Source organism: Oncorhynchus tshawytscha, linkage group LG29 (assembly GCF_018296145.1).
Source record: "Oncorhynchus tshawytscha isolate Ot180627B linkage group LG29, Otsh_v2.0, whole genome shotgun sequence".
NCBI lineage: Eukaryota > Metazoa > Chordata > Actinopteri > Salmoniformes > Salmonidae > Oncorhynchus > Oncorhynchus tshawytscha.
Window position 1 is genome coordinate 14385264 of NC_056457.1, and position 260775 is coordinate 14646038.

The 260775-nt window shown below is 41.5% G+C and overlaps 6 protein-coding genes across 12 annotated transcripts in view; all 6 read left to right on the forward strand.

Annotated features, from left to right (window-relative positions):
• Window positions 1-7354: 7354 nt before the first annotated feature.
• On the forward strand, window positions 7355-118198 carry gpr158a (G protein-coupled receptor 158a). The gene is made up of 11 exons (XM_024413419.1): window positions 7355-8673; window positions 31692-31797; window positions 53956-54058; window positions 57159-57385; window positions 62261-62329; window positions 85301-85410; window positions 87261-87505; window positions 108307-108445; window positions 111797-111902; window positions 111996-112142; window positions 113121-118198. The coding sequence occupies exons 1-11, from the start codon at window positions 7781-7783 to the stop codon at window positions 115005-115007; spliced, it is 4032 nt and encodes a 1343-aa protein (XP_024269187.1). The 5' UTR covers window positions 7355-7780; the 3' UTR covers window positions 115008-118198.
• Window positions 118199-156520: 38322 nt separating this feature from the next.
• Window positions 156521-165244, forward strand: LOC112245395. 4 transcript variants are annotated; one of them, XM_024413459.2, is made up of 16 exons: window positions 156522-156665; window positions 156869-156965; window positions 157537-157694; window positions 158687-158775; window positions 158912-158979; window positions 159080-159125; window positions 159378-159430; window positions 159926-159980; window positions 160367-160501; window positions 160739-160833; window positions 160941-160989; window positions 161091-161191; window positions 161480-161566; window positions 161691-161792; window positions 162044-162163; window positions 164412-165241. In XM_024413459.2, the coding sequence occupies exons 2-16, from the start codon at window positions 156903-156905 to the stop codon at window positions 164460-164462; spliced, it is 1272 nt and encodes a 423-aa protein (XP_024269227.1). In that variant the 5' UTR covers window positions 156522-156665; window positions 156869-156902; the 3' UTR covers window positions 164463-165241. The 4 variants fall into 4 exon arrangements, with proteins under 4 accessions (XP_024269229.1, XP_024269227.1, XP_042164854.1 ...); XM_042308920.1 differs by having other exon boundaries at window positions 156523-156665; window positions 157542-157694; window positions 164412-165240; XM_024413461.2 differs by lacking the exon at window positions 161480-161566 and having other exon boundaries at window positions 156521-156665; window positions 164412-165244.
• Window positions 165245-168279: 3035 nt separating this feature from the next.
• Window positions 168280-178507, forward strand: LOC112227580 (annexin A13-like). Its single transcript, XM_042308546.1, has 11 exons — window positions 168280-168425; window positions 169446-169521; window positions 169709-169803; window positions 170424-170594; window positions 170714-170747; window positions 173693-173772; window positions 174065-174133; window positions 174219-174320; window positions 174541-174616; window positions 174884-174996; window positions 176827-178507. The coding sequence occupies exons 1-11, from the start codon at window positions 168303-168305 to the stop codon at window positions 176944-176946; spliced, it is 1059 nt and encodes a 352-aa protein (XP_042164480.1). The 5' UTR covers window positions 168280-168302; the 3' UTR covers window positions 176947-178507.
• Window positions 178508-180095: 1588 nt separating this feature from the next.
• Window positions 180096-187489, forward strand: LOC112227881 (annexin A13-like). Its single transcript, XM_024392851.2, has 11 exons — window positions 180096-180615; window positions 181913-181988; window positions 182186-182280; window positions 182439-182609; window positions 182703-182736; window positions 184555-184634; window positions 184973-185041; window positions 185127-185228; window positions 185362-185437; window positions 185580-185692; window positions 186023-187489. Exons 1-11 carry the CDS (start codon window positions 180514-180516, stop codon window positions 186140-186142), a joined length of 1038 nt encoding a protein of 345 aa, XP_024248619.1. The 5' UTR covers window positions 180096-180513; the 3' UTR covers window positions 186143-187489.
• Window positions 187490-190126: 2637 nt separating this feature from the next.
• Window positions 190127-195164, forward strand: LOC112245408 (coiled-coil domain-containing protein 106-like). 2 transcript variants are annotated; one of them, XM_042308951.1, is made up of 5 exons: window positions 190127-190389; window positions 191052-191268; window positions 191941-192159; window positions 192376-192585; window positions 193553-195164. In XM_042308951.1, the coding sequence occupies exons 2-5, from the start codon at window positions 191061-191063 to the stop codon at window positions 193930-193932; spliced, it is 1017 nt and encodes a 338-aa protein (XP_042164885.1). In that variant the 5' UTR covers window positions 190127-190389; window positions 191052-191060; the 3' UTR covers window positions 193933-195164. The 2 variants fall into 2 exon arrangements, with proteins under 2 accessions (XP_042164885.1, XP_024269258.1); XM_024413490.2 differs by having other exon boundaries at window positions 190129-190434.
• A 35533-nt stretch (window positions 195165-230697) lies between these two features.
• Window positions 230698-260775, forward strand: part of myo3a (myosin IIIA) — a 78007-nt gene continuing 47929 nt past the window's right edge. For all 3 annotated transcript variants that reach the window (XM_042308786.1, XM_042308788.1, XM_042308787.1), the window contains exons 1-5: window positions 230698-230808; window positions 238206-238389; window positions 243553-243687; window positions 257085-257189; window positions 257344-257443. In XM_042308786.1, the coding sequence (XP_042164720.1) occupies window positions 230807-230808; window positions 238206-238389; window positions 243553-243687; window positions 257085-257189; window positions 257344-257443 (526 nt within the window). In that variant the 5' untranslated portion in view covers window positions 230698-230806. The remainder of the gene's footprint in view (window positions 230809-238205; window positions 238390-243552; window positions 243688-257084; window positions 257190-257343; window positions 257444-260775) is intronic.

Here is a 260775-nt window from a genome sequence, read left to right on the forward strand (position 1 = left end):
ATATATATATATATATATATATATATTGTCTAACAGTTGCTTCTCCGTGGAACATTTCATTGTGTAGGTGTTTTACTATACATCACAATCGAAGCAGGAGGAGATAGAAAAACACACCACAGATGGGATTCCATTGTTCTCAGCCACATATGCCCTTGCCATCGCCTTCTCAGTCATATCTTGCCTAAGGTAAGCAGATTTTTTTGTTGTTGTTGACCAAATTGACCAGTCGCTGTCAAAGTATGGTAAATTGTTATTCAACTGTTGATCATTCCAAGTAAATTTGGTTGTTTGTGGATGACAACCATTTTGTCTTAGGCTGGACAATGTGAGGAACAAAGTGTGGGTGGCTGCTATTGGTGTCCTCTCTGCTGGCCTGGCTGTGCTGTCCTCATTTGGATTGATGTTTTACATTGGAATTCCCTTTGTCATTACTGTGGCAAACTGTCCTTTCCTTATACTTGGTAAGATCATTTATGGAGTCAATAATAAGTCCATTTTCAATGTCAGGTTAAATGCATTTCAAAGCTCCAACTGACTCTGTTCACTAGATGACAGCATGTATACTTTACAGGAATTGGTGTCGATGACATGTTCATTATGGTGTCAAACTGGCAGCAGACCAATGTCAAAGACCCCGTGGAGAAACGCATGGCACACACCTACAAAGAAGCTGCCATGTCTATAACCATCACCACCTTGACTGACGTCCTTGGGTTTTACATTGGACTCACGTCCGACTTTCTGTCAGTACAATATTTCTGCCTGTATACAAGCACTGCCATTATATTTTGCTACATTTACAATGTCACATTCTTTGGAGCTTTCCTGGCATTGAATGGGAGGAGAGAAAGAAGCAACAGACACTGGTTGACTTGCATAAAGATCCCATCTGAGAATCCCAAAGAATGTTCTAATGGGTATAGTATGTGTTGTGTGGGAGGGAACTATGATAAAGCCACTGGGACAGAGAAAGAACAACCAATCAATCATTTCTTTAAGAAATACTATGGTCCTTTTCTGACAAAACCATGGACCAAAGTAATTGTAATCTTTATTTATGCTGGGTATTTGGCAGCAAGCATCTATGGGTGTTTTCAAATACAGCAAGGAATTGATCTTCGTGATTTGGCGGCTGATGACTCTTATGTTATTCCGTATTATAACAATGACAGGCAATACTTCTCTACTTATGGTCCTAATGTCATGGTAATTGTCAGTGAGAAATTTCCATATTGGGATAAGAACAAACGATCTGAACTCCACTCCTGCATGGATGACTTCAAGAAGCTTCAATTTATTACGGATGATTTGTATACATCCTGGCTAGATTACTATGAAGGCTATGCACAAAGTACACATTTAAACATTGATGATGAAATTGTATTCAGTGCAAATTTATTTTTATTTCTGAATTTGTACCCTGATTTTAAGCAAGATGTGAACTTCACCAGTAACGTTATCCATGCTTCTCGATTCTTCATCCAAACTGTTCATATAGTCAATGCCAGTATGGAAATTGAAATGGTGAACAGCCTTAAAGAAACAGCAGAAGGTTGTAGTGTTGTCCCATTGATGGTTTACCACCCGGCATTCATCTACTATGACCAGTATGCTGTTATAGTGAGTGGCACCCTCCAGAATATTGGAGTCACGACAGCAGTCATGTTGATTATTGCCCTTTTACTGATTCCAAACCCTCTCTGTTCTCTGTGGGTGACATTCTCTATCGTCTCTGTCATTGTGGGCGTCACTGGTTTCATGGCATTGTGGGACGTCAATCTAGACTCCATATCCATGATCATTCTTGTTGTCTGCATTGGTTTCACCGTTGACTTCTCTGCTCATATATCCTACGCCTTTGTCTCGTGCAAAAAATCGAGTGTCAATGAAAGAGTTGTTGATGCTCTCTTTACTTTGGGCTATCCCATAGTACAAGGGGCTAGTTCGACCATTTTAGGTGTGGTGGTTTTGGCTGCTTCCAAGAATCATATTTTCAGGACATTTTTTAAGATTATGTGCTTGGTAATGCTTTTTGGGCTCATTCATGGCATCACTTTCCTCCCAGTGTTTCTAACTTTATTCACATCCAACTCAGAAAAACAAAAAGGTGATCTGAAAAAAGATTTTAAGAGTGGGGTTGTGCCTCAAATGAAGCTTGACAAGAAGTGTGTAGCCTGTGACAAAGTATTTGTTACCGATAATTTTTGCAATGACAAACACACAATATGTACACAGAAAACTCACATTTGTGTATTACAAAACAAAAACAATTTGTCTCACGCAATTTGGGCCACAGACCCTGACTGCCCATGAGGCAGTATGATGATACTAGCCCAGGACGTCTTCATGTACTGTACAGTTTTGATAGATCTGTCACTGAAGTTATTATTGACCATGTGTGTCAATTAAGGTGCTGTTTACAGTTGTATTTCTTTGGTTTGTCTGTTTTTTTCACCTTTTAATATGGTATACAAAATCTACTCATTTTGTACTTTGTATCTGTTGACTTGTGTCCTTTTTCTAAATGTCAAATAAAGGTTGCTTCATATGCCCCATTTAAATGATATCCAATGGGTATCCAATTGTGTCACAAGTAGAAATCCTAAGAAACTTGCATTTTTTTTGTTGTTGACATTTTTATTTCAACTTTAAAAGGTTATTTTACTGTCACTGGTGTAGAGAGGAGTAGGCAGGAGGCAGTCGCTGGTTAAGAACTACTGAATTTATTAAGCACCCTAGAACAAAGCAGGACGAAACCCAAACACTGTTGTGCTCCAAATATATCTTGATAAACAAAAAGGCACAGGGTGAACCCAAAATGCAAAATATAAATTACTCAAGAAATAGTAGGAGAGATTCCTCTCAGGATAACAAGTAACATTTACAATGACCGACAAAGATAAATGGCAGAGGTAGTAATTATACAGTGATAGAGTGGGGATTGGAACCAGGTGTGTGTAATGAAGGGCGTTTGCCAGCAGTAGGTTCGGCAGCAGCTAAAAGGCCGGCAACGCCGAACGCCTGAGCTGGACAGGAGGGGGAGCCAAAGTGAAGGCTGGTGTGACATTTACAACAATTACCTGACGTCTTAGATCACTAAATCAGCTAAATTACCTATCAATACAAGTCTTACAGCTTTTTCAATTCCAGGAGAAATGGCTAAATACATTACTTCCATCTATAAACTGTCAGAGAGATCTGGACTTAAATGTCTCTCAAAGTGCCAATTACTCTGCATTAAGGTCCTCTGATAAATTATAGTGTACTTTGAACACTGGCATGTATTTCTAAGAGACTTAAAAAAACAACTTCAGTTTGTCTGTCTAGAATAAATAATTTGAAATGGTTTACATTTAATTGTCTGGGTGTGAAGATATTGAGCAATCTGTCTAGAAAATGTACACCATACTTAAGCAATAAGGCCCAATGAGGTGTGGTATATGGCCAATATACCACGGCTACGGGCTGTTCTTAGGCACTATGCGATGCGGTATATTGGCCATATATCACAAACCCCAGAGGCGCCTTATTGCTATTATAACGTGGTTACCAACGTAATTAGAGCAGTACAAATACGTTTTGTCATACCCGTGGTATTCGGTATACCACGGTTTTCAGCCAATCAGCATCCAGGGCTCGAACCACACAGTATATAATTTCTAATAGCTACCGTTATAAAACTGGTTGCTTGGATCCTGGATGGTGATTGGACGAGCAGCGTTCCAAGCCGTGCTGTATAGGCCGCCACAGACACACATATGCCTGATAACGGTTCCATCTGAAAAGTATCACTGCTCCGCAATAAGAATATCATGTTCATGTTGCTGTTCGAATCTTCTCTTGTGTTTATCCCAATTCGCACATTATTTCCCCTTACTTCCAGGCTAGCATTTAGTTTGTCACAGCGGGGGTTAATATAAGCCTCGGAAACAATGTTTCACTTTTGCTTTTGGATCTCTGTACTTCCGTCCAGAGTGAACAGTACCCAGAAGAGACAAGACGAGACAACTTTTTCTGAGCCAGTGGATATCACGCATCAACGTCATTATCTTGGACATATCCAAGTAAATGCCAATTGAAAAAAAGCTCAGACCAACGAAAATGCAGCTAGTGTACTGTCATTCCAGGTTCAATGTTTGAGTGACTCAGTTAGCTAAAGTTGGCTAGCTAGCTAGCAAGTGACAAAAACATTAGCTGTCCAGCCTGCATAGCAACAATTTGGTTGAGAACGGATTGTATTATTTTTGCATAGTAACTATGTGAAAATAATTAAGGTCGAACCAAAATAATTTACAACCAGATTTTTGTTCGGACTACGTATTCTGGTGGAAGAATGAAATTGTATGAAATGACTTATCAAAAATAACGGTTTAATTAAAATATCTATTGAATTGTTATTTTAAATATGGTAACAGTTTTATAAAAGCATTAAGGCACACGAGGCAGTGCTGTATCATGAAGTCACAGGTAAATGGGTTGACTGGCCCAGAGCAGAACAATGCCATTTACCTGTGACTGTATTCATGATACAGCACTGCCTATGGAGCCTGATTGCTTAAATATAATGGCATAATGGTGACCTCTTTCAAAATGAATGTATCCGTATATGTGTTTGCTTATGTATCAAATTGCTTATCTGTGCCATTTACATTGCATCCCTCATGTGAATACTGTTGTTATTTTGAACTGAAACACAATTTATGCAATTCCTCAACCAATATATTGGAAGAGCAGAGGTTTGAGATGTGGCTGATAACAATGGGTGCACCTGCTTCTGCTGATCCATAAGTCTGCCTTGGATGTTGGGTTTAGTTCCCTAGTGGTCCTCAGGAGGCACCCCAGCACCCAGCTGTCACACACCCCCCACCCTCCCCTCCGTCACGGCTGTATTCCCCCAGCCTCAGCCTCCTCCCTGGATGAGATGCCTCCAGCCCAAACAGCGTGACTTGACATGCCCCTACACCCCAGAGAGAGATAGGGGAGAGAGAGGGAGAGGTAGAGGGGGAGGTTGAGAGGGGGTGGATAGAAAGAGGGAAGGAGGGATGGGGTGGAGAGAGAGCGAGGGGGGTGGAGAGAGATAGAGCGAGCGAGAGATGGAGATAGAGGTGTGTGTGTGTGGGGGGGGTGAAAGACATGCAATGAGATAGATAGAGGGTCCACATGAGTTAATGAAGCCATGATCTTTCAATGATGCTTACTTGAATAACACAAATGAGGGACCCACAGAATACTTTAGATGAGTTTATTGATTGGAAGGTGCACAGGTCTATAGTAGATTGTAGGGGAAATACACGCCTGAATTTGCAAGGTGCTGTTGGCAGGATATAATATAACAGGCTTCAAGGCACGCTTCACCTCATTTTATGCCTCACAAGAGGTCTAAAGTAGAACTGGAGTCCATATTCTATTCTATTCTATTAGTCGGATTACTTTGGAATCAATAAGGTGTGCGGCTACATTAGCAAATTCATAGAAATGGCTTCATTCTTTGAATGTTTTCTTTATTTATTATCTTGTTGAGAATACTGTACCGCCCATGAGGTTAGAGAGTTATAGCTTGATTGACAACTTGATTGATTGTGAGGATAGCGGGACCCATTGAAAAGGTGTCAAAAGACTAAGATGCAAAGGTGACAGGAAATGTGCTGTGAATGCCTGACTGTTGTATTGATGGTCTTGGTTGTAAGGAATGTTGTTGATGAAGCGAAAAATGTACTTTAAATATTCATGCCCATAAACATTTATGAGGGTTATAGTGACACCCTATGGCCAACAAGATATCACAGACTCACGTCATTTCTTGACGTCCTTGGAGAAACGTTATTTTTTACTAGTAACCTGACTTCATCTCCCGTCATCCTGTATTTAGGCACACAGCTCCCGCATAGGCTCCAGACAATCTAGGTATATATTAGGCACACAGAAACAACTACTATTGGCACAGAATGCATTGATTGTAGTACAAAATCTATTACCATATAAACTGGATATGGAATTGAGTAAGAATGTTGGCCATTGTGTGTGTGACAGTGTTTCACTGCAAATTGCGTCTCACATATTGTTTCATTTATAAAGACGAGTGAAACTGACATTGCATAATATGACAGTGTGTACTTGTGCAACTCAAGCCACGCCCTAGAATTCATTTAGGATGTCTAAAACGAGAAAAATCTGTTTTTGTGCCACATGACCCAGTGACGCAAGTCCAAAGAAAGATGAAGTCGTTTGTTATTTGATATTACCTTGTTTACAGACATGAGCCAACGGATTAAGCGGTCGTGCAGCTGCAATGACTCATTGCACCATGATTCACAACTTGAAACGTTTTACATTCAGCCTGTTCTATTTTCCGGTGGTCCCTCATCGCCTTTTCTTGGACCATATTTGTCTGCGAGGCAGAAAGGATACAATACAATTTCGATGCCATATAGCCTACTTTGGCTGCGTCTGCAGGCAGCTCAATTCTGATCCTTTTTTTCACTAATTGGTCTTTTGACCAATCACATCAGTTCTGAAAAGATCTGATTTGAAAATATCTGATGTGATTGGTCGAAAGACCAATTAGTGGAAAAAATATCAGATTTCGGTAGCCTGTGTAAATTCAGCCATTGTGACATCATTCAAGATGTATTCAAATGTGTCTAATCAATGTGTGATGAATGGTTTTGTATTTAACCTACATTGTGGTTGCCTCCTAGGCCTGTAGTCACTAACGGATTTATTAATAAAGACGAAAGCAACGTAATCTGCGCTGTGGCATGTTTTTAGCATTAATCATCAATCCATTTGTAGCCTATACCTATTATAGAGTAGGCTTTAGCGCCTCAACAGATTGACTCTGCACAATCTTAACCCACAACTGACAATCTACTCTTCCTACAACATCTACATTTTCAATTTGTAGTCAATTCTGCTGTTATCCCTGTTGACTAGCCTATGGACAGCGTCGTTTATAACACTTAGCCTAAATAAATAAACACCGCGTATTTTACGACAAAATACCTTTATCAATAAAATCCCCAAATAATGTAAACCTATCTTTAGAACGTTATTAAAGATTAGAATAACCGAAAGTCTCCCTCTAAAAATCATCATCTGGGAGAGATCACAGGTTGCTGAGCGAGCGACTCCTTTCCTTGCCTGTTTTTCTCGAGCGCAGCTTTCAGCACTGGACAGCTCCTTCGCCGCTCCACCTAACCCGCGCTCCCATTGCAATGATTGACAGAGGAAACGGCCATACGCGAATCAAGGGCACTTTAGAAATCCTATAAGATAATGAAGGAGACGGGCTTTAAGAACGAATGGTTCCCGATGTCCCCACGGTTTAGTTACTGCTTGTTGTGGACGGAAGAGGGCGGAGTGTGTTTGTCACCCAAGTGTGAAGTACTGACTCGCTGCTTCCAAAAATCTGAGGATTTTTCCCCCGTTTCAATTCAGGCTGTGTACAAACATCACAGTCTAAGGAGGACGCCAAGCAACACCCAAGCCCGTGTTGGATGTTATTTAGATTGGTTTACCAAACGGAATCAGAGAGGATAAAACAGCTGCAAGCGGGAGACACAATAACAAGCCAAACGTGACATATGTTTGGAGAAAAAATAAGGGATTTGATTAGAGATTTAAAAATAGTTCTCTTATTTTCAGGAGCCAAGTGTGGAACTCGCGTGAATATCTACAGGTGAAAAAAAAAGATTTTGTAACTGAGAAATTGGCTCGCTCTATGGTGCCCAACGCAATCATTTGCTGAGCATCAACCCAGTCGCCAAACATCTGTAAAATGATTGGGGATATGGCTGTTTTCCGTTTATCAATACTGTTGCAAGTGGGATTTGTTATTGGATCAAATTATAGACATGTGGAGTGGCCAGAGCACGAGCGAGATATCAGAGCACAGCAGCGGATCTACAACACTCATATCAAGTACCAACAAGCACATCTTCGTGCGTCTCATCTGCCAAAAGGCGCGACAGAGCGCTCTGTCTTGCCGCAGACTATTGAGGAGCATCTTCCTCGGGTCGTTACAGCGTTTTTACACACAGGGGATTCTACTACCTTAAAACATGCCAACTGCTCACGGAGATACGAGCTCAGTGCTCTGCGAGGAAGGTCTCATACGGCCCCGCATTATACCATGCACAGCGTGCTAGACACTGTGATGCACGCTACTAACTTCCTAAACATGATACTGCAAGCCAACAGGTCAAGGGAGCAGAGTCTCCGAAGAGACATTGAGTGGTACCACGCGCTGGTCAGTAGTATATTGGAGGGGGACTCCAAGATCCACAGGGCCGTGGTCATATTCAACACTGAGTCGTCTGCCCAAGGGCCCCCTGTCTTTCTCCAAGCTACGAGAGCAGGAGGCGAGATAGTTCTCCAGGATCTCTCCAGCACGGCCCACCATCACCTCAAAAACAGAACGGCCGAGACAGAGTGGTACCACGACATCAAAGACAAGAAGAAGCCCCACTTCCACAAAAGGGTGTTGAGCCAAGACATTACATCAGTTGACGCTTCTCTGAAAAGAGGAGAGAGTTTCATACCTGACAAATCCCATATCAAATGGTCAGCACCATACCTGGAGTGTGAACACGGGAATTTCATCCCGCGGTGGCTTTTGACCCTATCAGCTGGTTTCTATGGCCTCAAACCCAACCTGGCTCCAGAGTTCAGGTATGGTTGAACTACTACTGTTGTTTCAGTCATTATTCATAAGCATTGCACCCAGGAGATACCAGAATAGTAGGCCTATGCTGCTGCTGTAAGGTAACGTTACTTTTGGCACATGAGTAAAGTAGTGAGGCAGCCGCATGCTGGTGTCTTTGTGTAGCCTATACTTGTTTTGTTTAAGTCACCTTTCTTAAAACACACCAATGCCCAACGCAATATAATACATTTCAGTTGGTGTGGTAGGTCTACTGGTACTCCGTACTTTGGCGTGAAAGCTAATTATTCATTTCAAGTTATCTACCGCCGCCGTTGTTTCCAACGGGTGTCGCTCCTTCTCTCGTCTAACAACGCGCGTTGGGAAAGCGTCACTGCAGGTGCAGAGGATGATGCTAAAAATAACTCCCGATGTTATTCCGTTGCAACGATGGAAACCTCTGGCTAATTAATTTTTCAAACTCGTACATCTCCTTTACGACTCATACAGTGTTGGGTGCGTGCTTTTCCCTTATCCGAAAAGGAATCCTTCTATTTTCATATCACTCAAATGTGCATAATAAACATAATATCCTGGTATTTCGAGTAAAACTGCATCCAATTGAAATGCGAGACAGTCACACGCAAGCTCCAGGGTGGCCAGTTTGCGTCTCAGCTGTAACGAGGAATGTTGAAATATATATTCTTGAATATGAGTGTTTTATCTATTATTCATGCTCCAATATGTTTACCACCACTACTGTCTAATAGGGCTCCTGTAAGTGTGGTATTGCCATGTTTACGACAACAGTGGAATAGGTAGCCTAGCCTAAGTGAGGCTCAATAGAATTTTGACCGACATCTTCGTGATACATTTTTTATTCAGATAGATAGTTGTGTGTACTGCGTTCAATTGAAATTTGATTGACACACACCAGGGTTGCTCACGGAAAGGCATGGATTGCAAATGAGACATATCGTGCTGAACATTGTATAAGGCTTACTATAGCTAGGTTACATTAAGCTTTGGAATCAAATTCATTTTCTCTTCAGTTTCCCTTTCCTCATTGCAGATGCAGCATCATGTCCATTTGTGATACCAATGTTACTTCAATGTAACAACAACGTACAACAAGAATGTTACAATGCATTTTTACCCCATACACCGTGTAAACTCACTAACAACATCATACTGGTTAAATTGGGGATGTTATGTATTGTCTTGGGTCCTTGGGGAGTGGCCACAACAACAGCAATCAATGGTGCATCTTTTCAATCCAATTGATCCCACAGGTACTTCGGAAATGTCTCACTGGTCAGCATTATACATTCTCTTCTGAAAATAATTGTTGCGAATCAGTATCCGTACATAAAACATTTGTGTTTCACCTCAATGATTAGTTATTAAATAACAGCTTGTAATAGTCTGGTCTTTTCTTACCCCCACCTTCAAACTACATGAAAACATGTTGGGATGCTGTCATATGCTCAGCCATTAAGACTGCTGTGTTACCTTTTGTTTAACACAGAGGATAGGCCTATCTGGTTATAAGATGATATGTGGTTCATCAGGTTTTTACTTAGTCAACATTTTGTTTTGAATTGTGTGATGTCCAATTACCTCCTCTCAGACTAGATTAAAAGTAAATATATATGTATATATTCTCTTAAAACCTTTCTGTCCCTTACCTCCCCCATACACAGATACAAAGGGGGAAATGTTTGCTAATATACTGCGTCAGACATCACTTCTCAGTCTCCTATCCAGATCAATATGCAATCAATACAATGATGAATTAATAATGAAATATGTTCAACAACAACCCTGGGCCATCTTGATTCCAGTCCTTTAATTCTTCAACAGCTACTTTTTGTTTTTACTAATAATGCACTCGTTCTGAATTTGAGATATGTGCCTCATGTTAAAATTGTTGCCCACAACACGGAGAGGGAAACTGTGAATAAGTTAATGTCTTTCTACAGTTATTCAAAGTAGATTTGAGCAAACTTTATAGTGGTGCAAACACATACTAATCTGTCCCTATACGGTACAGTAGATTGGTACAGTAGAATGAGTGTGTGTCTATATGAACATGTGTGGATGTGTGTGTGGCAGATCAACCTGCTCACATGGAGGTGTGTGAGCTCACACTTTGAACATCCTCTCAATTCATCAACATTTGCCACAGGGGACAAGAGGGAGGCCACAGGGTGTAGTTAGAACAGTGTGTAGAGACATGCTATCTGTACAGTTCTGGCCCTTAGGTACACCCATCGGGGATGAGTGTGTGTGTAAGAGAGAGAGAGAAAGTAGTGTATTTTTTACATGTATTTATCCGCTTATTTTAGGCACTAAGCGATCTCCATATATACTTCCATTCATATAAGTTTGTAGCCTAAACTGTTTGGAAACTACAGAAATAAGTTGGCAGAAGAGGAGTCTTGTGAGATTTCTGGGCATCCTAGAGCAAAACGGAGAAACCCATCATGTTCCTGAGAGTCTCAGCTTTCAGTCGGGTGCTTTGTAGGCGAAACCGTTTGGATGCTACAGACTTTTATGCGACAAGAACGAGTTTCGGGATGTCTCATGGTCTGACAAACACCACTCTAGCTCTGCCACCTTTCACCACAGATGCCCAAGGGTGATATCGGCAGATGCGGTGGATTGAGATGCAGCCCATGCAAAAAAACATATCTCTAGCTTACACGGACAGATTTTGATGGGGATGTTTTTTATTATGTTAATTAGGTTGTACCATTGTTTGGGTGAAATAAAATAAAATCAAATCAAATCAAATTTTATTTGTCACATACACATGGTTAGCAGATGTTAATGCGAGTGTAGCGAAATGCTTGTGCTTCTAGTTCCGACAATGCAGTAATAACGAACAAGTAATCTAACTAACAATTCCAAAAAACTACTGTCTTATACACAGTGTAAGGGGATAAAGAATATGTACATAAGGATATATGAATGAGTGATGGTACAGAGCAGCATAGGCAAGATACAGTAGATGATATCGAGTACAGTATATACATATGAGATGAGTATGTAAACCAAGTGGCATAGTTAAAGTGGCTAGTGATACATGTATTACATAAGGATGCAGTCGATGATATAGAGTACAGTATCTACGTATGCATATGAGATTAATAATGTAGGGTAAGTAACATTATATAAGGTAGCATTGTTTAAAGTGGCTAGTGATATATTTACATCATTTCCCATCAATTCCCATTATTAAAGTGGCTGGAGTAGAGTCAGTGTCATTGACAGTGTGTTGGCAGTAGTCACTCAATGTTAGTGGTGGCTGTTTAACAGTCTGATGGCCTTGAGATAGAAGCTGTTTTTCAGTCTCTCGGTCCCAGCTTTGATGCACCTGTACTGACCTCGCCTTCTGGATGACAGCGGGGTGAACAGGCAGTGGCTCGGGTGGTTGATGTCCTTGATGATCTTTATGGCCTTCCTGTAGCATCGGGTGGTGTAGGTGTCCTGGAGGGCAGGTAGTTTGCCCCCGGTGATGCGTTGTGCAGACTCCTCACTACCCTCTGGAGAGCCTTACAGTTGAGGGCGGTGCAGTTGCCATACCAGGCGGTGATACAGCCCGCCAGGATGCTCTCGATTGTGCATCTGTAGAAGTTTGTGAGTGCTTTTGGTGACAAGCCGAATTTCTTCAGCCTCCTGAGGTTGAAGAGGCGCTGCTGCGCCTTCCTCACGATGCTGTCTGTGTGAGTGGACCAATTCAGTTTGTCTGTGATGTGTATGCCGAGGAACTTAAAACTTGCTACCCTCTCCACTACTGTTCCATCGATGTGGATGGGGGGTGTTCCCTCTGCTGTTTCCTGAAGTCCACAATCATCTCCTTAGTTTTGTTGACGTTGAGTGTGAGGTTGTTTTCCTGACACCACACTCCGAGGGCCCTCACCTCCTCCCTGTAGGCCGTCTCGTCGTTGTTGGTAATCAAGCCTACCACTGTTGTGTCGTCCGCAAACTTGATGATTGAGTTGGAGGCGTGCGTGGCCACGCAGTCGTGGGTGAACAGGGAGTACAGGAGAGGGCTCAGAACGCACCCTTGTGGGGCCCCAGTGTTGAGGATCAGCGGGGAGGAGATGTTGTTGCCTACCCTCACCACCACCTGGGGGCGGCCCGTCAGGAAGTCCAGTACCCAGTTGCACAGGGCGGGGTCGAGACCCAGGGTCTCGAGCCTGACGACGAGCTTGGAGGGTACTATGGTGTTGAATGCCGAGCTGTAGTCGATGAACAGCATTCTCACATAGGTATTCCTCTTGTCCAGATGGGTTAGGGCAGTGTGCAGTGTGGTTGAGATTGCATCGTCTGTGGACCTATTTGGGCGGTAAGCAAATTGGAGTGGGTCTAGGGTGTCAGGTAGGGTGGAGGTGATATGGTCCTTGACTAGTCTCTCAAAGCACTTCATGATGACGGATGTGAGTGCTACGGGCGGTAGTCGTTTAGCTCAGTTACCTTAGCTTTCTTGGGAACAGGAACAATGGTGGCCCTCTTGAAGCATGTGGGAACAGCAGACTGGTATAGGGATTGATTGAATATGTCCGTAAACACACCGGCCAGCTGGTCTGCGCATGCTCTGAGGGCGCGGCTGGGGATGCCATCTGGGCCTGCAGCCTTGCGAGGGTTAACACGTTTAAATGTCTTACTCACTTCGGCTGCAGTGAAGGAGAGACCGCATGTTTTCATTGCAGGCCGTGTCAGTGGCACTGTATTGTCCTCAAAGCTGGCAAAAAAGTTATTTAGTCTGCCTGGGAGCAAGACATCCTGGTCCGTGACTGGGCTGGGTTTCTTCCTGTAGTCCGTGATTGACTGTAGACCCTGCCACATGCCTCTTGTGTCTGAGCCGTTGAATTGAGATTCTACTTTGTCTCTGTACTGGCGCTTAGCTTGTTTGATAGCCTTGCGGAGGGAATAGCTGCACTGTTTGTATTCAGTCATGTTACCAGACACCTTGCTCTGATTAAAAGCAGTGGTTCGCGCCTTCAGTTTCACACGAATGCTGCCATCAATCCACGGTTTCTGGTTAGGGAATGTTTTAATCGTTGCTATGGGAACGACATCTTCAACGCACGTTCTAATGAACTCGCACACCGAATCAGCGTATTCGTCAATGTTGTTGTCTGACGCAATACGAAACATCTCCCAGTCCACGTGATGGAAGCAGTCTTGGAGTGTGGAGTCAGCTTGGTCGGACCAGCTTTGGACAGACCTCAGCGTGGGAGCCTCTTGTTTTAGTTTCTGTCTGTAGGCAGGGATCAACAAAATGGAGTCGTGGTCAGCTTTACCGAAAGGGGGCGGGGCAGGGCCTTATATGCGTCGCGGAAGTTAGAGTAACAATGATCCAGGGTCTTTCCACCCCTGGTTGCGCAATCGATATGCTGATAAAATTTAGGGAGTCTTGTTTTCAGATTAGCCTTGTTAAAATCCCCAGCTACAATGAATGCAGCCTCCGGATAAATCGTTTCCAGTTTGCAGAGAGTTAAATAAAGTTCGTTCAGAGCCATCGATGTGTCTGCTTGGGGGGGATATATACGGCTGTGATTATAATCGAAGAGAATTCTCTTGGTAGATAATGCGGTCTACATTTGATTGTGAGGAATTCTAAATCAGGTGAACAGAAGGATTTGAGTTCCTGTATGTTTCTTTCATCACACCATGTCACGTTGGCCATGAGGCATACGCCCCCGCCCCTCTTCTTACCAGAAAGATGTTTGTTTCTGTCGGCGCGATGCGTGGAGAAACCAGCTGGCTGCACCGCTTCGGATAGCGTCTCTCCAGTTAGCCATGTTTCCGTGAAGCAAAGAACGTTACAGTCTCTGATGTCCCTCTGGAATGCTACCCTTGCTCGGATTTCATCAACCTTGTTGTCAGGAGACTGGACATTGGCAAGAAGAATGCTAGGGAGTGGTGCACGGTGTGCCCGTCTCCGGAGTCTGACCAGAAGACCGCTTCGTTTCCCTCTTTTTCTGAGTCGTTTTTTTGGGTTGCTGCATGTAATCCACTCCGTTGTCCTGGTTGTAAGGCAGAACACAGGATCCGCATCGCGAAAAACATATTCTTGGTCGTACTGATGGTGAGTTGACGCTGATCTTATATTCAGTAGTTCTTCTCGGCTGTATGTAATGAAACCTAAGATTACCTGGGGTACTAGTGTAAGAAATAACACGTAAAAAAACAAAAAACTGCATAGTTTCCTAGGAACGCGAAGCGAGGCGGCCATCTCTGTCGGCGCCGGAAGTAGTCTATGCCTCCCTTTTCCCTGCAATTTTCCCTATCTTTGGTTATGTTACACTGTCCTTAGCTTTCGCTGCCTTTTTTCCATTTGCAAGTTTTGGCACATTCATTCCAGCAACATAGCACACGGCATAGCACTGCTGGTTTGCCTCTGAAGCTAAGCAGGGTCTGTCCCTGGATGGGGGACAAGATGTAGCTGGACGTTGTGAAAGATGTATGTCTTAAACACCCCTTCAAATTAGTAGATTTTCCTATTTCAGCCACACCTGTTGCTGACAGGTGCATAAAATCGAGCACACAGCCATGAAATCTCCATAGACAAACATTGGCAGTAGAATGGCCTTACTGAAGAGCTCAGTGACTTTCAATGTGATAATGTCATAGGATGCCACCTTTACAACAAGTCAGTTCTTCAAATTTCTGCTCTGCTAGAGATGCCCCAGTCAACTCTAAGTGCTGTTATTGGGAAGTGGAAATGTCTAGGAGCAACAACGGCTCAGCCGCGAAGTGGTAGGCCACACAAGCTCATAGAACGGGACCGCTGAAGCGCATACCAATAACAAAATAACAAAATCATCTGTCCTGGGTTGCAACACTCACTACCAAGTTCCAAATGGCCTCTGGAAGCAACGTCATCATAATAACTGTTTTCTCGGGAGCTTTATGAAATGGGTTTCCAACTGCCAAATGTAAAGTTTGGTTGAGGAGAAATAATGGTCTGGGGGTGTTTTTCATAGTTTGGGCTGCATCAGATGACCTGGCCTCCACAATCCCCCGACCTCATCCCAATTGAGATGGTTTGGGATGAGTTGGACCGCAGAGTGAAGGAAAAGCAGCCAACAAGTGCTCAGCATATGTGGGAACTCCTTCAAGACAGTTGGAAAAGCATTCCAGGTGAAGCTGGTTGAGGGAATGCCAAGAGTGTGCAAAGCTGTCATCAAGGCAAAGGGTGGCTACTTTGAAGAATCTCAAATATAAAATATGTTTAATACTTTTTTGGTTACTAGATGACTCCATATGTGATATGTCATAGTTTTGATGTCTTCACTATAATTTCACAATGTAGAAAACAGTCCAAAAAAACAACAACCTGGATTTGTATTTAACCAGGCAAGTCAGTAAAGAACAAATTCTTATTTACAATGACGGCCTAGGAACATTAGGTTAACTGCCTTGATCAAGGGCAGAATGACAGATTTTTATCTAATCAGCTCAGGGATTCGATCTAGCAACCTTTTAATTACTGGCCCAACGCTCTCACCACTAGGCTACCTGCCGCCCCCGAGTGAGTAGGTGTGTCCAAAATTTTGACTGGTACACCAGGATTTCTTCTTGTTTTTCTTTGTAAGGGAGCTCACACTCACATTCTCATCAAGCTGGTAAGACCCCAGCAAGGGAAAGTGTCCTTCCCTTTTGACCATATAATTAGCACCTTCTAAATAAATAGTTTTCATCTCATGTACTTGGATTGACTTTATTCCCAGTAAGCAACTGAACTCAGTGTTAGAGGATAACATATAATGAAGGGATTAACCTCTCTTTGCTTGACATTTGGAGTCCGTTAAAATAAGATTTGTTTTCATTTGTGCACATTATCGCAGGTACTAGGAACAACTTTCCTTGAATATTGACAGGCCAATATTCAAGCCGTGATTGCACGGTTGGATACATTAGTCCATCTAGTTTCACAATGCGGTGTCTCGATTACATCAGTTTGAATAGACATTCAGAGAAGCTTTGAGTTGAAAAGACCCCATGAAAACATAGATTCTCTACTCTGTTAATGTGATTGCAATTCCATTCATTATGCACACTACTGTAGTAATACAAAGAAAAGAACAAGAAGGATCATGACCAATATACTACCTACACGTTTATTACTCTATTCAAGATACAAATGTCCTATGAAGTTACAAAATGAAACATACTGACTATACTGTAGACTAGAAAATGAGTGTCAGAGAATGGATGAGGTAGAGTACACTCTTGGGAAAAAAGGTTCCAAAAGGCTTCTTCGGCTGTCCCCATAGGAGAACCCGTTTTTGGATCCAGTTAGAACCGTTTTTGGGTTCCATGTAGAACCCTCTGTAAAAGGTACTGTCTGGAACCAAAAATGGTTCTTCAAAGGTTCTCCTATGGGGACAGCCGAAGAACCCTTTTAGGTTCTAGATAGCACCATTTTTTCTAAGTGTAGAGAGGGGACAAGGACAACCGTTTAATATAGTTATATACAGTATGCAGTGGTAATATCTTGGCACTGCCATGATGACTGTACACTAAGCCAGGAATAATATACATGGTCACTTCTTCATGTGTTGTATTTAATCAAAGTTCCTCTGACCAAAAGTCATTTGTTTAGTCAGTCCAAGTCACATGCTTGCCCACATATAACCAAATATATCATATCTTTCAGAAGAGCACAACACCTTATGCATTATGTCAAAGAATGATCACAATGTCCGATTTTCTCTGGGAAAACGTCTCCAATGTGATGGAAATGTATTAACCTGACAGGACAAGCAGAGACTAATGTGACCAGCTAGCCGCTGGCCAGACTCCGCCTCTGCTGCCTCCATGAAGCAACGCAACCGGGGTCATTTTATAGAGTTCTGTCGCCGGTCATCAAAGCAGACGGAACGCCCATGGCGACTTTAATGTCACAGAAAGCACTGAACGCCGTTCTCTTGAGTGCTCTCGCTTTTCTGTCATAGCGGCACTGCACTTTAAACACCCTCACGTCAACCCTCTTTTCTTTAGACCGTAACCCAGAAATGATTGAGATGATTGAGCAATACCCCCATCTTTATCAAATTAATGAAAAGTGAAAGCATCCGTAGTATTGAGAAGATCAAATTTAAGATAATTTCACCATTACTCTTAGTTCAGCTAAACATGCAGAGACATGGCCATAGCTGAATTGTTTATCCTTTATTACGCCCGATATTGTTTACAGCATGTATGTTTACCCCTAACTAGCCAGCCCAAACACATCTCTCATTAGGCCTTCTCTACTGTATTACAGCTCTAGCTCTCTGCAAAAGATTACATGGGGATAAATCTAAAGACATTACAGGATTAAAATCCCTGTAGGCGATCTGTCATGCAACAACAGATGGTGATTTGATTATCATTAATAAAACCACTGAGATGGTTATTATTAATGAAATGGTTATTATTAGTTGCTTTCTCTCTCTATGTAGGGGAAGTCGTGTTTTTGTGTGTCCAATGAGCCTCAGCCGTTTACTCACTGTTCACATTTACCTGATTGGCAACAGAGTATTGACAAGTAACCTTACTGAGCAGTGGAGTCCCCATGGCATCAATGGAAAATGTAGGCAAATCCTAGGGATTGTTAGCTAGCCATTGCACATGTCAAATACAACGTTGCTACAGCGCTGTAAAACCATATAATTTACCCTGGCATAACGTTATTGCAACATTACGGTAGGTTTTGTGTTTGTTGCAATTTGAAGTCCCTGATCTCAGAGAGTATGGCTGTCAAAATGATCATTTTCTGTCCTCTCTGATCTTCACAGCTTACTAGCATATTATTCCACTTAGCTAGAGGCATACTGGGGCTTACTTACTAGCTGTTTCTGGAAGTCCACCATCTCAGCAGATGCTATTGGCACCTCACTGTGCTCCCACTCTGGAGGACAGTGGGATGTCCCGTAGCAGTCAAGCTGTCCAGATAGCAGTCAGCTGCTGAGCCAAACTGAAAGCCGGCTACATAGTTCTCTAATGGAAACCATTTGACCATTGGAGAACATACTTTTTTTTGTTGCTCTTGGTCTTTCTAGTTAGTATAAGCTTTAGGATTTTAAAGACACTTCTGAACGACTATTCTGCCCCCAAAACCACTCATGTCATCTCCAATTTGAACGTCCAGAGTGCAAGGTGTTCTACATTGGACGGACAAAGAGGCGCCTTCAAGACCACTTAGTGGACCACAAGTACGCCATACGGCTAGGCAATGAAGACTACCCCATGTCAAGGCACTACAAGTCCTTACACCATGGCAACCCTGCCTCCCTTCAAGCTATGGGTATTGATCATGTTCTGGCCTCAATTAGAAAAGGGGGTCATCTTAAACAGCTAAACCAAAGGGAAGGTTTTTGGATTTACAAACCAGGCCACTAAGTACCCTGGTTGAAATGAAGATATGGATTTCTCACCTGTCCTGAGTCTTGAGAGGTCAATTTGCTGTCATCTAGTGGACATTTTGCTCTATTGCCCTCAGCTATGTTTAGACTGTTGTGGTCCATGTCTGCTGTGATCTAGTGTACTATAAAATAGATGGCTCTCCTATTCGTAGCACTTGGCCCAGTCATATTCAAGGTTAGAACTACTTTTCTAGGGGTTCTGATGCCTCTAGCCTTGAGTTGAATTTTTGATAACATATCTACAGTATTTCACTTTTTAATGTGTATAGCATTGCTTGCTAGGTGTTGTCCAATGCATTCTTTAACCACTCCTTCTTCAAATCAGGGTTGATTGAAAAAAGCTGTTCAAAAGAAGACATTGTATTATCATATCTTTGTACTCTCTGACGAAGGCCATGCAGCTGAAACACATTGGAATTTTTAAACTCGGTTTCCATAGAACATGCCATACAAATAAAGGCATTTTAATTAATTATATGAAGAGTGCCTTGGTCCTCCTTTCTTTTTGATGACTATTCTACTCCATTTAGCATTAGGTCTCAGCATTTCTGCAAATCACTGCACGTATTAGCATATTGACTTTGAAACATGTGGAAGAGACTTCAAAGTACGTGGGCTAATATTATTATTATATTTTTTAGGGGGTAGATAAGTTTTAATATTGCAGACAGATTGTATCTTCCATCCAATCCCCCATATATTGTTTTGCAAATATAATATATGTATATATATTTGCAAAAAAATATATGCCAATACATATACATACGTACACATACGTATGGGCCGGCAGGTAGCCTAGTGGTTAGAGCGTTGGACTTGTAACTGACCTAAGACAGGGAATTTTTACTAGGATTAAATGTCAGGAATTGTGAAAAACTGAGTTTAAATGTATTTGGCTAAGGTATATGTAAATATGTACACACATCTTTAAAAAAAAAAGTTTTATTTTTTAAACTTTCTAACCCTACCACCCATCCCCTAATTGGAGTAAAGTGAACAACAACTCTTAGGCTTCTACTTCCAGTTTATACATACTATATACATTTTATGGGCACAGTCTATATTTAGTTTGTTTTCACTCCTGTCCTTCCTCTAACCTCAACCTCTTCCATCTATTTATTTCACAAAAGTCTTGAACCTACAGTGTATATACGTTTAACGGACACAGTATGTTTTACATTAGTTATCTTGTTGTTATTAGTCCCAACCTTCAGCTCCATTCAACCCCCCCCCCCCATCTATCTCTTAACACCATCCATATTGGATTTCTATTTGCTATATATTTTTCAACTGTGCTATGTTTTACAAAAATTCTGAACCTTTCTATTCTCATAATTTCTACAGATTGTAAAATTTAAAATAAACATTTTTGCTAAAAGTATTATTATATTATTGATCGATTGACTATGACTTTTCAGATCACCCAGTAGTGCTATCTTCAGAGTCAGCTCCAGGTAAATGTTGCAATTCTTCAGCCATTCCTGGACCTGTGACCAAAAACAAGCTACATATGGACGGTACCAAAATAAATGATCTATTGATTCTGTCTCTCAGCAAAATCTGCAGAGCTGGGAAGGTGGTATTCCCCCATGTATATAACATTCTATTGGTTGCAAGAATTTTGTATAATAATTTAAATCTGGCATCGTTTTGCAGGTCAGTTCATAAACCATGTGTCATGGAATCAGTACGTCGAAAATGTCTTCGCAACTATTTTGCAAACTATATGTCACAGTTGTCCTTTTTTTGGTCCGTACTCTTTGGGTAGAGCAGACATTTAGTTTTGTTAGCTGCATGTGTGACATAATTATTATTATTTTTTTTTTATCTATTTGAGTTTAACCACAATATTTGTTAAATTATTTTCTGGTGGATTAAATTGAAATTGCAACCAACTTTAAATGGCTTGTTTAAAAAAATATTGATTATTTCCTTTTCAAACAACAGAAAGTGCGAGGTTGTAATCTGAATAAAGGGAAAAAGGCCATTCTTGAACATGGGGTGAGACATTCTTATTAATTGGCTAGAGAACCAGTTCGAATTTAAGTGTAGCTTTTGTATGACTGAAGCATTTAGTGAGAGGTCTAATGCTTTAATATTCAATCATTTCTGCCCTCTGAATTCATATTCATTATATCATTCCAAATAAAATGTAATATTTTTTTTATCATAGAATTTAAATAACTGTTTTCTAGGTGTAGGCAAGACCATATGGAAATAGGTAAACTGGGATATGACTAAAGAGTCAGGGTGATTTTTCCACAAATAGACAGGTATTTTCCTTTCCATGGTAGTAAGTTCTTGTCTATTTTTGCTAACTTTCTTTAAAAATGTATTGGAATGAGATCATTTATTTATTTCGGGAGTATGTATACAGAGTATTTCCACCTCAGACCATTTTACTGGTAAACTTCACAGCAATGTAAAAGTTGCATTTTTTTGTGATCCAATAAATAATATAGTACACTTATCATAATTTGGTTGTAATCCAGAGAGGTTAGAAAAAGTATCTAGATCCTCTATGAGGCTGTGGAGGTATCCAAATAGTAGATTTCAGCGTACAAGGACTTTGTTTTTAAACCCTGTGTTTCTAATCCCTTGATATTATTGTTGGATCTGATTTTAATAGCTAACATTTCAATGGCCATAATAAATAGAAATGCCGATAGTGGACCACCTTGTTTAACTCCTCTTCACAGTTTAAAACTTTCTGGGAAGTAGCCATTATTTAATATTTTACACCTAGGGTTACTATACATGACTTCAACCCATTTAATAAGAGATTCTCCAAAATTGAAATATTCCAGGCATTGATGTATAAACTCCAGTCGTACTTTTTCAAAATCAGTTATGAATAGCAGACCTGGTTTCCCAGATTTTTCATAGTGTTCTATTGTTTCCAGTACTTGTCTTATATTATCTCCAATGAATCATCCATGTAAAAAAAAACTGTCAGTTTAGAATGAATATGATCTGACAATACCTTTTCAATTCTATGCGCTATACATTTTGCTCAAATTTTTGCATCACAACACTGTGTAAGGGGCCTCCAATTTTGTAAATGGACTGGATCTTTATATTTACCACTTGTATCCTGCTTCAGTAATAATTAAATCAGACCTTCTTGTTGAGTGACTGATAATCTACTATTTACATCAGAGAGGTAAACATGCTAGTAATGGTCCTCTGAGTATATGGTCCTCTAAGTTTGGTATACCTCAACTGGTATGCCATCCAGCCCTGGAGTTTTCCCGGTCTTAAAGGCTTTAATAGCATCAAGAAGTTCCTCCTCTGCCTTCACATGAGTCTTTCTGTACAGCTGTTAATTTGACATTATTAATAGAACAAAAATCCATACAATTAGCTTCAGTTAGAGGAGATGGAGGAGACTGAAACGAAAACAAATTGCTTCCTCTTTCAATATCTAATTTGGTGAATCATGGGTGACAAGTTTCAGTAAATTATTTTTGGTAGCATTTATATGTTGAATTGTTGAATGTTGAATTATTTGGTGCATTTTCCCCCATATTCCATCAAGTTTGTTTTATTTTTTTAATAATATATTATACTTTCTTTCTTGAATAAGTTCCTGCATTTCTTTTAGTTTTTCCTCTAACTTATTCTGAGCCTCTATGGTACCGTTTTTATCTATCTGTTCTATTAGACCTTCTATTTCCTTTTAATATGGACTCTTTTGACAAAAAAATGCTTTTGTTTTAGAGCTGAGTACTGAATTGAATGGCCTCTAAGGGCACATTTAATAGTGTCCCATACAATAATGGGATCTGCTGTACCTATGTTTTGTCGGAAAAATTCTGTCATAAATTCCCCTGTCAACAAATAGGCTTTGATAAAAATTTCCAATATGCTCGCATTCATAGGCCAATATTAGCACGGCATTGTGGCTGACTGGTCCATTAGAGGAAGTGGAACCCCCCTGTCCGATGCTCATCCTTTCTCCCACTGTTCTTTAGAACCCGCAATGAATGGAGATGGAGAAAAAAAGAGAGCTCTCTGATTCCTGGGACAAGACTCTTTCCTGTTCCCTGTGATCTTTCAGCCTTTGTGCCTGAGGGCCCAATGACCACTATGATGCCTTTGGAGCCTGCTCCTTGTGGCTGCCCAGATTAAATTGCACTCCAACGGTGTCGTCTTTATTCATTCACTGCCTCTGTCGGATAGAGCCATGGTTCAAGGCATTTGGACGCTTTGGAAAACTGCACGTGCTTGAGACTTTTTGCGTACCATATGGACGCTTTGGCTCGGCTGCTGAAAATTGCCTGGGGAATTTGGCTTAGGCTCCAAAAGAGATGGATGAATTCGGAAGAAAAAAGCCAAATGAAGCTTTTCAGGGTATTTTGGACAAGATGTGACGAGCAGACAGTGTGTTATCTCAGGATCCAGAGGGTAGAACATATTTTTTTTGTTTGGTGGGAAAGCAATGTCTTGTTAACTGAGCACTGGCTGGGGGTGTGGGTCAGGCGAGGTCGCAGCAAGAGTTATAAATAACGGCATACTGTAGGTAGGGAGTGTTTGTCCACACATCACATTATGTCCACTGGGTACATTATAAGCCAGTTCACTTGCACCTGGATAAGGTGCTTCACCAGCAACATTCATAGCAACATGTGTACGTGACTGGAAGAAGTACTAGGAGTAATATTAATATGTCCTAGTACATAGTATCAGTTTATGTACACATCCAAATATTACTTTTTAGGTAGTTGAGACTGAATGATTGTATGATTGTGTCAGAGGCAGAACGTTGAAATGCATTATTTTCAAAATATCGTTTACCGGTATCTAGTTTTGGCAGCAGCTGGTAGCATCATAGGAGGACGGAGAAATTGCACCTTTTTTCTTTTCTCATCTCGGTCGGTATCTGCTTGTGCCAAGCTGTTCTCCAAATCACAGTGAGGTTGCCAACAGCAGGTGCAGGTAAATCAGGTGCAAACACCTGCTGCACCTAGAGTAAAAATAAACAAGGTGAAAAGATAGCAGCATACTGTGACTGAATAGTGCAGTCAACCTCCTATATCCTCTCTGTCACCGGAACCCACCGTCCTCATAAGCCTCATGGATCTAACCAACTATGGGTCAAACACTATTTCATGAGATTCTCCCATGTTAAAGGGACAGTATGAGATTTTGTCAATCAATCCCTTTTTATGTCTCTGCGCGCAGTTTGAAGGAAGTTGAAGGTAGTTTCCCAACCCATTGCTATCTAGCGTTAGCGCAATGACTGGAAGTCCACTGGAATAGCTCCTCTTCATTACCACAAATGAGAAAAATATACTCATTTCCTCAGCTCTTATTGTTGAGGAGGGAGGTGTAAGGATGACTTGTCATTAGGAATGAGTACTGGGTTGGAAATTGTTCTCTGTAATTGATACACTCTTAGAAAAAGGGTTACAAAAGGGTTATTAGGCTGTTCCCGTAGGACAACCTTTTTGCTTCCAATTAAAACTATTTTGGGTTCCATGTAGAACCGCCTGTGTAAATGACTTTTAGATGGAACCCAAAAGGGTTCTACCTGGAACCAAAAGTATTCTACCTGGAACCAAAAATGGTTATTCAAAGGGTTCTCCTTTTTTTCTAAAAGTGTATTGCACAGGAGCATTATTCTATGGCACTGGGGGGAAAAAAAACACTAGAAATCATAAGCACGGTAAAGCCTTGTTAACAAATCTGCAGGTGTAGGGACCTTGTTCGTTTTTTTCTCAGTTAAAAAAATCACAAAATAATGGTACATGGGTAGTGGTGTCCATTTTTTGTCTTACATATAGACCAGCCTGGTCTCATAGACTAGACGTAACATAGTAAAGCTAAATCCGGGACACTCAAATTAGTATGCTATGTTACGTTTGGTATGGTTACATAAGACAGAAGGCTACTTAAGGCAAAAAAGAAAGTAGAGCGGTTGGTTGGGGTGGATAGATGGAAGGATGGATAGATGTATCCATCCAGCTGTTTAACAATCTGATGGCTTTGAGATAGAAGCTGTTTTTCAATCTCTCTGTCCCAGCTTTGATGCACATGTACTGACCTAGCTTTCTGGATGGAAGCGGGGTGAACAGGTAGTGGCTCAGGTGGTTATTGTTCTTGATTATATTTTTTGCCTTCCTGTGACATCGGGTGCTGTAGGTGTCCTGGAGGGCAGGTAGTTTGTGATAAGTTGTGCAGACCGCACCACCCTGTGGAGAGCCTTGCGCTTGTGGGCGGTGCAGTTTTCGTACATATTGTATGAAATGCAATTGGTAACATATCATATGAATTGTAATTTTTTTGTGGGAAACATAAGCTAGGTGACTAATGCTAGGTGGCTAACATTAGCAAGGCTAGGGGTTGGTGTTAGGGGTTGAGGTTAGGGTAACATATCATACGAAATGGATGATGGACATCCACAAATTAATACATATCACAAGACATGTAACATATCATAGTAATTGGGGTGTCCCGAATTTACATTTACTATGTTAGGTCTACCCCTGAGTCCAGGTTGCAGCGACGGGTTGCCTGACAACTTCACGAATATGATGTGTGCGCAACGATGATGATGCAGAAGGCTGTGTGTTTTATGATTCTAGCTAGTCAGATAGCTAACACGTACAATAAGCTGCCATGTGTGGATTCTTAGTTGGCTTGTTTTCAGCTAGTTCTTGATACCATATCTTGTTTTGAGGTATTTTGACTTATGTCAGGCCTATACTGATATGGCTAAAATTCACTAGCTAGCTTACCAACAACTGTAACAATGTATTTGAAAGACAACAAGTACTTATTGTGAAAATGTATTTATGTTTTCAGTAAACATTTGGAGACAAAATATAGTTCAAATGTTCTCAATCAATAAGCCTTTGGAGATGACAGTTGTTTTGCCCTAAAGTTGCGCACGCATCAGTTTTGTTGCTAAACAACCCATCTGTCTATGTAACCTACCTAAGAAACTGGGGAAATACCGCCCTTGTGGTGAGTGTGTGTGCACACGCACATGTTTGCACATACGTGTGTGTGTTTGTTCGTATGTGCATATGCATGTGTGTACGAGAGGGGATTACAGCCAGTCGATGAACAGAATGCTGTTGCAGTTCAGTGAAATGTCAATATTGGCCTTACAAGCTCCTGCCTTTCCATTTTCAGTAGCAGGTTCACTTCTTCATAAACCTTTCTTTAAGTGTTTCGCCTCCAGCCAAGCGTTTCCTATAATTGTACAATGATTTCTATGCATGATACTGCAACGTGTCTAGTACCAATTACTAATAATAACTCCTACAAGGGTTTTTGTAAATACGTAATTATACAGATTAGAAGTAGTGTTAACTTTGTAGTACTAGTTGAGGAAGTTTCTTATAGATACAGTACCAGTCAAACATTTGGACAGATCTACTCATTCAAGGGTTTTTATTTATTTGTACTATTTTCTACATTATAAAATAGAGAAGACGTCAAAACTATGAAATAACACATATGGAATCATGTAGTAACCAAAAAAAGTGTTAAACAAATCTAAATATATTTTATATTTGAGATTCTTCAAAGTAGCCACCCTTTGCCTTGACAGCTTCGCACACTCTTGGCATCCTCTTAACCAGCTTCATGAGGTAGTCACCTGGAATGCATTTCAATTAACAGGTGTGCCTTGTTAAAAGTTAATTTGTGGAATTTCTGTCCTTAATGTGTTTGAGGTAATCAGGTGTGTTGTGACAAGGTAGGGGTGGTATACAGAAGATGGACATATTTGGTAAAAGACCAAGTCCATATTATGGCAAGAACAGCTCAAATAAGAGACGAGAAATGACTGGCTCTCATGAGGACCACCATAGGAAAGGAAGACCCAGAGTTACCTCTGCTGCAGAGGATAAGTTCATTAGAGTTACCAGCCCAAATAAATGCTTCACAGAGATAAAGTAACAGACACATCTTGACATAAACTGTTCAGAGGAGACTTCGTGAATCAGGCCTTCATGGTCGAATTACTGCAAAGACACCACTACTATTTAAATTTTTTATTTTATTTCACCTTTATTTAACCAGGTAGGCTAGTTGAGAACAAGTTCTCATTTGCAACTGCGACCTGGCCAAGATAAAGCATAGCAGTGTGAACAGACAACACAGAGTTACACATGGAGTAAACAATTAACAAGTCAATAACACAGTAGAAAAAAAGAGAGTCTATATACATTGTGTGCAAAAGGCATGAGGAGGTAGGCGAATGATTACAATTTTGCAGATTAACACTGGAGTGATAAATGATCAGATGGTCATGTACAGGTAGAGATATTGGTGTGCAAAAGAGCAGAAAAGTACATAAATAAAAACAGTATGGGGATGAGGTAGGTAAAAATGGGTGGGCTATTTACCGATAGACTATGTACAGCTGCAGCGATCGGTTAGCTGCTCAGATAGCAGATGTTTGAAGTTGGTGAGGGAGATAAAAGTCTCCAACTTCAGCGATTTTTGCAATTCGTTCCAGTCACAGGCAGCAGAGAACTGGAACGAAAGGCGGCCAAATGAGGTGTTGGCTTTAGGGATGATCAGTGAGATACACCTGCTGGAGCGCGTACTAAAGAACACCGGTAAGAAGAAGAGGCTTACTTGGGCCAAGAAACACGAGAAATGGACATTAGAACGATGGAAATCTGTCCTTTGGTCTGATGAGTCCAAATTTGACATGTTTGGTTCCAACCGTCGTGTCTTTGTGAGACACAAAGTAGGTGAACAGATGATCTCTGCATGTGTGGTTCCCACCTTGAAGGACGGAGGAGGAGGTGTGATGGTGTGGGTGTGTTTTGCTGTTGACACTGTCTGTGATTTGTTTAGCAAAACTAGCATGGCTACCAAAAATCAAATCACATTTTATTTGTCACATACGCATGTTTAGCAGATGTTATGGCGGGTGTAGCGAAATGCTTGTGTTTCTAGCTTTAACAGTGCAGTAAAATCTGACAGTAATATCTAACAATTTCACAACAATACACACAAATCTAATGTAAAGGAATGGAATTAAGAATATATAAATATCGGGCGAGCAATATCAGAGCTGCATAGACTTAGATACAGTAGAATATGATAGAATATAGTATATACACATGAGATGAGTAATACAACCTTTGTAAACTTTATTAAAGTGACTAGTTTTCCATTATTAGAGTGGCCAGTGATTCCAAGTCTGTGTATATAGAGCAGCAACCTCTAATGCGCTAGTGATGGCTATTTAACAGAATTTAACAGTCTGATGGAAGCTGTTGAGATAGAAGCTGTTATTTAGTCTCTCGGCCCCAGCTTTGATGCACGTGTACTGACCTCGGCTTCTGGATGATAGCGGGGTGAACAAACTGTGGCTTGGGTGGTTGTTGTCCTTGATTATCTTTTCGGCCTTCCTGTGACATCGGGTGCTGTAGGTGTCCTGGAGGGCAGGTAGTTTGCCCCTGGTGATGCGTTGGGCAGACCGCACCACCCTCTGGAGATCCCTGCTGTTGCGGGCGGTGCAGTTGCCATACCAGGCGGTGATACAGCCCGACAGGATGCTCTCAATTGTGCATCTGTAAAGGTATGTGAGGGTTTTAGGTGCCAAGCCAAATTTCTTCAGGCTCCTAAAGGTTGAGGAGGCGCTGCTGCGCCTTCTTCACAACGCTGTCTTTGTGGGGGGACCAATTCAGTTTGTGAAAGACATGTACGCTGAACGCTGTACGTCTAAATGGATAGGGGGATGCTCCTGCTGTTGTTTCCTGAAGACCAAGATCCACTCCTTTGTTTTGTTGAGGTTGGGTAAGAGATTATTTTCCTGGAACCACACTTCCAGGACCCTCACCTCCTCCCTGTAGTCTATCTTGTCATTGTTGGTAGTCAGGGCTACTACTGTCGTCTGCAAACTGATTGAGTTGGAGGCGTGCAAGGCCACGCAGTCATGGGTGAACAGGGAGTACAGGAGCGGGCTGAGCACGCGTCCTTGTGGGGCCCCAGTGTTGAGTATCAGCAAAGTGGAGGTGTTTTTTCCTACCTTCACCACCTGGGGGCGGCCCGTCAGGAAGTCCAGGACCGAATTGAACAGGGTGGGGTTCAGACCCATGGCCGCAAGCTTAATGATGGTCTTGGAGGATACTACGGTGTTGAATACTGAGCTATAGTCAATGAACAGCATTCTTACATAGGTATTCCTCTTGTCCAGATGGTATAGAACAGTGTACAGTGCGATGGCGATTGCATCGTCTGTGGATCTATTGGGGCGGTAAGCAAATTGAAGTAGGTCTAGTGTGTCAGGTAAGGTAGAGGTGATATGATCCTTGACTAGTCTCTCGAAGCACTTTATGATGACAGAAGTGAGTGCTACAGGGCGATAGTAATTTAGTTCAGTAACCTTTGCTTTCTTGGGTAGAGGAACAATGGTGGACATCTAGAAACATGTGGGGACAGTAGACTGGGATAAGGAGAGAGTGAATATGTCGGTAAACACTCCAGCCAGCTGGTCTGGGCATCCTCTGAGGACATGGCTAGGGATGCCACCTTGCGAGGGTTAACACATTTCAATGTCTTAATCACGTCGCCCACGGAGAAGGAGAGCCCACAGTCCTTGGTAGCGGGCCGCATCGGTGGCACTGTGTTGTCCTCAAAGCAGGCAAAGTAGGTGTTTAGCTTGTCCGGAAGCAAGACATCGGTGTCCGCGACGTGGCTCATTTTCCCTTTGTAGTCTGTGATTGTCTGTAGACCCTGCCACATACGTTTCGTGTCTGAGCCGTTGAATTGAGATTCCACTTTGTCTCTATACTGACGTTTTACCTGTTTGATTACCTTAACGGAGGGAATAACTACACTGTTTGTATTCTGTCATATTCCCAGTAACCTTGCCATGGTTGAATGCAATGGTTCGCACTTTCAGTTTTGCACGTATGCTTCCATCTATCCACGGTTTCTGGTTTGGGTAGGTTTTAATAGTCACAGTGGGTACAACATCTCCTATACAGTTCCTGATAAACTCAGTCGCCATATCAGTATATGCGTAGATATTATTCTTAGAGGCTACCCGGAACATATCCCAGTCCTCGTGATCAAAACAATCTTGAAGCGTGGATTCCAATTGGTCCGACCAGCATTGAATAGTCCTTAGCACAGGTACTTCATGTTTGAGTTTCTGCCTATAGGAAGGGAGGAGCAAAATGGAGTCATGATCAGATTTCCCGAAAGGAGGGCGGGGGAGGGACTTGTAGGCATCTCAGAAGTTGGAGTAGCAGTGGTCGAGTGTTTTAGCAGCGTGAGTACCACAGTCAATGTGTTCAAATTTGCTATGATAAATGCGTTCTCAGGATATGTGGTTTCCAGTTTGCATAAAGTTCAGTGAAGTTCTTTGAGAGCCGTCGTGGTATCGGCTTGAGGGGGGATATATATATATGTGACTATAACCGAAGATAATTATCTCGGGAGGTAATACAGTCAGCATTTAATTGTGAGGTATTCTAGGTTGGGTGAACTAAAGGACTTGAGTTCCTGTATGTTATCACAATCACACCATGAATCATTAATCATGACACATGCACTCCTACCATTCTTCTTCCCGGAGAGATATTTATTCCTATCTCCGCGATGAACTGAGAACCTAACTGGCTGGACGGACACAGACAGTATATCCCGAGAGAGCCATGTTTCCGTGAAACAGAGTATGTTACAATCCCTGATGTCTCTCTGGAAAGAAATCCTTGCCCTGAGCTCATCAACTTTATTATCCTGAAAATAATTGGCGAGTAATATACTCGGAAGCGGTGGGTGGTGTGTGCGCCTCCTAAGTTGGACTAGAAGACCACTCCAGGTACCTCTCCTCTGCCGGCGCTGTTTTGATTCAGCCTCTGGAATCAGTTCAATTGCCCTGGGGGGTACGAACAAGGATACGATTTGGGAAAGTTGTATTCCTGGTCGTAATGCTGGTAGTGCTGGTGAGTTACCACTGCTCTGATATCCAAAAGTTCTTCCCGGCTGTATGAAATAACACAAAAAAATATTCTGGGCTAATAATGTAAGAAATAAGCATGAAAAAAAACAAAATACTGCAAAGTTTCCTAAGAGGCAGCACTCTCTGTCGGCACCATTATGCAGCGATACGCCATCCCATCTGGTTTGCTATTGGTGGGACTATCATTTGTTTTTCAACAGGACAATGACCCAAAACACACCTTCGGGCTGTGTAAGGGCTATTTGACCAAGGAGAGTGGCCTCCACAATCACCCGACCTAACCCAATTGAGATGGTTTGAGATGAGTTTGACCACAGAGTGTAGGAAAAGCAGCCAACAAGTGCTCAGTATATGTGGGAACTCCTTCAAGAGTCCTGGAAGAATTCTGGAAAAGCATTCCAGGTTAATCTGGTTGAGAGAATGCTAAGAGTGTGCAAAGCTGTCAATAAGGCGAAGGGTGGCTACTAAATATATTTGGATTTGTTTAACACTGTTTTTGGTTATTACATGATTCCATATTAGTGAAAATAGTGAAAATAAAGAAAAACCCTTGAATGAGTAGTTGTGTCCAAACTTTTGACTAGTACTGTATATTGACAAGTACATTCAGATATACCCTATAACAGATAGATAGTCTGTAATGGGCTTTGGTAGTACATCATTGTTTCTTCCTCTGTTTTAGGGGTGTGGTTCGAGTGGACGTCAATCTGCAGGATGTTGACATCGACCAGTGCTCTGCGGACGGCTGGTTTGCTGGGACCCATCGATGCAACCTGACTACTATGGAGGTAGCTATGTCTAATGGATGCATGACTGACTGATTGTTTTGAGTGTGTGGATGTGTTTGTGTGTGTGTGTGTGTGTGTGTGTGTGTGTGTGTGCTTATATGTGTTTTATGATTCATACCTTCCATAAACCTGTACATTGGCCTATGGCAAGTCACATTACAATGTCTTGAATGCCATGAATGGGTAAATGCTGAATCATTGTACCACTTGATCAACGGCAGATAGTATACTTGTATTTTATTGATGTTGTACATGTATCCCAGCACTTGATAGTCACATTATGTTGCCTGTCATTGTATTGTTGGATTGGCTATATTTTGTCCCATTTTTTTTGTAGAGGCTTACTCATTTCAGCCATACATTTTTATTAAGTAAATTCAATAATCCCAGAGTTGGATCATGTACAGAAACATATAATCAAATTTGTCATTTTACACTACAACAATACGGTACACCGACTGCCTTTACTATTATATGTTTGTACCTACTGTACTTAATAGGTTCTTGTATCTATCAGCTAGTCTTTTGTCGATGGTCAAAATGCTTTAACCTGCTGTTTTAGGATCATCATTGGGAATGATAGATTTTTAAGAGGCACTGTAGATCAGACTCCTTCATAATACATGTGATGTAATGGATTGCAGGGAGCTCCTTGAATAATTAATTTGTCTCTTTGTCTGAGCACTTCCACCTCTCCATGGACAGTTGGCTGGAGTAGGAGACTGGCAGAGTGTGTGTGTGTGTGTGTGTGTGTGTGTGTGTGTGTGTGTGTGTGTGTGTGTGTGTGTGTGTGTGTGTGTGTGTGTGTGTGTGTGTGTGTGTGTGTGTGTGTGTGCGTGCGTGTGTGTGTGTGTGTGTACACAATAATAGGCCTATGTGTGTTAGTGCAACTGTTTTCTCTCTCAGTGTTTGTATGCGGCCATTTTTTTGTGCTTGTTGATACAGTAACCCAGTTCAGTCTGGCCTTGGCCATGTAATTTATCTGACCTTGACCCTGTACTATATCTGGCCTTGACCCTGTACTATATCTGGCCTTGGCCCTGTAATATATCTGGCCTTGGCCCTGTAATATATCTGGCCTTGACCCTGTACTATATCTGGCCTTGGCCCTGTAATATATCTGGCCTTGGCCCTGTAATATATCTGGCCTTGGCCCTGTAATATATCTGGCCTTGGCCCTGTAATATATCTGGCCTTGGCCCTGTAATATATCTGGCCTTGACCCTGTGCTATATCTGGCCTTGGCCCTGTAATATATCTGGCCTTGGCCCTGTAATATATCTGGCCTTGGCCCTGTAATATATCTGGCCTTGACCCTGTACTATATCTGGCTTTGGCCCTGTAATATATCTGGCCTTGGCCCTGTAATATATCTGGCCTTGGCCTGTAATATATCTGGCCTTGGCCCTGTAATATATCTGGCCTTGGCCCTCTAATATATCTGGCCTTGGCCCTCTAATATATCTGGCCTTGGCCCTGAAATATATCTGGCCTTGGCCCTGTAATATATCTGGCCTTGGCCCTGAAATATATCTGGCCTTGCATACTGTATGTAATAGGAGCTTGACAACTATATGACAGCTTTGTGAATGTGATAGTAATCCGCATGAAAGAAACCCTTGACGGTACAGTATTTTTCTCCAGTACAGACACTCACAGCTATCCTCAGACCTTGTGTTGCTGCCTGCAGCTGCTGTACTCATCTGAACGTACTGTAGTGCCATCATGAGTCGATGTCAGCAATGTATCTGTTACAGTAAACAGCTTGCTTTTTCTATAGGATTGTGCTACAGTATGAGGTAAAGTAGAGGTGAGGGGAGAGTGGGGCTTCTCTAGTGATGGAGACTACCTCTATAAATAGCACATTGGACTGCAATGTAATCAAGACATGCTCAACAGTGCTGTAATTTGATAAAAAACAAGGACTACTTTTGTTTTATTACCGTGCTTCTGTTTCACACAGAAACTGTACAATCCTCCACGGAAACTATCACACTGTTACCCTAAATAAAAAGGGTTTTGAGGTGTGTAGGTCTTGTCAGAGGGGGGTGTGACAAATCAGGAGTCAGGTAGGATTCAGGTGCAAATGGTGGTATTTATTTATAGATGGTGAGCTGGATCCATTAGTATTTACAAGACATTGACAACACTGACATACTGTATAGATTTTCAAGATTACAAGCAGATACACTTAATAGGCAGAGTACCTTCAAACTAGGTATTGTGCATATAAGTTCTTATAAGTTCTTCACACAGCTGAGTTTACACTCCAGCCTTACCCTTATGGAAAAAACACTAATTTCACATGTGAAGTGTTCCAAAAAACATTTTTGTTATGTGATCGTACATGTGAAGTTAATGTGATAACATGTGTTAAAAGCAACGTGATAATATGAGACTATACATGTGAAAACGTGATCACATATGAAGTGTTCCAAAAACACGTTTTCACATGAACAGGTTAAAAGTCCAACCGTAAACACTGTGATAATCCAAAAAGCACCTAAATAGGTATTTCATCTATTAACAATGAATACAAATGAACAATCAGTCCTTTTCACCAGTTTCAATATCAATGGCTAGTACATACACATTTCATATGCATTTCAACATATCAGGACATAATATCACAAACATTCAACAAATAATGATGTTGGGGAAAATACTCCTCAACATAGAGCATTTTAATTGTAATTATATTTTAATTAAACCTGCTGGATAACTTGGAGCATGTCCTTTCTTATAGATACCTGGGCATTTGGATCAATGACAAATTGTCTTTTAAAACACAGTCTTAGATGAAGTATTTGTGTCTAACTTTTAATGTGTACTTGCTTGGTGCTCTTGTAATGCAGGGCTCCTACGAAAAAGAGACATTGGTCTCAATGGGCCTCAATGAGACATGTTAAAAGGGATACTTCGTGATTTATGTCTCTGTGTCCAGTATGAAGGAAGTTTGAGGTACTGTAGTTTTGAGAACCGATGCTAACTAGCATTAGCACAATGCCTGGAATTCTATGGGTACCCATAGACTTCCAGTCATTGCACTAACGCTAGCATCTAATGAATTTGAGAATGATTAGTTGCTGCATTCAAAGTCGGCCATGCTACCCTACTAGATGGCACCATACAGGACTATAAGGGCTGAACAGATGGACATGGGTCCATGAAATTTGGTACATAAACATTATGTATACAGTGCATTCGGAAAGTATTCAGACCCCTTGACTTTTCCACATTTTGTTACGTTACAGCCATCTTTTAAAATTAATTAAATCATTTTTTTCCTAATCAATCTACACACCATAATGACAAAGAAAAAACTGTTTTTTGTACATTTTTGTTGATTTCTTTACAAATAAAAAAACTGAAATATATCACATTTACATAAGTATTCAGACCCTTTACCCTAGTACTTTGTTGAAACACGTTTTGCAGCGATTACAGTCTTGAGTCTTCTTGGGTATGATGCTACAAGCTTGGCACACATGGATTTGGGGTGTTTCTACCATTCTTCTCTGCAGATTGTCTCAAGCTCTGTCAAGTTGGATGGGGAGCGTCGCTGCTCAGCTATTTTCAGGTCTCTCCAGAGATGTTCAATTGGGTTCAAGTCCTGGTTCTGGTTGGGCCACTCAAGGACATTCAGAGACTTGTCCCATAGCCACTCCTGCATTGTCTTGGCTGTGTGCTTAGGGTCATTGTCCTGTTGGAAGGTGACCCTTCACCCCAGCATGAGGTCCTGAGTGCTCTGGAGCAGGTTTTCATCAAGGATCTCTCTTTACTTTGCTCTGTTCTTGATCCTCCCAGTCCATGCCGCTGAAAAACATCCCCACAGCATGATGCTGCCACCACCATGCTTCACCGTAGTTATGGTGCCAGGTTTCCTCCAGGCGTGATGATTGGCATTCAGGCCAAATAGTTCAATCTTGGTTTCTCATGGTCTGAGAGTCTTTGTGTGCCTTTTAGCAAACTCCAAGCGGGCCTTTGTGTGCCTTTTACTGAGGAGTGGCTTCCGTCTGGCCACACTACCATAAAGGCCTGATTGGTGGAGTGCTGCAGAGATGGTTGTCCTTCTGGAAGGTTCTCCCATCCCCACATTGGAACTCTGGAGCTCTGTCAGAGTGAACATCAGGTTCTTATTCACCTCCCTGACCAAGACCCTTTCCCCCAATTTCTCAGTTTGGCTGGACGGCCAGCCCTAGGAAGGGTCTTGGTGATTCCTAATTATTATCAATGTATCCCCCTCTATCCAAATAATGGTATTTCTCTGTTAGCTATTTTCCTTCTTTCATACTACAATATTGCCAGTGGAATTGATTGTTTCCCTTCATTGAATGTGTGACAATGTAAGGGGTTAATACAGCACCCCACCCATATCTCACCCCACTGTTCAAGCTGCTGTTTGGCCAGCCAACCATGCAACTAGCCCAAACTGAGATGGAGACAGACGGATGTCTGATTCATCACAGAGAGAAAAAACTAAATGAGGCCCAGTCTGTCTCTCTGTCTGAAAAAGAAGACCCAAAGAAACAGAAACAACCCGACAACAACAACAACCAATGTTTATTTTCTGCCAGACATCGCTATTTTAAGATCCAACCCCCATATCCGGTTGAATCGATCTATTCCCACTGACTCATCCAGCTTTTGTCCTTATTGATCATTTTCACTATCTTCAATTTTTTTGCCAACCTTTACGTAAAGTAGACTGGGGAAAAATGAGCATTTGAAGGAGCTGTTTTGTAACATAACTGACTGCCAAACAAATACAGTGGATTGCATAAGCCGTAATATGTTTTACCTTTGTAATATCTGCAATAATCAGTGGTTGTGTATGTGTGTCTGTGTGTGTGCGTGCATGCAGAGTTTTGTTCTCTATCGTGAAGTTTGCTAAAAGTACATATTTAGTGAGCCTTTTCTCCTTGCCTGTCTTTTAGATGTGTCATGAAGGAGATAAATGTCTTCAAAGAGATGTGGTGGTAATGAAAGGGGCTTCGCTGCATGGTGGCTCAGGAACAGTTTCTCTGAGGCCTCTCAGAATCAGGAAACAACCACGATGATCAGTTCAAGTACACTGCCTTCTCCTTCCAACATCAACATGCTTACATCTGTATGGAAATGTTTGCATCCACCAAGTGTCCTTGTACAATCATCCTACACATTCTGAATTCAGAGATCCACCCGAGTTAGTGTCAGATGTTAGATTTCATTTTTTACCTCATTTCTGCTTATGGTCTGATTATGAAAAGGACAGAACTCTGATGAAGGTGAGCGAGTGTTGCACCTTTTCCTTTGCAGTGACAATTACAGCAAAGCATGAGGAAGTAATATTGGGAAAGGGTAGTCTGGCGGACCAGCCAGTGATAGCTAGCTCGTTTTACTCATACTTCAGGTGATAGGAATCTGAACGCACTACCAGCGTTTTTAAACGTTGGTTTAATAATACTTTCCTGTGCATATATTGTCTCAAATTTCAAGCAGCATAAGGACCAACACCCAGACAACCAGTAAGTAAGTTCAAATGTAAGTAAGTTCAAATGTAATTTTATTCAACATTCTGGCTTGTAGCGGTCCTTAGGAGGACCCTTTCCAAATAATTCCATTCCATTCTACCAGAGGGTGCATTAGAGATGTAGGATCTTAATTTGATCACCCTGTAGCAGGAGAACTCTCCTGCAATGCAGGAAATGTAAAACTTGTCGTTTCTTTGAGGTTAAAAAAAGACTACTGAATGTGTAGATTCCACTTTGGAATTTCAGACTTGATTTTCCCCTATGAAAAATGTATCAATCCATTCAGAAATGTCCATTAATTATAATCCACATAATAATTCACATTTCCTGTTGCTGCAGGATTCTTTTCCTGCTTTAGCAAATTTGCTCAAACTTTATCTGTAGCTACCTGTCACCGGCTGGTACACCAGGCTAGGAAAAGTGGTGACCAAGCTATATTCAGTTAACATTTGTAAATAAATGTATATCACCGTTGAATACAAGAAGGCCTATGCCTACGGGGTGGAAGCATCAATCAGACTGCTTAGGCCAATGCCAATGCTACTTGGCCTGTCAAGGACAATATATGACAATCAATTTGGTCATGGATTCTAGGCTGTGAAGCAACCATCCATTAGCTTAACAGCCAGGCTACTTTGACCGATTGGATCTCTATATAACTGTATCAGTAATGTTGTAAAGACTCAATGCATATGAAACGTATTAAATACAGCATGTATTCAACGGTGACAGGTATATATATATATATACATGTATATATTCTAATGGATACACAATGTTTGCAGCCATACTAGTGAGCCATAATGTTCTTGCTATCGCTGCAGAAACATTTACAAACAAGATGGGCCTTCAATCGGGAAGCAAATAGGAGTCGAACCTGTCATACTTGACATTTTCCTTTTCCCCTCTTTCCTCATCTCCCACTAATGGCACTTTCATTCGTGTGCTTCGGTGTTCTTCAAAAGTCTTGAACTTTGCACCGGAGGCACCTTTCATGCAAGTACATAAAAATGATGATGAATGTCTCAATCACTTAGCTTATTGCACAGAACAAGTGGTGAAGCCCTCAGGGACTGGCTGCTGGAGCCCAGTGGATGCGGTGACACATAGCTTGAATGATTGACTCAGCAGAATAACAGTGACTGCAGGCTTCACAAGGCTCTCAGTCACAGAGACTGACTGTGGAGAAATGGTCGTACCTAGTGCTCGGCTGCACTGGCCGGCCTCAAATCAACAGGCAACAGTGAGCAGGGTTGGGGTCAATTCCATTTAAATTCCAGTCAATTGGGAAAGTACACTGATATTCAAAATCAAACCATTTTCAATGCTTTTCAATGAGGAAAATTTGGAATCGGAATTTGGTGTACTTTTTGAATTGACGGGAATTTAAATGGAATTGACCTCAAACCTGGCAGTGAGTTAACCTAGTATTTCATGGAACTTGAGTTCTGATATGTGCTGTTCTTGTAACATAAAGTCTCAGGCTACATCCTCATGTCCATACTAGGATATCACATTGAATGTCGAACACATTGCCTGATTCAGGTCGTATGCTAGTGTGGATATTGTAACAGAGACTTCAAGTGTTTCTCAGTATGCATACCTCGGTGCTTCGATCACGCTAATTGGAGCGGGGAATGGGCTGAGTCCAAACAGAGCACGGAGAACAGTTCTCAGATGTGAACTCCATTTGTACACATTAAGAAGCAAGCATCGAAGCAAGCTTCAACTGAAATATTCCCACGATTGTTAACGTAACATGACGCAACCACGTAAAAAAATATGCAAAATTTATTCAAAACGATGGCGGCTGTTTTTTTTAGATGAAGCGAGAGAAAATTAACTCCAACTTTGTAATGAAAAGTTGCCCACTCACATCTTATGTACAGTATGTTGTCGGACTTCAATATTTTATCTTGATTTGTTAATGAATACATGTTGTGTTCATTTTGACATGTTTAAGTGCCTAAAATATCCACAGTAGTCTGCGTAGATCGTAGGCTAACTGACAAAGAATTGGTAGCTAGATAACTACCCATGAAAAATGTGTAGCTAACGTTGAAAATCTACCCTGCATACTGTATACAAACATCCCACTGGTCACATATGTCAATTTATCATCTTGTTTTGATTTACATTTGGTTGAGTTGTCAATTAAAGTGAATTCAATGTGATATCAACATGAAGGGAATCGTAAAATGCTCATTTCAGCTCGTTTCATCTTGTTATTGATACCGTATCTTGTTTTGAGGTGTTTTGACTGATTTCAGCTCAATGCTAATATGGCAAAAAATGTGGTAGCTAACTAACCAACAACTGCAACAATGTATTTGAGAGACAACAAGTGCTCATTGTGCAAATGTATTTATGTTTTCAATAAACATTAGAGACGAAATATATCTTACATGTTGTCAACAATCTAAGCCAACCCGTCTGTTTTGCCCCATAGTTGCGCACCACTTGGTTTTGTTGCTAAACAACCAACCTGTCTATGTTATCACATTGAATGTTTGTTGTTGAAATGACGTGGAAACAACGTTGATTCAACCAGATTTTGCCCAGTTGGATTAGTTTTAGGTTGTTTTTTTTTACATGTAAAACTAGCTAGCTAGCTAGATGAACATTATTGACATATAGCTAGCTAGCTAGATGAACATTATTGACATATAGCTAGCTAGCTAGATGAACATTATTGACATATAGCTAGCTAGCTAGATGAACATTATTGACATATAGCTAGCTAGCTAGATTAACATTATTGACATATAGCTAGCTAGCTAGATTAACATTATTGACATATAGCTAGCTAGCTAGATTAACATTATTGACATATAGCTAGCTAGCTAGATTAACATTATTGACATATAGCTAGCTTGCTAGATTAACATTATTGACATATAGCTAGCTGATCATTCTGAAGTTAAACTTTTGTTTTTGCCTTATGTAGCTATCTTGTTTAATCTGCGAATGCTTCTCAAGTGTAAAATGTGTTGCTTTCTCCACACTCTCATCTTAACAAGAACATGCGCAAGAGAACGTCATCAGAGATCGAGCTTAGAGTATGACGGTGTACAGCATGGTAGTACACATATTGGGAGACACGCTTAGTTTTCCCAGTGTGCCATGACCAACTTTATCGACCAACTTTATCGTTCCTGAGTGAATAAGCCAGGTCTTTTCTTTCAATGTGTTTTTTGGTTAATTCTCACCTTGGTTCACAAGGTTATCATTGCCTCACACTGTCATCTCTATCATGCTGTGGTGTTCCCTGTCCCCCTAATGCTTCTGAATTAATAAGGCAATCTGTGTTCCAGCGACCTGCTGCCCTGAGCTAACACAAACTCCATGAAGAGGAATGAGAAACCAACATGCCTCAGTCTGCTCCATTAATCTTTCTCAGTGATACATTTGGGAAAACGTATGATGGCACCACAGTTCCAGTGTTGAAAAGCTGTTTAGACTCATAGGCAGGCTACAGATGACAAAAGGATATGGATAGATACGGATACACAGGCTTTTAGCGATATCTATCCATTGAATGTTTAGTAAGGCTATAATGGATTTATGGGAAGAATCACTTATAAATTCAAGGTACCTGATCATTTATAATGTTTAGTGGTGGTAACCAATGATGTCTTATTGGCTTCACTGTTTCACAAGTTCACATAGAGATGCTGTATGCATCCTCATGGCCTCAGTGTAATAGCATGAGACAGAGGCCTGCCTTACACTGCTAGCTGTGAAAAGAAGTGATCTATCTCCATGTCAACACAGGACAGTTCATCTGGTGTGCTCACCAGCAACGTGTAGCAACCAGACCCAGCCAAAATGGGTGTCAGAATAACATGGCTAATGCTGTTTGGATCTCGTCTGGGTGACCACCCAAAGGAGAGCTCTGAAACACACTGAGCATGCTCGAAGGGGTTGGGCTTTGCAGTGTTAGCATTAGGATTAGTTGAGTAGCATCATTGGACATCGGATTCATTGTCTCTCTAATTGAGTGTGTTTTTAATGAGATAACCAATTAGAGGTCGACAAGGGTATGGTAAGGACTTCACTTTAGTTGAGGCAAAATTGATTATGCTGAAATAGCAAACAAGTGATGAATTAGTATAAGTGAGTGATGGGACCCGCGCCCTCCCGAAAATGAGCATCAAACACAGACAATGGCAAAAACTATTGAATACATCAACAATTTAATCAAGCTTTTGTTGACTTTGTCTTCAGGCAAGACCTACAAATTACCTTTCAAAGAGCAGGAGAAAACAGCTTTTCTCCACAATTATCTAGCAATTACACTGACAGCTCCCACAAAAGCCAGCCAAAGACACTTTGAGATAGGCTGGCGCTCTCTGAATATGAAGTAGAATATTATGTTGCGATCCCATGGGTTCCTGTGACACAAATAGGCCTACATGATGCCAAACTTGTGATTCGGATGCTTGAAGCTAGCCATTTTGCACCAGATAATGTACATAGAATGTGTTGGATATAGCACTGAATAGGACAAAATTGAATGACAATGTATGAACACTTACTGTAAACACGAAATAAATAACAAAGCATCAAAATTTAACACACGCACAAGCAACTCAAAGGAAAATGCTAATCACAGTCATCCATGATCAACTGAGATAAAGAAAATCTGTCTGTTTTTCTAGTCTAACTATGCTCTCTCAAATATGTCACTTTGTCTTTTTTTTATGTGGAAGGCATATACTCCCCCATGCAGCCCTGGGAAAGTAGGTGATATTTTAGCAGAACGTCAGTGAGTAACATATTTATCTGTTATTAACGGTGACAGCTTCTCCGCCTTGGTTCTCCTTCTACACGAAGGGAAAAAAAGGTGCTTACTCTTTCATCTCCAGCCCTAGTTCCAGATTGCTTGATAAAAATAGCAAATTCTCCTGTTCCCTTGAGGGATTTCCCCGGCGTTATAAACATTGTGTCATCCCAAGTAGGGCCCTATGTCAACGAATGAGGGCCCCTGCTCCTCTCTGTGAGAACTCCCCCTCCGCCCACCCCCAATCTACAGTACAACTGATTAGGGGCCAGACAGTGACACTGAGCAAAGGGATTGGGATTAAGCATACAACACTGATTATTTGCTCTGCCTTTTTTGACACACTTGGGGTGTATCATGTGTGAGAGATTTGGGTTGGAAGGGATAGAAAATAATTCGGAACATTTTAGCGCAACCAGACTTTTGTATCAGACCTTATTGTGTGAATTAGCCAGGCAATGTAATGGCACCCCAATGGTATTCGAAGAGCTCAAAGTCCAAAGTGGACACTGCTGAGAAATCTAATTTCGCATGGCCATAACTCCACAGGGCCAGCCAGTTAAGAACATCAAATGCAAAGTTTGGGCTGTTGTCCGTGATACTGTTCGTGGAGAGATCACAGAACACGTGTGGATTTAACAGTAGCCTCCGGCTTTGTCTGTACGGGCCTTCCTTCAGCACTGTCCCGTTAATTGGCCATGTGGATAATGTTGGAACTCTGAATTTACATGAAAATGCTTTGAAGACTTTAATACACATGCCCCAAGGCATACTTTCACATTTTAGTTCCCCATGTCTGTGTATGAAACAGAAAGCAAAAGCAGCACTGAAACAGATTCAGTCAGGGAAGTATGGGATGACAGAAGGGTTGTCAGATACTGTAAGTCCAGAGCTCTTGAGTTTAAATACGAATGGGAATTGATCTTAAACCTTGGCTGGTAATTAAATGCAAGTCGTTAGTGTACCTGAACAAGAAACTGTACACTGTTGGCTTCAGCAAAAAGTCATCGCAATACAGCACATAGGAAAGGAAAGAAGTAACTATAATAAGAGGCAATGGGTCAGATCAGTGGAGGACAGATCAGTATCTCACCACACTGCATGATTAGGATGGGCCTGAGCTTTATTATATCAGCCATGAAGCTATTTAGGCCTTCTCCCCCCTGGGGCTGTTATGGGCCTGTCAAAAAGGCTGAGAATGGGTGTCCATCCTCTGCCTATGCTCTCCTCATCTCTGCTCTCCTTGCCCCTATGCTTATCAGAGTGTGTACGCCAACTGTACGTTTTAGGAGTGTGTGTGCACGCGTGTTGTTGATATGTGTATATGATCGGAGCAGTATGTCACAAGCTGTCTGTGCTAGTCGCCACAGTCCCTGCCTGGTAGGCTGTTTAGCTCAGTGTTTGGTCTCAGTGTTTATCTCAGTACCGTTTAGAGGCTGGCCATTGGACATCACCCAGGGCATTGCCTTTTGCAGACCAGACTGCTCAAAGGTGTGTGATTCTGTGTGTTTGTGTCTATCTGAATGTGTCTAATGAGAATACGTGTGGTGTCAAGATGGTGCTATGTTTAGCAATTCTCACAAAACTGTTGTTTTTCTCTTCTGTCAAACAAAACATGCACTGGCTTAATATCCTCTTATTCCCCCTGAGCCTTCACACGTACTGAGCTGGCATCTTAGCTGAAGCACACACACACACAGACTCTCTCTCACACACGCACACAGATTCTCACACACATGTACGCACGCATGCACGCATGCACACACACACACACACACACACACACACACACACACACACACACACACACACACACACACACACACACACACACACACACACACACACACACACACACACTTCGACATCATGCCTCCAAATGTTGCATTTTTAAATGTCATAGAAATCCATGCACCTCCTGAAAATGCTACATGTATGAAGGTTATAGCATGCTGGGTCTTATTTCAGTATCTCGTGAAAACTATGGGATAAGTAAAATCTGGAAATGTCACCTTGTCATTGGTGTAGCCATAGCGAGCCGAATGGTTTATGACAGGACATCATAGCGGTTATCACTATGAAGATCATTATCATGTAACTACCAGTGTTACTTTGAATGTCTACTATATGGGGGTCCACAATCACTCTCATTTGCCATGATAACTCCCACAGCCCCTCTTTACCTTAAAGGGAACATTCAAAATATTGAAACCTCATATTCATCAACTCCAGCACCACCCCAACATCAACATATATGAACATTTCGCGTGTCTAGGTTTTGTAGTAGAAGATATAGAGTAAAATAGGTGTTTCCAATGACATCATCGGTGTGATTTCATCAGTTGATGATGTCATTGGAAACACTCATCTATCCTCTACCTTTTTTATGACAAAACATTGAAACGGACCATTTTCACATGTTGGGGTGGTGCTGGAGATGATGAATGTGAAGTTGAACATTTTTGAAAGTTCCCTTTAACTCCTCCCAAAATTCCATGCTATACATACCGTATCCATTCCTCAGCAGTAACCACTGTATGATGAGCTTTTGTTCCTCTGTGCTTTGCATTAAGACTTGGAGGGATCACTCAGTCCACATCCAGACCTATTAGAGAGTTGATGAGGCGCTGTGTTTGGCCGGAGGAGTGTGGGCTTAATTCAAAGAGAAGGGGTTTATGGGTAAAGGTCTAATGATCGAGCAGTGTACCTACTGAGCAGGTGGAAATGGGAAGGCTTCTGTATTAATTAGCCCAATCGCAATATGTTTTCCCCCCCATTCATGTCAGAGAGCGGTGAATGAGGAGACCCTCTTATATGTTATGTGAAAGTGTGTGTGTTTGTGTGTGTGTGTGTGTGTGTGTGTTTGTGCCCATATTAGCAGACTTATTTAATTTCAAACCTTTCTCTAGTATAAGCTACTTACTGTGATTATCTATATTAGTAAAATACCCTCGATAAGTGGCTGGTGTCAAAAATGTTCTGTTTATCGTCCCAGCTCTACAGTATATTTGTGGAGAAAACCCTGAACCATATGTGCAAGGTTTCCTGCAGGCAATACTTATTGTATAATGTGTTTGTACTGGAGCCAGTGTGTCCACCGTTTATTTCTGACTCCTATAGCTACCCTGTCATAGGCTCTTGGTACCGACGGCCCCCCCCTGGCGTGACAGCATGACGCTCTCCAATAAAAAGGCTCTCGCTCCCGGTCACACACATGTCACCATGGCAATTAGCGTGCCAGAGAGTGGGTGATTGACAGCTGCCACAGCTGTGTTGTAAACAAAGAGCAGTTGTGCTCGTAGGGAGACCTACGGCAACCACTGCATCACACCTTTCCTTTTATGATTGATAGTAGAAATACATTGCATACTGTAGGAATCTCTGTACATCCGCAAGTGCAAGGTGGAAACAGATGGTCAGAAACTGATATCATTATAATGATACTGTATGACAGAATGTATGACAGAATGTATGACAGAATACATATCAGTATGCATCCATATACTGTGCCATATAATACCTAGCATCCAACTGTCTGTCACTTGTGCTTCTAAAGCTCCTTATCCCTGTGTGGAAAGGTTTATGTATCTTGTCCAAACGGACCATTTTACGGCCGATTGGAGGTAATCCCACTCCTGGCTTGGCCGATGGGCCGATGTTGCTGAGATCACATGTGACGGATGGCAGGTAGCTGGGAAGCAGGCTGCTCCGTCTGGCCTCCTTCGCCGTTCAACACACTCCAGGCCCAGCCCGCATCAATCACCTAGTCAGAGTGGTGGGGAGTGCAGAGACTATTCCCAGCCCCTCACACTTTTACACACTTTTACACACACACACACACACACACACACACACACACACACACACACACACACACACACACACACACACACACACACACACACACACACACACACACACACACACACACAAACACACAAACACACAAACACACACACACAAACAAACACATACACACTTCTCATTTCCCAAGCTAATGCAAAGGGACTGTATTGAAAGTGGCAGACAGGTCCACTACGCCCCACCTTCCCTTCCTTCCCTATACACAGAGCAGATTTCAACAGCTGTTTGTTCTGTCAGATGGAGAATTGGGAATGACTTGCATTTCAATCCAAGCTGCACAAAGGTATAATCTCAATTGGTAGGAAAATATCTGCAACAAGACATTTCACTTCATCAACTGAGCTAATTGATCCATTTCAGTGATTTCCGGAAGAATCTCACCTACCTGTGCTCTCAGGTCAAAACCCAAACATGACCCAGCAGCAGTGCATGGGTAAAATCGTTAGGGAAGCCAAGCCCCCCCCAAAAAAGTGTGTTGTGATTATTGCATTATTTGCTGTTAATTCATATGCCTTGCGACTGTGATATTTATGCCTAAAGGCCATGACAATAAGAAGACAGCGGCAGAATACATCTTACCACAACTTTGTTTCCGTCCGATGAAGTCCACAACGCATATTGCATGTAACAGATATGACCTACAGCATGGTTAAGCAAGTTAATGTTTTTGACATTTTCAGTCCACTAAACAACAATTTATTTGGAACCACAGAGTTACCACAAGTCGCAAAGAAAACAGGAGCTACCGCCACTATTACAGCACCATTTCAACTTCAACATTTCGTCATCATCAATCAAATCACCTCTGCTTAGTCTAACGCAGTGACAACTGAAGATACCAAAAACAATTTGGTCCAATCAACATAAGCTGAATATGATGTGGCTGTCCATGTTTCTGATTTCTGTTTGCGCGCGTGTGTATGTGTTCGTGCAAGTAGAAAAACATGTTGACTCACCCTACTTGTAGAGAAACGCCAATGCCGTCCTCCTCTCTTTCATGTTGACATAATGTTTGTCACTCTGTCATACAGTGCATGCTTTTATTTTTTGTTGTCCTAGGCTACCTGGCATAAAATTTTGCTCACTAGCCCATCTTCCATTCACGGGCAACGTTAGCTAGTTAACATTAGCCTTCTACATCTAGCTACTGTACATATTGAATATTTGTTCTGATCCAACCATTATTTGAATTAATGGTTGGATCAGAACCACCGTTATAATCATTGGCCAGTACAGAGAATTAAGTAAAACCATCCAAATCCGTCTCTCCATCCATGGCTAATTTAGGGGCCAATTTTAACTAGCTAGCTAGCCACTGGAGGAGAACAACACAACGAGATGCAACAATTCAAGTTGTTTCTGTTAATGATGTGTGCTCTCAAAGCAACTTGATAGGAGAGACGCCAAATCCAAGCAGGCTTCCTTTGACACTTTTTTTTTATTCCGCCAGGACCATTCATAGTTGAGCTCGCTCAGTTTAGTTCAATGCTGATTGGCTAATTTTGTATATTTGTCTTGTCAAGGGAGGCCATGTGCTCACTGGCTTCACATGCCTTCAATGCTATGGACGACAACAACTTCATACTTGTTTGGACCAGACAGCATCAGATAGATGGCCTACACGTAGAGAGGCTTCCGTTGGCCTTCCGTTGGCCTTCATGAATACACACCACTGAACATGACACATAAAAAAATCTGATACTGCCTGCGATACTCCAGAAAAAGGATTGCCAGTCCTCCCATAGCTCACAGAAAATAAAACATGTTCTCTGTTCTAAAGGCAACAGAGAGAGAGAGTGAAAGCTGCATGACACTATAGTAGCGTGTTGTCCTGGAGTTGTTCACTGTTGGCCGCTTTGTGAAGCAGGGTGAGCAAAGTTCAGCAGGCCAACACACATTCTTAATGATTCATAGGGTTTGGAAGCATGGTGGTCCCAGTTGACCTTACTGAATGTCTGAGAAGATGCCCGCTGAGTGGGGAATTCAGAGGACTAATACTAAAAGAGATGGCAAAGATTCAGGAGGAACTGTGCTACACTATCCTATTCTATGGAATTTGAAATATGCTGTATCAATGAAAAACCTCAGCAGCATCATTCATTTTCAAAAAAAGTATTTAATGTAATTTCAGCCTGAGCCAGTTATAGGATTCTCTGGCACACTCTGAGGAAGAGGGGTGGAGCCCTCTTCCCCAACAGCATATTTGCATCCGATTGTAAACAAGATCTCCTGGATGGAGTTTTCCACAGATTTTCATGGCAAGTTAAATGTCACTGAAGCAGGGGCAAAGGCATATATATCTTTTTTGGATAGGCCTAGAAAAATTTGGATAGGCATTTTTTATACTTATTTATTTTATTTATTTAGCGATTGCACCATATATTATTTTCGTAATACAATCATTTTATACTAGTGCATGGTACTTGGAGCAACCTCGTTACATTTACAAATAATTACCTATCCCAGCATATTAAAATAAGACAGTAACTTTAGACCAGTTACCAACTTGCCAACAACACAAAACTCATCCTCAGACGCACTTTAATCTCAATGGGTTTACAAGCCTATGTTTGATGTTACAATTTATACCACGGCGGGCAGTAGTACTATAAAATTGTACCTTACCTTTAGTAGACGTATCATAAGGCGTGACCTACATCACAAGGTGCAAACGGTGAGGTTTTGAGTTGAATATGGTGATCATAATCCAATGTATCTGTCAGTTCACTCTCAAAAGACAGCAAACTGAAGTGGTTCAGCCGGCCGCTTGTCATTGATGTACGACGACCATTTTTTATCCTGGTTGTTGTTGAGAAAAGTCTCTCCACACTAATGACATTGGAAGTGTGTCAATGATCCTTAACAGAGAGTTTATATTAGGGAAAACATCATCAGGGCAGCTGTCAAGTACACTCATTATGGAGGAAAAGTCACTCTTTCCCATGTTACTTTTCAGCATCCTCAATTGATATTGCAGAATGCATGTGGTCTTCAGCTGCTCTTTAAGGCCGCAGGTTTGGGATTCCTTGGAAAAGGAGTCTGCCGCTTGCATGATCCCGTATGTGTTTTATTGAAATCTTGAGTTCAATTCAGTAATCTGTCTGTCTAGAATATTGTTGTTTTCCCTAATGAAGTTGTGACTACACTTGTCTGCAAATTTTACAGACAGTTTTCGCTGCCGTGATGCACTCACATCCCATTTACTAATATCATGCTTAATCATCATCTCTTCAGTTAGCTTGAGAACTTTATCGAATTCTCCTCCTGAGTTGTCTCTGAACGTAGAAAACCTGCGTTTGAGGATTTCAATTAAACCAATACAGTCCGTCACAGATAATGTAGAGCTTTGTAACAGGAATAAGGAATACACACTTGTTGTCCTGGATTTGTTGTAAGAGGGCATCGGCTTCTAATTTGGTTTGTCCACAAGCCTCTGAAAACCCTGAAAGAACCTCTAAAATGACATCTATCAGTAACAGCACTTTACTCACAGACCCTGATTTTGAACTCCACCGTACACCCGTGGATCTTTCTAGCTCGACACATGGTCTATCGGGATGCAACTCTTTCTGTACTTCCTATGAATCCAGCATGTCTATGGGATCCACTCATAAATGTGGGTAGCTGATTTACCGTGTCTAAAAAAGTCCTGACGTGTCCAGACACTTTTGCTGCGGTGCACAGAACCCGAATTCAGACGGTGGGAGTTGCAATGCACATATACCGCTTGCTTAAATGTTTGCTTTAGTAGGACATGTACCCCTCCTCTGTTCCCTGACATGACTGATGCACCATCAAAACAAAAACACACACACAGAGTGGGATCCAACTCCAGGGGTTGCAACACTTCTAGTATTTTCCGAGACATTCCTTGTGCAGACAAATCAGCGGTTTCCATAAAACCAACAGCTCTTTCTTTAATCAGTCCAGCATGAATGTATCGGATGCACACAGCAATAATTTCTCATTTAGGTTGATCTTTATATTCATCTGCTAGTATAGCAAAATACGTGGAAGGCGCAGAATGACCTTCATCTTTTATCCTCCACAGTAACAGTCTTGCTGCACACTCCAGCATCCTGTTCTGAATTTCGGGGCTCATAAGCGTGGCATTGCGAGGTAGAACATTAAGCCTGTTTTGTATTTCTGAGTCATACTTTGTCATAAATCTGAATTCGATATTTGCCTCAGGAAAGTGCCTACAAAATGTACAATAAATTGCATATTTTGCTTTACTATACTCAATCCACACTAACTGGTCATACCAACTTGAAGAGAAGCAGCGTGATTTGCCATTTATCATACTTGAAGGGAACTTTGCTAGCTTTGGTTGACAGGCTTGTTCATAAACAGCAGACAAATCTGTCGGTGGACCTACTGCAGGTTCACCCCCGCCCGAAGCATCAAGAACGAGAGGAGGCAGTGGGGTAGGCAAGCATGCCTGGCTCGCCGTGGCATTGGTGGTTGTGATGGAGATTGCGGTTGTTTCTATCATGGCGCCACCTGTTAATGTCTCATTCTGGAAGCTATCGGTGTATTGATCCAAATTATTTTCTGACACACACTCCTTCTCCTCACTCCTTTTCCTTTTTTGAAAAACCTAGCGATCGACATTTGGTTTGCCATTGCTAGAACTACTAAATTACCGTAGCTGGTGAGTAAATTTGAGTAAGCTAGCATTGTAGAACTTGCTAGCTAATGCGCTACAAAGTTTAGCCATGTGACGTTGGCAGGTTGTTGAGGCAAACCACGGTATGATTTTTAAAAAAATGTAACCAATAGTCGGAAGCAAACTTGATTGTCGCGGGCTATTTCTTTGTTACATTATAATAAAATTACCCATAGAAAATAAATCTCACATGCGTTTCTTTTAAAAATGTAATAAATTATAACACAATTTATATTGAATAATTTCGGGGACATTTTTTGGGTAGGCCTGAGATCAAACTGGGTATGCCGCTGTAATGAAGTTAGGATTTGACGCCATGTAAAGCGAATCATATTGTACGCCATATGGCAAATTTGATTTGAATGCACATCCCACTTCTGACACCATATTCCTGGGGCAGCAGATAGCCAGCTGGGATGGCAGGTTGCCTAATGGTTAGAGCATTGGGCCAGTAACTGAAAGGTTGCTGGATTGAATCCCAGAGCTGACAGGGTAAAACCTGTTGTTCTGCCCCTGAATAAGGCAGTTAACCCACTGTTCCCTGGTAGGCTGTCATTGTAAATATAAATTTGTTCTTAACTGATTTGCCTAGTTAAATAAAGGTTAATTTAAAAATAAACTAAATACAGTGCCTTGCGAAAGTATTCGGCCCCCTTGAACTTTGCGACCTTTTGCCACATTTCAGGCTTCAAACATAAAGATATAAAACTGTATTTTTTTGTGAAGAATCAACAACAAGTGGGACACAATCATGAAGTGGAACGACATTTATTGGATATTTCAAACTTTTTCAACAAATCAAAAACTGAAAAACTGAACGTGCAAAATTATTCAGCCCCTTTACTTTCAGTGCAGCAAACTCTCTCCAGAAGTTCAGTGAGGATCTCTGAATGATCCAATGTTGACCTAAATGACTAATGATGATAAATACAATCCACCTGTGTGTAATCAAGTCTCCGTATAAATGCACCTGCACTGTGATAGTCTCAGAGGTCCGTTAAAAGCGCAGAGAGCATCATGAAGAACAAGGAACACACCAGGCAGGTCCGAGATACTGTTGTGAAGAAGTTTAAAGCCGGATTTGGATACAAAAAGATTTCCCAAGCTTTAAACATCCCAAGGAGCACTGTGCAAGCGATAATATTGAAATGGAAGGAGAATCAGACCACTGCAAATCTACCAAGACCTGGTCGTCCCTCTAAACTTTCAGCTCATACAAGGAGAAGACTGATCAGAGATGCAGCCAAGAGGCCCATGATCACTCTGGATGAACTGCAGAGATCTATAGCTGAGGTGGGAGACTCTGTCCATAGGACAACAATCAGTCGTATATTGCACAAATCTGGCCTTTATGGAAGAGTGGCAAGAAGAAAGCCATTTCTTAAAGATATCCATAAAAAGTGTCGTTTAAAGTTTGCCACAAGCCACCTGGGAGACAAACCAAACATGTAGAAGAAGGTGCTCTGATCAGATGAAACCAAAATTGAACATTTTGGCAACAATGCAAAACGTTATGTTTGGCGTAAAAGCAACACAGCTCATCACCCTGAACACACCATCCCCACTGTCAAACATGGTGGTGGCAGCATCATGGTTTGGGCCTGCTTTTCTTCAGCAGGGACAGGGAAGATGGTTAAAATTGATGGGAAGATGGATGGAGCCAAATACAGGACCATTCTGGAAGAAAACCTGATGGAGTCTGCAAAAGACCTGAGACTGGGACGGAGATTTGTCTTCCAACAAGACAATGATCCAAAACATAAAGCAAAATCTACAATGGAATGGTTCAAAAATAAACATATCCAGGTGTTAGAATGGCCAAGTCAAAGTCCAGACCTGAATCCAATCGAGAATCTGTGGAAAGAACTGAAAACTGCTGTTCACAAATGCTCTCCATCCAACCTCACTGAGCTCGAGCTGTTTTGCAAGGAGGAATGGGAAAAAATTTCAGTCTCTCGATGTGCAAAACTGATAGAGACATACCCCAAGCGACTTACAGCTGTAATCGCAGCAAAACGTGGCGCTACAAAGTATTAACTTAAGGGGGCTGAATAATTTTGCACGCACAATTTTTCAGTTTTTGATTTGTTAAAAAAGTTTGAAATATCCAATAAATGTTGTTCCACTTCATGATTGTGTCCCACTTGTTGTTGATTCTTCACAAAAAAATACAGTTTTATATCTTTATGTTTGAAGCCTGAAATGTGGCAAAAAGTCGCAAAGTTCAAGGGGGCCGAATACTTTCGCAAGGCACTGTATCTCGGGCAGGGCTTGAATCAAGGACCACTATGCCACCATACTGCTGAATACTTCTGTTTAAAAAAACTGTGTAGAGCTGATTTAGGTGGCTTGGTGACATCAGTGCTTTGTCTGAGAAGAGTGTCTATTGAGCGGTAACTCTGTAATTACCTTGCGATTGCAGATGGTCGGGAAGGAGAGTCTCAAAGGATTTGTCTGAGGGCCTGGTTGACTGTTTTCAGATTTGTAAATGCAGATGGCCCCGGCTCAGAGCTCCTTGAGGGACAGACAGAAATAGCGACCTCTTAATGCAAAGTCCAGTCACAATAGCCGCTGCTTCATTTAGAGTAGACGGTGCCACTGCCATTGGTCTTGAACTACAGGTCACCAACACTTCAACACTTCACATCATGTTAAGTGTCTGGTGGAGTCCAATACTTAGTCTGAGTCCCTGTTGTTATCCTGGGATTCTCAACTGAAGTTATATTAATAATCTGGGCTGAGAAAATAAAATCTTGTTTCAGTTTAAAAATCAGACGGTACTCTTAAAAGAAAATACAATTTTGTCTCACTGTGACCCAGATGTTTTAGAAGCGGAATGGAAGATGGAATCAGGTCCCCCGAGACATAGAATTAATAGTTCTCTTTTAATCCTTGCAAATACGCCTGTTCTTAATTTAGATATTAATTACATCTTGTAATTTGGCAAATGCGGCGAAAAGTCTGCCAAGGATGCCCCTTGACGCTCCTCTGGAGCTCTCTCTAACAGGCCTCTCTCTGTTTCCTATCAGCTCAATCAAATGAAACAGCCTAATTTAATATGGAACATTTCACTGGCTTTCCCATTATGTTCATTGATTAAGACGAGGCTTTGGAGGTTTGTGCTCACTGTTGTAAGTGTTTTCATTGGTTAATTGCTGAGAGAATTGAGTGCGATTCTTTGACATATGTTTTTTTAAATGTAAATAGAATTACCATTGAGAGCAACTGCTTCTCAAGATGAACACATATACTGTACCGTAAATCCATATATTGACACCTGTACCTACAGTAGATGCCAAATACTGTATTGTCCTTTTTTCTATCCACAGTGCATGTCTATCCGAGGCCATGGGTTTGTGCTGGACAAATACAAATGCCAGTGCAAGACAGGCTTCTACCACCCCAACAGAGTGGCGGTCAATGGCTTCAAAAGTAAGTAACATTACGGATATTTGCCAACATGTTGCAAACATGCTCTGCGATGTGTGACATTACTTGGGATGGGAGCATGGTGAGGACTGAAAGCAAATCATGGTCCTCAAAAACTCTTGACAAAATAGGATCCTCATTCGTAGCAGCTGCAGGTCGGTGGTGTGTTGACCATGCAAATGTATTCCAGTCCTTCTTCTTTATGTTGTTCCTTCCAGTCGCATATGATGGCTCCTAATCGGGAAGAGGAATTTAGCAGATGTAGCTGTCTGACCCTTTGAACACTCTCTCACGACATGTTAAGTAGTGTTAGTAGCATTAGCATAACCCTTGCTATGACGACATTACCGTTGTTTACGACATTACCGTTGTTTACGGCGACATTACCGTTGTTATGACGACATTATCTTAAACCTCGCCTGGTGTTGGCACCATGTGGTCCTCTATAATCCTTTATTTAAGGAACAAGATACAGTGGAATTGTCATTTTGTGACCCTTCTTCCTTCCCTCCTTTGTATGTTAATTAGAATAGGCCCTTGCAGACATGAAGCCCCTGTGGTATTCGGTTGGTCGGGCTTGAAGCCCGCTCACACTCCTGTGTTCTCCTCCCAACTCTCTCCCTCAGTCTCCTCTCATCCCACCCGGACCTCTGCATGTCTCTCTGTGTCTGCATCAGTCCCCCCCGCCATCCCTCCCGCCCTCTCTTCATCCCTCCATCCTTACCCACACTCGTCCCTTTTTGCATATGACAGCACAGAAAGAGCTCCCACCACGAAGTTAAGCTCTCTCTCATTCAGAGAGGGGTAGATGTGTCTGTGTGTGTGTACGTAGATGTGCGTTTATGGGCATAGGCGTGTGTGTGTGTGTGTGTGTGTGGGGGGGTAATATGATTAGAGCAAACAGAGGCACGTTCTTCAGCAATCTTGCCCACCACCGGGCCAATAACAACTGTTGTCTTAATCTCAAAGTGAACATTCTCCATCCTCAACACTCTTTGTAGAGGAAACCGCCACTGTTCACCTTTCCTTTTCGATTCCTTACATTTCTATAGCTTTAGCTTCCAATGAAGTTAGGCTCGCTTTCAGACTGTGAGAAACTGAGTCAACAGGAGAAGCATTCAGACTGTGAGAAACTGAGTCAACAGGAGAAGCAATGAGCCAAATGAGAAACAGCTATGAGTCATACCATCAAACCAATGGGAGATAAGTAGGTATTTTCAGAAGATCAAGGATGTGCAGAGTCATAGAGTTCTAAAATAGTCTTTGGTTAAGAGCAAAGTCCCAGTAAATGGTAGAACTGGTTGGATTTTTACCCAATATCGCTGCCAAACTGGAATCACTAAAGGATTTCTCACTCTCTCCATCGACACCCCTCTTGAGACAATTATCTGAGCCCACCAGCCTTTCTCATGTCCCCTGAATTTGTCCATTTAGAAATAATGTGAGCCTTGCACATTTCTCTGTGCTTTAGCCATGAGTATTCTCTGCGGAATCCTGGTATGCCAATCGTTGAACCAGGGAAACTGTGTTGACTTTTCATGTTCACACGTATGCTTTGATGTTTAGGTGCAGTACAGACACCAGAGAGAGCTTAGGTTTCATCCTCCAGGCTTTCACTCTATCATAGGGTGGCAGGTAGTCTAGCGTTTAGAGCGTTGGGTCATTAACCGAAAGGTTGCTGATTCGAAGACCTGAGCCAGCACCGTACTGCTATGGCTGACCCTGTAAAATAACACATTTCACTGCACCTATTTTTGTTTTTACAGAGGATACTGTCATCATTTTAAAAAGGCTGTTTACTTAAAGGCCCAGTGCAGTCAAAAACTTGATTTCCTGTGTTTTATATATATATTTCCATACTATGAGGTTGGAATCATATTTTAATACTATAATAATAATACTAATTGTGAAAATTATGATAATGCCTTTTTAGTGTAAATGCTGTTTGAAAACCCCCTCAAATTTCTTCATATTTTGGTTCAGATGGAGTTTAGGCCTGCCTGGGGACATCATTATTAGACCAATAAGAAAGAGAGTTCCAAACCTATCTGCCAATAACAGCAAGTTTTCAGTGTTCCCCTTCTCACTCAGACAACTCCCAGATAGTCCTAGCAATATTCTTTCTTGAGAAATTGCTCTTTGCTAAGAAGCTATTTTTGTTTATTTTTGACCATTATAATTGAAAACAGTCTCAGCAAGGTATTTCATTTTTACCCAGAAATGATTTGATATTGAGATAAAAACGGCTGCATTGGACCTTTAACACAAGAGCCGAGTGAGTCATTCAGACTCAATTTGAATTCAACATTTTAAACAAGATGTGCTTCTATGCCCTCATCCATTCAGCCAATCAAACATTCAGCGACGTTTAAAGTGTCCGTTACTTAGCTATGGCTTTAGCAATGTCAGGTGTAGGTGTATGTACTGCTGACAGAAACACTCTATTACAACAAACAGTATGCCACCCCTCCTTGTTATATACAATGGTACACAACATAAATCCCTTTTTACATACTGAAAATGATGTCATCAATGATCGAAGATGTGGAAGTTAATCAATGGCACCCTATTCCTTTAGAGTGCACTACTTTAGACCAGGGCCCGGGATCTGGTCAAAAGTAGTGCACAATGTAGAATAGGGTGCAATTTCTGCACATGCTGGGTCTTATCTTAAAAAATAGCTGTGAAATTCCAATAAATGGAGGTGAGATGATATGATGATAATGATGATGATGATGGTGATGATGCCGAAGCCAGAGAAGATATTAGAGATATAGAGGCCTGGCACAGATGGTGTTCGAACACCCACGTAGAGACCTACAGGAAACCACAGGAGGAGCAGCCATAATCAGAGAGAAGGGCCTATGTTTAACACGTTTAAGGAGAGCCACTTGAACAGGGTGAAAGGTTACGTTGACATGAGGAGCCTGGCTCCCTCTAATTGCTACAAAGGAGCAGAAGAATAGCACTAAGTAATTTACCAAATAAAGCTACCATAAAGTACTACAAAGTACCTAATTTAGTTGAGTGTTAAAGTGCCATTTTATTGGAAATTGTTTTTATGACCCAGGTAAAAAATCTTTAAGAAATCTTTCTGTTACAGGTTGGGGCAGAAAGGGAAAAGCTTCAAACAGGGGTCCTAACCTGGCCGAGGGGTCGTCCAGCGACTGCCTGCCCTGTCAGGAGGGCTGTGCCTACTGCAAGGATGACACGCCCTGTGTTGCTCGAAGCGACAGCGCCCTGCGCATGGCCGTGCTCTCCTTCCAGGTCCTGTGTATGCTGGTGGACTTCGTCAGCATGGTGATCATCTACCACTTCCGCAGGAACAAGGTGAGGCACTATTCAGCCGTCATCCATCCCCCATCTACATTGATCATAATCACTATTCATCATCTATTACATTGATTTATGATATATTGATATATAGTTCATGACTTAATACATGTTATTCATGTTATTTTCCATCCTAATTCATCATCTATGTTGATGTATTAATTAATGGATGACTTGATACATGTTATTCCATCCTATTAGCCTACATTGTTTTATTCATTAATGGATGACTGGGTCTATCTTATCCTTTCCTTTTTTTGTTCTTGAACCTGAATGAGAACAGGGACACACACTGTGCTGTACTTTTTGAACAGAATGATATTTGCTGTATATTTTACTGTATAGATTGGATGTGTTTTGACCATATGGCCATGGGTAGCTCAGGAACGTTCAACGAGTGTATTATTCATGGGGATACCTCTTCTGACAGTTCAGAGCTGCACAAATAATAATTGACTCTATCTGATTATACATGATTCATTGGGCACACACAATCTGGTACAGTTTGGCACACTGATGGCAGAATTAAGGTTATTGATGGCAGAATCCAACTCTAAGCTTTAATGCCGATTGACAAATTTAGTTGGCATTTGCACCAGTTCAAAAGTTGTATCTTTAGTTTCAACTGAACTGGAGTGAGTTTTCCAAGACATTCGTGGCACTAAGATCAGTGTTCACCCCTTGCCAACCAAATGTCTCACTCTTAGACTTTTTTTTTTGCATGAGGCAGCTTGTACAAGTACACCCCCTGGACAGGATGCTAGACTTTCGTTGGGCCGATCCATCTCCTTAACGCTGAGTGCCAAGCAGGGCATTATGACCCATTTTTAGAGTCTTTGGTATGACTTGACTAGGGATCGAACTCCAAACCGTTCAATCTCAGGGCAGACACTCTAACCACAAGGCCACTGAGTTGGTACGTGGAGGGATCTGATTTCTCTTCACAAGATTCAGTTTCTCCATGGCTGTCCTCGATGCTATAGGCTTATAAATAGATCTGCCTAGCTTCTCCAATGCCCACACACTCTCCAAATCCCCCAGGCTTCTTACAGTAAAATAATAACATCTCTGAGACAAAATAATCTTGGGTACAGTGATATTCTTTGATACAAGTAAAAACTTTAAGAAACCTCCTTGCCATGGATATGGAATCCTCAAGAATGTGTGTACTGTAGACCACACTACCTAGGGTAGAGAGTTTTCATCTGTATTTTTCGTAGCTGTCTACATACCACCACAGTCAGAGGCTGGCATTAAGCTATGGCTTTAGCAGCTATGGCTTTTACAGCTTTGAATGAGCTGTATTCCGCCATAAGCAAACAAGAAAATGCTCACACAGAGGTGGCTCTCCTAGTAGCCTGGGACTTTAATGCAGGGCAACTTAAATCTGTTTTGCAAAATTTCTATCAAGTTAAATGTGCAACCAGAGGGAAAAAACTCTGGACCACCTTTACTCCACACACAGATACACATACAAAGCTCTCCCTCGCCCTCCATTTGGCAAATCTGACCATAAACCTATCCTCCTGATTCCTGCTTACAAGCAAAAATTAAAGCAGGAAGCACCAGTGACTAGATGAATAAAAAAGTGGTCAGATGAAGCAGATGCTAAGCTACAGGACTGTTTTGCTAGCACAGACTGAAATATGTTCAGGGATTCCTCCAATGGCATTGAGGAGTATACCACATCAGTCATTGGCTTCATCAATAAGTGCATCGATGACGTCATCCCCACAGTGACCGTATGTACATACCACAACCAGAAGCCATGGATTACAGGCAACATCCGCACTGAGCTAAAGGCTAGAGCTGCCGCTTTCAAGGAGCGGGACTCTAACCCGGAAGCTTTTAAGAAATCCCGCTATGCCCTCCAACGAACCATCAAACATGCAAAACATCAATAAAGGACTAAGATCGAATTGTACTACACCGACTCTGACGCTTGTTGGATGTGGCAGGGCTTGCAAACCATTACAGACTACAAAGGGAATCACTGTCGAGAGCTTCCCAGTGACACAAGCCTACCAGACGAGCTAAACTACTTCTATGATCGCTTCGAGGCAAATAACACTGAAACATGCATGAGAGCACCAGCTGTTCTGGAAGACTGTGTGATCACGCTCTCCGCAGCCGATGTGAGTAAGACCTTTAAACAGGTCAACATCCACAAGCCCGCAGGGCCAGACAGATTACCAGGACGTGTACTGCGAGCATGCGATGACCAACTGGCAAGTGTCTTCACTGACATTTTCAACCTCTCCCTGTCCGAGTCTGTAATACCAACATATTTTAAGCAGGCCACCATAGTGCCTGTGCCCAAGAACACTAAAATAACCTGCCTATACAACTACCGACCCGTAGCACACACTTCAGTAGCAATGAAGTGCTTCAAAAGGCTGGTCATGGCTCACAACAACACCATTATCCCAGAAACCCTAGACCCACTTCAATTTGCATACCGCATACCGCCCCAACAGATCTCTATTGCACTCCACACTGCCCTTTCTCACCTGGACAAAAGGAACACCTATGTGAGAATGCTATTCATTGACTACAGCTCCACATTCAACATCATAGTGTCCTCAAAGCACATCAATAAGCTAAGGACCCTGGGACTAAACACCTCCCTCTACTGGATCCTGGACTTCCTACGGGCCGTCCCCAGTTGATAAGGGTAGGTAACAACCTCATCCTCAACATAGGGGCTCCTCAGGGGTGTGTGCTCAGTCCCCTCCTGTACTCCCTGTTCACTCATGACGGCCAGGCACAACTCCAACATCATCAGTAAGTTTGCCGATGACACAATGTTGGTAGTTCTGATCACAGACAACAACGAGACAGCCTATAGGAAGGAGGTCAGAGACCTGGCCGTGTGGTGCCAGGACAACAACCTCTCCCTCAACGTGATCAAGACAAAGGAGATGGTTGTGGACTACAGGAAAAAGAGGACAGAGCACGCCTCCATTCTCATCGACGGGGCTGTGGTGGAGCAGGTTGAGAGCTCCACCATGTCACTAACAAACTAACATGGTCCAAACACACCAAGACAGTCGTGAAGAGGGCACGACAAAACCTATTCCGCCTCAGGAGACTGAAAAGATTTGGCATGGGTCCTCAGATCCTCAAAAGGTTCTACAGCTGCACCATCAAGAGCATCCTGACTGGTTGCATCACTGCCTGGTATGGCAACTGCTCAGCCTCCGACTGCAAGGCACTACAGAGTGTAGTGCAAATGGCCCAGTACATCACTGGGGCCAAGCTTCCTGCCATCCAGGATCTCTATACCAGGTGGTGTCAGAGGAAGGCCCTAAAAATTGTCAAAGACTCCAGCCACCCTACTCATAGACTGTTCTCTCTGCTACCGCACGGCAAACGGTCCCGGAGCTCCAAGTCCAAGAAGCTTCTAAACAGCTTCTTCCCCCAAGCCATAAGACTCCTGAACATCTAATCAAATGGCCTCCCAGACTATTTGGATTGCCCCCCCCCCCTCTTTTACACAGCTGCTACTCTCTGCTGTTATCGTCTATGCATAGTCATTTTAATAACTCTACCTACATGTATATATTACCTCAACTATTCGGTGCCCCCGCACGTTGACTCTGTACCGGTACCCCCCTGTATATAGTCTCGCTATTATTGTTTTACTGCTGCTGCTTTACTTGCTACTTTTATTTCTTATTCTTATCCATATATTTAAAAAAAATGTGTTGTTCGTTAGGGGCTCGTAAGTAGGCATTTCACTGTAAGTAGGTATTCACTGTAATACCTGTTGTATTCGGCGCGTGTGACGAATAACATTTGATTTGATTTGATACTGGAAAAATATGGCAAGGCCATTACTTAGATTTGACAGTATTAAAGGCAACTTCGCTGTTCTACTTCTACAACATGACATTTACTTTATATAGTAGAGCCGTGTAGTCCTGAACCAGTTCCTTATTCATAGCCTGGTGAACTTTCGGCTGTGGAACTTTTGGCTCTATAATCGCATTAGCTTTCTGGATTGGAGCACAACACCTAAGCCCTCAGTTGGGTTCTGTCAATTAATTGGCTTCATTTAGGACTTTGTCTTGAGCGTGAGAAATCTCTGGATTAGGATGTAGGTTGACAGATTCACTGACAGGAGAACATCTCCTTACTGGATCACACACACCTTGGGATGAGTTTGCTCTAATAGGGTTGAGACCAACAATGCCTTTTCTCACGAATACAACTTCTAGAATTTGGAGGTATGTCATATTGAATGTCCCTGTATGTAATCATCATTTATCCTCCAAAAGGGACTTTACTTCTGTTGCCACTCTATGCGTGGTAGCACCACTATCATTTGCTCAAGGTTCAAGAGCAGTAAGCTGTGTATAGGCACTTATACTGTATGTTTGCAAACCAATGGCACAGCTGTCCATTGCCCCTTGAAAGCATCCTCAAGCACCGTTTACTGTAAAAGAATGCATGGCTGAATGTCTGATGTACTGTAAGAGGAGCCTGGAAATATCCATGAAATGGAAAACCATAGGAAAACGTAGAATGTTCTAGTTCTGTGGGGCAAATATTTATTTGATGAGTTTTGATCAGGCTTAGGATACAGCTGTTATTTATTTAGTTTGTTTACGGATGCACTAGTACATTGACATTTTAGTCATTTAGCAGACACTCTTATTGAGCGACTTAAAATAAGCCCATTCACCTTAAGGTACAGTAGCTAGGTGAGACAACCACATATCACAGTCATAGTGAGTACATTTGTCCTCAATAAAGTAGCTATGAAAGTAGGCTTCATTCAGGTCGTCTTGGCTCTTACTAATATGTAGAGTTTTAGCATTATTCAAATGAAACCTTTATTAAATGTTGTTTCTGTCTCCTGTGTTCCAGAGTATCAGAGCCTCTGGGGTAGTTCTATTGGAGGCCATCCTGACTGGAGCACTGCTCCTCTACTTTCCGGTGAGTCACTGTGTGTGTGTGTGTGTGTGTGTGTGTGTGTGTGTGTGTGTGTGTGTGTGTGTGTGTGTGTGTGTGTGTGTGTGTGTGTGTGTGTGTGTGTGTGTGTGTGTGTGTGTGTGTGTGTGTGCGTGTGTGAGTGTGTGTAGGAGGGGGGTTATTTACTATCTATAGTATGATTGGCCTCTGCCCTTATTATTTAAAAGTTTAGGACAAAGTTAGTATGTGACAAAAAGTTGCCATTCAGTTTAACCTTTGATCCAGACCATATATTAATTCAACAACACACAAAAACACCTTTTTTTTGTATGACAAGACTAATGTGGCAAGAAGGCTGCCATGGAATGTTGACTTGGTCAGGTCATAGAAAACCGTTCATAAATCACAGTGCCTTGTTTTGGAGGGTTTCTACAGAGTAGAGTTAAACAGTGTTTCTTTGTTTGGCGGAGACAAACATCCTGGGGCTCTCCTCTGACCTCCTGTTAGCTGTATGCTGCTAATCTGCCCAATGAACCCAGCAACCTGTGAAATATACCATCTGTTGACCAGCCACTCATGTTAAATGTGTGCAGCACCTATTCAGACCTTAGCAAGTCTCCTATTCAATTACATTACATTTGCTAACACATTTCTTCACAATAAGGATGGTTGACATTAACTGTCTATAACCTTATTTGACACGTGTTACATCACTCATAACAGATGTTATACCATTCTAATTGTAGAAACTCATAGAAATGATCAACTATACTAGATTAAGTATCATTAAGAGCAAACGATACAATTTAGAGGCAGATGAAAATAACCAAATAACCAGAGTTTCTATTTGAAGCGTCCGATTATTTCCACAGATGACCGAGCCTCAGGGCGTCTCCACATAACATTGATTTACGCAGATGTATTGTTATGTCTTAGTCAGTGGTGCCCCGGGCCTCTGGGTGATTGCAATTTAGTGGTGATCGCAGCGAGCTATGGGCTTAGCATAGCCACGAAGGGTAAATTAAAGTGAACTGATTTAGAGCAGCTCGCTAATCAATGCAATTAGCCAGTGACAAGGAAAGTAATCATCTTTGAAATTGCAATGAAATAGGGAGCGAAAGCAGGGGTTGGTTGGATGGGGTTGGGGTTGTCTGTGATTGGATGGACAACGTCAGTCCTGTTGGAGGATTGGTGAACGAGCAGGAAGTGGGCATTTCTCAGATGGAAATTAAAATATGGAAATTACAACAACAAATTCATTGAAAACTGTGGTTGAAAAATTGCTCCATGTCTTTTGTTTCCATTGAAATGGAATGGACCACAAATCTCATGTAACACCATTTTGGCAAACATCTTCCATTATCAAAATGAGCCATCCCAATTGAATACTGAACATATTGGAAGGCTGAGGAAATTATTTATACCCATATTTTATGTATTGAAATCCAAGTCACCACAAGACCTCCTTGTCTCATTTTGATATGCTGTCTTTCAGTCCCTTTATATGAAAATGGTTCCTTTCTGCTCGAGTCCATTGTCTACGCAGCACGCTATATTGATCTCCAGCCTGATCCCTTTGCATGTCTCCTTTGTGAATCTCACATGAGCCTTCCTTCCTGCCTGCTAGGGCGAGTCGCATCACTCCCAATCTAAATATAGATTCAGAAATATTCCACCGCTGCTGCTGCTTCTATTTGAAATAATTCCAGTGTTATTAAGGAGCAAAGAGATGCATCTCATCCCAGCGCTCTCTTGGCATTCCGTTCTTAATGCAATTCCCCCCCTTTCCCCCCTTCTCCTCAGTGTGTCACATGCAATAACTTCAGTCCCTGCCCAGAATAAGGCAGGAGGAGAGACAGGGAGCGAGTGGAAAAAAGGAGAGAAAGGAAATTACGGGAGTGCCAATGCTGGCTATTTCTGTTTGGCTGTGTGGAGATGACAAAGGAGGGAACAGACACATAACTTGTGATTCTCCATGTGATCTGTGCATTAGCTTTCCGGCTATGTATTTTTCTCTTATTCAGGTGGCTCGAAAGCTTGAGATTGGAGTAAAGTGACAGTTTAGATTGCTATTTCTCATCATTTTCAAAATGCCACCAAGTTTCTCAATCAAGGGGGGATATATTCAGATAGAATCATTTGTGGGAGCTGTCCATCGTGGGACAACCTCGCTCACTCATTCACTCACTCACAATTCTCTCCTCCCTTTATTCACTGTTGGTAGCTCCATCTCTCTTTCTTTCGTTTCCTGTCTTCTCCTCCCCCACAGTGTTTTGTGCTGCTCCCTCGCCCAGCCCATCTGTGTGTGTGCTAGCGCAGGCTGCCACTGAGACCCCCCGTCTTTCCCTCTCCCCCCGCCTGGGTACCCCATCAGAGACTCTGGGCTTTTACTCTGCTGCCTTCCTGTTGCTTCACACACATACACCCACAAACATGTACACACACTCATGCATGCATACTCTCTCTCCCTCTCTCCCTCTCTCTCTCCCTCTCTCTCTCTCTCTCTCTCTCTCTCTCTCTCTCTCTCTCTCTCTCTCTCTCTCTCTCGCTCATACACACACACACACTCCACCTCTCCCTCCTTCTCCTCCTCCACCTGTCTGCTTGCGTCTCTCCTCTCCTCCTCCATCTCAGGCCTTCCCCAGTCCCCATGCAGTGCAGGGCAGACAGACATAGCGTCACAGCACATCAGGGGGCTAATGAGAAACAGTATGTCTGAGGGATAATGCATCCTGACCTGTCAGGCCATGAAACACAGCCCGCCTGGCATCGCCTGCCCCCTTCCTGCTTCCTATCCCAGCTGCTCCGACACTTTCAATCTGCCTTAAGTGGATCTGTTGTGGGTGGAGGGTGAAGTGGCGTGTTTTGGAGCCCCCCCACCCACCCCCACCACCAGATCGTGTGCCTCCCTGCTTCCCTGCTTCCCTGCAAAAGTGCTGAGGCGTAGGGCTCATCCAAAACCCACAGATGCTCTCTGAGTAGAACGTTAGGGGGTAGATAAACTTAATGCTCTTGTGGTGCTTGGTGTGTTTACAGAGAAAGAGGAACTTAAGAGAGTGAGATTGAACATAGATGGAAGAGCATGAAAGAGGGTTGGACAAACACAGTACATTGACTTAGGTCGACCAAATCAAATCAAATCAGTCAAATCAAATCAAAATCAAATCAAATTGTATTAGTCACATGCGTTGAATACAACAGGTGTGGTAGACCTTACAATGAAATACTTACTTACGAGCCCCTAACCAACAATGCAGTTTTAAAAAAAATATGGATAAGAATAAGAAATAAAAGTAACAAGTAATTAATGCGCAGCAGTAAAATAACAATTGTGAGACTATATACAGGGGGGTACCGGTACAGAGTCAATGTGCGGAGGCACCGGATAGTTGAGGTACTATGTACATGTAGGTAGAGTTACTAAAGTGACTATGCAAAGATGATAAGAACCGCTTGCCGTACGTCTATGACTAGGGTGGTTGGCCTTCCTCTGACACTGCCTGGTATAGAGGTCCTGGATGGCAGGAAGCTTGGCCCCAGTGATGTACTGGGCAGTACACACTACCCTCTGTAGTGCTTTGCGGTCAGAGGCCGAGCAGTTGCCATACCAGGCAGTGACTTGGGGCTCAGGATGCTCTCGATGGTGCAGCTGTAGAACCTTTTGAGGATATGAGGACCTATGCCAAATCTTTTCAGTCTCCTGAGGGGGAATAGGTTTTGTCCTCCTGAGGGGGAATAGGTTTTGCCCTCTTCTTGACTGTCTTGATGTGCTTGGACCATGTTAGTTTGTTGGTGATGTGGATACCAAGGAACTTGAAGCTCTCAACCTGCTCCACCACAGCCCCGTTGATGAGAATGGGGGCGTGCTCTGTCCTCTTTTTCCTGTAGTCCACAATCATCTCCTTTGTCTTGATCATATTGAAGAAGAAGTTGTTGTCCTGGCACCACACGGCCAGGTCTCTGATCTCCTCCCTATAGGCTGTCTCGTTGGTGTCTGTGATCAGAACTACCATCATTGTGTCATCGGCAAACTTAATGATGATGTTGGAGTTGTGGATCTGTTGGGGCGGTATGCACATTGGAGTGGGTCTATGTTTTGTGGGATAAAGGTGTTGATGTGAGCCATGACCAGCCTTTCAAAGCACTTCATTGCTACAGACGTGAGTCCTACGGGTCGGTAGTCATTTAGGCAGGTTTCCTTAGTGTTCTTGGGCACAGGGACTATGGTGCTCTGCTTAAAACACGTTGGTATTACAGACTCGGACAGGGAGAGGTTGAAAATGTCAGTGAAGACACTTGAAAGTTGGTCAGCACATGCTTGCAGCACACGTCCTGGCAATCCGTCTGGTCCTGCAGCCTTGTGAATGTTGACCTGTTTAAAGGTCTTACTCACATCGGCTGCGGAGAGCGTGATCACACAGTCTTCCGGAACAGCTGGTGCTCTCATTGCATGTTTTAGTGTTTTTTTGTCTCGAAGCAAGCATAGAAGTAGTGTAGCTTGTCTGGTAGGCTCGTGTCACTGGGCAGTTCTGTGCTTCCCTTTGTAGTCTGTAATGGTTTGCAAGCCCTGCCACATCCGACGAGTGTTAGTGCTGATGTAGTACGATACGATCTTAGTCCTGTATTGACGTTTACCAGTTTGGTGGTTCATCGGAGGGCATAACGGGATTCCTCCGGGTTAGATTCCCGCTCCTTGAAAGTGGCAACTCTAGCCTTTAGCTCAGTATGGATGTTGCCTGTAATCCATGGCTTCTGGTTGTGGTATGTACATACTGTCACTGTGGGGATGATGTTATCGATGCACTTATTGATGAAGCCAATGACTGATGTGGTGTATTCCTCAATGCCATCGGAGAAATCCTGGAACATATTCCAGTCTGTGCTAGCAAAACAGTCCTGTAGCTTAGCATCTGCTTCATCTGACCACTTTCTATTGATCACGTCACTGGAGCTTCCTGCTTTTATTTTTGCTTGTAAGCAGGAATTAGGAGGATAGATTTATGGTCAGATTTGCCAAATGGAGGGTGAGGGAGAGCTTTGTATGTGTATCTGTGTGTGGAGTAAAGGTGGTCCAGAGTTTTTTCCCTTTGGTTGCACATTTAACATGCTGATAGAAATTTGGTAAAACGGATATAAGTTTCCCTGCATTAAATCAAATCAAATCCAATTTTATTTGTCACATACACATGGTTAGCAGATGTTAATGCGAGTGTAGCGAAATGCTTGTGCTTCTAGTTCCGACAGTGCAGTAATAACCAACAAGTAATCTAACTAACAATTCCAAAACTACTGTCTTATACACAGTGTAAGGGGATAAAGAATATGTACATAAGGATATATGAATGAGTGATGGTACAGAGCAGCATAGGCAAGATACAGTAGATGGTATCGAGTACAGTATATACATATGAGATGAGTATGTAAACAAGGTGGCATAGTTAAAGTGGCTAGTGATACATGTATTACATAAGGATGCAGTCGATGATATAGAGTACAGTATATACGTATGCATATGAGATGAATAATGTAGGGTAAGTAACATTATATAAGGTGGCATTGTTTAAAGTGGCTAGTGATATATTTACATCATTTCCCATCAATTCCCATTATTAAAGTGGCTGGAGTTGAGTCAGTGTCAGTGTCAGTGTGTTGGCAGCAGCCACTCAATGTTAGTGGTGGCTGTTTAACAGTCTGATGGCCTTGAGATAGAAGCTGTTTTTCAGTCTCTCGGTCCCAGCTTTGATGCACCTGTACTGACCTCGCCTTCTGGATGATAGCGGGGTGAACAGGCAGTGGCTCGGGTGGTTGATGTCCTTGATGATCTTTATGGCCTTCCTGTAACATCGGGTGGTGTAGGTGTCCTGGAGGGCAGGTATTTTGCCCCGGTGATGCGTTGTGCAGACCTCACTACCCTCTGGATAGCCTTACGGTTGAGGGCGGAGCAGTTGCCGTACCAGGCGGTGATACAGCCCGCCAGGATGCTCTCGATTGTGCATCTGTAGAAGTTTGTGAGTGCTTTTGGTGAGAAGCCGAATTTCTTCAGCCTCCTGAGGTTGAAGAGGCGCTGCTGCGCCTTCTTCACGATGCTGTCTGTGTGAGTGGACCAATTCAGTTTGTCTGTGATGTGTATGCCGAGGAACTTAAAACTTGCTACCCTCTCCACTACTGTTCCATCGATGTGGATAGGGGGGTGTTCCCTCTGCTGTTTCCTGAAGTCCACAATCATCTCCTTAGTTTTGTTGACGTTGAGTGTGAGGTTATTTTCCTGACACCACACTCCGAGGGCCCTCACCTCCTCCCTGTAGGCCGTCTCGTCGTTGTTGGTAATCAAGCCTACCACTGTTGTGTCGTCCGCAAACTTGATGATTGAGTTGGAGGCGTGCGTGGCCCGTAATTGACTGTTGACCCTGCCACATGCCTCTTGTGTCTGAGCCGTTGAATTGAGATTCTACTTTGTCTCTGTACTGACGCTTAGCTTGTTTGATAGCCTTGCGGAGGGAATAGCTGCACTGTTTGTATTCGGTCATGTTACCAGACACCTTGCCCTGATTAAAAGCAGTGGTTCGCGCTTTCAGTTTCACGCGAATGCTGCCATCAATCCACGGTTTCTGGTTTCTTCACGTAATCTAACTAACAATTCCAAAACTACTGTCTTATACACAGTGTAAGGGGATAAAGAATATGTACATAAGGATATATGAATGAGTGATGGTACAGAGCAGCATAGGCAAGATACAGTACAAGTAATCTAACTAACAATTCCAAAACTACTGTCATGTTTTAATTGTTGCTATGGGAACGACATCTTCAACGCACGTTCTAATGAACTCGCACACCGAATCAGCGTATTCGTCAATATTGTTATCTGACGCAATACGAAACATCTCCCAGTCCACGTGATGGAAGCAGTCTTGGAGTGTGGAGTCAGCTTGGTCAGACCAGCGTTGGACAGACCTCAGCGTGGGAGCCTCTTGTTTTAGTTTCTGTCTGTAGGCAGGGATCAACAAAATGGAGTCGTGGTCAGCTTTTCCGAAAGGAGGGCGGGGCAGGGCCTTATATGCGTCGCGGAAGTTAGAGTAACAATGATCCAAGGTCTTTCCACCCCTGGTTGCGCAATCGATATGCTGATAAAATTTAGGGAGTCTTGTTTTCAGATTAGCATTGTTAAAATCCCCAGCTACAATGAATGCAGCCTCCAGATATATGGTTTCCAGTTTGCAGAGAGTTAAATAAAGTTTGTTCAGAGCCATCGATGTGTCTGCTTGGGGGGGGATATATACGGCTGTGATTATAATCAAAGAGAATTCTCTTGGTAGATAATGCGGTCTACATTTGATTGTGAGGAATTCTAAATCAGGTGAACAGAAGGATTTGAGTTCCTGTATGTTTCTTTCATCACACCATGTCACGTTAGCCATAAGGCATACGCCCCCGCCCCTCTTCTTACCAGAAAGATGTTTGTTTCTGTTGGCGCGATGCGTGGAGAAACCCGCTGGCTGCATCGCCTCGGATAGCGTCTCTCCAGTGAGCCATGTTTCCGTGAAGGAAAGAACGTTACAGTCTCTGATGTCCCTCTGGAATGCTACCCTTGCTCGGATTTCATCAACCTTGTTGTCAAGAGACTGGACATTGGCAAGAAGAATGCTAGGGAGTGGTGCACGGTGTGCCCGTCTCCGGAGTCTGACCAGAAGACCGCCTCGTTTCCCTCTTTTTTGGAGTCGTTTTTTTGGGTCGCTGCATGGAATCCACTCCGTTGTCCTGTTTGTAAGGCAGAACACAGAATCCGCGTCGCGAAAAACATATTCTTGGTCGTACTGATGGTGAGTTGACGCTGATCTTATATTCAGTAGTTCTTCTCGACTGTATGTCTAAGACTGTGTAAACCTAAGATGACCTGGGGTACTAATGTAAGAAATAACACGTAAAAAAACAAAAAACTGCATAGTTTCCTAGGAACGCGAAGCGAGGCGGCCATCTCTGTCGGCGCCGGAAGTTAAAGTCCCTGGCTACTAGGAGCGCCGCCTCTGGGTGAGCATTTTCTTGTTTGCTTATGGCGGAATACAGCTCATTCAATGCGGTTTCAGTCCAGCATCAGTCTGTGGTGATATGTAGACAGCTACTAAAAATACAGAAAAATTCTCTAGGTAGATAGTGGGGTCTATAGCTTATCATGAGATACTCTACCTCGGGCGTGCAAAACCTTGAGACTTCCTTAGATATCATGCACCAGTTGTTATTTACAAAAATACATAGTCCGCCACTTCTTGTGTTACCAGACACTGCTGTTCTATCCTGCCGATACAGCTTATAACCAGCCAGCTGTATGTTGATAATGTCGTCGATCAGCTGTGGTCGTTCATGAAGCATAAGATATTACAGTTTTGAATGTCCCGTTGGTAGTTTAATCTTCCACGTAAGTCATCGATTTTATCCAAAGATTGCACGTTTGCTTGCAGAATGGAAGGAAGTGGGGGTTTATTCGATCATCTATGAATTCTCCGAAGGCAGTCCGCCCTCCAGCACATTTTTCTCCACCTTCTCTTCACGCAAATGACGGGGATCTGGGCCTGCAGTATATCATTCATGTCGAACTCGTTAACGGATTCTGCCAGTCCGTGGTGAGTATCGCAGTTCTGATGTCCAGAAGTTATTTTCGGTCATAAGAGACGGTAGCAGCAACATTATGTACAAAATAAGTTACAAAATAAGTTGCAAACAACGCAAAGAAACAAATGAAAAAAACACAATTGGTTAGGAATACGTAAAACGTCAGCCTTGTTCTCCGGCGCTATCTTTAGTCGCCATCTTTCAACCCTCGCTATTCGTTCCTCTTCTTCCTGAGCGTATATATTCAGTGAGGCCATACAGGGCGGTTGTTTAAAATGCATCCGCTGATTTCCTAATGTGGAGGGTTGGAGTGTTGAGTTGAGTTTTCACCTCTCGGACAGTAATGTGACAACATGTGAAGTGTGCACAGCTGAGTTCTGAGTAACTTGGGGACCTCTGTGTTGGTGACACATATCAAAATGTCCAGATTAACATCCTGTATGCACACTGTAAATTGCGGCACATACTCACACAAACAGTCCAATATGTCCCATGTCTCATTGAGAGGGAATATCTCACAGGAAATAGTGGTGAAAAGGAGAAGGTATTGTGGGAGGCCAAGTTGGATGTAATTTACACAAGGCCAACCTCAGGGGGACGAGGGGGAGAAACCATTACCTCGCCCATAGCCACTGGGCCCTCTCATATCATATCATTGGGGAGTAGCTGTCAGATTTCATATCAAAACAGATTCATTGCCCCTATCCCATACCAACCCCACCTCCCACCCCTCTCTCCCTTTAAGGAATTTACTCGATTAGAGTGGAATAGACAGAGGAGAGGAACGAGATGATGAGACAGAGGAGGGGAACGAGATGATGACCAGAACAGAGAGGATTGAGAGAGATGGATGGATGGAATGGCAGTGGGCATGTCAAAGCAGGAGAAGGGGTGTAATGACATGATACTTTCCTGAGGCTTCAGTCTCACATTATCTCCTTCTCAGATGGAAACAGACAGACATGTTAAATAGCTCATAGGGATTTGTTCTTTTTTTTTTTGCCTCAGGCCCAACACATGTTGACAGTTATCGTTGTATGAGAAGATTGGAATGCCCCACATAGTGAACTGTCTTGCATTAACTAGTTAATGTCTGCTGGTTGGAGCATGGTTCTGGCAATGTTCTAACAACATTCTGGCAACTAGAGGCGTTTCTAGGATTTGTACACATTCAGGATTGTTATTTTTTTTAGGAGGAAAATGTTATTTTTATAAATGCATTTCTTGCAATTCTATGTCATATTACATGACTCGATAAATTACCAAAATTTGTTTTAATAAGGCAAAAATGACTGAAAATGCTATGCTACTCTGACACTGATAACCTGAGCTCAATAAACATTATACGGTCTTGAATGCAACCAATACAAAAATGTTAGAGTGGAGACAAATTGTAGCCCACAATATTACTTCCATCTGGAGGATTTTTCCCCTTTTCGCCCATGTGAACCTGAGTAAACCCAGTCACTCAGACCCTTAGCCATGCCTGTTTATTGGCAGCACACACCATCACGCACTGCCTTGGCTGAATTCAATCTTCTCAACCAAAACTCACACTCGTGAAATGTCATAAGCTTGCAGGGGAGACAGGCAGTCAAAGCAGCTGAACCAAGGTGCGATTTGAAGCTTATGAAATTTCATTTTTTTGGGAGTAGATTTGATTTCAAGCACTGCCTGGCTCCCTACAGACATGACATGCTCCCTTTCAACTGAAAGTTAGGATACTACTCTGTAGGAGGAAAAAATAAGGAAAGTGTCACTGGTGACACTTTACGTGTTGAAAGTCCAATATCTTGAAACCTTGACTGCTGACATGCAAAACACTTTGAGACTGTTTGTTTCAACAGAGGACTCATTATTTTTTAAATACCAAAAGATTTTTTTTGAGCTCAGGTCACAACTCCAGAGCTGGACTTCTGTGTATTTCCCAGTATCCTTTATGGAGTGCATTGTATTTTATCATATTCATTCAAATCAAGCTACCATGCAGAATAAAGAACAGGCGGCAGTTCTATTTGTTGTATTTCTATGCCAGACAATTTACTATAGGGTTACTTGTGTATGTGGGAAAGGTGAATAAGAGGTCAAAGGGACAATTGTTTCTTGAACGGATGGTCAGGGGGCTGGAACATAATTACACATAATTTGTAGACTGCCCAAACAGATATAATATTTGACTGAAGCATAATCATTTCAAACCTTGTATACAGTCACATACAGTGCATTCGAAAGTATTCAGACCCTTTGACTTTTTCTACATTTTGTTACGTTACAGCCTTATTCTAAAATGTATTAAATAAAACATTTTCCTCATCACTCTACACATAATACCCCATAATGACAAAGCAAAAACGTTTTTTTGTGAACTGTGGGACCTAATATAGACAGGTCTTTCCAAATCATGTCCAATCAAATGAATTTACCACAGGTGCACACCCATCAAGCTGCAGAAACATCTCAAGGATGATCAATGGAAGCAGGATTCACCTGAGCTCAATTTCGAGTCTCATAACAAAGGGTCTGAACACTAAATAAGGTATTTAAAAAAAAAATGTGTGTAGATTACTGAGGATTTTTTATTTATTTAATCCATTTTATAATACGACTGTAGCGTAACAGAATGTGGAAAAAGTCAAGGGGTCTGAATACTTTCCAAAGGCACTGTACCTACTATATAAGTGGGGGTGGGATGCAAGCATTCTAAGGGGGTCTCAGATAAGCACCTGATAAGGTTTTAATCCTGTTAGTATTATGGTGATGAGGTTATTGGCATTTGACCTTTATGACACAGGAAATTGTTCAGGGGTTCAACGGTTAGTTACCAGTGGTTGAGATTGAATGAAAATATTAGCTTTTTGGAATGGTTCACCGATGAAGCGGAACTTCATTGGAAATGTATTGACATTACATACAGTAGTTGAATGATTTAAGTGATGGTCGCAGTCAGTAATCACACCTGCAATCTCTTGTGGGAACACATAAAAAAACACAAACACACACAACCCCCCCCAACACGCACGCACGCACGCACACACACACACACACACACACACACACACACACACACACACACACACACACACACACACACACACACACACACACACACACACACACACACACACACACACACACACACACACACACACTGTCAGTTCAGTTGTTTTATCTAACTAAATAACAGTGGAATCAAATAGCTGACAGGAGATCAATACCCGGGGCCACACGTCCTGACCTTGACAGGAAGGAAAGGGTCCATGTGGGGGATCGATCCCTCAGGTACTCACCCCCCTTCAAGCATCTATCAATACCACCTCTCCATCTAATTTACATGTTTATAGTCTACAGGCTATAAGTCAATTACATAAAGGCCTGTCATGCCAAATAGTGTCCCCCTGCCAAAAAGTCCCCCTTTTGTCACAATGGGATTCGATAAAGTATTAGCGGCCCATTCTCTGGTGGTCAAAGGCTATGTTGTTGTGATCTCAGTCTCATGTGGTCAATAGCTCCCTCCTCACCTCCCACTGTAGCACGGCTAACTCCTAAAGGGCACCAAATTCCCTATATAGTACAATATGGCCCTGGTCAAAAGTAGTGCACTTCGTAGGACATATGGTGTCATTTGGGACAAACCCAGGGTTTCACACGTTGCTGTTAAAAAACAACATGAAACAGTCCTTCTCAATAGACTACTGAGAGACATGAGGTGACGGGAACTACCCTGGTGCGTTTGGATTACTGTTACAGCGCTAGTTGGTGATTCATTGGGACGGCAGGTAGCCTAAGCACATTGGGCCAGTAACCGAAATGTTGCTGGTTCGAATCCCCTTGCCCACTAGGTGAAAAATCTGTTTGTGTGCCCTTGAGCAAGGCACTTAACCCTAATTGCTCCTGTAAGTTGCTCTGGATAAGAGCTTTTGCTAAAATTGGATTTGTTTAGACATTTTTATTGTTTTATTATTGTGTATTGTTTGACATTTACTGCATTGCTAGGAGCCAGTTACATAAGCATTTTGCTGCACCTGCTAAAACATCTGCTAAAATATGTAGGTGACCAATAAACTTAGATTTGATTTCAGCAACAACACCCATGATGGCAGACTCTTCTAAGACACAAGCTGTCAATGATGAGCATTATGGGTGCTTGAATGAGCTTCATTCTATAGAGTTTTCTTAGTCTGCTCATTCCCACCTTTGTGACTGGGATGCTGAGAAAAGCGAGTGGATTTGGGAGGCCAACAACAGTAAAGTCAGCATTATAGACTTATTGCCATCAATACGTTTGTTTATCCATTTGTATCAAGCCTTGAGTTGTACAATCTGACACAGTCAGCTCGTCAGCAGGGCTCTCTACTGTACTGTAGCACAATGACGTTCTCAGGACCCACAGGCCTTTGTGAAGGAAGCACAGCAGTCAAAGAATCCCAGCTAATGTACATGGGTGCAAAAACCAAATCACTCCCGCTGGAATAGAAAGATATGAATGCATTCTAACTACGCTTTCAACTGACAAACGCTGGTTTTGAGATCCCATTACTATGATGCAGTGATGAGCAACAATAGGACTGTTCATTCAGGAAAGGTGGTCATTAACACTGGAATGAGAGCATGATTCATGTATAGTGCATTATGATCTTTTTCTCTTCTTTCTTTCTTTCTTTCTTTCTTTCTTTCTTTCTCTTTCTTTCTTTCTTTCTTTCTCTTTCTTTCTTTCTTTCTTTCTTTCTTTCTTTCTCTTTCTTTCTTTCTTTCTTTCTTTCTTTCTTTCTTTCTTTCTTTCTCTCTTTCTTTCTTTCTTTCTTTCTTTCTCTTTCTTTCTTTCTTTTCTTTCTTTCTTTCTTTCTTTCTTTCTTTCTTTCTCTTTCTTTCTTTCTTTCTTTCTTTCTTTCTTTCTTTCTTTCTTTTCTTTCTTTCTTTCTTTCTTTCTTTCTTTCTTTCTTTCTTTCTTTCTCTTTCTTTCTTTCTTTCTTTCTTTCTTTCTTTCTTTCTTTCTTTCTTTCTTTCTTTCTTTCTTTCTTTCTTTCTTTCTTTCTTTCTCTTTCTTTCTTTCTTTCTTTCTTTCTTTCTTTCTTTCTTTCTTTCTTTCTTTTCTTTCTTTCTTTCTTTCTTTCTTTCTCTTTCTTTTTTTCTTTCTCTCTCTCTCTTCCTCTCACTCTGTCATCTCACTCGCTGCCTCTCTCTCTACTTCCCTCTGCCGTGCTTATATTGCCTTGAACAACGTTTCAGCAACAGACTGAGGTGGTTTAATGGGGCGAAGCTAGCGTATGTCGATGTCTAGCACGTTAAGTGAAAGTTGTGGGCTCTTTCAGACAGTGTTGATTGACAAAAGTGTTATTCTCACATAGAAATGTAATTGGGAGGGAAGGATGTTAGATAGGCTTTTTACATTTGTATCGCAAACCACAAACCTATACATGCCTCCAGTAAGACCCTATGATCTGTGAACCATACGATACAGAAAACAACTTGGTGTCATTATACTTATAAATATGAATATCTCAAAACTACCACTTTTTGATTCGGATTATTTTGAGACATGTTGTTTGAAAAAACATACTCTTCAAACATGTCACATTTCCAGAGCGGGCTCTCTGCTACTTTTGCACCATTTTGTCGTAACAATCACAGCCGTCCTTTAAGATTACACATTCAGAAAATCACCAGCAGAGAGTTACCTTTAAATCCATCTTCCCATCCACTGTGTTGGTGGTGCTCATAACATGTATCAGAACTTGAAAAGTAGCAAAGAGCCCACTCTGGAAATGTGATGCACTTATAGAGTATATTGTTTGAAACAATACGTCAAAATAATTTACAAAATCCAGGGGCGGCAGGTAGCTTAGTGGTTAGAGCATTGGGCCAGTAACTGAAAGGTTGCTAGATTGAATCCCTGAGCTGCAATGGTAAAAGTCTGCCGTTCTGCTCCTGAACAAGGCAGTTAACCCACTGTTCCTAGACTGTCATTGTAAATAATAATTTGTTCTTAACTGACTTGCCTAGTTAAATAAAGGTTCAATTAAAACATTTATTAAAAAAGGGTACTTTTGAGATATGAATATTATTATTGTTAAATAAATTAATGCGAAAAATAGCATTTCAGAATCTAGACCTACTCCATATGTTAGAGCACCCTATAGGGAGTATAATGACACGAAGATGTCTGTATCATGTACGTTTCACAGATCATCAGGTCTTACAGAAGACATGTATGTATAGGTCTAAAAAGGGCCTAATATGGCCACTTTAATCATGGTCTTCTCCCAAAAATTATTTTGACACAAACGTAAAAACCATGTCAAACATCCTGTTTCGTAATGAGAGAATTCTATTTGAGAATTTCCAGAACAATCTGAGATACCCATAATATTACTGGGCCACGCTGGCATGGAATCGCCCTATAATGTAAATGGAGCCTTGATAGTCACGGTAGACATTCTAGAGATGAGTGTGTGTTGATAATGCTCTCCAGGATATTGATGTCTGTTAGAAAAGTATAAGGTAGACTACCCCTCCCCCCACCCATACACATCTCCCACACACAAACAACACCCGATCCCCTCCCTCTTCCCCCAGAGCGGAGTCCAAGGTTCCGAGCACTCAGCATTGATTATTAATAGAAGGTTTTAAAACAGAGGAAGGGAGAGGAATTGTCCTCCTCTTTATGCATACTGGAATTAACACCCACTTGTCAAAGCATCAGGGCTTTCCTTTTTCCCAGAACTGATGCAGTCTGAAGAAAGTGCAGTTCAACAGTGTGTTGCTAGCCTAATGGATCTCTGCTGAATAGGAGATTGTGTGTGTATGTGTGTGTGTGTGTGTGTGTGCATGCTTGCGTTTTTGTGTGTGTGTGTGTGTGTGTGTGTGTGTAGATAAGTAGGTAGCAGTGCATGGCGATGGTAAGAGAGAGATGTGTGGGGGGTAGAGGATATCATATTGGATATCTGAGACGTAGCTACAGAGTAGAGTGGAGAATCCAGGAGGGAGACATTTTGGACCTTGTGTTTCGGCCAAGTCATCTCCTCTCATTGTTTTGGAATAGGAAATTGGGGCCTTGTAAAATTCTCTTGTATGAGTAACTATGAGCAATTATTTTTTAAGCCTTGAGACAATTGAGACATGGGTTGTGTGTGTGTGCCATTCAGAGGGTGAATGGGTAAGACAACAGATTTAAGTCTCTTTGAACGGGGTATGGTAGTAGGTGCCAGGCACACCGGTTTGTGACAAGAACTGCAACGCTGCTGGGTTTTTCACACTCAACAGTTTCCCGTATGTATCAAGAATGGTCCACAACCCAAAGGATATCCAGCCAACTTGACACAGCCTTGGGAGGCATTTGGGTCAACATGGCCACAGTAGTCATCATCACATTGCTTTAAAAAAAAAAAAGGTAAATCATTGATCAAATCATCAATACTATTACAGTGTACGAGTAAAGACGGTTCAGTGTCAGTTGTGGCATCCTGCAGAAGCAAACCTTATACAGCCACATCACGTCATCACGGATTCACTGGGTATTTATGCACTTTATCTAAAAGGGTGTCATGATCTGTGTTTTCCCATGGTGCATTTTACAAATCATGTGACCTCTTGTGCCTTGTTAATTCCCAATGGACCTGGGCATGCGTCAGCAAGTTGCTCAGTGCCTGCCTCGATCCTTCTCTCCTCGCTCCTTCTCTCTTCTCTCTCATTCTCTTCTATCACTTGCATTTGGGGAAAGTGGGACTTGAGACCAAATGGCACAACTTTATTTGCGGTCTTTGTGTATTCCCAGGACTAGATTTGGAGTGACATTGGTTTGTTTGTTGTATAAATATTGAGTTACCAGTGCAATTGAAATATACGGTAACATAGTCACGTCATAGTAAAGAAGGAATAGAAAAAAAGCAGACACTAACACATAGGCCTGTGAATTTCCAGGGACCTCGCGAGATGATCTTATCACAATCCTTGTGCCGATATGATATGTATTACGATCTCACGATTCGGGCCTCCCGAGTGGCACAGTGGTTTAAGGCACTGCATTGCAGTGCTAGAGGAGTTACTACAGATCTGGGTTCATTCCTGGGCTGTGCCACAACCGGCCGCGGCTGGGATGCACAATTGGCCCAGTGTCATTCTGGTTAGGGGAAGGTTTGGCCGGGGGGGCTTTACTTGGCTCATTGCGCCCTAGAGACTTGTGGAGGCTCGGGTGCCTGAAGGCTGTCGCCAGTTGAACGGTCTTTCCTCCAACCCATTGGTGCTTCTGGTTTAAGCTGGTGGGTGTTAAGGAGCACAGTTAGGTGGTTCATGTTTCGGAGGATGCATGACTCCACCTTCGCCTCTCCTGAGCCCGTTGGGGAGTTGCAGTGATGAGACAAGATTGATATTGGGGAAGTAATAAAAACAAGATTCTCATGATTCTATATGTATAACGATTGGATACTGTGAATCTATTGCGATTTGATGTTCCAAACATATTGCTGCAGAGGGACGAGAGAGAGCCATGAGAACAGGTTTTGATCAGTCATGGAAATAAAATGGCTGAAAACTACAGACCCGGGTTCATTCCCGGCCATGGGCGGGAGTCTCAAACAAATTGGCTCCCTATTTAAAATAAGATGGAAAAATAAGCTATGAAGGAAAAATACTGCAGTTTGGTGCAGGCACAGCCAACGAGCGCCAAAATAATATTGAGATATTGTCAAAACGATACATTACGATTTATCGTCAAAAATAATATCCCGATATGTAACACAACCATCAACACTAAGACAGTATGTTGGCCTATGTTCAACTTAAGCTCTGTAATTACAAGACTGGTCCCCAAAGGACTTTCTCAACTAAAGGAAGTGGCCAACTTCGCATTGCTTCAATCAAAGCAGGTATATTTCAGGAAGAGTAACTGTAGTTAATGTTGTCCCACTTAGTGGGGTGGAGGTTTTGGTTCAAGCCAGTCTACTTTGTTCTGTGTGTTGTTAGCCAGTTTAATTCAGTTCAGTCTGCTCAGTGTTGTCGCTCTGCTTCTGAGCTGCTGCTGATGATGTGGGACTCATCCATCTCCAGTGGGGTCCTTCTCTGTCCTCTGACTGACTCAAACCTAGTGAGCACAAAGGTTACTATGCCTGCGTGCAGCTTCACTAGCCTACTGCTTCTCTGCCTGGGGGGAAATATTAATGCCTCTGCTAATCGGATTAACATGAACTATCCCACATCTGCAATGCACAGATAATTATGTCGCTTCAAATGTGTATTTTCTCGCTTTTAGGTTCTGGATGTTTTTTGGACAATCATCAGTGTTTTTTTTCTGTTGTCTGCTAGGCTGGGCATCATTTCAGTGGGTTTCCGGGGCTTATAGCTAACATAGACGAAAGACCGCTTTCCTTGCCTAAAGGGCAATTTTGGTTGTTGTTGCGATGATTCGTGGTTTTAGTATGATTGATTTGTGATTACTGGGCAGTAAATGAAGTTTAGTTATAAACGTCTTTAAAGAGAGTCATAATAAATGGTGCTTGTACTGAAAGACTTACAATACATCCATACTGTAGATATGCATTTAGGACACTGAAGAACAGAGAGGCAGTTCAAATGGTACCAAAGTGCAGGAAGCTTAAACCCCATACACTCATGAAAACACAACTAGGCGCAAACTGGTTGAATCAATGTTGTTCCAATGTAATTTCTCAACCAATTTTGATGTGGGAAATACGTTGGATTTGAAAAAAGTACAATTGTTTTGTTGGATTCGCGTCTCCATCTCAACCACAAAAATGTAAGTTAAAGAATAGGACTAAATGCACTTAACATAAAGTTTGATTTGATTTAGTCCCGTTCTTTACTTTGATTCTCGGTTGAGATGGAGATGTGAATCCAACATATCAATTATTAATTTGTAGACAAACTGGAATTAAAGCCAGACTTAATCAGTGTCACAAAAAATACATCTCCTTCAAATGTTGATATTGGACTTTGTTGACAAACCAAACACAACTCAATATCCCTTTTGTAATATAGTAAATAGCCTTAAATTAAGGCTATTTTTTACTAACTAATGTAACAGTATTTATTTAACCTTAAAATGAGTAACACATATATTGCCACATTTTGAGGTTAGCCTACAGTAACTATAAATGTCTTCTTATGTAATCATAGAAAATGTGCATGTTCAAGATTGCATGCAAAGGTCGCAGATCTGTGGAGATCTTCACAATTGCTATAATAATCTGAGCAGAAAAGGCCTTAATCACTCGCACCACGTACTTTTTATGTAATCTCAACTGCAATCCAGGTCATTTGTTTAGACTGTTAGATGAAGCACAGTGATAACACATTAAGTTGTTGTATGGATACAACATATATTTGAACTTTGCTTTGCTTTTAAATGGTTGAAAGCGCAGTGATACACATTTAGATGACAACTAGACCAAAAATCTGGCATTGTTTTCCCATTGGAATTTTTTGAGTCGGCAAATAAAGGTTGAAATCTCATTGATCAACGTCACAACCATATATGACCTATATTTCCACTTTGAACGACTTGGTGTGACCAGCGGGAAGTCTGCACACAGTATAGAGTGTTGGGACTGGGCATCAGACAAGTGTCTGGGGTAACATACTGTGTCTGTTTGGGGATAGAGTCATACAGACATACTGTCTAGGGCTATGGCCAGATGACCTATACTGGGGCGATGGTTAGACACTTTTTCTCACCTAGGAAATGAATACAGAGTCAACGCAATAGAACCCCTACAGAACATTCAACTTTGACTACAACACCCCATACTGTTCCTGATACATCAACAACCAATGGTATTTACTCAGTACCAGTTCTCTCCCCCCTTTCTCTCTCTCTCACTCTCTCTTTCACTCTCTCTTTCACTCTCTCTTTCACTCTCTCTCTTTCCCTCTCTCTCTCTCTCTCTCCCCCTCTCTCTCTCTCCCCCCCTCTCTCTCTCTCTCTCTCTCTCGCTCTCTCTTTCACTCTCTCTCTTTCCCTCTCTCTCACTCTCTCATGGGCAAATATTGTACATTCGAGTTGTGCAAAGCTCATAGAGACTTACCCAAAAAGACTTACAGCTGTAATCACCGCCAAAGGTGCTTCTACAAAGTATTGACTCTCTCTCTCTCTCTCTCTCTCTCTCTCTCTCTCTCTCTCTTTCTCACTCTGTATGTCTGTCTGTCTGTCTCACTCTCTATCTGTCTCACTCTGTCTGTCTGTCTCACTCTCTCCTCTCCTCTCCTCTCCTCTCATTTCCTCTCCTAACCATCATTGCACTCAATTATGACCAAACAGTCAGTACTTCAAACACGGCCGAGATGTAATTAATCTACACGGAAGCAGTTTTAGCTAATCAATCCGATGGACTCACATTGGCAGTGAGCATACAGGCTTTATTGGATTATACAGAGTGAGCATTTCCCCCGTTCACACACTACTAAGGGCTAAACCAGGAAGACTCCCGACAGCAGATGCTCGTGGAGGTCCGCAGGAGGCCAAGGCACAGCTGTGCCTCTTTTTCAATTACAGCCCCTCGTCTGGTGCCCGCTGCCTTGTTTTGGAGGGTGTCGATGAGTTTGTGTATGTGCGTATGTGTGTCCATCCCGCCATACATACATACATACAGTGGGGTCCGAAATGATTGACACCCTTGATAAAGATGAGCAATAATGACTGTATAAAATAAATAATATAAAGCTATATTGTATGCAACCGCTTTTGAGGGAAATTCTAATATTTGATACTAACACAATTGTAATCCTGAATGAATCATGAATGAATCGTGAATAATGATGAGTGAAAAAAGTTACAGAGGGTCAAAGATCATACCGCCAAGACATGCTAACCTCCCCTTGTCTTTGGGGTATGATCTTTGACCCTCTGTAACCTTTTCACTCGCCATTATTCACGATTCATTCAAGATCATCTGCAATAATGGTAGCATCTACATTAATGTAGAAGTGTTTAGAAACATATTCAATTCTTATTATATTCTTATTTAGTGACTCCAAAATGACACAAAACATTTTGGAGTCATTCATTTTCTATTGGGCACAAAATAATCTGAAACGCAACCAAAACAAACTGCAAATATATCCAACAAGTTTATAGAGTCACAAGCTTGATGTAGTTATTGCGTGCTAGGAATATGGGACCAAATACTAAACTTTTGACTACTTTATTTATCAGAATCTTTAGGGGTGTCAATAATTTGGATCCCTTTGACCCCTACCTTTTTGAGAAAAAAAGTATTACTTGTTCAACAAAATCTCTTTCTCTGAGCAATTGTATTAGTATAAGATATTATAATTTCCCTTTTTTTTCACACAATATAGCTCAGTATTTGAAAGATTTATTTTATAGAGTCATTATTGCATATCTTTATCAAGGGTGTCAATAATTTCAAACCCCACTGTACAAACTTTACATACACCGAACAAAAAATATAAAGGCAACATGTCAAGTGTTGGTCCCATGTTTCATGAGTGAAATAAAGATGCAGAAAAAGCTTCTTCCTCTCAAATGTTGCGCACAAATTTGTTTACATCCCTGTTAGTGAGCATTTCTCCTTTGCCAAGATAATCCACCCACCTGACAGGTGTGGCATATCAAGAAGCTGTTTAAACACCATGATCATTACACAGGTGCACCTTGTGCTGGGGACAATAAATGACCACTCTAAAATGTGCAGTTTTGTCACAATGCCACAGATGTCTCCAGTTGTGTTGGCATGCTGACTGCAGGAATGTCCACTAGATGATTGAATGTTCATTTCTCTACCATAAGCCGCCTCCCGTGTAATTTTAGGGAATTTGGTAGTACGTAACCATGCCAGCCCATGACCTCCACATCCGGCTTCTTCACCTGCGAGATTGTCTGAGACCAGCCACACGGAAAGCTGATGAATCTGTGGGTTTGCACAACTGAAGAATTTCTGCTCAAAATGTCAGAAACCGTCGAAGGGAAGCTCATCTGCGTGCTCGTCGTCCTCCTCAGGGTCTTGACCTGACTATAGTTCGCGGTCCTAACCGACTTCAGTGGGATCTCAGGGATTCCAACATGAGGCCAATGGCGATTTTAAAACAGTTCAAGAGTTTAATGGCTGTGATAGGAGAAAACTGAGGACGGATAATGTAGTTACTAACTAAACGACAGAGTGAAAAGAAGGAAACCTGTACAGAATACAAATATTCCAAAACATATATCCTGTTTTCAATCAGGCTCTAAAGTAAAACTGCATAAAATGTGACAAAGAAATTAATGTTATGTCCTGAATACAAAGCATTATGTTTGGGGCAAATCCAACACAATACATCACTGAGTATCACTTTAAATATTTTCAGGCATGGTGGTGGCTGCATCATGTTATGGGTATGCTTGTCATTGGCAAGGACTAGGGAGTTTTTTTAAAGGATAAAACTAAACGGAATACAGCTATAAGCACAGGCAATATTCTAAAGAAAAACCTGGTTCCAACATACACTGGCAGACAAATTCCCCTGTCAACAGGACTATAGCCTAAAACACCATGCCAAATATGCACTGGAGTTGCTTACCAAGTCAACATTGATGTTCCTAAGTGGCCTAGTTGCAGTTGACTTAAATCGTCTAGAAAATCTATGGCAACACTTGAAAATGGCTGTCTAGCAATGAACAACAATCAACTTGACAGCGCTTGAAGAAAAATGGGCAAATATCGTACAATCCAGATGTGCAAAGCTCTTACCCAAAAAGACTCACAGCTGTAATCACCGCCAAAGGTGCTTCTACAAAGTATTGACTCAGTGGTGTGAACACTTATGTAAATGAGATATTTCTGGATTTAATTCTTCAAAAGAATTCGCTAAAATGTCTAAAAACCTGCTTTCACATTATCATTATGGGGTATTGTGTGTAGATGGGTGAGATAAAACCCACATTTAATCCATTTTGAATTCAGGCTGTAAAATAAAATGTGAAATAAGTCAAGGGGTATGAATATTTTCTGAAGGCACGTCATACAGAAGGTGAATTGTTGGCTTGTTGCTTGAATGGACACAATTCAGATTACACGACTATACTTTAAAAGTCCCCCTTAGAAGTTGAATGTAGGCCATGTCTCACCACTTCACTCTGTGTTTACTTGACCTATGACCACATTAACATTCAAAAGCATAACAGGAACAGCAGGGGTTTTCCAGGAACTTATTTTGGCATTTTGCAAACTATCCCGTACAGTACATGGAAAATAAGGTTTGTGTGATTTAGCAGTCCTCCCATCCCTTAAAGGTCAAGGACGACAAGATTTGTTACCAATACCATTTGGTATGATTTTATTTTATGTGACTGTACTAATATGGACACCATAGCAGCATAATCACATAAACAGAAATGATTGTAATTTACACTTCTGTTCTCTCTCTGTTTGCATGCAGGTGGTCATTCTGTATTTCCAGCCCAGTGTATTCCGCTGTATCTTGTTGAGATGGGTTCGCCTGTTGGGATTCACCACAGTCTATGGGACAGTGACCCTAAAGCTCTACAGGTACTCTTTTACCATGTTTAAGCATTACTATTAACCAGGTATGGGACACACACACACACACACACACACACACACACACACACACACACACACACACACACACACACACACACACACACACACACACACACACACACACACACACACACACACACAGTAACATGGCTATCTAGAAACTGCCAATGAATCACCCTGTTTATTTATGATTTTTTTCAATTTTTTCACTGGCAGTGATTCACTGGCAGTTTCTAGATAATCCATGTTATTAAATGTCACATCCCTCTCTAGGTGACTGGGGCTGTCCTATTTGACAGGGACAACCCAATACCAATGTCCTGGGAACACCAGAGAAAGATGTGCACTGAGAGGCAAAGGGAAGGATTCTACTGTAGTTGATTGTGTACTGGAAGGAAGAAGCAAAGGTTGAACATAGCCAATCACATCCTGCCTGTATTCTGCCAGCTTTAGAGTTCAGGGTGTTACTCAAGGATCTGGTTTACTCTGAACATGAATCAAATGGAATGCTGTAAGGGCCATTCTGCCTGCTTTCAAAGTCTGTCTCATCCGCAATGGTAATGAACTAAAGGAAAGGGAAAACAATGGAAAGGATATACCCCAAGGGCTGGTTTCCTGGACCTACAGTAGATTAAACCTACTCCTGGACTAAAAAGATATTTCACTGCAGATGAGACAAAGTCTGGCACATACAATTACAGTCATTTACAGTAATTTAATGGAATATGTGCTCTGGCACTTCAAGTCTGTATTAAGTTTTGTAAGTGCATTCACATTTACAGTGCAATCTCTTGTTTTATCCACAAGCCACCTACATTTGTTTAAACCGCGTTAAACAAGCCAGTTCATCCCTATTGACCCACTGTGATACTCTTTAATAAAAGCAATTATAGGTCGGATGATGTCTAATTCCTTCCTGAAAGTAAGAGCCCTTATAAAGTATGGGGAGCAGCTAGTGGTGTTTCTTGGCTTGTTCATCAGGCCACACTTTAGAAAAAAATTCACTACCTCGTTAAGCGAGACGAAGAGTTTGCCCAGTTAAAGTGTGGGAGGAAGTGAGGGGAGAAAAAAACAGAGAGCACTTTGGCCCAAATGGTCTCAATTTATTACATTTTATCGAATGGCTGAGACAGGCCAGGAGGCAGAAAACAAATAGAGGGAGTAATGCTGGTAGAAAGAGGGAAACCCCTTAGTCAAAGCTAGCTGTGGGAGAGAGGGAGGGGTCTAGAGGAGGAGAGGTGGAGGGTGAGCCCCTGTGAACAGTTGATAATGAGACATGGGGCAGACGTCTTTTAAATAGATACAGGAGCGTGATCGGAAATGACAGCGCCAGTGTTCTCAGCAGGTGAAGGTGGCAAAAATACCTAAGGAAGCTCTTAATTATGGCGAGGGGAGATGAATTTGGGCGAGAGTAAATGGAAGGTGAGTCGTGGAGGAAGTTGAGCACATTGCACAGATCCATTTTTGAGAGGAGCTCATTAGGGGGGATGCACAGGACACTTCATCAATGTGTCTGGAAGATTAGGGGCTAATAATGAGGATGGGGCTGATGTTAAACACTCTACAGGACCTCTCTGTCTCTGATGGCCCCCATGGGTGTTCATTTGAGGAAAGGGAAGGGAATTAAGAGATGTAGCAATGCCACTATAACATCGTTACATTGAAATCATTGCATGATGATGCTAATGAGAATGATGATAGTGACTATAATGACGAATGTTATCGTAATTCATAGATGACGATGACAATAAAACCACAACAATAAAATCAACAAGCAGCATCACAGCAGCACTTTTCCTTGTATGTCTTGACATTGAGCTGTCCCATTTCCCCAGGGTCCTGAAGGTGTTCCTGTCGCGAACGGCCCAACGGATCCCCTACATGACCAGTTGGCGGGTGCTGCGTCTCCTGGCCATTATCCTGCTCATCGTCTGCTGGTTCCTGGTGGCCTGGACCTCGGCCGTCTGCCAGAACCTGGACAGGAACCTGGCCCTCATCGAGGTGGGCTACACCCCCGACCCGGACGGCCTCCAGTTCAGCATGTGCCTGCTAGATCGCTGGGACTACATGATGGCCGTCGGTAAGTGACATTTTTAAAATCTTTATTTAACCTGGAAACCTCTTTTGTGTTGGCAATAATAATATATGCCACTTAGCAAACTCTGCAAGTGAGTGCATTTTTTTGTATGTGATGCTTGCGGGAATTGCCAGCGCCTTTCTCTCACCAACTGAGACAGAAACATAGTAATCTTACTGCCTCCTGTTAAAGATACGAGGGCCAATCATGTATTTTATGGCTTAAATGTGTGAAGATCCCCACTGAGAGAGAGAGAGAGAGAGAGAGAGAGAGAGAGAGAGAGAGAGAGAGAGAGAGAGAGAGAGAGAGAGAGAGAGAGAGAGAGAGAGAGAGAGAGAGAGAGAGAGAGAGAGAGAGAGAGAGAGAGAGAGAGAGAGAGAGAGAGAGAGAGAGAGAGAGAGAGAGAGAGAGAGGACATAAATATTTTATATGAACACGTTGTTTTGGGGAAAATTGCACTTGGTTCATTGAACCGAAGTCACATCAGTAACGTCCAGCAGCCGCTAGATGTGGTTGTAATAAACAGAGCGGTTTCGGTTTCCTTGCTACAAATGTGGCTCTATCTTTTGAACATTTATTTGTTTTTGTAATCAGAAGGTGAGTCATGACGGAAGTCATGAAGGCAAATTTTATTTAATTTTATTCAATTTTTGTTTGACTTTATTAGATTTTGTTCGATTCGATTCATTTAAAAAAAGATATAATACAAAACATAAACATACAAACGACAACATACAGTCTCCAGCACCCGTATCACTCTCTACCGCATGGCCTCAAACTGCACCATTTTGTTCCTCTCCATCGCCCACGCACTTAGATAATAAAGCATTTAATCTTCCCATTGTGTTAACGTTGCAGGATTGGTTGATTTCCAGTGTTTAACTATACGTTTTTGTCAAGTTGATTGATGAGAAAAGGATTGTCCAACCCATCTTTTAGTGATGACCCCATCAATGAAAGATAAGACTCTCAGGAACACGTATGTGTCTTCTGATAACCCTCAAGCCACACAGGACTCATTAGTACAGAGCGTACAAGACCAAGCACTAAATCAGACGGGGGGAAAATTCTACACAGAATATACAGTAATACAAGACTATTGCCTGATGATCTTCTGAACTTCCCAATACCTTTCTGATGCATTTCAGTCAATTCAAACCATACTCACACTGATTTGTAATAGACTGTTATAGACTGTTATAGACTGTTATAGGCTGTTATAGACTGTTATAGCCCCAATTAAAAACGTATACATTGGCCTTTGATAACATCACAATTTTTTATATGGTGAGGTTGCAATTTTTTTTAAATATCAAAGTGGGGTAGCGTGCCAAAAAAGTTTGGGAATCCCTGGCCTACACCCTTATCTGTGCTCCCACAACAGACATTAACTCTCCTTAGATATCCTGCAAGTCAGCCCAAATTGAGAGTGAAAAGCAGACTTGTTTTAAGCATATGCTGACTAAGGTCCAAGTAATGCTCCAAGGTCCAGGAAAACAGAACGCTGGCCCTGCTTTGCATTTGTGGAACAGGTGTAGCCCAGGGCAACCATTACACGCTGTGTTGAAGCCAAACATCTTTGTGTTCAAGAGGGGGAAAACTGGAGGATGGAACACAGCGTTGTTTTCAAAGTCCAGCTATATTTGACTCACTAAGCTGTGTATGAGCAACTGGGTCGTTCCACTAAATGAGTCCCTTTATTTTATTTTACTTCACCTTTATTCAAGCAGTGTGTCACCACTGAGAGCAGGGCTCTTTCACAAGGGAGTCCTGCATATCAAAATTAATAAGGCAAAATGAAAAATCAAATACAACATAAAACAAGTAAAATACAGCAAACACAAATATTCAAGAAAACTGTTAAATTCCTCAATTAGGTTTGATGTTTTAAATAGAAAATGTGCACCAATATTGAATTTTAAAAGCCTGTTATATTAAATAGAGATATACTGTAAATAAAGACTTGCTAAAGTGCCAAAACGCAGCATTTTGAAATGTATCTCTGTGTACCCTCCGTGATTTGAACCCATTTAACCCTAACATTTCTCAAAGTTTTCATCATCATTGTAAAGCCCTAGTTATTTTGTTGCTTTCACAAAGGGATTTCTGAAGATTATTATTTATTTCATGCGATTCATTTTAATGGAAAAAAAACAATAACCTGTCCCTAATTTAAGGTCAACCTTGTGAAGTGAACTGAACTCTTGTTTTAATGTGGTGAAACTATTTGTTTCATTATTATTCAAAAGAAACATTGAACATTACAAGATGGCGCCGGAGAAGAAGGCTGACACTACAAGATGGTGCTGGAGAAGAAGGCTGACGTTTGACGTATTCCTAACCAATTGTGTTTTTTGTTCGTTACTTTGCGTTGTTTGTAACTTCCTTTTTTTTAAACGCCGTATCGGCAGGATAGAACAGAGGCGTCTGGTACGACAAGGGGCGGTGAACTATGTATTTTTGTAAATAACAACTGGTGCACGATATCTAAGGAATTCTCGGAGTTTTGCTCGCCTGAGGTAGAGTTTCTCATGATAAGCTGTAGACCACACGATCTACGTAGAGAGTTTTCATCTGTATTTTTCGTAGCTGTTTACATACCACCACAGACTGATGCTGGCACAAAGACTGCACTCAATGAGCTGTATTCTGCCATAAGCGAACAGGAAAACGCTCATCCAGAGGCGGAGCTCCTAGTGTCCAGGGACTTTAGTGCACGGAAACTTAAATCCGTCTTACCAAATTTCTATCAGCATGTTTAATGTGCAACCAGAGGGAAAAAATCTCTGGACCACCTTTAGTCCACACACAGAGACACATACAAAGCTCTCCCTCGTCCCTCCATTTGGCGAACATGACCCTAATTCTTACAAGCAAAAATAAAAGCAGGAAGCACCAGTGACTCGATCAATAAAGATGAAACAGTTGCTAATCTACAGGACTGTTTTGCTAGCACAGACTGGAATATGTTCCGAGATTCCTCCGATGGCATTGAGGAGTACACCACATCAGCCATTGGCTTCATCAATAAGTGCATCCATGACATCATCCCCACAGTGACCACAAGTACATACCCCAACCAGAAACCATGGATTACAGGTAACATCCACACTGAGCTAAAGGCTAGAGCTGCCGCTTTCAAGGTGTGAGACTCTAACCCGAAGCCTATAAGAAATTCTGCTACGCCATCCGACGAACCATCAATCAAGCAAAACATGAATACAGGACTAAGACCGAATCGTACTACACCGGCTCTGACGCTCATCGGCTGTGGCAGGGCTTGCAAGCCATTACAGACTACAAAGGGAAGCACACCCGAGAGTTGCCCAGTGACACGAGCCTACCAGACGAGCTAAACTACTTCTATGCTTGCTTCGAGACAAAAAACACCAAAACATGCATAAGAGCACCAGCTGTTCCAGAAGACTGTGTGATCACGCTCTCTGCAACCGATGTGAGTAAGACCTTTAAACAGGTCAACATTCACAAGGCTGCAGGGCCAGATGGATTACCAGGACGTGTACTGCGAGCATACGCTGACCTACTGGCAAGTGTCTTCACTGACATTTTCAACCTCTCCCTGACCGAGTCTGTAATACCAACATGTTTTGAGCAGACCATCATAGTCCCTGTGCCAAAGAACACTAAGGGAATGTACCTAAACGACTACCGAACAGTAGCATTCATGTCTGTAGCAATGAAGTGCTTTGAAAGGCTGGTCATGGCTCACATCAACACCATTATCCCAGAAAAACTTGACCCACTACAATTTGCATACCGCCCTAACAGATCCACAAATGGTGCAATCTCTATTGCACTCCACACTGCCCTTTCCCACCTGGACAGAAGTGACACCTATGTGAGAATGCTATTCATTGACTACATCTCAGCATTCAACGCCATAGTGCCCTCAAAGCTTATCAATCAGCTAAGGACCCTGGGACTAAACACCTCCCTCTGCAACTGGATCCTGGACTCCCTGACGGGCCGTCCCTAGGTGGTAAGGGTAGGTAACAACACATCCGCCACGCTGATCCTCAACACAGGGGCCCCTCAGGGGTGTGTGCTCAGTCCCCTCCTGTATTCCCTGTTCACTCATGACTGCACAGCCAGGCACGACTCCAACACCATCATTAATCAATGACACAACAGTGGTGGGCCTGATCACCGACAACGACGAGACAGCCTATAGGGAGGAGGTCAGAGACCTGGCCGTGTGGTGCCATGACTACAACCTCTCCCTCAATGTGATCAAGACAAAGGAGATGATTGTGGACTACAGGAAAATGAGGATCGGGCACACGCCCATTCTCATCGACGGGGCTGGAGTGGAGCAGGTTGAGATCTTCAAGTTCCATGGTGTCCACATCACCAACAAACTAACATGGTCCAAGCACACCAAGATAGTCATTCAGGAAACTGAAAAGATTTGGCATGGGTCCACCGATCCTCAAAAGGTTCTACAGCTCCACCATCGAGAGCATCCTGACTGGTTGCATCACTGCCTAGTATGGCAACTGTCCAGTCTCCGACCGCAAGGCACAACAGAGGGTAGTGCGTACATTCCAGTACATTACTGGGGCAAAGCTTCCTACCATCCAGGACCTCTATACTAGGCAGTCTCAGAGGGAGGCCCTAAAAATTGTCAAAGACTCCAGCCACTTTAATCATAGACTATTCTCTCTGCAAGCGGTACCGGAGCGCAGTCTTGGTCCAAGAGGTTTCTATACAGCTTCTACCCCCAAGCCATAAGACGCCTGAGAATTTAATCAAATGGCTACCCAGACTATTTGCATTGTCCCCCCACCTCTCTTTTTACACCGCTGCTACTCTCTGTTGTTACCATCTATGCATAGTCACTTTAGTAACTCTACCTACATGTACATATTACTTCAATTACTTTGACTATTCGGTGCCTCCGCACATTGACTCTGTACCGGTACCCCCTTGTATATAGTCTCGCTATTGTTATTTTGCTGCTGCTCTTTTATAATTTTTTTAAATAAAAAAAAAAATATATTTATTGAGTATTCGAAACATACAATATACTTGCAGTGAAGCCGCTCAAAAACTACATCATACCAGTCATCCAACAGATTCCCATTCACAGCGACACATAGAAACATTCAGGGTCAATGTGCTGTTGACCTATCTACCACCAGGCCAAAAAACATGAACCAGAACCCTCCAAGATCCTCCCCCACAGTTTTCCAATAGCTGTCCCTCAACCATTCGAGACCCCTCCCACAGTCCCCCCCCCAGGAAGAAAAATATCAAATACAATGAATTCCATTCCCCACCCCCAAGAACCCCCCAATGCACCAACAACCAAGAGAATGAACTAAAGAGAAAAAAGGAAAAGACAGAAGATAACAGCAAACAACAATGCAAAAAAAATACATTTAAACAAAGGACATCAAATCAAATCAAATGTATTTATATAGCCCTTCGTACATCAGCTGATATCTCAAAGTGCTGTACAGAAACCCAGCCTAAAACCCCAAACAGCAAGCAATGCAGGTGTAGAAGCACGGTGGCTAGGAAAAACTCCCTAGAAAGGCCAAAACCTAGGAAGAAACCTAGAGAGGAACCAGGCTATGTGGGGTGGCCAGTCCTCTTCTGGCTGTGCCGGGTGGAGATTATAACAGAACATGGCCAAGATGTTCAAATATTCATAAATGACCAGCATGGTCCAATAATAATAAGGCAGAACAGTTGAAACTGGAGCAGCAGCACGGCCATGTGGACTGGGGACAGCAAGGAGTCATCATGTCAGGTAGTCCTGAGGCATGGTCCTAGGGCTCAGGTCCTCCGAGAGAGAGAAATAAAGAGAGAAAGAGAGAATTAGAAAGAGCACACTTAAATTCACACAGGACACCGAATAGGACAGGAGAAGTACTCCAGATATAACAAGCTGACCCTAGCCCCCCGACACATAAACTACTGCAGCATAAATACTGGAGGCTGAGACAGGAGGGGTCAGGAGACACTGTGGCCCCATCCGAGGCCACCCCCAGACAGGGCCAAACAGGAAGGATATAACCCCACCCACTTTGCCAAAGCACAGCCCCCACACCACTAGAGGGATATCTTCAACCACCAACTTACCATCCTGAGACAAGGCTGAGTATAGCCCACAAAGATCTCCGCCACGGCACAACCCAAGGGGGGCGCCAACCCAGACAGGATGATCACATCAGTGACTCAACCCACTCAGGTGACGCACCCCTCCCAGGGAAGGTATGAGAGAGCCCCAGTAAGCCAGTGACTCAGCCCCTGTAATAGGGTTAGAGGCAGAGAATCCCAGTGGAAAGAGGGGAACCGGCCAGGCAGAGACAGCAAGGGCAGTTCGTTGCTCCAGAGCCTTTTCGTTCACCTTCCCACTCCTGGGCCGGACTACACTCAATCATATGACCCACTGAAGAGATGAGCCTTCAGTAAAGACTAAAAGGTTGAGACCGAGTTTGCGTCTCTGACATGGGTAGGCAGACCGTTCCATAAAAATGGAGCTCTATAGGAGAAAGCCCTGCCTCCAGCTGTTTGCTTAGAAATTATAGGGACAATTAGGAGGCCTGTGTCTTGTGACCGTAGCGTACGTGTAGGTATGTACGGCAGGACCAAATCAGAGAGATAGGTAGGAGCAAGCCCATGTAATGCTTTGTAGGTTATCAGTAAAACCTTGAAATCAGCCCTTGCTTTGACAGGAAGCCAGTGTAGGGAGGCTAGCACTGGAGTAATATGATCAATTTTTTGGGTTCTAGTCAGGATTCTAGCAGACGTATTTACCACTAACTGAAGTTTATTTAGTGCTTTATCCGGGTAGTCGGAAAGTAGAGCATTGCAGTAGTCTAACCTAGAAGTGACAAAAGCATGGATACATTTTTCTGCATCATTTTTGGACAGAAAGTTTCTGATTTTTGCAATGTTACGTAGATGGAAAAAAGCTGTCCTTGAAATGGTCTTGATATGTTCTTCAAAAGAGAGATCAGGGTCCAGAGTAACGCAGAGGTCGTTCACAATTTTATTTGAGACGACTGTACAACCATTAAGATTAATTGTCAGATTCAACAGAAGATCTCTTTGTTTCTTGGGACCTAGAACAAGCATCTCTGTTTTGTCCGAGTTTAAAAGTAGAAAGTTTGCAGCCATCCACTTCCTTATGTCTGAAACACATGCTTCTAGCGAGGGCAATTTTGGGGCTTCACCATGTGCTGGTGACCTCATGACATGACATCAAGGACAACTAAAATCATAAAAGCAATGCCAACTCTATATGTGTGTGTACATGTCTGGCACTATTACATGTATGTGTGTGTTCTTGTATGTGTTTATTTGAATGAGAGTGTGTGTATATCAAATCAAATCAAATCATATTTTATTTGTCACATACACATGGTTAGCAGATGTTAATGCGAGTGTAGCGAAATGCTTGTGCTTCTAGTTCCGACAATGCAGTAATAACGAGCAAGTAATCTAACTAACAATTCCAAAAAAAAACTACTGTCATACACAGTGTAAGGGGATAAAGAATATGTACATAAGGATATATGAATGAGTGATGGTACAGAGCAGCATAGGCAAGATACAGTAGATGATATCGAGTACAGTATATACATATGAGATAAGTATGTAAACCAAGTGGCATAGTCAAAGTGGCTAGTGATACATGTATTACATAAGGATGCAGTCGATGATATAGAGTACAGTATCAACGTATGCATATGAGATGAACAATGTAGGGTAAGTAACATTGTATAAGGTAGCATTGTTTAAAGTGGCTAGTGATATATTTACATCATTTCCCATCGATTCCCATGATTAAAGTGGCTGGAGTAGAGTCAGTGTCATTGACAGTGTGTTGGCAGTAGCCACTCAATGTTAGTGGTGGCTGTTTAACAGTCTGATGGCCTTGAGATAGAAGCTGTTTTTCAGTCTCTCGGTCCCAGCTTTGATGCACCTGTACTGACCTCGCCTTCTGGATGGCAGCGGGGTGAACAGGCAGTGGCTCGGGTGGTTGATGTCCTTGATGATCTTTATGGCCTTCCTGTAGCATCGGGTGGTGTAGGTGTCCTGGAGGGCAGGTAGTTTGCCCCGGTGATGCGTTGTGCAGACCTCACTACCCTCTGGAGAGCCTTACGGTTGAGGGCGGTGCAGTTGCCATACCAGGCGGTGATACAGCCCGCCAGGATGCTCTCGATTGTGCATCTGTAGAAGTTTGTGAGTGCTTTTGGTGACAAGCCGAATTTCTTCAGCCTCCTGAGGTTGAAGAGGCGCTGCTGCGCCTTCCTCACGATGCTGTCTGTGTGAGTGGACCAATTCAGTTTGTCTGTGATGTGTATGCCGAGGAACTTAAAACTTGCTACCCTCTCCACTACTGTTCCATCGATGTGGATGGGGGTGTTCCCTCTGCTGTTTCCTGAAGTCCACAATCATCTCCTTAGTTTTGTTGACGTTGAGTGTGAGGTTATTTTCCTGACACCACACTCCGAGGGCCCTCACCTCCTCCCTGTAGGCCGTCTCGTCGTTGTTGGTAATCAAGCCTACCACTGTTGTGTCGTCCGCAAACTTGATGATTGAGTTGGAGGCGTGCATGGCCACGCAGTCGTGGGTGAACAGGGAGTACAGGAGAGGGCTCAGAACGCACCCTTGTGGGGCCCCAGTGTTGAGGATCAGCGGGGAGGAGATGTTGTTGCCTACCCTCACCACCTGGGGGCGGCCCGTCAGGAAGTCCAGTACCCAGTTGCACAGGGCGGGGTCGAGACCCAGGGTCTCGAGCTTGATGACGAGCTTGGAGGGTACTATGGTGTTGAATGCCGAGCTGTAGTCGATGAACAGCATTCTCACATAGGTATTCCTCTTGTCCAGATGGGTTAGGGCAGTGTGCAGTGTGGTTGAGATTGCATCGTCTGTGGACCTATTTGGGCGGTAAGCAAATTGGAGTGGGTCAAGGGTGTCAGGTAGGGTGGAGGTGATATGGTCCTTGACTAGTCTCTCAAAGCACTTCATGATGACGGATGTGAGTGCTACGGGGCGGTAGTCGTTTAGCTCAGTTACCTTAGCTTTCTTGGGAACAGGAACAATGGTGGCCCTCTTGAAGCATGTGGGAACAGCAGACTGGTATAGGGATTGATTGAATATGTCCGTAAACACACCGGCCAGCTGGTCTGCGCATGCTCTGAGGGCGCGGCTGGGGATGCCGTCTGGGCCTGCAGCCTTGCGAGGGTTAACACGTTTAAATGTCTTACTCACTTCGGCTGCAGTGAAGGAGAGACCGCATGTTTCCGTTGCAGGCCGTGTCAGTGGCACTATATTGTCCTCAAAGCGGGCAAAAAAGTTATTTAGTCTGCCTGGGAGCAAGACATCCTGGTCCGTGACTGGGCTGGGTTTCTTCCTGTAGTCCGTGATTGACTGTAGACCCTGCCACATACCTCTTGTGTCTGAGCCGTTGAATTGAGATTCTACTTTGTCTCTGTACTGGCGCTTAGCTTGTTTGATAGCCTTGCGGAGGGAATAGCTGCACTGTTTGTATTCAGCCATGTTACCAGACACCTTGCCCTGATTAAAAGCAGTGGTTCGTGCCTTCAGTTTCACACGAATGCTGCCATCAATCCACGGTTTCTGGTTAGGGAATGTTTTAATCGTTGCTATGGGAACGACATCTTCAACGCACGTTCTAATGAACTCGCACACCGTATCAGCGTATTCGTCAATGTTGTTGTCTGACGCAATACGAAACATCTCCCAGTCCACGTGATGGAAGCAGTCTTGGAGTGTGGAGTCAGCTTGGTCGGACCAGCGTTGGACAGACCTCAGCGTGGGAGCTTCTTGTTTTAGTTTCTGTCTGTAGGCAGGGATCAACAAAATGGAGTCGTGGTCAGCTTTTCCGAAAGGGGGCGGGGCAGGGCCTTATATGCGTCGTGGAAGTTAGAGTAACAATGATCCAGGGTCTTTCCACCCCTGGTTGCGCAATCGATATGCTGATAAAATTTAGGGAGTCTTGTTTTCAGATTAGCCTTGTTAAAATCCCCAGCTACAATGAATGCAGCCTCCGGATAAATCGTTTCCAGTTTGCAGAGAGTTAAATAAAGTTTGTTCAGAGCCATCGATGTGTCTGCTTGGGGGGATATATACGGCTGTGATTATAATCGAAGAGAATTCTCTTGGTAGATAATGCGGTCTACATTTGATTGTGAGGAATTCTAAATCAGGTGAACAGAAGGATTTGAGTTCCTGTATGTTTCTTTCATCACACCATGTCACGTTGGCCATAAGACATACGCCCCCGCCCCTCTTCTTACCAGAAAGATGTTTGTTTCTGTCGGCGCGATGCGTGGAGAAACCCGCTGGCTGCACCGCTCGGATTGCGTCTCTCCAGTTAGCCATGTTTCCGTGAAGCAGAGAACGTTACAGTCTCTGATGTCCCTCTGGAATGCTACCCTTGCTCGGATTTCATCAACCTTGTTGTCAAGAGACTGGACATTGGCAAGAAGAATGCTAGGGAGTGGTGCACGATGTGCCCGTCTCCGGAGTCTGACCAGAAGACCGCTTCGTTTCCCTCTTTTTCTGAGTCGTTTTTTTTTTTGGTCGCTGCATGTGATCCACTCGGTTACACTGGTTGTAAGGCAGAACACAGGATCCGCGTCGCAAAAAACATATTCTTGGTCGTACTGATGGTGAGTTGACGCTGATCTTATATTCAGTAGTTCTTGTCGGCTGTATGTAAAGAAACCTAAGATGACCTGGGGTACTAGTGTAAGAAATAACACGTAAAAAAACAAAAAACTGCATAGTTTCCTAGGAACGCGAAGCGAGGCGGCCATCTCTGTCGGCGCCGGAAGTAGTAGTAGCATCTGCACGGAGTCAGCCTCAGGCAAATCGGCATTACTTGTAAAAACACTGCCACTTAGTGTCATTCAAATGTACTTTTTATAATGTTTAATTTTGACTTATTTTTTACTTTTACCTTTGACCATCATCTCCCTCACAGCAACTCCACTCCCACTTGTCTCCAATTCCACATTCCAACCCTCAGCTTCCCTCAGCCCATCTCATCTATCTCTCCTGACCACCCACTTCGGGTTTCTACGCAGCACATATCTTTCAACTATGCTGTGATGTTTAACGTACAATTTCAATCTATCTAATCAAATATAATCCACAGATTGCAAGTTGAAGATAAATACTTTTACTAAGAGTATTAGTATATTAGTAATTGTCTCTCCAGATCTCCTAACAGTACTATTTCTAGGGTCAATTTTAGATCAATGAAATGCATTTTCAGCCATTCCTGAACCTGAGACCAGAAACAGGCTACCTGAGGGCAATACCAAAATAAATGGTCTATTGATTCTGTATCCTCACAACAAAATCTGCAGAGCTTTGATGATTTTATGGCCTAAATATTCAACATTTTGTTGGTGGCAAGAATTATATATAATAATTTTGGCTGAAAAGCACGAATTGTTGAATCTTGTGTTGTTTTATATATCAACTCATACACCCTCTACCATGGAATCAGTTCATCACAAATCTCTTCCCAACTATTTTGCAATCTGTATGGCACAGTTATCAACATCCTGGTCCTCAAATGAAACTGGAATACTTTCCTATTTATGCTATTTTTATCCCTCTGCCAGTTTTGATCCTTTATATTGGGTAGACAGACAAGTTCCCTACCTCCTCACCCTGCCACCTGCCTCCTCCATTTTTGGGGTAATGCTGTAATCAATTGGTTGTACTCTTGGGTTGAGCAGACCTTTCCGTACAATTCTGATAACTCCATGAAGGACATAACTCTACCATTCCAATTTACAATATATGAACAAAATAGCCTTTTCAAGCATCTTTCCCTTAAATACAGGTATTTTATCAACCAGCATATTTGGGTTCAGCCATAATATTTGTTGTAATATTTGTTCTACCTTTTCAGGGGGATGAAATTGAAATTGTAGCCAGCTTTGCAATACTTGTTTGAAAAAGAGAGATACTTTGAAAAAAGTATAATTTTCAATTAATCTAAAATGAGACATGGCAATCTACACAAAGGCAAAAAGGCAATTTTTAAACAATGGATGAGCTTTTCTTAGTAATCTACTTGAGAACCATTTAGGGTTCAAATAAAATATTTGTATGAGTGAAGCTTTTAGAGAGAGGTTTAGTGCTTTTATATTTAATCATCTCAACCCACCCAATTCATATTCATTATATAGATAGGCACATTTTATTTTGTCTCATATGATTTGATAAGCGAATCATCAGGAGTAAGCAGCGCCATAAGTAAGTGAGTAAACTGAGATGTGACTAAGTAGTTAATCATGCCAATTTTTCCATAAATAGACAGGTATTTACCTCTCCATGATTTCAGGATCTAGTCTATTTTTACAAGTTTTCTAATAAAATTCATTGTTGAGATCTACTTCACCATCAGCCCATTTTATAGGTAAACTGCAGGGTAATGTAAAAGTTGTATTTTTTAAGGATCCAATACGTAAAATTGTACACTTATCATAATTAGGTTTTCGTCCAGAGAATACAGAAAAGTTATCTAGATCTTCAATGAGACATTGCAGGGATCTAGCTTGTGGGCTTAATATAACACTTGAGTCATCAGCATACATGGACACCTTTGTTTTTAAGCCTTGGATTTCTAATTCTCTAATGTTGTTATTGGATCTGATTATAATAGCTAGCATTTCAGTGGCCATAAAGAATAGATATGGTGACAGCGGACACCCTTGTTTAACTCCTCTTGACAATACAAAACTCTCTGAGAAGTAGCCGTTATTTACTATTTAACTCCTGGGGTTGCTATACATAATTTTTTTACCCATTTTATAAGACAACTAACGGAATTGAAAAAAACCCCAGGTATTTAGAAATAAAATCCAGACTTATTGACCATAATTACTGCTTGTAAAGTTACTGCCATAAGAGGTATTATGAAGGTCAAAACTAGAGCTTTCAAATGTATGATATTTAGAATTCAAGAAATAGGTTCTAGCAATATTTGTTTTATTCCCTTGCCTGTTTGCCTGTGAGCCAATGCCACAGATGTTGGAAAATTTAAAGATATTATGTGTGTAGCAAATCTGAGTAGGTTGATGTGTATGATATTGGATGTGATATAGTGAGTGTGTACGATGTCTGTTTAAGAGTAAGACTATAATGTGTGATGTCCAAATAAATAATAACTCTGCATGGTTGAGTGTCTATGTGTGTAACATGTAGTGCATATAGCCTTAATATTCATGATGATAATTGTAATCCATATCGTATCACCATCATAGTTGCATCATAATTACCTTTAACATCATTGAAAAACACATCCCAGCATTTCCATAGTAATTGACGTTTCACATGATCATGAAAGAGACCTTGCATTGCTGTAGGGACTGCTATATTACAGTACAAATGTATTCTGTACAATATGTTATTATTCAGCAATGCCCCTATTCTGATATCTTCCCCTTGCTTGTTGTACACATATTTAAACTTGTAGACAAATACATAAAAAATACAGACAAACAATAAACACATTAAACTATAAAACAGTTCTCGACAATAGAGGGAGAGAAGAGAAGAGAAAAGAGAGAAAGAGAGAGTGAGAGAAGAGAGTGAAGTCAGGTGTGTGTGTATGTATAAATGCGTATGTGTAAGCAAGCATGTAATTGAGTATGTGTGTGTTCATATCCACTTCATAATTTTCAGATATTTTTACAGTTCCCATGCCTTCTTTTTTTTGTAACCTGAAGTCCCTGTAGAATTTAGTACAGCCACTGTGTCATGGAGCTGTCTCGGAATAGCTGTCCATCTATAAAGAGTTTGTCCCCAATGATAAAGGCATGCCTACCATTCTTCCTTTGTTATCTTTGTACCAGATACAGTCTCTTACGATGTTTGTTTATCTCCCTTGGAAATTGATAATTGACACCGAATTTCGTCCCTTTAAGCTCCTTTCCCCTGCTTTTGATCAGCTCCTTTTGTTGGTAGTGTTCAGATTTTGTGATGATCGGTCTGGGACCCTTGATCTTGTCGCTCCGAGCTCCAAGTCTGTGTACTCGGTGGAAAGCCACCTTGTTTACAGGCTCTATAGGGAGTTTCAAGACGGATTGCATGAATTCTCTGGATTATTGGATGCGTCCTCAGGAATCTCAGAATAAATTAGATTTTCACGAATGCTACGACTTGTGAGTGTCCCTGTTTACCCTGAGTAGACAATCCATGTTGGAATCGTGGATTTTTACCTTGGCTTGAGTGTCTTGTTTTCTCTTTGGAGCATGAGAATTTCACTTTGGCTGAACTCCAAACTCCACCTCAGCCCTGCTACCTCCTCACGCAACTATTTCCAGTGTTGCATGGATTCCAGCCAGAGCACTAGCCTCTACTTCAACGGTAAGTAAATAGTCCGTGTCTGTAGGGGGGGTGGGGGGGTTAAAGTTATTTTGTGAGGTGGTCGGATCTTTCCATGATGGAGTATGTTGTTCCTACATAGTGTAAAGCTGTTGGTACTCATCGATTTCCCTCAGGATCTCCTTAGTATCCAGATTGGCTCTTTACTGCAACCAGTTGTTTTACGAAAAGATAACAATGAGTCTTTCCCACAGCGATGACAGGTGTCTGTAGTACAGCCATCTAGCACTTGCAGAATCCACGCAAAAAAGGAACACAAACTTGCAGTCCCAGCCGTAAAGGCTAACCACGTCGTGGAATCCTTAGCAACAAAATTTTTGTTCGGATTAAAATCGATTTAATGAAAACGTTTTAATATAAACAACAAGAGAGCATCCTGGCGGGCTGTATCACCGCCTGGTACGGCAACTGCTCCGCCCACAACCGTAAGGCTCTCCAGAGGGTAGTGCGGTCTGCACAACGCATCACCGGGGGCAAACTACCTGCCCTCCAGGACACCTACACCACCCGATGTTACAGGAAGGCCATAAAGATCATCAAGGACATCAACCACCCGAGCCACTGCCTGTTCACCCCGCTATCATCCAGTAGGCGAGGTCAGTACAGGTGCATCAAAGCTGGGACCGAGAGACTGAAAAACAGCTTCTATCTCAAGGCCATCAAACTGTTAAACAGCCACCACTAACATTGAGTGGCTGCTGCCAACACACTGACTCAACTCCAGCCACTTTAATAATGGGAATTGATGGGAAATGATGTAAAATATATCACTAGCCACTTTAAACAATGCTACCTAATATAATGTTTACATACCCTACATTATTCATCTCATATGTATACATATATAATGTACTCTATATCATCTACTGCATCCTTATGTAATACATGTATCACTAGCCACTTTAACTATGCCACTTTGTTTACATACTCATCTCATATGTATATACTGTACTTGATACCATCTACTGTATCTTGCCTAAGCTGCTCTGTACCATCACTCATTCATATATCTTTATGTACATATTCTTTATCCCCTTACACTGTGTATAAAACAGTAGTTTTTTTTTGAATTGTTAGTTAGATTACTTGTTGGATTATTACTGCATTGTCGGAACTAGAAGCACAAGCATTTCGCTACACTCGCATTAACATCTGCTAACCATGTGTATGTGACAAATAAAATTTGATTTGATTTGAACAAACCGAGTGTAGACAGTACAATGTTCTGTTGCACTCTTTGATGACATGTCTGATGACGTATATCTGGTACACTCACCTGTCTCTATAAGCTCTATAAGCTTGGCATCTTTAATCCCTTTTATTACTTGTTACTTTTATTTCTTACTCTTATTCATATTTTTTTGAAACTGCATTGTTGGTTAGGGGCTCATAAGTAAGCATTTCACTGTTGTATTCGGCGCATGTGACTAATAAAATATTATTTGATTTGACATTGGCCATTGATTACATTGGCCTTTGACTTTAAGGTACTACAGAGGGTAGTGCGTACGGCCCAGTACATCATTGGGGCCAAGCTTCCTGACATCTAGGCCATATATACTAGGTGGTGTCATAGGAAGGCCCAAAAATGGTCTCTCTGCTACCGCACAGCAAGTGGTACTGGATTGTCAAGTCTTGGTACCAAAAGGCTCCTTAGCAGCTTCTACCTCCAAGCTATAAGACTGCTGACCATCTAATCAAATTGCCAACCACACTATTTACATTGACCCCCCTCGCATAGTCACTTTACAAATGACCTAGACTAACCTGTACCCCCGCACATTGCCTCCCTACCGGTACCCCCTGTATAAAGCCTCGTTATTGTTATGTACATTTCTTGTGTTATTTTTTGATTGATTCAATTATTATTTTTTACCTTAGTTTATTTAGTAAATGTTTTATTAATAACACTCTTTCTCGAACTGCATTGTTGGTCTTGTAAGCATTTCACAGTGAGGTGTTGTATTCGGCGCATGTGACAAATAAAATTTGATTTACATCTACATTGCCTTCAGAAAGGGTATTCCCACCCCTTGACTTTTCCAACATTTTGTTGTGTTAAAAGCTTAATTTAAAATGGATAAAAATGAGATTGTGTGTCACTGGCCTACACACAATAGCCCATAATGTAGCGGAATTATGTTATTTTACATTTTTACAAATAAAAAAAATGAAAAGCTGAAATGTCTTGAGTCAAGAAGTAGTCAACCTCTTTCTTATGACAAGCCTAAATTCAGGATTAAAAATGTGCTTAGCAAGTCACATAATAAATTGCCTGGACTTACTCTGTGCAGTAATGCTGTTTAACATGCTTTTGAATGACTACCTCATCGCTGTACAACATACAATTAGCTGTAAGGTCCCTCAGTCAAGCAGTGAATTTCAAACACAAATTCAATGACCAGGGAGGTTTTCCAATACCTTACAAAGATGGGCACCTATTAGTAGATGGGTGAAAAATACTGACATTGACTATCCCTTTGAGCATGATGTTATTAATTACACTTTGGATGGTGTATCAATACACCCAGTCACTACAAAGATACAGGCATCCTTCTTCAGTTGCCGGAGAGGAAGGAAACATCTCAGGGATTTCACCATGATCCAAATGGTGACTTTAAAACAGTGACAGAGTTTAATGGCTGTGATAAGAGAAAGCTGAGGATGAATCAACAACATTGAAGTTACTCCACGATACTAACCATAAACAACAGAGTGAAAATAAAAATAGCTTCTACGGAATAAAATATTCCAAAACATATGTTATGTGTGCAATAAGGCACTGAAGTAAAACTGCAAAAAACATGGCAAAGAAATGTACTTCATGTCTCGAATACAAAGCATTATGTTTTGGGCAAATCCAACACAACATATCACTGAGTAAGTACCCCTCTTCATATTTTCAAGCATGGTGGTGGCTGCATCATGTCATGGGTATGCTTTTATGAGTATGCTTGTCAATGGCAAGGACTAGGGAGTTTGTCTGGGGGAGAAAACAGAATAGAGCTAAATACAGCAAAATCCTAAAGAAAAACCTGGTTCAGTCTGCTTTCCAACAGACATTGGGAGACAAATTCACATTTCAGCATGACAATAACCTAAACAAAAGGCCAAATATACACTGCAGTTACTTACCAAGACGGCATTGGATGTCCCTGAGTGGCCTAGTTAAAGTTTTGACTTAAATCGGCTTGGCAGGACTTGACAATGGTGTCTAGAAATGATCAACAACCAACTATTTTTTTTTATTTAACCCTTATTTTACCAGGTAAATTGACTGCGAACATATTCTCCTTTACAGCAACGAAGAGCGGAATAGTTACAGGGGAGAGGAGGGGGATGAATGAGCCAGTTGGAAGCTGGGGACGATAAGTTGGCAACGATGGAATGAGGGCCAGAGTGGGGAATTTAGCCAGGTCACCGGGGTTAACACCCCCTCTTACGATAAGTGCCATGGGATCTTTAGTGACCACAAAGTCAGAACACCCGTTTAATATCCCATCTGAAAGACAGCGCCCTACACAAGGCAATGTCCCCAATGACTGCCCTGGGGCATATGGGATATTATTTTTGACCAGAGGAACTTGACAGAGCTTGAAGAATGTTTAAAAGAATAATGTGCAAATATTGCACAATCCAGATGTGCAAAGCCCTTAGACTTACGCAGAAAGACTCATAGCTGTAATCACTGCCAAAGGTGATTCTTACATGTATTAACTCAGGGGGTTGAATACTTATGTATTCAAGATATATTAGTGTGTTATTTTATAGTCTCAACGACAACAGTGAACAGGCGACTCCGGGATGCTGGCCTTCTAGGCAGAGTTCCTCTGTCCAGTGGCTGTGTTCTTTTGTCCATCTTAATCTTTTATTTTTATTGGACAGTCTGAGATATGGCTTTTTCTTTGCAACTCTGCCTAGAAGGCCAGCATCCCGGAGTCACCTCTTCACTGTTGATGTTGAGACTGGTGTTTGCTGGTAATATTTAATGAAGCTGCCAGTTGAGGACTTGTGAGGCGTCTGTTTCTCAAACTAGACACTCTAATGTACTTGTCCTCTTGCACAGTTGTGCACCGGGGCCTCCCACTCCTCTTTCTATTCTAGTTAGAGCCAGTTTGTTCTGTGAGGGGAGTAGTACACAGAGTTGTATGAGCTCTTCCGTTTCTTGGCAATTTCTCGCATGGAATAGCCTTCATTTCTCAGAACAAGAATAGACTGACGAGTTTCACAAGAAAGTTCTTTGTTTCTGGACATTTTGAGCCTGTAATCAAACCCACAAATATTGATGCTCTAGATACTCAACTAGTCAAAAGAAGGCCAGTTGTAGTGCTTCTTTAATCAGGACAACAGTTTTCAGCTGTGCTAACATAATTGCAAAATAGTTTTCTAATGATCAATTAGCCTTTTTAAATGATAAACCTGGATTAGCTAACACAACGTGCCATTGGAACACAGGAGTGATGGTTGCTGATAATGGGCCTCTGTACGCAGATGTAGATATTCCATTAAAAATCAGCCGTTTCCAGCTACAATAGTCATTTACAGCTTTAACAATGTCTACACTGTATTTCTGATCAATTTGATGTTTTTTTAATGGACAAAAAAAATAAGCTTTTCTTTCAAAAACAAGGACATTTCTAAGTGACCCCAAACTTTTGAACGGTAGTGTATATGTATATATATATATATATATATATATATATATTTATATATTTTTTTTATACAAATGTTCTAATTTTTCTTCCACTTTGACATTAGAGAGTACTTCATGTATATCGTAGACAAAAAAATGACAATTCAATCCATTTTAATCTCACCTTGTAACATAACAATATGTGGAAAAAGTTAAGGGGTGGGAAAGCTTTATGAAGACACTGTAATAGTCAAAGCATAATCTAAAAGCAGGTGAGCTGATTCAACTCTTTTATGGACATTTTTCTTGTCTTTTGTGGTGAAAAACTGAGCGGGCCGAGCATAACACATCAACCCTGTTACCCATAGATCGACAGACTAGAAATGTTTTAACACATACATTTGTTTGTGAAGCTGTACATTCAATTGCCCCTCCCTGTTGCACACAACAAGCTTGCATTCCCTCTATAACAAGGGGATTCATGGCAGATTTAAGATTAAATCCTCAACCCTGTTACGGTCAACCCTGTGACTTTATTTGGCACTTACTAGACACTTACTATAGTCATTTTTTTATTTGACTTATTATGTTGAACATGTGCTCGTTATGACAGAATGTTCAAATAAGGTGAGTTACACTACCCATTTCGCAGAACGACTCAACTATACAGTAGGACACACAGGGCGGCCATTTTGTGTTGTTGTTTATTGATGTAGACCTAAATATCTACCCAGGGCCATGGTAGATTACAGCCTGTCAGAGCTCTTGATGGATCTTAGTCCTTAGATAAACATAACAAATTGCATTTTGAGTGAGCTATGGCACTCAATAGTGTTTATCCTGCTGTGTAAGGCACATACTGTAGGCCTCTGTCAGACCTTGGAGCACTTCCATTCATGCAGACAAGCAACGTGAATGTTAAAATAATGGTGACAACTATTCATGGAAACGGCAGACGTTTATTGCTGTCAAGACGGCTAAGCTACACCCAGAAAACAAGGGGGGTTGGGGAAGATTTATAAAACCTTGGACAAGTCATGGAGTGTCTAGAGAATACAGCCAGTAGGAGCAGGTTTGCATTTTCATTGCATTTATTGAACATGTCATTTTTCAACATGCCAGTGTTAGACAATCTATATTGGCCTGAGTCCATGAAATCAGTCATCTGTGGAGTGCATGGGTGGTCGATGTTGATAGTTATACTGCTAAGGTGAGGAGGGGAGCATTTAAGGGTGCAACCTCCCATTCCTTTGCATTCCAAGCGGGATGCACAGGCTTTGTATGTATTGCTTGTTGTTACTCTAATGTCTTTCCCCCTGGGTATATATCAAGTATTCAATCTATCTATTTTTAAAGGGACAATCAGCAGTTGCTACATTTTGAAGAATATACCTTATCAATGTCTCATGAGTTTAGTTAACTGTCGTATCCCATCAGAGCTCAAATTATAAGCTTGTTTCGCTCCAATGTCTGTAAACAAAGTACATATAAACAAACACTATATAAAAAAAGTCCAAAAATGCTAAAAATTGAATTTTCATATCATGGATGTCAGTCTTCACATCCACAGCTCTATCTATGAATTTGACTGTGGTTACATTTCTCCAGCTCCATAACTCCGCTTTTTACCGAAACAGGAGCGGGGAGCGGGCTTTGTTATTATTGCTACTGCCGATTTATGCTTTAATCCCTTTCCTACAGTAGCTATGTAGCTCCCATTGGGTTGAAGTTCTCCATGTCTTTCTTCATGTTTGTCACACAGCGGAGTTCCTGTTCCTGCTGTGGGGAGTGTATCTGTGTTACACTGTGAGGACGGTGCCGTCAGCCTTCCACGAGCCCCGTTACATGGCCATCGCCCTCCACAACGAGCTCGTCCTGTCTGCCATCTTCCATGTTATTAGGTAAAGATCCCAACCTGTGGTGGGGAGAGATATGACAGTATGGATGTGTATATATTTTTGTAATATTTAGCTATATTTAGAGATAAGTATATGCATTGAATATTACACATCGTGGACGTTAATATGTTTTATATGTAAATAATCGGACACTTTCTTGTCACTCACTGTTGGCTTGCCGATTGCTTTCCACCAATTTGCCACGATATTCAATGAGCCACAAGTTTAGTATCTCGATGCGTTTCAAATGGGAGTTTTGTTATTGTATCCAAGACTATGAATATGCCCTCTGCTTTCCGTGTAGCCTATGTATCAAGTACTAGACATCCTAAATTAGATGTTGCACCGTTTCAGCTGACACCACCAAACCCATTCCCAGTTGGAATCCTACTTATTGAGAGCTCAGCTACATCAGATTATTCAGTCATTAGGCACGTCAACATGATTTATGTTTTGACACACCATAGATATTCATAGCTATTGGCAGCATCATTTCAGTTAGACGTTAACAGAAATTACAGATAGGATGGGAAGGCATAGACGTTTTACCTTTTAATCGGTCTGTTATATTTGTCCTGTGGAAATGTGTTTTTTGCATATCCCAACTCCCCCTGAGACACCCTTGGAGAGTGGAGTCAATGTCAGCCATTATCAACGGCAACCCTGAAACAATTAGGGTTAAGTGCATTGCTCAAGGGCACATCAACATATTTTTCACCTTGTCAGCTCAAGGATTTAAACTAGTGACCTTTCAGTTGCTGGCCCAACACTCTAAGAGCTAGGCTACCTGTATTTAGCTGGAAATCTGACAGCCAGCGTGCGTTTATGGCGGCGTTCGACTTCTGTTATGGCGTTGGGATGGTTTCAGCAGCTAAAAGCAAGACGAGGCCCAACGTAAATGCAAAAATGTGTCTTGTCTGTTTGGGAAATGCTGAGAGCTTGTCACCAGGGAGTATCGCATGGGCTTGTTAGAGCTAACACAATCTATGGCTGTTACTCATAGAACCTGCATGTGGTCCCACTGTGACCAGTTAAGTCAAGGAGACGTCCTGTAGCATCTGTAGGGGCAATTAGCGAACTCTCTGTTCTAAGTGTTCAGATCATTATTTGTGATTATTTCATAATCCACAAATTTACTCTAAGCTCTACCGATGATTTTATTGAATGTTTTCTTAATGAGGTGTTTTGGGAAACACTCTAGAAAATGTACCACCCATTCTCTCTAGACCTTAGTCTCCCCTCATGGTTTTTAGTTACCACTACTTTAACTGTACATGAAATAACCATTCACTAACTCCTGCCGATTAATGAGCCTGCTGGATGCCATTTACTGGGATGTAGGCTTTCAAGTGGTTAAATTACTGTGTGACAGGACATGCCTCCTAATCACTCTACCTGGTCTCAGAGCATTTGGTATTATTCTATACGTAAATCCGGGACACTCCATTTAGTATGATATGTTACATTTTGTATGATTTGTATTAACTTGTGGATATCCATCATCCATTCGTATGATATGTTACGAATTTGCTAAATGTACAATACATTACTACTTTGCTAAATGTACCATATGTTACACATTTGAAAAACGTTTGATATGTTACGAATTCAAATTTGTTGTGGCTAATGTTAGCTAGGTGGCTAATGCTAACGTTAGCTAGGCGGCTAATGCTAATGTTAGCTAGCGGGCTAGCTAGGTTAGGGATTAGGGTTCAGGTTAGGAGTTTGGTTAAATGTTTAAGACTAGGGGTAGGTGAAGGTTAGCTAAAAGGGTTGAGGTTAGGGGAAAGGAAAGGATTTTCTAACATGCTAAGTAGTTTAAAAGTTTTAGTTTTTGCCTTAAGTAACCTTCTGTCTTATGTAACCATACCAAACTTAACATACAGTATCATACTCATTTCAGTATCCCGGATTTACATGTACTATGTTATGTCTAATGAGACCAAGCTGAATTACAACACTGTAGCTTCTGTAATTAAAGCACTATTCCACAATTACATTTTGTTCACTCTGGAAACTGTTAGTATGTTTTCTCCTTGATCGTCAGTCGAAAATAGATGTGCAGTGGATCTATAATCAATGTTGTTGCTGCCTCAAAGTGACTTTTTTAATACAGTTCAGCAAGGAACCCACTGGGCACAGACATACATTCAAGCTCTATTCAATGTTGGTTCCACGTCGTTTCATTGAAATTTCATGGAAACAACGTTGATTCAACCAGTGTGTGCCCAGTGGGAAGTTATCAAGCTGCTTCTTCTAAATCAGAGCGAATCAGTGTCCTATACTGTAACAATCCAAGGTGAAGACAATCTCCCTGATGGGAAATGGATTACTGAGGCAGTAATCAGCATGGATAAACCACTCCAAGCAGTGAAATGAAATATGTTCACGCCCAGACAGAGTTTGGTTTAAAATGAACATCTTATATCCTGTCTATGTCTCTCACACTGCCTGCGTGTTGAGAGGTTTGCTGCAGCGCAAAAATACATTTCTTATTGATACAGTACACAAAAAACACTGTCATTCACTTAAATTCTGCAACATGCATTATGTGTTTAGTGTGATGCTTAGAATCATCAGTTTTGTCTGTCACGCTATAATGTTCCTGCCAATTCATTTTTGGTTACGGGTTAGGTTTACAGTTAGAAAGAAATAACACTGCCTGCCACAATCTATTAAATATTACATGTATTGATCAGCTATTGAATAAAAACATGCTAACGATGACATTGTGTACTGTAGCTAACAGGCCCAATTTCTTCTCTGCAAACTGTCAGTGAGGCAGATGCCAGCCCTCTGTGGATTTCTCAATGAGCTCTATGATTAATGACTCTGCATGGCATTATTCAAATGGGAATCTCATCTGTAACCCAACACAACCTCTGCTAAATATAGAACCGGGTCCTACTGTATGTCTTGTAATGTGTTTTTTATTACAGTTGTGTTTTTCTACATTTTCACACTCAATTAAAACAACTTTTTTTTGCTTGCCATCTCTCTCTTTTTCTCTCTCTCTCTCTCTCTCTCTCTCTCTCTCTCTCTGTCGTTCTCTCTCTCACTTACTAATTCAACCTCTCTTTATCTTTCTCTCTCTCTCATTCTCTCTCTCTGTCTATCGTTCTCTCTCGCTATTTCTCTTTCTCTCACTCTTTTTCTCTTTCCTTATTTTTCGTTATCTTTCACTCTCTCTCATTCTTTCTCTCGTTCTCTCTTGCTATTTCACTTTCTCTCGCTCTCCTTCTCTTGCTCTCTATTTCTACATTTCTCTCTCTTTCTCTCTATTTCTCTCTCTGTTTCACTCTTTCTTGTTCTCTTTCTCTCTCTCTCTCTCTTTCTATCTTTCTCTCTGTACAGGTTTACTCTTGCACCTGAGCTCCACCCAGACTGGATGCTGCTACTATGGTTTGCTCACACCCACCTGACTGTAACTGTCACTCTGGGGCTAATGATTGTCCCCAAGGTAAACCTCTCATTCTGATCATAGCATTGCTTTGCTATTATACATCGAAACCAAATCAAACTAAGTCATTGCACTCTCTTTTGTCGACTACAGTTTCTGCTTCATGGTACTCACATGAGAGATGACATTGCCTCTGAGGCCTATGAGGATGAATTGGACATGGGTCGCTCTGGATCTTACCTCAACAGCAGCATAACATCAGCCTGGAGCGAACACAGTCTGGATCCGGAGGACATCCGGGTGAGCAACTTTCCCTTTCCATTTTTTAAAATAAATTCTCTCATTCAATTGCATAACCTTTTTGATTTTTGAATCCTTGTCCTCTGACTGTGGCAAAAATAAAGATTTTTGCAGATGTAATGTCTAGCAACAGTCTTTGGGGAAAACGTATCAGCGGGAGCAGAGGTTTCCGTTTGTTTATTAGAGTTGAAGAATTTTTCTTGCCAAAGACTTGAGCACATTGTCCAGGTCTATTTATCAGAGCGAGAGATAAGATCTCCTAAAATGATGCTTGAGAGAGCAGTCAATACATTAAATTCAAGACCAATGCTCAAAGACCTGACAATAAAGCACACTCCAGTTTCCTTATTTAAAGCGGCAATATCTAACCTTTTTTGGCGACCGACCAAATGCACATAGAAGTTGAGTTATAGATCTGTCATTCGCATTGAAACCAAGTCTAAGAAGCGGTAGATCTATTATATGCGCGCTATTTCTATGCTACCCATGCTTAGTTTGAATTTTTGCATCTTTTCGGTTTTGTACACCAACTTTAAACAGCTGGGGAAAAAATGGTTATGGAAAATATGTTTCACAGCCGTTTAGATGGTACAATGATTCTCCATACAATGACTGCTTGTTTTTTTCACATAAACTGAAATTAGATTAACTATCACAGTTTTAGCAACCAGGAAATGGCGGAGCGATTTCTGCCCATTGCATCTTTAATACTGTCCAAAACCTGTTTTTTATTTATGTCAAAGAGCATGTTATACACTGTGTACATCGTTGAAGCACTGTCCGTAGTTTAAGCACGGTTCATGTTTCAAATTCAAATGTGCATGTTCTGTATTCAATTGATGCATTGTTAAAACACTTAAAACACTGCAACGCTATCGGGAAACCGGGCCCAGATCACTTTTAGTCATATTAATTCATTTTAATAGCTCTATTTTTTTGTCTTATTCTTGTCATTATGTGTTTTCCATAAATGTCCAGGAGGAGTTGAAGAAACTGTACTCCCAGTTGGAGATCTACAAGAGGAAGAAGATGTTGGCCAACAACCCTCACCTACAGAAGAAGCGCAGCTCCAAGAAGGGACTGGGTCGTTCCTTGATGAGACGCATTACGGAGATCCCAGAGACGGTACACCGGCAGTGCAGCCGTGAAGACAAGGAAGGGGGTGATCATGGGAGCAATCGCAACAGCATCTGCGTCTTGAGGAAGAACCCCTTCGACCCCTCTCATCCGGGGAAGCCCGCCAAAGAGGAGTCCTTGAAGAGCAAGGTCTTCACCCTGAAGAAGTCGCACAGTAGCTACGACCATGTCCGCGACCAGAGCGAGGACTCCAGCAGCTCTACTACTGACAAGATGGAGGTTATGACCACTGAGGGATCCCTTATAGACACCCTGATGGGCAAAAAGCTGGTCAAGAAGAAGTCCAATGAGAAGATAGATGCTGTGAGCGAATTGACTGAGAACGTTCCCTTGGTCTGCAAGTCGGCCAGTGCTCATAACCTGACACAAGACAAGAAGCCCATCCACCCAAGAACATCCATGCTACAGAAGTCACTGAGCGTCATCGCCAGCGCCAAAGAGAAGACCTTGGGCTTGACAGGAGGGAAGACACAGACTGTTGAAGACAGCAGCAAGAAGTTCCAACAGAACGCTAAAGAAACCAAGGGAAGTCCAGAATCAGAAGACGATTGCTATCCTCACATGATAGGTAGCCAGTCGGTGGAGTACAAGCAGACTGCAGCGAAAACTGGGATCATGAAGCAGCAGGTGAGTGGCAGCCAGCCATCCATCTGCTCCGACCCATCGAAGGCCAAGGAAATACAAGACCTCACAGAGGTGTGTCCTTGGGAAGTAGAGGACCTGCCAACACCTTCTGAGAACAAGGTCCAGAAGCATGTCTCCATAGCACCCGAGGAAACGACCACAGTCCATGGAAATGGAACCAAGGGGGTCAAGCCCCAACAGCAAAAGCAGAAAGGTAGTGACCAGTCCTCCACAAGCTCCCGGCATTCTAAAGACATCCAGCGAGCAGACATATGCCCTTGGGAGGATGGAGTTGAGAGAAAAGCCCCAGTGGAGGGATCCAAGCCGCAATCATCCAGTCAGGTTCCTCAACCTGCTAAGAATATCCAGTCTAGCCAGCCTCCACCTGCAGCAGAGAGCTCTAAAAAGAAGGCTGACGTATGCCCTTGGGTCTTTGAAGAGGAGCCTGTCAAGATAGCTGAGGTAGCTTGTTCACCTGACAAGACTCGGCACAACAAGTGCACTACTCTAGTGGAGAGCAAAGGGAAAGGTGCTCTGTCAGAACCACTCTGCAAATTACCAGGCAGCTCTCTCCTCCAGCCGGTTACAAAGGTTGACGTCTGTCCCTGGGATTATGACACCCCAGCGATATCTCCCAATTCTGAGAAAACTCCTAGTCCTACTACAGTTTCCAAAACAAAGGAATTCCCCTCCAAAAAGAAGGGCACACCTTTCACAAGAACTTTTGAGAAGGAGAAAGAGAAGGCACAATACACTGACGATGACAACTTTAGAGCGAAAGCCAAGGACAAAAGTAAATCCACAGAGAAACATATGAGCCAATCCAAAATGACGGAGGTGTGCCCTTGGGATGTAGAGAGTAGTCAGGAAGTGCCAATGGTAGAAAAACGGAAAAGTGCAAATGTTGGAGCAGTTAAAGGGAAGCCGGTTGAAGTCTGTCCGTGGGATTATGAGGATGCATCAGAGAAAAAAGGAACAGACAAGGGTACTTCTGCAGCGAAACAGAGTAATCCAAATCCCAAAGGGGGGGTTGTAAGTGGCGGGAAAAAGGCTGATGTATGTCCTTGGGACTTTGACGACAGTACTGCAGGGAAAAAGGCCTGACATAAATCAACATTTATGGACAACTGGAAATGTAGTTGTTGTTGTATACATTGTTTTCCACTTTAGAGTCCTCAAATATAGACTTTTACTATGAATATGGTGACTTCGACGAAAATATCAAGTTGCACAAGTTGCCTTCCTTTCCAATATTTTCCCCCGTTTTGTCTTTTTTTGTGTGAAAATGTATAAACTTACGAAAACAAAGCAACAAAATCATATTAAGCATTCCAGATTCGTACAGAGTATTCTGAATGGTAAATCTTAGTCGTACAATTATGCAACTTCCAATTCACATTATGGGCAATGTTGAATAGACATTTCTCATATTCTTTATGAGTGGACATTTCAGTGGACATTTGCATTTAAAAAAAAATATGTATCTTCTTTTAATCGGTCATAAAAAGCCCTCCACACACTAACATGGCACACTTCGAAAACAAGGTTAATCGATATTATGTAAATAGATGTTCTCCTGCAGGTTTTATTAACTGAAATGTACTAGTTGTTGAGCATGAACTACCATGTCTATGTTTAAAGTCAGAGTGGCTTGTTGAACAAATAATAGAATGCCAAAGATATAGGGAACATCTTTCACAAAATAGTGGAAGAACTCACAAGAATCGCGTCATGACAAACAACTTAACAACTTTTGTGTGCCCAGACCAAGGTGCTGCTAGTGAGGAAATCAGCTTATAGCACTTTAGGCGAAAAACTTAGGGAAAATGTTTTTCATCACATACTTTATTCAGCCTCATGGTTCTAGCAAGTCACCACATGTACATCCATGTTTAAATTGCTGAGTTTTTAGATTTCCTTTAGTTCTCAGCAATGTCTAATGCTTCCAAGTCTGCAGAAATGTTTTACTGTATGTGCCTAACTAAATAGAATTGTTTTCTTTCAGTCTGTGTAAAGTCCTGAGTGGAACAGGGATAGTTCTTCAGCATTCTGCCAAGGTCTATTATGTAAACAGCATGCACAGTGAGGTAACGAGAGGGGTGGGATCCAAACGGTTTGTCAACTGAAGCAAATAATAATTAATTTATGTTATTAATACTTCAGCATGTTTTTTTTCCCACTTTTAGAAAAGCATTAGCTCATCCTTTTCAGCTTTTGCATTCCCAAAAGCACATTGAGAGTTGAAATGATACAATGGGGAGAGGCATTATGGCATTAATGTGTGTCGAATTGTTCCTCTTTCTGGATAGAACATATACCTGTGTTTGTGATCGTTTTAGCATTTTTATACATACAGTATATTTCTAGTGTTTAAAGTATAATGCTCGTTTTATTGTCTTAGGACTTTTGCTTAACACTGTCTCTACAAATTCTTGGCAGAATAAATTCACACCAGGTTTTCATTATTTATATTCAAAAGTATTATTCCTTATTCACTCTTTATGTCTAACGTTTCCAAAAGCTTCAATTCTTTGAGCAAGCAAAAAAATCATTTTGCTTTCAAGCATCAATTAAAGATGAACGTTTAGAGGAATATCTGGGTTACAAAATAGCTACATCACAATAATAATTTATTGTAGTTTATTAACCATTCTGGTGCTTAGCGACATCTGATGAAAGGTAATGTAATGGAAATAATATATCAATATAACAATAATGTAACAGTGTACTCATAAATTCGATGATATTTTGGTCTGAGTTGAATGTTGTCATTGGTAACGATTCCTGTACAGCTATCATAGTTGTTTGTTACAGTTGGCATGGATTACTGTAGGGTATGATGCCTGTACATGTGACTAGGTCATCAAATTTCGGCTTCATTCAAATTATTACATTATCTTATTTTTGCTCAGTAACTTAACACTCAAACAAGTAGATTTAACTTGTTTTCAAAAGCAAAATAATTCTCAAACAATATTTTTTATGCTTTTATGATCTCTTTATAATATTTCACTTGATTTTGTTTAACAACCAAACAGGTACAGTATATCATAATATAGCCACTCCACATCCAGACTCTATAAAACATGATTTAGATGTTACGTCTTATTTCTGTCTCCCTCTACAGAGAATTATATCTACCATTGACCTCATGGGGCCATGTCTGAAATATGTCAAACCCAGACTATCAGCCTTAGAGCATGAGATTGAGATTTGTCACAGGCTTTGCTTAATGGGCAGCTGGAATAGTGGTTGAAAGGAAATGTCACCCTGCCTAGTTTGATTGTAATGGTTTGATGGACCTCGATGATATTTATGAACTAGACGTATCAACCATCACATACATTGTGATATCTGCTCTTAAATGCCAACATCAAACAATCCCAGGGTCCTAGCCTGCCCCTAGCCAACAGTATCCCCTCAAACACGGATAAGATGAACCCATTGGCTCTTGAGCATATGATACCTGGTCATTTCAGCCACTGTAAGATCACTACAAACAACTCTCGAAGCTAAAAAATATATTATGTTTTATACCATTCATTCATAATTGGGTGTCTTCATACCTCTCAAATGGCGTGAAAGTGCTGTTAAGTACCAATAACAAAAATGAACATCACACAGGTCTTAACAGTCACATTAGATACACATAACCTTCAATGATATGTGTTTCAGTACCTTGTGGCAGTCGAATCAGCTCATGGATTTGTAACAAAGTGTATCAATCTGTGTCTATTTTGTCAGTCTCTCTGGAAATGGTCATTGTATGTATAGTACATCCTACATACTTCGCTTCTTGAACATAATGATGACTAAAGACCCATTGTTACCTGTAACCTTTTCAACATGAATATTGTGTCCTGTTACTTTTTTTCGATCTCATGATTTTACTTTTTAACCATGGGCGATTTCCGTTCGTAAGCTTGTTTGATTTAACCTGACTTCTCTTGTGACCAAACCAAGTCACTGATTGGGAAATACTACTACTACTACTCAGTGCTGTAACGTTGTAACTATTGCTCTCGTGGCTTCTGCATGATATCAAGAAATTCGTAGGACCAATGTTTCACTGCCCTTGATAGAACAAAAAAAAAAAACGGTATCTTTTATGGACTGTTACAAGTTGTTTAGTGAGTGATACTGTACCATTACCCACTGTATTATGTGCTTGTTATACTTATTGCTCTATGACAAGCGTATAGCATCCGTATATGGGAATATTTGGTAGATTTATATTGTGTTATATTGTGATAGCATGTACATAAAAAATACCTCCTCTGCAATAAATATTTATATGAAACTCAACTGTGTGATTGGTGTTTTACAGGTAAGAATGGTCGGATATCGTAGGCTATACGTGTATCTGTTGATAGCTTACTTAGGCTAAAGCCATATTTTCTGATGGAATAATAGGAGACTGAAAAGAAAACGTCAAGGTATTTCTCAACTAAACAAGGACATTTTTCAAACATTTTGTTTTGCCCTCAGTGTGTCCTTTACCTATCTCGAATGACAAAATCTTGTCAAAGATAACAAGGTGTAGAAGTGAAATAACTGACATTCAAAATCTCCAATTGGGAGTCTCTGGGGTGAAAAGAAACCAGAGGGAAAACAAACATACCAAGAGTTCCTTATGTCCTGCCATTTTATACTGAGTTAATGTAATTATGCATTTAACCTGTGTTATTGAGTGGAGATCCTAATTAGGCATAGCCTACTTGTCAACTGTATAATGTGAGTGAACCATGCTTAATTTTTAAGACTGAACAGGTGGCTGCCATAATTTAAATGTGTTAGAGATGAATATAAGCAAATTCTTGAGTTTATACGCACATTCTCAATAGCTCTCAAAATATTTCAACAGGTGCTCCATCTTCAAAGCATCCACAGAACCTATTTCAGCTAAATCCCCACACAGTATGATGATGAAGCCACACTGGGATTTGATAATTACAGTATCTCAGCCTTTTTCCTCCCACCACCATTGTGTGCATACAATACACTAGCAGTGGCTCCAGTCTAAGATGGACACGGGACACTCCCAGGGTGCATTGTGCCGGGCCAGTAATTTTCCCTCCCTGTCTCAGGTTACTTTACTGTCTCTGAATCCTGACTTTGAGAAATGCATCCCTTTAAAAGCATTGTGCACCATAACCACTTTAGAATATTTGTATGCATGTCCTGGCTGCTTTCCTGCAATGCTTTTATGGGATGTTGTGGTCTTTTAAGCCTTATTTATACCTGGTTCTATTATGTGTCCTGTGTCCTGATCTTGTCCAGATTCAGATTGTGCACACATTTTCAGACATGTCTACACATTGTATTAAAATGTGTTTCTTAAATGTCTGATGTGTCCTCAATGTGACCAGATTTGCTGGTCCCTCCCTGTATGCAAGTTATTTGACATATATTCTTTCAAAATAATATTTATTATCACACATATTGATGCTACAAGTCAATTATTTCACACATAATTAATGAACAATGGTGCAAACTGTCAAGGATTTTACAGGGTGGAATAATGATGATTTAAATGGTTTCACTGTCCAGATCCGTCCACACTTGTGTGCCTGACTACCTTTAGTTGTGGGCAGGAAGATCTGATCAGAATCAAATCAAAATGTGTCTTTTGAATACCTACACCTGTCTAAAAATGTGGGCACAATAAGAATGTATGCAAGATCAGGACAAAGGACATATGTTAGGACCATGTATAAACAGGGCTTTATACCAAGATCAATAGTGCAGAAAGAGAGAGCAGGATAAGATGACATCACATTCTGGCTGGATTATACCTCTTACAGTAGCTTGAAATCTATTGAATCAAGTATACTATTGCCCAATGCCCAGGCTAACAGCCATTTGAATTTCCAGTCTCGAATGTGTGTATTTCAAATGACTTTGTACTGACCGAAATGAAAGCAATCGCTTCACTATCAAGCCACTGTGCCTTTCTCTTTTAACAATTAAGGAGAAAAATAGCCAAACATCAGTCAAAACCCCCTCAATGGATTGTCTAGAGCCGATCAATGCAAACCCATCAAGTCAAACCCCTTAAAATATATATATATAAATAAAAAGTCAAACCCAACAATAGATTGACTAGAGCTCTAAACAGAATCCCAAGGCCTCGATTTAAATGTCCAGGTTCCTGAGAACCATTCACCGTAGGTTCATAGCATCAATCAGTATGCTGGAGTTTTAGCGCCAGAGTATTAAGAGACTAAAGACCTAGTTGCGCTTCCCCTCCCTGTCAATCTGAAAATATGATGAGCTATAATGTAACCTAAATGCACCCTGAAAGAATATAAAGAAACCATTTTAGGATTGATTTTCTGTTTTCAAGAGCACTATGTGTGCCTGCCTGTCCAATGAAGAGGTTTTACTACTCGGCTACAGGGATCTCAAATGTTGAAATATTGGTTGAAGAAATAGTAAACTATGAGAAATGACCTGTGACTAGTAGACGTTATTGGTTTTCTCTTATCAATATCTTATAGGTCGTCTTCGAGGTTATTCATTCTACTGTATGTTGTGAAAAAAATGAATGTTCAGTGTTGTGTTTCTGTGACGGAATGGGAAAGTGTTATTGCAATTAATTAGGCCCATAAAGAATGATCAGAAAAAGGTCAATAGAGGTAAATGTCATGCAATTCACATTCAATTCAACAGCATTAAATTATAGTGTTTGAGTAGGTTGAATCAATCTGCTAGATTAATCTGAGATGCATCATAATCTGTATATAAGCAGGTTTGTATATTATACTAATGATATTATGTTGAATCTTTTCCCAATGAAATTCATCAATATTGCTTACTACAGTAAACCTTCTACTGCACGACAACAGTTCTTAGGCAACTGTTTGTGACGTGATTATGCCTGTCTAGACTGTGTGTGCGTGTTTGCGTGTGTAAAATTTGAACATGGTACGATGAAACTACACGCGACAACATTTGAGCACGTGAAAACCCAAATGTCTAATGTCATTGAGAATATTTTACTTTAAAATGCATCATTGATATTACTTCAACTTAAACAGATGGTTCCTTGCAAGTTTTTATCAAGTTCCCAGTTAATCCCCTAGAATGTTTTCCGAACATTGTGTCAATATCCCCTGGATAACTTGGGACTGAACCTTACTTGGGATTTAAACTCACAATCTCTTGGTTGCTAGGTAGCTGAAGTGCCTGCTGCGCCACCAGTTATGTGGACATAATGCAGATTGACTATGCATACACTCAGTGGACAGTTTATTAGGCACACCCATCCAGTACTGGGTCGGACCTCTTTGCCTCCAGAACAGTCGTAATTCTTTGGGGCGTTGGAACATTGCTCAATTGGTATCAAGGGACCTAACGTGTGCAAGGAAAAAAGTCCCTACACCATTACATCATCAGCCTGCACCGTTGACACCTAGCATGATGGGGCCATTGACTCATGCTGCTTACGTCAAATCCTGACTCTGCCATCAGCATGACGCAACAGGAAGTGGGATTCGTCGGACCAGGCTATGTTTTTCCAGTCCTCCAGTTTTGGTGATCTCGTGCCCACTGGAGCCGCTCATTCTTGTTTTTAGCTGATAGGAGTGCAAACCGGTGTGGTCATCTGCTGAAATAGCCCATCTGTGGCAAGGACTGACAAGTTGTACGTTCCGAGATAAGGTTCTGCACACCACTGATGTACTGCTTCATTATTTGCCTGTTTGTGGCCCGACTGTTAGCTTGCACGATTCTTGTCATTCTCCTTCGACCTCTCGTCAACGAGCTGCTTTTATCCACAAGACTTCCGCTGACTGGATGTTTTTGTTTGTCGCACCATTCTCGATAATCTCTAGACACTTTCGTGCATGAAAAGCTCAGGAGGCCGGACGTTTCTGAGATACTGAAACCAGTGCGTTTGCACCATCGATCATACCACGCTCAAAGTCGCTTGCCCATTCTAATGTTCAATTAAACAGTAACTAAATGCCTCAATGCCTTTCTGCCTGCTTTATATAGCAAGCCACGGCCACGTGACTCACTGTCTGTAGGAGCGAACCATTTTCGTGAATGTAATAGTGTAAAATATAGTGTACTCTAACCACACTTGGAACTCAACTGGGATTTGAATCCCAAACCGCTTAGTTGCTAGCACCTTGAAATGTCCTACTACACCACCAGGTGCATTCCTGCACTTTGCTAAAAGCTACCCAGAATCAAGTAAATAAATATGACCATGAACATTACATCAACGTAAGACTAGCAGTACTCAAGCACACTGGACATAGAGTATACATGAATGCTTTGGGGATTTGAACTTGCAACCTTTTGGTTGAGTGCATCAATGTTTCTGCAGTACCACCAGATTCATACTTATTGCTTGGAATGTGTACTAATGCACAAAAAAATAAAGGTATGGTTAAGGTACAGTTGTACAGTTGTACCTTGTTCCCTGTGATTACAAAAGTCGAAGGTACACTTCAGAGGTATATACAGTATATGAACTCACATGGTACAATTTGGTACATTGTAGGTATAATGGGACATTTTCCTACGCAATATTATAATATTGAATATGAGGTACGATCATCACTGCGCTTTGATAAATGGGGGCAATGTACTGGTGGGGTGCATTAGAATATTTGGGGACGTGGTACAAATACATGTGTATTTGTGCCAACCGTCAGTGGAAGTGTTGTAGCAGTTTAAGTGTTTGACAGTTATGCCAATTCAAGTAGAGCACCTCCTTTGACACTGTTTGTACTGCAAATGTTGTAAGAGTGATGGAGAAACAAAGCTTACAGAGGCATTGAGCATTTCCAGCCAATTGTGTTGAAAATATGTTAATTACTCAAGTGCTGGTCAGAAGAATTTAGAACAGCAAAATTACTACAGATGATATTGCACACGCCGTAGCGCACGCACAGAGTGTAGCTTTCTTGTTTTCTACCAATACCAAACCAATCAGGTGGTTGTTCAAAGAAACCAAACTTTGGTTCACTTGCTTCTGATAAAGCAATACAAGCATCGGCACACTGCTTCGAAATTAACAGCTTAGCGATTTCAACGCATGCCACAGCACTCTGGTATTAAATTGAAAATACAGCTGGAGAGAGTTTATTGTGCATTTTCCAGTAATATAATGGCAACTTGTTGCTGTGAATTTGTATTTTCTTAATTGGAAACCATTTGTCAGTACGCTATTGTAAAATTCACAACAACTTACATGCAACTGGCTGGAACTAGCAATACATTCCAGTAACCTACTGTGCCTTCACTGACTCTTCTGTTGACAACATGTAACATTACGTGCTACTTGGCAGCATACTGTAGCAGCGGTAGAACAGTACAGCCATGGATTATTGGAGGCTTGGCTTTCAGATAGCTCTTATTGGTCTCCAATGAGAGGGGACGTTATCCCAGTTAATGTGATCTGTTGTATTCTGCTCATAAACACTAAGCTTGTGCAATGTCAGTTCTCCAGCATTGTTAAAGGCAGACATCAGTGCATGTGATACTGAAGGGCCATACAACATTGCATTCATTCTTAAGAGTCAATTGATGCACATGTGTCAATCTGATTAACATAACAAACAAAATAAATCACCATTAAAATCTCTGTTTAAACTACAGATATCAGGTTTTTGCATGGGCTGCATCTCAATCTACTATGTCAGCCTTCCGCATCTGCAGTGGAAAGTGGCTACAGCACTGTGGAATGTACAACAACCAACTTGCAGCTAGTTGACAATACGTTTTTGAAAATGTAACTTTATCTTTCTGTGAACGAGCTGCCCTTAAGCTACTGGAAAATGCACAGTAACCTCTTCACAGTGTAGCTCTTGAGTGTCACAAGTTCTTACAATGTTTGCAGAACTGACTGTTTTTATTTTATTTGGCAAGTCAGTTAAGAACAAATTCTTATTTTCAATGACAGCCTAGGAACAGTGGGTTAACTGCCAGTTCAAGGGCAGAACGACAGATTTTGTACCTTGTCAGCTCGGGGATTTGAACTTGCAACCTTTCAGTTACTAGTCCAATGCTCTAACCACTAGGCTACCCTGCCGCCCCAGTGTCAAAAGACGTGCTCAACTTTCAGCAACATAACAATAAACCACTTAAACTCGTACATTTCCACTGACCCTTTGGCACAAATACAACATAAAATATCTTACACCATGCCCTCAAATATGCTAATCAGCCTGAGACATCACATTATCCACACCTACATCTCAAAGTGCAGTAATGATTGTAACTTATATTGAATACTGAATATTGAATAATTGTGTAGAAAAATGTACAATTATGCTAGATTATCTGCACATGTACCCTAAAAGGTACCGACTAGTACCATATGTGTACCTTTGACCTTTTTGTAAACCAGGGAACAACATTGTACCGTAACCATACTCTTAATTTCAAGAGTGTGAGGATATATATCTGGTGGCACTGCTGAGGCATTAATGAACTCCAGACCAAAAGGTTGCAAGTTAAAAATCCCAAGAGCATTAATATCAAGTGTCCCTGAGAACTTCTACTTTTTAGTTGGTGTGGTCAGATGACACACACAATTATCAATTTGATTCTGTGCAAATTTTAGCAGTGCAGAAATGTATTCTTGCCAATAAATCTGTGGTCTATCTCTGTCATGGCCACAGACCTAATTCAGATAGCTGGTTTCCCCCCATGTGGAAAAACCACATGACTTTACATGGAAAATCACTATTTCATTTGTGAAAATTCACATGTGAAATCATATGCTAAGCTGACATGGAATTGTTTTAAGGTGGTCATACTATGGATAATTTTAGGACCCCTTTAAGTACAAGAAATATATTCAATTTTTAAAAATAAAATATTGATTTTGGTCATAAATGGCAAAAAGGACGGTCAAAAAATAAATCAACAGAAACAAGGTTTTGAAGTGTCTGTTCTATATTTAGGCGATATAAAATAACTTAGGAAATATTTTGTTTTGTGTGTACACATATTGAATCCCTTTTTTTGGCTGGGCACAAAACTACCTTCAACCATACTTCCATTTAAACAGGTTACCTTCAGACGTGGGGGTTCTAACGAACACCATCATGGTCGTGAGAATGTTCTCCTTCCATAGAGTGGTTGTAGTAGTTTGTGGGTCAAATCGTTTGGATGCTACAGACTTTTGGTGAGAAGATCGATTTTCAGGATCTCTCACGGTCTGACAAACATGCTTTAGCTCTGCCACCATTCATCACAGATGTGGAAGTGTGACACTGGCAGATGTGATGGATTGAGATGCAAAAAAACCAAATACACTACATGGTCAAAAGTATGTGGAAGCCTGCTTGATGAACACCTCATTCCAAAATCATGGGCATTAATATGGAATTGCCCCCCCCCCCCTTTGCTGCTATAACAGCTAACACTCTTCTGGGAAGGCTTTCCACTAGATGTTGGAACATTGCTGCGCGGATTTGCTTCCATTCAGGTACTGGAGCATTAGTGTGGTCGGGCACTGATTTTGGGTGATTAGGCCTGGCTCGCAGTCGGCGTTCCAATTCATCCCAAAGGTGTTCGATGTGGTTGAGGTCAGGGCTCTGTATAGGCCAGTCAGGTTCTTTCACACTGATCTCAACAAACAATTTCTGTATGGGCCTCGCTGAAACAGGAAAGTGCCTTCCCCAAACTGTTGCCTCAAAATTGGAAGCACAGAATCGTCTAGAATGTCCTTGTATGCTGTAGCTTTAAGATTTCCCTTCACTGGAGCCAAGGGGCCAGAACCATGAAAAACAGCCCCAGACCATTATTCCTTCTCCTGGCATTTTCCTGGCATCCACCAAACTCAGATTTGTCCGTCGGACTGCCAGATGGTGAAACTCGATAACTCCAGAGAACGTGTTTCCACTGCTCCGGAGTCCAATGGCAGCGAGCTTTACACCACTCCAGCCAACACTGCATCGCGCATGGTGATCTTAGGTTCTTGTGTGGCTGCTCGGCCATGGAAACCCATTTCATGAAACTCACGACGAACAATTCTTGTGCTGACTTTTCTTCCAGAGGCCGTTTGGAACTTGGTAGTGAGTGTTGCAACTGACGACAGACCATTTTTACTCGCTATGTGCTTCAACACTCAGCGGTGTCGTTCTGTGAGCTTGTGTCGCCTACCACTTCGCGGGTTGTTGCTCCTAGACGTTTCCACTTCACAAGACAGCACTTAGAGTTGACCGGGGCAGCTCTAGCAGGGCAAACAATTTGACGAACTGACTAGTTGGAAAGGTGTCATCCTATGGCAGTGTCACGTTGAATGTCACTGAGCTCTTCAGTACTGGCCATTCTACTGCCAATGTTCTTGGATGGAGATTGCATTGCTGTGTGCTCGATTTTATACACTTGTCAGCAATGGGTATGGCTGAAATCAACTCGTGTCTACATACATATTTCACCAATTTAAGGGTTATCTGTATTGTTGTCTAATGTTAATGGGGCATATCATTCTGTTTCAATGTGGCTCCTGAATATATAATAGTTTTTCTTGAGTTTATTTTTAACAAAGCTGAGATTCCCTTTGAATTTCAAAGTATAAGAATACAGGGGAAATCAGCTACTGACACGGATGTGTTGGTGTAACACAATGATCGAAATACTGTGAACCAAGAGGTTGTGAGTTCAAATCCCAGGTCTGATCATGTTGAATAGTAGTTCATGTATCAACATACACAATGTAAGTAAGATTTTTTTAAATCCCCATCAAACTCCATCAGTTTAATGATGCTCTATGCACAAATTCCTCTGCAATTTCCTGGTAGCCAAAATGCATTTCAGTTTATGTGCCAAAACAAGCAGTCATTGTGTAGAGAATCGATGTACCTAAACAACTGCGAAATATTAATTTTTATGTAAATAAGGCATTTCTGTTTTTTATTTGTAATACATTTGCAAACATTTCTAAACCTGTTTTCACTTTGTCATTATGGGGTGTTGTGTGTAGATTGATGAGGAACGTTTTTAATTTCATCCATTTTAGAATAAGGCTGTAATGTGGAAAAAGTCAAGGTGTCTGAATACTTTCTGAATGCACTGTATTATTATTATTACTGTGTTATTCAATGTGTTTCTATGGGCTATAGTAGTGAAGACCAAATTCAATATTTTATCAAATCATAAAAAATACAAAAATAAATTAAACCTAAAAGGGTCATAAAATTCTCAATTAAATAGCTAAATGATACATGGCATGACCATCGTAAAACAATTTCAAATGTTTGTTTTGAACACATTAAGAGGGATATTTGACCATTCTTCCACACAGAATCCTTCCAGATCCTTGATTTCCTTCGTCTATGTTTATGGACTGCGCTCTTCAATTCAAACAGGTTTTCAATGGGTTTCAAGTCCGGAGACAGATGGCCATTGCAAAATGTTGATTTTGTGGCCAATTAACCATTTATTTGTGGATTTTGATGTGTGCTGTGGATTTTGATTATTGTCTTGCTGGAAGATCTTGCGGCCAAGTTTCAGCCTCCTGGCAGAGACAAACAGGTTTTTGGCTAAAATGTCCTGGTACTTTGTAAAATTCATGATGCCGTTGAGGCATTGTTCTTAACAAAGGACTTGTGCCGCTCCTAAAACAGCAGCACAAGACAACGCAGTACAGTTCTGTTCTTAGAGTAGCAGAAGACATCAGATCCTTCTCCAACAAATAACCACCTCCCTACCACCTCTGCTAGCTCACCCAACACTCCCACCTCAGCTCAGCTCAGCTCAGCTCAGCTCAGCTCAGCTCAGCTCAGCTCAGCTCAGCTCAGCTCAGCTCAGCTCAGCTCAGCTCAGCTCAGCTCAGCTCAGCTCAGCTCCAAAAACAACATGGGGTTGTAGTCATTATCTGTGACTACAATGGCAAACATCTACGTCAGTGGTAGGCAAACATGGTCCTGGAGTGCCGCAGGCACTTCATGTTTTTGATTTAACCTACCTGGAAGACCAGGTGTTTTGAATTTAGGCAATCACTGAACTGATCAATTAGCTCAGTTGGGCAGGTGTGGTGCCTAGTTGGAACAAAATCCTGCAGCACCAATCCTGCAGCACCTGTGGCACTCCAGGGACAGGGTTGCCTACCCCTGATCTACGGGAAAGAGAACTACTACCTGGCATGGAGGTGAGAAAAACATTGTGGCCCACGACCCAGAGTGCCATTCAATAGGAGAGAAGAAAATAATAATCCACACTGGAAAGAACGACCTAAAGAACATGAGGATGTGTGGCCCCAGCTATGGAAGAAGTAGCTTTTATGGCCACAGAGAAATACCCATTTGCAAGAATAATAATTTAATCTCTTCTCCCGCGCTACGATGTGCCATTCAATAATATTTTTGAAAACAATGCAGAGCTCTCACTAAAATATGCACTAAGGCCTAATGTCTTTTTGGCACACCACAAAGACATCCACCCTCACCACATGCAAGACCACATCCACCTAAACAGGTGAGGTGTAAAAATCTTTGCACGGGTGCTAAAGTACATGGTCAATAAAGGAAGAAAGACCAGGAGTATCCAGCCTATGGGAAGCCAGCAAATAAGAACACCACAGTCTCACACCCAGAGAGCTCAACTCTCCACTCCATTGGCCCTCACTTACAGTTTTTATTTTTATTTTTACAAGCGCTAGGAACCAATGCTTCTCAATGCTTAGGTCACTTTTTCAAAACTCTTCACACAGTGAGCACAACAGCAGTCTATGTAGCCTAAACTGTGGATCATTTTTCATTGCTTTGGCACAAAATGCATTCAATGACTACATCTTTCAAATTTCATGAATTATTTTCTCACTCAGACACATTGTAGGAATAACGCTGTACTGTAATGTCAACATGGACCCAGCTAGAGATAGAGACGTGGCTGACAGAGGAAGAAGGGTGTCTGGGAAAGGGAGAGGACTAAGTATGTGTGGAAGAGGAAGACTGAGAGGAAGCTCAAGAGCTGTAGTCTCAGATGAGATTAGGGCTACTATAATTGATCATGTAATAAATCGTGGTCTATCAATGAGAGAGGCTGGTCTGAGAGTGCAGCCAAATCTGCAACGATCAACAGTGGCATCTATTGAGAGAAATTTCTGGAAAAACAACAAGTAAGATGTGCATTCTGCAAGAGCATCTGACTGAACTGCACATTACAGAAGTAAATTGAGCAAAGCCTCCAAACCCACTTGTGTGTAATTGTTTTTGTATTTTTGATTAGGACCCAACGGTTACCTCCCACAGGCGGGAGAGGTAGGATTTTCACTGCTATGCAGGAAACTGCAATCGTTGATATGGTCATCAGAAACAATGGCATAAAACTCACAGAGATTTGGGACAGAGTGTTGGCAGACAACATTACATTTGGAAATATTCACAACGTAAGCATAACAACTATTTCTAGAGTCCTGAAACAACATCAAGTCAGGATGAAGCAGTTGTACACTGTTCCCTTCGAGAGGTACTCTGAACGAGTCAAGCAACTCAGGAACCAACATGTTCAAGTAAGATGACTATAAAATACAGAACTGGTTTTGAACAAAACCAAACAGGGCAGAGGCACACAATGGCATGTTTTTAGGTATAATGTAAACTACTGTAATAGCCTAACTCTTATGTTGTCTTGTGGATTTATTTTAGAGATTCATGGAGATTGAAGTCGGGCAAACACCCCACATATTTATCTTTGTGGATGAGGCTGGTTTCAACTTGGCCAAAACACGACGGCGAGGAAGAAATGTGATTGGGAAAAGAGCCACAATGGATGTCCCGGCCCAGAGAGGTGCCAACATCACAATGTGTGCAGCAATATCCTCTGATGGATTTCTGTTACACAAACCGCTAATTGGGCCATACAACACCGAGTGTCTCATTTAATTCCTGGATAACCTCTATGGAAGGTTGTGCCAGGTGAGGAAAGGGTTGCAAGTGAGGCGAAATCGGCCAATGTTTGTAAATGTATGGGACAATGTGGCATTTCACCACTCCTGTGCAGTCACAGAATGCTTTGTAACCCATCCCAAGATGGTGTCACTTTTCCTCCCACCTTACTCTCCATTCCTCAACCCCATAGAGGAATTATTTTCCTCATGGAGGTGGAAGGTTTATGACCACCATCCACATGATAAAATGTCCCTCTTGGACGCAATGAATGCTGGATTCCTGGAAATATCTGCAGAAGATTGCCAGGGATGGACCAGGCCTGTCAAAATATTATTTCCAAGGTGTGTTGCCCAAGATGACATAAGATGTGATGTGGCTGAGAATCTGTGGCCAAATGCAGAAGACAGGGTTGACTAGCATTGCTACTGTATCTGTATCGGTAGATGGTATATATACAAATTCTTGTATTTTGGAATCACTCAATGCCAAATAAATGACAAAATATTGTGTAATGCTACCTGTTGTTAGTGTTTTTTTAGATCATTGTTTTATGAGTGACAAAGTGTGCTTTTTGGGTGACAACCTTTGCTAGTGTCATGGAAGAATGAGTTGATTTGAGACATGTATGAAGTGTTTTGGTAGTTTTACTGCATTTTGGACCTGAAATACAGTTTTTCTCAGTCGCTTTGGTGCATTTCTTAGATCAAAAGTGCAATTCTTGATACTACTTGTACAAATACCAATCTAGTCACTTGTGCACATCATTAGAGCAATTTCTTATTTCTTTGAACAAATTGCAATTGATAATGTACAAGTGTCAGCTTTTTTCCACATTATCAATTGCTCATGTCATGTTGATCAAAATATAGTGGATGGTTCTCTGTTGAATAGTCTTACCCCTCAAAACATCTAGGCATTAGTTCCTTGCATAAGCCATTACATGCAAAATTGTTGAACTATTTGTCATAAACTGTCAAGCATAGTTTTACACATTTCTATTAGACCTTTTGTACAAAAACGTGAATTGATGAATCGTGCAGGTGAAATTGACCCTCACTCATGAAGGAATGTAAAGTGTTAGTTCAACCAACAATCAACCAGTTGTCTAAATTGCTCAAAGGTGCATCTTATGAAGAATCAATTGGCAAGCATATATAGACAGACCACAACACAGAGTTGCAATTTTCCAATAATGGATGGACCAGGAAACTAACAGGGTCAACAGCCAAGAGGAGGAAGAAGAAGAGGAGCAAGGATGCGTGGTGGAAGGCAAAACAGAGGAAGAGGCAGAAGAGGACATAGGCGCATATCTGATGACATAAGGGCCACTATTGTAGACCATGTTGTCAATCATGGCCTTACAATGGCTGAGGCGGGTCGAAGGGTGCAGCCGAATATTGGGAGATCAACCGTGTCCTCAATAGTTCAAACGTTTCGAAGAGAGAACAGGTATGTCCACCAATGTACAGTGCACTGGTGGCAGAGGACGCCTTTTCACACCACAACAGGAGGAGGCTATTTGCACCATGGTCCGAGCAAACAATGTCATGAGACTCAGGGAAATACAAAGGACCATTATAGAAGACAACGATGTCTTTGAAAACATCCATACGGTTAGCACTCAACCATCGACAGGGTGCTGCATAGAAACCAGATGAGTACGAAACAGCGGTAACGTGTACAATTCCAAAGGAATGAGGACAGAGTTAAGGAGCTACGGTACCAGTATGTACAAGTAAAACAAATATCTATGTAACTACTTTACAGCAAAATGTTATAGTGATACATAGTACAGTGAGCATAAACTGCACACATTTCCATTGCTGTGGAAGGAACATGCAATATATGTACATTTTATGTCACTCTTCCTTACCAAAACAAATTCAACTGTGTGTTCTGGGATATAGCGTATAATGGAGTTGGAATCAAGTTAACCCTCTCACAACTTTGTATACGTGGATGAGGCTGGCTTCAACCTGACCAAATGCAGAAGGCGGGGTCGGAATATCATCGGTCACAGAGCTACTGTGGATTTGCCAGGCCAACAGGGAGGAAATATCACCATGTTGTACTGCTATTTCGGAGCATGGTGTCCTAACCCATATCCACCTTATAGGGCCATACAACACCCAGCATCTACTCAACTTTTTAGAGACTCTCATCCCTGATGATGAGAGGGGTCTGTTTAGAGAGGATTTGCCAAAGTATGTGGCCATTTGTGATAATGTGAGTTTCCATCGATCAAACATCATAAGGCAATGGTTTGTGACCCACCGGAGGATGCTCATAGAATTCCTCCCACCTTATTCACCATTCCTTAACCCAGTTGAGGAGTTATTTTCAGCATGGAGGTGGAAGGTGTACGATCGTCAGCCACACACACAGATGACCCTGCTGGCTGCAATGGATGCAGCATGTGAGGACATCACAGTAGACGCCTGCAGAGGATGGATAAGGCATTCCAAAAGATTCTTTCCACGTTGCATTGGAAGGGAAAATATCCGGTGTGATGTGGATGAGAATATGTGGGTCGACAGACAGGAACGTCTGGATGTGTAGAGACAGCACAACAGTGCTGCGGGCAAAGTTGTGCCTTAGGGGTGGTTTCCTGTGTTTCTTTCAAAAAAAATGTTTTCCTTTGTGCCCCGTGGGTTGTCCAGTCTCTTTTAATCAATAACCCACATACAGTAATATGTAAATAGTACTGTTGAAATTGATATATGCCATTTTCAATACAGTAGCTGTCATCCAAACTGTAGCCTAAGTTTACATCATACATACTGTCAAAGTACACAGTTACATTGACAACATGCCTAAACATTTTGACGACCTTGTTCGTGAACAATGACTCAATGACTTATCATTCTGATGACACTGACATGATCATTGGCATGAATATTTACTTTTGAGAGATGTACTAAGGGTTTTTAGTGACTGACTAGCTTTAGAAACATATCTATTGTATATTGCAGTTCGTACAAATTGTTCTGAGGAATGCACTTATTATTTTGCACATATTAGTGATGATGTGAAAAATGCACCAAAGCGACTGAGAAAAACTGTAACTGCTGTGCCAAGCTGAAAGTTGGTTAGGAGAGCTGTGTGAAGAGTTTTGAAAAAGTGACCTAAGCATTGAGAAATGTGTCCTAGCGATTGTAAAAAAAACAACAACTGTAATATCCCAGCCTAATACCTCCGCATGCTGACAGTACAGCACGTCAGCATGCACTGTCAGTATCCAGATAATATGTGTGTATTGTTAGTTAAAGTCTCGGATGTTAACAGATAAATATATTTTCTTGGTGACCTGAACATTGACTTGCTATTATCTAGTTGTCCTGTCAAGAGGAAGCTTCCTACTGTGACTAGCGCCTGTAACATGACCAATGTTATCACACAACCAAATATGGTGTCGTGTAAACCAATAGTGTTGGATCTGTGACATCCACTTGTATTGGTCATATTGTCACTAAGGCTGCAGAGCTTTGCTCCAAAGCAATATCAGTTCCCATTGGCTGCAGTGACCATAACATTGTGACAATAAAAAGGAAAGCCAAAGTAAAAAAAGAAATCAATTATATTACCAAAACAAGATAAATTACATTTAAAAACTTTGGAGCACCTTATTAAATGATATTATGGGCAGAAAACCCAATTCATTTCCACGTTTACAACAAAACGTTTGGATATAGCTAATCATTTCAATGACTATTTCACTGGTAAGGTTGACAAACTGATAAGTGAAATGACAACATTGAATGGTGAACCATCATATTAGTGTATTGAAGATCTAATAATGAAAGAGCAGGATTGCTGTTTTGAATTTGGTCGAGTTTGTGTGGAAGAGATAGAAAAACGATTGTTATCCATCAATAATGAGGAGCCACCAGGTATAGATAACCTGATGAGAAACTATTGAGAATGGTAGCTGATTCTATTGCCACCCCTATTTGCCATGTCTTTAACCAAAGCCTAAAGGAGTATGTCAAGTTTCAAGTTTTAATGTCCCGTGCACAAGTACAGTGAAATGCTTTTCTTGCAAGCTCCAAACCAAACAACGCAGTAATCAATATCAATGTAGCACTAAAAATAACATAAGGTAGAACAAAAACACCCAAGAAATAAAAATAAGAAGAACAGGAGAAAGTAAGAAGCTATATACAGGGGCAGTTCCAATACCATATTTACAATGTGCAGGCATACTGGAGTGATATAGAGGTAGATATGTATAGGGGTAAGATAAGGTGACTAGGCTTCAGAAAATATGATAAGCAGAGTAGCAGCAGCATAAAGGATGATTGTGTGTGTGTGTGTGTGTGTGTGTGTGTGTGTGTGTGTGTGTGTGTGTGTGTGTGTGTGTGTGTGTGTGTGTGTGTGTGTGTGTGTGTGTGTGTGTGTGTGTCTGGAGATAGGTGTTTTATACAACAGCTTTGTGTGTGTTCTCTTTTCGACTCCGTCTGCATATTTGCAATCAAATGCCAGAATGATCTCCATCTCCTTAACTATCATACTCTAATACCATTGATTTCAAAACTCGGTCATTCAGAAAGTGGAGCGCAACACTTATGCAGTCCTACTACGTCATATATTTTAAAAAGCCACGTTAGAAAGGATTACCTACACGTACCGACCAGTTCATGTTATAGACAGAAGCATGCTACATGTCAGACCAAATACAAAATTGTCTCTCGGCATGTCCAGCCCACTCATTATCTCAGCAAATCCAAAGTCATGCTTTGTGGTGTTTGTATTTTGAATGATTTTATTTAATGACAGCCAACTGTATATAATTTTTTTTTAGCAAATGTATTTAAATTTACATTTTTTTTTTTTTTTTTTTTCACCTTTATAACCAGCCAGTTCTCATTTCATGGCTAGCGGGAAGGTTGCTGACTTTTTCCGTGGCTAAACTAACTAAGCTCGTAATTTAACAGTTTTATTTTTATTTACAGATGACATACACGTTTGTTATTAAGGCACATAAAATGTCACATGTCCCAGAAGACATTTCTGCCAAAAATACATTTTGATTAAAAAAGAGGTTCACGTTCAAATGGCTCTCCTGTGAAGTAGTGACGCTCGACATACGCCTAGTTTCCTGAAACGAGTCACAAATAGGCATAGACCTATGCACAATCCACAGCTATTTTTTAAAAGAAGCTAATGATCCTCTGTAGCTAAGTCATGCTTTGTGGTGTTTTGTATTTTGAATGATTTTATTTATTTATGTACAGACAGGACAAAATATTGTGTATTTACTGTATATAATTTTAGCAAATGTATTTAAATTTACATTAAGCCTATAGAACGTGGTTACCTGCTAAGGATAAGGTTAAGGTTACCGTGCTACGGTTACCTTAGCATGTTCGTTCAAAATAATTCCATCATCCGAACAGTACACCGTGCACCCGCCAACTTTGATTCAATTCACATGGCTGAAACTATTTCCCTCGAGAAAGCATCCGTGCGAGTGAAACAGCACCCCTCTGTCTTATTATATGTAGCCCACTGATCTGATGCTGTTTGTAAAAAAAATAGTATGACGTGCCATTCAGCATCAGATACATGGGCTACACATACTGAGACAGAGGGGCGCTATTTCGCTCGCTCAGATGCTTTGTCTGAGATTGACACATCTTTCTGTTAGCACGCATCTCGATCAAATAAATGATCAATATTTGAACATTTTATTTGGACGGGCATGGAGGTGCGGTAGCGCGGGCCAGGCCCCCTAAGGCCCACCCATAACGCCGGCCCTGCTCTCCTCCCTTCTCCCTGTCTTTCCCCCAGCTATGAGAAAGCAGCAGAGCTCTGATTCAAAGGGGTTGGGTTAAATGCAGAAGACACAATTCGGTTGAATTTCTTCAGTTGTGCAACTCACTAGGTAGCCCATTTACCTTTCCCAAAGTGAGCCATGGAGATCAAAGAGGCAGATCCATCCCTGGTGTGTGGGAAGGCCCTGTCTTGACACTCGTCCAGTGGGGACATGTTTAGCCAGTAAAATTAAATACATATTATTCATGTAATTATGTATTATTATTATAATAAAATAATGTGAAATTACATAAACACCACCCTTTTCAGGGCCTCAAACTCAGATTATGAAGGTTTTTTATTCCATATTCACAAACATTTCCATATTAACATGGCTCTCTGTTACTATCTATGGAAGCATATAGCTGTGAAAATTCTATTTGAATTGGATAATGATAAATATATCACCAATATCACCACCGACTGACTGTAAGTCTTTCTGTATAAGAGTGTCTGGTAAATGACCAAAATGTTAATGTAATTTGACACCAACAGTATATTCTTCCATATCTATTGGATGTGTGCACATATCAAATCAAATCAAATTGTATTTGTCACATACACAGAATACAACAGGTGTAGTAGACCTTACTGTGAAATGCTTACTTACAAGCCCTTAACCAACAATGCAGTTCAATATAATACAATGAATCAGATCTGTATTGATAAAGGATATTGAGATCTCTGGGGGCCCTGGGATCTGGGGGTATGGGGTGGTCTGCCAGTCACTGGGATGACAATTTGGGATGGGGGTTTAGTGGGTGGAATAGTGGAGAACATTTGGAGGTTTACTTGGTAGCAATGCAAATATCATGGTCCATCTATATGGACACTCAATCGCTATGATACTTTTTAATGGTACATTTACCAATATATATTATGATATATAGAATTTAAACTTGTATCTCATTATGGTAAATGGTGAAATAACTATAGCCAGTTATAATTGTAATGGCTTAGCAGATAATAAGAAAAGACGATCAGTATTTACCTGACTGTATAGAAAGACTCATGTGAAGGCCAATTTACAGAGGAGGAACTTGATGCAATTAAAGCCGTTAAGTCCGGGAAAACACCAGGGCTGGATGGCATACCAGTGGAGGTATACCAAACCTTTTTTGACATACTAAGAGGACCGTTATTAGCATGTTTTAACCACTCCTATAAAAATGGTAGATTATCAGATACTCAACAAGAAGGTCTGATTTCATTATTACTGTCAAGTCCTGACCTTAGTTCCTTTTTTATGTCTCTATTTTAGTTTGGTCAGGGAGTGAGTTGGGGTGGGCATTCTATGTTTTGTTCTGTGTGTTATATTTCTAGGTGTTTGGCCTGGTATGGTTCCCAATCAGAGGCAGCTGTCAATCGTTGTCTCTGATTGAGAACCAGACTTAGGCAGCCTGTTTTCCCACTATGGGTTTTGGGTAGTTGTTTTCTGTTTTGTGTATTGCACCTTGCAGAACTGTTCGTTTGTTGTTTTTGTTCAAGTGTTCGTATTTATTAAACGCATTATGAATACTTACCACGCTGCACCTTGGTCCTCTTCTCCTTCTCCCGACGACAGATGTTACAATTACTGAAACAGGATCCAAGTTGTAAATAAAAAGATCCAGTCCATTTAAAAAGTTGGAGGCCCCTTACACTTCAGTGTTGTAATGCAAAAAATTCTAGCAAAATGCATAGCGCATAGAATTCAATAGGTACTGTCGGATATTAGTCTTGCTAATCAGACTTTTTTACATGGACGATACATTGGAGATAATATAAGACAAGGAAGAAATAGAACACTATGAAAAATCTGAGAAACCAGGCCTGGTATTCATAGCTGACTTTGAAAAGGCTTTTGATAAAATACGACTGGAATTTATATATAAATGCCTGGAATATTTCGATTTTGGAGATTCTCTTATAAAATGGGTTAAAGTTATGTATAGTAACCCTAGGTGTAAAATAGTAAATAATGGCTACTTCTCAGAAATTATTATACTGTCAAGAGGAGTAGAACAAGGTTGTCCACTATCGGCATATCTATTTATTATGGCCATCAAAATGTTAGCTTTTAAAATCAGATCTAGCAATCCAGGGCTTAAAAACAAAGGTGTCATTGTACACTGATTCATGTTTTCTTTTAAATCCACAATGTGGATACCTCCACAGCCTTATAGAGGATCTAGATACTTTTTCTAACCTCTCTGGATTACAACCAAATTATGTGTACTATATTACGTATTGGATCATAGAAAAATACAACTTTTACATTACTGTGTAGTTTACCAATAAAATGGTTTGACAGTGATGTGGACATACTACTTATACATATCACGAAAGAAAGAAATGTTCTCACTACAATACATTTTAATACAAAGTTAGCAAAAATAGATAAGATCTTGCTACCATGGAAGGAAAATACCTTTCTATTTGTGGAAAAATCACTCTGATTAACTCTTTAGTCATATCCCAGTTTACATATTTGTTTATGGTCTTGCCTACACTTAGAGACATGATTTTTAAACGATATGAGCAAAAAGCGGCAAGCCAGACAAAATTAAACAGGCGTTTTTATAAAATGAATATGAATTCACAGGGCAAAAAAATATTAAATATTAAAGCATTAGACATCTCACTAAAGGCTTCAGTCATACAAAAGTTATACTTAAATCCTATCTTGTTCTCTAACAGAATAGTAAGAACGTCTCACCCCATGTTCAAGAATGGCCTTTTTCCCTTTATTCAGATTACAACATCTGACTTTCGGTTATTTGAAAATGAAATCATCTCCAAAATATCGCTATTTTTAAAACAAGTCATAGAAAGTTGGTTGCAATTTCAGTTCAATCCACCAGAAAAGACACCACAAATATTATGGTTAACTTATTGGTAACAGGGGGCAGTATTTTCACATCCGGATGAAATGCATGCCCAAATTCAACTGCCTGCTACTCATCCCCAGAAGATAAGATATGCATATTATTAGTAGATTTGGATAGAAAACACTCTGAAGTTTCTAAAACTGTTTGAATCATGTCTGTGAGTATAGCAAAACTTATTTCGCAGGCAAAACCCTGAGGACAAACCATTCAGATTTTTCTTTTTTTGAGGTCACTCTCTTGTCAATGAGGTTTCATTGGGAATCCAGATTTCTAAGGGACCTTCTTGCAGTTCCTATCGCTTCCACTGGATGTCAACAGTCTTTAGAAATTGGTTGAGGTTATTCCTTTGTGTAATGAAGAAGTACGGCCATCTTGAACGAGGGCCAGAAAGCAAGCTTCAGTTTGTTTTCTTCCTGTATTGAACATAGATGATCCCGTCTTCAATTTCATTGATTATTTACTTTAAAAAATACCTAAAGTTGTATTAAAAAAGTAGTTTGATATGTTCTGGCAAAGTTTACAGGTAACTTTTGAGATATTTTGAAGTCACGTTGAGCAAGTTGGAACCGGTGTTTTTCTGGATCAAACACGCCAAATAAATGGACATTTTGGATATATATCGATGGAATTAATTGAACAAAAGGACCATTTGTGATGTTTATGGGACATATTGGAGTGCCAACAAAAGAAGGTCGTCAAAGGTAAGGCATGAATTATATTTTTATTTCTGCGTTTTGTGTGTTGGCTGGATTCAAAACAAGTGTAGCTTTAATTTGCTTTAATTTGCATGTGTGATTTAATGAAAGTTTGATTTTTATAGTAATTTATTTAAATTTGGCACTCTGCATTTTCCTTGGCATATCCCAGAGAGGTTCAACTAAAAGATAATTATCACCTAGTGATTATTATTTTAGTCAGTATGAAGGTTATTACCTAATTATTACCTAGTCAGTATGAAGGTAAAACCCAGATGCAGACATCGTCGAATTAACAATGGTTTAATAATCCAACAGGGGCAGGCAATAGACAGTTCAAGGCAAGCAGGGTTCAGTAAACCAGAGGTGGGGCAATGGTACCGGACAGCAGGCAGGCTCAGGGTCAGGGTAGGCAGAGGTCAATAATCCAGAGATGGGGCAAAGGTACAGGTTGGCAGGCAGGCTCAAAGTCAGGGGCAGGCAGAGTGGTCAGGCAGGTGGGCTCAGAGTCAGGACAGGCAAGGGTCAAAACCAGGAGGACAAGAAAAAGAGAGACTGGAAAAAGCAAGAACTGAGAGAAAAATGCTGGTTGACTTGACAAGCAAGATGAACTAGCAACAGACAAACAGAGAACACAGGTATAAATACACAGGGGATAATGGGGAAGATGAGCGACAACTGGAGGGGGGTGGAGACAGCACCTCTCATCTGGGCCATAACCCTCCCAGTCAACCAGGTACTGGAAATCCCTGCCCCATGGTCGAACACTCAGGAGGCGTCTCACTGTGTACGCTGGATGGCCATCGATGACACGGGGAGGATGGGTGGGCCTGGACATAGAAGACAAATGGCTGTGAGACACGGGCTTAATCCTAGACACATGGAAAGTAGGGTGAATACGAAGGGTACTGGGTAACAAAAGACAAACGGCAGTGGGGCTAATGACTCTGGAGATGGGAAACGGGCCGATGAAATGGGGGGAAAGTTTATGGGACTCCACCTGGAGGAACAGGTCCCGGGTGGAGAGCCAAACTCTCCTTCCAGACTCATATCAAACATCTCCAATCTAAAATCAAATCTAGAGTCGGCTTTCTATTCCGCAACAAAGCCTCCTTCACTCACGCCGCCAAACTTACCCTAGTAAAACTGACTATCCTACCGATCCTCGACTTCGGCGATGTCATCTACAAAATAGCTTCCAATACTCTACTCAGCAAACTGGATGCAGTTTATCACAGTGCCATCCGCTTTGTTACTAAAGCACCTTATACCACCCACCACTGCGACCTGTATGCTCTAGTCGGCTGGTCCTCGCTACATATTCGTCGCCAGACCCACTGGCTCTAGGTCATCTACAAGTCCATGCTAGGTAAAGCTCCGCCTTATCTCAGTTCACTGGTCACGATGGCAACACCCACCCGTAGCATGCGTTCCAGCAGGTGTATCTCACTGATCATCCCTAAAGCCAACACCTCATTTGGCCGCCTTTCCTTCCAGTTCTCTGCTGCCTGTGACTGGAACGAATTGCAAAAATCGCTGAAGTTAGAGACTTTTATCTCCCTCACCAACTTTAAACATCTGCTAACTGAGCAGTTAACCGATCGCTGCAGCTGTACATAGTCTATCGGTAAATAGCCCACCCAATTTACCTACCTCATCCCCATACTGTTTTTATTTATTTACTTTTCTGCTCTTTTGCACACTAGTATATCTTCCTGCACATGACCATCTGATAATTTATCACTCCAGTGTTAATCTGCTAAATTGTAATTATTCGCCTACCTCCTCATGTCTTTTGCACACAATGTATATAGACTCTTCTTTTTTTCTTCTTTTTTTCTTTTCTTCTACTGTGTTATTGACTTGTTTATTGTTTACTCCATGTGTAACTCTGTGTTGTTTGTTCACACTGCTATGCTTTATCTTGGCCAGGTCGCAGTTGTAAATGAGAACTTGTTCTCAACTAGCCTACCTGGTTAAATAAAGGTGAAATAAAAAATAAAAAATACCCTCTGCCTGAGCCAATAGCATAGACTAGGGGTCTGGTGGTGATTCGCTTGTCGCCTATACCTGGAAGTGGTCTTCAACAAAGCGTCTCGGGCTCTCTTCCAGGTACGGCAACAGCGGCGGATGTACATCTGGGCAGAGGGATTGCTGACCACCTCCTCTTGCATTAGGGCGAGAGACCCATGTTAGAGCAAGAAAGGGTGTTGCGAGCATACTTAAACCATACCAGTTGCTGACTCCAGGTGGTAGGGTTGGGGGAGACTAGGCAACAAAGAGTCGTCTTTAAGTCCTGGTTGGCTCACTCCGATTTGCCGTTGGACTGGGGGTGGAATCCGGAGGACAGGCTGGCCGATGATCCAATGAGCGTGCGGAACGCCTTCCAGAACCGGGATGAGAACTTCCTACCCCGGTCTGAGACCATGTCCACGGGGAGTCCGTGGATCCGGAAGACGTGCTGGAAGATGTTCTTCTCCTTGGCGTTGAGGCGGTGGGAGAAGACGGTGCAGGGATGCAGCTTAAGGTCCAGAGCAGAACATTGGCACAGAACAGCCCCCACTCTGACATCCAAAGCATCTGCCTCCACCACGATCTGACGGGAAGGGTCAGGATGAACCAAGATAGGAGCAGTGATGAAGCGGCTTTTAAGGTCCTGGAACACCAGGTCAGTGGCAGAGGACCACGTGAACGGAACCTTGGTAGAGGTGAGTGCAGACAGGGGGTGCAAGGGTGCTGTAACCCCAGATAAAGCGGAGATAAAAGTTGGCAAACCCCAGGAAGCATTGCAGCTGCACCATGGATGTAGGCTGAGGCCAATCCACCACCGCTCTCACCTTCTCGGGATCCATCTGGACACTCCCAGCAAAGATGATGTAGCCCAGAAAGGGAATGGTGGAGCAATGGAACTCATACTTTTCCACCTTAACAAACAACTGGTTCTCCAGAAGGCGCTGGAGACCCTTTCGGATATGGAGCACAGGTTCTTGGGGGGAGTGGGAGAAGACGAGGATGTCATCAATGTAGATGAAGACGAACTGGTTCAGCATGTCGCGGAGAACATCCTTCACCAGAGCCTGGAACACGGCAGGGGAGTTGGTGAGGCCAAAGGGCATGACCAGATATTCGTAGAGGCCGCTGGCCATGTTGAAGGCGGTCTTCCACTCGTCCACCTCTCGTATCCGCACCAGGTGGTAGGTGTTTTGTAGATCCAACTTGGCGAAAACAGTGGCACCCTGGAGCGGCTCGAAGGCCAAGGAAATGAGTGGTAGCGGATAACGGTTCTTCACAGTAATGTCCTTGAGTCCCCGGTAGTCAGTGCAAAGGCGCAGGGACTTGTCCTTTTTCTCCACGAAGAAGAAACCTGTGCCAGTGGGAGAGGAAGAGGGATGGATAAAGCCTGTAGCTAGGGAGTCCCCAATGTAGGTCTCCATAGCCTCTTTGTCTCTGGTCCTGACAGAGAGTACAGATGTCCCCGGGGCGGCATGGTGCTAGGGAGAAGGTCAATCCCGCAGTCATAGGGGTGGTGCGGCAGAAGGGAAGTGGCCCGGGACTTGCTGAACACCTCCCGGAGGTCGTCCCGGGGCAGGTTGCACCGACTTCAGACAATAAGCGTGGCAGAACGGACTCGACTCCAGCCCATGATAGCAGCCGTAGACCAGTTGATGAGGGGATTGTGTCGCTGGAGCCAGGAGAATCCCAAAACCACTGGAATCTGGGGGGACTTGATGAGCAGGAATTGAATGGTCTCGCTGTGATTCCCAGACACACGTAGGTGTGTAATTTTCATCATAGGTACACTTCAAATATGACAGACAAAATGGAGGAAAAAAATCCAGAAAATCACATTGTAGGATTTTTCATGAATTTATTTGCAAATTATGGTGGAAAATAAGTACTTTATATGGCGGTTGGCAACCAACTTTAAGGTGCGTTACCACCATCAACTGGACTGGAGTGTGGACCTCAGTTCAACTTTCAATCACCCATGTGGGTATATGCTCCTAAAAACCAATGAGGAGATAGGAGTTGCAGCACATCAAGTGACACAAATAGAACCAAGTTCTATTTTAGCGCCTGGCTGCGCAGACACTTGTTGCCGCTTGCGAGCAGTGTGGGTGCAATGATTGAATATCATGTACAGTGGCAAGAAAATGTATGGGAACCCTTTGGAATTATAAATTGGTCATCAAATTTGATCTGATCTTCATCTAAGTCACACAATAGACAAACATAGTGTGCTTAAACTAATAACACACAAATTATTGTATGTTTCTTGTCTATATTGAATACATAATTTAAACATTCCCAGTGTAGGTTGGGAAAAGTTTGTGAACCACTGGGCTAATGACTTCTCTAAAAGCTAATTGGAGTAAGGAGTCAGCTAACCTGGAGTCCAATCAATGAGATGAGATTGGAGATGTTGGTAAGAGCTGCCTTGCCCTATAAAAAACACTCACAAAATTTGAGTTTGCTATTCACAAAAAGCAATGCCTGATGTGAACCATGCCTCGAACAAAAGAGATCTCAGAAGACCTAAGATTAAGAATTGTTGACTTGCGTAAAGCCCTGATGTTCATCAGTCCATAGTAAGACAAATTGTCTATAAATGGAGAAAGTTCAGCACTGTTGCTAATCCCCCTAGGAGTAGCCGTCCTGCAAAGATGACTGCAAGAGCACAGCGCAGAATGCAAAAACAAATCTCTGGAACATGCTAGCATCTGTGTTGATGAATCTACGATACATAAAACACTAAATGAGAATGGTGTTGATGGGAGGACACCACAGAAGAAGCCACTGCTGTCCAAAAAACACAATGCTGCACGTGTGAAGTTTGCAGAAGTACACCTGGATGTTCCACAGTGCTACTGGCAAAATATTCTGTGGACAGATGAAATAGAGTTGAGTTGTGGAAGTTGAATTGTTTGGAAGGAACACACAACACTATGTGTGGAGAAAAAAAGACACAGCACACCAACATCAAAACCTCATTCCAACTGTAAAGTATGGTGGAGGGAACATCATGGTTTGCAGTTGCTTTGCAGCCTCAGAGCCTGGACAGCTTGCTATTATTGACGGAAAAATGATTTCCCAAGGTTATCAAGACCTTTTGCAGGAGAATGTTAGGCTATCCGTCCTCCAATTGAAACTCAACAGAAGTTGGGTAATGCAACAGGACAATGACCCAAAACACAGAAGTAAATCAATAACAGGATGGCTTCAACAGAAGAAAACATGCCTTCTGGAGTGGCCCAGTCAGAGTCCTGACCTCAACCCGATTGAGATGCTGTGGCATGACCTCAAAAAAACAGTCCTCACCAGACCTCCCAAGATTATTGCTGAACTGAAACAGTTTTGTAAAGAGGAATGGTCAAAAATTCCTCCTGACTATTGTGCAAGTCTGATCCGCAACTACAGAAAATGTTTGGTTGAGGTTATTGCTGCCAAAGGAAGGTCGACCAGTTATTAAATCCAAGGGTTCACATACTTTCCCCACCCTACACTGTGAATGTTTACACGGTATGTTCAATACAGACAAGAAAACGTATAATTGTTTGTGTGTTATTAGTTTCAGGAGACTGGGTTTGTCTATTGTTGTGACCTAGATGAAGATCAGATGAAATTTGATGACCAATTTATGCAGAAATCCAGGTATTTCCAAAGGGTTCACATACTTTTTCTTGCCATTGTATGTGTAAAAAAAATGCAACTCTCGCGCAAGTGAAGCGGGCGGTGTGGTCAGCATGTAAGTGATGTTGTTCAATAGTTTACCCCAATTAGAGCAGGGGTGGTAGGTTTAGTTGAAAATAATATGTAATATGTGTATACATATATTGTCAAGTTTTTACCAAAAATTGCTTATAGACAGATTATTTCGCTTATAATTCACTGTATCACAATTCCAGTGGATCAGACGTTTACATACACTAAGTTGACTGTGCTTTTAAACAGCTTGGAAAACTCCAGAAAATGATGTCATGACTTTAGAAGCTTCTGATGGACTGACATCATTTGAGTCAATTGGAGGTGTACCTGTGGATGTATTTCAAGGCCTACCTTTAAACTCAGTGCCTCTTTCGTTGACATCATGGGAAAATCAAAAGAAATCAGCCAATATCTCAGAAAAAAAATTGTAGACCTCCACAAGTCTGGTTCATCCTTCGGAGCAATTTCCAAAAGCCTGAAGGTACCACATTCATCTGTACAAACAATAGTTTGCAAGTATAAACACCATGGGACCACGCATCCGTCATACCGCTCAGGAAGGAGACACGTTCTGTCTCCTAGAGATTAATGTACCTTGGTGCAAAAAGTGAAAATCACCTCGTGAAGACCTCGTGAAGATGCTGGAGGAAACAAGTACAAAAGTATCTATATCCACAGTAAAACGAGTCCTATATCGACATAACCTGAAAGGCCGCTCAGAAAGGAAGAAGCCACTGCTCCAAATAATAAAATAATTATTAATAAATAATAAAAGCCAGACTACGGTTTGCAACTGCACATGGTGACAAGGATCGTACTTCTTTGAGAAATGTCCTCATAAGGAAGGAAAATTACGTGGATATATTGAAGCAACATCTCAAGACATCAGTCAGGAAGTTAAAGCTTGGTCGCAATTGGGTCTTCCAAATGGACAATGACCCCAAGCTTACTTCCAAACATGTGGCAAAATGGCTTAAGGACAACAAAGGCAAGGTATTGGCGTAGCCATCACAAAGCCCTGACCTCCTGTAGAAAATTTGTGGGCAGAACTGAAAAAGCGTGTGTGAGCACGGAGGCTTACAAACCTGACTCAGTTACACATGCTCTGTCAGGAGGAATGGACCAAAATTGACCCAACATATGGTGGGAAGCTTGTGGAAGTCTTGATCCAAGTTCAACAATGTAAAGGCAATGCTACCAAATACTAATTGAGTGTATGTAAACTTCTGACCCACTGGGAATGTGATGAAAGGAATCAGAGCTGAAATAAATCATTCTCTCTGCTATTATTCTAACATTTCACATTCTTAAAATAAAGTGGATGACCCTTACTGACCTAAGACAGGGAAGTTTTACTAGTATTAAATGTCAGGAATTGTGAAATACTGAGTTTAAATGTATTAGGCTAAGGTGCATGTAAACTTCCGACTTCAACTATATACAGTCCCAGTAAAAAGTTTGGACGCACATACTCATTCAAGGGATTTTATTTAATTGTACTATTTTCTACATTGTAGAATAATAGTGAAGACATCAAAACTATGAAATAACACATATGGAATCATGTAGTAACCAATAAAGTGTTAAACAAATCAAAATACATTTAAGTTTCTTCAAAGTAGCTAACCTTTGCCTTGATGACAGCACACTCTTGGCATTCTCTCAACCAGCTTCATGAGGTAGTCACATGGAATGTATTTCACTTAACATGATTGTTTAGTTAAAAGTTAATTTGTGTAATTTCTTTCCTTCTTAATGCGTTTGAGCCAATCAGTTGTGTTGTGACAAGGTAGGGGTGGTATACAGAAGATAGACCTATTTGATAAAAGACCAAGTCCATATTATGGCAAGAACGGTTTAAATAAGTGAAGAGTCCATCATTACTTTATGACATGAAGGTCAGTCAATCCAGAAAATGTCAAGAACTTTGAAAGTTTCTTTAAGTGCATTCGCAAAAACCATCAAGCGCTATGGTGAAACTGGCTCTCATGAGGACCGCCACAGAAAAGGAAGACCCAGAGTTACCTCTGCTGCAGAGGATAAGTTCATTAGAGGTACCAAAACCCTGCCATTTTATATGTGCCAAACAGATCATATTCCAAGTGCATTGTCATACTGTGGGCAAACATATTCTGTATTCTGGCTAATAAATACTTTATTGAAACAAAGTGTGCACAGAGAGTCAATCCATACAGTTTCAGAAGAAAAAGTTTCAGTTACAGGTATATAATTTTAAACAGCTGACAGTATGACATGGAGTAGCTCTGGTCCAGATCCTTTAACATTTAAGGCTAAAACCACACTTAAGACCCTGGACCAGAGCTAGACATGGACCAGATGAAGTAAAGGCAGGTTTGTCCTACAGAGAAATGTTGGGCCTCATTCACCGTCATTCAAAATGTTTTAGGAAGGGAAAATGCATTACAGTAGTAATTATTGGTCAGAGGCTGCATCCATAACTGCAATGATTGATAACTTATTAAATTCAGAGTGTTACAACAATCTTTCCTCGCTGTCAACATGTGACACATAAGCATGATTAAATGTACAGCTAACATCTGTATGTACTTGATCCATTACATCAATCTTAAGTTCATTTAAGAGAACTACATGCGATTTAGGGGCAGGTAGTAGGCTAATGTTCGGGTATTGTAACTTCCAGTTTATGCTCTCTGACGCTGAAATTAAAATGTACAGCTATACACTTCCACACTGAACAGGCTTACACTAGTAAATTCTTACCCTTAGTAAATTCCTACCCTTGGGGAATATGAAGATCATCAACAGCAGCACTTTAAGCTCATTAACCATGCATTGCCTTCCCTTTGAGCAGAGGTACTTGCAATCATTATTGCTACTGTAGTACGGTTAGTGGTAAAGAAAGAGCTCGCTTTATTTTATAATGCGGAGATACAGTAAAATACAGTATGCTCGCTGCAATGAAGCTTGCGGTGTCAATGTTTCTTTATTAAAAGGTGGTAGGTGTACAATGTTGCTGAAATAAGCGATGCATGGCGATGATAATGGATGCGTCCCAAATGGCACCCTATTCCCTTCATAGTGCACTACATTTTAACAGACCCATAAAGTAGTGCACTATATAGGGAATAGAGTTTAATTTGGGACATAGCCAATGATGGTTGCCTGAAAGCAGATGCGTCTATCTACTTCCCGGCAACATCTTCCTCATCTGAGTCATGAGCTCCTCTCCTCTAGAATCTCATCCTCTCCCCTGCCCATGTCTTCTGGGAACAGAGGAACAAAATGGTGAGGAAGATTTGTCATGGATCGTGTCTGAATACCCGTACTAGTGTTCTACATGGATCATGTCCGAGTGCCAGTACTAGCATTTCATTTTCGGTAATTGAGTATGCTTTCCAGCCATTACTATGAGCCAACTTCCCCTGGACCTCACCAGCCTCCACTGATACATGGTGACTTTGCTTTTCTGTTCTCACCATACAGATACTACAGTATTCTTTAAAGGTTTGTTTGGTACTGACCTTCTCGGGGATGGTGTAGGCCACAGTGATGCCCTCCGGGAGGCTGGGGATGGGGCCTGTGGCTGCCTGGAGCTCCTCATCAGTCACCACCTACACCAGCTCAGAGAAGCAACATAGGTCAGTAATGTTACTTAGACATGAGGACTTACTATGGACAGTACATTGAGACAATATCCCTCTAGCTTACCCCAGTCGTTCTCCTCGTGAACCACCTTCTCCTCCACCACTTCCTCTACAACCTTTTTTCTGTGGTCCACAAAGCACACAACACCGTCAATATTAACTGTACTTGGTCATATACAGTACATCCCCTCAAACATCCTATGTCATGATGGGTGAGGTCGAGAGCGAGAGAGAGAGAGAGAGAGAGAGAGAGAGAGAGAGAGAGAGATACAGCGACAAAGAGGATGAGAGAGAAAGAGAGAGAGATAAAGAGATAGAGATACAGAGATACAGAGATAAAGGAACAGCAACAAAGAGGATGAGAAAGAGCGAGAGAGAGAGAGATAAAGAAACAGCGACAAAGAGGATGAGAGAGAAAGAGAGAAAGAGAGAGAGAGAGACAGCAAAGCACCCACATACCATGAATGAGTAGTTGTGTCCAAACTTCTGACTGGTACTATATATATATATATATATATATATATATATATACAGTACCAGTATATATATACAGTTGAAGTCTGAAGTTTACATACACCTAATAGGCTGACCACACCGCTCGTGTCGCGTGTGCGAGTGTTGCAAAATAAATTTAGAAATCTATGTTATTCCATTATTGCATCCACACTGCTCGCGTGCGTCAACGAGCGTCTGCGTTGCCAAGGGCTAAAATAGAAATTTTCTATTTTGGACACAGATGGCGCTCCAAGTCCTGCCTCTCCCATCTCTTCATTGGTTTATAGAAGCAGGACCTTGTGCATTTCAGGTAAAATAACAACTGAATGTTTATATCCCAGGACAAATTAGCTAGCAACAGCAAGCTAGCTAAATAGGACAAATTAGCTAGCAAGTGCAAGCTAACTAGCTAAATTGCCATAGGTGTTTAATGCTTTTCAACATGTTCCCAAATTAATGTAATTGGTTCAAAGTTTGTTTTGACATTGTAACCTGCGTGTCGTGATCTCGTTTGGTGTAGGGGTCAAAGTAAATGTATGCACGATGGCGCACGATGGCGCATGCTCTCAACCGGTTTGGGTTCCATGTAGCCAGAAAATCCCTGTTTTAGGTCAGTTAGGATCACCACTTTATTTTAAGAATGTGAAATGTCAGAATAATAGTAGAGAGAATAATCTATTTCAGCTTTTATTTTTTTTCCTCACATTCCCAGTGGGTCAGAAGTTGACATACATTCAATTAGTATTTGGTAGCATTGCCTTTAAATATTTTAAATACTTATTTTCCACCATAATTTGCAAATAAATTCATTAAAAATCCTACAATGTGATTTTCTGGATTTTTTTTTCTCATTTTGTCTGTCATAGTTGAAGTGTACCTATGATGAAAATTACAGGCCTCTCTCATCTTTTTAAGTGGGAGAACTTGCACAATTGGTGGCTGACTAAATACTTTTTTGCCCCACTGTATATACACTACCGTTCAAAAGTTTGGCATCACTTAGAAATGTCCTTGTTTTTGAAAGAAAAGCACATTTTTTTGTCCATTAAAATAACATCAAATTGATCAGAAATACTGTGTAGACATTGTTAATGTTGTAAATGACTATTGTAGCTGAAAACGGCAGATTGTTTTAAGTGGAATATCAACATTGGCGTACAGAGGCCCATTATCAGCTACCATCACTCCTGTGTTCCAATGGCACGTTGTGTTAGCTAATCCAAGTTTGTCATTGTAAAAGACTAATTGATCATTAGAAAACCCTTTTGCAATTATGTTAGCACAGCTGAAAACTGTTGCTCTGATTAAAGAAGCAATACAACTGGCCTTCTTTCGACTAGTTGAGTATCTGGAGCATCAGCATTTGTGGGTTCGATTACAGGCTCAAAATGGCTAGAAACAAAGACTGTCTTCTGAAACTCGTCAGTCTATTCTTGTTCTGAGAAAGGAAGGCTATTCCATGTGAGAAATTGTCAAGAAACTGAAGATCTTGTACAATGCTGTGTACTACTCCCTTCACAGAACAGCGCAAACTGGCCCTAACCAGAATAGAAAGAGGAGTGGGAGGCCCCGGTGCACAAATGAGCAAGAGGACAAGTACATTAGAGTGTCTAGTTTGAGAAACAGATGCCTCACAAGTCCTCAACTGGCAGCTTCATTAAATAGTACCCGCAAAACACCAGTCTCAATGTCAACAGTGAAGAGGTGACTCCAGGATGCTGGCTCTTCGCTTCTTCATATACAGCGCATCCGGAATGTTTTCAGACCCCTTGACTTTTTCCACATTTTGTTACGTTACATTCTTATTCTAAAATGGATTAAATTATTTTTTCCCCTTTTCAATCTACACATCTTATGTTTAATACATTTGGAAAAATTCATAAAAACGTGTTTTTGCTTTGTCATTATCGGGTCAGTGAAGGGGACTGAATACTTTCTGAATGCACAGTACCTTGACATTTTTTTAAATCTGAAAACCAGTTAGTATCTGGTGTGACCAACATTTACCTCATGCACGCATCTTCTGTACGAAGTTGCTGGATGTTGGTGGGAACTGGAACACGCTGTCGTACACGTTGATACAGAGCATCCCAAACATGCTCAATGGGTGACATGTCTGGTGAGTATGCAGGCCATGGATGAACTGGGACATTTTTAGCTTCCAGGAATTGTGTATAGATCCTTGTGACATGGGGCCGTGCATTATCATGCTGAAACATGAGGTCATGGCAGCTAATAAATGGCATGGTATCTCTGTACATTCAAATTGCCATTGATAAAATGCAAGTTTGTTCAGTGTCCATATCTTATGCTTGCCCATACCATAACCCAACCGCCACCATGGGACACTGTTCAGAACGTTGAGCAAACCACTCGCCTACACAGCGCCATACACATGGTTTGCGGTTGTGAGGCCAGTTGGTTGTCCTGCCAAATTCTCGAAAAAGACGTTTGGAGGTGGCTTATGGTAGAGAAATTAACATTCAATTCTCTTGCAAGATCTCTGGTGGACATTCCTGCAGTCAGCATGCCAATTGCACCCTCCCTCAAAACTTGACACATCTGAGGCATTGTGTTGTGCACATTTTAGAGTGTCCTTTTATTGTCCCCCAGCACAAGGTGCACCTGTGTAATGATCATGATGTTTCATCAGCTTCTTGGTATGCCACACCTGTCAGGTGGATGGATTATCTTGTCAAAGGAGAAATGCTCACTAACAGGGATGTAAACAAATTTATGCACAAACTTTGTGAGAAATAAGCTTTTTGTTCATGTGGAAAATGTCTGGGATCTCTTATTTCAGTTCATGAAACATGGGACCAACACTTTACATGTTGTATATATATTTCAGTTAAATGTTGTTGACACAGTTCTGTTCAAAGAGCAACAGTGCTACCAGTATACTAATGCTGCTCCCAGAACAGCAACATAAAAGATGACACAGTACAATTATTCTCTTAGAGTAGCAGAAGACCCTGTTGGCTCAAACTGGTCTCAGAGCAGCAATATCTACTGTGGTTGACACAGTTCTGCTCCAAGAGCAGCAGTGCTCCCTGTTCATTCATGCTTCTACTATAACAGCACCATATGTATCTGGCTAGCTAGCCTGCATGCTTAAAATGGTGACCTAAGGCTAAAACTGTTGAGCTAGCTAGATTGCTAGCTTGGTAACTAAGGATAAACTATAACAGTTTAGCCTTAGCTCGAAAAACACATTTTAGCTAACTAACCTCAGCTTGCATCACATTTAATATTTAATCAATTATTTAGACTAGCTGGAAACAGGACATTGATGTGCAAAATGATCAACTTGCTAGCTATATTGAACACCCCCTCCCCCCACCACTCTGTTTGGTATTCCCGTCACCTCTCCATTTTCATTGGTTGCCTGACACAACCACTCATAATCCTTTATTCTCTGAGAACATGTTTGAGTAAGTAAAATTCCCATGAGCAACCTGCTCATCCATATGATTGAGACAGCGAGTGGTGATCTGATTAGTCTTTATGCCTCTGAGGCCCCCTGGTCTCATCTTATAACACGCTACACGTGGATCTCTCTCCTCGGGCCTCTCTTCATCTTGATTTCTCTCCCACCTAGAGTGCAATGTCTTGAGGGAATTCGCCTGTGCTGAGCCCCACTCCTCCTCTCTGCATCACAGGCCTCCCACTCTTCCTCTCCTGTTGCTCGTGTGTGCTGCATGTGAACACAGCAGTTCAATTGGCCAGACTGATGGGATGTTGTGTCTCTGCGTGTTGTCTTTATGGGGAAACATCATTCTGAATGGCAGGATTTATTTTTAAACCTCAGACGATGATTGGTGTGTCCGGATGAATCATATACCCTTTGTGGTGGGGTGCGTGGGGGGGGGAGAGGAGAGAGGGAGCAAGACAGGAGATGGGTGAAATCTGATCGCTAGGCCCAGGCCAGGCTGTGTCACTGACTCATCTTTCTTTTTGCGATGGTGGTGAGGGGTGGGGAACGAGGGAGGGAGCCAGGGTCAATGAGGTCATCACATCTCGTGGCTGGCTCATGACTCACACGCCTTGGCTCAGTGCATGCATAGCAGGGGCAGCAGGATGGCACACACACGCACACGTGACATTACTATAACACCCCTACACTCTATGCATGTAGCCCACACACTGGCTTGAGGGAGGTTTTAGTACTGAATCATAGCTGTCTGCCAAGCAAATAGTTGGAGAAAGTCCCTCCCCTTCTGCAAACAGAGGCCAACTTTTGCATCCTCTAATCAGATGCAACACTTTTCTGCTGGAGGCTAAACATGACATCAGCAGGAGGCAAGTGGCTACAGTCAGTGGACTGTAGACTTCCAATCCTAACAGTCTAACAATGTCTGTTATGACACTGAAGCTGGACTGTGCTCAAGGTGACTTCCCACTGAGCACAGATGTCAGTTAAGTTTTAATTTATACTTGGTTGTGTTTTCAACTAACATGAATTCAACATGAAATTAACAAAAGATCCCCATGTCATTGGATTTACGTTAAAAAAATACGAAATGTTGTGAAGTTGATTACTTTTTGCTAATCCAATCAGTTTTCCCCTTCGATTCAGCGATATCACAAAGATGAATGGTGTGTCCGTATAAATCATGTTTTGGGTTGAAATAATGTGGAAACAATGCTGATTCAACCCGTTTTTGCCCAGTGGGTTTGTTACAGAAGTAAAAGATCCGGATCTGGTGTTGATTAAACAAACAAGATATATGGCTTATAGCAGCGATATGAGATTCAGCACAAAATGATGGCATTCAGTACCACAAAATAGTGGACAGTGGACGTCTGTTGCAACCCGTCCACACTCGGCGAATCTCAAGCTTAGTACAGCTAGCCTGCTGCAGCTATCTTACATTTTTCAACCCAAACCTTGAGAAATGTAAATAATAGGAAATTATTCTGCAAGTGATTGAACCATACATTTCCGGTGCCCGTAATTGTTTGGAACGATACGCCTACAATGCTCAAGGTGATCATGCTTTTCTGATTAACTGCTTGTGTTTTTATAACATTTTTTTTTCTTTGAGGATTTTCTTGGCAATTGGAATCATTTATGGGGTAAATCTCATAGTCCATTGGATGATCTATTCAATAAATAGGATTCTAACATCTCAGAGTAATATAATTCAAATAATCAAATCCGTATAGTATTAACGTAACCAGCACTGCCAGTGGGTAGATCGCCACCCACAGAGATCTGTAGCTCTTCATTTTATCCTCAACAAATCCCAATTCTGGTCCGGACACCTACACAGCTTTTTCAGCACCGCTGTCATCACTACTAGAGGGTCCCCCGTGTTGCGTAGGGGTTCCATGACTCACCACGCTCCATTGTTGAGCACCCCCGTCCTCCGCCCGCGACTACACAGCGCCGTTGTTAAAGTAATGAATGTGTAATCTATTTGCCCATTATTTCTCCATGACAAGGTTTGGCCCGATTGTGTTAAATTGAGACGAACTGCTGGAAATCAGATGCTTTGGGTAATGTCATGTTGACCTCTTATTACGCACATGTAGGTGTTTAGCCTGTGTCACGCTGCAAGGGAAAACAAACACATCAAGCAACACGTGTGTGTATGGGCCATAGTCATCTGTAGGCTTCACACGCCATTAAAATAATACATTTATCTGCATTGGATGCTTCAATCTTCTGGATGTCCTTAACCGTGAGGCCATAATAGTGATATGGATGTGTGGTTTACAGAAATGAATCAATAATCGTGATTGCAGTGATGACATGACATAGCAGATTATATAGGCCTATCATGTAACACGACAGGACATAGGCTATTACCCTACTTAGTACTATCTGGCCTCATATTGTAAACACTATAGCACACCTTTGCAATACTGCACATCAAATCAACAAAAGGAGGACCAAGACTTATTGAAATGAATAGCCTGATGCATATTCATTGTTATTTTGAGACCAGCTTATTATGCTTGAATGGTTAGTTATAAAACATGGTTGGTAACACCTTTTCAGCCAACCACTTTCACTTGTCATCAATAACCCCCCATTTAAAAGTTGTGAGACATTGTATTTTGTGCATGATAATAAGTTATTATCTGAGCCCGAGATGTACAATCAGACATCATCTTTATTTATGTCCATTCTCTGGTGATACTGGAGGACTTTTGCTGAATGTAATTTCCACAAAAAAGTACCATGTCTATCTCTGTGTTCAAGAGGCAACAGGTGCAATCTACCAAATGAATTTAGCAGTTTCAATAACAATGAATAAAATATGTGAGCTATTGTTTAGATTCAATATGATTATAGACTTAACTTACTGTCATTATCAAAATCTGTTTTAAACATGCAAAAGATTTATATGGGGGGGTCAGTGTCTGACCAATAAAAATGTAAGACTATTGTTTTTTATCAATACTGTTTGGGAGGTCATTGAGGGATTGTCGTGTTCAAATAAGCAAATGAACACATATAGCATTGATTCAGAAATTGAGGAAGCTTAGAGGTTAGATTGACATACACAAGTCAATGAACTGAACACATAGTAGTCTATAGACTCCAATTAGAACATGAACAGAACATGCTGGGTCATGATTTCCTCAGGTCAAACTCAAACGTCTCCACACTCCTCATTGAATGGTGACTATTTCCCAGATCATCTTTCTTCTGTCTTGTCTTTCCCCTTCACTTTGCTATGATTAACTGCATGCCCCTGTGGCACCTTCCCCCAATTAAAAGCTCCTTTCAGCAGCCTCTTGTCTTGTGTGGAGAGAAGACCATTTCTGTGAGAAATATCTGTGTGCGCCTGCCAGAAAATACTGTCTGCTCGTTGGAAGCACACCCACACCTTCTCCACCCGCACCAGTTTTATAATATTGTGTAGGGTAAGTCTATAGTGTGTGTGTGTGTGTGTGTGTGTGTGTGTGTGTGTGTGTGTGTGTGTGTGTGTGTGTGTGTGTGTGTGTGTGTGTGTGCGTGTGTGTGTGTGTGTGTGCGTGTGTGTGTGTGTGTGTGTGAGTGAGTGAGAGAGTGTGTGAGAGAGTGTGAGAGAGAGGGGGGCATTTGGCTTACAGTCAGTTGCCTATTTATTGCTATTAGATTGAAATGGCTTCTATTAGGGTTATAAAGTGATGATTATTTGACGTAAGCCTTTATTGTTAGTAGTTTGGACTTGAATAGTGTGGAGCTTATGACCCTTTGCAATCAATACCAATAGGCTATCTGTTTCGTGCTGCAGTAAAGGATGTGAATGTCTGTAGCCTTTAAGCCACAGTTGGCTATTTTCTAATCTATTACACTTGCATCCTCGCTTCAAGAGCGTTGTTTAGTATACTATTACATTTTCGCACATCAACTTTGCTAGAACGGGTCCTCAACCTGAGGGAAATCAGTGGTTGTGCACTGACCCCTCGTGGATACAACCAGTAGGCTACTGTCACAGAAACGAGGAAAACATGAATGAAAGCAGTGCGCAGTTTAGGCCTACTTGATGAAGAAATCAGAGACGCGCGTTGTCATGGCATTCGGCATTTATGACGTAATGATAAAGTAGATCGCACTGTTCTATATCAATTTAGCGCCATTCGCGACACCTACGTTGTCGCTTTCTCCCAAATTCCCATTTCTGATCGGTTTCTATCGTCTGAGTCGTCTGCGGTCCAAAATTATTATTTTATGTGCGAGTGTTATATAAGATCAGTTCTTGTAAGTATTGACTGTATGAATTTAATTTACTTTATTTGAGTTGTTTTATCTAATGAAGAAGCTCTCAAATATGTTTATTATGACCGCTATAGTTAAGCAGTCTGCCTGCATTTTTGATTTATTCTCATAAATCAATGATATATCACCTCGATTAATGCTGTATGCTACTGAATTACTTCTCATGACTTGGTTTGTTTCAAAAGTTGGCCTACATCAGATCTACCATCAAGGGAAGGTATGGAGACTCTGGAAGGTGACCAGTTCAATCATACTCAGGAAATGCAGTGTCCATCAACTGTGGTGTGTATTTATTCCACATGCATGGGGATTGCGTACTGTAGGGCAGGCAATGTCCTTGCTATGCTTCCCTCATTCATACTGTAGGAAACCACATGGAGTGATGTTTATGCCATTGCCCATGTTAAATCAGTGGTCACCCTACGTAAAGACAAAATAAAGTTCTGTAAGAAATAATAGACCGACAGAATTCATTTCAGGAAATGAAGAGTTTTTTTCGATAGTCAAATCTATGACTTGAATTTGGTTGACAATAAACGTATAATGTTAATGTTGTAAACCACAAGGTTCCATGGTTGGGATGTGTATAGGCTGTGGGGTCCACCCTGGTCATTCCCTAGCCACACCCATAACCATTTCCTTGTTTAGAAACCGACTTGATTTTGCAATTTCGTTTGTGACTCATAGCCTGATCCTACAGCCTACATGTGAGTGCATTTTGGTTAGATTCTCTATGGCAACTGATTCATCTGTGAATGCACATGATGACTTACATGACATTTGTGCCCTCTTGTTGTTGTTTTTTTTTGTGTGCTGATTGACCATTAAAATGTTGTCTGTGCACTGGATGAAGGGCAGGCGAAGTGTGGAGATGAAAAGTGTCGCGAAGGAGTTCTTCTGTCTCACTGATGAGACAGACCAAGGGAGGGTGAGTGTGTCAACACGTGGAGCCAGTATGAGGAGCAGCCACACTCCTGGACACTGCAAAGGGAGTGAATCTGTGCTGCGCAGGTGAGTACTTCCCGTTTATTGGCATGCTAGTTAAGTATAGATAGCAGCGTCCCGGAGTAGTAGGCGTGTCGAAAGAAATGGGAAAAATACATTTTTTTTGAACAGGGTTTTTGCCAATGCCACCGTTTTAGAGTAGCCTAATTTCGTTCAGTCGCTTTCTGGAAGTGCATGGAGGATGTTAAAGCATTTTTAATCACATACAACTCAAACTTTTATGAAAGCAAACATGGCAAATTGTTACCGTTGTACTAAGTGCCATGAACAGTATTGTTCAGTCTTAATACTTTTCACATACACACCTCTAACTTGCATTAACGCAATCGTGACGAAACATGAACACCTGCCTTCAGATTAACCTAATTGGAATCTCCTGATTTTGTAACGTGCGCGTAGTATCAGTCGGGTGTCAGTGTAGGCAATTTTCCCGGGAAGCTCACTTCGTCAATTGGTCATCAACTCATGTCTGCCCTTGTGTTTAGAAATGGGGCATCGACAAGTTTAATAATGGCATTGCGTACACTAGCCTATACAATTGCAATGAAATGGGATACATGTAAAATGTTCACAACATGAAAGCATGTTAAGATACGTGCATTTACATGCAATGCTTTCCCACTGCCTGAGTTATTTCACGACACCACCATTCTGGGTTTCCCAAACGTCCTCAAATTAATTTCGATGCGCAGTCATACACAGTCATGTTTCCACAAATCTCTGCACTCGCTGACAGAAAGTCAGACCAATACATGTGCTCTTTCGATACGCCTACTTTCTTTCGACACACCCAGTCTCTGGCCGCCATATCGAGCTGCAGCTATCCCTTTCTCATGTTAGTACTTATAGTGATTGGCTAGCATAGGCCATGTACTGGTGCATTCAAGACAACTGGGAACTCGGGAGAAACGATGTCATATCATGATGTTGGAAGTTTGAGAATTCCGAGTTCCCAGTTGTTTTGAACGCGGCATTACGAATCAAGAGACTTCTTTCAGGACTGTGACCTTGGATTATAATGATGGTGATGACTATGATAATACAGAGGGAATCGCTGAACATACAACAAAACCAGAAGTCACAGAAGGTACTAATTATTTCACTCAATAATACAACTAGCATAATAGATAATAGGCAGTGTAAATAATCAGTTTCATAATCAATAATCAGTATCAGTTATTGACACTTCCCTCAATTACAGTCTGTTTTGCTTCTGTGTTTAGAATGGATGTCAGTCATGGGGGCAAAACTCCCAGAGTTACCAGTTCATAAAAAGGAGACCTCAAGAATGGTAAAACAAGAACAAGGACCTCCCATGACGCAGACACAGAAATATAGAATTAATTGAACAATTCAAACATATACATAAATAGAATTTATTTGAATTTCAGAAATGTGAGTCTCCAAAAGAATATATTCAGCTCCAAAGTGATAAAGGTACAGTGTACACTGTAGACATAATCATGATGTTCTGTTAAATCAACAACTACCTATAGTCTCCCATGCCAACTAAGAACTACCTAAAGCAGACTGACGCTTGTTTTGTTTTCAGTCAAAGAAAGAACTAGCTTATGTCCTCAGAATGTTAGTCTGCAGTACTTGGCCTATAACTCTTACAATTAAAACTGCTCTCATACAGTATACTGTAAATGTTGGCATTTGAAAAAGCATGACATTTTATTTTATAAGGGATGAGTGTACCAGAAACACAGACAAGGATGAAAGATCAGGCCAAGATACTGGTGAGTCACAACGTACCAGAGGAGGCTGGTGGTAGGAGCTATAGGAGGACTGGCTTATTGTAATGACTGGAATGGAGTGAATGGAACAGAAACAAACATGTGACTTACATATGTTTAATGTGTTTGATATGTTCCGTTTTTTTCTCCATTGCAGCCATTTCAACGAGCCGTCCTCGTGTAGCTCCTCCCTCCAGCCTCCTCTGCAACGTACTGTCTGAATCAAGGACAAGTGCCCATAATTCCCACCCGTACGTCATTATACACTCTTTTCCCTTGTATTTTTTCTGAAATTTCAGCACGAACGTTGTATGTTATAATACGTTTCAAAAAAACTTGCTCGTTACCTAAGGTTATGCCATACTTTCTGTTTCATGTTCTATGCTTGATGTAGATAGGCTCTAGCCAAGTACTGCAGTTGAGATTTCTCAAAACCTGCTGAAAGCCCTTGCTGTTGGGGCCGCTGTGGTTCACTGTGTTTACGCTATCTGCTTTCAGTTACCACTAAAGCCTTTCAGTGAGGGATATGAGGCTGCATTCCTCAGGGACAGAAGTGAGATCATTCAGTCATTATTATTATTATTATTATAATTATTATAATAAGTAATTTAAACATTACTGTTACAAATGGAGGTATGCGTTATCATAAATCACATTGATGACATAACTTAGTTTCAAGAGATCTGAGTCTCAAACATTGATAATGATAAATGACACTAAGGGAGGTTGAAGATGGATCGTCCCCCGGCTGGTGTCGTTTAATCAGTATAATTACAAATAATCATAGATCATTTTTATGAAATATCTGCCTCCCATTGAGTCATCCCATGATGTCTGTGTTTTGGTACTATCATGATGATGGAGTGTCTTAATGGAGGTTTCCTCTGTGAAGCCACCTGGTTTGTGTCATGGGCCTCTGTCGCTTCCTGTGTTTTGCAGTGCGAAGGCTCTGCAGAAGATCAGGACCTCCTTTCTCGCTGTTCTCCCCTACGGAAAGCCTGGGGGACATACTGTACAGGAAAACCAAGCATGTGTTTGACTACACAGTCACGGACATGAAAGACAAAAAGCCCGGTGAGTCAGCCTGATAGTGGGATTTGGAAATAAAATGTGTTGAACGCTACAACAAAGAGACAGATAGGATAGCATCTATTGGAAAGGCCTGGGGCCCTATTCAGTCATAATCGGTCACAGGCGTTCAGGATTAATACCAGAAAATATATTTGTATATAAGTATTGCAGTATGATCTTTTTTTTATTTCACATGCTTTGTACTAGAGATTAAATTAATCAAATGATGCCACATTTCAGTTGTTTCAAGGTGTGGTTCCAATCTAAACCAATGTGTTAGACCAGCCCTTCCAGTACAGAAGGGATTCAATGTATCCACATCTAGGTACAGCCAGGTGAGGAATATACTGTAACTGAGATGATGTTCACACACACACACACACACACACACACACACACACACAATGGTACAGTGGTAACCTGTATTTACCTTATTTTTCAGAGAAGGGAACAATCAATTGATCAGATGACGGTGATCAGAAAAGATCATGGTAAGATCCTATACTAATTCCCTCCGTTTTAATGTACAAAGAAACACACTGGACATACCCAATTGTAAGCTGTAACTTTTGTGTTCTTGTTCCCACTTTAGTCGGTAGGCCTTTACTAATGCTGAAAGGCAATGCAAGTCTAACCAACAGTGATGGAAGCAACAACACGGATTCATTTGCTTATTCACCCAGACTCACAAAGGTATCAGAACCCTTTATTGATATTATGTTGGTATTGATATAGTAAGAATGTCATTAACGTTTTATAGTCCTGAATAAACTAAGCAACATTTATATAGCCGTTGGCTTTTTTTTACTGACATCATTAATAATGAGCCAGGAGTGGTACATGTACTAGCTTCAATTAAACACAGGAGGCCAGTGTTGCTCTACATTTGACTCAAATCATCCAACATGCTCAGCTTATTCATATGTCGAGCACATAGGATAGGCTCTGCCATAACAAAATATATTGACATCTTTAATCTAGGGTAAACCATCAACCTCCTCTCAGCCAGGACCTGACACCAGGATCCCACCAGTAGTAACCAGGAACCATTCTGACATCATCAGAGAGGCAATCACTTTCTAAACTGTTGTGCCCCCCAAAATAAGCTTTTGTCCGTGTTAAAAGAGCAGATCATGCTAATTTTGCTGTTTTTTTTTATGTTGAACCATACTCCATATGTTGTAACTTATAGGAAAGAAAGAGGCACTACTACAAAGACCTCTGTCAGCAGGTGGAGGAGAAGAGACAACAAAAAGCGAGGGAGAGGAGAAGGATTACCACCGCCGAACAAACTGTGAGTCATCGCAAGCATAATTATTCTATGTTACCCATACCTTCTATATAGAGATCGGACAGGAACTTGTCACCTTTTTCAGTCACATGATCCTCATTATACCCTACCTCAAAGTAGTCCAATGGATCCTAAACCATTATCTTCTTGATTGTTTGGAATAATTATACACACCAATGGTCACTGATAGTGATTGACTCAGTTGGAAGGACTGACATTGACAGATTGCACTTCAATCGCCTTGTCATTGGCAGCACAATGAGACAATGCAGTTCTTCACCTGGGGGATGCCAGGGAGCGGAGCCCCAAACTACCACCTGGACTCTGTGAGAAGGAACAAGTTCAGTTCCACAGAAATTATACCCCAGGAACAGGTAACATATCAACATGACGTTTATGTTTAGTAGAGGAGACCAGAGAACAAAGTAAAAGTTTTAGGCTTTTGCTTAGTATGAAAATAATATGGGTTAGGATCAGGGTTAGGATTAGAATTTTAGGTAAGGATTTAATTGTAACAAATGTTACAATTAACCTCCATTACAACTCTAATCCGAGTCTTCATAATTATTGTCATCAACTATATATAAACAATTATTTATGGATTTAAGCAAAATTTCCAAGGCAGGTACTGTAGCTACACTAACCAAACATTAGCACATTGAATAACAGCTGTCTAAGTTATTTCTAATTTGAGTTATTTAGTTACTTTGTGCCCGTGTTACTTTGTTCCCCGGTCTAACCCACTACCATTCACTACATAGAAGCAGGTAAACCTTTGTTAACAGGGCCCATATTCACAAGATGTCTGAGTTGGAGCACTGATCTAGAATCAGTTTTAATTATTTATTTTTTTCCTTAGGTGAGAATAAGTTGAGCCTTTTTACATAATTAATAAGATTATATGGACAAGGGGGGGATCTCATCCCAGACCAGCACTCTTACTTCAAGACCATTTGTGGATCTGAGATTATATCCACTATACAGTGCATTCGAAAGTATTCAGACTGCTTGACTTTTTCAACATTTTTCAAGCCTTATTCTGAAATGAATTTTAAAAAGAATTCGCCTCATCAATACGGTTTGACACAAAACCCATAATGACAAAGCAAAAACAGGTTTTGTGATTTTTATTTTTTTGCAAATGTATTACAAATAGAAAACTGAAAACCTTCCGAATGCACTGTACAACTGTGCCTTGTAAAGAATCCGTCAATTTAAGCAGCATCCGCCTGTCGGCCTTCCGCATCTGTGGTGGAAGGTTGCCGAGCTACAGCGGTGTTTGTCAGACCATGAGACAACCTGAAAATCGGTCTTCTCAGGAAACGGTTTGGCCTACGGTTTGACCTTTCTATTCTATGGGAAAGGGAGACTCTCACGAACACGATGGTGACTCATCTGAAGTTGTGAACGCTGATGTGCCAACTTGTGTCCGAACCATTTGAGCTACAAACTCATTTTAAATCACCACCTCAAAACAATTCCACAATCCCCCCCCCCTTAAATATTTTAGAGATTTAAAGAAGCCAGTGAAACATGACACTTTTATTATAGATGATATAGCACCAGGAGTTACCCAGACTTAAAGCAAGTCTTGTTTGAGGTCATTTGAAAAGGAACAGGAGAACCGCAATATTCTAGGAGCTCAGATGCAATAATTTAATAACCAACGTTTCGACAGACAAGCTGTCGTCATCAGGGTATAATGACAAGCACAGTGGGTCACTAGTTTATATAGTTTCAAGGGACACATAGGTGTCTGTAATCATGGCTGGGTGTGGCTTGATTTTATTGGTTAATTTACAGATATAAATAGAACATTTTAAAAAGCATGAACGGATAACATATGATCATAGATACAATTTGGCTACATAAGCCTACAAACATTTACAATGAATAGCAAAATCACAAGAATGGCTTCAGATCAAAGTCTACGTTGAGACCGACGGGAGCAAGGGTCTTTAAATTAAAGATCCAGGCAGCCTCTCGTTTTAACAATACATTTTCAAGGTCACCCCCTCTTCTAGGGAAGGGGACTTGTTCGATGCCGATATAACAAACGGACAAAATAGAGGTTTGCTTCCAAAAAGTGGGCCGCAACTGGGTATGTAGAGTTTTTGCACCTAGTGGTGCTTTTGAGATTCTTACTTATAATTCGCGCTTCGTTTTACCCACATCATTTTTTACCACAAGGACAAGTTACAAGATAAAGAAATGCCTTAGTGGAGTTCAGTACATGATAACGCCTTTGATTGGGATCTGTTTCCCTGTTTGAGGGTGTTTTAAAGGATCTGCATTTGAAAGAGCCATTACACTTGTAGTTTCCATCGGGTAGAGGCGCAAATAGACGTTGTGCGGGGGTATTTTGGGGTGTTAAATTAGTGTTTACCAATTGATCTCTGAGAATACAACCAAGGGAGAGTCCGAAAAACACATTACAGATACTGTCATCAGATCTTAGAATGTGCCAATGTTTGTGAACGATTCCCTTAATTTGTTCAGAGCACTTTGAATAGCACGTTGTTTGAGGTCATAACATAGTCTGGATGCTGATTCATAGTGCCCATTAAACCCTGTTTTGGTGGATAGCTAGACCTCTGAATGCTGTCTTTGTTCTCTCCTCAGCTCCGTTGTAAAGGCTTCAGCGGGATCCCTTTTCATCTGCATGTCAAATGATGGCCATTTTGTGGTCCCCCCCCAGCCCAGACGATTGATGCTCAGCTCAGACAACTGATAAACCCATTAAACTAACGCAGTAGTAGACCAAACTCTGCGCTCAGCTGACTTTTGTCCCATAGGTGATCGATAAGTCATCAATTATCTGGATTTCAGCACTCATTGGCACTTATATCCATTGATTAATTTACTGTTTCAAACTCCCATATGTGCATAACCACACTCAAAACAATTCTGGATCCACACATTCTGATGGTGTTCAAATCAGTTGTGATGGTAGGGATGCACATAAACAGTTATTTTTATATACACACACACACACACACACACATAAATGCTACAGTGGTAATTGACAGATCAATAGCATGGTGAGATAATGAATAGAAACAGTGGCTCACTAAATATAAGATTGTACACAAAAAAAGCTGGTCGTGAAAGCGAAAAGATACTGACTGTCTGCCTACAGTCAAAAATTATTATTATTTTTTCATCATATTTTTAACCGTTTTATATGAGTAATTTTGTATATATATTGAAGCCAGAGTTGTAGTGAAATAAAACCCTCCTGTCAGATAAAGAGAGTGGGTGGAAAGAATTGAGAAAGTCTTAATGTCAATGCTTTGTAGGTGACGTGATGTGGAACTCTATCCTCTGATATTGACCTGATATTTGGGTTGAATGATTCACAAAGAAACAATGGGTAGTGTAACTATAGTGTTTACAAAAAGCTTTTCAACATGAGGAGCGATGCACAAACAAGCACTGATACAGTAAGATTCTCTTCAGGTGGCCACTAACATTTGTATATACAATGTTTTTTATTTATTTTTTATTTCACCTTTATTTAACCAGGTAAACTAGTTGAGAACAAGTTCTCATTTACACCTGCAACCTGGCCAAGATAAAGCAAAGCAGTGCGACACAAACAACAACACAGAGTTACACATGGAATAAACAAGTGTACATGTCAATAACACAATAGAAAAAAAGAATGTCTATATACAGTGTGTGCAAATGGCGTGAGGTAGGCAATAAATAGGCCATAGTAGTGAAATAATTACATTTTAGCAGATTAACACTGGAGTGATAAATAAGCAGATGATGATGTGCAAGTAGAGATACTGGTGTGCAAAAGAGCAGAAAAGTAAATAAAAACAATATGGAGGACCAAAAAAGCCAATACCGGGCCTCCCGGGTGATGCAGTGGTTAAGGGCGCTGTACTGCAGTGCCAGCTGTGCCACCAGACACCCTGGGTTCGCGCCCAGGCTCTGTTGTAACCGGCGGTGACCGGGAGGTCCGTGGGGCGACGCACAATTGGCCTAGCGTTGTCCGGGTTAGGGAGGGCTTGGCCGGTAGGGATATTCTTGTCTCATCACGCACCAGCGACTCCTGTGGCGGGCCAGGCGCAGTGCGCGCTAACCAAGGTTGCCAGGTGCATGGTGTTTCCTCCGACACATTGGTGCGGCTGGTTTCCGGGTTGGATGCGCGCTGTGTTAAGAAGCAGTGCGGCTTGGTTGGGTTGTGTATTGGAGGACGCATGACTTTCAACCTTCGTCTCTCCCGAGCCCGTACGGGAGTTGTAGCGATGAGACAAAATAGTAGCTACTAAAACAATTGGATACCACTAAATTGGGGAGAAAAAGGGGTAAAATTAAAAAACATTTTTTTAAAAGCCGATACCGATTAAGCTGCCAATTTTAATTTTATTTATTCATTTGTAATAATGACAATTACAACAATACTGAATGAACACTTATTTTTACTTAATATAATACATCAATAAAATCCATTTAGCCGCTCAAATTAGACGCTCAAACTGTTTGGGCATAGACCTGGAAAGTATGCCAGAACTTTGCAAGCTGTCTCTGCAGTATATTGCAACTCCTCACCCTTTGGCAGTTCTATCTTGACAGAAAATGTTGTAGTTTGGTATGATATAAAATCTCAGAATTTTTGGTGGCCTTCCTGAATCAGGATTCAGACACGGCATGGACATCAGGGTTGGCGGAGTGTGCTAAAGCAGTGAGTAAAACTGAGTAAAACAAACTTAGGGAGGAGGCTTCTGATGTTAACATGCATGAAACCAAGGCTTTCTCGATTACAGAAGTCAACAAATGAGAGTGCCTGGGGACACGCAGGGCCTGGGTTAACCTCCACATCACCCAGGGAACAGAGGAGGAGTAGGATGAGGGTACGGCTAAAGGCTATCAAAACTGGTTGTCTAGTGCATTGGGGACAGAGAGTAAAAGGAGCAAATTTCTGGGCGTGGTGGAATAGATTCAGGGCAGAATGTGCAGACGGGTATGGTGGGGTGCGGGTACAGTGGAGGTAAGCCCAGGCGCTGAGTGATGATAACAGAGGTTGCATCTCGGGATGTGCTGGTTATACTGGGTGAGGTCACCGCATGTGTGGGGAGTGGGACAAAGTTGTTGAGTGGGACGAGGGGCTCCACTGTAAACTAAAACAATGATAACTATCTTAAACAACAGTATACATGGGATATTGACATTTGAGAGAGACATAAAGCTAGGCATAAAGCCATCACAGGTGTTGATTGGGAGAGCTAGCTAAGACAACGGGTAAGACAACAACAGCTAATCAACTAAGACAACAGGTAAAATGGCGATGAATGGGCTACAACACAGGGCCTGAGTTCGGGGCTAGGGCCAACAGATTTAAAAAATAAACAAAATGGAGTACTGTGATAAACGAACAGTCCAGCAGGCATCAGCTATGTAGCCAGGTGATCATATGGTACAGTGAATAGCAATAGATTGAGCAGGGAAGCCACGGCGTAGTCATTATTACGCTAGAACACGGGAGACACAGTGTTTAAAGTTAGCAGGTGGGTTAAGTAGAAGCAACTACAATGTTGACATAATATGCGACTATAGGTATTTTATCTGTATAAAATATATCTGATTGACCATTATCTAATACATATTAAATGTATGTTCTAATGCCTTATTGTCATCTGCAAACTTCCTGTAAGGGTAATTAATTAAGGTAAAGTTGATAACATTGAATAGGTTGTTCCTGTTGGTGCTGTCAGGTTGGCTTGCACATTAAAATCCAAGAGGGTGAGTCACTCTCTAATTGCACTGTTCTGTTGCAGTGGCATTGGGATATTTAATTGTCCCAAGGTTTTTTAGGCCAACTGGGTATAATTTCAGGGGGGCAGCATTATTTTCCTCCAGTGGGTGGCTAATTAACATAGAGACAATTCTAAAGTGCTGGGAAGAAGCTGTGATTAAACTGTAAGCTACCAGGTTTGTAATTTCAATGAACAGCAGCCTGCCTCATCAACAGGAGAGATGGCTGTGAAAAGGTGTCTAGTTGTCACTGTGATACCCTGGACATAAATCCTGATCTTACTGTTCTATTCGGTAATGTGGGTGGACAGTGGGCACGCACAGACATCAATAATGTCAGCTGGTTGAATTTGATTCAATCGACATTTTCTTTGGAATGTTTTAGCAGGTCTAGCGCCAATTCGATTTGCGTTCATAGCTCTTAGGCGACTTGATTTACTTGGGTATATTTTTTGTAATTATTGATAAATCCATATTTACTAGTATAGACAATTTGAGCACAAAGTTCATATCTTTATTATTCTGAGTAGCATATGTATCAATGTAGTCTCTTGGAATCATCTTTGAGTATAACATAGTTTGGAGAATAATAATATCCCCATAGTAATCGTAAATGTAGTTTTGTGTTCATAACATTTCAAATTTAAGGATGACGATCTTAGATGTTCGCCTTTCGAGTCGCTATCTCCGACGTAAGTAAATGGTTAACTGAAGGAGGTGCTTTCAATTCCGTTATATTTCTGCGCGATGACGTTGCACATTCTTTTTACTCGCCAGTCCTTCCACAACTACGGTAAAGAATCCGACTCTCGTCAGCAGCCCAAGACTCACAACAGCGAGACAAACCTTTCGAAAATGGGCAACTGTCAAGTGAGTACCATGCTTGTTTTTTTTTACGCACCAAACGTAGGCCTATGCGCATGCTGAAATTGCTGCTAGAAATGCGAATGAAATGTTAAAATTTAGGCCCTACTCTATGGTCAGAAAAAAACATCTCGAAGATGTGGGGAAAAAACGTAGTAAAATAAGGCATATCTATTGAAAAGTATAGGCCTATAAAATACGTTGAATACATTTTTACAATTGCTGTGTAAATGTTTAATTGTATAAGGAATGTGGACATCTTCATCAAAACGATTATCCAAACGACATTCCACACTAATCTCAAATACAAATCTCGCGTAATTTGGTCAACTGCTTGCAGAATGTGTGGCCACGGGAGATTTACACACTACCACAATTGAATGCGGGGTTATGGATCACTTTCTGAGGTTGATTTAAAATGTAAAAAAATCCACATAGCCCTTGACATGTCACACATGCGACTCATGTGACAGTGAGGCAGGGGAAACGCAGCGGAAGTCGCCACTGCGGAATTCGTCACAATCCCGTTAGATTGATGTAGGCCTAAACAATGAGTGAATCCGAGTGGAAGGCTATGGGGGGGGATTAGGGCGGTGAGTGTGTTTCCATTGTCCTCTCAATTTCGCCTATGGGGCGCTACACCCTTCTACTTTGTTTGGTTAAAACACGGCAGCGGCCAAATTCCTGAGCCAGTGCATTTCTTGCCATGGCGTTCTCCCCCTCCCATGTCATGTTACATTCTAATAGGCTTACGGCAGTTTTATTACATATGTGAACAATTGATTCAAAACTTTTATAAAGCTATTCAGATGTCCAATTTTTTGTTGATTTGAGGGGTGGCAGACATGATGACACCTATGAAGAACTAGGCTAAGGGAAAGCAGAAATTACAATAGATTAGGCCTACTAAGTGTGTGTTTAAAAAAAACAACAACACAACATTGAGATACAATGGTGATGGTTGTGTTGATATTAGCATTTTATTGTCTTGTTTATGTCATAACAAAAACAAATGGTTAATTTCAGCCCACTATCGTGCCATATGAGGAGTTTGATGTTATGGCTGATATAAAGGCCATACGCAAAGCCTGTAAAGGCTTGGGTAAGTTGCAATCTTTTTAGTTAATTCATAATTCTGGCATTCCAGGGATGCTTCTACTCCGTGAGTGAGAGATTGACAGACCGTTCCAAACAATGTGTGTTTACTTATAAGTAACATATCTGTGCAAATGCTTTTTAAAGGTACAGTGTGGCACCAGTTTATTTATTGATTGTGTCCTGTTGTGCAGGCACTGATGAACAAGCCATCATTGACATACTGGCTAACCGCTGTGCAGCCCAGCGGATGGAAATTAAACAAGCCTATTTTGATAAATATGACGATGTGAGTATCAAACACATTTTTATTAAAAGTAGAAGAATCTGACCATTGCACCGGTTCCAATCCAAGTACCAATGCCGTTTAGCAAACTCCAGGCGGTGCTATGGTCAGATGACATGAAAATAGAGGTCTTTGGTCACACATACCAGTCGTGGGTTTGGTGTTGAAAAAGCGATGCATGTGCAGAAAAGAGCCTCATACCTACTGTAAAATATGGTGGTGGATTTCTGATGTTATGAGGCTACTTTGCTTCCACTTGTGCTGATGCCTATGTTAAGGTCTAAGACATTTTGAAGTACAAGGACATTTTAGCCCAAAACCTGGTCGCCTCTACCAGGAAGCTGAAACTTTGCTGCAAGTGGATCTTCCAGCAAGACAACCACCCCAAGCACACATCAAAATCCACAAAGAAATTGTTAATTGACCACAAAATCAACATTTTGCCTTGGTCTTGGACTTGAACCCCACTGAAAACTTGTGGTTTGAATTGAAGAGGGCAGTCCATAAATGCAGATGAAGGATATCAAGGATCTGGAAAGATTCTGTATGAAAGAATGGTCAGAGACCCCCCTCCCAATGTGTTCTACAATCTCTCTTTTGCTTTCTCTCTTTCTCTGGAGAAGGAGTTGGTGGAAGTGCTGAAGAGTGAGCTGGGGGGGAACTTTGAGAATGCCGTCCTGGCCATGCTGGACCCTCCAGTCGTCTATGCAGTGAAGGAGCTCAGGAGGGCAATGAAGGGAGCAGGCACTGATGAGGATACTCTGGTGGAGATTCTGTGCACTGCCACAAATGCTGTACGGTTTCAGTTTCATTCTGAATAGAATCCTATAAGTCATGGGAAATTGAAAATGCTGTTCAACATTTAAAAACATAACGGTCTGCTTAAGATTTATTTTTCGCTGTTTCCCAACAGGATATTCACATGTTCAAAGAATGCTACTTTCAGGGTAAGTATCAATTTCATCCTCACGCTGCACCTTAAAGCTGGCATCCTTATTAATGGTGAAACAGCCACATCCAGCCAGTACCAATGCTACCCCTCACTCAATCAAGTTGTCTTTTTACGTAATTATTTCTAACAGAATACTTACCAGGGTTGTGAATGCAGGAGGACACTCATTGGGCTCCAGTTAATAGTTGGCATAACTTGAGAGACCCATAAGGCTTTGTGGCATACAGGTCACATGGTCAAAATCTAGAACAGTGACTAAAGTTCTAAAGCAGGCGGTACCTGCTGTACTAGGCGGCGATACAGCCTGACAGGGTGCTCTCAATGCTGCGTCTGTAGACGTTTGTGAGGCCAAGCTGTCCGTGTGAATGGACCCTTTTAGGTTGCCAGTGGCGTGCACACCGAGGAACTTGAAGCTTTTGAACCTCTACTGTGGCCACGTCTACGTGGATGGGGGCGTGCTCTCACTTTTGTCTCCAGTAGTCCACGAGCAGCTCCTTCGTTTTTGTTGACGTTGAGGGAGAAGTCATTCTCCTGGCACCACTCCGGTTAGGACTCTCCCCACCTCCTTGTAGGCAGTCTCTTCATTGTTGGTAATCAGGCCTACCACTGTTGTGTTGTCAGCAAATTTTGATGATTGAGTTGGAGACGTGCGTAGCCACACAGTCATGGGAGTACAGGAGTGGGCTAAGCATGAACCCGTGTGGGGTCCCCGTGTTGAGGAATAGCGTGGCAGAGGTGTTGTTGCTTACCTTAACCACTTGGGGTCGGCCCGTCAGGAAGTCCAGGACCTAGTTGCACAGGGAGGGTTTCAGTCCCAGGGTACCTAGCTTAGTGATGAGCTTTGAGGGCACTATGGTGTTGGAGGCTGAGCCGTAGTCCATAAACAGCAATCGCAAACTGCCATCTAGCCAGGTTTTTGGGTTTGGATACGTTCTAACTGAATCAGGGCCATTCTGTTTCCATCCTGCCCATCCTGTTGTTTTCTGTGCTGCTGATTCACTTTTGATTAGGGTTGTGATTTTAAAAAAAAAGTATGTATGTATGTATGTACAGTGCCTTGAGAAAGTATTCGGCCCCTTTGAACTTTGCGACCTTTTGCCACATTTCAGGCTTCAAACATAAAGATATAAAACTGTATTTTTTTGTGAAGAATCAACAACAAGTGGGACACAATCATGAAGTGGAATGACATTTATTGGATATTTCAAACTTTTTTAACAAATCAAAAACTGAAAAATTGGGCGTGCAAAATTATTCAGCCCCTTTTACTTTCAGTGCAGCAAATTCTCTCCAGAAGTTCAGTGAGGATCTCTGAATGATCCAATGTTGACCTAAATGACTAATGATGATAAATACAATCCACCTGTGTGTAATCAAGTCTCCGTATAAATGCACCTGCACTGTGATAGTCTCAGAGGTCCGTTAAAAGCGCAGAGAGCATCATGAAGAACATTGAGCACACCAGGCAGGTCCGAGATACTGTTGTGAAGAAGTTTAAAGCCGGATTTGGATACAAAAAGATTTCCCAAGCTTTAAACATCCCAAGGAGCACTGTGCAAGCGATAATATTGAAATGGAAGGAGTATCAGACCACTGCAAATCTACCAAGACCTGGCTGTCCCTCTAAACTTTCAGCTCATACAAGGAGAAGACTGATCAGAGATGCAGCCAAGAGTCCCATGATCACTCTGGATGAACTGCAGAGATCTACAGCTGAGGTGGGAGACTCTGTCCATAGGACAACAATCAGTCGTATATTGCACAAATCTGGCCTTTATGGAAGAGTGGCAAGAAGAAAGCCATTTCTTAAAGATATCCATAAAAAGTGTTGTTTAAAGTTTGCCACAAGCCACCTGGGAGACACACCAAACATGTGGAAGAAGGTGCTCTGGTCAGATGAAACCAAAATTGAACTTTTTGGCAACAATGCAAAACGTTATGTTTGGCGTAAAAGCAACACAGCTCATCACCCTGAACACATCATCCCCACTGTCAAACATGGTGGTGGCAGCATCATGGTTTGGGCCTGCTTTTCTTCAGCAGGGACAGGGAAGATGGTTAAAATTGATGGGAAGATGGATGGAGCCAAATACAGGACCATTCTGGAAGAAAACCTGAGTCTGCAAAAGACCTGAGACTGGGACGGAGATTTATCTTCCAACAAGACAATGATCCAAAACATAAAGCAAAATCTACAATGGAATGGTTCAAAAATAAACATATCCAGGTGTTAGAATGGCCAAGTCAAAGTCCAGACCTGAATCCAATCGAGAATCTGTGGAAAGAACTGAAAACTGCTGTTCACAAATGCTCTCCATCCAACCTCACTGAGCTCGAGCTGTTTTGCAAGGAGGAATGGGAAAAAATGTCAGTCTCTCGATGTGCAAAACTGATAGAGACATACCCCAAGCGACTTACAGCTGTAATCGCAGCAAAAGGTGGCGCTACAAAGTATTAACTTAAGGGGGCTGAATAATTTTGCACGCCCAATTTTTCAGTTTTTGACTTGTTAAAGTTTGAAATATCCAATAAATGTTGTTCCACTTCATGATTGTATCCCACTTGTTGTTGATTCTACACAAAAAAATACAGTTTTATATCTTTATGTTTGAAGCCTGAAATGTGGCAAAAGGTCGCAAAGTTCAAGGGGGCCGAATACTTTCGCAAGGCACTGTGTGTGTGTGTGTGTATATATATAAATAAGAAAACACACCTTATAAAAAAAAAATAACACCCATAAAAACAAGATGTTTTTTTTTTTACCACAATCCTGAATCAGAAGTTAATCAGCAGTACAGAAAAATCTTAACAGAATGACACCCACTTTCCACAATGGCTCAAATAGAATGACATCAGCAGTTATATAAATAACAAGGCAACTCCCATTCCTCTGCCCTTAATCTCATATTATCTCTGTCTGCCTGTCTGTGACTTTTCTAGTGCATGAACGGGACCTGGAATCAGATGTCGAAGGGGACACTAGTGGAGATGTGAGAAACCTGCTCACTGCTCTTTTACAGGTAAGTGGCCCCATGGTTTCACTCTTGGATTCTTGCCATGTAACACAATTAGATTTCTTTGGACTGAAATCGAGCTCCCTCTGCCTGACCTCTCTCTTAACCCTAAGTCTCTCTCCCTCGGTCTCTCTCTCTCGCTCTTTCGCTCACGCGCACACACACACACGTTGGCTGTCTGCCTGCTTTTCCAATGTCCTTTCATTAGTAAAATGGAGGCCAGATACAATATCCTGAGCCAGACAGAAAGGCTACATTTCATCTCACCACAGAAGTCAGTGAAAGCTTTCTGTTCTAGGGCACCAGAGATGAGACTTACGATGTGGATGAGGGTCTGGCTGAAGCAGATGCCACCGCCCTGTTTGAGGTATGGCACGGAGAAGTGCATTCAAGAAACAATAATATCAAAAAGTAGATTTACCTGTTTTATTTCAATCCTATTTACTATTTAGGCTGGTGAGGGATGTTTTGGGACGGATGAATCCACTTTCAGCTTCGTCCTCGCCAACCGAAACTACCTTCAGCTACAGGCCACCTTCAAGGTGTATGAGCAGGTGGGTCTGCTATTAGCAGCCTATGTCTGTTCACACAAGCTGAAATGAGTGCCTTGAATATTTATAGATATAAATAATAATAAATGGTTATACTTCAATGTTTTTTATTTAGAACCTGTGGAGCTTCCAATTAAATAGACTTACATCGGGCTCCTTTTGCTGTAGCTATCCTCTGTACCAGTGTTTATGCTTATATTCATTCCCTCCCTGCTTTGCCCAGCTCTCTGGAACAGAAATTCTGGATGCCATTGATAATGAGGTCTCTGGGACACTGAAGGACTGTTACATCACACTTGGTATGTATACAAGTTGGCGTATGTGTGTTTGTGTATGGGTGCAGAGATCTGAGGCCAGAGACACCGAAGGGATGCATGTGACTTGAGTAAAGTGGGTATTACTCAGTATTTAGTTGGTTGTGTGGGTGGCTGTTCAGAATTTCCTCTAGCTAGCCTGCGTTTATTCAAAATGTCAAATGGTGTTTTACAATACAGGCCTATAAACCAGTAACGAATTAGAAGTGAATGACAGTATATTCGAATGCCTTTTTGATTTTCTATTTTCAGTGAGGGTTGCTAAAAACCCTCAGCTGTATTTCGCCCGGCGACTGAATGAAGCCATGAAAGGAGCAGGCACTGATGAGGACACCCTCATCCGCATCCTTGTATGCCGCTCTGAGGTACGGTAACCTATGGATCCAAACTCTCTGACAGAACCTTAGCATGGTTCTTGGGTCTATCAGACACCAAATCATTTGTGACCACTGACTGCATTGTGATTGCATGCATTTAAGTGATTTGTTGAATAGTTTGTGTTATGGACACGTGATCATTTCTCCATAGCACATTTATAACACTGGGGGAGGCTATGCTATCAAGCAAGGCTATACTAACTTTGTGGACTACCATGGCAACACTTGAATGCATTATAAACTCAGCAAAAAAAAATTATAAAAGAAAAAAAAAAAAGAAACATCCTCACTGTCAACTGCGTTTATTTTCTGCAAACTAACATAATATTTGAATGAACATAACAAGATTCAACAACTGAGACACAAACTGAACAAGTTTCACAGACATGTGACTAACAGAAATTGAATAATGTGTCCCTGAACAGAGGGGGGTCAATCAAAAGTAAGTCAGTATTTGGTGTGGCCACCAGCTGCATTAAGTACAGCAGTGCATCTCCTCCTCATGGACTGTACCAGATTTGCCAGTTCTTGCTGTGAGATGTTACCCCACTCTTCCCACTAAGGCACCTGCAAGTCCTCGGACATTTCTGGGGGGGAATGGCCCTAGCCCTTACCCTCTGATCCAAAAGGTCCCAGACGTGCTCAATGGGATTGAGATCCGGGCTCTTCGCTGGCCATGGCAGAACACTGACATTCCTGTCTTGCAGGAAATCACACACAGCACGAGCAGTATGGCTGGTGGCATTGTCATGCTGGAGGGTCATGTCAGGAGGATGTCTTCCCTGTAACGCACAGCATTGAGGTTGCCTGCAATGACGACAAGCTCAGTCCGATGATGCTGTGACACACCACCCCAGACCATGACGGACCCTCCACCTCCAAATTGATCCCGCTCCAAAGTATAGGACTCTGTGTAACGCTCATTCCTTTGACGATAAACGCAAATCCGACCAACACACTAGGTGAGACAACCGTGACTCGTTAGAGAAGAGCACTTTTTGCCAGTCCTGTCTGGTCTGACGACGTTGGGTTTGTGCCCATAGGCGACGTTGATGCCGGTGATGTCTGGTGAGGACCTGCCTTACAACAGGCCTACAAGCCCTCAGTCCAGCCTCTCTCAGCCTATTGTGGACAGTCTGAGCACTGATGGAGGGATTGTGCGTTCCTGGTGTAACTCGGGCAGTTGTTACCATCCTGTACCTGTCCCGCAGGTGTGATGTTCGGATGTACTGATCCTGTGCAGGTGTTGTTACACATGGTCTGCCACTGCGAGGACGATCAGCTGTCCGTCCTGTCTCCCTGTAGCGCTGTCTTAGGCATCTCACAGTACGGACATTGCAATGTATTGCCATGGCCACATCTGCAGTCCTCATGCCTCCTTGCAGCATGCCTAAGGCATGTTCACCCAGATGAGCAGGGACCCTAGGCATCTTTCTTTTGGTGTTTTTCAGAGTCAGTAGAAAGGCCTCTTTAGTGTCCTAAGTTTTCATAACTGTGACCTTAATTGCCTACTGTCTGTAAGCTGTTAGTGTCTTAACGACCGTTCCACAGATGCATGTTCATTAATTGTTTTTCATTGAACAAGCATGGGAAAGTGTTTAAACCCTTTAAAATGAAGATCTGTGAAGTTATTTAGATTTTTACGAATTATCTTTGAAAGACAGGGTCCTGAAAAAGGGATGTTTCTTTTTTTGCTGAATTTACATGGCTCAGGGAATTGTGTAATCATATAAGAAAATGCCCCTTTTAGACTACTTGACTTGGAATCTAAAAGCAGACAAATGTCAGCTAAAGAGGTATGTGTATTCTGTTCAACAGTACGATCTGGAGACCATTAAAGACATGTACCTGGAGAAGTATGACATGTCCCTGAAGGATGCCATCAAATCTGAGTGTGGTGGAGACTTCAAACGTCTCCTGCTGGCTATCTGCCATTGAGAGAGCGGCAAGAGAGCAGAGTGCCTGAAAGGGACCGAGGGTGCTGCTGCTCACTCCTGGACAAAGTAACACTACTTACAATCGGTCCTACTGTCCTCAAACATGCAACATTCTCGGATAGGGCAGGGGGTGGAACTGGAGATAGCTCAAATCCAGCTGGTTCTGTTCTCCTGATTTGGCATTGATGTCTAGGTTCCCTACAAAAGTGTTATCAATATGTGGCTGCTATATTTGATCTACTTATCTAAAGGCAGTTGGATGCTCATAACATACCATGTAGTGTGATTGGTTTTGATCGAGAGGAGTGCTAGGACTAGAGACTTACCTTAGACCAGCGCTCCACATTACCAGTGAAACTTAGTAGCCCTAGTCCTTGAAATTCTGTTTACTATGTACAGTTGTGTGACTAGATCTCAAATTCCTAAATTCTCTTTTCTGCAGTTAAATTGAAGTTCAGTAGGATCAGGTGGTTTAGTGCTTGGTAGGAAGGTCAGTCTGCACACAAGGGCATTTGTAGGAACTGGGACAGGGTGTTGCTGGTAGATTATGGTTCTGCATTGTATTGGACGTATCTGTCTTCTACAGATGAGACCTATTCCATTGAGCAGTGATCATATTTTTGAGCTTGCATTTAAAATGATCAACAAACATTTTGTCCATGCTTAGTGAGACACCAATTTGGATTTGATCTATCCAGTGCCAGTACCTTCCACCCCAAACTCCATCTTCAGTATTAACAAGTGTTTATAAACTGTTAGCTAGCTAGTTATGTGCAATCTGTCCATCTACCTTGAAGTTATAACTTAAATGAAGGAGAAATGAAAGTGTCCTTATGAAGCAATGGTTTTTTATATGACATGAATCAATGCACATATAATTTTGATATTATTTTAAAATAATCAACACTACCACTCCAAAGATAAGTACATTGTAATTCTACTGTCTGATTAATCTTCACGGTGTCAGTCAAAAACAGTTATTTAATTTAAACTAACTATGTATTGACTTCATGCTTCAATATGTTGCAAGGGAAACTGCTGTGACAAATCTTCAAACACCTCATAAAATGTTTGTATTGCAAGACTAACACTAAAACTATTAACTGCATTAAGACTGCAGTATTATATATCATTCAAATGTGTTTAAAGATTTACTGTATCCACAAGAAGGTATTTGAAAAGGTCTCGGAAGGTATTTGAGAAAAGATTTAGACTTGTAACTATGAAGTATCTAAACTCTTTGAATAGCATGGTCTAAAATGTTACGACCACTGTCACTTCTGTGTCCCATAATGGCAGCAGTATTTTTAACATTCCTATATTAGGAATTAGGTCATATTAGAAAGTCCTGTAATCTCAGCTGAATAACTTGAGATATTTGTAACATTTTATAATGCTGGCTAGGCTACTATGAATTCCATGCAAGAGAGGATAATGTCAACAGGTTTCAGACCGTGCACACCTGCCCTTATGAAAAGATATGGAATAGGGACCAATATTTGCCTCTGTATCAGCAAAATATTACATGCAAATTACAGAATAAAATTTATCTTAGATTATTATTTTTATTTTTTTGTGTGAACATGTTTATGGAATCATATTTTACTGTACCTATTCAATGTTTATTGGCCTAGATATAGGGATACATAAATATCATTAGTGTAAAAGGGGAAATGTTACAATCACTGCAAAGTGCTCATGTTTCAAAGTTGATGTGATTTATAGACTGTACAGGGAAGACAACCTTAATATTCAACCTCCCGTCCTTCGAATACAGTTTGTTTCATGCTCTCTGTGATGAATCTTTGGTCGTGTTCCCCTCCTTAGATGTTACATGCATCAACCAATGGTTGCATGCCACCTCATCGACTGTTCTGTCAGAGACCAGATTGCTATATTGTGGGTTGTGTTCCTCTGCTCAGAGCAATGACTGTATATGAATGGACAAAGCCATTGATCACCTGAAACCATTCATTCCTATGTGAAGACTGAAAAGCGCATTGAAGCCAAATGAAGTCAGTTAAGATGGTGTCTCATGGAGACATAAAATGCTCAGTTTAAGATATTCTAGGAAGTGACGTTGCAGGCAAGCTCAGTGCTGCCCCCTCATTGAGTAACTCAAATTGAAGGCTGAATTGGGTACTGCAGACTGCAATTTGCAACAAAAAAACGAATATCTATTCTTCTGGGTGCGATTTTAATATAATCGGTTCAAGGACATACATCTTGTGTATTAGAAGTAATTATTGTATTAGAAGTAATTATTGTTACCATGATTTTCTTCAACTTTGTATTTATGTATGCGAAGACTGACCACAAAGATTGCCATTTTTCCATTCACTATAATGGGGATCCTGTTTTCTGCTAACAGTGCCTGGAGTATCGCGGTCAGCCTTGAACTTCCGGGGCTTCATCACAATGAGAGGGGGCAGTCGTTCTCCCCTGGGTGCAATTACCATGAAAGTCCTGGACCAGATATAATGACGAGATATCTATGTCTCCGCCCTAACAATGGGATTCGTTGTCCACAGAGCGGAACGGCGGCCTGTCAAGCTCCTGCCTACTCATCTATTTGAATACTATTTTGAATATTCAATGTGTGTTGACGTCAACCACCTGTACTCAATGAAGAGTGAGATGCTATGCTATACTCATGAATATGCATAGGCCGTCTCGAATTTCAACAGGGACAACCCCAATATAAAGTGTTTTTCTCAATGTTGCGGAGTCACGTGCATCACACTTATATCAGTAAACTCGAAACAACATTAAGAAACTTCTATTAGATCAAATGAGCCTCACGTATCAAAATAGCAATTCATTTTTATCTTGACTAAATTTGACACTCGCTAGTTTTCCCCCATACAAAACGTCTCACTTGCTTAATAATTAATGATCTGCTTAACGTGGACAGATTTTGGGCGGAGTAAACGCTCATGCTTCGCCTCTTCCTCTCTGGGCTTAGAGCAGGGGTGTCAAACTAATTCCATGGAGGGCCTAGTGTCTGCTGGGTTGCCTTTTTTTCTTTCAATTAAAGATCTAGACAATCAGGTGAGGGGAGTTCCTTACTAATTAGTGACCTTAATTTATCAATCAAGTACAGGGAGGATCAAAAACCAGGAGACATTCAGCCTTCTGTGGAATTAGTTTTGACACATGTGGCTTATAGTTTTACCAAAGATAAGTTTAGAAACTCTGTGGTTTTAGCCAGAGACAGAAGAGGAAGTGAGACAGCCCACACGCTGTTTTTTCTGGTTCAATGAAAGTCAATTAACTAAATCATATTTCACTTAGGGCCCCCAAAAGGCTAGGGCTAGCTCTGTCTACATGTGTGGGTAGGTAGACCTGTGAGCCACTGCAAACCCCATCAATGTTGCACATCCCTGAACTAAGTAAACCAGACCCAGCTGCTATTTCATTGGTGTCTATGGGAGACACACCCAGTTAAGTAGACCGGATCTCACACATTTATTTCAATTGTAAACGGCCTGAGTGAACTGTCTTTATTTATCCACCATCTTTGATTTTAGCCTTGCTAAATCGTAGTTGATCTCGCGAGTTTACATGAATGTCCGCTACCACATCTGGTAAATACGAGGATATCTCAACTATATACCTCAGTGATCTCAACGCAGCGGGACAAATATCTGTAAAAATGGGAAACTGCCAAGTAAGTACCGACACCTACCATTGTTTTATAATTTTACAAAGATGTGATAAAATGAAGTAAAACCGGGGCAGGTCGATTGGAAATGATAGGCATTTGTGAATATTATCTAGGCTACTATGTAGGCCAATATGTTTTTTATTTGTTGGTCAATTATCATTGTAGAGTGGATTATAACGGATTATAATGTTATAACGCCATCAGAAAACTATTTTGAGTTTGTTTCCGACATTCCACACTGTACCACAACTGAATGTAGAATTATAATAGATTATGCAATTTTTATACAGATTGACATATTGGGTCAAATCTGTCACCGTGATTTATTAAATCCAAGTGCCCTACAAATTACAAACCAGCGCATGTGACAGGCCTGGGGAAACGCAGAGGAAGCAGCCACTCCTCTGCGGAATTCCTCACAATCCCGTTTAGATTAACCTAAATAATGAACGAGTGAATCAGAGAGGAAGGGTACGGGTGGGAGCAGAGCATGAGGGTGTTTCATAGAGATAGATGACTTACCTTTGCTAATATGGAGTCCGCGACATCATGGGCAATGCCATTGAGACTCTGTATTTTAAAGTAGTCAATATTCTTATTTTGTGTTTGAAAGAAGCATAAAGCTAATATTGGGGATTGAACCAAGTCTGATGCGTTAAGTTATTGTTGCCACTAGGTGGCAGTGATTTTTACCGGTAGCTTTAAGCCATTTACTAACCATAGGCAACTAAATTTGAAGAAGAATGCAATGTTGTGATCATTGGCTGATCACTCCCAACCCATAGGAATCCCCACCCAGTTGACTATTATAAAATGGTGAAAGCCCTCAATGGCACTGTCCGTGTTAAAACGGTTATGTCCATCTAGAGTCCTCTGTATTTTTCTATGGGGTGTTTCCATCGTCATGTCTCAGTTTCGGCTATGGGGCGCTGCGCCCATCTACTGTTTGATTAACACACATCCGCCGCCAAATTCCTGAGCCAGTGTGTTTCTTGCCATTTCAGTTCACTATATTCTCCCCTCCCCCATGTCATGTTACGTTGTTTCTAATGCTACAGTGTTATTACATAATACATACCTAAAAAGGCCTACTGATTTCAATGTTTTTAAACTAATGTGATGTTAAATAGTTTATTTCTTACTAGGATTGGAAGGGAGGGTAGACTAGACCAGGCTACTATATAAGGGAAATCATGCATCAAACTGCTCCTAAAACGTTTGTATTAAGGTGTTTTCTTTTTTAATGTGGCTATTAGCTAGTCTGTAGAGCATGCCATAACGATTATCTTTGTTAATTTAGCCCACAATCATGCCATGCGAGGACTTTGATGTTGTGGCTGACATAAAGGCCTTAAACAAAGCCTGCAAAGGCTTGGGTAAGTTGCGATATTTTTTGTTAATTTATAGCATTCCAGGGATGTTTCTGCTCAATGAGTGAGAGTTGTGTGGGTTACTTACAATGAACAAATAGCTGTGCCCAAGCTATTTTAATGGCACAACATTGTGCCATAGTCCAAATAGGGCCTACGGGTGGTATTTGTGTTTTTTTTTATGGTTATATTTTGTTGTACAGGCACTGATGAACAGGTCATCATTGACATACTTACTAACCGCTGTGCAGCCCAGCGCATGGAAATTAAACAGGCCTATTTTGACAAGTATAAGAATGTGAGTACTAAACTAATTCATTTTATAGTAAAGGAAAAATGTACATCTTATACCGCACCAAGAAATATGTCGTTTTGCATAACCGAAATGTGTGGCTAATTTGAGGAAACCAGCCAACCACACCCATCTCTCTCTCTTTCTCTCTTTCTCTGGAGAAGGAGTTGGTGGATGTGCTGAAGAGTGAGCTGGGGGGGAACTTTGAGAATGCCGTCGTGGCCATGCTGGACCCTCCAGTCGTCTATGCAGTGAAGGAGCTCAGGAGGGCCATGAAGGGAGCAGGCACTGATGAGGATACTCTGGTGGAGATTCTGTGCACTGCCACAAACGCTGTACGGTTTCAGTTTCAAGATTAGAAGAAAAACTGTCGTCTTAATATGTATTTATTTCCCCTCATTCTCTTTTTTTTTTTCTCCCCCCAACAGGATATTCACATGTTAAAAGAATGCTACTTTCAGGGTAAGTATCAATTTCGCCCTCACACTGCACCTTAAAGCTGGCATCCTTAATGGTGAAACAGCCACATCCAATTGAGATATGACATCAACAAAGAAATGACTGCAAATAACACATTTTTTAAATCTCGGACACCATTGCACGTGTGATAGAAAGCACAATATGTACTGCGCATTTTGTTTTACCAAGAGTCATGCTCCTCAGCTCGGGAACAAAAACAATAACAACTGTAGTTGGGCGGCCAGTGGCACAGTTTCCCCCTACCGGGCATGACATCTTTGAAGGGACGACCTCATATTCATAATCTCCAGCACCACCTCAACATCGATATATGTGAAAAGACAAGTGTTTCTGATGACATCATACGCAAACACTGACATCATCTGGTATGTCGTGATTTTAACCAACTATGAGTAGGCAAAGGTTACTCCACCAGTTACTTTATTAACCTTTGCCTGCTCATAGATGGCTAAAATCACATGATGTACACCAGATGACGTGGAAATCTGGTGTGCATCTTTTTCACTTGCAAAACAGAGAAACTCACTGTTTTCACGTGTTGATGTTGGGGTGGTGCTGGAGATGATTAATTATGAGCTGCCCAAACTCCAGTGGATTACGCGCTGTCAAGCCATTATTAGAATGGTGAGGTTACGTGATGGCTAGTCATTTTATTTCCATGTCAATTTCCAACCGTCTACTAGGGGCAACGCGAGTGTCTTAACATCGAGTTGGCTCGCGTCAAGCTAGGGTGTTGAGGATGGGCTAAACCGTAAAATACAGCTCCGAACATTGCGGGTTTCAATCCCTGTACTAGGCACTCATTTTTGAATTGTAATTTTATTCTAACCCTGACCAACACCTTAACCCTAACCTTACCCACTTGGAATTAATGCCTAAACGTAACCCATGACCTTAACACTTACTCAGAATTCATACCTAAACTTAACCCTCAAGGTTAGTTTCAGTTTTCCGTAGTTTGACTGATAACTACAGATGTAGGATCTTCATTTGAGCCAGTATAATACAACAGATTAATAATCCTGCAGCAACAGGAAATGTGAATTATTATGTGGATAATAAATCATGGAATTTGTTTTGTCATGGTCTGACACTTTAAAATGGAAATTAAAAACTTTTGAAGCCTTTTAAAACCTTGAATACACTACACGTTAGCATTTCCTGCTGAGCAGGAAAATTCTCTGCAACAGAGTGACCAACTTAAAACCCTACATCTGTAACAGATGGCAACACACACCATAATGAGCCACACACTCTGTAATCTCTGTTTCCTGCAGTTACGGCAACTCTCTCTGTCTGCCTTAGAGGTTGTGTTGAATATAAGGTTGAAAATATATATATTTTCCCCCATTAACTTAATCAAGTGTCTTTTTGCATGATTATTCATTATATGATATTTACTAAAGTTGACAAAGGCTAACAGGAAGAAGCCATGAAGTGAACCTAACTCATTTGGCTAGTTTAGGGCAAGAGGTCATAGTTTGCATGACCCGTAAAGTCCATAGGCTTGCCATCCCAACCACACTGGTCACCTTATTCTGCTCATCCAGTTGTTTTCTGCACTGCTGATTCTGTTCTGATTTGGGATTGTGATTAAAAGACATATCTTGTTGTTATGGGTGGGTTTTCCACCATGCCTATTCCCCTTTGGCTTAGATAGAATAATGATATCAGTTGTCATGACAACAAGGGAACACCTATTCCTCTGTGCCTCTCAATGTTACATCAGCCTTTAACAGTATATTCCCAATTTTTCTGTTGCGTTCTCTCTCTCTCTTTGTTTCTCTGTGACTTCTCTAGTGCATGAACGGGACCTGGAATCAGATATCGAAGGGGACACTAGTGGAGATGTGAGAAACCTGCTCACTGCTCTTTTACAGGTAAGTAGCCCCATGGTTTCACTGTTGGATTCTTGCCATGTAACACAATTCCCTTCCCTTCTTTGGACTGAAATCAAGCTCCCTCTGCCTGGCCTCTCTCTTAACCCTACGCCTCTCTCTCTTTCTGACTCACTCACTCACTCCACTCACTCCACTCACTCACTCACTCACTCACTCACTCACTCACACACACACACACACACACGTTGGCTGTCTGCCTGCCTGCTTTTCCAATGTCCTTTCATTAGTAAAATGGAGGCCAGATACAATATCCTGAGCCAGACAGAAAGGCTACATTTCATCTCACCACAGAAGTCAGTGAAAGCTTTCTGTTCTAGGGCACCAGAGATGAGACTTACGATGTGGATGAGGGTCTGGCTGAAGCAGATGCCACCGCCCTGTTTGAGGTATGGCACGGAGAAGTGCATTCAAGAAACAATAATATCAAAAAGTAGATTTACCTGTTTTATTTCAATCATATTTACTATTTAGGCTGGTGAGGGATGTTTTGGGACAGATGAATCCACGTTCAACTTTATCCTGGCCAAAAGAAACTATCTGCAACTTCAGGCCACCTTCAAGGTGTATGAGCAGGTGGGTCCACTGTTAGCAGCCTATATCTGTTATCAGTCTCTTTATTTTGTACGAACAGAAGGCTCCATGTGATCTATCCTCTGTACTGCTGTGTATGCTTAGTGTTATGCTAACCCTGTTTCGTTTGTCCCAGCTCTCTGGAACGGAAATTATGGATGCCATTGAGAATGAGGTCTCTGGGACACTGAAGGGCTGCTACATCACACTTGGTGTGTACACAACTTAAAAGCAGTACATTCAACTAGATTAAAAAGTTACTCACTTGAATACGATGTGTCAGGTGCCTTACAAAAAGCTATCTTTATTTTGGTTGAGAAAATCAGTGTATATTAAGGCATTTTCTCTTTTCAGTGAGGGTTGCTAAGAACCCTCAGCTTTATTTCGCCCGGCGACTGAATGAAGCCATGAAAGGAGCAGGCACTGATGAGGACACCCTCATCCGCATCGTCATATGCCGCTCTGAGGTAATGTATGGACATGCACTCTGACAGAGTCTTAGGATCGTGCTTTGTTCTATCAAAGACACCAAATACGTTTGACTACTGACTACATGCATTAAATGTATATTAAATACTTTACTTTATGGTAAAAATAATGACATGAAAATAGGTTAGGGGTATGTCATCCAAAGAGACTATGCTAATTTTGCCGACTACCTCGGCAGCAATTGCAAATGCATTATACATGGCTCAGGGAAATCATTAAGAAAATGCCCCTTTTAGACTACTGGACTCGGTTGATTAATCTAAAAGCAGACAGAGGTCAGCTGATGAGATGTGTATTCTGTTCAACAGTACGACCTGGAGACCATTAAAGACATGTACCTGGAGAAGTATGACATGTCCCTGAAGGATGCCATCAAATCTGAGTGTGGTGGAGACTTCAAACGTCTCCTGCTGGCTGTCTGCCATTGAGGGAGGGAGAGGGCGGGAGGGAGAGATATAGAGAGGGAGGAGAGATCAGAGTGCCTAAAAGGGACCGAGGGTGCTGCTGCTCATTCGTGGACAAACTAACGCTACTTACAATCAGTCCTACTGTCCCCAATCATGCGACATTCTCGGATAGGGCAGGGGGTGGAACTGGAGATAGCTCAAATCCAGCTGGTTCTGTTCTCCTGATTTTGCATTGATGTCTAGGTTCCCTGAGTATACTAAAGACAGTTGTGTGCATGTGACATGATTAGTTTTGATCTAGAGGAGTGCTAGGACTAGTATAGAGACTTAACATACTATACTTTAGACCAACAATCCATTTTACCATTGGAACATATAGTGGCTCTAGTCCTTGAAGTTATCTCTAGATATCAAGTTCCCAACATTCTCTTTGCTGCAGTGAAATTAGTTAAGTGAAGTTCAGTAGGATCAGGTGGTTCAGTGCTTGGTAGGAAGGTCAGTCCGCACACAAAAAGGCATTTGTAGGAACTGGGACAGGGTGTTGCTGGAAGATTACAGTAGAGCATTGTATTGAACTTATCAGTCTTATACAGATAAGACCTATGTCCAATGCAGCATGTACATTTAATAGGATCTGTAGTGCACAGATATGTGGCAGTTTATAAATAATTTCTATTTCAACATGACATGCATTGCCGATTAAAACTGCATTGCCCTAGAGCAGTCATAAGGAATATTTTTGACCCACCTGGGAACTTGTGTACAAATATGTAATGGTTCATATTTTTACCCTTGCATTTTAAACGGGCAGCAAAACATTTGGTCCATGTTTAATGAGACGCTATATAGATTTGATCGATCCAGTGCCAGTATCTTCCACCCAAACTCCATCTTCAGCATTAACGAGTGTGTAGAACTGTTAGCTAGGGTATTAAAATATTACCTTTTTTTTTATTTAGACGACAATATTATATTCGATAAATGTGTTTACAGATATAGCCACAAAAAAGGTGTTAGGGAAGGTATTTGAGGCAATGTAGGAAGGTATGTGTTCTTATGACACTAAGAATAGTCAATTGTGTGTTGCGTAACAGCAGCTGTATTAACATATTAGGCTTTTGGTCATATTAGAAAGTCCTGTAATCTCAGCTGAATAACTTCAGATACCTGTATTTATAGCAATTTCTAATGCTGACTACTGATGTGAATTTAATTCAAGAGAGGAAATGTTAACAGGGTTTAGGCCGTGCACACCTGCCCTTATGGAAAGATATGGAATAGGGACCAATATTTGCCTTTGTATCAGCCAAATAATGTGTTTAACAAATAACCACATGACAATTACAGAATAAAATGTATGTTTATTAACATTTTTCTGTGTGTGTTTGTCTTTGAACATAAGCCTAATATAATCACATTTTCAATTATTTATATAGTACCAGTCAAAAGTTTGGACACATCTACTCATTCAAGGGTTTTTATTTTTTTTACTATTTTCTACATTGTAGAATAATAGCGAAGACATCAAAACTCAGAAATAACACATATGGAATCATTTGTAACCAAAAAAGTGTTACAAATAAAAAATATATTTTAGATTCTTCAAAGTTGGCACCCTTTGTCTTGATGACAGCTTTGAACATTGTTGGCATTCTCTCAACCAGCTTCATGAACTCTTGAAGGAGTTCCCATATGCTGAGCACCCGTCGGCTGCGTTTTCTTCACTCTGCGGTCCAACTCATCCCAAACCATCTCAATTGGGTTGAGGTCGGGTGATTGAGGCCAGGTCATCTGACGCAGCACTCCATCACTGTCCTTCTTGGTCAAGTAGCCCTTATGCAGCCTGGAGGTGTGTTTCTTGATCATTGTCCAGCTGAAAGCCAAATTATAGTCCTACTAAGTGCAAACCAGATGGGATGGCGTAACGCTGCAGAATGCTGTGGTAGACATGCTGGTTGAGTGCTATGAATTCAAAATAAATCACAGACAGTGTCACCAGCAAAGTACCATCACACCTCCTTCATGCTTCACGGTGGGAACCACACATGCGGAGCTCATCTGTTCACCTACTCTGCGTCTCACAAAGACACGGCGGTTGGAAGGAAGAGTGGACCAAAGCGCAGAGTGGAAAGTGTTCATGATATTTATTTTCAAGAAACACTCAAACAAAAATAACAAATTGAAAAACCAATGCGAACACTTCCATCAAGGCACAGACACTAAACAGAAAATAACACCCCACAAAACCCAAATGGAAAATCACAACTTATATATGATCCCCAATCAGAGACAACGGTAGACAGCTGCCTCTGATTGGGAATCACACTCGGCAAAAACAACAAAGAAATAGAAAACAGATATTCCCACCCGAGTCACACCCTGACCTAACCAAACATGGAGAATAAATAAGGCTCTCTAAGGTCAGGGCGTGACAGTACCCACTTCGGTGGCGCCTCCAGTGCAGGGACCGTCGCCGGGACCTCCGGACCGTAGATCATCGCTGCAAGCTCTTGACTGGGGACTGTCGCTGGAGGCTCCGGACTGGGGACCGTTGCTGGAGACTCCGTGCCCTGGATTTTCACTGCAGGCTCCGGGCCATGGATCATCACCGGAGGCTTCGCGCCATGGATTATCATTGGAGGCTCTGGGCCATGGATTATCATTGGAGGCTCCGTGCCATAGATCATCACTACAGGCGCCGGGCCATGGATCGTCACTGGAGGCGCCGGGCCATGGATCGTCACTGGAGGCGCCGGGCCATGGATCGTCACTGGAGGCTTCGTGCCATGGATCATCACTAGAGTCTTCGTACGTGGAGCCGGAACAGGTCTCACCGGACTGAGGAGACGCACTGGAAGCCTGGTTCGTGGATCTGCCACAGGGCTTACCATGCTGGTGAGACATGCTGGAGGCCTGGTACGTGGTACCGGAACAGGTCTCACCGGACTGGGGAGATGCACTAGAAGCCTGGTGCGTGGAGAGAGCACCAGAAACACTGGGCCGTGGAGGCGCACTGTAGGTCTCGAGCGTAGAGCTGGCACAACCCGTCCTGGCTGGATGCCCACTTCCGCCCGGCAAATGCGGGGCGCTGGCACAGAGCGCAACAGCCTGTAAACGCTCACTGGAGACACCGTGCGCATCACCGCAAAACACGGTGCCTGACCAGTCACACGCTCCCCACGATAAGCATGGGGAGTTGGCTCAGGTCTAAACCCTACCTCCGGCAATCTCCCCGTGCTTCCGTCGTTGAGCTAACTTCGTATAGTCACCGTTCCGCCTTCGCTGCCTCCATCTGCACCCTTGGACGGCGATGCACTTCTGTCGTTGAGGTAACTTTTCGTATCGTCACCGTTCCGCCTTCGCTGCCTCCATCTGCTCCATTGGACGGCGATACACTCGGCAAAAACAACAAAGGTTTTCCCACCCGAGTCACACCCTGACCTAACCAAACAGAGAATAAATAAGGATCTCTAAGGTCAGGGCGTGACAATAAGTCTATCTTCTGTATACCACCCCTACCTTGTCACAACACAACGGATTGGCTCAAACGCATTAAGAAGGAAAGAAATTCCACAAATTAACTTTTAACAAGGTGCATCTGTCAATTGAAATGCAACGATGTCATCAAGGCAAAGGATGGCTACTTTGAAGAATCTCAAATATAAAATATATTTTGATTTGATTAACACTTTTTTGGTTACTACATGATTCCATATGTGTTATTTCATAGTTTTTATGTCTTCACTATTATTCTACACTGTAGAAAATAGTACAAATAAAGAAAACCCCTGGAATGAGTAGGTGTGTCCAAACTTTCGACTGTTAGTGTGTATATCATTAGTGTAGACTTGGCAATTTTACACTCAAACTCCCTAGGTGCACATGTTTGTCATTGTCAGAGGTCAAATAGCATTTTTCTGCCATCACCCCATTAAAATGGACATTTAAAATGGTTAAAGTAAGGGTTATGATTAAGGTTAGAGTTAGGTTAAGGGTAGGGGTTAAGGTCAGGGTAGGGACGCTCCAAGGATCTTGGATATTACTATACCCCTTTCCTCGTCTTTGACACCACTACAAAGAGACAGCAGCCCGCGTCACCTCCAATAGTGTATCCGTAAAAAAAAAAACGGTTATATAGCGACCACAAGCGGCTATTCAGGCTAGGCTACTACGAAGGATGCTCTTATCTGCTGAGACGCATGCATTGGACACCTGCATGACGAAACTACTATTTTGGAAAGAAGTAACCTGCAAACTGCCAAACCTCGGTTTGTAGTGTTAAAATATTTGGAAGTAAAAGGTTTTTCAAGACGGTAAGGTCACAAAGGCACATTAGTGGCTCTATTTTGCTGCCTAGTTTGCAGCCATTTGCATCCATCTTGAAAGGTTAATTATCGCTCATAAAGAAATGGTAGCATATTATAATGCGTTGACACAATACAACCAACGGTTTAAAGTCATATCTTTGTGCTAAAACAGTAATTTGACAGATTTGTTTATATTAAAAATGCCTACGTAATGAATATACTGCTATAGTAAGTAAATTATTACTGAAAGATCAAATGCATTGTCCTTTGTACGCAACTTTCATTTGTAATAATTAACTGTGTAACTAATGAATAGTTAATAATAATGACACACTGACTGTAATGTAAAAGCCTATATTTTTACTGGTTTTACTACTTTTATGAATTTGAGCATCTGAGTAAATTTGACAAATCTCTAGGTAGGTGTATGTTAGGCATCTCCATGGAAACCTCAAGCGTGTGTGTGTGTGTGCGTGCACCAGACACATGCCTGGGGTCAAGGTTAGTGGAGGTTTAAAGTTATTACTCAGAGGGCATTTTATGTGTTATTTTAGAAAGTTATACCAAACAGTGCATTGCAACACTGGCCATGCCTTCTTTTTCCCTATCTCCCTCCCAAGTAGAGACTAGAGATGTCCTCTGTGTGGCAACAGGAGCCGATAGTGTACTCCCCCAGTGTAGAGATCGATTCTAGTACCGTGAGGAGGAAGGCCCGGGTGGGTTCCTCACAGCACTGGCTAAAGCAAGAGCATGACCTGGAAGTTGTCAAGTGGGAGAGCATGACCTCTGGAGCAACTAGCGATGTGGAGCAGGACAACACACCCAGCAGTGCTGTATCCAGTAAGAATGCCTTAAGATGACTTTATTACCCATAATCCATGTATTGTCCTAGATCTTCCAGTGGGTTGTGTGTATTCACACACTGGTGGCTGATATGTCCAATAATACTACTGTATTACAACTGTATAATAATACTTTGGTTCATTAATAAAACATGTATTGCGTCAGTGTGCAGCTAGCTTCTATTTCTCACTACTAAATGTATCATCATGTTCCCAGGGGTGAAAGTAGACATAACAAAACTGTTTTATGGGCCTAATCATAGAATTACATATAGAATCCATATTAAATCAATAGTGGGCCTAATCGTAAACATATCTGTTACACAGAACACAAAAAGGCAAGCGTCATTAGGCCAGAATTTATGCGTCCACTGCTGTCGTTGCGCATCTTCGTGTCGGCCACTCATCTTTGCCTTGGCAAAATGTTTTTAAAAATGTTGTCGAACCAAATCGCATTTTGGAGCGTAGGCTGTACCACCCGTTTCAAAGTCCATTCGCTAACTGTTCATGCCTCTGACATACGGTAAAGATAGAAAGTGGTGTAATAGTCTACAGTTTTCTTGACATTTTGTTTTAATGATTATGATATGCTCATGTTATACCGGTACGGCATACTACCACTATTTTTTTTTGTAATTCACCTTATTTTCACCCCTGGGTGTTCCTCCAGCGGCCTCCCAGCCTGAGGGAAGCCTGCCTCCCCGGGTCATGCTGACCATCACCAAGCTGCAGTGCATGCTGGAAAGTAAACAGGAGCGCATTGCTGCCCTGGAGAGACAGGTGGAGGACCTGCAGCAGGACAGGAAGTTCCTCAGGAGCCAGATTGAGAACCTGACCAGCCAGCGCTCTGTCCCAACCTTCACTACCACCGCCACTTCAGCCGCTGAAGGTCAGTGCCCCCAGTCCTGAATGGTGCTGTTGTTACAGTGGACTGGACAGTGGAATCTGTATGTATTATTTAAATGGGGATTTGTATGTTATCATAAGGACCTAATTTAGTGTTAAATACTTATTTACCTCTATTTTATAATGTATCTCCATATAATGTAAGAAATAAGTGAAAGGTGGGAATAAAAGCGGATCACTCCGTCTTGTCTCATCACAGCACCTAAAGCGGGGAAGTCACTGTATTCCGAACCCAAACCCCGGAAGAGAGAGAGGGTTGCATCATCCAGCTCTTCCTTCAGTAATGAAAGTGGCTCAGAAATGTCTGTCTCCACCGTTATGTCCGGAGCCTCGAGCGACCACAAGAAGCGGAGACACCACAAGGACAGGAGGAGAGGAAAGAAAGGGAAAGACTACAGCAGGAAGAGAGGTATGCTAAAAAGGGTATTCTTATCATGCCAATGAGTACTGTACAAGTTCGCTTTCAGCATCTGATCGGTTTGTACTTTTCCCATTCATTTTTTAAAATCGTTCTGCCCACAAATAATAAACAAATCCATCTGATAGTATTGACTCAGTTAGCCAGCAGCATACCACCCTGTATCTCACTGCTGGCTTGCCTCTGAAGCTAAGCAGGTTTGGTCCTAGTCGGTCGCTGGATAGGAGACCAGATGCTGCTGGAAGTGGTGTTGGAGGGCCAGTAGGAGGCACTTTTTCCTCTGTTCTGAATAACAATATCCCAGGGCAGTGATTGGGGACATTGCCCTATGCAGGGTGCCGTCTTTCGGATGGACGTTAAACGGGGGTCCTGAATGTCTGTGGTCACTTAAGATCCTATGGCACTTAACCCCGGTGTCCTGGCTAAATTCCCAATCTGGCCTTCAGACCATCATGGCCACTTATTCATCCCCAGCTTCCAATTGACTCATTCAACCTCCCCCTTCTTCCCTGTAACTATTCCCCAGGTCATTGCTGTAAATGTCAGTCAATTTACCTTGTAAAAAATAGTTATTGTTTGAAAAGTATCAAAACGTCAGGAACTATATTCAACATTTCATCATATAATTGTTATAATAATGTTAGAATTAAATGTTCAGAATATGTTTTTATACTAAAATATTGATTTGAGAGATCAAGCCAAAGCCTTTTAGTGAAATGTAGTTGCAAATTATAGCAGCAACTAAAAAGAGCAATTGGAATTTTTTTGACTGGATCCACGGAGACTGCATGCAATACCTATTTTCTTTAAGACAAAAGGGTAAGTTGTCTTCCTCAACATTGAACCATTTTTCAACTCTTCAATCCCCACATTCCAAATCAGTTTTCATACAGTTCAGCACTTCTCGCACGGACATACCATCTTCCCCTTCATCATTGTCTCTCTCTCTTCTCCTCAGCCACTGGCGTCCAGTACGTGATCCACCGCTACAAACAAGTCCTCTCGGCCTTCATCAAGAAGAAGAGCATGAGTGGCGCTTTCCGTCACTACGGCATCGACAGGAACACCATTGCCAACACGGCGTCCATCGCTGAGCTCTACCTGGCAGCCAAGGAAACCCTGCCGCTGGTGGGGATGTTCCGCCCACGAGAGGAGACCCTGGTGAGCTACGCCCAGAAGTGTGCCCTAGTCATTGAGACTGACGTGGCGTTAGCCAGGAAGATTGAGCAGATGAAAGCCACAGGGGAGCTCCTGCCCATCACTGTAAAAAAGGCTAGGGTCATGCACTCTGCTCACCAACAGCTAGGGGGCACTGCTGAGAGCCTGTTAATGGGCTGATGATGTAGCTAGGGGGCTTTGAGGGGTGAGTTGGACTGGAAGTGAAGAACAATTGTTTGACAGATTGGAGACATATTTAATTTAAAATTGGGGTCCTGGGTTGATATAATCACATGAGAAGGATTTCTCTGCCTCTCTTTATTTATTGCAATGTAACTATTAGTGTATCTAGAATGCCTTCTTTAAAAGTAATGATTGTTTTCCTATCGTTTTTTTTGATATCGTATGAATAAAATATTCAACAGGTTTAAGCGGGGACACTTCACACATGTTCCCAGAAGACCATGTCTTTTTGCTTAGGAATTTTCCTCACTCAATAATTGCCATTCATTCATAGTGGTCTGTGCTGAACAAACACGGTACTAAACAAACAAAGTACTGAACAAACACGGTTGCAGCTAGCCATAGCCACAGAATGGGTTTTTCCTGTAGCATACATGACTTACACCAGTAGAAGTAGTGACTTTTGTTTGACAGTGTTTTTCCCTGGAAGTATCCCTCTATATTTGACTTAATGTTGATAATAACTCATCTGAAGATTCCATATTGCTGCCCTTTCCCTTGCAGACCCAAGGACAAATAGACAGTAAACTCATTGTGATGGTCAGAAATGACACATAGCTGAATGGTTATCTTCGACGGAGACTAGAAATATGTGATGAGAAACATCCACCAGATGGCACTGCACTCACTTCAATGGATGTTTACACCACTACTTCTGTAATCCTGAGTACATTTTCCAGGAGTATTTTTCCAAAATGGTGGACACTATGTCTGCTTCCAGAGAGCACTTTGATATTATTTTATTTCTTGCACCTAAGTATTTATTTGGTTTGATATTTTGAAAACCACACAGTTGGTATGTGTATACTGATGCATTTGGAACATGCTGCCATTTTTAGGGCTGTGATTTACACATTGACTTAGCTTAGTAAAATATTGCGGTTTTTAGGTGTTTTAACTCACAACCTTCAGAATTTAGGAGAATAAAATAGAATACCTGCTATTAATTGATGGTGTGAACAAGCATTGAACTACTGTTAGTCCTACCTAGGGATGGGTTATCCAATGTACTGTTGTGAATTATAATTGCTACTATGGACAATTCTTCTGTTGACACTGGGCTATATTCACTTTTTGTTTCAAGTTTGTTCACTTATCTCTCAAACTATGATTCTTCAAAACATATTTTACTTCTTTGAATGGTTTGAGAAATAAAGTTTTTAGCAATACTCTTGTGCAGTTTTGAATGTTCTTGGCTGTACCTCCTTGTATTTGTGACATCACATCAACATGATCTCATGACCAATCATTAGAGTTCTACAGTAGAGTACTCAGACCTGTGGGCTTTATTTGTATTTTTTATGTCCACATGTGCAATATCAAGCCCATTCTATACCATCAAATGTGCTCACTTGTGTACTAATTTGTTTTCCCACCTTGTGAATAAGTTATGCACTTCATACTTGCTTAAGCTTTTCTGAGTCTTGGAAGTGTTCCTTCAATGGGGGGCCATTTTGTTTGTTTGTCCTGTGACCAGAATAATCTGCAGTGCTTGCATGGACAGATTGGGCTGTTCGCTATTAGACATCCTTGGGCAATAGTAAGTGGCAGTGCATAGCCTTGCCATTGCCTACCCCGCTGTTTGCTATTCAATCTGAGTGACAAATGACCAGTGCAAAGCCATTACAGGGCTGCACCCGGGCTGTTTATCTTTGCGCGTGACTCACTGTCACTCTGATTCACACACGGGCCCTCCCTATCTCTCACTCTCACGTCCCCCTCAGTCCGTAATTCTGTCTGCCCTAAATCACCCCACCCCCTGTTTCACTCGCTGTCTATCCTCCCAACCCGGTTGTATCAGTCCCAATTTCCTTCATTTCTGTCTCTTGTTTGGAGATCATTTTGTCTGTAGGCCTTGTGTTTCTTTCCACTTTTTATTTTGCCCATTTATTCTCTTGCCCTTTCAACCAACGCTTTTCCTTTTCACCTCTCTTTCTCTCTATCGCTCCCTCCTTCACTAACAATAGAGCTGATTGTGGATGAGGGGCCAGGAGGAGGTGGAGCGGTATTGCTGTGGTCAGCCAGGCGTCTCAGTCGCGCCGGCAAGAGCAAACATCACAGAGAGCCCGCACACTATAACCTGAGGTGGCAGGTGCATGCTGGTATTGTGGGAGGCACTGGGGAAGAGGCAGGCATACAGCTCGGCCAGCTCTCATCTCTCCTCACTTCCTCAGGGACAAAAATGTCACAAATGGCTTCCTCCTCCAGTCAAATATGAGATGTATCCTACATTTTAGATGGATATTTTCCTCAATTGTATTGGCATATGATCGTAATCACAACCAACAGAAAAAAAGTAATTTAAGACAAGCTATTCTTACCATGTTGTGGATGTCTACATGTTTATACCATGTTGTAGATGTCTACATGTTTATACCATGTCTACATGTTTATACCATGTTGTACATGTCTACATGTTTATACCATGTTGTACATGTCTACATGTTTATACCATGTTGTACATGTCTACATGTTTATACCATGTTGTACATGTCTACATGTTTATACCATGTTGTACATGTCTACATGTTTATACCATGTTGTACATGTCTACATGTTTATACCATGTTGTACATGTCTACATGTTTATACCATGTTGTACATGTCTACATGTTTATACCATGTTGTACATGTCTACATGTTTATACCATGTTGTAGATGTGTTTGCAGGTGTTGGTCAATTGACCAGAAACAGGCAAATAAACAACATGTCCACCTGCCGGTCTTTAAGAGTGGCAGCTGTGTATGTGGCAGTAATGACTGGGGGCAGTGGAGATCAGTGATGGGTGTCGGCCTAATCGAGCCTGATGCATCCCCTCTTCTCTCTGGCTCTCTGACTCACGTTGGTCTGAGTGCAGCTGGGACTTCACTTTGTGGCTGTGTGGTTGTTTGTTTGGTACTTGAATTTTATGGCAGGTGCAATGGCACGGTCTGGGGCCCATGTGCCTGATGAGTGCGATGTTTATATTCCTCCTCTTGTCCAGTTTTGTAACAGACAGACGCCCCACCCCCTTTCTGATCCAAGCCAATGGTTGAATAGAGAGCATTTACATGCACTTGCTAAGGGGAGCTGATAATGACCTCTAAATACCCTCTACCAGATCTGTAGCTGTGGGATCAATTGTTTGGATTTGTTACAATTCCAGCCACATGACAGATCCTATAGTCTTGGTATTTACCAGTTACTTGTTAGTAAATGAGTTAGTAAATGCTTCTAATGGAGAATGGAAGGATTCTAAGACAAAATGTGAGAAAATAAGCTGTTTACACTTCAGCAATTGATTTGGAGCTTTCAAGTAAATAAGAGTTGAATGACATTGCTGCCTTCTACTGTCAGAACCTGAGTAACAGCAAAAACCCTGTTTCATTATAGTACGTTGTGCTGCAGTGGTGAATGCAGGGCTTGTAATTGGATACTTAAACATGTTCAGGGGTTTTTAGTATTTCATAGCACATTAAAAGCACACATAATGGGGATGCATGTCAATAAACATAGATACATGTTCCTTTAATTTAAAGGGAGAATCCTTAGTTGAAACAATAACAAAGTGGAACACCCCGCCTCTGTTTTGGTCATTGTTAATAAGAATTTGCTCTTAACTGACTTGCCTAGTTGAATAAAGGTTACATTTTAAAACGTTTGGTAAAAGCTGAGGGAGGGGCCTGGAGAAATGTAGCCACTCTCACATTCATAGACAAAGCTATGGAGGCAAGGACTGACCATCCGTGATATCAACATTGTAGTTTTAACCATGTTTTGAGGCGATACATTTTTTGTTTACATTTACATTGTTTACAAACATTGGAGAGAGAACTAAGCTCATGAGGCATTGATAAGTTATATTCTTTAAGAATCAATGGGCATATATCATTAACTTAAGTCCAAATATGGATGTAGCAACTAAAGATTCTAGCTTTAATGGGGTTATTGCAATGTTTACCATCAAAATAGGGTTGGAATTCAAGATTCTTCTAATTACATATGATTTCCAATTGTCTGTATTCAATACTGTGATGGGACACCAGTTCGCTACATTTTCATTTTAAGTACGGTCTTTTAAATTAGATATCAGAAGCACTTTTTGACACTTCAACGCAGCAACATAATACCGTATTTATAGTTTCAGTTATGTTCTTAAAGCCAAGCATTGATTTTTTTTTTCATGCTCTTTAAGAAAAAGAATGAAATGAGAAGTCCAAGCTTGTGGTATTTTGACATATACCTAAATCAGCTACAGATACCTAGGACTTTTAACGGAGTTGGTCCTCATAATGGTATTGATTCCTGAATGTTAAAGCCGTCACTGATCTATTATAACCTATGAAAGAGAAGTGAGAGGCTGATAAACCACGGGACAGGACGTTGGTTCTAGTTATAAATACATGTCCTACAGTGAAGGCAATGTAAAGAATTGCGATATGAAAGGGACTGTCACTGACTGTACAGCTGGACTTGTTTCCCATATTTTTGTGTAAACTGTGAAAATGTGATAACTGTTCAGTCATGTAGAGTAAAATATCACTCTTGCAAGATAGCAAGTATGTTTACAGATCAAATGGCCCTTGGTATGATAAGTTGGTAAAGCAATGATGAAATAGAGCAATGCAAATGCTTCTAGTCCCACCCAGCCATTCTTTGATGGAGTAGCTGCCATTTGGTTTTCTATTTTCTCTAGGTGGGTTTCAAAGCTGATAATCTGTTATTTATCTGACGTGGTCTGTCGCCTCTCCATGTCTTTGCAGATGAATTACCCACAGGATCAACCTTTGACCCCTATGATGTATCTCCCTGAGCTGAACTGACGTGTCATTTCATCTCCATGTCAGCAGTGGGTTGGAAATGACCATTTAAAGCCACCTGATAGAACAATGAAGCGCCACATCTTTGAGGTAATTTGAGGACTCGAGTTTGACATTTTGTGCCATTGTGCACACCAGATGTCCTCATGTCCATGTTTTGTCATAACTTAATGCTATTCTTAGAGATATGTAAATGCTGAATGTTTCACAAATTACTCTTGACTGAGTGCGCACAAGCTAATTTGTACATTCTTTGCATTAGTATTCATTAGGATCATCCTTACATGGACATCTGCTTTGCATATCTGTAAATCATTGGCCAGGCAATCCACCTTTTTTTTGCCCCGTGGGCAGCTCTCCGTTGTGAAATCTTAAAATAACCTCCCCACTGCTGAAAGTGGGTCAGAGCACCATGGCGACGTCAATCCAAAACAAAAGGACCATGTGGTGCATTATGGGTATTTACCCCCTTGATGATTGAGGTGGCGTAATAAAGAAAAGGTTAGCGTTGTACCTAGCAAACTAGGCATCATCCTTATCAGTCTTCTCCAGTCAGGGTCACAACATCCTCATTGACCTTTTTGATTCATGGCCAGCCTCTGAATCCGCTCTAGTGAGCACACCACCCTTGGGTAACTGCAGGGTTGCTGTAGTAACTGACTTGGCTATGTGACAACTATTTATCAATGTGGCACTAGAGGGCACTGTTGTATCCAGAAGAATATGCAGTGTTGATTTGATTTGGCCAGACACATATAGACATACCTGGATGCACAGCCCTACCACAGCCTATTAGATTCTGTCTGAGGGTTTTATGTGGGATATTCAATGTCTGTTTCCATTTGGAACGTGTTGTGCCTACACCTTTAATTATTTTAATGTGTCGAAGACAAACCTAGAAAGATGCAAAGACATTATCACAAAGGAAGGCAGTCACACACAGACAAACCTTACAAATGGAATTGTGCACAATTCAAAAAGAACAAGCCTCCCACTTTTAAGGCACTAGCATTTAAATCGCACACATACATTGGTGCTACCAAACCACTCCCCTTCCAGCATCTTGGTATAAAAATTAAAGTGATCAAATACATAGTCATTAATGCAATTTATTTTGCTGATTGAAACGGATGCAAATATGTAGCCGCTGAATTTTGTCTTAAAGGCAATTTTTTGCCCTCTCGATCATCAAGTCTGGAGGTATTGACATTGCTCATGTGCTTTCCATCTGGCTGTCACTGATAAGAACTTCCAAGGGACTTCTGGGTAATAGTCTCACCAGCTTAAAAGCGGGGGGCATAATGTATTCTGTGGGAGTAGGGGGCCTTAGCAGGCTGGCTCTGCCTCTTACTCTCACTCTCACTCTCCATCTCGCTCCCTTTCTTTCTCTCTCTGAGAAGCGTCAGGCACAGACAGCAGTTTCAATGTAGCTGCAGGGAGGGCCATCTCGCTGCCAGAGAGTCATGATGCGCTCTGAGAGCAATTTTGTCCTGGGAGAAACAAGATGGCTGCTTTCAGCAATCTTTCAGATACAACCTTCAGCAATAGAGCTTGGCTAAAGCCTCGTACATAGTGACCACATCATAGCTCCACGTGTGTATTATTGCTCATTGGATGAGTTGATAATCTGTGTTACAGATTGACCATCCTATGATAGGATCCATGTGATTTGTCTGTTGTTGTTTTAGAGAGGCTTGGTGTAATGTCCCTTCACCCTTACCTCTTGCTCTGTCTCCATGGACAGAAAGAAAATATGTAAAGAAACAGTCACCTTTATTTTTAGGGTCACTACCTCCTGTTTACACCCCCAGGTGTCCTCAAACCAGCACAGGTGCCTCATGGGAGATGGTTGCATAAAGATAAAAAGCATGCACACTAGATTTAAAAGTGTTTTATTTGTGGCCCCAATATGCAGAATGCATGTGGCATCCTATGAACTCTGTTTGACGATAGTATTCAGTGAGTCAGACAGAAACAACAAAGAGCAGTTTCAGAGGCTAGAGAGTGATGTGCTCAGCAGTAGGGGACAGAGAGAAGATGATTCTACGCAACATACTGTATTAAAGAAAAGTGGGGCGAAGAAAAGAAGGAGAACGCCTCCATTCCCCCATCCATCCTGTTGGCCAGCCATAGAGTGACGTAGAGGCACAAATGCACGTCTGAGGAGAGGAAAAAAGAAAACGCTCAGGGAGCACATAATGCAGAGTGACAGTTTTTGGGAGCCGCACCCCACGTCTGTACGCTTGCCAGACACACACAATACAAATCCGATATGTCACTCGCTCATTTCTTTCTTTTTTTATGTCAGATGTTGGACTGGACCCTGCCAGCTCTGTACCATATTCTCTTTTGTGTTGCGTGACAACAGGGGGATTCAGATCGTGCCCACTAGACCATCTCTCTCTGAGGGAGTTAATGACGGACGAAAAAGGGGGATTTTTTCCCTCTAAATTCTAGCTGCCATTAGTAGCCAATCAGAGCTGTCATATTACCCGGGGAACACAGATAGATGACAGGTTTGGCTGTAACCAAAGGCAACGGCGTGACTGTGATAATGTCGGTGTCCTGGCTGGCACACAATAAGCACACTGAGACAGCCACATGTTTTAGGGTACAGTGTAGCATGTTGGAGGCTTTTGCACTATACTCAAATCAAATCGAAAAATTGTATTTGTCACATGCAACAGCTTAACGTGAAATGCTTACTTACAAGCCCTTAACCAAGAATGCAGTTTTTAGAAAATAGAGTTAAGAAAATATTTACTAAATAAACTAAAGTAAATAAAATAATTAAAAAGTAACACAAGAAAATTAAAAAACAATAACGAGGCTATATACAGGGGGTAGTACCCAGTACCCAGTCAATGTGCGGTGTACAGGTTAGTTGAGGTAATTTGTACATGTAGGTAGGGGTAAATTGACTATGCATAGATAATAAACAGTGCGTAGCAGCAGTGCAAAAACAAAGGTGGGAGGGGTCGGGGGTCAATGCCAATAGTCCGGTTGGCCATTTAATTAATTGTTCAGCAGTGTTATGACTTGGGGGTAGAAGCTGTTAAGGAGCCTTTTGGACTTAGACTTCACATCCTGGTAATCCATCTGGCCCCACAGTCTTGCTCACATCGGCTACGGAGAGCGTGATCACACAGTCGTCTGGAACAGCTGGTGCTCTCATGCATGCTTCGGTGTTGCTTGCCTCGAAGCGAGTATAAAATGCATTTCGCCCATCTGGTAGGCTAGTTTCACTGGGCAGCTCACGGCTGGGTTTCATTTTGTAGTCCGTAATAGTTTAAAAAGCCCTGCCACATCCGACGAGCGTCAGAGCCGGTGTAGTAGGATTTAATCTGAGTCCTGTGTTGTGACTTTACTTTCATTAATCTAATGACTGTTATTTATCTAACCAACTAACTATGTTTAATTGTTACCCGATTAAATTAATAATGTAACAATTAACTCAATAGAATTTGGGGCACCAGGAGAGCGGTTCTTTCAAGAGTTCCCATCTCCCAAACATCTCTCCCAAATTACCTATCACATCCATAAACAGTCAACTTAGTAATCATAACCTTGTATCATATCATCATTCTGAACAGTCGTAACCTCCTGCATCTGCAATCTGCAAAAACCCGAGCCTTACTTATGATTCAGTACTACACAAATTGATATAATTGTTTATTTACTAGCTAACTAAATGGTAACACAGGATAAACATACACACTTAATACACTAGAAACAGGTCCCTAGCGGACTGACACAATATGGCGGCTTGTTACAAAAGCAATGGAGTGAGGGGGGGGGCCAAGAGGGACAGAGACACAATACTTTGGTACATTTAGAGACTACTCTCACAGTAATCATATACTTTGCACACAAACCCGCCGCCCACTTTTAGTAAGAGATCATGAATGTATTTATGTGAAATGTCTTGATTCTTCGTGTATTTCTCTTGGAACCAGGCCTTCTTGGAAAGGGTGTTGGGCCTTTTTGCGGCACTCTTGTAAGGCTTTGATTGTTGTTGATTGTTGTTGTTGTTGTTCTCTTCTGCTGTTGTCCGGTATCCGGTGACTTGTCGTGTAGTCCTGAACAGAACTATGGAGTTTATTCTCCTTCCATTTGCCCTGGAAGATGGTTATTGGAAGATAGGCTAGCGTACTATGGGGATTTGAGAAGGGTAGTAGAATCGTCCCACTTAAATGAGCTTTTCTAGATACTTTACTTAGGACAGCTAATCAGCCGTACCAGTGATTGTCTGCGGGAGGTGACTTTATCGTCTCTACCTCATGTTGAGATTCAGAGTTAAAACCACTTTGGATGTGAGTTGCAGCTCAACGTCTCTCTGGTCTGATATGTTAATTCTTCACCCATCATTATATACAGTTCTTCAAAAGGGTAGTTCCGTGAGGTTGACACACTCTCTGACCTCACTCAGGGGGCAGTGACTACTTAGTTGTAGAAAGTGAAACAATTCACTCTTATAGAGGGAATTCTTATTCACTCTTTCTAAAATCACATCCCTCTCTCAACAAAAACACTTTCATACTTTTTCATATTTCATTCACAACGCATCGGATGGACACTTCACACATATAGTATGTATACTTTCCAAGTTACAGCATTTTCTTTATAACATTTTTAATGACATCACAAAACAACAACCAAAATTACATTAGTGGTCTTTGGGTCGCTCTGACCATTCTCCACATTCTATGTCAGAAATATTGTTCCAGAATTTGCTCTAGAACGTGTCAGAGTTTCGGTGGGAAAATGTCTGTGAAACAAAGGCACATTCCTGCGGTGAACATTGGAGAGAGAGAGAGAGAGCTGAATGTTCTTGTCCTTGATTTACAACAGGGTGTGAGCTGGTAACCCCCACCAGCTCCCTTCTCCCCCTCTGCGGGCGAGAGGGGGTCTGGCCGAAGTCATCCACTGCAAAGCTGGTCCAACCCATCTGGATCCTCACAGGACAGTTATGACACCTGTATTGAGGCTTTGCCTCTTTAATGGTTCATCAAAGTGTCCGGATTAGTGTCCCGCTCCTTGAAAGCGGCAGCTCCAGCCTTTAGCTTGGTGCGGATGTTGCCTGTAGTCAATGGCTTCTGGTTGGGATATGTACGTACGGTCACTTTGGGGACAGCGTCGTCTATGCACTTATCGATAAAGCTGGTGACTGAGGTGGTATACTCCAAATCAAATCAAATCAAATCAAATTATATTTGTCACATGCGCCTAATACAACAGATGTAAGTAGTCACTAAGTAGTCACTGCCCCCTGAGTAACCTTACAGTGAAATCTTACAGTAGAAATCTTACAAATCTTACAGTAACCTTACAGTGAAATCCTTACTTACAAGCACTTAAACAACAAGGCCGTTTTAGAAAGTATTTATAAATAAAAAATAAACTTAAAAAGCAACAATAAAAGGGGGCACCCACAGGTTAGGGTGGCTGGAGTCTTTGGCAATTTCTAGGGCCTTCCTAGAACAGACAACTGTCTATTTGGGGCACTCAATACAGAGGCCTATATGTTTGTTCCACTGTTTACCCACGGAAAAAACACATGCATGTGATCTCATGCGACGTTAATATGATAACAACATGTGACAACCTGTAAAAACAACATGTGACAACCTGTAAAAACAATATGTGACAACATGTAAAAATAACATGTGATAACATTTAAAAACAACATGTGACAACATTTAAAAAATAACATGTGACAACATTTAAAAACAACATTTGACAACATGTAAAAACAACATTTGACAACATGTAAAAACAACATGTGACAACATGTAAAAACAACATGTGACAACATGTAAAAACAACATGTGACAACATGTAAAAACAACATGTGACAACATGTAAAAACATGTGACAACATGTAAAATGGGAATGCCATAAATCAAGAGGTTGTGAGTTCAAATCCCAGGTGAGGACATGTTGAATACTAATTACTGTATAAACATACACAATGTGGTCATGTTTGTCAAATATGTTAATTGAAAACGTTTAGTTTGCAGTGTTCTAAACCACATGTGAAAAGTTATGTGAAAATCCACGTGAAATATCATCACATGTAAAGAGTTCCAAAACCACGTACTTTCACATGTGAAATTTCACGTGTGAAGGACAATTTTACCCGTGCCAAAATGTTTTTCCACATATGAAATCATGTGGTTTTCCCATAAGGCTATATTCTATGCTAAAACATGGAATATCAATGATATATATTGTGTTGTCCTAGGTCAAGAGTAATTGGTACCAAAATAGTTTAATTTATGGTGCAAACCCTTACACCAACCATGCTTACTGATGCATGCGGCATATGATACTCTACAGGCCAAAGCACACACATGCACTCACACATACAAACTCTCACACAAACACACACACACTCAAGGGGAGGGCACTGCAAGTCTATAGAACTTTTATGCAACTGAGGAGGGCAAAAATTTCTCTATGAGTCATTGAATTACATTTTTGAGGGCCTCTAGCTACCACATCAAGTAGACCTCTAGTTGTGTTTATGTGGGATGGGAGAGGAGTGGGCAGAGGATATCAACGACGGTTCTGTATCTGTAGTCCTCATTATGTGATTCATGTACTGAATGATTCAGCAGCATTGGGTTTGTTTACACCCACAGAGCTTTTCAGTCTTAGGGACCAAAGATAGTGACAGTGGTTGTATCAAATCAAATCAAATTGTATTTGTCACATGCGCCAAATACAACAGGTGTATTACATTGAAATGCTTACTTACAAGCCCTGAACCAACAATGCAGTTTTAAGAAAAATACACAAAAAAAGAAAAGAAAACGAACAAATAATTAAACTGCAGCAGTAAAATAACAATAGCGAGGCTGTATACAGGGGGTACCGGCACAGAGTCAAGGGGCGGGGGCACCGGTTAGTCGATGTAATTGAGGTAATATGTACATGTAGGTAGAGTTATTAAAGTGACTATGCATACATAATAACAAAGTGTGGCAGCAGTGTAAAATAGGGGGCGGGGGGCAATGCAAATAGTCTAGATAGCCATTTGATTAGATGTTCAGGAGTCTTATGACTTGGGGGTAGAAGCTGTTTAGAAACCTCTTGGACCTAGACTTGGTGCTCCGGTACCACTTGCCGTGCGGTAGCAGAGAGAACAGTCTATGGCTTGGGTGGCTAGAGTCTTTGAAAATTTTTAGGGCCTTCCTCTGACACCGCCTGGTATCGAGGTCCTGGATGGCAGGAAGCTTGGCCCCAGTGATGTATTGGGCCGTATACACTACCCTCTGTAGTGCCTTGTGGTCGTTGTCAAACCAGGCAGTGATGCAACCCGTCAGGATGCTCTCGATGGTGCAGTTGTAGAACCTTTTGAGGATCTGAGGAAACATGACAAATCTTTTCAGTCTCCTGAGGTGGAATAGGTTTTGTCGTGCCCTCTTCATGACTGTTTTGTTGTGCTTGGACCATGTTAGTTTGTTGGTGTTGTGGATGCCAAGGAACTTGAAGCTCTCAACCTGCTCCACTACATTCCCGTTTATGAGAATGGTCCTCCTTTTCCTGTAGTTCACAAACATCTCCTTTGTCTTGATCACGTTGAGGGAGAAGTTGTTGTCCTTGCACCACACGGTCAGGTCCCTGATCTCCTCCCTTTAGGCAAACTTAATGATGGTGATGGAGTTGTGCCTGGCCATGCAGTCATGAGTGAACAGGGAGTACAGGAGGGGACTGAGCATGCACCCCTGAGGGGCCAAAGTGTTGAGGATCAGTGTGGTGGGTGTGTTGTCACCTACCCTTACCACCTGGGGGCGGCCCATGAGGAAGTCCACGATCCAGTTGCAGAGAGAGGTGTTTAGTCCCAGGGTGCTAGGTTAGGGATTTGAGGGCACTATGGTGTTCTCACATAGGTGTTCCATTTGTCTGGATGTGTTCCTTTTGAGGGCAGTGTGGAGTTCAATAGAGTTTGCATCATCTGTGAATCTGTTGGTGCTCTATGCAAATTGGAGTGGGTCTAGGGTTTCTGGGATAATGGTGTTGATGGTGTTGATGTGAGCCTTTCAAAGCACTTCATCGCTACAGACGTGAGTGCTATGGGTCGGTAGTCATTTAGGCAGGTTATCTTAGTGTTCTCGTGTCACTGGGCAGCTCTCGGCTGTGCTTCCCTTTGTAGTCTGTAATAGTTTGAAAGCCCTTCCACACCCGTCGAGCATCAGAGCTGGTGTAGTACAATTCGATCTTAGTCCTGTATTGACACTTTGCTGTTTGATGGTTTGTCGGAGGGCATAACGGGATTTCTTATAAGCTTCCGGGTTAGATTCCCACTCCTTGAAAGTGGCAGCTCTAGCCTTTAGCTCAGTGCGGCTGTTGCCTGTAATCCATGGCTTCTGGTTAGGGTATGTACGTACAGTCCCTGAGGGGACGACGTCGTCGATGCACTTATTGATGAAGCCAGTGACTGATGTGGTGTATTCCTCAATGTCATCGTAAGAATCCAGGAACATTTTCCAGTCTGTGCTAGCAAAACAGTCCTGTAGCTTAGCATCTGCTTCATCTGACCACTTTTTTATTGACCGAGTCACTGGTGCTTCCTGCTTTAATTTTCGCTTGTAAGCAGGAATCAGGGGGATAGAGTTATGGTCAGATTTTCCAAATGGAGGGCGAGGGAGAGCTTTGTATGCGTCTCTGTGTGTGGAGTAAAGGTGAAATTGTTGCATTTTCCATTTATATTTTTGTACAGTGTATGTTTAAGATGTGCATTCTCCATTGCGCCATATTAAATTGTATTTTTACCTAAAAGGTTTTAAGTTCATTAACCATAACCAACAAACTGAATTAACTAGCTAAATACTGTGCGTCCCTCTTATTACATTTTAGTCATTAAGCACTCTTATCCAGAGTGACTAAGGTTAGGTTCCTTGCTTAAGGGCACATCGACAGACTTTCCACCTAGTCGTCTCAGGAATTCGAACTAGCAACCTTTTGGTTACTGGCCCAACGCGCTTAACCGTTAGGCTACCTTCCGCCCTATCTTAGCTTATACTACAGGCTCCAGCAGTGGGCGAAAATACGCTTCCAATTACACAGAAAGGGAGCAGTTTCAAGGTTACCTGTCAGGGAATCAAGCTTATTTACATCTTATGTAAGATGTCACACTAGTAGTTTGGTCTCAATGAAAGTGGGCCGCAGTTAGTGTCAAGTAGTTTGTGGCTTCAGCTCACTCTTAGGTCCTTTGGCATAGCGGTATGTTCTTTTGATGCGCAATACATTTTGTGACAATATTATCATAATTTGCCAATAATTATATAACTAACAAACTGAAATATTTAGGTAAATACTGTGTTTCCCTGTCTTATCTCATTGTACACTGCAGTTTTGAAAGTGAATTTTCCCTATAATACAGGCTACCAATAACAGTTATAATAATTAGGACTAGATTCAATCAAATCTGTGCTTCCCGACACCCTCATACTGAGAGAGCTGTCAAATCCACAAGTGGCACCCAGTTTTGTACCTATCGCAGACATTGCCATTGGATGCACCGAGTCGCATTAGTAGAAATCCCATCCAGCCATGTTACAGCCAAGTTTGAACACTGGCATGTATGATGTAATCTATACCTCGATTAGGCTGATATAAATCCTAATAATTTTGTTAATGATAATTATCAATGATTTTCAGTTTAAGTATCATTATTTATATATAGCATACGTTTTCTCGTTCTGAACTTTAAACGCAGGTGCAACAGGTGTGGCTTCGTGACAATGACCACAAGAGCAGCCATTGAAAGCTCTAATGCAGTTACACTTCCAACACCACCAAAACACCAGCTATGCGGGTGTCGGCTAGCGCGGGTTAACACTAGATCTGATTGAATCTAGGCCTTAATAGCAAAATAGTTTATGGAAATAAATATGGTTTTGTGATTCTGAGTTGTATTAGCATAAATACGGATACGTGAGGTCTAAATTAGGTTAAACACTGCCCCCATTTCTACAGTCTTCATACTTCACAGCATTATTGTATGGCTGGCCATCATAAATTGAACTTCATATGACATGGCTATGATAGCCTTATGACGACGTTGTTGAGAATAGTGTGCACCAATACACTCCACGTCTCTGTTTATAAGTGGCTCATCTTTGCAATCTGCCACAGCTGGGTTAGTCATTACTCAATAGCTTTCCACAATAATGGCCAGGCAGGCGGTGATGTCAACGCTGGAGCAGTCAGACATTCTGACCACGTACCTGTGACCACAACGACCTCATCAGTGGCTTCATTTCAATCAACCTTCCGATGCAATGCAGACGAGCACCAGCTATTCCGCCGTCCACAATCCAGCATATCTCAGTGGCATCCATTACTGTGGCTGTGTTCTAACGTTGAAATGCATACACCGTAAACCCCAAGGCATTTTCTACTCAAATACTTCCAGTAAATGGAACTCAAAGTCATTGAAAAGTCATTCTTACTTAAAATGTTTATGGTACTGTCTCAAAACTAAATGAGAAGTCACATCAACTCTTTTTTTTTAGTTATGATAACAAATGAACTTTTTCCCCAGCATGTTCTACTGCAAGTAGATGTTTTGGAATTGTTTTCAATATCTGCATTTTTGCATGTACATTGAGTGATTGATTGATCAATCTAAATGCTACACAAAGATAAATAACATAAATGTTTCTAAAACTAATCCAAACATTTAGTTAGATTGTTCTTACAAAGTAGTGAAATGCTTGTTCCAATTTAAATGGCTTAAGAAGTCTCCTCACACGGTTTCTAACCCTGGCAGTCATTATGAATGCAGGGTGCGGGTGAATACAAATTTCAACTGTTGGATATCCTAACTTTGGCTGGGTTCCAGTATTACACATCACTTTGCAAGCCAGGATAATGTGACTTTCAGGTAGGGTTGCACATTTCTGATTCATTTCCCAGGTTATCCAGAAATCCCAGTTGGAAGATTTTTTGAAAATGTGGGAATTTTTGGGGAAGTTATCAACATTTTGCAAACCTACATGCAGGCCTGATGTGGTCTGTAAACCATGAGTTTCAGGCCGCTGTATTAATGTAAAACTAGGCCTCAAAATAAGGCCTTATGAGATATGTAATGTTTTGTCATATATACATTTACCATAATGATAACAAATACAGTCAAGGGTGGTAACGCTACAATTTACTCGCAAAGGCCAGGCACACTGGGAAATTATATTAGCGGCATGGCTTACTCAAAATGTTCAAGCTGATAACTCAAATCTGGACCCCTACAGGATCATATTGACTCTATCGGTTTGAGTAATGACTACAAGTAAGTAACTGTACCCAAATATATAGTTATATATTATATATTAAGTGCAACAGGTTTTCTCAGTGTAGGTGATCACTGATTAGAAATGATTGGATAGGTTAATGCAGGTGTTCCACCAATCGGGTGGGATTATTTCAGTAGTGGCACAGACAGTGTGCTTTTATAGAGCGTTCTCTTAAAGTTGCAATAAGTGGGTTTGCTGCTTGGCTTTGAAGGTTGATTGGTACGTCATCACATTAAAACTGAAATTGCCCCAAAGAGGTCAGGGGGTATAGATAGATAGATTTGTTTGACAGTTTATAACACAAAACAACCACACACATGGATAATGCATTTACAATCATCGATGATGATACAAAAAGTTTGAAAGTATTTCCATTGTGGTCCTCTTACATAAATGGTTAAAAAATGAACAAATATTAACATAGTAGTTCTAGGCTACACATTAGAGCTAGCCTACTAGCCATACTTTGTTTACACATACACTACCGTTCAAAAGTTTGGGGTCGCTTAGAAATGTCCTTGTTTTTAAAAGAAAAGCACATTTTTTGTCCATTAAAATAACATCAAATTGATCAGAAATACAGTGTAGACAAGGTTAATGTCGTAAATGACTATTGTAGCTGGAAACGGCTGATTTTTAATTGAATGTCTACATAGGCGTACAGAGGCCCATTATCAGCAACCATCACCCATGTGTTCCAATGGCACGTTGTGTTAGCTAATCCAAGTTTAGAATTTTCAAAGGCTAATTGATCAATTGATTGATTTTGCAATTATGTTAGCACAGCTGAAAACTGTTGTCCTGATTTAAGAAGCAATAAAACTGGCCTTCTTTAGATGAGTTGAGTATCTGGAGCATCAGCATTTGTGGGTTCGATTACAGACTCAAAATGGCCAGAAACAAATAACTTTCTTCTGAAACATGTCAGTCTATTCTTGTTCTGAGAAATTAAGGCTATTCCATGTGAGAAATTGCCAAGAAACTGAAGATCTCATACAATGCTGTGTACTACTCCTTTCACAGAACAGCACAAACTGGCCCTAACCAGAATAGAAAGAGTAGTGGGAGGCCCCGGTGCACAACTGAGCAAGACGACAAGTACATTAGAGTGTCTAGTTTGAGAAACGGATGCCTCACAAGTCCTCAACTGGCAGGTTCATTAAATAGTAACCGCAAACACCAGTCTCAGCATCAACAGTGGAGAGGCGACGCCGGGATGCTGGCACAGGATGGTTGCTGATAATGGACCTCTGTACTCCTATGTAGATATTCCATAAAAAATCTGCCGTTTCCAGCTACAATAGTCATTTACAACATTAACAATGTCTACACTGTATTTCTGATCAATTTTATGTTATTTTAATGGTTAGAAAATGAGCTTTTCTTTAAAAAAAAGGAAATTTCTAAGTGACCGCAAACTTTTGAACGGTAGTGTATAAAGAATAATTAAACAAAGGACAGGACGACATTGTCATAGCCTAGAGCATTACATACATATACAAAGAAAAAATATCATATCAATCATATTGTCCGATTATTAGCCTGCTTTTGATCGGCATGGCTTTGAGTTGCTGTGGTAGTTTGTTCCACTCAACAGAACCGGTGTATAAAAAGGTGTTCTTACCAGATAGACTTAATTTTAAAACAGGCATTACCAGAGTCTCTTGCTCTGGTGTTTTATTGGTAGACATCTCTAAAATAAGTACAATTATTCGATAGGTACCTGGGAGCTGATTCAGTAGTAATTCTATGGACCAGAGCAAGTTGAATTAAAATGATTGTTTTCTCTACTGATAGCCAGCCTAGCTAATTAAAATGCTCGACCTCCAGATGTCACGGATCCCTCCAGAACTTTCATTACGAACACCTGTCCCCTATTGCCACTGATTAGTACTTGTATAAGTGTGCCCTTTGGTTTCCATTGGGTTGTCGATTATTGTTACAATGTCCATTGGTGCGTATGAGTACCTGTGCTGTGTGTTTTGGGTTTTCGTGCCCTTGTGGATTGCGCAGATGATTACAGGTCTCGTCCTGTGCGTTAATCATTGTGTGCGTGTGTATTTTTTCGAAGTACTCCTCGCTCTTTTGTTTGGGTTTCAACCCTGTGTTTTTGTAACGTGTTTGCTTGTTCTTCGTCCCTGTGCCCTTACACGGCATGCTGTAATTTGGGGTGTAATAAAAAAAAATATTACGCATTCCTGCGTCTGTCTCCCGATCCATTCATGCCAGCATGACACCAGATGCTTACGGGTGGGTGGTTTAAGTACAACTCTCACCAGCTTGTTTGGGCTATTCTGTAGATGTTTAGGGATGCTGGTGAACCATGATGTGCACGCGTAATCAAAGTGACACTGAACTAGAGGTCAGAGCTAGGAATATATTTTTTTGCTTTATCTTTGTTCAAACATTTAGGGCCATAGTCACACCAGTCAGGTACCCATCCAATTCACACCAAAGGTAGCTGACTGGGTTTTTTGGTGTAACCACTGAGTTGCCCACTTTGACAATAAAACCAGGAGACCTTGCAAGCTTTACTCTGAAACCAAAGAAGATGGATTCTGTTTTTCCAAGATGCAGAGAAAGTTTGTTATCTGAAAGCCATTTACAGATATTGGATATCTCTTCTACTGATGCTTTGTTCTTACAGGACACCAGTAGAGCAGAGCCCTCCACATGCAAACACTAATTATGAGAGCAGACTGATTTCATATTGGAGGAACAGAAGTGGGCCAAGGATGCTCCCCTGCGGGACCCCACACCTAATATCCTTTACACTAGAATGTTTCCCATTAACATCCACCTTTTGGTGTATACCTCAATGGCCATGGCCCTGCTAATAAAACCAACGGCTTTAAACTTGTAGAGCATGATACTATGATCAACCATGTCACATGCCTTCTGCAGATCCAGCATTACCATTCCACAGAAATGTCTCCGGGTCAACTTCTTTGCTGATAATGTCAGTTAAAAACAATAGACGTGTGAGTTGAGTGGGATTTTTTAAAACCAGACTGTAGTTTGTATAAAATATTATTCTTGCTAGTATTTTCCTCTATCTGTTAATAAATTACTTTTTTCCAGCACTTTAGACAGCACACTCAAAACGGATACAGGTCTATAGTTGCCCTTGTCTGTTTTGCTGCCCTTCTTGTGGATAGGGGTTACTGTATCGTGTTTCATATCCGTATAGATGTTGATTAAATGGGTTACACAAGGGGCAATAAGTTCAGTAACCATCTCTCAGAAACCTGGCAGCGATATTTTCGAGGCTTTAAGCTTTGGAGCAAGGTTCAGACAGTCTCTTGACAATTCAGCCTGAGACTCTCCTGTAAAGGAAAAGGCATCGAATTGTACATCCATCTTGGAGTAATAACCTAAGACCTGACATTCCCCATACTCTCGACTACAACCAGGTAGCTTCTCAACCAGATTTGAGGCAACTGTTGTGAAAAAGGTATTGAGATTGTCAGCTACCACTTCTTTGTCAAACATGATTTCTCCATTGACCTCAAAACCCAAGCTTTTGCTATTTGTTTTCTGTTCCTCACCATATCCCAACAGTTTTAGTGACTGCCACAACTTCCTAGGATTATTCCTACCCTCACTGATTTTGAATCATCTTCAATCATCTGATTAGATTTGTTCCTTTGGGTTCTGTGTCTAGTGAATCTTCCTCTTAGGTTCTGTTATATTCTAAAAATGCAGTATTTAATGGCCTCAAGGATTTCCTGATTCATCCAAGGTTCAGGTCATGGTTTAATTATTTCGGGTTTCCATAGAGCCACTATATCCACAATGCTTAAAAATACAGTTGTTAAAACAGTTCCATGCTTTATCCATATCTAGACGTGTAAGTACCGGGTTCCAATGAACTTTCCTCAAGTGATCAAGAAATGCATCTTTGCAATAATGTTTCAGAGCTCGCACAGTTATTGTGTTGTGACAGTTAAACTACTTTTCTGAACCTTTCTTGTGTAGTAAATCATTGAATGGTAACTAATTCCAGAGGGAACAACACCATGTAGATCAACAAAAATCTTAGATCAAATCAATGAGTTACGTAATCCAGTGGGCTCTTTTATCAGTTGATGCAAAACAAACACCCTGCACAATTGAATGAGGATCGGTTGATTGATTCAAAGTCAAACTACACACGAACACGCACACAAACACACACACGCACGCACGCACAGACGTGATGTGTGTCAATCAATGTCTCTACAAATCTAGCAACCTTTACATTGTTATTTGTCCTTCAGACCAATGTGTCACAAACCCCAGCTGAACTTACACTTTATTGCCCCAAAGAGGCCAATTCAAATAGATAGTATTTAACACAATTAACACTTTTTCAGGGTGTGAATAGATTATTTTTAAAACTTTTTTTTATGTTGCAAAAAACTAAAATGTCTGCTGTTTAAATTACAAAACAATGTAATCTGCTATGCCTTCTCTGCTGCAATGTAAAGCAAGGTCACAACAGATTTGTTTTGGCTGACATTGCTTGGTTATATTTCTATGCATAAAGCTGTTGTTTTTCCCTTACCATTAAAGGCACAAGCAGCTATTTCACGCCATATGGCACATGAAAATATCAATTATTACAATGAAAGCTGAGTTTAGTGTGTGGGCTAGAGACTGGGCTGAACGAAAGCACAGATATCTCCCATCAAAGGCACTTCATTCTCAATGGGATAAAACCAGCCATACAGTTCTGAATCACAACACAGTGCTACTTTCTAAAATTTAACATACATGTCAGATGACAGCCGTGTCAACTTCTGGTAAGATTCTCACTCTTGTTCATCACATGCATGCATACCAGTCTTTATAATTGTCAGAAATATCCTTATATGTTTCTTACTGGAGTAGCTATGCTATGTTATAGTATTTGTTTTGTCTGTTGCTTAATTTGTGTATTGACATAAGGCATTGTATTCTGTACCCTAATTTAGAAGTTGTAATCTTCAATCTACCAGAGCAACTTCATTAGCTTTTCATTAGGCCCCCCCCCCCACCAATGTGTGATCAAATATCTGTTTTTGTAATTCAGTCTGGTACCTTTGACCAAACCCTTGACCCACCTCTTATGGAGTTGCTTTTGATTCGCTGTCACAGAGGGGGAAATGGCTTGGATCAAACACCTGCTTCAGCATCGATCCTATTTGCACGTTTACGTAGCAATGATAATGGCTTCTATGTAAATCGAAGAGACTCCAGCTGATTGCAGAGAGAAACAGAAAGATAGAGAGATGGGGGTGTAATCATGTGGCTATGTATTATCTGCTGGGTGAGTGTAATGAAACACACTACTGGAGCAAGGACAATGTTTCTTTCAGCGATCGGAATCATTGATGTACTTAACAACACTCAGACAAAACTGAAAATCAAAATGCCATCTGAATGAATCCCTTTAAAAATGTACACTACCGTTCAAAATACATTTCCTTGTTTTTGAAAGAAAAGCAAATTGTTTGTCCATTAAAATAACATCAAATTGATCAGAAATACGGTGTAGACATTGTTAATGTTGTAAATGACTATTGTAGCTGGAAATGGCTGATTTTTAACGGAATATCTACATAGACATACAGAAGCCCATTATCAGCAACCATCACTCCTGTGTTCCAATGGCACGTTGTGTTAGCTAATCCATGTTTAGCATTTTAAAAGGCTAATTGATAATTAGAAAAACCTTTTGCAATTATGTTAGCACAGCTGAAAACTCCTCTTTCTATTTTGGTTAGGGCCAGTTTGCGCTGCTCTGTGAAGGGAGTAGTACACAGCGTTGTACGAGATCTTCAGTTTCTTTGCAATTCCTCGCATGGAATAGCCTTAATTTCTCAGAACAAGAATAGACTGACGAGTTTCAGAAGAAAGATCTTTGTTTCTGGCCATTTTGAGCCTATAATTGAACCCACAAATGCTGATGCTCCAGATACTCGACAAGTCTAAAGAAGGCCAGTTTTATTGCTTCTTTAATCAGGAAAATAGTTTTCAGCTGTGCTAACATAATTGAAAAGGGTTTTCCAATGATCAATTAGCCCTTTAAAATTATAAACTTGGATTAGCTAACACAACATGCCATTGGAACACATGGGTGATGGTTTCTGATAATGGCCATTTACAACATTAACAATGTCTACACTGTATTTCTGATCAATTTGATGTTATTTTAATGGACAAAAAATGTGCTTTTCTTTCAAAAACAAGGACATTTCTAAGTGACCGCAAACGTTTGAACGGTCGTGTATATGATCATTTAACACAAAGGGTTTCATACTTTCTCATGGAAACGGCTAGAATCACATGTAATGTTTACCTGGTGTTATGCATAACATTCTATCATACTTTTCCCTTTCTGAATATGGTCTTTGACCAAAAGAGAAGCATGATATGTCATTCTCCATTTCAATTTCAATCAAAGTAAAGATGGAAAAACTAGGTGACTGAAAACCACAATAATCCAAAGATTCAACACACCAGAGTGATTTATGCAAGGGACATTGTTCAATTACTGGCCATCATTCATGTTCCATATTATCATCTTAATATTCTCTGACAGTTTCCTGGTGAATCATTGACAAGTCATTATTCATTGCATTGTGTCTGATGACTCCATCAGTGTGGAAGCTGCCAATTACACAGAGAGGGATACGTTTCTAGGTTACCTGTCAGGGAATAAAGCTTACTTGCGTCTTATGTAAGATGGTCTCAATGAAAGTGGGCCGCCATTAGTGTCAAGTAGTTTGTGGCTTCAGCTCACTCTTAGGTCCGTTGGCATAGCGGTATGTTATTTTTGATGCCTTGGTTAGGCATAATACATCTTGTGACAACGATGCTAATGTTATGGTCCGTTCTATCGGGGATCCTTGGGATGTCCCTACCCCAATGAAGTTTACATTTAAATGGTTAAGGTAAGGCTTAGGGTTAGGTAAGGGTACGGGTTATGATTAGGGTAAGGGTAGGGGTTAAGGTTAGGGTTTAGGGTAGGGTAGGGACGTCCCAAGGATCCCTGTTAGCACTGACCCTAATATTATCATCATTTGCCAATATGGATGGCGTTGTTCAGTCAAAACTCTCCATCCCAAAATGATGTCATGTTGTTGTTGTCCAAATGGATTTAATGAAAAAGGGGGCTAATTATACTGAGTCAGGGCCAGAAGGGGCAATTTTCTCGCACATTTCCTTAATGTTGTGAGGGGTTAATCAGTCTGACCTTAGATCAGTCCGACAATAAGACTTAGAGGTTTATCCACCCAGCGTGCTGGACCTGTGCCCACACTAATCACAAGGTCATTATGGCCACGAGTGTCTCTCTCCACTCTGCATCCAAGAGCCATTTGTTAACCAACGGAGCAGGAAATGACCCAGGTTTTCGGCCAGTAACCCAAGCCTGGAGGATCTGGTTGAGGGAGCGCCACTTAAGACGTGGCGTTGATCAAACTAGGTCCCTTTTAGACCGAGAGTGCGGGATTAGTGGGCGGAAGTGACATTGTGATTCACGGCCCTACTGCTCGTTGACGACGACATCAACGGCTTCAAACTCACTATTGTTGACAGACTATGGTACTCCCAGTCCACTGATGGATGTGGTTCGATGACGAATTCCTCCTCGGGAGGAATGGGATCCTTGCCTCATACAGTTGATCTATAGTATTTGTGTGACATACACGCCGAGCGGTTAAGTGGACAAACGCACCACTTCCTTTCCTCCACTTTGTAACCCTAACCCAGAGGCAAGAGAAGGGGAAGCGAGGGGAGGAGCACCACAGTATCCTCGTAATAATGGCTGTGAAAACGGAGAAGCTGTCATTAATATTGCAACTTTCTGGATGCCTTTAGCTATTGTACTGTCCCATCAGGCGGAACCTATCATGGCCACGCACCCATAAAACACGAGACTCCATTACACAGCGTTCCATAGAGCAGCGGTGGGTGAGGAAAACGAGTAGGACTGGTTGGCATATGACAAGGCATAAATCAGAGATTGAGTCAACTGGACACCCAGTACAAGCCTATTAAAGTGATTGGATTACATAGATAATACTGGTTTGACTCTAGAAGTCCAGTCCAGTACAGTACAATTCTATGTTGGGCTGATAGTAGGTGGACACGTTTGTGTAAAAGGCCATTGGTGGTTATTGATTGGATAGATTATCCTTCACCCCAGTAGCTCAGTGTTGCACATACTCAGTGTTGCACATACTCAGTGTTGCACATTCTCAGTGTTGCACATGACTATACAGTAAAGCAATAGACAGTGGATGGTTCATTCAGGCATATATTTGATTGATTTCATATTAAGATGACCAAATCACAGCCCCAGAGGTATAAGTGTGTAGTTAAACCCAGTTGGAATAAAATCCCAATTCTCTGTAACTTTCCTTAAAGGGCCAGTGCAGTCAAAAACGTGAATTTCCTGCTTTAAAAAAAAGTATATTTCCACACTGAGTTCAAAATAACACTGAAATGTTTGTGAACATTATGATAATGCCTTTTTTGTGTGAGAGCTGTTTGAAAAAAATGATCACAATCTGATCTGATTATTCTGACCAATAACCAGTAATATATATTTTTTTGCATATATATCCTCCTACTCTGAAGGGGTAAGGGGGGTAGGCTCTAGAGTCTAGAATCCTATCTGCCAATCAGGGCTGTGTATGTAAATATCTAAACATTTGTATCAACACGCCCGTATGATCAGCCTGAGCATTTCAATTACAAGATGAGGCTCAGGGAAATAATTTCTGAATAATATATTTGGAGTTATTTCCATGAAATGAACACATATTTATTAAACATACAGTGATGATTTAATACAAATACAATTAAAAAGACTGCATAGGTGCTTTAAAAATCTATTAACTCCTGCAATCCCACTGTGATACATGCACATTGTGGACTTTTTGAGCTACAGACTTCTGCACCATTGGATTTGTCTATTTCTTCTACACCAGTTGGTACCAATCAGTAGTCTGTGTGATTAATGGGGGCTGAGCCAGAGTTGGTGTTTGTGAGACAAGGGTGGATCCCGAAGGGGCCCTGGGGCCGGGTCTTTTACAAAAACCTCAGGAGAGTCAAATTATGTTCTACTTGTAGCGCTGGTTGTCCTGAAAAGAAAATAGAAAAACACTTCATTGTGAGGCTAAATATAAGGGCTGGACATGCAGATAAATGAAAGTCAGATAAATGAAAAGACTATTTTCACTGGGGTCTCGGGACCGATACGGTTAACAGTTGTACACCTTGTTGTGATCAAATCAGAAAGTCTAAGGGATAACTTCACAATCAATATCTAATTTTAGGCTTCATTACCTTTTACTACGACCAAGTTGCCAATGGAAGTTTGTTCCCCAAAATCATGGCTCATGGATCGAAATAGAGTAGAACAGTTGTAGACAGAAAAACACATATGGAGTGGGCATCAAAGCAATACCATATTGTGTTTTTATGATGGATAAATGCCAGTGAGTCTGTGGGTCACAAACTCTGTAGAGAAAACAATCAGGGACCCATCTGTTCCCCTGCATCAGCCATTACCAGTTCCATTTCTACAGCAAGCTGTTCTTGCCAGTATGAGCACAATAAATTACAAGCACAGTGTCGTAACCAGTCATAACAACTAATGTTAGTTTATGACAACCAACATGGTTGCAGAAAATGACATTGACTGCAGGGCTCCAGACTAACATTTTCCCCTGGTGGCACTAACGTTTTAAAGTTGGTGACACCAGCCCATGATTTAGAAAGTTATTCACAATGTTTTATTAAGAAGTGTAATAGACTAATGATATGGTATTCAATAAATATGTTGTTACATCTAACATGTCCATGCAGGAACGCATGATATTTTGATATGCGTTTTGGGTTGACAATAAGGCTATTTTTAGGTAACACTTTACTTGGATAATCTCAAGTAGGTGTTTTGTAGATGTTCAGTAGATGTTCAATAACTGTCAACAACATTTCAACTAACTGTCCTCGAACCATAACCCTGACCCTAACCTTAACCCTTATCCTAACCTTAACCCTTATCCTAACCCTAAACTGAACCATAACCCTGACCCTAACCTTAACCCTTATCCTAACCCTAAACTGAACACTTGCCCTAATCTTTTCCCTTAGCCTAACCCTTATTCTGAACCTAACCAGAGCAAGCATTTGCATGTCAACAATGACTTTGTTGATAGTATGACAATCTGTACATCATCTATGTGGCACTATCTAAATAAGTGTGACCTATTTTGTAAAAATTTTACTGTCAAAAAAGGGCTCCAGAATTCAGATTTTGTTGTTCGAAGAGATGAATTTGCCTTCTTCTTTACGTACACTAATATTATATACAGGCCTAATTCAATTGGTTCTAATTCACCACCCGAGGAAGTGTAAACTCAAAACACATTAGCTAGATTGCTAACTCTAAATATAACACCTAAAGCTAGTAGCCATGTATTCATCTAAGAGTAAATGTCAGTAAAAAAGTGCACTCGCGATGGCCAATGTGCAATTTCGCGAGCTACATATTTCAAAGCCATACAAAGGTATGTTGATTGTTAAGCAGTGTGCTTTGACCTCAATTATGATCAGTGAGAAATACAAAGTATACTTACCGAAAGCTATGACCCTACTCTCTTTAATATGGACAACTAGTTTTTTTTTTTTACAGCAGCCCTCACCAACGAAACAGGCAGGCACTGGCAGGACGGACACTTTTATTACAGGAATCATGAGGATAATGTACTTTATTGTTTAACAAATTCATGGTTTTATCTGCCCCAAAATGTTGACATTTTGATTGAGGTGACCGGGTAGAATGTGCAGCTCGCACCAGTGCGACCAATACATTTTTTTAAACTTGCAAAGCCGAGTCAAAGGGTCGCTTCATGCGTGGTTGCAGTCTGGAGCCTTGTGTTACATGTTACTGCTTACAACGTGACAAGAATAGATCATGACATATTGACATGATTTGTTATGTCTGAATATGCTTTTTAAAAAACTTATGACTGGGGTAACTAAATGTTATTTTACAACTGGTCAAAATAAGTCCCCAAAAATAGTCTTAGATCCAAGTTCTCAAGCTACAGTTGAACTTACATCCTTGCTCTATCTTAACTCCTCTCCTGTAAGGGCTAAACAAAACACCAGTGCATTGTAAGCCGATACCACCATCAAGTGATTCTGAGGAGACTTTGATGAAGTCATGCCCCGTCTCACCTGACATGGACCTCTAGGTGCCCATGCTGAAGCCTGTTTTGAACCTGCCGTCTCTAGTCTTATTTATTGATTCATTTATTGGACTTCCCAACACCTCCATAGGAAAGACCATTAAACTGATTGTCAGAGCGTGATAACTTTAACATACTCTGCAATATAGTGTTACTTATTCTGGATGAATAATAGATTGTTGAATAAGTTGAACCCAGCCGTGAGTGACTACAGACCGCTCTTGCTGATTAACACTGATATCAAGGACTGATACTCAAACATGTAGCCGCATCTCAGAGCAGTAAGTATATCGAAATTATAATTTGATTTCAGGTCTGGCCATTAAACGCATGCCTTCGATGGTTATGAGAATGATTTGAAATGGACTGCCCAGTAGGTCTCAGTCTTTGGCCTTTTGAAGATGCACACTAAAGTTTATTGTCAATGCATGCAAAACAGAGTGTTTGTGTAGTTGGAGCATGTCTTATTTGCAAGCCATTGGGAGTGACTACATGTGAACACGGTGTGTCTCTGGGTAGAACCAGGCTTCTTCCCTCTCAAAGGTCAGTGAATCTTTATGTTGTATTAACTTTTTACATAAGTGACTGCAGTTGTCAACAGGCTTGTTTCTGTAAGTCTCTCTGGAGCTACAGGTAATTGATACAATAATAGATCTATAAGTATATTGTGAAGTCGGTCAATCTTAAGAGCAGTTTACTTTTCTCCTTTCTCTGTGTGAATACAAAATGACAGTAGCAATGGTTGAAAATGTAATGTATTTATGGAAATACATATCTGAGGTGTATTATTAACAACCAAACGTTAGATCCAAAAATGCTAGCAGGCAATAGTTCATATGGATTTAACAATATACTGTACTTACTCTGAATGTTGTGCTAGATTCAGTGAAGGCTTATCAACAGGAGAGCAATAAATTATACTGTTACATTTGGTTTACACTTTAAATATTAAAGCACATGCTTCCCTATGAATGACCAATAATGTAAATACAGACTGTAATGGCCAAGACCAGTTGACTTGGATATACCCAAATGAGAAAGTTTATCTTCCGATGCCAAGGTTAACCCGAAACTTTAACCAACTCATCAGACACAGATTAACCAGGTCTCATTACCCCTTGTGGTGATCAGATAGGATCTCCTGTTTCTCTTAAGGGCCTCAACCGGCCAAACTTGTGTCTTATTGAAACACTAATCAGGTTGACCCGTGCATCACGTTTGTAGCCGTTTGTTTTGTATTATGGGTCTTGTCAAATTGTAATTGGTGCAGAAAGTTAGATGGAATCTCGGAAGAGGTACTGAGAGACAGAGCACTGTCTCTCTTCTCTTCTTTATTGTTTATCTTCCCTGCTCTTTGCAGCTAATCCTTCTACCTGAACACTTCATCAATTTCTGTCTGAGTGAGCAGGCACACACACACACACACACACACACACACACACACACACACACAATCTCCTCCTAGGGTTAAGTCCCCACGGCATGTGTTAGTATTGAGGTGAGCCAGCCAATTGTTAGATCTCGCCCATGTCTTCTGTGTTACAATATGTCATCACATATAGAGTTGTAATATATTATTCACCATTTCTGTGGGTTACTTAGGTCCTGTACATTACACTAACAAGCAGCTCTATTATAGCACAGTTGAACACCTGTATAGAAGCCTAATTGCTCTGCATAGGTAATTGCTGATAAATGTCTCCGTAGAATGATGTATGTAGTCAGGTTTAGTCACAAAACTCAAACTTTGTTTGAACTGATTTGTTCATGTAAAATTTTTACACAAACATTTTAACAACCAACATTTTCAGACTGCAAAACCAATGTGCCAAGTGCAAAAAATACCATAAATCTCATTAGAGTCTGGCATTGTGATTTATATTGAAACTTTTCTTCAATAATGTGCACGATAAAGCTGTGACTATTTATGAATTGCTGTTTACTAAACTTTTATTTAAAAACTCGCTTCCTCTATATTGCATATTGGTGAAGACAAGTTACAAAATTAACTCACACTGCGAGATTTCAATGAGGTATTTTTAGCACTTTGCACAATTATTTTGCGCTAAGAAAATGTTGCCCTTAATGTATGAAATACAGAGTTTATGTGTATTGGTTCAACTGTCTATTTATACTGAAGAAAAATATAAACACAACAGGTCATGAAACATGGGACCAACACTTTAAATGTTGTACTGAACAAAAATATATACACAACAGGTCATGAAACATGGGACCAACACTTTAAATGTTGTACTGAACAAAAATATAAACACAACAGGTCATGAAACATGGGACCAACACTTTAAATGTTGTACTGAACAAAAATATAAACACAACAGGTCATGAAACATGGGACCAACACTTTAAATGTTGTACTGACCAAAAATATATACACAACAGGTCATGAAACATGGACCAACACTTTAAATGTTGTACTGACCAAAAATATATACACAACAGGTCATGAAACATGGGACCAACACTTTAAATGTTGTACTGACCAAAAATATATACACAACAGGTCATGAAACATGGGACCAACACTTTAAATGTTGTACTGTTGGGACCAACACTTTAAAAATGACAAAAATATACAAACAGGTCATGAAACATGGGACCAACACTTTAAATGTTGTACTGACCAAAAATATATACACAACAGGTCATGAAACATGGGACCAACACTTTAAATGTTGTACTGACCAGGTCAAAAATATATACACAACACAACAGGTCATGAAACATGGGACCAACACTTTAAATGTTGTACTGACCAAAAATATATACACAACAGGTCATGAAACATGGGACCAACACTTTAAATGTTGTACTGACCAAAAATATAAACACAACAGGTCATGAAACATGGGACCAACACTTTAAATGTTGTACTGACCAAAAATATAAACACAACAGGTCATGAAACATGGGACCAACACTTTAAATGTTGTACTGACCAAAAATATATACAAAACAGGTCATGAAACATGGGACCAACACTTTAAATGTTGTACTGACCAAAAATATATACACAACAGGTCATGAAACATGGGACCAACACTTTAAATGTTGTACTGACCAAAAATATATACACAACAGGTCATGAAACATGGGACCAACACTTTAAATGTTGTACTGACCAAAAATATATACACAACAGGTCATGAAACATGGGACCAACACTTTAAATGTTGTACTGACCAAAAATATATACAAAACAGGTCATGAAACATGGGACCAACACTTTAAATGTTGTACTGACCAAAAATATATACACAACAGGTCATGAAACATGGGACCAACACTTTAAATGTTGTACTGACCAAAAATATATACACAACAGGTCATGAAACATGGGACCAACACTTTAAATGTTGTACTGACCAAAAATATATACACAACAGGTCATGAAACATGGGACCAACACTTTAAATGTGGGACCAACACTTTAAATGTCGTACTGACCAAAAATATATACAAAACAGGTCATGAAACATGGGACCAACACTTTAAATGTTGTACTGACCAAAAATATATACAAAACAGGTCATGAAACATGGGACCAACACTTTAAATGTTGTACTGAACAAAAATATATACACAACAGGTCATGAAACATGGGACCAACACTTTAAATGTTGTGAAACATGGGACCAAAAAATATATACACAACAGGTCTTTAAATGTTGTACTGACCAAAAATATATACACAACAGGTCATGAAACATGGGACCAACACTTTAAATGTTGTACTGACCAAAAATATATACAAACAGGTCATGAAACATGGGACCAACACTTTAAATGTTGTACTGACCAAAAATATATACACAACAGGTCATGAAACATGGGACCAACACTTTAAATGTTGTACTGACCAAAAATATATACAAAACAGGTCATGAAACATGGGACCAACACTTTAAATGTTGTACTTTAAATGTTGTACTGGGACAACAGGTCATGAAACATGGGACCAACACTTTAAATGTTGTACTGACCAAAAATATATACACAAACAGGTCATACACAACAGGTCATGAAACATGGGACCAACACTTTAAATGTTGTACTGACCAAAAATATATACACAACAGGTCATGAAACATGGGACCAACACTTTAAATGTTGTACTGACCAAAAATATATACAAAACAGGTCATGAAACATGGGACCAACACTTTAAATGTTGTACTGACCAAAAATATATACACAACAGGTCATGAAACATGGGACCAACACTTTAAATGTTGTACTGACCACTTTAAAAATATATACACAACAGGTCATGAAACATGGGACCAACACTTTAAATGTTGTACTGACCAAAAATATATACACAACAGGTCATGAAACATGGGACCAACACTTTAAATGTTGTACTGACCAAAAATATATACAAAACAGGTCATGAAACATGGGACCAACACTTTAAATGTTGTACTGACTTTAAATGTTGTACTGACTTTAAATGTTGTACTGACCAAAAATATACAAAACAGGTCATGAAACATGGGACCAACACTTTAAATGTTGTACTGACAAAAATATATACACAACAGGTCATGAAACATGGGACCAACACTTTAAATGTTGTGAAACATGGGACCAACACTTTAAATGTTGTACTGAACAAAAATATATACACAACAGGTCATGAAACATGGGACCAACACTTTAAATGTTGTACTGAACAAAAATATAAACACAACAGGTCATGAAACATGGGACCAACACTTTAAATGTTGTACTGAACAAAAATATAAACACAACAGGTCATGAAACATGGGACCAACACTTTAAATGTTGTACTGAACAAAAATATAAACACAACAGGTCATGAAACATGGGACCAACAAAATATACACAACAGGTCATGAAACATGGGACCAACACTTTAAATGTTACCAAAAATATATACACAACAGGTCATGAAACATGGGACCAACACTTTAAATGTTGTACTGACCAAAAATATATACACAACAGGTCATGAAACATGGGACCAACACTTTAAATGTTGTACTGAACAAAAATATAAACACAACAGGTCATGAAACATGGGACCAACACTTTAAATGTTGTACTGAACAAAAATATATACACAACAGGTCATGAAACATGGGACCAACACTTTAAATGTTGTACTGACCAAAAATATATACACAACAGGTCATGAAACATGGGACCAACACTTTAAATGTTGTACTGACCAAAAATATATACACAACAGGTCATGAAACATGGGACCAACACTTTAAATGTTGTACTGACCAAAAATATATACACAACAGGTCATGAAACATGGGACCAACACTTTAAATGTTGTACTGAACAAAAATATATACACAACAGGTCATGAAACATGGGACCAACACTTTAAATGTTGTACTGACCAAAAATATATACACAACATGTAAAGTGTTGCTCTCATGTTTCATGAGCTGAAATAAAAAGTTCCAGAAATGTTCCAAATGCACAAAAAGCTTATTTCTCTCAAATTTTGGCCACATATTTGTTTACATCCCTGTTAGTGAGAATTTCTTATTTGCCAAGATAATCCATCCACCTGACAACACAATGCCACAGATGTCTCAAGTTTTGAGGGAGCATGCAATTGGCATGCTGACTGCAGAAATGTGCACCAGAGCTGTTGCCAGATAATTTAATATGAATTTCTCTACTATAAACCACCTCTAACATTGTTTTAGATAATTTAGCAGTACGTGCAACCGACCTCACAACTGCAGACCAAGTGTAACCACACCAGCCCAGGACCTCCACATCCAGCTTCTTCACCTGCAGGATCGTCTGAGACCATCCTCCTGGACATCTGATGAAACTGAGGAGTATTTCTGTCTATAGGAAAGTCCTTTGTGGGGGAAAAAACTCATTCTGATTGGCTCGTCCTGGCTCCCCAGTGGGTGGGTCTATGCCCTCCCAGGCCCACCCATAGCTGCACCCCTGCCCAGTCATGTGAAATGTAGAGATAAGGGCCTAATTAATTAATTTAAATTGACTTGATTTCCTTATATGAATTGTAACTCAGTAAAATCGTTATTGTTGCATGCTGCATTTATATTTTTGTTCAGTATATATAAACTCAGCAAAAAAAGAAACGTCCCTTTTCAGGACCCTGTCTTTTAAAGATAAATAGTAAAAATCCAAATAACTTCACAGATCTTCATTGTAAAGGGCTTAAACACTGTTTCCTATGCTTGTTCAATGAACCATAAACAATTCATGAACAGGCACCTGTGTAACGGTCGTTAAGACACTAACAGCTTACAGACGGTAGGCAATTAAGGTCACAGTTATGAAAACTTAGGATAGTAAAGAGGCCTTTCTACTGACTCTGAAAAACACCAAAAGAAAGATGCCCAGGTTACCCTGCTCATCTGCGTGAACGTGCCTTAGGCATGCTGCAAGGAGGCATAAGGACTGCAGATGTAGCCAGGGCAATAAATTACAATGTCCGTACTGTGAGACGCCTAAGACAGCGCTACAGGGAGACAGGACGGACAGCTGATCGTACTCGCAGTAGCAGACCACGTTTAACAACACCTGCACAGGATCGGTACATCCAAACATCATACCTGCGGGACAGGTACAGAATGGCAACAACAACTGCCTGAGTTACACCAGGAACGCAGAATCCCTCCATCAGTGCACAGACTGTCCACAATAGGCTGAGAGAGGCTGGACTGAGGGCTTGTAGGCCTGTTGTAAGGCAGGTCCTCATCAGACATCACCGGCAACAACTTCGCCTATGGCCACAACCCCACCGTTGCTGGACCAGACAGGACTGGGAAAAAGTGCTCTTCACTGACGAGTCGCGGTTTTGTCTCACCAGGGGTGATGGTCAGATTTGCGTTTATCGTAGAAGGAATGAGCATTTCACCGAGGACTCTACTCTGGAGCGGGATCAATTTGGAGGTGGACGGTCCGTCATGGTCTGGGGTGGTGTGTCACAGCATCATCGGACTTAGCTTGTTATCATTGCAGGCAATCTCAATGCTGCGCGTTACAGGGAAGACATCCTACTCCCTCATGTGGTACCCTTCCTGCAGGCTCATCCTGACATGACCCTCCAGCATGACAATGCCACCAGCCATACTTCTCGTTCTGTGCGTGATTTCCAGCAAGACAGGAATGTCAGTGTTCTGCCATGGCCAGCGAAGAGCCCTGATCTCAATCCCATTGAGCATGTCTGGGACCTGTTGGATCAGAGGGTAAGGGCTATGGCCATTCCCCCAGAAATGTCTGGGAACTTGCAGGTGCCTTGGTGGAAGAGTGGGGTGACATCTCACAGCAAGATCTGGCAAATCTGGTGCAGTCCATGAGGAGGAGATGCACTGCAGTAGTTAATGCAGCTGGTGGCCACACCAGATACTGACTGTTACTTTTGATTTTGACCCCCCTTTGTTCAGGGACACATTATTCAATTTCTGTTAGTCACATGTCTGTGGAACTTGTTCAGTTTATGTCAAAAGTTGTTGAATCTTGTTACGTTCATACAAATATTTACACATGTTAAGTTTGCTGAAAATGAACGCAGTTGACAGGGAGAGGATGTTTCTATTTTTGCTGAGCTTACATATACACCTACTCATTCCAGGGGTTTTCTTTATTTTGACTATTTTCTACATTGTATAATAATAGTGAAGACATCAAAACTATGAAATAACACATATGGAATCATGTAGTAACCAAAATGTGTTAAACACATCCAAATATATTTTATGTTTGAGATTCTTCAAAGTAGCCATGCTTTGACTTGACAACAGCTTTGCACACTCTTGGTATTCTCTCAACCAGCTTCACCTGGAATGCTTTTCCAACAGTTTTGAAGGAGTTCTCACATATGCTGATTACAGTACTTGTTGGCTGCTTTTCCTTCACTCTGCGATCAAACTCATCCCAAATACCCTCAAATGGGTTGAGGTCGGGTGATTGTGGAGGCCAGGTCATCTGATGCAGCACTCCATCACTCTCCTTCTTGGTCAAATAGCCTTTACACAGCCTGGAGGTGTGTTGGGTTATTGTCCTGTTGAAAAATAAATGATAGTTCCATTAAGCGCAAACGAGATGGGATGGCGTATCGCTGCAGAATGCTGTGGTAGCCACCCTGGTTAAGTCTGCCTTGAATTCTAAATTAATCACCGACAGTGTCATCAGCAAAGCACCCCCACACCATCACACCTCCTCCTCCATGCATCACGGTGGGAACCACACATGCGAAGATCATCCGTTCACCTACTCTGCGTCTCACAAAAACACAGCAGTTGGAATCAAAAATCTAAAATTTGGACTCATCAGGCCAAAGGACAGATTTCGACCAGTCTAATGTCCATTGCTCGTGTTCCCTGTCCCAATCAAGTCTCTCCTTTTTATTGATGTCATTTAGCTGTGGTTTCTTTGCAGCAATTGGACCATGAAGGCCCGATTCACACAGTCTCCTCTGAACAGTTGATGTTGAGATGTGTCTGTTATTTGAACTCTGTGAAGCATTTATTTGGGCTGCAATCTGAGGTGCAGTTAACTCTAATGAACTTATCCTCTGCAGCAGAGGTAACTCTGGGTCTTCCTTTACTGGGGTGATCCTCATGAGAGCCAGTTTCACCATAGCGCTTGATGGTTTTTGCGACTGCGCTTGAAGAAACTTTCAAAGTTCTTGAAATTTTCCACATTGACTGACCTTCAAGTCTTAAAGTAATGATGGACTGTCATTTCTCTTTGCTCATTTGAGCTGTTCTTGCCATATTATGGACTTGGTCTTTTACCAAATAGGGCTGTCTTCTGTATATCCCCCCTACCTAGTCACAACACAACTGATTGGCTCAAATGCATTAAGATGGAAAGGCAGTGTGGCTACTTTAAAGTATTTCAAATATAAAATATATTTTGATTTGTTTAAAAAAAGGTTACTATGTGTTACTTCTTAGTCTTCACTATTGTTCTATAATGTAGAAATTTGTAAAAAAAAATAGGTAAGTTAAAAAAACCTGGAATGAGTAGGTGTGTACAAACATTTGACTGGCACTGTATATGTTATCCTAACAAAACACTGTACATGGATAACAGGGATTAAATACAATAGAGTTAATACAATGCTCAGTACTAAATTATGTACAAGACCACCAAGAAGAGAAAGGAATGGCACTGTGTCTTTAGCAAGCACCATATTGTAAGGTTGCACTAATCAGCTTTGCTTTGTGTATGAATGAGCATCTATATGGGGAAAGGCTCATGTTGCAACTGGCTAATTCCTCTTAATCCTGACATATCTCCTACTACTTAGAGATTGTTTCCAATGGAAGGAGCGAGGGGATTGCTAGCGAGATTAGCGCTGGTTAGCTCCTCCTCTGCTGTTTACACTCATAGTTGCTTTCCCTCTCTCACTCCCTCGAAGCTAACCGAATTCACCGAAAATGGATTAATCCTCCTCCAAAATATGTCCCCAGGCACAATGACAAAACAATGTAAGTTTTTTTTTCTGTTGTTGGTTTTGGTGTTGTTGTGGATTAGATAGACAAAGTTGTGTGAGTGTGACCAGGGGATAACCTTGGCCTGACTGAAATCTGGCCTCATGGAGGTGTACTGTGTGTGGTTGTCAGGTATTAGTGGAGCTGTAACTTACTGGAAGATAATAGGGCAAGATGGCCTTCCCCCATCCCAGAAAACAAATGATAGTAACCAAATAAGATCCAATCAACACTCAAAGAGCCATGTCTGCATATAAGTGCATATAACATTTATATTTTTTTCTAAACCACATTTTATATGCACTTACATGTAGACATGGCTCTTTGAATGTTGGTTGGATCTTTTTCTTTGGTTACTAACATTTGTTTTCTGGGATGGTGGAGGGTTATCTTGCTCCCATTATCTTCCTCTGATTGTAGGTCATGCAGTGTAAAGCCCCCATTCAAGAGATGGAAGACCTGCAGGTAAAATGATGAGTCCTCTGCTCTAGAGATTGGGACTGATATCACTGCTTTGACTCTTGTTCTGGATGCCGTTGGAAATGGGAACATACACCCCTGCTGTGTGAATTTATAGAATGTGTGTCAGAATACAAACCTTGTTAAGGAAACTCACAGTGGGATGCAATCTCCACATAGGTAGTGACTGGAGGAGTTGACAGCATGCACGTACACCTACAGGCCTTTAAGTTGAGCTGTATCTTTATAGCCTCATTAGGCTGAGATACAGTGCATTTGGAAGGTATTCAGACTCCTTCCCTTTTTCGTCATTTTGTTACGTTACAGCCTTATTATACAATTGGGTGTGAATACTTATGTAAATGTGATATATATATATATATATATTTTTTTATACATTTGTAAAAAATTCTAAAAACCTGGCTTGCTTTGTCAATATGGGGTATTGTGAGTAGATTGGTGTTGGGAAAAAACGATTTAATCAATTTTGGCATAAGGCTGTAATGTAACAAAATGTGGAAGAAGTCAATTGGTCTGAATTCGTCAAATGTTTGTTGTTGTTAGTCTTTTAGAGCTTTCCTAGTATGCCTAGTTGCCTTTTCAGATACCCAAACTATAGTACACCCATCCATTCACTAATACAGTATTATACAATTTGTTGAACGTTGCTGGCTAGCAGCTATCATCAAAGTGCACCGTCAAAGAACTGAGTGTTCTTCCAGGTGGAATGATACACTCACCTTTTGGTATTTCACCTTATACCAAGACAGTAGGCTTATTTACACCTTCCTGTTCTATCCCATTGTTGTCTCTGATGTTTAAGGGATCATCCATTAGGTTTTGTTTTGGAAGCCTTTGATCGTGTAATGGACCCAGAGAAACTTCCCCTGAGTTCTTGGCCCACGCTAACAGGGCAGTTATTCGTTCAGTACTGGTGTGTCTGGTGTTCTCAATGTCTAAAGTGTTAGGACTCATTCCCACTCACACACAAATAGTAAAGTACTTAAGTAAAAATACTTTAAAGTACTACTTAAGTCGTTAGAGTATCTGTACAGAGTATCTGTACTTTACTATTTCACTTTTACTTTACTACATTCCTAAATAAAATAATGTACTTTTTACTCCATACATTTTCCCTGACACCCAAAATGACTTGTTACATTTTGACAGGAAAATAGTCCAATCGATACAGGGACGTAATCCCCCATCCCTCTTTCCAACAAAGAAAAAAACTGCTCCTGCAAGTGAATCGGACAGCCAAATAAAACCCGCCCCCAGCGCCTCCTTAATATAACTTTTCATGGCTGAGTCTCTGGACCTGAGAGAGAATACAGCCCTCCTCTCGGAGGAGTGGTGCTGAGCAGGAGGTCAGTGGCACAATCGTAGGACCTGTGAGGAGGCAGTCAGCTGGCCCTTCGTTTGCTGAAGACCTGATTCAGATCCCCGTAATCCTGAAGGTATGCGGTAAAGATCAGACTTGTCATCCCCAGCTGGGGGAACAGGAGAATCGAAAGCCTCCAGACGAGCAGGGCCAGAAAGATGTGGAAAGCGTTGCTGGCAGGTGGACTGGCATGAAGGATTCCATCCCAGAACTCTTTCCGAGGGCCAGTCAATTTGAAGATTATGGATAGAAATCCACGGATGTCCAAGAACCAGGGGTATCTCAGGAGAGTCCACCAAATTTCACTGGATAAAATCCACATGATAATCCAGAACTCGTAGCTGAATAGGCATGGTGAGTTGCTTCACCTTCCCAGACCCTAGGGGCACCCCATCCAGCGCAGTGACCGACAACAGAATGTCCAGCTTAGTGAGGGCGAGCTAATGTGCGATCCAGAAAACAGCCGGCAGCCCCAGATTCTATGAAAGCAGGAATGTCCAACTGCCCATTGTCCCACTGCAGGTTGGCTGGAAGCATCTGACTCGCCAGTATTCTCTCATCTACTGACGAGTCCTCCCGTTTCCCGTCAGCTCGGGACAGGAGGCACGGAAATGTCCAGACTGTCCACAGTAAAGGCAACGTTGCTCGTTAATCCTGCGTCTTCTCTCCAGACCGGAAAGTCTGGTGCATCCCAATTGTATTGGCACCTCTGAAGGAGAACCAGAGCCGAATTGAGAACTCTGACGGGGTATAGGACAAGCAGACGCAGCATAAGGCAGTGGAACAAATGAAGAATTGACTCCCTCAGCGGAACCCGAAACACTTGAATCCACTCAGAACCCCTCCGTCATCTTACAACAACGTTCCCGAAGCCGGTTGTTAATCCGTGTGGCCAGAATGATAAGCTCATACAGAGTGTCAGGGTTGTCCCGGGAAGCCAGTTGAGAACCTCGCTGAGTCTGTTCCGAAATGCTGGGTGAAGTGCCTCTGTATACCGCTCTCAGCGGCGTGTGTCCGAAAGTCAATAGCGTAATCAGCTACGCTCTGGCTGCCCTGCCAAAGCACAATGAATCTTTGAGCAGCATTCATGCCACTGATGGGGTGATCAAAAACCCAAATAATCTCCTGGGTGAAGCTATACCAATTAAAACAAACGTCCGATTGCTGCTCCCATATGGCCATGGCCCAGGCCAAAGCCCGTCCTGAGCGCAAGGAGATGACGTATGCCACTCTGGAATGCTCGGTGGGAAACGTTGATGCCTGCAGCTTGAAGGCCAGCGAGCATTGGAGTAGGAACCCACGACACCTCCCAGGATGCACCTCATAGCGCTCTGGTGCTGGGAGATGAGGCTCCCAAATGGAGGAAGATGCTGAGCTGGTAGGGAATGGAGGATTAGGAACAGCCACAGGTGTAGCAGCCGTTTGTCCTGTCTGCAGAACGAACAAAAGAGTTCTTAAATCATCCGACAATGTCTGCAGCCACGCCTCATGGCAGCCAATCACAGCTTCATGGTGGGTGAGAGCCGACCGTAAATGGTGGAGTTCGGAATGTTCCTCGCACGACTGAGAAATCTCTGCTGGGTCCATTGTTGACTTAGGTCTACTGTCACAATAATGCTTGTATGAACTCCAACCCAGGTGCAGAGAAACACAGCAAGCAGAGGTAAGGGTAAATCCAGATCTTTTGCTTAGTCTTAACATAAACAAGTCAACCGCACAAGAGCTCACTAATAAAACATGAGACCTAAGCAAATATCCAGACCAACTGAGGAACCTAAATAAACAAGGCAACCAGGTGAACAGAGAAGGTAATTAAACGCAGGTGAATCCAAAAGTAATAATCAGGGTAACCTGGAAACTAGAAAACAAGGTAAGGGTGCAGTAACCTAAGGAAACAACAATCAAATAAAACAGAAGTTGTGACACCTCCCCCCTGAATTCTGCAAATACAAAAAGTATAAGAACACATTTACTCATCTACTTTGGATATCCCAAGAAAATATATTTTACAAAGAAATTCCAAGAATCCTTAAATAACATAAAGTCAACTTGGAAAATCATCAGCTATTGAATAAGGAAAAGGCATCAACAAGTATTTAATCTCAAATTAAGACATATAGTGATCCTGATATTATTTAATGTGAATTCAATACACTTTTTTGTGAATATGGGTTACTTTAAGATATGAAGAAAATTTCAAGAACTTTGAATGTTTTTTCAAGTGCAGTCACAAAACCCATCAAGCGCTATGATGAAACTGGCCCTCATGAGGACCGCCACAGGAAAGGAAGACCCAGAGTTACCTCTGCTGCAGAGGATACGTTCATTTGAGTTACCATCCTCAGAAATCGGCAATTACCTGCACCTCAGATTGCAGCCCAAATAAATGCTTCACAGAGTTCAAATAACAGACTCACCTCAACATCAACTGTTCAGAGGAGACTGTGTGAATCAGGCCTCCATGGTCCAATTGCTGCAAAGAACGGAAGATCTCAGCATGTGTGGTTCCCACCGTGAAGCATGGAGGAGGAGGTGTGATGGTGTGGGGGTTCTTTGCTGGTGACACTGTATGTGATTCATTTAGAATTCAAGGCACACTTAACCAGCGTGGCTACCACAGCATTCTGCAGCGATAAGCCATCCCATCCCGTTTGTGCTTAGTGGGACCATCATTTGTTTTTCAACTGGACAATGACCCAAAACACACCTTCAGGTGTATGAAATATAAAATATATTTGGATTTGTTTAACACTTTTTTGTTTCCGTATGTGTTATTTCATAGTTTTGATGTATTCAGTATTATTCTGCAATGTAGAAAATAGTACAAATAAAGAAAAACCCATACATGAGTAATGTGTTTCCAAACTTTTGACTGGTACTGTATATCTTCATCAAATCTATGCAAACTGGTCTTGTTCCTAAAGATTTGAAAATTGATTGAATATTGGGGATCCAATATATTTTACAAATGATCGACCAATATCTGTACTGCCATGTTTTTCTAAAATCCTACAAAAATTGGTGTATAAGACAATATTGAAACATGTAAATCAACATTGTATTCTATACTCGCACCAATATGGTTTTCGTGGATAAAATCTTTACAGCCTTTAACAACAATGAATATGCTCTTGGCATCTTTTTAGATTTATCCAAAGCTTTTCACACAGTTGATCATGAAATATTATTTTCTAAATTGCATTATTACAGTTTTCATGATTATACATTTAAAAAAATATATATATATTTCACCTTTATTTAACCAGGTAGGCTAGTTGAGAACAAGTTCTCATTTACAACTGCGACCTGGCCAAGATAAAGCAAAGCAGTGCGACACAAACAACAACACAGAGTTACACATGGAATAAACAAGCGTACAGTCAATAACACAATAGAAAATGAAGTCTATATACAGTGTGTGCAAATGGCATGTGGAGATGGGCAATAAATAGGCCATAGTAGCGAAGTAATTACAATTTAGCAGATTAACACTGGAGTGATAAATGAGCAGATGATGATGTGCAAGTAGAGATACTGGTGTGCAAAAGAGCAGAAAAGTAAATAAAAACAATATGGGCGTGAGGGCTATTTACAGATGGACTATGTACAGCTGCAGCGATCGGTTAGCTGCTCAGATAGCGGGTGATATAATGTAGCAATATGTATGATAGAGAACAATTTGTTTATGCAAACGGCTGTGCATCTACCAGGACCAAGATATCCTGTGGTTTGCCACAGGGTTCAATAATTGGACCTTCTTTATTCCTAATCTATGTCAATGACTTTGCTGGTGTGTCTTCTATCGTACTTCCTATTCTCTTTGCTGATGATACACACAATAATTTTGATTCACATATTAATGAAGCCAACTCAGGTATGGCCACATTTTCTGAATGGTTCCAGATAAACAAATTATCTCTAAATGTAAAAAAAAAGAAAAGAAAACATAACTTTATTGTATTCACTAGTAAGCATAAGAAATATAGTTAAAAAATGAAAATAAAAAAGAGCCAGAATCTCAATTGGTAGGAATGAAATGGAACAGGTCACATCCACTAGATTCCTCAGAGTTCAAATGGATGAAAAGTTATCCTGGAATGATCATATTCAATTTGTTTGTAGCAAAGTGATGAAATCTGTTGATATCATCAGAAAGATTAGTGGTTTGGTTCATCAGGCTTGCTTCCTAACTCTATACTATAGCTTAATTAACTGTAATATTGTCTAGGCCAGTACATATGCCTCCTACCTACACAAATTACTCATCATACAAAATACATTTAATTACCTGGCTCCATCTGCACCTTTGTTTAAGAAACTCAATATCTTGTCTATTTACAACATTAATGTACGCCAGTTATGCACTTTCATCTACAAATACTCATACCTCCCAGATAGTTTACCTAACCCTTCAATGGATTCTTCCATGGTCATTCTGAAATCGATCTATATAACACAAGACACTGCGAAAACCTTCATCCTCCCCACTGCCGCACCTCACATAGTCAATTCTGTATCAGATACAGAGGTACCATACTCTGGAATTCTTATCTTCACATTGCCAAAACCTCATCCTCCCTCAATAACTTAAAGCAAAGACTGGGGGTCAGCCTGAAACTACATAATAATTCCCTCCATATAGCCTAACTCTCTCACACACACACACACACACACACACACACACACACACACACACACACACGTGTTTTTTTCTTGTATACTGAGTATATCATGTACAATTATAATTAATATGCTTTGATTAACTGATTGAAAAAACACCTCACTTGCACAATGTTTTTACCCGTTTTTTTTTCAAATCTATTCTGTCTTTCACGTCTTTTCTTTGGTGCAAATAAATAAAACCTAAAACATTGGCTCTGTTTCAACCCAATTTGATCCACTCCAGTGTTCAAAGTGCAAGGCCTATGCACGCTGTGCATCTGAGGTAATCAAGTATCCTTGAGTAATGTTCTCAGGACATTGTGAACAACCCTTACAATTACAATCATCTCAGTGGAATTCCAACAAGGATAAACACTGCGGTAACAAATCTAATGAGAGATAAAGCTACAGATCCTTTACAATAACTTTTCTTTACATGAACCCAATATTTGAGAAGGTCCAGGACTACACTATTGTTTTGACTACCAAAAATAGACCATGGACTTATAAAGACACAAATAACAAGCCTGGCTAACAAGGTTTCCCATCCATCCATCAATCCATCCATCCATCCATCCATCCATCCATCCATCCATCCATCCAGTACCTTCTTCGTCATTTGAACTGGCATGTGGGGAGGGGTTAAGGAAGATACAAGACACACGAATGGAAGCATGCAACCATGGTAACCACAATTGGAAGGAAACATGTAGAACGAACTGCCAAGACTGGAGACATATTGCTTTTATGCAAAGATGTGAATCATTTGATTTGATGTGCCAAGATTGGTAGCCCTTTTGTTTATTTCATTCACGGAATGAAAAGTTGGGTCTTTAACAAGAAATGTTCATTCACAATGGCCATGTTATTCCTTTACCCCTCTCTTTCCCAGGAGATCTCTCATGAAGATGTTTCCACAATCAGGGAAATCGATTATCTTCGACACATTTCCTGATCCGACAGATACCTGGGAGATCATCGAGACCATCGGGAAAGGAACTTATGGCAAAGTCTATAAAGTACTCAACAAGATCGATGGCAGCAAAGCGGCTGTCAAGATACTGGACCCCATCCATGTGAGTAATGTTTCCTTGCTTTCTGAAGTATGTGTGTCTGCATGTCGAGGTGCATGCTTTTGAAATGAGCATGTTGGGGTTTCGGACAAGTTTCACATGGATTTTCCCGTTTATTTTTCACATATTAGAAAAATGTCACGTGAGGAAAATAAATTGCACATTCTCAGACATGTGTAAAGTTTCACAAAGATTTTTCACATATATTTTTCACACGACTTCACTTTCCAACATTTCACATGTGCTATTCTAAGTTTCACGTGTGTTTTTGGAACCGGTGGGATTGGAGTCCATGTCTCCCACAAGAGAAGCCAATGTCTTGACTGTTCGATCAAGAGAGCCAATATTGGGTTTCTCTTCCAATGTATATGTAATGAACACAATGGGAGACAGAGAGCTGTTTTAAAGGTGTTTATTTGTAACGGACCACAGGAGGAGGCAGGTAGCTGGGTCCAGGGGCAGGCAGAAGGTCATACACAGGGGGTCCAAAAAGGCAACAGTACAGGCAGGGAAAAGGCTAGTAACGTCATTCAGGATTTCAGGCAATAGGTTGATAACAGGAAATCCGATAGGCTAAAGTACAGACAGGGAAAAGGCGTTGTTAGTGAGGCAGGCCAAAACTATCATACACGGGAGGATTAAATTGCGGGGAACCCAGCGCTCCAAATAGACGTGTGTCACACGTCAAAAAACAGACAATATCTCACAATGACGGGGTGCAAAGAACTTAACTAAATAGTGTGTGATAATGACATACAGGTGTGTGAACAGGTTATCAGAATTCAAGTGATTGGGATCTGGAGAGTGAGCTGCGTTCAAGAGATCTATGTGTTTGAGAGTGTGAGCTGGAAAGTGGGCTGGAAAGTGAGCTGCGTTCATGGGATCTATGTGTTTGAGAGTGGGAGCTGGAAAGTGGGCTGGAAAGTGAGCTGCGTTCAGTGGGATGGAGCTGGAAAGTGGGCTGGAAAGTGTTTGAGGGAGTGTTTGAGAGTGGAGCTGGAAAGTGGGCTGGAAAGTGAGCTGCGTTCAGGGGATCTATGTGTTTGAGAGTGTGAGCTGGAAAGTGGGCTGGAAAGTGAGCTGCGTTCAGGGGATCTATGTGTTTGAGCGTGTGAGTTGGAAAGTGGGCTGGAAAGTGAGCTGCGTTCAGGGGATCTATGTGTTTGAGCGTGTGAGTTGGAAAGTGGGCTGGAAAGTGAGCTGCGTTCAGGGTATCTATGTGTTTGAGCGTGTGAGTTGGAAACAGACGTTACAGTATATTTATTATAAATTTCTCTCAATCTCAGAATATTGATTCTTCAATAAAAAATAGGGCTGTCAAATGATACATTTTTTAAAATGAGTTAATTGTAGGATTTGCTGTGATTAATCACGATTAATAGCAAATTCAGAATTTTCTCGAATTGAGCTGTCATTTAAGCTTTTTTACATAAAGAATATTAACGTCTTGATATTGTCCATAGTAACAGTTAGCAAAATCAGGTAAATTTAAGATTTAGCAAAGCTATCATCAAGGCAAAGGGTGGCTACTTTGATGAATCTCAAATATAAAATATATTTGTTTAACACTTTTTTGGTTAACACTTTGTTGGTTACTTCATGAATTCATATGTTATTTCATAGTTTTGATGTCTTCATTATTATTGTACAATGTAGAGAAAAGTGAAAATAAAGAAAAACCCTTGAATGAGTAGGTGTGTCCAAACTTTTGACAGTATATTTAAGAGCCAAAACATTTATAATGGAAATTAAAAATCCTCAGAAACGCCAGAAACGCCTTGTTCTCGTTGACTTGCATACTAAATTTAACTAGCTAGCTTGTTTTTCACTCGGTAAAAACAATAAGAGGATACAACAAAAAAAGACCAGAAAACTCATCACAATTTTGTTAAACATGTCATCTCTAGATTTAGAAAATGTAACCATGTGTACAAACTGGAAAACAGGATAAAAAATAAGAAGATATGGAGAGATAGCTTCGCTGTACTTTTCACTGGACTTCAACGTTGGAAGAAGGAACACACCAAATGCCTCTCCCTTGTGGGATCGCATAGTATACATGTATATCAGTGGAACCCCATGGAACACTGCAATAAAAATGGAGTGGATGGCTCAGGAAATAAATAAATACATTTTACGCACTTTAATTATTATACACAGGTAGGAAACATTGCTACTGCAACATGTTAACACCACCTTTTCACATGTGAGGAGAATAACATTATTTCACCCCCACATGTGAACTTGCAATTCCACATGTGAAAGTGATATTTTCACATTAAGAGTTTTCTTCATGTGAAACTGCAAATGTGATTTTTCACATGATTGTTTTTCACATGTGAACATGCAATTGCATTTAAACAGCTTGGAAAATTCCAGAAAACTTTGTCATGGCTTTAGAAGCTTCTGAAAGGCGTATGGACATCATTTGAACCAATTGGAGGTGTACCTGTGGATATATTTCAAGTCATACTGTACCTTCAAACTCAGTGCCTCTTTGCTTGACATCATGGGAAAAATCAAAAGAAATCAGCCTAAAATGATTGTAGACCTCCACAAGTCTGGTTCATCCTTGGGAGCAATTTCCAAACGCCTGAAGGTACCACGATCATCTGTACAAACAATAGTACGCAAGTATAAACACCATGGGACCACAAAGCCGTCATACCGCTCAGGAAGGAGACACATTCTGTCTCCTAGAGATGAACGTACTGTGGTGCGAAAAGTGCAAATCAATCCCAGAACAACAGCAAAGGACCTTGTGAAGATGCTGGAGGAAACAGGTACAAAATTATCTACAGTTGAAGTCAGACGTTTACATACACCTAAGCCAAATACATTTAAACTCAGTTTTTCACAATTCCTGAAATTTAATCCTAGCAAAAATTCCCTGTTTTAGGTCAGTTAGGATCACCACATTATTTTAGGAATGTGAAATGTCAGAATAATAGTAGAGCGAATGATTTATTTGAGCTTTTATTTCTTTCATCACATTCCCAGTGGGTCAGAAGTTTACATACACTCAATTACTATTTGGTGGCATTGCCTTTAAATTGTTTAACTTCGGTCAAACGTTTCAGGTAGCCTTCCACGAGCTTCCCACAATAAGTTGGGTGAATTTTGGCCCATTCCTCCTGACAGAGCTGGTGTAACTGAGTCAGGTTTGTAGGCCTCCTTGCTCGCACACGCTTTTTCAGTTCTGCCCACATATTTTCTATGGGATTGAAGTAAAACGAGTCCTATATCGACATAACCTGAATGGCCGCTCAGCAAGGAAGAAGCCACTGCTCCAAAACCGCCATAAAATAGCCAGACTACGGTTTGCAACTGCACATGGGGACAAAGATCGTACTTTTTGGAGAAATGTCCTCTGTTCTGATGAAACAAAAACAGAACTGTTTCGCCATAATGACCACCATTATGTTTGGAGGAAAAAGGGGGAGGCTTGCAAGCCAAAGAACACCATCCCAACCATGAAGCACAGGGGTGGCAGCATCATGTTGTGGTGGTGCTTTGCTGCAGGAGGAACTGGTGCACTTCACAAAATAGATGGCATCATGAGGCAGGAAAATTATGTGGATATATAAACTGCAATTCACGTGAGGTGAAAACATGTTATTTTCGTCACACGAGAAAAGGTGGTGTTAACACGTGAACTGTACATTTAATACATGTGAACATATGGTGTCGTGAAAACAGCCATTTCAAATGTGAAAATACGATTTTCACATGTTAAACTGCAAATTTAATGTCTATCTTACTGGCTTCTGTTCTCTTCTGAGGCTCTGTCTTCTGTTTGGTCACACTTTGTCACTTTATCAAATCTTTTCTCTCTTTCTTTATTTCATATTCTCTATGTCTCTCTCTCTCAGTCCGTCTTCAGTCTCCACAACAGACTTCCCCAACCTCTTCATTATAATTCTTCCTTCTCTTTCTTATGTCATCTTCTCTATGTCTCTCTCTCTCTCAGTCCGTCTTCAGTCTCCACAACAGACTTCCCCAACCTCTTCATTAGAATTCTTCCTTCTCTTTCTTATGTCATCTTCTCTATGTCTCTCTCTCTCTCTCAGTCCGTCTTCAGTCTCCACAACAGACTTCCCCAACCTCCTCATTATAATTCTTCCTTCTCTTTCTTTCTCTTAATCAATTTATACATGTTTTATCTATCTCCATCTATCTCTCTCTGTATAGCTTTAATCAAGCCTCCCCTTCTTTTGTTAACAACACAAAGCATCGACTGTAGATTTACCTGGGTTGTGCTTTCAAGGCCCTACAATTACACCGAAAGAGGGAAATGTTTCATTGTTCATTCATGAAACGTATATTTTATTACTGATCTAGAGACAATACACGTTTGAAATGTACGTGGTTGCTATGGCTATAAAACCCAGCTAACGTTTTCTTCCTCTCACTCAGTTTTGAGAAGTTAAATCTGGTGAGATGCTGGAGAAATAGGACACAAAACGGCATATTGCTATGTTGAAAGACAATTTGAAAATGATCAACTACAGTAGCTACTTGACTGTAAAATGTTTTTATTATTGGCCATGTAGTTCAGTAAGCAGTAGAAGTGTTTACAATTCCTAACAATGGTTTCTTTCAAAAGCAGATACTCAACACTATACGTGGACAAGGTTTAAGTAGATTATGCAACTCTTGTTGTGTTCATTTGCTTTTCCAGGTACAATGAATGGCAATATCAAGTGAAAGCGTAATGACCAGTTGTTTTTATCCATTAAACTATCGCATCATCTTAATAACTGTCTCATTAGTCTGTAGAGAGTTTGTTACTGTTTTTCATTAATGAAGAATAATTATCTATAGACCGTTCTCTGAGCGGAGCATCCTTTTAATCAATCGGTTGATAGGTTCCAGCAGAGAGCACAAGCACAATATCACTCCTTAAAGATGATCAGATTCGTAAGCATCGAGATGACATTTTAGTAACCGCAGCTGTTGGTTCCATTATGACTGTGTAATTCCTCTTTGTGATGCGAGCATGTACTGTGATTTGACATACGATTGAATTACATAACATGACCAAAAACAATGTATGATAAGACTTGGCTGCAGAACACCAAATTGTTACAGATCGGTCATTGAGGATTCATGGTAAGTCTTCTGTCATTTTACGTGGTTGACCCCATGTTGGTTCTTGTTTTCCAGGATATCGATGAGGAGATTGAAGCAGAATACAATATCCTCAAGGCTCTCTCTGACCACTCCAATGTGGTTAAATTCTTTGGGATGTACTACCAGAAGGATGTCAAAAACGGGGACCAGTTGTGGCTAGTTCTTGAGGTAAAGCCCACAATGGTTTTTTTGCTGTACATCAATGTGACTATTTACATTTTAGTCAATTATAAGACACTCTTATCCAGAGTGACTAACAGAAGCAATTAGGGTTAAGTGCCTTGGTCAATGATAGATTTGTTCAACTAGTCGGCTCTATACAAGGTAGACAGCACAGTGGTGAAGGGCCAAGACGGGGGAAGGTATTATGTAACCGTATAAGATCCAGCAGGAGGTCTGGACATACAGCTTTCCCATAGAAGGCCATATTGGGCTCTCGTGTCATTGGCTCAATCTGTGTCGTGCTGAGAGAAGCAGAGGGGGGATTTGCATTTCCTGGGCCGTCTCCACGAATCAGTGTGGACAGCTGATTTTGCTCTTGTCTGGCTGAGTGCAGTATATTCTGGGTGTCCAGGGGCTGTTTCACGACTGCAAATATAAGTTCATTACACTTTTTATACTACCCTGCAATCGCCAACATACAGTTGAAGTCAGAAGTTTACATACACTTAGGTAAGAGTCATTAAAACAAATGTTTCAACCACTCCAAAAATGTCTTGCTAACAAACTATAGTTTTGGCAAGCCGGTTAGGACATCTACTTTGTGCATGGCACAAGTCATTTTTCCAACAATTGTTTACAGACGGATTATTTCACTTTTAATTCACTGTATCACAATTCCAGTGGGTCAGAAGTTTACATACACTAAGTTGACTGTGCCTTTAAACAGCTTGGAAAATTCCAGAAAACTATGTCATGGCTTTAGAAGCTTCTGATAGGCTTATTGACATCATTTGAGCCAATTGGAGGTGTACCTGTGGATATATTTCAAGTCATACCTTCAAACTCAGTGCCTCTTTGTTTGACATCATGGGAAAATCAAAAGAAATCAGCCTAAAATTATTGTAGACCTCCACAAGTCTGGTTCATCCTTGGGAGCAATTTCCAAACGTCTGAAGGTACCACATTCATCTGTATAAACAATAGTACGCAAGTATTAACAACATGGGACCACGCAGCCGTCATACCACTCAGGAAGGAGACGCGTACTTTGGTGTGAAAAGTGCAAATCAATCCCAGAACAACAGCAAAGGACCTTGTGAAGATGCTGGAGGGAACAGGTACAAAGTATCTACAGTTGAAGTCAGACGTTTCCATACACCTTAGCCAAATACATTTAAACTCAGTTTTTCACAATTCCTGACATTTGATCCTAGCAAACATTCCCTGTCTTAGGTCAGTTAGGATCAACACTTTATTTTAAGAATGTGAAATGTCAGAATAATAGTAGAGAGAATGATTTATTTCAGCTTTTATTTCTTTCATCACATTCCCAGTGGGTCAGAAGTTTACATACACTCAATTAGTATTTGGTAGCATTGCCTTTAAATTGTTTAACTTCGGTCAAACGTTTTGGGTAGCCTTCCACGAGCTTCCCACAATAAGTTGGGTGAATTTTGTCCCATTCCTCTTAACAGAGCTGGTGTAACTGAGTCCGGTTTGTAGGCCTCCTTGCTCGCACACCCTTTTTCAGTTCTGCCCACACATTTTCTGCCCACACGTTGATTGAAAGGTATGGATGGAAAACCAGGAAACATAACTGCTCTGAAGGACCTGAGTTGGGGATACCTTCCCTGGAGGCCCTATCATGGGAAGCTTATGTTCAGTATTGGTGTGGTTAAGACTCAACCTCAGGTAAAGGATTTAGCTGAGCAATGCGCCTCAGGATTATAGCAGGTATCCCCAGGTGACCCTTTTATACAACGCACATAAACATGAACATTAAAAGAGCAACATGTATAAATACTGTTCAAACTGAAGCATGTGTTGTTACAGTTTATAGTAATGAGTTTTTATGGCAATACAAAGGCACAATGTCCGCAGTCCAGTAAGCTTGTCAGTGTTACTAACTATTCTAGTGTAAGTACAGTGTAATGCCTCGATTAGAAAGGATTTCCTCATTTCAACATGTCAAGTCAAGCGCACTATTTGACTGGCTCAAGAGGAAGAATAAGCGCAGTGAAGGCTGAGACTTTTTGCCAGGCTGCATTCACTCAACGAAAAACAACCTCATCCTTCTGAACGTACTGAGTGTGAATTTCATGACTCAACTATGAAAACGGTGGTATTTGAGAGAGAAATTCAAGGGGACCTGGTTGATGTTATGATTGTGAGAGGCAATGTGGCCCGTAGCTCTGCATGCTTTATGTTGTATTTCCCCCAGAATGCCAAGCTCCAGACAAACGTGTTACCGAGGTCAACCTGCGTCTGACGAAAGTGTTAGTGAGATCTGATGCGCCACTAGCTGAGCTTTGTGCTGTCTGAAATTTGACCCTCAAATTTGAGTTCCTGGTGTGAAGATCGAGAGAGACTATTTCAAATATGATATGAATGGCTGGTAATAATGGTTAGCTGGCCCAAGAGGCTCTGGTGAGAAAGCTCATAGCGCCAAAAGTCACACATGCTGTCTGTGTTAGATGTTCAGATTCCAGTTGTGTGTTCGTTTGTGTCAAAACACATAATATCTTTGTATGTAGGGCTAGATGTAGGATATTTTCTGTATGTTACCGAACAGTGTTTGCCAGTGTACGTGTGTGTGTTTTTGAGTTGTGTGAGTGTGATTGTGAATGTAAATGTGCACCTGCGTGCATACGTGCGTGCGTGTGCAGGCGATTGTGTGTGCACGTGTATCCCCGGCATTTGTGTGTGAGCCCCTATCGAAGCATGTAGGACAAGCGGCCTCTCTGCTGTGCCTCAGGGAAGGTTATTTGTTGGCCTGCTTCTTAACTGATGTTGTCCTCCGTGCCGCTGTGTTCTGTGTGATGCTTCAGCCTGTTTCCATTACCCTAGCCTCTTTTACAAGTCTGTAATCTAAGGTAAAGTAGCCAAGCTTGAACAAAGCTCACACATTTCTGTTATCCAAGTTCAGAGTGACTTGAACATTATCATCTATCCCCTCTCGGTGTAATGCTAGCCCAGTAGATAGTTTTCACATCGCCAGCTTATGTTTCTGCCTGGCTGTCCTCAGTTTCCTTCTCGGTGGAAGGGTCGTTTAATCACCTGTCTGACTTTAGATGTCAGGCTCCTCTCTGAATGAAAGTCGGACTTCAAACCCATAATGTGACCAGCAGGAGGACAGGGGTTTTCTGTTAGCATAATCAACATAAGCATACTCTGAATACAATGTTACCACACCATTCAGACTTCCAAAGCATACCAATCAAGGGCCGCAGTCTTAGTTAGAGTAAATCCTATTCTGTCACAAGGCAGGTGTTGATATGTACCAATTGTGCCTTTGTTTTAAGTCCTCACTAGGGCTCCCTGAGGTATTTCAGTGGAGCACAATTACCGTGGGTTAGAAAAGCAAAGCCAGTGTTCGGGCGAGTTCAGTCAGCTTTGCAACTTTGTTTACTCTCTATCCCCACTGTGTTTTGCATATCTGTATGCAAACTCTTTCCTCATGCAAAAACCTCAAGCCAACAGCCCAAATCTGAGGGACTAATCCATGGGGCTGAAATCACTGCCAGTCGCGTTACTGGACGCTGTGTGTGTGTCTGTGTATGTGTGTGTGTGTGTGTGTGTCTGTGTGAGTGTGTCTGTCTGTCTGTCTGTGTGTGTGTGTGTGTGTGGGTGCGTGCGTGTGCGTGCGTGCTTGCATCTGTGAGTGTGTGTATGAGAGTGTGTGCATGTGTGTGTATTTATACAAAGGGAGAGGGGAAAATACAAAGGGGTGAAGATGGGTGATAGAGGATGCAATCACCATGGTTACAGTCCTTCCTTCTGAACTGTAATTTTCCGTGGTTCATTGTGGATCAGAGGATCCCCTCTCCTCATGCCACGCTGCTCATTATGACGACGATCTGCACAAATTGCATCCTTCACTTTGTTGCTTCCTCATTGGGCCTCATTGGGCTCTGCTCTTGCGCTTATAACTCAGTCTCTCTAGTGGACTCCTTTATGATAGATAGCGGATGTGGGGAGATGAGGGAGCTTTCATCTTTTGCTCCCAATCTGGGTTCATTGAAGGTTTGAGACCTCAACCCTATCAAAACTTCAAAGATACCAATAAAGGGACCAATTTGATTCTCTAATTGGGAATATTGTCAACCTTGATATATTTGGTTCTCATGGTTGAATGGTAAACCCAAGGAGCTGTGCTATTTATGGGGCGGCAAGTAGCCTAGTGGTTAGAGCGTTGGGCCAGTAACCAAAAGGTTGCTAGATCGAATCCTCAAGGTTAAAATGTGTCGTTCTGCCCCTAACAAGACAGTTAACCCACTGTTCCTAGGCCGTCATTTTAAATAAGAATTTGTTCTTGCCTAGTTAAATAAAAGAAAATGTCATTCTCAAGATCTTATTTCACATGGCTTTTTAAATTTACTTGGTACTTTATGGTGAAAAAGCCACAAACTAACATAATTAGGAGTTTAGTTAGGAGTAACTTTAATTCAACTTTAATGTCCTCCTATCTTTGAAATCAAATCAAATCAAATTTTATTTGTCACGTGCGCCGAATACAACAGGTTCACCTTACAGTGAAATGCTTACTTACAGGCTCTAACCAAAAGTGCAATTTCTTTTTTAAAGTATTAGGTGAACAATAGGTAAGTAAAGAAATAAAAACAACAGTAAAAAGACAGTTAAAAAATAACAGTAGAGTGGCTATATACAGTAGCGAGGCTAAATACAGGCACCGGTTAGTCAAGCTGATTGAGGTAGTATGTACATGTAGATATGGTTAAAGTGACTATGCATATATGATAAACAGAGAGTAACAGTAGCATAAAAGAGGGGCTGGCGGGTGGTGGGTGGCGGGAAACAATGCAGATAGTCTGGTTAGCCAATGTGCGGGGGCACTGGTTGGCTGGGCTAATTGAGGTAGTATGTATATGAATGTATAGTTAAAGTGACTATGCATATATGATAAACAGAGAGTAGCAGCAGCGTAAAAGAAGGGTTGGGGGAGCACACAATGCAAATAGTCCAGGTAGCCATTTGATTACCTGTTCAGGAGTCTTATGGCTTGGGGGTAAAAGCTGTTGAGAAGCCTTTTGGTCTTAGACTTGGCACTCCGGTACCGCTTGCCATGCAGTAGCAGAAAGAATAGTCTATGACTAGGGTGGCTGGCGTCTGACAATTTGTAGCGCCTTCTTCTGACACCGCCTGCTGTAGAGGTCCTGGATGGCAGGCATCTTAGCCCCAGTGATGTACTGGGTCGTACGCACTACCCTCTGTAGTGCCTTGCGGTCGGAGGCCGAGCAATTGCCGTACCAGGCAGTGATGCTCTCGATGTTCCAGCTGTAGAACCTTTTGAGGATCTGAGGACCCATGCCAAATCTTTTTAGTTTCCTGAGGGGGAATAGGCTTTGTCGTGCCCTCGTGCCCGACTGTCTTGGTGTGTTAGTACCATTCTAGTTTGTTGGTGAAGTGGACACCAAGGTACTGAGATTTCATCATCCGTGGACCTGTTTGGGCGGTATGCAAATTGGAGTGGGTCTAACGTTTCTGGGATAATAGTGTTGATGTGAGTCATTACCAGCCTTTCAAAGCACTTCATGGCTACGGATGTGAGTGCTACGGGTCTGTAGTCATTTAGGCAGGTTGCCTTCATGTTCTTGGGCACAGGGACTATGGTGGTCTGCTTGAAACATGTTGGTATTACAGACTCAATCAGGGACATGTTGAAAATGTCAGTGAAGACACCTGCCAGTTGGTCAGCACATGCCCGGAGCACACGTCCTGGTAATCCGTCTGGCCCCGCAGCCTTGTGTATGTTGACCTGTTTAAAAGTCTTACTCACGTCAGCTTCAGAGAGCGTGCTCACACAGTCGTCCGGAACAGCTAATGCTCTCATGTATGCCTCAGTGTTGCTTGCCTCGAAGCGAGCATATAAGTGATTTAGCTCGTCTGGTAGGCTCGTGTCACTGGGCAGCTCGCGGCTGTGCTTCCCTTTGTCGTCTGTAATAGTTTGCAAGCCCTGCCACATAAAATGAGCTTCTTTGCCGGTGTAGTATGATTCAATCTTAGCCCTGTATTGACGCTTTGCCTGTTTGACAGTTCGTCGGCGGGCATAGCAGGATTTCTTATAAGCTTCCGGCTTAGAGTCCCGCACCTTGAAAGCGGCAGCTCTACCATTTTGCTCAGTGCAAATGTTGCCTGTAATCCATGGCTTCTGGTTGGGGTATGTACGTACAGTCACTGTGGGGACGACGACCTCGATGCACTTATTGATAAAGCCATTGACTGATGTGGTGTACTCCTCAATGCCATCGGATGAATCCCGGAACATGTTCCAGTCTATGATAGCAAAGCACACAAAGCAGTATTTCAGTCCCTTATTATCAATTATGCAAACAACCTCTATAATATCAGCCCAATGTTACAATTTGTATTATTATCTTTGTGGTACTAATAGCTCTTCCAGCCTCGTATAAGTCATAAATTGATATTGCTGTCTATTCTGTGCCCATGTTGTATTTATGATTTTTATTTTATTCAGTGGACATTAGTCTTCTCCTCACTAACAGCACATAACACATTGCTAATTAAATGATACTGCCTGAGAAGCCGGTGTTCGGAGGATAAATTGGCACAGGTGTTGTGTACCATCATATTCAAATAATGATTGACATATTTTCATTAAAGATGTACATTTTATTACTGTATTCATACTATTTAATCCTTCCATGAGATATAGTCCTGACACAAATCTAGGGTTGCTACCTAAGCCAGCTGGTTGTTCATTCTATCGGTTAGGTTGCCAGAGACGAGACCCAGTCGTGAAGTCTTTTTGTTCTCAACCTATGGACCTTCGTTCTAAATGTTTCGTTGCCGTGATGACTAGCAACACTCTTATCCCTTGCTTGCTAGCTAGCCAACTTCGGCTAACACAGTCACGTCAAACAGTGCAGCCAGAATAACAGCAAAGTGCAGCATTTGTTTGTTTAAGCTGTTTTCTAGTGACATTTATTTCGATACATCCATAACAATGAGCTAATGATGTGCGATTTTGCCTGGCATAGAACATTTGCTCTCTCGCCAGGACAGGTGGGACAGCTGAAAATTGAGTTTTGATATTGAAACAATGTTGCAAATTTTGGAGAGATAGACAGCAACATTTATACAAATCTCCCCAAAAAATTGTGGTGGAGATCAAGTTTAGAAATGTCCTTTTTGGGCTGATCAGACAGTGGATTGCGCAGTGAGATGGAACATTAGGAATTTTAACGTCATAGCCTTAGCCGGTGGTAACTTGTGGAATAGACACCGGCTGGAATTAAGTTTGAACCAATCAGCATCCAGGATTACACCCACATAAAAGGAAATAAGGCCTTGAGTGCCAGGGAGTAAAGTGGTTGGCAGGATAAAGCTAGCATCTTGGGTAGTTCTGGCTTCACATATGTTTTTAATCTCTGCATCCAGAATCAAATCATGCGTGCAGGCTGGTCAGCTACTCAACAACTGTATAATGGTTTGTCTGATACGAGTGACTTCCTATGTGCAGGGCTAGCTATACCTATGCCTGACTACTACTGTTTGCCCTCACTGAGTTGCTACACAATGTCGAGGTTCCAGTTCCTCACAGAGATACGGTGCCTAATGACACCCTGTCTTACACTTACAGTGTGTGCTTTTGGAAGTCATCGAATCAAATCACATTTTATTTGTCACACACACGTGTTTAGCAGATGTTATTGCGGGTGTAGCGAAATGAGTGAAGGTAAGCCGATGTAAAAATACTTGTAGCTATGTCATTCAGTATCAAAGCTCAAAGGAGAACCTCTGAGCTGATAACACCAGACTTAAACGGTAATGCAAACTCTTATGTAGGTAAGCTAGTTGAACGGCAATACGCCCAAACAACGGTTAGTGTCATCAGTAGTGCCGTTATCACAGTGTTATGGCAGTTGTCGTCAGCTTTTACATATTGCTACATACATGGCTGAATATGGTACAGACTTATTTTTTAAACCAATGAAAATGATCCAAAACAACCAAACAATTACCGTGAAGCACGTTGGTATGATTAGTATTGGAGCACACTGCAACTATCAATTCTATGACCACCATCCCACCATAATAATGAAGGATCATTGCAGCGATGGCATGTTTAATGCAGATAAACTAACAGGGGGGAGATTGCGTTCATTATACACCGGGAGACATAAATATTGAGACAGCGATCCCTATGATAGGGGTAGATAATTGTTCCGTCTGTGAAATGAGCTGAGAAGATGGATCCGGGGTCTGACGTTTAAATAGCCCGGCACTCTGCTTTTTTACTCACATATATCAATCATAGTGTGCCGCTGCTTCAAACCCTCGGCCACTCTGCCCTTGTGTCCCCAATACCTTCATCTGAACAGCAATCAAGTGCTCTGTTCTACGCTTTAAGTTGTGAAATCATTTCATATAAGGTGCTAATAACATGCATCTAATCATGTTTCATTTGATATTTTTTGAAACACACTATTTGTCTTTCAGCTCTGTTGTCTTCAAGCCTCCATTTTACTCCCTTAAAAACCACTGCCCTTAATCTCCCCGACTCCAGGTCGTCGCCAACTCTGGCCGTTATTAATTGACAATGAGGTTTATAATGGCTTTGTTTGTTAGGGCTTTAAATTAAACACAGTCAGAAATAAGAGACCTTGGCCTGAGGACCAAACATGCACACTCACACATGCACACACACACACACACACACACACACACACACACACACACACACACAATGATAAAACATCATTTTTGTTACAAGTTGAAAAGTAACAAAGGAAAACATGAGATATGTACACGTTGAAAAAAACCTTGCGTAGCTGTTCTTTCCTGAAATCTTTGTGTCCTTTTATGGAGACATCTCTTTGTGCTGCAGTAAACATAGATCTACACAATTATACTGCTCAATATAACTAGCTGCACCTGTAGAGAAAACATCCCCAAGCTTAAAATGGAATGCCCAATCAAAAGGGCTGGTATGGGGAGGGGGGATACATATTTGTGACATCCTCATCATCTTTTCTTCTTCCTTTTCATGGTCTTTGATCCATTCACTTCATTTACATGACAAAAGCAGCACCTGATCTGTATTGGATCATGTCCTGTTCTGTTTCGAGGCTTACTGGCCAAACCTTTCAGCTGACAAAGAAGAACTATGGTGATTCACAATATGCATTTCTTTTGAAGCTGTCTTGTTGCAGTGGGGTGATTGGTTAAGGTCCACATATCCTATAGGCGGGATCATCATGTGATGACTCACAGTACCCACAGACAGCTCTTAGCTAATGATTGACAGGACCCGGTATAGCAATGAGGATGACCCAGTATGGAGCTCAGAAAGCTTCACATCTCTACTACTAGTTAGCTATCGTCATCGGGTTTCCACTAGCTACCACAACCACAAAGTCAAAAAGGCTATATTGTAAAAATGTAATAAAACAAAAATGTGCTTTTGTCTTCATTTAAGATTAGAGTTAGGCATAAGGTTAGCAGTGTGGTTAGGGTTAAGGTTAGGTTTAAAATCTGATTTGAAGAAAATAGATTGAAATAGCTGGTGTTTATAAACTTTATGGTTGTGGTAATTAGTTTGTGTACAGTATTTCATACCATCCCTCCATTTTTATTGTGGGTATAAATAGCAGGCTAAGACTTTTAAATCCAACAGCTAGTCTAGCAGAAGGTAGGGGGATGGAGCCGGTGATGGCAGCTAACAGTATTAGCCCCTAAGTCTCAAGTCATTTCCATACAACATGTGAGGAATTATGTTGATGTCTTGTCCAAAGCTGACTGCAATAATGTGCCCACCGTCTCTCACGGGGAGATAACCATGAGGTTTCAAAACGAAGCCAAAATCTGACATTAAAGTATATGTTCTTCGTGTAGTCTGAACTCTGGGGATATTTGACCAATGTTGACAGAAGAGCCAGTTCTATCTGATGTGATGGGTTCTGGTTTAGGGCCAAATGTGGGTATTGATGGAATTAGCTATTTCTGGATGTGTACCTGTAACAGTAGTTGGCAACATGACTTGAAGTGACTCAAATGCAAGAACTTAATAAGATACTATGCTACATCCAGGTAATCCCAAATAGAAAACAATGTAGCTAAGTGTGAAATTTGACACGTCGTCTTTTAGTCAGCCAGCTGGTGCGACTGCCTCTTTCAACATGTCCAAAATAATTCATGTTGGCGTTAAATGGGGCACTCTAGAAGACCAAACAGTGCGGCCGGGAGAGCGAGTGCTAACGTTTAGCTTGGCTAATACCATGGCACTGGAGCCTAGCTAGCTCATTAAAATGGATCGGTCTGCCTTGCCCTGTGTAATTTAATGATGACAGGTGATCTCGGCAGTGATGTGGACTCTGACGTCAGGCTCAGCCGGCTCGCTGAGACGCTCCTGTCTGCAGAGGCTTCTGATACGCTCTGCTCGACCGCAGTCTGTCTGCAAAGGCTGATAGGAAATAGCCGGGGCTTGCAGGAAGGGAAGTGAAGTGTTACTGTTACAGTTTCTGGAATAAGGGGGTTTTGACTGAGCTTCTATATAACAATGCTTTTCCGTATCACCAGGACAGACAGACATGCAGAGACAACATACCATGGTTTAGTCCTTGCGAGGGCAAATCAGTTCGCCCATGTTCAGCCCTCTAGGGGTCTGTGTGAAGCTCTCACATGTGAAGGGTGCTTGACATCATCTGACGTCCCTGACAATACACCACCTGGCTGCCACTCATCTTGTCTGTCGTCATCACACGTCTTGACGTCCGTATCTAAGTGTTGAAGGAAACATAAGACAATAGGAGAAGTTAAGCATATCAAAGCATCACGTCCACCTACAGTCATGACCAAAATTACTGGCACCCTTGATAAAGATGAGCAAAAAAGACAAATACTGAGCTGTATTGTGTGCTCCAAAGAATTCAGAAATCTATTATTTTCTGCTAACACAACTGCTCAGATTTGATTTAACAAGGTGTCTTTTTATTTTTGTAGATTTTTACGTGTCAAAATGATTGGCACCACTGTTTGTATCACTACGGAAGTATGACAACACTGAGCCGTTTGACCAATTCATCTTACCAGATCCTTGATGTCCTTCATCTGTTTTTACGGACTGCCCTCTTCAATTCAAACCACAGGTTTTCAATGGGTTGAAATTCTGGAGATGGAGATGGCCAAAGGCCAATGTTGATTTTGCGGTCAAATAACCATTTCTTTGTGGATTTTTATTAGTTCTTGGTGTTATTGTCTTGCTGGAAGATCCACTTGCGGTTGAGTTTCAGCCTCCTGGCAGAGGCAACCAGGTTTTGGGCTAAAATGTCCTTGTACTGGGTAAAGTTCATTGTGTCGTTGACCTCATCAAGGGCCCCACGACCAGTGGAAGCAAAATAGCCCCATAACTTCAATCTCGGCCGCCATATTTTACTGTAAGTATGGGGTTCTTTTCTGATTATGCATCCTTCTTTCGATGACAAATTGTTTTGGGTTCTTTGGCCACACACACCAGTGGTTGAAAACGGGCAGCAATCATTTTGACACCTATCTTTTTAATAGTTATTTAATTTTCCACAAGTCATTTTATTAAAATAACACAACTTTCAAATGTTTTGGAGCATACAACATAGCTCAGTATTTGTATTATTTATTTTTATACAGGACTGTGTATTCCAACCATTTCCTTTCCTTTCTCCCATTTAAAAAGTGCACACTGTGTACTGTAAACTGCAGGCTAAGTGGAACAGGCAAATTACAACTCCCTGTGGTTAGCTCAATGAGTGCATGTAACTGGCAGAGAAACACGAGGGCAGAGACACAGTGCACAATGGCTTTGGGCCATGTGGACAGAATGTTAATGAGATCAGAAAATGGATCTGTCTTTCTGGGAACTCCTTACCAAGTCACCAACAGAGAAGCTCTCTATAAAAACCTGGTTGTGTTACTGCATCTTTCCTCCATCCATTTCCCATCCTCCTTTATTTTGGGAATTTAGCATTAAAACGTTGTTTTTGCTTGCTTTTCCCGTGACGTGTGAATGATCATGGAAACAAACCCCACCAAAAAAACGGTATAAACTCTCTATAACTGTTTGCCATTACATCATAGGAGACATGATTGCATTGATGATTACACTCTGCATTTTGTGACTCACTCTGAGAATGAATGTGAAGCATTTTTCGGTTGTCCTCCACAAGAGGGTGCTTCTAATTATCTGTAACCACTGAGGTTTCTTCCCTCATTATCCCTTCAATGCACAAGTGAGACAGAGATGTCTCTGATTATAGGAGTATAAGTGTTCTACGCATAATTAGACAAATAGACATTTCCCTTTTAGAATGCAAAAAAAAATGCTTTTATGCATGCAGTTCCTCGTGAAAAATGCAGGCAAAACAAGTAGCATTTCTGAGAGTGCAGAGACAAAATATTTATTGCTTGATTCAAGCTTCCCACTGATGCAGATGAGGGGCCATTGTATCCGTCTATAAAGTACTTAGACACAGCTACTTAGATTGTACTATTATGCGCCACTCTGTTTCCTCCGCATCTCAGTCGGCACTCAAGGGCGTTTTCTCTTTATCTGGAGGTCAGGTGATGACAGCCCAAAATAATGGGGTATTATTGTTGCCTTGGCAACACCTAGGGCAATTCCCTGTGATTTTCAGTGATTTTCAGGCAGGCGTTGACATTGATAATAGAGCCACGTCTCACTTTAAGGAGATAGATTCTGCTGCTCGCACTGTAACCTTATGTAGTATGCAGAAAGTGACATTTCTTCATACGAGAGATTTGTTGTGTAATCAAGCTTCGGTTATTTCATTTTTTTTTGTAGTGTAAAATGGGCACTGATTACTTGGTAATGAAAACAAGTCTGTTTTCCCTTGACATGCCGCTCAGTAAAGCTCTCTGCCAAATGTATACTTTAAAACACTTTTCATGGGTTTTCATCAAGGCATATGCATATGCATGGGTTTTAATCTTCCTGACAGAAATAGTCTCCAAAGTAGGCGGAGGTGCTTGATTCGAGGACCTCGATTCGCACATCTTTAATAATTACAGTTTAGTCATCACAAAGCCGATTATACCCCTCTTAGGAGAATCTGCATTTTCTCCATACACACAATTCCTACCTCCCCCTAAGCTGTTTCAAATAGATAAGCGTAGAGAGATTGAACAAAATAATCAACTATCACCACCATGGTCTTCAGAGCTTTGAAGATTCCTTCTGAAATCTTAATTTTGTACCCAGCGCTTTTATCAGAAGGGTGTTACACAATGCGAAGCTACAGTATGCACATCTAGATGTGGCATATCTAGATTTAAGCTCATTGTCTCGGCTTTGGTCAGAATATGCTGACTCACGCTACGGTTTAGCAAAGGAAAGCCATTGTCTTCTCTCTTTCTTTCTGTGCCTGTAGCTCTGCAATGGAGGTTCGGTGACAGACCTGGCCAAAGGCATGCTGAAGAGAGGGGACAGAATGGATGAGGCGATCATTGCCTATATCATACACGAGGCCCTCACGGTAAGCGTGGTCTTTGAACGGTGGATGGACTTGTGAGTGAGAGGGAGAGAGAGAGAGAGAGAGAGACAAAGCCTGAAAATTACTTTTCCCAACAATGAATTGAATGACCCTCTTCCGATGACTTACTATATTACTACTATCTCTGCTGTTACAGGGTCTCCATCACCTGCACATCAACAAGACCATCCACCGGGATGTCAAAGGCAACAACATCCTACTGACCACACAAGGAGGGGTGAAGCTGGTGGACTTTGGTACGCTCTGTGGTGTGTGTGTGTGTTAATTTGTCAGCGGTCTATGTGTGCCTACGTGTCTGTGCTACTGCCGATGGATCAAATCCATTACCCCAAATTGTTTGCCACCTTAATTGGCTTACATTTATTTTCTTATCCAGGGTGGAATACGTTTACCCGGTGGTGGGAAGGTGGTAGGTGGGTAGCCGCAAATACATTTCCATTAGACACAGTGTCTACTGCATTTGGCCTCACCGCAGAGGACATTGTTTTTATTCGTTGTGTTAGCAATGCAGCGCTGATTTGTTTCCTGTTGTTCTCAACCAAATGAAGCTCTCTGTGCGCTAGCCAGGGTCTGAATAAGGAGAAATGATTCAGGCCATTTCCAGCAGTGACTCAGCGAAGCTCCTTTGGGGCCTGAAAAGCAGCATGCCTCTTTCCATTACAGCTGAATCTCCTCTTCATTCAGCCTGTTAAGCGAAGCTTCTCTTAAAAGCATCAACCTGCGCATGTCGCTGCCTCCCTCTCTTCCCTCACTTAAACCAATGAGTAATGGGTCTTGTGAATTTTTGTCGGCTCCATAGAAATTCCACGAATAACACACTTCGCCCATTTGCGCTCTTTGTTGCCGCTCCTCTGTTTAACACTTCCATTAACGAGGTATTCACTTCTGAGGAGGCTCCACTTTAGCTATAAGCTACTCTCAAGTGATACTCTCATGGCTCGCCGTGCTCGCCCAATCCCTCAGATAGATGGTCGCCACCCTGGCTTCAGTCCGTATCAGCCCCAGTGCAGAGGCAATGGGAAGATGCTAATTACTTTGGGGGAATTCTGGGTAGCGGAGAGATAACGGGGAAGCTTGGCATTCACGCAATCAGGGTAGGAAGGGGGTTAGGAGGAGGAGGGTGAACCCGGACATATGAAATGAGCAGATAGGAGGAGCAGACCCCGCAGAGTGAAAGAGAGGAAGATAGTGATGACTAATGACCCCACAGTGAGAAAGAGAGAGGGAGATGGTGATGACTCATGACCCCACAGAGATAAAGAGAGAGGGAGATGGTGATGACTCATGACCCCACAGAGAGAAAGAGAGAGGGAGATAGTGATGACTCATGACCCCACAGAGAGAAAGTGAGAGGGAGATAGTGATGACTCACGACCCCACAGAGAGAAAGCGAGAGGGAGATAGTGATGACTCACGACCCCACAGAGAGAAAGCGAGAGGGAGATAGTGATGACTCACGACCCCACAGAGAGAAAGCGAGAGGGAGATAGTGATGACTCACGACCCCACAGAGAGAAAGTGAGAGGGAGATAGTGATGACTCACGACCCCACAGAGAGAAAGCGAGAGGGAGATAGTGATGACTCACGACCCCACAGAGAGAAAGTGAGAGGGAGATAGTGAAGACTCATGCTTTAAAGTTCCCCTGGCTCTGTCAAAGTCAGCCAACAGGAAAGCATTGTTTGGTCAGGATAGTAAAGTCATGGTAGACTATAGAAAAGCTTCGATGTTATTACAGAGAAGCTGTCATTTGGAACCACAATGTTCTCCTTTCACTCTGTTGTTTAATATTTCACTCACCACATTCCCCATGAATACTTCATTCAAATGAGGGCAGGATTCAATCAAACCTGCACTCCAGGAAACACACTGTACCCCCTCCCTTTCAAATGACCCTTCTGTATGATCTGAATTAGCGAAGTCCTCCACACAAATACCAGTGCTACACTCTACATTATGAATACAGAGTTAGGAGGTGACCTATAAACAACTAGGAGTGTTTGAGGCTGTCTGAATATCCCATGGTCAGATTCATTTGATCAAGCATGCCTTTATTTTGATAAGCACCCCATCAGAAATACATAACGCCACGTACGTTTGTACAGAGGTACAGAGATCTGTGTTTTACAGTGTGGTGTTATGTTGGTTTCATCAGTGTTTCTGAGGCTGTAAACTATTATACAGTACATATCACTGATTCGAAAGGGGGGGGGTATCAAAATGTTATGCATCTAAAAAAATATATAATTTGCAGGCGCTCTTTTCCAGAGCGACTTACAGGAAGGAGCCTTGTTCAAGGGCACATCGACGGATTTGTCACCTAGTCAGCTCAGGGATTCGAGCAGCGACCTTTTAGTTACTGACCAAACGCTCTTAACCGCTAGGCTACTTGCCGCATGAATATGTGTTGCTATGACAAAAACAAAGATTGTCATGGGAACAGAGAAGAGTTTTATGTTTCTTCATTTAGCTTCAAATGTGCTGTCATTATGGTGAGAATCACCCAAATCCTCTTCCACTGAATTAATGTAGTCTACTCTTGTTGGGGTTGGCGACCCATGTTATCTCACCCACTGTGAAAACTAAAAGACACTCAACTGCACATTTATTCCAATAGGCTGTCATGCTGTGCAGGAAAAATTGTACTTCGCTTCTCTCCTGAATCCTGGTAACTGATTTTGATAAGAGAAAGGTTGGGGAATATATCAATGGGCACATTGATATGTGGAGCGACAGACAGACAGACAGACAGACAGACAGACAGACAGACAGACAGACAGACAGGCAGGCAGGCAGGCAGGCAGGCAGGCAGGCAGGCAGGCAGGCAGGCAGGCAGGCAGGCAGGCAGGCAGGCAGGCAGGCAGGCAGGCAGGCAGGCAGGCAGGCAGGCAGGCAGGCAGGCAGGCAGGCAGGCAGGCAGGCAGGCAGGCAGGCAGGCAGGCAGGCAGGCAGGCAGGCAGGCAGGCAGGCAGGCAGGCAGGCAGGCAGGCAGGCAGGCAGGCAGGCAGGCAGGCAGGCAGGCAGGCAGGCAGGCAGGCAGGCAGGCAGGCAGGCAGGCAGGCAGGCAGGCAGGCAGGCAGGCAGGCAGGCAGGCAGGCAGGCAGGCAGGCAGGCAGGCAGGCAGGCAGGCAGGCAGGCAGGCAGGCAGGCAGGCAGGCAGGCAGGCAGGCAGGCAGGCAGGCAGGCAGGCAGGCAGGCAGGCAGGCAGGCAGGCAGGCAGGCAGGCAGGCAGGCAGGCAGGCAGGCAGGCAGGCAGGCAGGCAGGCAGGCAGGCAGGCAGGCAGGCAGGCAGGCAGGCAGGCAGGCAGGCAGGCAGGCAGGCAGGCAGGCAGGCAGGCAGGCAGGCAGGCAGGCAGGCAGGCAGGCAGGCAGGCAGGCAGGCAGGCAGGCAGGCAGGCAGGCAGGCAGGCAGGCAGGCAGGCAGGCAGGCAGGCAGGCAGGCAGGCAGGCAGGCAGGCAGGCAGGCAGGCAGGCAGGCAGGCAGGCAGGCAGGCAGGCAGGCAGGCAGGCAGGCAGGCAGGCAGGCAGGCAGGCAGGCAGGCAGGCAGGCAGGCAGGCAGGCAGGCAGG

Bases quoted from the DNA above. Each gene is read 5' to 3' on its own strand.
- gpr158a (XM_024413419.1), top strand. From the start codon at position 7,781: ATGATTGGGGATATGGCTGTTTTCCGTTTATCAATACTGTTGCAAGTG. The intron at 54,059-57,158 runs GTAAGTAACATT...TTTCTGTTACAG, and splicing joins GGCGGTCAATGGCTTCAAAA to GTTGGGGCAGAAAGGGAAAA. The intron at 112,143-113,120 runs GTGAGCAACTTT...ATAAATGTCCAG, and splicing joins TGGATCCGGAGGACATCCGG to GAGGAGTTGAAGAAACTGTA.
- LOC112245395 (XM_024413459.2), top strand. From the start codon at position 156,903: ATGGAGACTCTGGAAGGTGACCAGTTCAATCATACTCAGGAAATGCAG. The intron at 160,990-161,090 runs GTAAGATCCTAT...TTCCCACTTTAG, and splicing joins GGTGATCAGAAAAGATCATG to TCGGTAGGCCTTTACTAATG. The intron at 161,567-161,690 runs GCAATCACTTTC...TGTAACTTATAG, and splicing joins ATTCTGACATCATCAGAGAG to GAAAGAAAGAGGCACTACTA.
- LOC112227580 (XM_042308546.1), top strand. From the start codon at position 168,303: ATGACGTTGCACATTCTTTTTACTCGCCAGTCCTTCCACAACTACGGT. The intron at 169,522-169,708 runs GTAAGTTGCAAT...CCTGTTGTGCAG, and splicing joins CAAAGCCTGTAAAGGCTTGG to GCACTGATGAACAAGCCATC. The intron at 174,134-174,218 runs GTATGGCACGGA...TTTACTATTTAG, and splicing joins ATGCCACCGCCCTGTTTGAG to GCTGGTGAGGGATGTTTTGG.
- LOC112227881 (XM_024392851.2), top strand. From the start codon at position 180,514: ATGTCCGCTACCACATCTGGTAAATACGAGGATATCTCAACTATATAC. The intron at 181,989-182,185 runs GTAAGTTGCGAT...TTTGTTGTACAG, and splicing joins CAAAGCCTGCAAAGGCTTGG to GCACTGATGAACAGGTCATC. The intron at 184,635-184,972 runs GTAAGTAGCCCC...TTTCTGTTCTAG, and splicing joins TGCTCACTGCTCTTTTACAG to GGCACCAGAGATGAGACTTA.
- LOC112245408 (XM_042308951.1), top strand. From the start codon at position 191,061: ATGTCCTCTGTGTGGCAACAGGAGCCGATAGTGTACTCCCCCAGTGTA. The intron at 192,160-192,375 runs GTCAGTGCCCCC...GTCTCATCACAG, and splicing joins CGCCACTTCAGCCGCTGAAG to CACCTAAAGCGGGGAAGTCA. The intron at 192,586-193,552 runs GTATGCTAAAAA...TCTTCTCCTCAG, and splicing joins AGACTACAGCAGGAAGAGAG to CCACTGGCGTCCAGTACGTG.